This window comes from Typopeltis vanoorti, chromosome 1, assembly GCF_054136105.1.
Source record: "Typopeltis vanoorti isolate ZY-2024b chromosome 1, IOZ_Tvanoo_1.0, whole genome shotgun sequence".
NCBI classification, from domain to species: Eukaryota; Metazoa; Arthropoda; class Arachnida; order Uropygi; family Thelyphonidae; genus Typopeltis; species Typopeltis vanoorti.
Window position 1 is genome coordinate 114,832,925 of NC_143549.1, and position 276,890 is coordinate 115,109,814.

The window sequence follows — 276,890 nt, forward strand, 5'->3', positions numbered from 1 at the left end:
GGGCGGCCAAAGAAGAGATGGAGGGAGCTGGTAGAAGAGGACCTGAAGATGAAGAACTTGGATGTGGTGACAGCCCAAGACAGGAAGGTGTGGAGGAGACTCATAACAAACAGTGACCCCACTTAAGTGGGAGAAGCTGTAGAAGAAGAAGATTACATTACTGGCATGAGTAGCATTTATTCTTATAAATTGCAAATCATCTGACCCAAAGCACTGACAGCGTGTAATAAAGCAATCGCAAGACGATGTGCAACTTGAAAAGAGCGCAGTCTTCTGATTAAAATGATATACTGTTTCAGCCAATTCTATTTCTACACGCCTGTAAAAATGTTTCTTTATACGTTACCTTTATGGATTATATATTTTTTATCTTTTCAAGTATTCATTTCCCTATCGTAGTATAAATAAGGATTAGAAAATTACTACATTAAATTAAATAAAATTGCTAAATTACTTGTCCCTGATTGGCGAGTGAACAATAGAAGTTAATGAATGATTGCATGAGATGCAGAAATGGCGCATTTCTAGTAAAGTGTTGAACCTCACCAACGCAATATCGGCGAACAAACTGAATGACTAATTTTTAGTCTACTTTTAAATTGACGATAAATACTGAAGCATATGTTTATATCACAGAGAAGGCAAAAGTTGGATTACATTTTCTAAATCATCGTTCAAATGTAACTTGGTTTATTAGATTGATAGATTTCTAATTTTCTCTGTGATCTTGCATGCTTGTGGTTTAATATTATCTAAAATATTCACGACAGCTGTACTTGGTCTATGTTGGGAGGATGAGGATGTGTGCGTGTGTTTGTGTTTAACCGCATAGTTAGAACGGAAGTTCTAGTTGTGTTTGACGTCAAAAGTAATCATTAGTATCATAATAACAGGAAGAAAGGCGTCTAGCATTCCAAGTAACCAAAGAAACACTAATATTCATATAATTAGTACTCATTAAGTGATTTGATACAGTCTGAGAATGCTGAAGTAAAATAGGTTTGGTAGAAAACTTTCTGGCAGTTGTCGTATAATTTGATAGAAAAAGAGCAATTATGAACTTTCATTGGTTCATTGTAATGTGCACTGAAGCTGCTTTTCTTATATCAGGTAAGAAGGAATTTTAATTTCTAATATGACAAAAATATTTATTCCTTTAATCTTGAATTATGTTTCCAGGATAATCCAAATACAAAATATAGTTCTTTAACCAATATTATATTAGTGAGTGTATAGGTAAAGTGAAAGTTTTTTAAATCTACCATTGCTTATGTCATTCTTACATTGAAAGTTGATGGGGGTTATCACAGCAGGAAAAAGGCCCTTGGGATCCACTCACCCGCTCTGAACGAGATTGAGGAGTTCTATCTTGGAATGGTTGACCATTTCACACGACACAAGCTGCGGAATGCGCACACAACCTGGAAAATGCTGCAGGTATTGTAAAATTCGAAGCAGCATCATAATTCTTACAAATGTTTTATTGCATCGAATTTACAGGAGTCACATCCGAAATTCAAAGAATTGTAAACTTGAATATAATAGATGTAAATTATAATACCAGCCCATATAACATTAGCCCAGAAAAATTTACATGATACTGTAGATAGAAAATGTATGAATGTGTAATACAAAAGAAAATCCCTTAGAGATCAGAAGTATGTTAGAATTATCTTCATAAGTAATACAGAATGCCCATCTGTATTACTTATAAAGTAATACAGATGGGCATTCTGTATTACTATTCCATAGAGGCCCAAAAGAATTGAACATGCTAAAATTAAACAAGTATCTAAAAATAGAGTTTTACGGGCACCTTAGAATTCGGAAATATATTTCATGTATCACTTGGTATAGGGTAGAATAGTAACCAAAGCAGTCCGACACCGCCGTCAAGGTCGACAGCAGAAGGGAGCAGTATAGATCAGAAGCTGTTACGCTATTCTGAAAAAGGGATTAAACTACACTTCAGGGAGATAGAAGTAGGAGCGTTCTAGGAAAGGAGTTAGCACCTGATAGTTACGGGGATCTCAGACCTTAATTCAATGTTTGCGCGGGAATAATTGGAGTCTAAAAAACTTCGAGTAGGCTCCCAGAAGAGGGAAATAAAAAGATCAGCAATGGATTGAGAGAGATCGACTAAGGTGAATCGACTAGCGTGCATCGGCATCGTGCATCAGCAGTCTTGACGCCAGGAAAAGAGGGGGGAAGACGATCCATGGAATCCCGGATGAATTCATAGAGGGTAACCGAAGGCGAAAACCTTATAGAGCAAGTAGCAGCTCAGGACCAGGATGACAAGGCTTTTGACTGTCAGATCGTACATCCTAGTGCCTACAACGCCAAAAGATCGAGCTCCAGCCCCGCGAGAAATTCCAGAGGAGAACACGGTTTCCATGAAGCATCTATAGTGATAGAACAAGCCCTAGTATAGAGGGGGACCCAGAATAAACTCGAAGAGAAGATACGCCTAAGTGGAATTGTGCCTATGAAAGAATTAATGTGAGTTGAAATTTTTTTGTTGAAATTTTCCTTATATACGATGTGAAGGACTGTTTTGGATAGACAGAATTCTTAGAACTGAAAGATGCAATAGGTTAAAAACTTATTAGCATAGAGTGAATCTATTTTATTAGAATAATCGAAAACATATTAATGAAAGTTGAAGCTTACGTTGTAATGTATTGAATGATTTTGAGGGATTGATAAGAAAATTATAGAATTTAGATTTGTAATGGTGTGAGAAGTTGATTGCTAAGTGAGTTTTACAATTTTCTTGTGAAAGTAAAAATTGGAAATTTCATTAATCAAAGCATGATAATTCTTAGGTTGTAAATGGGGTGATAGTTATTTGATATATGTAGAATTAATTGTTTGATGATTTACGTCTTTGATGTTTATAACATGCCTAAGATATGCCCTATTCTGATGTTTGAATGTTGATGCATTGCTTTGAGAGGAGATGAAAGTAACATCATTTTAATATATACATTGTATTACTGTCTTAGTGTGAATAAATATGTTTGTTTTAATTATGCGAAATGTCGTCTGATCTTTTTAACAACATCACTGTTCTCAAATAAAAATCCGATCCTGTAAGCGAGGAAGAAATTAAACCTTGGTACGAAATTTAAGTTAAGAATTAGACACGACAGTAATTAGCTGTATAGAGGAATTTTACTGGAAGTATAAATAATTTCTTATGCTAAATTAGAGATTTTTAGTGGCGCAGTCCGGAATAATCAAATAAATGTCTAGCAATCTCAAGTATAAGAATAACATACAGAAAGTAGATAAAGGGAGTTAAGATTACCTGACTATATAGATAGGTAACGGATAAGGATAAAGTGTAATAAAGATAACGATAAGAGAATATAATATATTACATGAACCAAGAATTAAGATATTTTACAAAGGCGAAATAACATAAGAAACAATAACATAAGAAAAAAATAAAAACATAAACCATTTTACAGAATACCTGTCTGCAGAGAACTGCATGCTTTAGGTTACCGCGCATAACTGATGCGAACAACACAAACATCACCCCTCTCAACGCGAAATGACGTTTGAAGTGGAGTCTTTCACACCGTTCCTTGAATGTAGATGATTGGAAAATCGTCCAGTGAAGCAGCGAATAACGCTTCCACATGATTCCCTCTGATGGTCGTGTTTGGATCTGGAGATTTCCGGGAGAATGGTATATAAGCACTAAATGGTATATGTGTTTCAGTTGAATATCGTTTGGTCCATTCAATAATTAATACATGTAACCCCTCCATTGATTATGAAAATCCTTTGATAAAATTAACAAACAAAAGAAGTATTTAAAATATTAACCGATCTAAATATACGGAACCAGCTTTTACAGTCTATTCAGGAAATATATACATGAAAAATGCTATTTTATAATAGCAGTCAAATTAGAACCAACACGCATGCACGCGCGCGCACACACACACACAAAAAGTCGGAAAGAAGTCAGTGGACACCCCATGGACAAGGTGAATCTTGACATGTAACGAATCACATATTCGAAACCTGTATAATTTGGTGGAATATGATTCTCTGAAGTCAGTGCACCTGTGTCCTGGTGAAATGGCTGAGAGAAGGAAAATGACTGAGTTTGAAAGAGGCGTTGTGATAGGATAGCATGCTGCAGACTTATTTATTTGGAAAATTGTTGACAAATTGGGCCATTGCAGATAAAGAATCAGTGATGCCATACTGAGTTGCCGACGCAGAGACTCAACTGCAAGTGCTACCCGAAGTGTATGACTAACCACACTCAATGAACTTGGTTGTAGGGTGGTGCGACGAAGGCTAATGTGTAAAAACGCGGCCATTCATCAGCTGACACGCTGCATGCGGATATCGGGAGTTCCGAGCATCGACTGGAAAACCAATCTGTACAAAAACATTTAGAACCGAGCCTAACAATATGGGTTTCAATGGTAGGACCACAATATGAAAGCTCTACATTAGCCGAATCAATATGCACAGTCGTCTTCAGTTGTGCAAAGAACGTGTACAGTGGGAAACGGTAGCTCGAACAGCTACCGCTTCCCACTGTACACCTTACACCCCCTCCCCATCCTACCGAGCAGATGAACGGGTGTGGGTGTTTCTGATTCCCGGTGAACGTCTCTTACTTGAGTGCGTATCGCAGTCTGTTAACTTCTGAAATGGTGGTGTGATGGTATGACACTATTTTTCTTGGTTGAACCTCGGACCTTTACTTGTAATGCCATGTACATTGATTTCCGAGCGGTATCTGAACATTTGAGAGTATGGAATGCTTCCTACTTTGTGGCGATTCTGTGGAATTCACCGTTGTCTCTTTTATGCACTAAAATGCACCTTGTGTTATGTCATAATGTTGCTACTGTAACTGCGTGGTTTGTGGACATGATGCCCACCACACTTGACTGACCTCCACAAAGTGCTGATCTCAACCCTATTAGACATCTGTGGAATGAAGTGGAGCATCTGGTACGGACAAGGGACGTTCACCCCACAACAATTCGGGACCCCATTACATGCCCCACAGAAAAAATGGTCCAAAATTCACATTCATCACTATCGTACACTTGTGGAAAGTATACCCGGTAGGATATCTACGCTCATCGTTAGGATGGGTGTCTATATATATATATAGAACCATTTGATTAATTTGATGCACACACACACACACACACACACACACACACACACACACACACACACACACACACACACACACACACACACACACACACACACACACACACACACACACACACACACACACACACACACACACACACACACACACACACCTATTATCTGAATTATTCAGAAGAGGTGTTTCATTTATTGAATACACGTGTATTTTGAAAATTACTCCATTTTTTCCTGCATATATATCTAATGATTACTCTGTTGATATCTAACAAGAATTATTATGTATATTACTAAAGATCTGAAATTTCAGAAATGGCAAAAATCAGCAATTGTAATAATCGAGACTTATTTTTAGTAGGTAAATTAACACCGTAAACGATATTATATTTCAAACAATAAGAGGAAATAAATCCATTTTATTTAGCTTTCGTTGTAATTTTTATTCATTTTAACCTCGTCCGTAAATCCTGCTCTAGAGACCAAACATGGAAGCCACTCAAGTCACTTCAGGCCTCCAATAAGCAGTGCTGTGATCTCACATCCGACGAAGAAATTCATCTCTCACCTAAAAACAATTACAAACATCCATGCCCATTGCGAGTTTCGAATCTACGGTACGCTATGTAGTCGGCAGTTAACGCCATGATATTTCTGATTACGGTTTATTTTTGAAAGGTGCACAAAGGAAATAATTAATTACGTACATATTTCACTTCGAGAGCATGAATCTATGTATTTTTTTTTTTCAGTAGAGAAGACTAAATATAAAACTTAGTCTTCTTTACTGACTATAAGACTAGTTTCATTACTAGGCTTTACCTTACTAGTCTTAATTGCCATTCAGATTGTTATGTTGAATCTCGCTAAACTCTTGTATTCCAGTTTTATTATCATTTTCTTTAATATAATTACTTAAAATTGCACCTATGATCTTAAACTAGCTCTGCAAACGATAGCAACGTACTACAAGTCTTTCCTATTCAGGAAAAGTGGAGTCATTTATACGTGTATTCAATAACTGAAACACTTCACCTTCTGAATTAGTACAGATAAAAATATATCCCACATTGATGGATGGCTAAATGCGCAGAACAGAAAAAAATAGCGAACGGTTAGAAGAAAAAATATTCTTGAATATTGTGCCCTATCTCCCTAACTATTCTTAAATATTTTATTCTCCCTAATAACTTCTAACTATAAATAATAAGAATAGTTCACCAGGAATAATAGGAATATGTAAATAGTTAATTATAAGTGTTAGATTGAAATACCTATTATCCCTAAATATTCTTAAATATGGTGCCCTTTCTCACTAACCACCTTACCTCAGTTTTGTAAAAATCAAAAATCCATCTAAAGAGCCCGTGGTATCTAAGATACTACAGGCTCGTTGTATCTTAATTATAGGAATATTAATAACTTTATGCGGAATAATAAATTTCAGAACTAAATATAATCATCATCGAAATAATAAATAATACATAAATTATTTCTTTTTGTTTTCATATATAGAAATGATTTGACAATTGGATTTCAAATTTTCTCGGGAAGAATTTTGCTGCGATATATCTTCGTGCGATTAATTTTCACACGATAAATTTTACAGCGATGAATTTTCCTCCCTATGAATTTTCTCCGCGATGAATTGTCCGGACACAAATGACATACATAACTATTGCTATATTAAATATTAATCTGATGGAAACATGATAAAGAAGAAAATTTATAACTTTTTCATTCTCCATTTTTATTTGTTGAGCTTTAGATACATAAGCAGATATGACAACCACAGATCTTCGTATTTACCCTTTTCTTTCTTTCTTTCTTTCTTTCTTTCTTTCTTTCGATTCTCATTTTATCGTTTTTGTGGAACAAGGAATTAACATGAAAAATTCCAAATGTTGAGATTCAAAAGAAGAAATTTGACTTTGTTCCTTTTTGAATGGGAATTTTTGAAAAAATCTGACGCAAGTAAATAAATAATAATAAAAAACGAAATAAACGAAATAAATTTTCACTGAAATTTAATAGTCATGAAAGCGCTGTTGCACCTATATCCTGAACTAGCACAGCACAGTATACAGATAATGGATACACACATACACACCATTGAATTAGGAACTTTTATGCAGATGAATTAGAAACTTTTAAGCCGGCCTGGTTAGTGTCCCAGCTCTCCAACTAACAGGTCATGGGTTCGAATCTCTTATGTGCATGGATGTTTGTGATTGTCTTTAGGTGGAAGATGAAATTCATTGCCTTGTGTGAGACAAATTCCCCGATTATTGGAGGCCTTAAATGGCTAAGAAGTTCCATGTCTGGTCTCTAAAGAAGTGTCCTGCTATGTAAAAATAAATAAAATAAATAAAAAATTCCAAATAATATATACAATTGACAAAAATGAAAAAAAAAAAAAAACTTGGTTACCGACAGTACAAATCTATTACAGATTTAGTAATAACCTTTCGTGGGTGTTCACCACCTAAAAATGAACGTAAACCTCCCTTACGCAGGTTATATTCAAAATACTTATTCACTTGTAGTAGTCAAAAATTTAAGAATAATACTGGTAAGTAATTGTCAATATTGGTTAGTACAGTTGATGAAAATAAAGGATCATTTGGAGAGCAATAAAGGGCTTATTGCAGGAAAATCCAGGATCCTAAATCTAAAATAACAACTTTAAAACTAAAAAATAGGACAGCACTATTAAAGAAAAAATTCTATATAGAAGAATGTTTATTCATGTTGTAATTTATAATTTTTTTTTAAATCAAAAATAACAAATGTAATAATAGAAATAGGACATCACTGTTACTGGAAGGAAAACTATCTATAAGCAAGAATGTTTATTCATATAATCATAAATTAAATCTAGCTTGATGTAATTTTTTTTCCACTAGAGGTCATGCCAGTAAGTAGCATGTGATCAAATCATTGTTTCTCTAGCTTACGGTTTGAAATGTAACGCAGCTTGTCTTGTATATTTATGTATGCTCTAGATGATGATCTTAATACGAAGATCGAAAAAACGTCGGGATAATAAAAAAAGAGGTATTTTAACACGGCTGTGGAATCCATAATATCAAAAATGAATGCTGATCACCGTGTAACACTAAAAGAAAAGAAAGGACTTTTTCAGTGATCCTGTTGGACTTTGCAAAGGCATTTGACAAGATTCCGCATGGAACTGTGTTGCATAAATTGGAGCAAATGGGTAGGGATCCGAGGCTAGTGATTTGGATTAGAGGGTGGCTAGTGGATAGATATCATAGAGCGGTTTATGTTGGAGCGGAGTCCAGTAGAAGGCAAGTGACTAGTGGTGTGCCTCAGGTCTCAGTGCTTGGTCCTCTATTATTTAATTTGTACATCAATGATATTGCGAATATTTTGAAAGGAGATATCCACTTGTTTTCTGATAATGCAAAACTGGGAAGAGCGATAGTTAATTCAAATGATGTGGATATCTTACAGGATAACTTAAACAGGCTGATGGTTTGGGCTAAATTAAATGGCTGCCAGTTTAATGTGGCCAACTGTAAGGTGATGCACTTCGGAAGGATGAGATTACATGCTGTTTACTATATTGATGGAACTGAACTGAACTGCAGAAGGTTGATGACGATAGGAACTTGGGAATTACTGTGGACAGAGAACTTATGTTTCGAGGGCATATTGCAAAGGTTGCCAAAACTTCATATCAGATTACATGGTTATTGAGGAACACACTGACAAGCAGGGATAAGGAAGTGATTGTCCCACTTTATAAAGCATTAATAAGACCTCATTTGGACTACTGTGCACAGATCTGTTTACCAGGATTTCTTGGTGATATGGAAATGGTGGAGAGGCTTCAGAGGAGGCGTTACAAAAATTGTTGCATGAATGCAAAAATGTCTCCTACGAGGATAGATTGAAGGTCTGTGGGCTTCAAAAACTAGTTGATAGACGTAGAAGAGGAGATATGATAGAGGCATATAAATTATTAAAAGGGTTTATAGGATTAATACTGATAACCTTTTTAAGACCAGCGCAGGAAGGGAGAGAACGAGGGGTCATCCCTGGAGATTGTGTAAGAGTGTGGTTAACAAGGGTGCTAGGGCTAGCTCTTTTGATTGGAGGGTTGTAAATGGGTGGAATACGTTGCCAGAGGTGTTTTTGAATGCTTCATCTTACAGGATATATATATATATATATATATATATATCCTGAAAGATGTCTATATATATATATATAGTCTATATATATAATGTCAGGTTTATATATATATAAACCGAGAATTATAACAAAATGAGATTTATTTGAAAACGCAACATGTTTCGTCGCGATTGACTTCATCAGGCGTTAAGAACATAGAAAGATATTAAAAGACACTGAAAATAACATTGAGACACTCTAAAGCTATACAACTATAAAGTTATAATATTTGACTGTGAATTACAGTTATTATGAACCTTAGGTATAGTCCTTGTTAAAGTTCTATTGTTGTATACTTGTGCGTGTGTGGAACCACGTGATCTCCAGTATCTGATAATACAGCTGAAAGAGTCAGGCAAATTATAGCTGAGATTATTGTTCATATGAAGCGGATCCAAGGTGATTTCTTTTGACTCCAAAATGCGGCGTTCCACCTCATCATGGCAAATGTGTAGGTTTGAAGTTGATGTCCAATTAATCTCATGTTGGTGGCTTTCGTTGTTCGTGTTTATTGAAAACAGGACATGGCCCGACAGAGCAGTTGCTCTGGTTCTCTTATAAGTAATGTCTCTCTGGTGCTCCTCGAGTCGTAGTAGGATAGATTTTTCCGTTTGTCCATAGTAAGGCTTTCCTCACTCACATGTGACCTTGTATACACCTGGGAATTGTAGTAGGTTGTGAGATTGTTTATAGTTGTTGAAATGTGATCTTATTTTTGGCAGAGGCGAGAAGCACGTTTGTATGTTAAACTTCTTTAGGATTCTGCTCAGCTTTTTGGATAGTGTGCTGATATATGGCAAGACGAAATGACCTTTGGAGTCGTCCTGTGTCTCTACGTTGCTATGTTGATGGTGGGATAATTGGTTGTTAATACTTTTTAAAGCGTAACCATTGTTTTTAAAGGTCCATTTAAGATGTTGTAGTTCTTTTTTAGTTCTTCTTCATCTGACAATACAGATCTTGCACGATTCGCTAGAGTTGATATAATACCCAACTTTTGCGCTGGATGGTGATGTGAGGACGCATGCAAATATCTGTCCGTGTGTGTTGGCTTTCTAAATATAGAGACTTTTATTGATTCAGGCGTCTTGGTGAGTTTAACATCTAGGAAAGAGATGGAACTATTTTCTTCAATCTCCATGGTCAATTTTATATCCTGATGGAGGTTATTTAAGTGGTTGAGAAACCTGTGAAGATTCTCAATACCATGCTCCCATATGAGGAATATATCGTCCACATATCTAAGCCAAATTCTTGATTTTAAACTAAAAGAGGAGATTGCCTTTTGTTCAAAATCCTCGAAAAAATGTTGGCTAATACAGAAGAGAGGGGGCTTTCCATAGCTAATCCTTTGACATGTTTATATAGTTTACCTTCGAATTCAAAATAGCCAGAGTTTACACAGTGAGATAGCAGAGAGAACATTTTATTTGAAATCTTGTTCTTTAAAATATGGAGAACGTCCTGTGTCGGAATGTTGGTAAAGAGTGCTACCACGTGAAAGTTCACCATGATGTCAGAAGATTTTAGTTTTAAGTCCTTTATTTTAGAGACAAAATCTGTTGAGTTTTTAATATAAGAAGAAGATTTTCCCGCAAATGCTTTTAACGATGACGTCAGATATTTGGATAACCTGTATGTGGGTGAGTCAGTGCTATCTACTGTAGGTCTCATAGGATAGTTTTCTTTGTGTACCTTAGGGAGACCATATAACCTTGGAATGAGTGGGTGTAAAGAACGGATGGAAAGCCGTGTATTTCGTGGGATTTCTTTGGTCTTTTGTAGGAGATTATTGGTTCTATTCTGTATTTCTCTTGTTGGATCCCTTTCAATTTCCGAATAACTATAAAAAAAAATATATATATACAGTATATATATATAACTATAAAAAAAAATATATATATATATATTTTACATTTAAAAGAATTTTTTTGATTACATTGCACACATTTGTTACAATTATTATATATATTACATTCACTTGATTATATATGATACATTAAGTACATTTGTTTACATATAATACATACATTACATACATTGGTTTTCATGTGATACGTACATTACATGCATTTGGTTACATATGATACATCTTGTATGATAACTAATTTCTTTGCTTTCATCCTCGAAGCTTATATGTAAGCTTATCTGAGGATGACACCAGTTGGTTATTATGTACTGTTTTTTTTTTTTTGCTGTGTTGGGAAGCTACGAAATCTGTGATTGAGAAATTCGCGTGCGCGCACCCCCCCCCCCCCCATATACACAATAACTTGGAATGTATTGATGCGTCGCTGAACTGGAAGCCTGAACGAATATATTGTGTTTTATTAAGTTTGTATGGTATTTTGGATGCGTGTTTCTTGTTCATAGTATGACCTTAGAGCTCTTTTCAGGCTATTGTAGTTTATAAAGTTTCTGTATTCAAAAGGTAATTTGTTTATCATGTCTGGGATGTAGAAGTTACGCGTGGCCTTTCCGTAGTGATTATTGTATTTATTTGTGATATAATTAGTAGTCTGAGGTCTTGTTATACGGTATGTATTTCTAACTGTCCTGTAGTTGGCAGCGAAATAATGTTTTAGCAAAGCTGCATAGTGACATAAATGTTTTGCTGTCAGTATTTTGTGTTCTGACATTGCAATGTATATAAGGTCGTTATTTTCTCTTTGTTCCCAAAAGATCAGTTTTGTCATTTTGTACTGTAGCGACATTAATCTATTTAATTTGTAGGGTGCACAGAAAGCATACGTTGTTATAGCGTATCTTAGTATATTTTGGCATAGTACTTTGTATATTAGTGTTTTTAGGTGTATGGGAACTATGTCTTTTAACCTGTAGAATTTGCCACTTATTGTTCGGAGTTTGTTGTGTAGATGGTTTATGTGGCTATTCCAGTTCATATCTGCATCGAAGTAAATTCCAAGGTATCGTATTGTTTCAACCTGAGTGATTGTAGTGGCTTTCCTGTTCTTTGTGTTTTTTATGTTGGAAAGTGGATGTGGGATGGTTATATATTTGTTATCAACTGGTCGAGTCAGTGGATTTCTGAATATCATTAATTTTGTCTTTTCTGAGTTTAGGTGTATGGAGTTTTTCGTGAGCCAGTCTATGATCAGATTTATGTCATGTTGCATATTTGTTTGGGCTATGCTTGTTATTATGGATGGATATTTGAGTGGTAGCTGATTAATATCGTGTGTAAATGTTGAATAGAATTGGGGAGAGTACAGCTCCCTGTGGTACTCCACAGGGTACTGGTATCTTTTGAATTTGAAAAAAAAAAGCTTTTTGTGGGTGCCCTTCTGTTCGAAGCCACGATTTTGAAAATAGAAGAGCTGACTGGTTTTTCAAAAGGTGAGATATCCCTGGTGCTTAACGAAAGTAAAAAAAAATCCATCGATATTGCTTGTATAAGACGTGTAACTGAGGTCCGGTCCTAATTCAGTCTGTCAGGAATGAGATATACCCATCATCTCAGAAGCCTTCTACGGCAAACAGACATTCTTGTGTGGAAGAACTGGTAGAAGAATTTAATGAGGCTATCCTGACCGATATCACATCGAAATGTGAACAGCAAATTTAAGAGGTTCGGACTAACAGAAGAAGAGGGTGAACATGGTACGAAGTAAATGCTTCTAATTCAGTGGCCAGTATGTATAGTATATTACAAACTTTATGCCTTCTATTAATATCCATGCTTAGAGTATTATCAATGACATACATAGCTGTTATTATATTGTAACTAATGGGAACAAGTTAAAGTGTGTTTTCTGTTTTCTTTTCTTTTATACAAAGCAAAAGTATACAGTGAAAATTTTAAATTTTAAATTTTTATTTGTTCAGTTTCAAGTACCTCAAGCAGATATAGTCACCCTGAAAACGGATAAGTACAATTTATTCCGTTCTTTTGTGAAAGAAGTAATTGACTTGCAAAATTCAAAACGTTGATATTCAAAAGAAATTAAATTTTGTTTCATTCAGAATGGGATATATATTCTAACGAGAATTACTATGTATATTACTAAAGATCTGAGATTTCAGAAATGGAAAAAATCAGCAATTGTAATAATCGAGACTTATTTTTAGTAGGTAAATCAACACCGTAAACGATATTATATTTCAAACAATAAGAGGAAATCCATTTTATTTAGCTTTCGTTGTAATTTTTATTCATTTTAACCTCGTCCGTAAATCCTGTTCTAGAGACCAAACATGGAAGCCACTCAAGTCACTTCAGGCCTCCAATAAGCAGTGCTGTGATCTCACATCCGACGAAGAAATTCATCTCTCACCTAAAAACAATTACAAACATCCATGCCCATTGCGAGTTTCGAATCTACGGTACGCTATATATATATATATATATTAACGTTAAAAACGTTAAAAACGTTAATCCCAATGGCAAAAATAAAGGATTTTTCGGAGTTCGATAAATACTGTATTGTGGGTGCACGTCTGGCTGGAGGGTCAGCTTTGTAAACAAAGGAGTTGACGTGTTTCTCAACCGGTGAAATATGCCGGGTGTTTAATCAGTGAAAGATTAATCCTCATGGCTCGGTTAAGAGGTTTACTGTGGTCCTAAAACAGACAGTGAGGAACGAGATCGTTCTGAGAAGGGATGTACAGACAAACAAAACTTCCCGTGTACGTTAGCTGAGTCAAGCATTTATTGAAGACTATTTCTCTCAACCAATATGCACTGAACTACACCCATCAAATTCAAGGGAATCGGTTTGAGACTGTATTAAAAGAGGTACAACAGGTAATTAAATAAAACTAATAATTCAATGGATGCTATGTATAGTATATTCAAACATTATGGTTGCTCTTATTACCTATATCTATGCGATTATCAATAAAATACACGTATATAACAAATTTTACATTGTAATTGATGCAGATGATGAAGTATCTTTTTTTTTTGATTTTCTTTTGCAAAGAGAAAAAAAAAAGTGAAATTTCATTCTGAATTTTTATTTATTTTGTTTCAGGTATTCTATCAGATATTGCCGCCAGAGAACCTGGTGAGTACTCTTTTATTTTTTCATTCTTTGTACACAGTATACAGGCAAAGAATGGGCATACCGCCACTGAATTAAAATATTTTATGCAAATATCTGCGAACGTCAATTTCGCTTCGTACATCAAAATACCTGGTCACGTGCTTCTCCACGTGTATTAGATATTATTTAAGAATACTGCCGGCCAGCAGTAGTCAACAATGTTGAATACAAACAGTAAAAACAAACTGCCTTTTGGATTTCGATAAAGGACTGATTGCGGGTGCCCACCTTGCTGCACTCACTTTCTTGAAAACAACAGCGGCAACCGTTTCTCAAGAGAGGAGATATTCCTGGTGTTTACTCAATGGAAAAATAACCTACATTTCTTTTCTAAGAGGTACAACTGAGGTCCTAAAACACTCTGTCAGGAATGAGAAGGTTCGCTTTGACAAAGAACTCTCTGTCTCTCTCTATATGAGTTATAGAGAGTTCTTTGATGGAGAAATTTAACGTAGGCTGTTTCCAACCTATATTTCACCGAACTATGAACAGGAAATTGAAGATGATCTGTCTAACATGGCATTAAAAGAAGTCCAACAGGGTATTTAATAAACGTTTCGAATTTACTGGCCAGTATGTGATAACCCAAAATGTTGTAGATGAAATTGGAAAATGGGAGGTGATTTTGAGTGAACTGAATTCTACCCACCTGTTGTCCGCAATATTATTTATCAGTCAGATCTCTAAGCGGCATGATTAAATCATACAAATACAGATTGATCTGACCATATGTAACGATACATAATGAAAACCGACTAGACTTATTCTCCTAATGCCTTCCGCTTATAAGAGGAACTTGGTGTTACCCGTTTCAGGCTCCAGTAGAAATCAGTTCACATACCACAACTGAATTTAGGCTAACATATCAAGACTCCACTTCCCTTATACTTGCCTTCCAGCCTCATAATCAGTTAATGAACGCTCTCGCTGTGTTAATCGCTTACGGAGCTGAAATTTTCTGGGAACAAGTCTAGACGTGAGTCTAGAAAGTGTACTGTAAGAGTCATCTTGAATCTAATGTCATGCTTTGAGCATAGAAGAAACGATTTCTTTGTAATCGGAAGATTTGTGATTTCCCAAAACGTTTTCTTTTCTGCAACTAACTCAAAACGAGTCCATGCATTGGCTTCTTCCTGGTTTAGAACTTGTTCAAAATTCGGTTCTTTCATAAAAATTCTAAGTTCTGGTCAAATGAAAATGCCTCCCTTTTCGTCTGCATCACTTATATTTGGGAAATTTTCTTCCAAAGACTGAAACCCTGGTTCATTCTAATTCATTGCGTTCACAAAGTTGTTCATAAGTCCATTGATTTTTTTTTTCTATCTATACCAGTGGTGCATGTTTAATATTCTTTTCTCCAAATGCAAAATGTCTACATAAAGGCCACTGTTTAACAACATAATGATTATTACTGGTCCTGCTGTCTCATTCACAGAGAAAACAACAGAACTTCGTGTATCTTATTTGTAAGCCAAGCAAAATGCAAAGAATTTAAGATCAGCACAGCATATCAACAAAAACTAACATTTCTGCTTGATCCTTTATAAGTTTAAAGTTTAAACTTTGAATGATGTCTTACAAGATCATTAAATTCTTCTTTGGTGTTTAAGTGTGGATCATTGTTGACTCCGAAATTGTTCTTTATCAAATATTTCCTCTGTTTCTTGACCACTTCTCTCAATGTATACAGGTGTTGGGTTGTGGTAAATCCACAGAATGAGGTACTGGTCTGAAAGTAGATGCAAAATTTGGATACACATGTTTCTTCTTATTTTTTTAACGAACTTCCTGAAATTTCTGTAAGGCAGAAATAACAGTCATTAAAATGATTGGTTGGCTCCTACCATCTCATTGGAACAGCAAATGGCATGCACGTTTCGGTTACATTTAGCAAATCCCGCAGATTAACCACAAAACGTGCACAACGCACCTGCAGCTTTCATCTTGGTCCCTTATCTTACAACTGAAATAACGTTCCTAGGCTTCCATAATTATCTTTGTAAATGGTCTCTGCTTTTTCTTCGGGATGTACTCCCCACACACACATAGCAAAACAACAAATTAGGAGAACTGACACATGTACGAGGTTTTTTTTTTGTCACACAGAGAATACAAGCTATACCCGAGAATCACACATCGAATGGACTGTATAGGCTAATGTGGAAGAATGTAATTTTTTTATTATCAGACGCAATTGTTACATACATACTGAGTCATCTCTTGTTAGCAAAGCACTGCTAATGCAGTAACTTCAGAATGTCAATGCATCAGAACAAGTCAACAATAGCCCAGCATCACGATCATCATCTTCTTCTTCCTAGCGTTTGTCCCGCTTTAAGGCAGTGTCCGCTCGTGTGCACTGCTTCCTCCATCTTGCGCAGTCTCTAGGAATTATATTGGTGACATTTGCTGTGCGCATCCAAGCGTGTCTTTCGTAGGCCTCCTGGTCGTTGACCTTCGACATTAATCCTCATGGCTCGTTTTGTCAAAGAGTTTTCATTGTTGAGTAGCATGCAGCCATACCATCATAGGCGTGCTATGATTAAGTATACCAGTTTTTGATATAACGGTCGAACCTGATGACGTCAGCTGTCAATCTCAGTATTCTCATTTTTATTGTCTGGAAGATTTGCTCGTGTTTCTTTGTTGTTAACCAGCATTCCGCTGGCCATCAAGAAAGATCTTAAAATCAAATATTCTATAGTTCTTTGATTTTAAGTATAGTGAGATCTCCTTATCACAAATACTCTGGTAACTTTCAACCAATTCATCCAGGCAGCGTTGGCTCTTACTTCAGCATCTGTTGTTGTATTGTCATTTGAGTTAATGCTGGCTACTAGTATTTGAACCGGGTGCATTTTTTCAGCTCCACGCCATCTGATGTAAGCGTATCGTCGGTTTGGTCACCTCCTTTCATGCATTCTGTCTTCCTGAGTTTAAGTTTTATTCGAAACTCATATCAGCGGATTTTTCCATGACGTTGTGCTACGTATTACGTCATTGGCATATAAGAGTGTCCAGGGATGTGACTTCTGAATAAATTTGGTTACAGTGTCCATACAGAGGATGAAGAGCAGGGGTGAGAGGGCACATCCCGTGGTGAGTCTTTTTTCTACCTGAATCCTACATTTATTTGTAAGATGTCAGATTTTCCTGCTGCTCAGCGTACTGTGATGGTGATATTTTGTTATAGCATTTTTCTGCATTGCGCATAGGCTTCGGATACATAATGTGTCCTCAATGCAATCCAGATGACATCATGTGGTATACTGTCGAACGCCATTTCCAGATCTAAGAACGGCATGTGTATGTTTTCTCTTCTTTTCTAGATGTTTCTTCATTAAGAGCCAAATGGCATAGATCGCATCTGTTGCTCCACAATTTTTAATAAATCCACACTGAGTTGGTGAGGGGGGTTCAACGATGACTCTAAGGTGTGCGTTGAGTATCGCTTCGAAAGGCTTCATTCTATGGCAAAGTAACCGAATTGGTCTGAAGTTTGAGCAGTCACCAATACCACCCCCCTTGCCTTTCCAGATGAGAATCGGTATGCTGGTTAACCAGGTTGATGGTATTTCATTTTCTTTTCATTTATGATCTTGTTAAACAGCAATATCAGCCATTGCGCTCCTTGTGGTCTGAAGAGCTTCTACAATTCAGCTGGTACATTACCTGGGCCATTGGCGTTGTTGTTTTTTTATTTGATGGACTGCAGCATGCACTTCATTAGTGCTGATAAGGGGCACAGGTCGAAGGACTTCTGTGGCTGTTTGCAATGATGGTTGTGGGAACTCTTCATTACTGATCTTATGAAAGTAGTTTCGCCAACGATGTAATATATCTTTTAGTGTTTGCAACATCTTTCCGTTTTCATCTTTAATGTTCATAATTTGTCCTAGGTTTCGTATAGAACGTTGGCCCGCCCGAGGAAGGCGTTGTATTTGTTTCTCGCCTTCCGATGTGTCCAGCTGATCATATATCTGTTGCCTCAGCCAAAGCTTCTTAGCCTTGGCTCAGGCAACCTTTGCTTTTGTTACAGATTTCAGCATCGTTCATAAGCATCAGTTTCTTGTCTCTAGCCAGATCTTATAGGTATTCTTTTTCAATTTCACAATTTGTTGCACTTCACGATTTCACCACCAGGTGTGTTGGTTAATTAAATGTTGACAATGTTTTGTGAATCCTACTACGGCTGCAGCGCTAGTTTTAATACTCTCTGCTCATATGTTCCCGATGTCATTTTTTGTTTGATTGAATCTGTAGTGAGTGCTTCTTCTAGTGAAGTCCTCGGCTGGGTTTCATGTTCCATTAATTTCCACCATTTTATACGATTTGCTTTTATGGTTAGTCTTATACAATGCTGGTGTAGGCGGATCCAATAATAGATTTGTGTAGTTCGACCTCATTTGTAATTAGGTGCGCGGTTCTCTTTTTAAAACTGAGACTGCGAGGTCATGGGCTTCGGCACATTCTAGAATGTTAGGACGTTCCTCATTCCGTACGCCATAAACTTATCCACCATGCACATGTTAGAATAAATCTCTTGCAACCAACTTGTCCGTTTAGATCTCCTGAAATTAATATCTGTTCATTGTCGTTAATAGTTTGAAGACGTCTTTCAAGGTCATTCCAGAATTCATCTTTCTTCGGTTGTGGGTATCTAGTCGGTGGTTGCGTAGACAGATATACTCGTATATTGTGATCCTATATTGATCATAACAGAAATCATTCGGTCAGAAATCATCGTATTTCTGTGATGGAATTAAGAACGGCTTCTTGCTTACAGTTACTGCAACACCATTTTGCTCAGACCTTTGTCTAAAGTAGATTAGTTTATATCCTTTACCAATGTCTCTAAATTTTGCACCGTCCTATCTCGTCTCTTGTATGCAGGCGATGTCAATATTTCTATTTTTAAAACAGTCAGTGAGCTCGGGGCATAGCCAGTTAATGTGCCGATGTTGATGGTTACTAGTCGAATAGTCTGGTTTTGGGTTTGGACTTGCTGCTTTAACTTGCCTTTCCCACTGGCAGGTAGCCCTAGTATTCTGTTCGCATCATTCGAGCGATGATGGAACGCATGGCGGAGGGGAAATGCCCTAGAAGGTTTTGTAAAATGAAATGTTATTAGTGATGCGACATGACTTTTTCTCGAGTCGGCTTGTCACAAAATGTATGACCCTGCAGGAACGGTGGGATTTTTAAGGAGCCAGGTCGTCAATCAGAATCCAACCCTACTCCTTTCTCAACCGGGCTTGGGACCAGAAATGGCGTAGTAGTTAGGCAACAATAGCTCATACAGGGCCTAATGTTTTTTTCTTCAGAATGATATGATAGTAAAATTTTAAAAACATATTTCATATCAGCACGATAAACTGATTTAGAAATAAATACCTTTTCTTGTAAAGAAAACAATATGTGTTTCGTAGAGTGAACTTCTCTAATATTTCTAGTAATTCAACTTTGTTTACAGCAAGTGTCTGTTATATACACAATTCAGTGGTGAACTATTAGGGGCTCGCGCGAGCCCTTTGTTAAAATTTTCTCAAATTTGCGAGCCCCTTGTTCTTCTTGTTTAATAATCTTGTAGAACTAGAAAATACCGCCGTGGAATGTATACATGCTACTATAATTGCTACTTTAAATTCATATGGATTTTCTGATAACTATATAAAAAATCATTTGATTGCATTTTGTTCTGATGGAGCTAGTTAATGTTAGGAAACAAATCAGGTGTTGCAATCAAACTTCTACAAAAATTTCCTAACTTTGTGATTTGGCAGTGCGCCCATCGTTTGCATTTAGCATTAGACGATTCGATAAAAAAAAAACCAAAGAGAATTAAATACGATTGCAAACGACCTTGGTATCGAAATTTTAAAGATCGGCTGTGTATTTGGACACGATGGGAAGCTTGCAGTTTACGAACGGCTCTTGCTTTGTGGAGTAATTACCCAGCTTTATGCAAGCATTTAGCATCGAACGATAAATGAGGGCTTTTTAAGCCGACTTCTCAATTTGGAATTTTTAAAAGATCTAGCATTAACGATTGATATCCTACAGGAATTATCATACCTGTCAGAAGCTCTACAAAGTCGCAATATAAGTATTTTAACGGCTAAGTTAGGCATTTTTTTTTGCTCTACGACCCCTTTGTTAAAATTTCCATAGCTCCCCACTGTGCTGTAAACAAAGTTGAATTACTAGAAATATTAGAGAAGTTTAGATTTAAAGATTCTTTAATAACTAATTAATTACTGACCACTTTAATAACTAAATTGAAAGGAAAGGGATTTCGTAATTAATTTCATTCATGATATTGTGTTTTAAAGATAGTAAATATTTATATATATTTTAGCAGTTAAAATAATTATGCTTAATGATACCAGAAAACCTGATATTTATTAAAATCTATGACTAACATTTTGGAGAGGAGATTAAAAGTGAAATTTTTCTTCGCTAAACTTATCGATTTCTTCTATAACTGAATTTTCAGTTCCACAGTGCAGCTCAGCTGACTGGATTTTCTTTGACGGTTACTGCTACAGCTTCAGGCAAAGGATGTTAACTTGGCACGATGCACTACAAGAGTGTAAAAAAGCTGACGCATTCCTTGTATCCATTCACTCTCCGCGAGCTGAGAATTTTCTATTACAGTTGGTGAGTGATATTTTCAAGTGTTTCTGTGCTGTTAATATTCAGAATATTATTTTCTAAGTCAGATAACACAACTTAGAATTAATTGTTAATCTATGTGAAACAATAATAAAAATGAGACCATTGATAGTTTTTCTTAAATAATTCAGCTGTTTCTCTTCTGCATGACAGACTCATGTAACTGTCTGATTGTCGATTATTTGTAGCCTTTCCGAGCAAGTCAAGAAAGGATATTTTTTTTTGTTGACAACTCTTGGAGGATTAATGAGAAGCTTGAACATAAGTCAAATCTATTAAGAATTAACACTTTAGTATTTTGATTTTGACATTTTAGAAGTGAGAGCTATTCATCAAAGTAAAATACTTCACAAGATATGTAAAACAATATTCAAATCGCTTTTCTTGCTGAATCGATTTTAATGTCTTCTGGAAATTTTCTTAGTAAACTTCTACTCTTTAGTAGAAATTTGTCAATAAAACTAAACAAAAATAAAACTTAATAATAAACATCAATAATAAAATTAATTTTCCTTATAAAAACACTAAAATAAAAATACATATCCCACAATTTGCAGCTTTTTTTAAATCCATTTGTTGCATTCTTCACAATTCACGATAAAAGGAATGTTTTTTTCCCCTTCAAAGGAAGTCCTAAACGTCAACTTGTCATTCACATTCATTTATAAATTTGATATTAAACCTTTCAATGATAAGAAAATATTTATTCTCAGGAATAAAGTAGTGTTTATCACATGGAACTTAGAAAAGTATTTCAAGCAAATGACTTCGATTTCGGACGTCGTGTTTCCATGAAGTTATGAAGAGAACAATAATGTAATATGAGAAATGAAATTTTAGCCATACGTATCGATGTCGGTCTGAGCTATATAGGCTGGATTTCACCTCAGACAAAAATAATAAGTGTTAGGGAGATTTGAATTCCTTTTGTTACTTTAAAATGAGGCGTTCACTTTAAAATGTCGATTTTAAAGTGCACAACTCCCATGTTTTGTCGTTTGTTTTTACTCTAAGGCGGTAGATGTTAAAAATGTAGTCCACTCACTGACAGTAGCATTACCTACTGAGACAACTATAAACAGATATTCCACTCATGTAATGTATACCGTGTATTATTGCGAATTTGTAGCGATCGATCGCTTGAAGTAGCGGTTTAAAACTTCCCAGAGCACCTTTCTTCAGTTTTAAGTGTTCTATTCAATCACTCTCTCTCTCTCTCTCTCTCTCTCTCTCTCGCTCTTATGTGTTTTTTTTTAATGGACATGAAACTGCTTAATAATGGAAATAATCACCTTTTTGTGCTAATATCTCACAGTGTATATACCTCCTCAGGAATAGCTAGCCAGCACACAGCCGAGCGACTCTTTTCTTCAAATAAACCTAATGAATAGTTAATCCTCTCTATTTAGTCACCCAGTTTGCTTATTTTGTGGGAAGAAAAGTCCGAACCCCTTTGTGTAAGAACAGGGACTTTAATAACTGAAATACTTACAAAGACATGTCATAAAAAACCAGCATAAAGGTTCATCTTGTACATTAATAAGATTCAAACTCAGGTCTCTCCAACCAAGCTGTTTAATTCCATGGCAAAAATATTGTCTGTGGCATGCAGAATTTTGAGGCATGATGTAACTTTATGTAATAAAAATATCTGCAAATTCAAAAACCATTAAAAATTAAATCAGGTGTTCATTGTAAACAGACTACTCATTAAAGATATTTGGATTTTCTTATGGAATATGAATTATCGATTATAAAATAATAATAATTTAATCATTTTAGACGTCTTCCTTTACAATCGAAACAAACGATTGAAATATTTTTTTATCATACAATAAATATTTTAATAATTTCTTATATTAATTTTTTCTAATATCATTTCATATCAATTATTTTCATAAACGTTTGTATCACAGTATCGATTCTCACTTACATATTTCCTTTCCTTATGAGCAATGAAAGTCCCACCACATTCAAATCGTATCCCAAAAACAAGCATATAATGTGATAAGAATGTTCTCTTGTCCGAAACTGTACAAGGGCTTATTAATCAAGTGAACATCATTGCCCTGCTCAGTTAAGAAGTGGAGTTATATTGCTCTGGAGCGGAATGTCATTACACTCCAGAGCTCTTATCAACGTTTCACTTGTTATCAACGTTTTGGAAAAGTTGATAAAAGCTCATAAACAGAAACAGACTGACAGAGAATCTGTACTTGCAATAAACAGTTTTACTAAGGGATGTTCATTTTTTGAATAATTTGCTCAGTTTTATAATAATGTTAAAATTTAGTTGGAAGATGGGGAAGAGGGATATACTATGATTATGCCGTACGTTGATAAGGCTTTTGATATGGTGAGGTATGGATGACTATTGGAAAAGTCGGAGGATACGAATTTGGATTATAATTTCTTAGCTGGGATAACAGGATGGTTGACAGACAGATATCAGATTGTGGTGTATGGGTGAAGTAGATTTCTAAGATTTAAGGTGACCAGTTGTGTACACCTTACATGAAAATGTTCGTTGCAACATTGCAGTCATCTGCTGAGTTGCATTCAGAATCTTTCTTCCTGTCTAAAAGTTCAAGTTTCCTAGACTAAGTAGTTTCTTCTAGCATAATCAAGCCAAAATTATACTCCTTCTTATATCTTATTGCACCAAACCGAATAACTTTACATTTTAATATCATTGAACTGGCAGACGGTTTTGAATGTACCTAACACCAAACTATTCAACCCATTATGAAAATATTTGCCTGTAAGTCGACTTGCTGGTTATTCTGCCTATCGTTACATTATGTTTTTGATAACTGCTAAATTTTAAACGTTCCTGCAAAACATTCAGAGTTTCTCAATGGTTTCTGGATGATATTATTTTTTTTGTGAAAAGTAAATTTTGTCTTGATTTTGTGTTTTATTATATTGTATGGAGGGCAAGGGTGGCAAGTGTGATCATTTGCTGGTTACCACCTTAAAATACTTCCTGAAAATTAAGATTATTTGTGAAATTCTTGTTTACTTTGATTTGATTCAAGTAGAAATCCGATATTTGCTTTACGAAACTGAATAGTTGTATGCGAAATTAATAAAAAAAGAGTATTATAAGCTGTATTTGAATTGAAGAGTACGTAAAAACCTGTTTAAATATACTTTGACAAACTATTCTACATCACGACTGGATTAAAATAATATTAGATGAGTTCCGATGTTTTTTGTATTATCACCATTATACCATTGAAAGAAACAAAGTACAACTTCTCTTAAAGAAGAAATGTACTCCGTTTGATATACGTTTTTATCTTTTATTTTTATTTTAGGTTTTCATTTCAAAAATAGGAAATTTATTCTTATAACAGCAGAAGCACACAAAGTGAGCTGTTTATCAAGTAAGGATGCAAAATATTACTACTGAAACACGTAGTGTCGTTTGGCACATTCTACTCATTGAATAATAAATTAAACTCCATTTAAATTTCTTATTTAGCATCAGAATATTAGCTATGTGTTGTCAAACAAATGTCCGTTTGTCACAGTGTAAAGTTTTTCAAGGAACAGAAGTCGTCTTTTATCCCAAGAATTAATGATCGTTTTCTTTCATTAATGCTTCATTTCGTTCTGTCCTATCAGTTGATAACCCTGTTGTTGATTTCAGGTTTATGAAGAACTATGAAATTCAATGATCTGTAGATACTGGGTTAGTGATCTGAAGAGAAAATATTGATCATTAATGAAAATTATGCTCCTTTAAAATTTTCTAGAATAAAATCTCTAATATTATGAATTTTTGTCACTGGAAAAGAATATTATAAGCTGTATTTGAATAGTAAAAAACTAGGAATAACACTAGGAATAACCGATGTAAGCAGTTGAGGTTATATATAATATTTATATCATCGGTTTTGTTTTTCTTTCAGGTTTCTAATCACCGGACTACAGACAAGGTATGGATTGGACTTAATGCCTTAGAATTTAATGGTGCATATGAATGGTGTGATGGATCTGTATTGCAATATACGCAGTTACGTTCCTCACTCACTACCGATCAAGAAATCTGCGTCAGTGTGGTTATTAATTCAGGTAAGCAAAAATTGCAAGTGATGAAATATACACAGTATGTTTATTAAACTTTGACAAATATTGTAGAAAAACGAAGACAAATACAGGAAGAATAATATTTATTAATTTTCAACATAATCGCCAGTTAATTCAATACAGTGACTACACTGTTCATATAGAATTTTTCAACACCACTGGCAGGCCTCTAAAGATATAGCATTTCGCAAGTCGGTCGCATTATTTTTGATGACTTCCATTAAGTCAAACTGCATTCCTTTTAGTTTGGTTTTCAGTTTCTAGAATAACATCACCATCACCACTACCACTAAAACAAAAACGTTTCCAGTGAAAAATTTACCAAATACGACAAGTGTTTGAGCTGTGTGGTGGATTCAGAAGGTAGAAACTGTTTCATATTTATTACACAATCAGCTGCCATGTTGTCTTGCAGCAACAACCAACAATGTTTTTGATGCTACTCCACTATCACTCTTCTCTTGGATTGATTCAGATGATTTATGATACCAATGCAGTGCTGACTATTAAACCTTTGATACTCTGGTAGAAATTCCTTCCTAGTCATACTTTATATTCTATTGAATCTCTCCTGCCATGTGTATCATTGGGAACACGCAATCCCGCATGCGATAGTCGATCATCTCTGAACACACACACACACACACACACACACCGTTCAAAAGACCACTAAATGTTTCAAAAGTGGATTTTCCCAGTTTTATAATAAACTCTTATTACCGCTTGTTATTCCATTTTCGAATTTTGACACAAAGCACTAACACAGTCACATTCGAATGACGTCTATGAGCGAACTACTCACGTTATCACAATGCACAATATGGTCATTGGAAAGAACACTCTACAGTATAGTATGATGGCATTTGCAGTACATCCTTAAAATATTTTATGATTTAATGGGATAGGCACTCAGAGTACTAACGTTCGTGTATAGAGGCTTAAGTGCTGTGAAGACATAATGTTGGAGGTTTAATAGATTTTTACAACACTCAGAAAGGATTAAAAAGAATTTAATACTTCCTATATTTCGTATTAGTCTCTAGGACATCTACTGGGATTAAAAATATAATTAATGTAACATAACACAAATATCATACAATGCTAAGCCCAACCACGTGGGTGACACTAAAGTCCTATCTAGGTGGAGCGCCCTCTAAGGGTGGTTGTAGGTGGCCTGGAATATAAAGTAGGATCTCTGGTGATGAGTGTTTCCCAAATTTTCGGAAGCTTAATGCAACCGTATTTATTAAGATTTGGTTGATTTCTAAGAGCTGCTGCTGCTTCTAAGAATAGTCTCTCTTTCTTGAATTTGCTGTGATGGAGCATGGTGGTTTTCTTCCATGATACTCTGTGGGTGGTGTCCAAGACATGGTCAGCCAAGCCTGGATGACCATAGTTGTGTTTACAGATGTAAGACTTGTGTTCCTCTAGGCGGATGGATGCTGATCTGCCTGTCTGTCCAAAGTACGCCAGCTTACAGGAACAGGGTACTTTGTAAACTCCAGGCAGAGAGAGAGAGAGAGAGAGAGAGAGAGAGAGAGAGAGAGAGAGAGAGAGAGAGAGAGAGAGAGGAGGGAGCTGATCTTTTGTAGAACGGATAAGGGTAGCAAGTTTGCAAGTATTAGTTATTTTTGTAATCCCCGTAGATGTCCTAGTGACTAGGACGAAATATAGGAAGTATTAAATTCTTTTTAATCCTTTCTGAGTGTTGTAAAAAATCCATTAAACCTCCAACATTAGAGTACTAACGTTTTTGTATGCACTGATATCAGACTAGTGTGCACTAGTATGTAGATGTTTCGACTAAAAACGAATGCGACAAATGATAATTAACACTCTATTAGTTATCCTTTGTCGCATTCGTTTTTCAAATAAAAAATCTACATACTCATCAGGAGCAGACTTCATCAGGAAGTTAAATGAAAGGTAAATAAACTACAACAATTAAAATGCAGGAAAGTCAGATTTCTGAATCAACTTAAATTTCTGAAGATTTCTGCACAATAATTAATATAATTCTGAAGTTTCTACTCTTCAGAGAACTTTTCCAATTCACAAGTGCTTGACAGATTTATCGAAAAGCATCTTTTTGGCCTCATATGCAAGAGAATACAATCTACAAGGTATGAACTTACCCAAATAGATTCGTTGTGTCTTCTCTTACACTATACTGTATCTAGTTGTATAGATGCTGTCCTATGGTCTTGTTTAGATCACGATCAGCTCTACTTATTATAATATCTTTCTGACCTCCAGAAACAGACAAATCAAAATATTTAACTCTAAGTACGAGAAAATGTTTCTCCCGAGAGTTATCCTACCCGATGAAAAAGTACTACTTAACATTTCTAATCATAACTTGACATCAGCGGAAACTAGCATTTTAAAAGGAACATCAAGTCCTACGAAAAAAGATCTCGTTCAAATTTAAAGACGACCGATGATATTATAGTGCTTAGGGTTGATAAACACAATATAACTGTTATGAATACAACTGATTATATGCCCAAATTTTCATTTTTGCTCTATGATACCTCTGATAGAGGTATCAGAGAGCAAAAATGAAAATATTTTTCTTAAAGAGGAAAAATATTTTTCTTAAAGAGGAAGACCACAAGTATGAACCAAAGTGTGCGCCGCGGCGCCCTTGAGAGCCACGGTTTCCTCACAGGGATGCCGCGATTACAAAATTATCATACTTTTATTTCCATTTTGAATTCAATGTGACAGGACGTGACATCTAGTGGACCTGGTGCAAACCAGTAACTCACTTAGTAATAACTGTTTGCAGAGGACTCTACAAATGGTTACTAGATGGCACTCTACAATAATTATGTTTCTCGATTGTTTTAGTAGTTTCTCGAACTTTCTCGGTTCTTTGTGTTCGTATATATATAGCTGTCAGTTTCGTGCGATCTTAGTGTTGAATTAGTTTTCGGAGATTGTATCAACTGAATATTGTTGTGATTTAGTCAATTCAGTGTTTTTGAAGTTTTGAAAAGTTTTTGAAGTATTTCTTCTCATATGTATTTTTAAAAATGGATCGGTTTTTACTAAACAGTAATAAGCGTTGTGAGAGAGAAAATAAAGAGGGCACCCTGTCAAATAGTGGCAAGAGTGGGAAGAAGCGTAAATATCGAAAATATGATCACAGTTATTTGGACTTTGATTTTACGTCCACAGAAGTCAATGGTGAAGGGAGGCCGCAGTGTATACCGTGTATGACACGTTTGGCACCAGAGTGCATGCTGCCAAGTCAGTTGAAACGCCATTTAGAAACCAATCATCCCAGCATGGTTAGTACATCTGGTGAATACTTTGCCAGAAAGTTAAAAGAGTTAAATGAACAAAAAGGTAGTTTTTATAACCAGGCGTCAATACTAAGCAATGCTTTGCTAGCATCTTACAAGGTGACACATAGAATCGCAGAACTCATTCTACCGGCTGCTGTAGATATAGTGAAGATTATGATCGGAGAGTCTGCTGGGAAGTTGCTTTCAAAATTGCCTTTGTCTAATAACACCATCAGTGGCAGAATACAGTAGATAGCCGAGGACCTCAATGATCAATTAATTGAAAAAATAAAAGGAAGGGAATTTTTGTTGCAGCTGGATGAGGCTACAGATAATAATAATAATAATAATAATAATAATAATAATAATAATGATGCCGACTTGATTTGCTATGTACGGTTTATAGATGGTAATAACATTGTAGAATACCTTCTCTTTTGTAAAAGTATCACTGCTGGTGCTAAGGCTCAAGACTTGTTCGAGATCCTTGATACTTTTACATCCGAAAATAATTTGAAGTGGACTAAGTGCGTTGGTGTCTGTACTGATGGTGCTCGTTCTATGTCCGGATGTTATGGAAGATTGAAGGCACTTATTTGAACCAAAGTCCCTGATGCACTGTGGACCCATTGCGTTATTCACGGGAAGCGCTCGCGTCAGAATATTTGAGCCCTACATTGAACCAGGTCTTAGAATATGTAGCGAAAGTAGTAAACTTTATAAAACCTCGGCCATTGAAGGCAAGGATTTTCAAAAAAACTATGTGAGGATATGGGATCCGAGCACACCACTTCCCGATGGCTCTCTCGTGGTAATGTTTTATCTCGTACGTTTTGAACAGCGACAGGAAATTTATATTTTTCTTAAAGAGGAAGACCACAAGTATGTACCGAACATTTTGTGAATGAAGATTGGTTGGTAAAACTAGCATACTTATGTGATATTTTTGCAAAGAAGAATGCTCTGAATCTCTCCCTTCAGGGATGCAACATGCACCTTTTAAAGTCTATTGAGAAAATTTCAGCTTTTATGAAAAAACTAAAACTATGGAAAAGAAAATTAATGAAGACTGAGGCAAAGAATGCTTCCCCTTGTTGCGACAGTTGTTGACCTCCAATGGAGTTAACTTCTATCGAGATATGAAATCCATTTTTGAAGAACACTTATCACAGCTTATCACCTGGTTTGAGAAATATTTTCACCTCCCGACACCTCCTGACACCTCCCGACTATTTACACATTGTCACAACTGAAATTATGTACGTAGGAATGAGGAATTTTACAAACAACTATCTGGGTTTGCAGTTGGAAGCTCAATATTATTTTCTCCATGCAGAATTATTAATGGAAACTTTGAAAAGATTTCTTGTTATCTACAAATCGAAAACCGTCATTTTGGTGGAGATATGTAGATGACATTTTTGTATTCTGGAAACACAGTGTAGCTGAGTTTCCAGAATACTGAATTAAATTCGCTTTAAAACTCGAAAATAAAGGAAAATTACCTTTCCGAGATGTGTTAATATCGAAAAAAAATATTTCGAAAAAAAAATATTAGCGATTACCGTAAGTCCACTCGTACAGGTCGTTAACTAAATTTCTCTTCATTGTACCATATATCGCAAAAAGTATGTATTATACATGTGCTGCAAAAAGGGCGATCTGTATTACGGGAGATGAAGAAAAATTAAAAGAATAATCACATTATCTTTCCAACTATTGTTGAGAAATGGATATTCTAAATGGTATAAATAATACTCTTCTCTACTTCTGCTTCGCAACAGATCCCTGGCATTTTCTAAAGAGCCTGTATGGGTTTCCATCCCATATAATGACAAATTTTATTTAAAAATCAGAATCCTGAAATCTCATGATATAAGAGTGGCTTTCAAGCTCACTGTGACTATACGAGTTCTTTGTTCAACTAAGGACCACATCTCTTTCAAAAAATGCTTATGTAGAAAGTTTTATGTAGAAAATTTCTGAGGTAATTTTATTCATAGATGAAATGTGTTAATCAAGGGAACTTTGGTCACTTATATTATATAACATGGAAAGAAAGTCCGGTTTTGTCTTCATGGAGAGAAAACAAAACTGGACTTGTTGATTTAATCTGATGCCTGCAGGATAAAGTACGAAATGAAAAAAAAAAAATAAAAATAAAAAATAGCTCCCAGGAATATGGCCCCCTTATTAAAAAAAAATGAAAACCGGGTATCAAAATGGACACATAGCTTGAGTATTAATTAATATTCAATTTTATATTAATATTTAATATTAATATAAAATTTTGCAATTTCAAACGGACTTAAAACCTCCAAAATCTCAGAATTTTTATCGATCCTCTGAAATAAATGATAACCTTAACTAATGGGATTCGAGAAAAAAAAATAAATAGATGAAAATTTTTCTTAAAATATATTTTCTTCACACAATAACCAAATAATTCTCTTTCAAATTTCAAATATATATTCAAAATTTCAAATATATATATATATGACCCTCCAGCCAGACGTGCACCCACAATACAGTATTTATCGAACTCCGAAAAATCCTTTATTTTTGCCATTGGGATTAAAGTTTTTAACGTTTTTAACGTTAATATATATATATATATATATATATATATATATTTATGACGATCTGTAATATTAACTCGGAATTGGGATATGTTCATATTTATATATACTGACTTAGATCCGAGAACCAGAAAAAAAATTAAATTTATTCAAAACGCAACATGTTTCATCGGATTGTCCGACTTCTTCAGGCATCGGAACATAGAAAGCAAATAAAAAACACTATATAAGAAACATTGTATCACTATATATATTATTCTAGTAGCATTAGGGTCGTGAGTTACAAGAGTTGGGCGAGGAATGCCTTATAGGAAAGATTAAAGAGCACGGGCGCCTACCTCAAAGAAGAGGAAAGAGAGAGAGAGAGAGAGAGAGAGAGAGAGAGAGAGAGAGAGAGAGAGAGAGAGAGAGAGAGAGAGAGAGAGAGAGAGAGAGAGAGAGAGAGAGAGAGAGAGAGAGAATAGACCCAGCTAGGGGACCATGGGAAAGTTACTTCCCTTGCTATCAAGAACCTCCCGGACTGTCTTTCTGCTGTGATCAAATACTGACGCTCACGAGATGGTATAAGCAAGCACTCACCCAACAATGTGGCTAATGAAGGAACAGCTTTGAAGACGTTAACTATGTATAGTGACTTTCCTGTGCTATTCACAGTTTTTATCTTCAATGTTTAATGTTTTTGTTTTCTTTTCTTTTATAAAAACACCTGAAGAAGGCTGTAAAAAGCCGCAACTAGTCGTGTGATACCATTAAACCTTTTTTTCTCGGTTTATGTCATTCGATTCTTTAAAAAAAAAAAAATATATATATGTATATATATATACTCTCGGAAGACCCTGTAACCTCTAGAGAGCGCGTCCCCTGGGTGGCGGATAGAGGAACCCAACCGATATTGCGGGGTGGTCCGAATATGTTTAATGAGGACTCGAGGACCAATAGGGCCACAGGGGGCTATCATCTTGATAGCAACGGAAATGGCTTTCCTATGGTCCCCCTAGCTGGGTCTATTCTCTCTCTCCCTTCCCTCTTCTTTGAGGTAGGCCCCCCCTTGCTCTTTAATCTTTCCTATATGGTATTCCTCGCCCAACTGATGTAACTCACGATCCTAATGCTATTAGAATAATCGAGAGCTATGGGTCATTCTATTTCTATCTCTGCTCTATGTCTTCTCTTTAAAATTCTCTCCACCACTTTAAGGCAATCTTGAAGGCCTCAAGATGGCAGCCCCATCACTAAGCTAGACTGCAGATAGCCAGTAACCCTCCCAGTCAAAATTTTAACCCACTAAAAAGACTCATAAAGATAGTAAACGGACAGACGTTTTTGATAACGAACCGGCTTGGAATAAGGATTCGAGAAGAAAATTATCGAAAACAAAAAAAAAAGCAGAAATACACCTATTGGAATATAGCCACCTGAAATGTGAGAAGTATCCACAATAAAATCATAGAACTGGACCAAGCACTAGAAGAAAGAAATGCTAAAATAGCAGTAATTGGAGAATCTAAAAAAAGCAGAGAGGAACAGACAAAACTGAAAATTACATCTACATATACAGTGGGTAGAAGCAGAAGAGAGAGCTAAATCTGGTGTAATGATCTTTCTACATAAATCTATTAGAAACAGTATAATCTATTACACTTTTGGAGAGATAGAATAATAGAAATGAGAATTAAAATAGACAGAGGCTATATGATAGTAATTGGAACTTATGCACCTGAATAAGGAAAAGAGGAGGACTCAGAAAACTTCTACACCCAACTGCAGAACATATTAAATAAGACCAATCCTAAAGATCACATTTTGGTAATAGGAGATCTCAACGAAAGAATTGGCGGCAATAAACCATACAAACCAAACATAGGACCTATCGGAGGACTTAACTGTAATAGAAATGGAAATAGATTAAGAGATTTTACTATAAACAATAACATTAAAATAATGAACACCTTCTTCAAACATAAAGACATCCACAGATACACCCGGGAAGCAAGAGACACAAGAAGCATTATTGATTACATAATCAGCAATATCAAAATGTCAGAAATGATAATAGATACAAGAGTATACAGAAGATCTGAAATAGAATCAGATCATTACCTTTTAATTGGAAAAATAAAATGGGAACCAAGATGGAAAACAACAAAAAAGCATAAGGAAAATAGAAATTTTGAATCCTTCCAAGTTAGACTTTTGGACGACAGTAGTATTAAAGACTTATACCAAAAAAGAATAAAGATCTGGATGACAAGCATAAAACAAAATCAGAACATAGAAGAAAAATGATCAAACCTAAAACCATACTGACAAAGGCTGCAAAATAAAGTTTAGGAACAAAGAAAAAAGTGGAAAAGAAAAAGAGGCCTTAGGGACTGGGATAATGAAATTAAATGCATTATTGAAGAAAATTAAAAAGCGCATATAAAAACTGGCTCAACCTAAAAACAATAGAATCAAAAATCGAATACAGCAGAAAAAAAGCAATAGCAAAAGCAAAAAGCAGCATGCAGGAGAATGAACAGAAACAGATGGAACAATTGTGTAACAAAATTAGAGAGAGACTGTACGCTCAAAAGACCTAATGCATATAAAATCGTCAAAGATCTAAGCAATGAAGCTAGAGAAAAAGCAGATATTAATACACTTAAAATAGAAACATGCCAAATTTACTACCAAGATCTATCGTATGATGATAGATCTTGGTAAGAACATTCAAAACAGAACGCTACCATTTGTAAACATCTCGGTTAACTTGGAAAACATCACTCTAGAAGAATTAACAGAAGCATTAACCCAAAGATAAACAGGAAAGGCTCCAGGAGAAGGCAATATAAGGAACTTATTAAATATGCAAGACTTGAATTCCCACTCTGGTTACTTAACTTTTATATGATCTGGAAAGAAGGAAAATGCCCACAAGATTGGACCAAAGCAATTGTTATTCCCATCTACAAAAGGACATAAATCTGATTGTAACAATTATTGTGGAATCAGCTTACTTAGTACCTCTTATAAAGTATATGCAAAAATCTCAGCATATAAACTTAAACGTATAGTAGACCCAAAATTAATAGAACAAAATGGATTCAGAAAAGGCAGGTCTTGCATAGACTCTGCATTTACGTTAAAATTATTAATTGAAAAACACAGAGAATTTAACATAGAAACACACATAGCTTTTATAGATTACACCAAAGCATTTGATAAAATTATCGGAGAAAAATTATGGGAAATCCCAGAAGAATATAAGAAGGACCCTTATATAATATATATCAAGATAATAAAATATCTGTGAAGTACAATAATTCATCATCAAGCTGGAAACCAATAAATCGAGGAGTACGTTAGGGTTGCCCTCTCTCACTGGTTTTATTTAATATATACATAGATAAAATTATAAAAGAATGGAAGATAACTAATGGAGGAAGATTCAAGATAAAGCGTAACACCAGATTAACTATTCTTCTTTTTGCTGATGACCAGATAATCCTTGGAAACAATGAAGATGAACTACAAATATCATTATACAGTCTACATAATCTGATAAAAACATATGGTATGGAAATACCAATAGACAAAAACAAAAGTCATGGCCTTCAAAGGTGCTAATCCAATAAGAAGCAAAATAGTAATGAACAACAAAATAATAGAGTAAGTAAATACACTCAAATATTTAGGTTGCACAATGTCACATGAAAATGAAGCTGAAATAGAACCAAAGATATCAAACTTTTTGAAAGTAACAGGCATTATAAATAAAATTGTTAAACCTAATTATCTACAAAAACACACACGAATAAGAATTTACAATACAGTAGCTAAACCCAACTTTACTTTATGGTATTGAGATATGGAAAATAAAAAAAAAGCAGATGAAAGAAGAATTTAATCATCCGAAATGAAATTTCTGCGCAGAACTGAAGGAGTCACAATAATGGACAAAATGAAAAGCAGCGAAATCAGAAAAAAACTTGGAATTACAACCTCCCTAAATGAAACAGTTATTTGCTACAGAGAAAAATGGAAAGAACACATACTGAGAATGAATAAAAGCAGAATACCTAAACAAATTCTAAATTACCACCCAAAAGGTACTCGATGCAGAGGAAGATCCTTTAAAAGATGGAATTGAGTAATATATATATATATATATATATATATATATATATATATATATATATATATATATATATATATATGTATACAGCACAAATTTAATTTTAAGTTTAATAATTTCACGGTATGAATCCTACGGGAGAGATCATTAATTTTTATTTATTTATTTTTATAAATAAATAAAATTTAAAACAACAATCTTGAAAACGATCTGAAATAGGTTTTTGAGATTGTTTTCAAGATGATCCTCTATGTTAATTTTGTAATTGAATGAAACTCATTAAAGGGTTTTAATTATTGAAGGCACTTCAGAGTTTGATAATCAGGAAAGCCTACACTCGAGACCAAATTCCTAAATATTAATACCAGTATTAAGGTGACGATCTCAAAGACGCAGTGAAAATTATAACCTGATGTCACTCGAGCCCATATCTTTTTGGTTGGAGAAAACAGTTTTAGAGGAAGCAGGTGAAATGTCGAAAATAACTTGTAGATATCATTTTAACCATTCTGCCTATAGCTTTATGCATTGCGCCCTTTTACTTTCTCTCTATTTAGTTTGTCCCTCTCATAAGATTAAAATTCAACCTTTCTTATGATTCGCAAAATATATTTACAAGTGGAGGTATCTGCGAAGGATGCGACTCATGTTCAATCCCATCTTCATTTACAACTGTTATGATTTCACTTGTAGCATTATTACTCTCAACTTCGGAATACAACTGCATTCCGAAGTTGATCAGCATTGTCTAAAGATGTAACTTCTAAAATTTTCATGCAGTAGAAGAAAATAAGTAAGATTATTAAGACAATGCTTTTGGGCCTTTTATTATTATTAATTTTTCTTTTCAAATTGATTTGTTTTTTCATTGATTGGATTTTATGTTTCGATTTCATTTTGTATCTCTGTGAAATAGGGCTGTCGACAGATAATATTCAGTTTAGAAACAGAGATAACCGCTCATCGAAGTTTGACCCTTGACTCTAACGAATCCTCTGAGTAGTATGTTACTTAGACTCGACACATAACCTGGCTTAGAAGCCATAACTCCGGCTTTCGATGTATGACCTCCTTCTTCTCCATCCCCCATTTTAACTATTTTCAACCTAAGTGAGCAGAAAGAGTGGAGTACAGAAGTTTTAAATGAGGATATTGCCTAATTTCTAATTATTAACGCAATCCAACCAAAAAAGTAGCATTAGATCTAGGATGTCAGAAAGTTTTGAATAATCACTTTGTCACAATAAATATTCCATTCGAGAGCATTATTTAAAAGGAATGAAAAACAAAAACAAACGAAAGTAATGAAAGCTAGTCTTTGTAATTTAAAATTATCATTATTATTCCCTTTTTTTCTATTATGATCCTTGAAAGAATCTTTCTCTGCGAACAATAGAACAAGGAGATATCTTTCATTACTTTCATTTTCAGGAATTTGGAGACAAGAGGATTGCAATCAGAAAATGGAGTTTATATGTAAGAAGAATTCATCGCCCTTTCCTGTGACAAACAAGGTCTTCACAACTCCGATGCCAGGATATTGTCCGTCTTCGTGGACATCCTTTGGTAAATTGAGTCTTAATTAATAAATCTCATATTTATATCATATTTAACGTATGTTTTACTTTCATGTTTAACTTATGACTTTTATTATTATAGTATGACTTCTTTATAAAACATTTAACATAGCATGGTCAAAATCAAAGTTTTTTTTCATTGAAAAAAATATTCTCTATTTCAATCCTCAGTCGCAGAGATGTTGCAAATAAATTATTAGAAATGATTTGCAATTAATATACTGTGTGCATCATGAATTACTCCTTATGAAAATGTTTATATACGGCATTAGAGTTACTAATGATTGGCTCAAATGCAGTTTAAATAACAGACCAGAGAACAATATACCAGCTATAGCACGTGCGAGAGCACACCAAAAATAATAAAACACGAATTCCCACAAGACTAAGAACTAGGACCTATTTGGATTTCAATTAGAATAAATATTCGGATAGAGAGCATTCTGTCCATTATCACCTTGAGAACTCAACAGTAAGTGAAATCTTTAGGTAGCGTTAGTAATCCCATTTTCCGAAAAACAAAACAAAACACGTGACATTCATTTGATTTTTGATTTTTAAGATTTAAGTTATTCTTCATCTTGATTCCGACTCCTTTAGTACGCGAACTCTATAAATGTCAGTTACGGTAGAAAACACTGGTGCTTACAGGATTCTTTATGCGATATTATCATGACTTTGATATCAAGTAAAATAACAAATCTCAATCCCTCACAGGAGAGATTTCAGTACTTCTGATGTATTTGTACTGAGTGTGGGGATAGAAGTTGAGAGAGATGAAATCTACTTGTATTCTTCTTTTAACATATGCTGTAAGTTATTCCATTAAAGAGGAATTCTTCACAAGGAATTTGAGAAAGGCTGTTACAGATCACTGGGGAGGATGGCAGAAAAGAGTAGTGGAGAAGAATGTGTTGAACTCTTATTGCATTAGTACGATGGAATAATGTATACAAGATCAATAAAACTGCATCCATGGGTGCATATTAAATATCGTAAATATCCATAAATAAATATAGTAAATATCCATAGAAAATATCATAGTAATACATCCTTAAAAAAATCATAAGGCATCAGCAGGTTTCTAACAGTTTTTCAAACTGCAGGTTGCGATCAATTATTGGGGCGTAAAATTAGTTTAACAGGCCAGCCTGCATTTTGTAATGAAAAAGAGAACATCAGAGTGGATCTCAAATACTTTGTAGCTTCGAACCACTGATTTTATTTTGTATTCAAATCTAACTTCAAAAGTTTCAGAATTCAAATCATACTAGAAATAAATATGAAATCACAAATTGATGCTGCACTTACGAAAATGATGTTGAACTTACCTACGCTACCTATAGCCCTATAGCTGTGTATATGTGAGGGGAGGTTGATTGGTTGAGACATGTAGCTTCGCTACAAATTTTCGCTGCACCTGTCTGTATCTGTTTTCTATTTCGCGTCAATCCTGAAATGTTAATTACCATTCAAAAATCATACTAGTAATACTTGGTTTTAGCATTTTAGAATAAAAGAAAGATATTCTGTGTGTGTGTGTGTGTGTGTGTGTGTGTGTGTGTGTGTGTGTGTGTGTGTGTGTGTGTGTGTGTGTGTGTGTGTGTGTGTGTGTGTGTGTGTGTGTGTGTGTGTGTGCGCGTGTGTGTGTGTGTAATTGATTGCGATGTAGAATTAATTTCTTATTGTTGGATAGCAATCAAAAAAGTGTGAAACACATTGTTCTATAATGTTGTTCTATATTGTTCTACATTGTTCTATGTATATCTATCTTCTTGCATTGAGATGTAAGGAAGATGTGAATTTAATTATTTCGGTTTCTCCCAAATCCTACAAAGCAGTTGTAAGGAAATAATTCAGTATATTGAGATATGTTTCTGATAAAATCTACAGTGTAAATCTACAGTAAAAACAAGGGATGATTTTACATCAAATCTGGTCTTCCTTAATTCCTCTTGACACATTTGTATCTGATGATAATATGAGCATATTTCTTCCCCACTGATGAGTAAAATTCTCTCCCATTGCTGGTGGGTTGGGTCAACGTCTCCCATGGTGACCCCTCTCTCTTAGGACAGTGTACATATATATATAGTTTTATAAAGGAATGTATGAAGGTGAAAGACAATCACAAACATTCATACTCACGGCGGGATTCGAACGCACAGCCTTTTGGTCGGACAAGCTAATTACTTGGCCAAACCGGTTGGCACACGCGTATCTACCAGTAACCTATTGGAACCCACGAACCAGCAGCCAGCATAATAGTGAATGCAGACTTTCTTTTGTTTATACGTTTTGAAATATTTTTCACTGAACATGAAACCTGTTTTACTTGCATTCCAAGTTTTCGTTTCTTCATATTATTCATATATTTCGTTTCTTCATGGTTTTATACAGGAAAAATAGTTCTCAAATGTCCTATCTTCACAATAGCCAATGTAACACAAAAAATTAATTATGAAAAAGAGAAAAACTTCTATCTTCATAGTTTGGCCGTGAAACAACTGACTTGCGCTGTAATAGCCATTCATTCAATGAAATTTACCTTTGAAAGGTTAACATACATAAACTCTTTCTTCTTCTTCCGAATCAAAGAGCCGAATATTTTCGGTATTTTGTCTTTCCTATATATATATCAATCGAAATGTTCGATGCGTCGTAAATTAATATCTTCTGCTGTTCCATTCCTCAACCTCTTTTATTTAGTGGTATTGTTTTATCCAAAAGGCATGAGTGATTTTCTGCTATCAAACCCTTGGTGCCATTCATATATGGACAACTAACCAAACTATTTATAATCAATATACCACTATCCTACTCTGGTCTTTCTCCAGTAAGATAGAATAATAGTTTTTATATTAGTAAGTCCCTGGTCCTGATTGGCTCATTTGCAAGTGTGCTCAAAATGTTTCAGACTTAATATTCATCTTGTGTTATACAGATTCTCGTATTAATCACCACGTTATAAAAGTAAGATTTAATTAAGTGCAAAACTTAAAGAAGGGAAATCAAATTAAATATTTAATTGTCGTCCAGTTTTGAGAAAAGACCAGGAATTTTTCAGGAATTAATGCCGAAGATCATGAACGTCAAATTTTTTCGCAACCTAGAAACTACTCATTAATTAGTGGCTATCAGTATAGATGGCACTGTTACATAACTTTCTATTCGTGAAGTTCACAGAATTAATTTCGACACAAGCCAAGGAATGAGTTTTTGCAACTGAACGGTTGCATGAATCGTTGCTAATGCTATTTCCAGAAAACTTTGATCAGGTCTGATAAAAAAGCGCAATCGCAAAACTACCATCATTTTATCTCTTTTTCAGGATTTGAGTTTATGTTGCCAGTTCATTCTCCACTTCTAGTTCATAATTTGTTTCTTTTTACTTTCCATAACACTGCTATTCCTATAAAATAATCGTTTGTTTCTCACTAGCTTCAAATCCTATCGATAATTTTAGTTCATTATAACTTTTCGAGTTGAAGTAAATTCTCGCTTGCACACACACACCATATCCATGGTCACTTTGTCTTCATCCCAGTCCCCACTAATTGCAGAGTACACCTGCATGGTGTTCTTTGCCTAAAGACATTACTTCATTGTTATTCAACTGTCTTCTATAAAACTCTTACATTCGTGCACGTTAGAATGCTCTGCTGATATTTACGAATAATACACTAAAACCTCTCTAAAATGCATAATGCTATCCTAAGATGGGCAGTCCTGCTAATAGAATACCTTCCTAATTTCTTTCTTTTCATTTCATACTTTTAAAACAGAGAATCAGTTTTTGCGTTATGATTTTCCTGTAGGAAAATCATAATTTCTGTAGGTATTTTCACCAGAGTTGTTTTCCTGTTATGGCTTTTATCGTTCCTCGAATGTCCTGTAATCATATAATAGCATGAGCAGCTTTTGGTCAACACTCATGTAGTGTTTGGCAAATCTCTCCTCAACTACGCCTAACTCTGCTCTTCAGAACAGTCTTCTTCACTTTCATATCGAGAGATTCTTCTGTGTACTAACTGCTTGTATGCACATTCCAATGTTGTGCTAATTTGTATCTGTTGTATGAGACTGATGTTGTTGTTATGGTTATAGCCTTTCGGATGTTTTAGGGAAAGCTATATACGCCACCATCTAAGGAAATGACTATGAGCAAGGTGGTTTCCCGTTGCCATCCTTGCCGTACTATATCATATGTCTGTACGATGTGTGTTCACGCGGTCGGTTTGCCTGCTCGAGGGATGAAAAACCCCAGATAAACTGGTGGAAAAACCTTGCTGTCTACCCCTAAGACCGGCTAAACTGCCTATGGCTGAGGAAGACCCTTAAGCTCCTGACGTCATCGAAGAGAATCTAACCTAGGAGACTCCTTTTCCCAGGCATATACGGTAGTTGCGAAGCCCAAAGCCACTAGGCTAACCGCGCGGACATGGGACTGATATAAATGTTAATTTTTAAATTCTCTGCTAATTTGGCTCTTGCTTCAACTGGCGCTTTGTTCATCAAGAAAATGAAAATATCCCAAGTACAACATTAAAATAATCAGTTATAAATTCAGGGATTCTCATTTACGAATGGTATATTAGGGGAGTGTTCTCTATATATTATTGAATTATTATTTTTATCTTTTTTTTATTTGTTTTAGCGTCTGAAATTTTGAAGACTTTTAAAATTCAATGCATTATAGGTTTATTTTACTTCCTTGCAAATATTGCAGGAAACAAATGCTTTAAGTTATTTGGCAAGAACACAACAAAACGTGGGCTCTCTCCTACGAGGAGATGCGCATTGTTAGGAGGCACATTAGCATCTATTCATAGTATGGAAGAACAAGGTAAGTAATTATAAATATGGATCATTTTAACACATCTTAAAATTTGTTTATGTTACATATTTATCCTAGAGAGAGAGAGAGAGAGAGGGGGGGGGATATCAAAGGACGTTCTTTATTTTGTAGCACATTCTTTAAGAATTGCTTCAAGAAATAAGTAAAATGGAAATTATGTTGAAAGAAAATGCGCAACGTTAGATGGTGCATTGGAGCCTGTTAACTGAAGTTTATCTATCGTTTTTCTCCTTGTGTTCTAGCAGAAGAAGCAAAATTATTGTCTGATCCATGATTAATTCTACGATTTGTATAATCTTGTATGTGCTCGGCAACCAGTAGCACAAAAATATAACAATTCAGGAATGTAAAGAAAATTATGTTTTTTTTATTTTAATTAATTTATTTTTTGTTACCGCCCAAAGTTCATTAATTTTGGGCACGCAGACAAATTGTTTCTCTGTTTTGCTTTATTGTGGATGGGGTTCTCTAAGCAAGTACCTATTTCTTTCTAATACGTGAAACTAATTATCTGGTAGATCTCTTGACAATCTAAAGTATTACTTCAGCGACGAAGGTGTCGCCGAGGCATTGTATTATTACTTGAGTAATCATTGAGCGATAGTGAAATGGTGGTTGTTTAATTGTGCATGAGTTCCATTTTCTTTTCCATATCAAAACAATCATGACCGACATTAAAAACTATATTTTGTTTTCTTTTTTCTCTCATTACCTACTGTGAACTGTACGAATGGACCACCCATGATGAAGTTCTTTTTGTTCTTAAATAAGACACTGGTATAAAATTCATCTTCTCAGATTCATCAAAATACTTTCTTTGAACGTTTTGTTTATTGTGCATACCTTATGTTAAAGTTATTCTAACCGGAAATTAGGGACTCACCTCCCAAATTCTGTATGTCTTAAACGAAAAAAAAATGACAGAAGATGACGCAGTGTAATGCCGGCTGGGAGTTTGTTCGGTTATACGACGTGTAATGAGGACAGGCAGACATCCTCAGGAAACTAAGATGATCAGTGAAATGCAATCAACTAGAACAAACGTAGTCTCAAAAGAGCTGAAGGCAATATCAACCTGAGAAGTATCCACTGAAAAGATCTGAAACTAGTCCAAGGCTTAGAAAAGTATCATATTTGCATAGATGGTGTTATGGAGACAAAAAAATAATAAAACAGGTTCAGATACTGCTAAATATTAACTAATTCTTAATGTTATACTCAGGAAAAGCTTTATGGAAAAAATGGAACAGCTGTAGGCAAATACTAGCCTGGAATGTAAAGCATTTAAATGGCAAACAACTTTCAGCAGAATAGTATGGATACATTTCAGAATGGGAAATCAAGTTTATTTTTGTCTATGACCCGAAAAATAACGCTAATAATAACGTTAAGTGTCTGTTGGTTTCTTTTCAGGACTCTAAATATTCTTTATTTACCGGTGTTCTGATATAAAGATATGTGCAGACATTCACGTAGAGAAAAGACAGGAAATAAGAAAGACCTTTTTACGATGCTTTTGTTGGCAGCGATATCTTCATACCGGTTAAAGATGCGAAAGTGTAAACGGATTCAGGGAGTGTTTGGCAGACCCAGTCATCTGTTCATTGGACAAAAACAGATGCCGTATGGTTATTCAGATTCTCAGTGATGTGCATCACTAGTACTCAAAGTGTGGTACTGTTACCGTATGCTTTTCTGCAGGCTTCCACTCTTTGAATACTAGTCACTCCAGACACGACGTCCATCCATTCATCAGTCTCATTGACGACTTATCTCTTCCTCTTTTTCCAGGAACTTTGCCGTTTATTACTGGTCTAAGAAGTCCTCCTTCCATCCTTTCAACTTGTGTATAATGTTTCACCTTTCTTCTGTCAATGTCCTTAAGGATCCTTAAAGTTCTAGTGATCCTATGGAGAACCCATTCATTTGTCAGCCTTTCAGTATATGCTATCCTCAACAGCCTTCCCTCATACAACATCTCAAAAGCAGTTATTCTTTTCCTATCAGACTCCTTTAAGTTCCAGGTCTCACAACCATAAGTCGCTATTGGAAAAATAGCTAGATCCAGAATCCTCAACTTTGTCCCTGTAAAGATAGATCCATGTTCTAGATTTTAGACAATTCTCTGACTGTTGTTTTAGCCATTCCTAATCTTCTTCTGACGTCTTCTGAAAAACCCCTCGGTATTGATTTTGCTGACTTCAATACCTCTCTTTCTCTCTCTCTCTCTCTCTCTCTCTCTCTCTCTCTCTTCTCTCTCTCTCTCTCTCTCTCTCTCTCTCTCTCTCTCTCTCTCTCTCTCTCTCTCTCTCTCTCTCTCTCTCTCCATTAAGGTAGATTTGTTTCTCAGAAACTTTCCTGTCTGTATTTCTTTTGAGATCCATAAACTTTGTCTTGCTAGGATTGAGCTGAAGTCCTCTATTCTTAGTGATCTCGTTAACTTTGTTAATAAATATATACAAATTCTTTCTTGTCATTACAAAGTAGAACTGTATAATCAACATACCTCGCATTACTGATTAATCTATCACGTATCCTAACTGATGTCTTGAGCTTATTGTATTGTACAGACATAATGTCCTCAGCCTGGTTATTAAACAAGTGAGGAGAAAGTAGACATCCTTGCCTAACTCCCTTTCCAACCTGAAGCGAATCAGTTAGTCCAAAACCTACTCTTACCATGGCTTCTTTCTCCTATAGAAGTTACTTATTAGTCTGGTAGTGTGTTGAGTAAAACCCATTCTTTTCATTATTTCCCCAGTTTTCATGCCGAATACAGTCAAAAGCTTTAGAGTAACCTATGAAACAAATTTACATGGGAAGACTAAATTCCTTATACTTTTCTATGATCTGTCTAAGGTCAAGGATCTGATCTATGGTACCCTAGACTTTCCCAAAACCTGCTTTTTCCTCAGCTACCTCTGCCTCACCTTTGGCCTCAATACTATTTAGAATGATCTTTAATAAAATCTTGCTTGCATTAGAGATTAAACTAATAGATCTATAGTTATTGCAATCTGTCTAATCTCCCTTCTTATGTTGTGGTATGAAACTGACTTCGTCCAGTTTTTACGCAATAATCCTGTCTGCCATATCCTTGAAATCGATCTCTGATGACCCCACACTTAGTGCAAGTCAAGGCAACTCGTAGTAATAGTGGATAAACTCTGATCACTATTCTTAATATTTACCCTTAATGCAAATACAAAGCACATCTCCTGGAGGAGATGTATGATGCTATGCATTAAAGGCAAGGGCCACTACCCAGACCGGTTTCGACCTTAAGAATAAGTGAAACGGGCTCTAAAAATAAGACGATCTCGAAAGATCGCCCAACTCCGCGTTATTCCACTCAATGACAGGCTCACCCCGTCACCGAGAAGAACTTCTCAGCATTGGCTCTACCCAGTGGCAGGCTCACCCCACCACCAAGCAGAGCCGTAATCTCAGCGGTGGCCACACTCAAAGATAGGCAAAAACCTGTTCCCAAGCAGAGCCTCTCAGAACCGAAGTCTTACCCTCACCGGTTTCGACCTTTATTGAGGTCTCATCAGTGGGAGCCAGGCTAGAAATACCAAGATTTTAGTAATAGAGAGCTTAAAGGATTTTACCAGAACAAGTTAATATAATGTGTTTTAACATTATTAAATAAAAATCTCAGGATGAGCGATAGATGTAGAAAGTATTTTACCTTGGGTAATAAAAGTTAAAGATACCATGCTATTTTAAACCTGGTTTTACTCCATTTCCCAAGTAAGCAAACAAACAAGTTAGTCAAGTTTGCGCTTGCAAGTATTGCAAGTCTAGATGACCCAACACATAGTACAAGTCAAGGCAACTCGTGGTAAATGTGGATAAGCTCTGATCTCTGTTCTTAATATTTACCCTTAATTTACACTTTATTTAATAAGGTTAAAACACCTTATGGTAACTTGTTCTGGTAAAACACTTATAAGCTCAGTATTACTAAAATCGTGGTATTTCTAGCCTGGCTCCCACTGATGAGACCTCAATAAAGGTCAAAAACGGTATGGGTAGTGTCCCCTTGTCTTTAATACATACCATCATACATCTCCTCAAGGCGATGGGCTTTGCATTAACGGTAAATATTAAGAATAGTGATCAGAGCTTATTCTACCTTTACCATGAGTTGCCCTGACTTGCACTACTTTGGGGTCAGGACACACCTCCATACCTGAATCAGTCATTGTTTTCGTCATGTCTCGCAGCATCCTCTAAAATTTTTCTTATTTTCAAGCTTTTTTTGTTTCAATTTTTCTTTGAAAATATTTCTATATTTGAATCTACACTTCGCCTCTGAAAGCTATATATATGTTAAAGAGCTATTTTAAAACTATTTTTACTGCATTTCCCAAGTAAGCAAACAAACAAGTAAGTCAAGTTTGCACCTGCAAGTATTTCAAGTCTAGATGACCCCACACGTAGTGCAGGACCAAGGCAACTCGTGGTAAAGGTGGATAAGTTTTGATCACTATTTTTAATAGTTACTCTTAATGCAAAGCACATCTCCTGGAGGAGATGTATGATGCTATGTATTAAAGACAAGGGGCCACTACCCAGACAGTTTTCGACTTTATGAATACGTAAAGCCATCTCTAAAAAATTCGGACGATCCCTAGGTCACTCAATAGTGGGCGAAAGATCCGTCCATCTCAGCGTTGGCTCCACTCAGTGATGGCCTTCCACCCACCACCACCACCGAGTAGAACTGCTCATATTCCGGAGAAGAGCATTCACTGACAAAGCCTCTCACCGGACCGTATCAGAAAACACTTTCCCCGGAGACTCAAATTGCTCCCTTAAGGCAAAAACCAAAAAGAGAGCGAAGTCATAGTAGCAATAGCCGAGCCTCAGACCGGTAGTGGCTACAGCACTACCCAGACCGGTTTCGACCTTTATTGAGGTCTCATCATTGGGATCCAGGCTAGAAATACCAAGATTTTAGTAATACAGAGCTTATAAGTATTTTATCCGAACAAGTTAATATAAGGTGTTTTAACCTTATTAAATAAAAATCTCAGGATGAAAGATAGATGTAGAAAGTATTTTACCTTGGGTATAATAAATGTTAAAGATACCAAGCTATTTTAAACCTGGTTTTACTCCATTTCCCAAGTAAGCAAACAGACAAACAAGTCAAGTTTGCGCCTGCACGTATTGAACAACTGAGAAATGTAGCAGATTACTGTAAACGAAATCAGATAACAAGAAAAGAATGATATAAAACTGAAAATAGAGATATTCTCCTGTCTATAGTAATTTGAAAAATTGAAAAAAAAAAACTTACTTTGAAAAGCCACTGTTATGTTGATGCAAAGTATATGAAAATTATTACGAATAGTTCTCTGTAGTCAATTTCTGTAATAAAATGTTCTCATTATTTTATTATCGTTGTTGCTTTTCTGCGGATCAATATCACAGTTAGATGCTAATTAGAGAAATAGATGCTACAACATTGTTAACTGAAGTTTCAAAGTATTTCATGTTTAGATATACATGCTATTGAATGACTAAGGAGTTCAGAAATTATTGAAAAAAAATATGACAATTTACTTGCAATTAATGTGTATAATAATATACCGAATACTTGAAGATTCCAGAAGGAAGGCTCTCAAACACATTTCTTCCTAATGTGCACAATTGTGAAACTATATTCGCCATTTTTTTTATAAAATAAGTGAAACATTTTCTAAAAGTCGCGGAAATGGTAACAAGAGTAATAACGAAGGAATGTGACTGGATGTTTGGTCGGTTGAATGGTTGATTTGCGTGTTGAATACGGCACATCAATGGAGGCTTTATGTCTGTATTTATATCTGCATATTGAGAAAATTCCTGATGTAACAAGAAGCAAAATATCAATTCAAAAATTGCCACATCTGTTCATTCTTCACTGAGTTAAAATGGTACCCCTTACATAATATATCGTTGTCTGTAACAGTGCGAGTTTCAGGGGCGATATATTATATAAATAGATAAATAGACATATATATATATATATATATATATATATATATATATATATATATATATATATATATATATATATATATATATATATATAGTATATATATATATATATATATATATATATATATATATATATATATATATATATATATATATATATATATATATATATTATTAAACTTGAAAAAATATACAGTGGAAGATCAACATGCGTATTAGGGATTTAGGCCTAACATGGCCTGTTCCGGCCTTAGAAATCACCGTTGAATCGTTTTGGTTTTCATTTTCCTAATGGTTACAGGGTCCCACCCCGAGAGAGGGGGATAAATTCCTAGAGAGAGCGTCTACTGGGTGGCGAATAGGGGAGCCCACCATTTGTGTGTGTGTGTGTATGGTGGGGTGGTCCGAATATACTGAATAAGGACTCGTGGACCAACAGGGCCATAAGGGGCAATCATCTTGATTGTAAGGTAAGCGGCATCCCATGGATCCCTAGCTGGATCTATCCTCCTCTTCTTCTACTTTGAGGAAGATACACTAACTTTAATCTTTCCTATAAGGCCTTATCAGCCAACTCTTCTTATTTTATGACGCTTATGCAATTAGAGTACTCTTATGCTATTAGGGCAATGGGGTCTTTTCATTTCTGGCCTTACAACTATGCTCTCTCTATAACCCTTGCTGTAATTCTTCTAATTCTTTCCCCCTTCAATATACCCTATTCCTCCTATAGGTTTAAATTCGGAAGAAGGCCAGTTAAGAAGCATTGAGGTAACAGCCTTACCACTGAACTATTCCATCGTCAGGATAGTTCCCTGACATGGAGAACATAATTCTGCTTGTAAGCTGACATTGGAAGATAGATAACAAAAAAGGACTATTTACACATTATAAGATTGTATATTACAGAGACAAAAGGATTTTCTTTTTAGATATACAATAGAAACGAGGGGATAAAAGTACATTAGTGGTAGACAGGATGTGTCTTTTCAGTAAGAGTCAATATTACAGTTCACTATCACTGTTAGTTATTTTTCAGCTAAAGTGTATTGTCGTCGCCAAACCAGAAAAGGGTACCAATTGAATTCCACTCCTCTATGAATTTTGTGACAGTTCCAGTTTCTTTGAAATAACCAAATTTCCAGTGAAAGTCTGCTTTGTAGTTTCCGACGTAGGTTACACATGAGGGTTTGTTCTGATTCAGTGATGGACGCGTGCTGGTTATTTCTTGTGTGTTTAAGGTAGAAACTGTAAATGACGGACTTGGCGCAGATGAAGAGGAAATTGAATATTCTATGTTTGTTCTCTTCTGTATGGACTAAATTCCAGTAGTCTTCTTGGTTGTGTGTGTGCTTAGTTACTGGTGCTAGAGGCTGTATTCACGGCGTAGGTGATCATCGCTCTGTTTGCAGGACAGAGATATGTGTCTGTCCTGCAAACAGAGATTCCTGCGGAATAGACACTGATCCGATTGTCTTAGCTGAAATTTGTGAGCTTAGTAGGAGTTGGCAAGATGTTATGCCATAGCCTCCACTGTATTTCGGAATCTGGTTTGGAACCCCTCGATTTATTTGGAAGATCTCACTGAAAACTGGGTGGCATGTGCAGCTTAGTAAATGAGAGGGTTACGGATCAATATAAGAAGGACGAAGTTGGAGCTACTGATATGAGGAAGTGGTATATTTTCTTGTTGTTGGAAGGAAGAATTGGAAGTGAGGCTTCAGATGATGCAAGATGAAAGGTAGGCTCCCCGCAGTTCCTAGAAGTAATACGAATTCCCTGAGGAGTAGCGATATCTGGGAAGGCTTTTATAATAGCAACTTGCATCTGTTGATATTGCTTTTTCAATTTTGCAGTTTTTCAATGGAAAGCATTTTAGTGTTTTCCACTTTAGCGTCTCGGTCAGGAGGTCCCTTTATATTCTTATCCCTGCCCAGTTCCATGTAGGGAAAAGGAAGGCCTGGCCAGTTGTGAGACTTATTATGCTTCTGTTCGAAAACAGTGGTTCTGTTAGTACAGAAGTCTCTGTTGATCCTGTAAGTGTGTGATGAATTTCTGTATTTTTCACCCTGTAGAGCATCTTTGTAAAAATGAGGTAGTTTAGGATGTGGTGGTACAGAACTAGCCATTCGGAAGATTGTGGAAAACGTAACTCTTCTGGTGGATGATTTCATGATGTAATCGAAAGTGGTTATATAAGCATGATTGGACTGAAGTGTCTTTAGGAGAAGGATTATTCTGAAGGTTGTGATCTTGTTTTCAAGGGAAATCAGGCCTTGACCTCCCTTATTGAGTGGCTTGCAGAGTTCAGAGTATATTTCCCAGTTAGTATTGTTCCTTAGCAAACGTTTCATGGCCATTTTAATATGATGGAGAAAGTCTTCAGGGGGAGTTAATACTTTGAGGGTATGCCATAGCACACTCGCAGTCATCTGGTTGATTATTAGGATTCTTTCTCTAAGTGAAGACATTGAACAAATGCTGTTCCATTTTCCTAGCACTTGTTTAAATCCCTAAATCCGTTGTGTAGCTTGTGTCCAGTTCAGTGCATTATATATTTTGGTGTTGCCAAGGTGTACACCTGAATATATTTGTCCTTCATTTGACCAGGTACATTCAATCGGAGAATCAGTTCTGGCCTTCCATCTGCCTGACCACAAACCATTGGTGTTTGCGGAGTTTAATTTGGCCCCTGAGGCTTGTGCATATAGTTTATGTGCCTCATTAGTTACTGTCATTTCTTTGTCATTACGGATTATTACTGTGACGTCATCAGCATATGCTGATGACGTTATTTTTTGATGTGGCTCTATTATGCTGGTTCGTTTGGAGATGATGGTGTCGTGCACTCTTTTTAAGATGGGTTCTATGGCCACTGTGTATAATTGTCCAGACGAAGGACATCCTAGCTTGATCCCTAGATATGGGTATAGATAGATACATTGGTTTTTTTATTTGAAATTAACAGTCTAATATACAGCATTATCAGGCATAGGGGATACATGCTCATTCATTTTAGAGATAAATTAGATAAGAATAGCAGTTGCTATAACATGTCATTACACTTTTTCATACAAATAACAGTTATTACTATAATATGATTGTACAACTTTCACAAAGATAACCCTTGCTATAAGATAATACTATACATTTACATGAAAGTAACTGATGATCATTATTCACAGTCTTCACTGAATGCTGGAGGTTGAATTTCTTCCGTCTTCGAAGGGCATCTTTTTAGAGATTTACTAGACTCACTGGTACATGCGCTCTTTTCGTTCTTAAAATTGTGGAGGAAGCGAAATCTCTAGTGGCAGAACTGAAAATATATTCGCTGAGCTTTTGTGAGCCTTTTTCTGTTGTAGGGTATTATTAAGGAACAAGCGAGCGCGTAAGGTTGTTATCGTGTGGTCAATGAAGATTGAGTTTTGTGCTTATTATAAGGAGAAGTACTTAACTTGGAATAGGAAGTCAGCTGTTTGGTTCCATATGAATTGATAGATGGTCAACTGTATTTGTTTGATAACTTGCACTGGTGGCATGAGAATCTTGAGTGTATGCCAAAGGACACTAGTAGTTATTTGGTCAACAATCATTGCTCTCCCTCCACTGGAGGCAGAGATTAGTATTACTGCCCACTTTCCTAGTACTTGCTTGAAACGTTTAATCAGCGTTTCCCAGTTCTTGTCCGCGTAAGAGGGCATGTCTCCTAGATAGGTTCCAAGGTATTTGTTTCCGCTCTACGGACCAGTGTCTATACATTGGATAATCGATTCGGTTTTTCCTTTTGCCACACAACAGTCCCGTGGTTTGTTTGTGTATTTACCTCGGCTCCTGAGCAGCCTTGTTATTGCTGACATGCTGTTTGTGTGTTATAGAAATCACCTTCTTTCCTTCCAACTATAAATGTAATATCATCAGCATGTGCTGTTAGGGTTATGGCTTTGGTAAGAAAGTTTAGGACGGAATGCTCTAGGCAGAATGCTTACTCTACGCAAAATTGCTTGATGGCAATCGTGTAAAGTGGACCAGATATTGGACAGTTTTGCTTAATAATACGTCTACATCTCGACGGTACCGATGTGGTACCATAGAGATGTAGACGTATTATTTTCATTTATTTTCATGCAAAAGTATATATTAGCATATTACGTCTTAATGGATTGAAGGATGAATGAACTAAAGATGAAAGCTTTCAAACAGTTGAATAGGTAGGAATGTTCAATGCGGTCTAAAGCTTTTTCTTGGTCAAGTGTTACAAGACCCATTGTTACGCTGTTTTTGTTAGCTATGATTATCAGGTCACTTATGAGATGTAGGATTTCTTGAATAGATCGTCTATGGATAGAATTGCTCTGGTGCATATCTATTATTTCATTCAGCGCAGGTTTAAGTTTGTTAGCAATGGATTTTGATATTATTTTACATTCGATGTTTATGATGTAGATGTGTCGCCAGTTCCATCTAATTTTGTAGAGTCTCCTTTCTTTGGGTTAAATTTACTAAAAGATGTTGTCATATTGGGTGGGAAGCCATTGTGTTGGCTTCGACATAAATTCTGTGGAGTATAGTTCCATGGAGTTCCCAGGACTAGTGGTATTCAGTGGTGAGCCCGTCAATGACAGGAGATGTATCTCTAAAGCAGATAATTTCTTTGTGGGCCTTCGGTGTGGGGAAGAGCTGAGTTTTTCAGTTTCTACTTTATCATCTGAGGACTCAAGAAGCTCTATCTACTCATCCATCTCTACAAGCTGTTGGGAAGGATACAGAATGTTGGCTGGCAAAGATGCTCTGTTGAAGCTGTAATGATTCATCTTTGGCTCACTTTTTCCTTCTTTTGTTTCTTGATCCTAATTAATTTAATTTTTTGTGACTTAACTATTTGTATGTTTCCTATTTCCCTTCTCTTTAGAATGACTTTTATTTGATGTAAGCATAGGTTCTTTTGAAAGCATAGTTTCGTTAGCAGTAGATTTTCTACCATCAGTGTCTCGCTGAGAGCTTTGTACTTGAGATTTTTGTTGTTTATTGGGATAAATAAAATATCTGTTTTATTTATTTTTTTATTTTTATTATTTGGTTGGATGTTTCATATTTCCAGTTTTCTCATCCTTTAGGGTTGGTAGTATTGTTAGCTGGTTTGTCATATCTGATATAAATGACCTCAGCTATAAATGAGCATAATTTTCTTACGTAGCCTATCTTGGCAGTAGAAGCACTGAGCAGAAACACTAAAGTAAAAGGAGTACGTACTCAGTTTATTTTTGTATTTATTATTTTTTGCTTCGGAGCTGATTGTGTTGTCGCCAACATTAAAGGCTGTCTTCTAAAACTTTTGATGTGGAGAATTCAGGCCTTGTGGTAGAGACACGCAGCATTCGGATTTTACCTGCTTCTCGCCTTATTTGACAGTAATCGGCGAAGCACTTGGTGGCTTATTTCTGGTGAAACATTGGACACTATTATTTTCGTGGGAGCTAGCGTGATTAGTGAGACATTCACGTAGCATCCTCTGATGTATATTCCTTTTTCAATTAATATCTTAAGCCACAGATGCATTATTAAAATACATTTGCACAGTTCCAACGACCCTTGAAATGTGGGATATATATTTTTCTCGGACATGCTGTGCCACTACGTCTAGGTATTTGTCCAGTAGGGTATTCTCGATTACGAAAATTACTATTCTGTTGTCTTGGAAAGCGCAATTGGTTATTTTTGCTTTTGGAAGCGCAGCAGTCGTCCCAGTAGTAGAAATTCGCACGGAGGTATCTAACTACAATATTGGCATAAGAGAGAGAGAGAGAGAGAGAGAGTAGTGTCCTTTGTCCGTTGCTCTCAGCAGAGATGAGATTGATGTTTTTCTTTGTCTATAGCTGTAAGAGTCAGGCTGGCGTCTTTTCCGTGGTTTTTCGCATTCCGGAGACATGTGACCAACTGCTGCTGAATTAGGGTAGCGGACGGCTGCGAGTGGTCAATATCGATGGTGAGTGAACTTTTCCTAGCTATTACCTCGGGCGAATTCGGGGAAAGCGTACGCTATGACCATTTCCCGGAACGTGAAGGCATACCGTTGTAGCGATAGCAGAAAAGAAAGAAAAATTTTGAAACATTTAAAAATAGCTTTTTTTCTAATTGCGCGAATTTTTTTTTTAAAAAAAAAAAAACTATTTTAAATCGCGATAGATCGAGTGTTTACGCTTATGACGGTATATAACTTGAAGTTAATTGAAATACAAAAACCACAGTGACCAACTTAAGCAGGAGAGACTTTGAACACGTCCGCTCCCACCAGGCTGAACAATAACAATAAATTATATATATAATTTAGAATTTATTTAGAATTTATAATTTCGAAATTATTTTATTTTTCAACATAATCTCCCTCGAGACTAATACATTTATTCCAGCGATGCTCCGGCGACATCATACCGTCTCTGTAGTGGTTCTCAGTAAGATCTACAAAATACCTTTCTACAGCTGCAATCGCGTCTTGATTCAAAGAGGAACACTGAGCAGCAAGGAAGAGTTTCAGTTTTGGGAAGAGATAGAAGTCAGAGGGAGCCAAATCTGTGGAATAGGGCAGATGTTCCAACAATTCATAGTGCAGATTCCTTAATTTTCCCACTGCCAAAATACTTGTGTGCGCAGCTGCATTGAGCTGATGAAAGATGATTTTTTTCCTTCTGAAAAACCGTTTTTTTTTCTTCTCACGAATTGTTTCGTCTGGTATGGTTAAAATATCGGAAACATATTCCACGGTTATTGTTTTACCCTTTGGGAGATAATTAATAAACAAAATGCCTTTTGCATCCCAAAACACCGATGTCATACCCTTTCTTGCTGAAGGAACCGACTTTGTCTTCTTTGGCGCTGAACTTCTTTGGCTTCTGTCCACTGTCTAGACTGCTGTTTGGATGCGTTCAATGGTCAATCGAAATCTCATCCATAGTAATAAATCGACGCACAACATCAGTTTTATTCTTGTTAAAACACTCCAAGCACTGTTCAGAGATTTTCGTGAAGGTGCGTTTTTGATCTGCTTTGAGCAAGCGTGGCACCCATCCTGCGAAAAGATTTCGCATATGCAATTCTTAATGCAAAATACAGGGTGTTTCAAAATAAATGCCCCGATTTGAAAATTGTATATCTCTGCAACCACGAACCACAAATGAATGCGACTTGTACCATGTGAACGGCCTTGACCCAGAGTTTATTATGAAGACCGCTAAATGCCGCCACTATTTCATCTTGTCCGTGCAGCAGATGAAGGGCACATTGAGCATTTGTAATTGTAGGGAGTGAAACTTTCGACATTATTTCATACTTGGTAATTTATTTTTTAACTGTACTGCATTTTTATTATTAAACATAATTATTTGAAATCAGGTCATTCTCTTTGAAACACCCTGTATATATCCCTACACCTTCTTTTTGAAATGCCTATAGTTTCACACATTTTGACTCACCGATCATCCAATACCATGTCGTGCAGTTGATCAGTGATTTCTGGTGTTTTTACACGTTTTGCAGTCCTTCATGTGGATCATCCTCAAAGCTGGTACGGCCACGTTTAAACTCAGCAGCCCATTTCTTAATTGTCGAAAACGAAGCAGAGGAGTGTCTAAACGTTTATGAACTTTGAATGAATTTCCTTTGCAGTTAAACCTTCTTTTATGAATATTGTAATGATATTAATCTATTAGGTTGTAGTGTCAACAAAACCCGTACGTGTCGTGGTATATTTTGTCACAGTGCTTTGTATATTATTATTATTATTATTATTATACCTTTTATTATATTTCATTCTTATATTAGGTATTATTATACCTAATATACCTTCAAAATAGAGAGCATATCACACGTATCGGGTCAAACCGAAGCAGAGAGCTACCACTAACCTGTGGAGTACCACAGGTTAGTGGTACTCTCCCCAACTGTATTCAACATTTACACGCACGATATTAATCAGCTACCACTCACAGGTAAGATATTCCAATACTCAGACGATACAGCAATGATATCCATCCATAATAACGCAATCATAGCCCAAACAAATATGCAACATGATATAAATCTGATCATAGACTGGCTCACGAAAACCTCCATACACCTAAACTCAGAGAAAAGACAAAATTAATGATATTCAGAAATCCACTGACTCGACCAGTTGATAAGAAATATATAACCATCCAACATCCACTTTCCAACATAAAAAACACATAGACCAGCAAAACCACTACAATCACTCAGGTTGAAACAATACGATACCTTGGAATTTACTTCGATGCAGATATGAACTGGAATAGCCACATAAACCATCTACACAACCATCTCCGAACAATAACTGGCAAACTCTACAGGTTAAAAGAAATAGTTCCCATACGCCTAAAAACACTAATATACAAAGCACTATGCCAAAATATACTAAGATACGCTATAACAACATATGCTTTCTGTGCACCCTACAAATTAAATAGATTAATGTCGCTACATACAAAATGACAAAACTGACCTTTTTGGGAACAAAGAGAAAATCACGATCTTATATACATTGCAATGTCAGAACACAAAATACTGACAACAAAACATTTATGTCACTATGCAGCTTTGCTAAAACATTATTTCGATGCTAACTATAAGACAGTTAGAAATACATACCGTATAACACGACCTCAGACTACTAATTATATCACATATAAATACAACAATCACTACGGAAAGGCAACGCGAAACTTCTACATCCCAGACATGATAAACAAATTACCTTTTGAATACAGAAACCTTACAAACTACAATAGCCTGAAAAGAGCTCTCAGGACATACTACGAACAAGAAACACGCACCAAAAATACCATACAAACTTAATGAAACACAATATATTCGCTGAGGCTTCCAGTTCAGCGACGCATCAATGCATTCCAAGTTATCGCGCGCGCGCGCATGTGTGTGTGTGTGTGTGTGTGTGTGTGTGTGTGTGTGTGTGTGTGTGTGTGTGTGTGTGTGTGTGTGTGTGTGTGTGTGTGTGTGTGTGTGTGTGTGAGTGCGCGCGCGCGCGCGTATTTCTCAATCATAGATTTCGTAGCTTCCCAAAACAGCAAAAAAAAAACCAATACATAATAACCAACTGGTGTCATCCTCAGATAAGTTTACATATAAGCTTCGAGGATGAAAGCAAAGAAATCAGTTGTCATTCAAGATGCATCATATGTAACCAAATGAGGATGGACGTATCACATGAAAACCAATGTATGCAATATATTTATTATATGTAATCAAATGTATGTAATGTATATAATAACTTTAAGAAATGTATGCAATGTAATAAAAAAAATTCTTAAAAAAAATTATTATTATTATTATTTATTGTGCGTGTGGGAACCAACGCTTGGCTTTTCTAATAAGGTTTCATGTATGTGTGTATCGATAAAGACTACCATAACAATTTGTTTTTGTCTAAGATGCCATTAATTATGTGAAATTTTGCGGATATCGTTCTCTTATTTTTCTGAATAAGGGAACTTATCGGGTCATCCACAAAACATTACTGTATTTTGAGGATGATTCGAACGTTTTCTGCACATGTATATATTTGCTAAGCATGATCTGCTACACAATTTGATTGATAATTGCTAGTATTGCTATGGTTCTGTAATTATTAATTAAATTTCTTTTTCGATTGTTGTATATTGGTTTGATTAGTATATTCTTTAGCATACTGGTATTTGTACGTTTTAAAGATTTTATTTATACAGTTTAATAAAATCTTGCCCAAGCTAGCCGCGTGTCACTTGATATCTTCAGGGCTAATGCCGTCGATTCCTCGGCCTTTCCTTGGTTTGTTTTATTTTGATGTATTATAGAGAGAAATTCTGCTTCTTTTATGGTTGTGGTCAGAGTAGAGGATCGCGTATTGTGATTGGAGGGACATTTCTCCGTAGTTCTTGTCGAAAAGATTTAATGTCGTTGTAATAAAAACGAGCCTCCGTAGCTCAGTCAGTATAGACGAAGCCATTTGGTCCGAAAGACCTGAGTTCGATTCCCGTCAGTGAAGTGAGGGACCTTTATCTGGTATTTTTGTGTGAGAGGACAGATCAGCGTTGGCATTCCATTTTTGCAACACTTACAACAACATTGAATGGGATAAGAGTTCCTTGCCATAAATAGAAGAAGACCACAGCTCCTGCAACATAAAAGAAGCTACAGTGGTATTCCACTCGCAAGGTACCCTAAACAGAAACCAAGGATGTTTCTGTGCGACATTTGGAAGTTACTGATCAGTTCTCTAGAAACATCAGAGTTTAATTACTCTGCTATCGGACGCAGCTGCTGAGCAGTGACCGACCATGTGATACCATCCATGCGTTTGTATTGTACTTGCTTTTCTATTGTAACGGTTCCTATTATTCGGTATTTTCTTTAGTAATGCATTGATTGTTGTTTATTTATATTTGTATGTTCGTCAAAAACGAGATGAAGCCACCAGTTTACTTGGCGAAACTGGAAACTAGAAGTATCAAATGTTTACGACCAATAAACCAGTATTAGTTATTTTTATTACATTATTTTTGTGGTCGAAAATAACATACGTATAACTTAATGTCTTTCGTGAAGCTGTGATTAAAGTGGTGGTGGTATTGGGAGTGCAATCTACAATTTGGTTGTTTCATGTCTTTTTTACGGAGGTTAATTTGACTATATGGTAGTTTCTTTTTACATTTCTTATCTGAGTTGTAACGGAATTCCTTGTTGTATTATAATTCGTTTCTGAATGCTGCGTTATTTAGGTTTAATTGTTTTCCTTTTCCTAGATATACACAGAATGTCATTTCTATGTATATCTTGGAACATTTATGCCAAGAAAGTTGAGAGACTTTACTTCACCGAAATCTGAACAGAACTGAAATGAATTGTAGTTATGATTCGAATGGGAAATATTTCTCCTTCATGCGTTCCACCATGTTCGATAGTAATTCCTTTTTCAAGCGTTCAGGAATTAATAATTAATTTATCTCTTGTAGAAGTAATGCAGTTTGGATCTTAGTATATTTTAGACTGTGCTAAGATATATAATAACACGCGACTCTCACGTTTCCACCATTAAGTCTCCCGGGTATCTCCTCTTATTTTAATTTACATTTACGTACGATATCCCGTTCGATGTAATTATTGATTTAGAGATAAACGTGATAAGCGTAGTAGACTATTTTTAAGAAAACAAGAAGCATTCAAATTGAAAAAAAAAAAAAAGAAGTAGAAACTAGGTAAAAATATTCTCTTTCGACATTCACGTTTAGCATATTATTGGATAATATGGAGCGACAGTAATCCATTGTGGATGTAAAGTAAATATCAGTCGTTGAAAGAAAACACAGACAGAAATGATCAAAAAAAAAAAAAGATGAAGCCGAAATATGATTACTCTTTCTACTGGATGCTATAAAGGGAAGTGCATAACGTGTGCTATGCAAGAATGGAAAAATAAATAAATAAAATAAATACATAACGAAATAAATAATAAAAATAACAATAGTAATAATAGATTTAAAGACGTACGTTGCGTTTTTTTCTGAGGCTTTTCTAATTAATGACCAATTTTGGTTGTTTCATGTCATTTTTACGGAGGTTAATTTGACTCGATGGTAGTTTCTTTTTACATTTCCATAATTTCCATAATCTTAAACATTATATGAGACTAATAGGGAACTTTTTTTTCCGCTTTAGGCTGAGGAGCTTGTTAGGGCAGAGTAACTTGGCTTCTAGAACCTAATTCTTACTTATGTTAGGCCTGTTGATCCGATTTGCATTGACTGCTATGTTTGTAAATAGCGTGTGTTCTTCTGGACGGTTTTCTCCTTTGACGGATGAAAAACCGAAGTTTCCTGGAGAAAAAGCTTCCGTATGACTGCAGCTAATTCCTCTTTACTTAAAACCCCTGATAAAGTTCCTCGAGTGCTAGACGGGTTTGGAACCGAGGTCTTTCCAAACAAAGGACATTGTTGATATCGATTGAGCTAAGAGGGCTTTCTTAATGTGTAAGGCATTTTAATGCGATAGAGAAAAATAAAGTGTGAAATCAGCACTATTAATTATTACTTACAAATATTTGCGACATTCTTCGGAAAGTGTAGGAATGTTATTTTACTTCATTTAATTAAAAGAATTAAACCTCTTTCTATATAAGAAACTTATTTTATTCTGGTTTCCATATTTTACATTTGTTCTTTTAACCAAACATTCTCTAGATGTTCTCACTACTCTGATTATCAATGACATGGAAGTGGCGTTGATTGGCCTCCGGTATGACCAAAAGACTTCATCATTCCTCTGGATGGACGGATCCTCTGTTGACTACGTAAACTGGGCACCTAGGCAGCCTTCTAGTATTAACAGCTACATCAAGGTACGAAAGGAAATAGACAATTACTATATTCATGAGACAAAATGCATAATCCATACCATTTAGTATAGACAGTAGATATTTTAACAACCCATAGCGAATGATAATTTTAATTTAAGATATCAAATATTTAAACAAAAACAGGAGAAATGAAGACCATTAAAAACAACATACACACATGCACTCAAGAGATTTTCCTTAATTGATTTACAAACTGGAATATCAGAGTGGATTATAAAAGCAAAAGAGGCCACGTTCATTTGTCAAAGCGCCGGTGCTTCTAAGGCATCAGCAGCTTCTTATATATGTACAATCGGTGAGGATGACATTTGCGTTCATTGCTTGAAAAAGACAAAGTGAAACTGAAAGTTTAAAATATGCTATACACTCCGAAGCAAACACATGAACGAAAGACTATATATATATATATATATTTTTTTTTTTTTTTTAATAAAAAAAATATATATCAAGAAATGCTTGATCAGTAAGAGAAAGAAATCTTCGTACCTCATTTGGCTTCGACATTGCCGTATAGTGTTGAAAAGACTGGGTTCAAATCCCGTTTAGTACGCGAAGAACATTTATTCAGAGCTTTTCCAGTTAAAGGTGAGTTAAAGGTTTCAATACGGTGGCGGAAGGATGTTTAATCATAGGAACTAGTGTCCATCAGCCAGCCAAAGTGGCCAAGAGAACACAGGCAATTTGCAGAAAAAAGTATATTACAACTCATAGTATTATAATTAGTTTCATAAGATGGTGCAGTGCCTGCATTGCGGGCTTCACGGTAGTTGTACCATCATACGGTAACTAACTTAGACGAACCATGCAGATTGATTAAAGGAAGTTAAACATTATTTAATGAAAACAGAGTGCTCAAAGCTGAGTTCATAGAATAACAGCCGTTCTCTGCTTTTGCTTAGAAACCATTTTGCGTTCACCGTAATTGTTGCCGATGGCGGTCATGAGATTGGTTTATGGGATGACTACTGCCAAACAGTTTGTATTTCAGCGGTGTTGCAAGGAAATTCAACTTGGTGGAGAATCTGTCGTGATCTTGAGTGTTTTTTTTGCCGAATAATAATTCTGTATCCATATTAGCCACACCCATCAGACCATTTGCAGGCAATGAAAGTAACTGTGATCAACGATGGAGATGCGGAGAATGAGAGCGGTATTATATATTGCAACCAGAAATTTAAGATTTAGAGTTCTTTCCCTGATAATATTCTGATGTGAATCACACACACACACACACACACACACACACACACACACACACACACACACACACACACACACACACACACACACACACACACACACACACACACACACACACACACACACACACACACACACACACACACACACACACACACACACACAAAGTGAAAAATTAAAATGCTAATAAAAGAGTGAACTGATTACAAAAGTGAATGATGTACTGAAATGTCTGAAAAATCCTAATACATGAAAAGTCGTGCAATTAATTAATAAATTCATTGTAAACCTGTCACTTTCATTTCCAGAAAATGAAAGGTAACAATTTAAGCAAAGGAGATAAGCGTATTTAATTTTTCCTATATCACTCTTCGAATTATATATATATATATATTTAATTTTTCCTATACTCTTCGAATTATATATATATATATATATATATATATATATATATATATATATTTAATTTTTCCTATATCACTCTTCGAATTATATATATATATATATATATATATATATTTGTATGTATTCTTAATCTTCTACTCGGTTGAAATTATACATTTGAAGAATAAATTTTGAACGACTTTAAACCGAGATAAAATATTAAATTTTAATGATAATGATGCAACTAGTTTCAGCCTTTTACAGCCTTCTTCAGGTATCAACTAAATAGAACACAGTAATAAAAAATTAAAGTTACAAAAAAAAACTGAGAATTACAGGCAAAAAATGCAATACATAATTGACACAAAAATGTTGTATTTTTCAAGTCGTTCTATCTAACGTTTTATTGTTTGTTGCATGCGCCTTTGCAGGTTCTCGTGAGCGCCTGTATTGAACAACTGTAGTATGGCTATGAGGAATGTTATAAATCAAATTGCTGTTCAAATGTTCAGGATTAAGGAGGATTTCTCTGGACTCCACGATTTTCTTTTCAAACTCATCACTACAGCGAAAAATGTTTTCGGATTTATCCCAGCAAACTGAGTGACTCTGTAGATTTTCATGAGGATTATTAGAGAAAAGAACATGACTGGATAGCGCAGATGCATGTGATCTTTTATAGGAGATGTCTCTCTTATGCTCCTCAATAGGCAGTTCAACAGATTTGTTAGTCTGTCCAAAATAAGCAATATTAAGGTCGCACCATAACTTGTAAACACCTTGATATTTCAGGTTATGAAGAATAGGCTTCGGATGGCTTATAAGAGAACGGAGTTTAGGGAGTGCAGTGAAAAACGTCCTGATGTTGTATTTTTTAAGGAGTTTAACCAATTTATTGGAGACTAAACTAATGTAGGGTATTGAGATGCTACCTTTAAAATGAGTAGTTTCCGTAGTACGCTGCCTAGGAGGATCCAGAAGAAATTTATTAATTGTTTTTTCAGACTATCCATTTTGTTTAAAGATAAGTTCAATATATATATATATATATATATTTAATTTTTCCTATCTTCGAATTACAGTATATATATATATATATATATATATATATTGCAATTATATATATATGGTAGTGTATGTATATATATATATATATATATATATATTGCAATTTATGTAGGATAATTGTGTTTTACTCGAGCTCGCCACTACTCGCCTGGGGAAGTGGAACGATGTACAGTGTCCAGAAAGAATTGCATTCATCTGTCAGAGGTATAAAGGTGAGGAGCACGTTTACACCAAAGGGTTAATTTAGTTTTACATTTATGTTAATTTTTGTTAATTCACTTAATTATGTTAATTATGTTAATTCACTTTATGTTAATTTAGTATTACAGTTATGTGTTATGGTGTTTTTATATCAGTATAATTTTATATTTAATTAATTAATTTATTTATTTCCAGATTGTAATCCATTTTTGTGAAAAATATTAAGAAATTAAATACGTTTCCATTTCGGTTCCTTTCCAAAAAATGCTCTCTTCATGTATACAAATCAAGATGTGTTATTTATATATAATCTAGTTTATTAGCGATTCAAGGATTTGGCTATGGAATTGGAACATCTTTATGTGCATTATAACACTACCATTGATTAAGAAATTTGTTTCTATATTCTGTTAAGTGAGAATTTAATAATAATAATAATAATAATAATAATAATAATAATAATAATAATAATACAAATATTAAATAACACACACACACACACACACACACACACACACACACACACACACACACACACACACACACACACACACACACACACACACACACACACACACACACACACACACACAAACTTGGAATGTATTGATGCGTCGCTGAACTGGAAGCCTCTGAACAAATATATTGTGTTTCATTAAGTTTGTATGGTATTTTGGGTGCGTGTTTCTTGTTCGTAGTATGTCCTTAGAGCTCTTTTCAGGCAATTGTAGTTTGTAAGGTTTCTATATTCAAAAGGTAATTTGTTTATCATGTCTGGGATGTAGAAGTTTCTCGTGGCCTTTCCGTAGTGATTATTGTATTCATATGTGATATAATTAGTAGTCTGAGGTCTTGTTATACGGTATGTATTTCTAACTGTCCTATAGTTGGCATCGAAATAATATTTTAGCAAAGCTGCATAGTGACATAAATGTTTTGATGTCAGTATTTTGTGTTCTGACATTGCAATGTATATAAGATCGTGATTTTCTCTTTGTTCCCAAAAGATCAGTTTTGTCATTTTGTACTGTAATGATATTAATCTATTTAATTTTAGGGTGCACAGAAAGCATACGTTTTTATAGCGTATCTTAGTATATTTTGGCATAGTGCTTTATATATTAGTGTTTTTAGGCGTATGGGAACTATATCGTTTAACCTGTAGAGTTTGCCAGTTATTGTGTGGAGTTTGTTGTGTGGATGGTTTATGTGGCTATTCCAGTTCATATCTGCATCGAAGTAAATTCCAAGGTATCGTATTGTTTCAACCTGAGTGATTGTAGTGGTTGTGCTGTTCTGTGTGTTTTTTATGTTGGAAAGTGGATGTTGGATGGTAATATACTTATTATCAACTGGTCAAGTCAGTGGATTTCTGAATATCATTAATTTTGTCTTTTCTCTGAGTTTAGGTGTATGGAGGTTTTCGTGAGCCAGTCTATGATCAGATTTATGTCATGTTGCATATTTGGTTGGGCTATGCTAGCGTTATTATGGATGGATATTATAGTTGTATCGTCTGTGTATTGGAAAATCTTATCTTTGAGAGGCAGCTGATTAATATCGTGCGTGTAAATGTTGAATAGAGTTGGGGAGAGTACAGCACCTTGTGGTACTCCACAGGTGACTGGTAGCTCTCTGCTTCAGTTTGACCCGATACGTGTGATATGCTTTCTATTTTGAAGATAGTTTGTAAACCACCTGTGAAGAGGCCCGTCTATTCCAAAATGCTTCAGCTTTTCTAACAAGGCTTGATGTGTAAGTGTATCGAATACTTTAGTTAGATCAATAAAGACTACGATGGTAATTTTGTTTTTGTCTAAGGCGGTATTAATTACGTCTGTAAAGTCTTCCAAGAGAGATGTCGTTCCCTTATTTTTCTGAAAACCATATTGTGTTTTAGGAATAATATGAAAGGTCTCAGTGTATGCTGTGAGTTTCTTCAGTATGATCCGCTCCATAATTTGATTGATAATTGGTAATGGCTATTGGTCTGTAATTGCTGATTAAATTTCTTTTTCTATGTTTCTATATGGGTGTGATTATGGCGGTCTTTAGCATACTTGGTATTCTGTCCAGTTTTGAATATTTCATTTATTAGTTTTAGTAGGATAGGACTTAAACTAGTTGCATATTGCTTTGTATCTTTAGGTCTGATATCATCTATTCCTGGGCATTTGTTTGGTTTGATTTGAAGTATTGCAGAGAGAAGTTCTGCTTCTTTTATGGTTGGGAGCCATAGTGTCTGTTTTGATTGTGGTCCAAGTGGAGGCTCTCGTTTTTTGATTGAGGGAATATTTCTGTGCAGTTCTTGGATGGAGGCTGCAAAGTAATGGTTAAAGTCATTTGCTAGTTGTTGGATAGGTTTTGCGTCTTTCATGAAGCTGTGTTTTATGGTTTCCGAGGCGGTGATTTTGGGAACAAAATCTAGCATTTCTTCGATCAGATGACAGGTTTGTTTCATGTTGTTTTGTGCAGAGGTTAGTTTGTCCCTGTAGTAGCTTCTTTTTGCATTTCTGATTTGTGTTGTAAGGTGATTCCTTGTTATCTTATATTCAGTTTTTAAAGTTGTGTTATTTGGATATCGCTTTAATTCTTTCCACAAAGCGTCCTTTCTGTGTATTTCTAGGATTAAGTTTTGTGTTATCTAAGGATAATGTGTGGCTTTTGAACGAATTCTGACTTTTTTTGTAGCTTTCTTATATATTTCCTCCAGTGTGAGTTTAATGTTGTTGTATAAGATATCTGCTCTGATGCGAGGTGTTCCCCGTCTGTTTTTCTTATTTCGTGGTTGACTATTTCTTCGTCTATTACTGTTTTCTGTCGCTTTTCTTCTGAGGGACATTGCATGGATATTGTCTTGGTCTGCAGGTTTAGAGCTGTGAAGTAATGGTCTGCTACTTTGCACTTTATGACTGACGCAGTGTAACTATTTGGTGGTGCTCGGGCGTTTATATGATCTAGACAGGAGGCAGTGATAGTATTTCCGAATATTTCGTCTCTAGTACATGAGAAGATTATAGTACATGAGAATTATTCTTGGTATTAGATTATACATGGATATCGTGTCTAGTTATTGTACAGTGTTGTTCTGGTTTTCGTTTGTAATATTTATGTTTATGTCGCCAATTATCATTAGGTGTTCGGTTGAGCATATTTCTTGGCTTGAAAGCCAACAATTGAGTTCGGGCAAGAATTTTATCATGTTTAGGTTTGGTGGCCTGTAAATAGCATTAATATTATGGGATGCTGTGTATTTGTGGTATTAGTGATTTCGAGGCAAAGGGTTTCACCAAGCTCAAACTGATAGGCCGTTTCTTTTGCTATTAATTTTTGTTTGATAAATATTAATATTCCACCCCCTCTTTTTTGTTTGGCAGCATGATCTATTTTGTTGGAAGCCTAGAATTTGGAAAGCAGTTGCTTCGTCATTAGTTATGGATATTTCTGTAAGAATCAATATTTCAATAATATCAGTGTAATTCCTCAGATAAGCATGTAACAATAATCAATGTTTTCGGATGCTTCTGATGTTAATATGCAAGATTGAGAGACCTCTTGCTTGTACTGTGTGTTGTTTCCATTGATCAAGCGCTTCGAAAGTACAATTACTGATGTATTCTGATGTAATTACATCTATCTGATAGTTCACATTCATTTTTGTTGTGTTGAGATCTTCTTATTGAACTAAGTTGGAGTCTGGTTTCACTCTAGCAACCTGTCTATATCTTCCGCGCTTTTTATTTGTATAGACTTGGAAGTATATGACTTTCTCAAGAATATTTTGCCGTCTTTGATCCATAAAAATTGATACATTTTTTCTGTTTGGTTCAAAAGATTCTGATTGAAAGGTGTTAAATACTCAGATAGAAAGATTGGCGTATTGTCTTGCGATGCATTTAAATCCTTGACTGCTGGTTTTTTCAGTCTGCTGGTTTTTAAGAGATTGTCTCTTGTAGCCTTGCTTTTCAGACGAACTATGACCGGTGCGGGTCGTGGCAAGCCTTGTTTTCTGTTCTTCCTGGGAAACCGATTTATGGTCTGAATATTAATATGATGTAGGGGGATGTCAATTGCATGACCTAACTTTAAAACTACGTCTCTGAGATTTTCTGTGGATTTGGTTTCTAGAAGACCGTTTATGACAAGGTCTTCTTTATGTTGTTGCGTATTGTAGTTAAAACTTCGTATTGTAGTTTCAGGGAATTAAATTTTTTGCTGAGTTCCGATGTGTCTTTTATCAATTTGTGCTGCCTGTCAATTAATGCGTTAATGCTGATTTTAATGATATTTTAATGCTGATTTTTGTTTTAATAATTTTTTTATAGTTTATTATATCTCAAATAATTACATGAATATACTAATATTTAGGCAACAATACATCTTTTTCTTGCAAAATGGTTCAGTACGAATTATAATTACTCTTAATATCATTATCATTTGCAGAATTTCTCATTGACACAAGAGTAAAAAGTGTGTATTATTACCATTAATAATAATCATAGTAATCGTGTTCATTATTAATGACTCACAAGTTAAACAATATTACTTATGTTGCAGTTTACATATTAATAATTTTTAAATTTAAATTGTAAATTAAATATATAATTTTAAACTTAAATATATAACTGAAGTATTACTATCGCATTTTCTGTTTACTACTAGAATTCATTACAGAATGTTAAGTGAATAATGTTAGATAAATACTAATACAGTGATGTAACTCAACTGCACCCTCGAAGCTTTGTAATTAGCTTACCTGAGGGTGATACTGATTATATATACATATATGTGTTATTGATTTGGTTGCTCTGTTGGAATTAGGCAGATCTTTGGGGGGTCAAATGAATGATATGAAAGGTCGGATCAAAGTGAAATTTCCGATATATCCTGTGTTATAGCATCTGTCTTGATGGTTCACGTTCTTTTTTTTATTGTGGGCTTCTTCTTTTTGAACTATTTAGGAGGCTTTTGTCTTCACTGCTGCAGCCTTTCTATGTCTTCTGTGCTTTTAATTTGTATCGGCTTTGAAGTTTGTGACTTCCTTATGAATATCTTGGCATCTCTGGTCCACAAAAATTGGTAATTTTTTTCCATTTTTGCTTTTCTTGTTTGGTACAACAGATTCTGGTTGAATGGTGTTAAATATTCGGATAGGAAGATTGGTATATTGTCTTGCTGTGCGTTCAAGTCCTTGGCAACTGGTTTTTTCTGCCTGCTGGCTTTTATGAGATTGTCTCTTGTGGACTTGCTCTTAAGACGAATTATGACTGGTGCAGGTCGTGGGAAGCCTTGGTTTTTGCTCTTCCTTGGAATCCGATTTACCGTCTGAATGTCGTTAAGCTGTAGGGGGATATCAATTACATGGCCTCATTTTAAAACCACGTCTCTGAGGTTTTCTGTAGGTGCAGTTTCAGGAAGACCTTTTATGACAAGATCTTTTTAATGTTGTTGCTGATTTAAACGTTCGTGTTGTAGTTTTAGAGAATGAAGTTCTTGACGGAGTTCGGATGTCTCTTTCATCAAATTGTGTTGCCTGTCTTTTAGTGCATTAATGCTCATTTTAATGTCGTTTGCAACACTTCTATAACTGCTAAATTATTATGTTTTACCAAATCTTCATATTCGCTAGATTTTTTTGTTATATGTTCGTTCTGTTTCTTAAAGAGTTCTTGCACAAGATCTACTAAGCTGGCTTTTATAGTCACTAGACCGTTTTCTATTAGTATACTTAAAGAGTTTAAATTATAGGACTCACCTGCGTTTTTTTGTCTGTTCAATTCGTAATCTGATTTTGCCTCCGGTATATTCGGCTGCATCGTAGGTGGCTGCCTTACGTGCGTTTCTTTGTTCCTCATGCAGATCGGGTTCATATTTATGTTGCCCGGTTGTTTCTCAAAAGATGGCACATGTTAAGTGTAGAATCCTACTGCATTTCGTACAAGTTATATTATTTCTGTTGGACTATAACTCCTCCAGGCATTTGATACACTTCATGACTCACCTTTCTTTCCTTAGGCAGTGAGGCGTGATTATAAAGATAACGGCGTCCTTTGTTCTTCGCTGGTTGTTGACCACGGTCCTCTCTGTTCCCTTTTCAACACTTCAAAATTTGGTTTCTTCTTAGCCGATCTCGTTGAATTTTATATCACTGTCTTCGGCGTGATAAGTAGGGTTACTTGGGAGCACTTTCAACTTAAAACAGGAGTTGGAACCACTTTAAAACTATAAAAAACTGGAGCAGCGATATCACCGTGCGACCGATCGTATGCCTACACAGCGTCCTCTTTATGATGATAATAATAATAATAATAATAATAATAATAATAATAATAATAATTTTTTGTTTCAAATAAATTGCATAGATGCTGTAATAATTATATATATATATATAATATTTATAACACATTACAATTGTGAATAACAGATACTTGCAAGTTAAAGATTAATTAAAAGAATTAAACCTCTTTCTATATAAGAAACTTATCTTATTCTGGTTTCCATATTTTACATTTGTTCTTTTAACCAAACATTGTCTAGATGTTCTCACTAGTCTGATTATCAATAACTTGGTAATGATTGATTGAATTGGTTGATTGGCCTCCGGGACAACGAAGTAACTTCATCATTCCTCTGGATGGAATGATGAAGATTGGTGCCGTTGATTAGAATTGCGTTTTAGTGGAAGTATGTTGTTATTTCGTTTAGGTCTTTTTGTGTTTTGCAGAGAGTTGTGTTAAAGTCTATGTGGATTGCTAGTAGTGCAGTGTCATCTACGTATTGAAATATTTGACTTCTTATAGCATGCTATGAACATCGTTAATGTATATGCTGAACAGATTGGTTGATAATACGGCACCTTGAAGTACACCATGTTTTACTTGTATACTCCGACTGTGACATGTGCCAATTTTTGTTACTTGTGTTCTGTTTGAGAGGTAGGTCTTGAACCATGTATGCAGTGTTCCTATTATACCTAGTGAGTATAGTTTGGTGAGTAGTATGTCTTGTTCAAGTGTGTCAAATGCTTTGGTTAAGTTCAGTAGTTTAAGGACGGCGTACTTGTTTTTGTCAAGAGCTTATTTATTGTGTCGGCGATGTCTTCTAATAAAGTAATGGTGCTTTTTGTTTTCTGAAAGCCGTAGTGGTATTGAGAGATGATGTTGTACTTCTGTAAATAGTTCTGTAGTCTGGTGTCTGTTATTTTTTCTAGAATTTTTGAGATGACTGGTAGTGTAGCTATTGGTCTGTAGTTCTGAGTATCATTTCGTTTGCCGTGTTTGTATATTGGCGTAATTACTGCAATTTTTAGTTGTAGTGGAATAATGCCTGTGTCGAATATTATGTTCAGGAGTTTCAAAATATTGGATTTATTTGTACAAAGTGTGTTATAAAGTCTGTGAGTCCTATTTTGTCTATTCCTGGAGTTTTCTTTGGTTTTAGTTGTAGGATTGCTTCTTTCAGTTCCTGTTTTGTTATGGGTGGAAAACACATCGTTTATTGTTGACTTTGTGTCAGTAATTTTTTGTTGATCGTTGGTAGTTTATCTTTATTTTGAGTTGTGTGATGTTGTTTGTGAAAGCATGGTTGAATGAGTCTGCTAGTTCCTCTTGGTTTGTGTCCTGACCGAAGCTTTTTGCAATAAAATCTTGTGCTGAAGTTTTCTTTTTTCGGGTTATTAATTCGCTGAGTGTAGTCCATGTTTTCTTAATGTTGTCGTTATATTCCATGAATTTTTGGAAGTAGTAGCATCTTTTTGCCCTACGAATTTTTGTTGTTAGTTTGTTTCTTGTGTTTTTGTATAAAGTTTGTAAATGTGTATTACTGGGTGACTTTTAAGCTTTTTCCATAGATTTTCTTTTACAGTAATAGTATTTAGTATGTCGTCATTTATCCGTGGATTGTTGTTTGTTTGTCACCTCGTTTGTGTAGGTTTTGTTGTTTTTTTGTATATTTCTGTGAACTTTATTTGAAAATTCTCGTATAATGTTACAGGATCGTTTATTTTAAGTAGGGAATTCCAGTCTGTATTTTTTACTTGGTTATTGACAATGCTCTTTAGTATGATCGTGTGTTGTCGACTTTTGTGGTGGTGGGAGGGTGGTAGGAAACGTAATAAAACGAAGTTGAGACAAAGTAGTGATCGGCAAATTTTACGTTAATGACTGATGATGTATATGTATGGATGGGAGTCCGTATGTTGATATGATCAACGCATGATTGTGTTAGTGAGTTATTGAGTATTTCTTCTCTTGTTGGCGAGTTAATAGTAGGTTTATATTGTATTGACTTAGTATATCAAGATATGTGTTAGAGGTTGAAGAAGCGTGGTCAAGAGTATGTATGTTAATGTCTCCTATTAGGATGAGCATGTGTGTTTTAAGCGGTTCGATGCCGCTTAGCCATGTTTCTAACTCGTGAAGAAAACTGAGTGGATTATTATCTGAGGGTCTGTATATTGTGTTTATTGTGTATTTGATACTGTTGTAGCCATTTGTGATTTCCAAAATTAGTGTTTCCGCATGTTCGAAGTGAGTTTGTTTTTCTGTCACATTGTATTTTTTTTGATAAATGCCAAAATGCCACATCCTCTTTTGTTTGGTCTACATAAGTTGTAGGTTTGATAATTATTTATGTTGTATGCGTAAATTTCTGTGACGTTTATTGTAACTTCGGTCAGTATTAGCGCATCTATGTTTATAATGGTATAATTGAACTGTGTTATCAATGTAAGCCAGTGTTTTTTTATACTTCTTATGTTTGTGTGTATGATAGTGAAGTTGGTGTTGATGGAAATGTTGTCTGACCATTTCTTCAAAAAGTCAAAGACCTTGAGTTTTATGTTGTCTGACTGGATATGCTCGCCAATGTTTGAGATCTCCATTATACAGTATTTAAATGAGTTCTCATCTTATTCTTAAGGATGTAAAAAGTTAGTGTTTTATATTGGTAGGCTGTGTAAGTCGGATTCACTTGTAATTATGTATACTCGAGTGTTTTCATTCTTTCTCAAAAATATCTGGGAATTCTTTGTCCACAGGAACTTGTAGTTTTTCTCTGTTATTGTCTTCCTTGCTTGGTATAGAAGATTTTTGAAGTATGGAGTCCAGTGTTCTGTCATATAGATTGGTATTGGGAGTTTCTTATTAGTTAGGATCGTTGTTGTCGGCCTTGTTTTCTTGCTTGCTATAAGAATGGAGTCTCTCAGATTTCTGTTGGTAAAACGAGCGATGATTGGTGGCGGTCTTTCTTTATTTTTTGTTGGCTTCGGTTGATATGGATGATATCTGTGGTTGCGATTTAAATTCCAATTTTTCTGCCGATCAGTTGCATTATGTTGCTTAGGTCTGCTGTATTTTCTAACGTTATTCCCTCAATTTGAAGTTCTTTTTTTCTTTCTTTTTCTAGCATATGTTCCATTTGACATATGAGTGTGTTTACTTCTTTTCGCAATTCTTGATTTTCACGTTGGTTTATTATTCTTATTCTTATTAATAATAATAATAATAATAACAATAATAATAATAATAATAATAATAATAATAACATATACCAGCTATCCTACTTATTCTTAAATTCATTCACACTGCTTGCACTCCAATATCCATTCCAATCACGCACCACCCTCTGAGAGAAAAATCTAGACATCACCCACCCCCTCTTCTTAGCGGCCTTCATTCTCATCTTCCAAGGATGCCTTATTGTCTTTTCAACACCCTCCATAAATTGAAAAATTTTATCAATTGAAATCCTGTATGATCCTTTCAGAAGTTTGTAAGTCTCAATCATATCACTCCTTTTCGCTTGTTTGTTTGTTAGTGCCTACAAATTCTAGATCTGACTTCATAATCTGCATTCTACAATCATGATATAATTATTAACACTCTCCTTTGCATTCTCGCTCTCCAATATATCACAATCACAATGGAAACCAGGAGACCAAATTGCGCACAATAGTTAGTCCAAGTGAGGTCTTATCAAGGCCTTGTAAAGAGGCCAAATGACATCCTTATCTTTAAATGCGATCGTTCGTTTCCGCATTGCAATTATCTTTTGAGTCGTATTTGAAACTTTGCCCCATCGCCCTGAACTTCAACTTCCTATCTATTAACACTCCAAGATCCATAGTCTCATTAGTTTCTACTAGTCTAATCCCACCAATATATTACGACATTGGATATCTAATACGCCGAGGGGAATGACTTTACATTTACTAATATTGAACTGACATCCATTTTCCCATGCCAACAATTCCAGTATATTGAAATCATTCTGCAAGAACTTCAGATCCGCAGCATTTCTGATTGTCCTACCTATCTTTGCATCATCAGCAAATAGCTATTTGCCGACATTGCTGGCAGAGTGGTTAGTGTATCCGCTCTCCAGCCAAAAGGCTGAGGGTTTTAATCCCGCCGTGGGCACAGATGTTTTTGATAGTCTGTGAAAATACTAGTGGTGGTGGTGGTGGCGGTGTGTTGTAGATGGTGTTTGTGTAGTTGCGTTTGTTTGTGGCTTTGAGTAGTTGAGACAGAGAGCTGTACAGTACGTGGACTCCCTCGATGAGTCCTTGAACTCCCTGTAGGTGTTAGGTAATAATAATAATAATAATAATAATAATAATAATAATAATAATAATAATAATAATAATAATGTCGCTTGTCAAATCCTTCCCAATATCATTAATATTAATGCACAGATTGAATATCAGTAGACCAAGCACTGCTACAAATCTTGTTACCTTAAATCTTGCAGAGTCACATAACCCTGTGTACCACTTTTGATATCCGTCAATCAGCCATCCTCTTATCCTTGCTAATATTATATAACCCAAACCCATTTTCTTCAATTTATGCAACAGTCTACCATGTTGTATTCTATCAGAAGCCTTACCAAAATCGAAAAGTAACATATTGTATCCATTCCAGTTGTCTAGTTCAATGGTAACATTATAATGGACTGTGAGCAAGTTGCTAAAAGATAACCTTCCCTTCTTAAACCCATTTTGTTCATAGCAAATTGGAGATTCACTGTCAACCCATTTCAGAATGGGAGCCCTAACCAATTTTTCCAAAATCTTCACCACCACCACCACTCCTTAGAAACTAATTGGTTGATATTTGGATACATTAATCTTTGCACCACCTCTGTGCAATGGAATTACATTCAATTACAAAGGCATCTACATTCCTTCCGTTCTTTATGAGTCTTCCCTGTTCTGAGACATATATTAAACAACCTGGTTAAAAAAGAATGGCCAGTTCAGCTCAATACTCTTTTAGCACATGTGCTGATATCCGATCATTCCCTATTGCTGAATTTTTATTCAATTTGTGCAACAGCTATAATATCTCGTTCACATTCAACTGTGTTTCTTCATCTAGTGAAGAAGTAACAGTGAGCTTAGTGTTGTACACCAGTTTGTTAGCGTTTAACAAAATGGGTACTCATTAACTGAACAATCTCTTCTGCATCTGTAACCCTCATGCCATCTGCATTTAGAAGACTTATTCTTTCATATTCATTTTTTTCTTTTACTGCGAGCATTTCGATATAATTATTCTCAGTTGTTTTAGCACACAGAGCCTGTTTTTTTTTCATCCTGAGACTTTGCTTTCCGTACAACAGTTGTGACTATTCTAGCATGCTGCTTATAACGTTCATAACGGGTGTCATCCTTATGCACATCGAATTCCTTCCGCATCGCCCTTTTCTTGCGAATCTCTTGCTAAATAAAATTACACATCCCTTTGATTCCTAAATTATTTATTCTTCGAACTCTCGGGACACATTCTAATATCGCCATATATAAGTATTGTGTAAATGATTATAATTACTGTGTATGATTATGCCCTAACATTATGATCACTCCTTTCCTGTTCATCTTTTCTATTTGGTGATGAATTTCTTCATCACTATCAACCGATCCACCAGGTCAGTAACAACACCCCACTATATAATTGATTTTGTTAGATTACACCTCACACCAGATGGCTTCCACCTCCCTGTCCCATCAAATATTGTTAGTAGTACTAAAATCATTGGTCTCATCTCTAACTGGATTCAAGTCATCCGATATCATTAGCAGCAGCCCCCCCCCCTTCCTCTGCTGTCCTCTCTATCTTTCCTAAAAATACTGTACCCTTGACATTCGCTACCAGTTAGTAGGTCTGATGCTAATAGCTAGCTTTCACCAATATCTCCAATCTGAGGTCGCAACATATTGACTAAGGCAACAAACTCTATCACTTTGTTCCTGATACTCCTAGCATTCTTGTACAGACATAATAATGTACATGTTTATTCCTTTGCATGGTCTTGTCTTCAGTCTGCCTGAAATAGTTGGACAACCTGCAGATCTTTATTCTTCTTTAATGTCTTACGCATATAGGCATCTTTGCACACATATTATGGGTCAGAACCGGACGAACGCAAAGCCGAAATCGTTCCCTTCTCGTCATCATTTCCATGACAAAGCGCATTCCCACAATTATATAACATGGTTGCTCTTACTCTCACATTCACATAATATCTCCCTTAATAAGTTAGTTTGTCTGACTTTCTGTTTTAGGTCTCATACCAGTTATTAGTTTTTCTAGACTCCTGATACCAAACTCATTCAGGTAGGCTGTACCTCTTATACACAATCCAGTCTTTCCTCAAACTCACGCCACACATCCAAAAAAGCGCATCCATTCCTACGCATCGAATTGTTTGCCACCATAGCCTTTCTTTTTAATTCATTTTATCATAGCGAGGTAAAATACTGACAATATTCACTTTCTCACTCTTCATTCTTGCCTCTTCTAACAACCCTTTCATGTCCTCTATCACACTGAACTACAACCTGCTACAATTTCGTTTACTTTTCTTTTCTGTTTTTGAATTGCTTCCTTTATATTCTTAATTTTCGCTCCAGGAAAACTCGATGTCATAACTTGCTCTTCCATAGTATGTTTTATTATAGAATCACCATACCAAATAACTTCTTTCTTTTTACTAACAACGTCACTTACCTGTTTCCTTGCTTTGGTGTTTCTTATTTTCCTGTTTAATTTTCTTTTTATCCCTCTGTTCATTTAAACTCCTCTCGACCTTTTGAAATTTCCGCGTCGTCTCTGATAATCTGCTTTAATTTTGCTATTTTGGAGGTTAACTCATTTTCATGAACCTTCTCCTCTATTCCAATGACCTCGTTAGCGGGCTGTCCTTCTTATTCTTGACTGCGCTCCTCTTCCTAGCATTATGTTTCTAGTGCGTTTTTGGCGCCATTTTAAACATATTTATTATTGAAATATCTTAATAAAAATATGTTATTAAATACTAAAAACAGTAAAGTCTATCTACACTAGTAGAATACAAAACACTAATTTTCCAAGAGAAAACTCCATCATAATTTAAGGTTAAGTGAACGTATCTAATGTTAGTTTAATTTTTTGCATTCAAAGAATTAAAATATTACAGAAATATTTACTAGCACGTATTCAGTGGTTCATGTCTTTACTCGTAAGTGACCTGAGGAATTATCTTTCGGTACACCTCTATTTAGTGTTCTATGCATGCGCTCGTACTTCAGAACAGAATGCCATTATATGCATAATCTGATTTCTAAATTCGACTAGTCTTACAAATTCTATTGGTCTCTTAATAATATTTATTATTGCATCAGATACTCAGTTGTTTCTCGAAATCTGTTGGAGGCTATCCACTGTTTTATGAAAGTAAAAGGTTCTTCTGCAGTATCATGTCAATGCATGTTATATTTACTAAATTATCAAATCTGAGGTTACGAAAAGGAATAATTTTGAAGTTCACAAATAAAGACAAGTGCAAGAATAGAGAATGAGAACTTGCTACCATCGCGCATATGAGCTTCTAAATATGATTATACAGAGGATGGATGGAAGCGTTTCCTGGATGAAGTGTGATAACCTTAGAATGCGAGTATTTAGAAACTAGGTCTGTGCGATCATGGAATCTTCAGCAACCACACAATGAATGAAAGGCTGATGTTGTAGTACACTAAAGGTAAAATTAGGTCATAAAGCACTGCAAATTCTGAAAGACCAGACCAGATGCTGATTATAATTGTCCTTCAAAACTATTAACACTTACTTGTAATTTAGTGTTCTTATGTATAAAAATGATTAGCTTATGTATACAAATTTGAGCAAGCAATTACATCTGAAATCAGATGATTATCATTATTAGATTTTTAATTTTTTAAAAGTTCTTATCCATCGTATTTTATTATATAATCCAGATACCGTGCTCTTGAAACGATCGAACTTCTCAAGCCACCTCGGACCGCCAATAAACCGGGCAGTGATATTTCACCAAATGATGAAATTGAACTCCCACCTAAAGACAACCGCTAATATTACTGACCACGAAGGATTTGAAACCATCATCAAGATCAGCCATCCATTCACTCTGCCAATAAGGCATAATGTGATGTTTAATTGCTGTAATTATGCTCTTCTTCTTCTTTTTACCGTTGGTGATGATAAAGTACCTGTTTAACATGTGCTCCAGTATTCTGTGAAGCACAAAGTGAAGAACTGAATTCAACTGAAATGTGATTGCAATTATTAATCATTCTATTTTATTTCTCTTTACAGATCCCACACTTTCGACTCCACCTTATGACACCAGTCGATGTAGCAAACTCAAAGATTGGCGCCGTTTGGAATCTACATGCTACCAAAATGTTTTTCTTTCTGAGCAGAAGAAAACTTGGAATGAAGCAGAAAAATTTTGTAATCAGTTTGGTGGTCATCTTGTAACTATCCGAGAACTCCACCAGCATCTGTTAGTCAAAGTCAATGCAATTTATGACAACTTTACTTCTCCTGTGTGGATTGGGCTCAAGAAAGATGTAAGTTGATTGAGCATGAAGAAACGAACATATATATTGAGCATATGTTCGGTTTCGTAACATACGTAAAATATTTAGAATAATTTTGTCACACATCAAACTTCAATTAATGCGAAGTATTTTGTTCTGGGATACAAATTCAAATGAGATCCAGGAACACAAATTGGAGTTTGCGAACATTGAGATTTTCCGCAGGTACGATTGCTAATTCTTGTCTGTGCTTGAAAAATTAATATTTTTTATATTGTGACATCACAGTTACAATAGTACGATTTTACACCCGCTCAGGATCCGAAATTTCAGCTGTTTTATGATATTATTCCTTCTCTTCCCGTATTTTCCCTGCTTTTAAAAATTATTATTAATTGCAATAAGGATGAGGATTTAAAATTCAAAATAAAATTTAAAAATTTATTTTCTCAGTTAACTTGAATGCTAATTTGCGTAGAATTATTAGTCAGTTAATAACGAAAATGTGTGGTTACTTCTCCATATGTTAGTTCTAACTTGGAGTTTTAATTAAATTTTGTCGATGGCATACGTTTTATCTTTGAGAGGGCTACGCATTTATCTCATGAACATTTTCATCCTATGAAATTATTGAATTTAATTTTTTGAATACGGTAATGTTGTACTTCATGCTTTTATTAGATGTAGAATAATATATCCGCCATTTCTCTGATTTAAGATTATGCAAATAATAGTTGTATTATTAATCTAAGTATCCTATTTATTTTTGTTTAGTGATCATATAATATCCGATGGTTTAACATTCAGCCTAGGCTGACCCAAAGCATATTTCACTAAGCGAAAATTGATGAAATTAAAATGGTATTTAATTTTTGTTTACTTAAATACTTCTTTCTACATTAAATGCTTTAATTAAAATGTTGTACTTCAATGCAATATATGCACTTGGAGCATGTTCGTTCGAAAATGCAATAATTTTCATATAGACAAGTATCCTTTTTTAGTTAGTTTCAATTTTCAAGAGATGATCTACATCAATTATATTATCACTTCCCTATTTCAACAACAACGCTTGACAACGCATAGTTCATGAGTATAAGTCTGGCGAATTAAGATTATGAAATTCATGTACAGTTTCATGTTGGTAAGGCACGAAACATTTATAGTTTATGCTTCGATTTGTAGAGTATCCGTATCTCAGTCAGTATAGACGAAACCTTTTTGGTCAGAAAGACCTAGGTTCGATACCTGTCAGTGACGTGAGAAACCTTTATCTGGTCTCTTTAAACTAAATGTGAGTTAGCTGGCCTCATACGAATGTAGGGAATTTTTTCATCCGGGATCTCGGGTTTTTTTCCGCCAGAACAGGCAAACCATCCAGTGAACACACGCATCTACAGATATAGGACGCATAGGGCTAATCACGTTTTCGTCGATACGATACTGAATAAATGTAGAAAAATCCTGGACACCGCAAGGTAAAAGAGGATGGAAAGTAATTACAAGAAGAAGATTCGATTTGTTTCTCTTGTAGATTACGGAAGCTTTTTTATTTCCTATAGATCAGTGGTTCCTAACGTTTTTCCACTTGGGTACCCCTTTTAAACCCATTTCTACAAATTGTAGAAATGGGTTTAAAAGGGGTACCTTGTTTTTAAAATAACTTTTGTTCAGTGCCTATGTTAATGTAAAATAGTGGAAATGAGGTAATGAGTTGGGAAAGGAAAATTACTACACTAAAAGTGCAAACCACAGATTTAATTTTACAATATTACAATATTCGTAACACAGAAATAAGTATAGCATCATGTTAAATATTGATAATGATGATCAAGCATTTAACAAACTTTTGATTTATTATTATTAATAACATTTATTTGCGTAATCTGAAAAGTCTGTAATAATTGGTATACAGATCACTAGCCGATTGAGACATTGTTGGTGATAGCGTTGTGCTTGCTTTGATGCGCTTAGTTTCTTGAAATCAGGCTCAAGAGATGCAAGACACAGTCTTAAATCCAGACTTGCATTAATCTTGTTGCGGTACTTATATTTTATGAATGTGTAAGAAGAAAAAGCTCTCTCCAGTAGTTCAGTATTAGTAAATGGCAAGAGGTATTTGAGTGCGTTCTCACTGAGCTGTTCGTACTCCTCACTGACATCTACTCAGAAGATAATAAGCTGCTTTCTTTTAAAATCAGAAATTAAAGAAGAATCGGTTGAAAGTTCCATTAACTGCTCCTTTTCATTGATTGATATTTTAGCTTCTTTGAAGAATTCTTCATTGAAGGGATCTACAATCCAATTGTTTTCTTTTTCACGTTGAGAGATGTAATTACAAAAAGACACTTTTCGATGAGTCAGCTGGCCTCATACGGAGGTAGGGAGTTTTTTCATGCGAGATATTCTCTTTCATGTTTTGGGATAGGTGCAAGTCATTCTCAGATAAGAAGTTGTGTAGAGTTTCAAAAACCTCAGGCTGAACTCTTTCAATACGCTTTCCAAAAGTCCACTTTTTTAATCATTGACTCAATTTTGTCGGTTACTTTGAATATAATGAAGAGAGCTGTTTCGATGCCCCAAGTTGAGTTTGTTTATTTCTAGAAAATATCTGGTAAATATGCAAGACTTTGAAGCCAATCACTGTCATGAAACTTTGGAGCGAGACGGAAACGATGGTCTTCAAAAAGAAGCCGGACTTCATGTCTAAGTTCAAAGAGCCGTGTAAATACTTTACCACGAGGCAGCCTCCTTACCTCCTTATGCAAAATAAATGTGCTTTGAAGGCTGTTAATTTCTTCACACAGCTCTTTAAATAATCTAGAGTTGCGTGGTTGTGACTTAATAAAATTCACAACTTTTACAGCCTCATCAAGAACGTCTTAAAGTTCATTAGGAAGAGGCTTGGATGCATGAGTTTATCTATGAATGCAGCAGTGAATCCATGGAACTTGGGGAGCTACTTCTTTAACTCGGCCGCATAGGCCTATAACAAACTTGACATACAGTTGGTCTCTCAGTGCACCCACCACAACAATTGGCCCAACTAATGTCCTTTTCAATGAAATAACCATCGATCACATTAAAAATGTCTTCGTCTGTGATACGCTCTGTAAACGGGTAACAAAGCAACAGGTTTTCATGAACATTTCACTTTTCATTTTCTTTTCTGACATGTACCTCGCCATGACGAGCTAAATAGATAAATCAGCAACATTCATCGACCTGGATGGAAAAGAATTTATTAGATTTTTAATTCTATCTACTACTGCAGCTTCAACATCATCAGCCATATCCTGAATTCTTCGAGACACTGTATTGTTCGATAAAGAGATAGTATCGATTTTGCAGACATGTTCTTCCCCAGACATACAAAAAAACAGCATCATTAATACAAGTAAAAATTAAATCTTCGGCTATGGTGTGTTTGTTACTACATTTAGCTATGCGATAAGCAATATGGTAGGAAGCCTCAACTGTATTCTCATTGTCTTTCTTTCCTGACGTCATGTATGAAGTTACATTTGAACGCTTTTCTAAGCGCTGAAAAATGTATTTCTTTGTTACATAGGATGTTTAATTTCTAAATGTCGCATGAGTAGAGAGGGTTTCATGCAACCGTTGGAAGATACTTCCCCACACACAACACACGAAGGGTTAGGACAGTCATTATCCCCTACAAATGAAAACCCATATTTAATATACTCTTCACAGTATTTCCTTTTCTTCTGTGTAGTACCTGAGGCACGCGCCTTTTTACTATCTCCCGGTATTGGTGTACTAGCTGCAGACACGTGTTGAGAATTACTTAGCGACCGGTATAATTCACATCAAGTTTTGGTTTTTTAACCGTTCCTGTTTTCACCCATTGATGCATAACTGACACACTTAAAAATCACTTACAATAATAACTGAAACTAGATTAAACATTAAATAAATGAAAAAAAAAACTACTTGAAAAGAATCACAATTTAAGACAAAGCACTTACTTATACTCAGTCAATAACTGAGCTGATCAAACAATCTGGATAGGGATGTATTTATATTTTTGGAGAAGTTCTAGAAACGTCGCAAATGGAAGTCAGTGGAAGGTTCATATCGCAAAGGTCATTTCTTAGTAACCCGCGATTGTTCTGGAAAGGAGGATGGTGACAAAAGTGATACATAAACTGTGCGTAATGGTAAAAGAGTGGTTTGGGGGAGGGTTTATGGACATGACCTCACTAATCATCATCATTTGCTAATGTTAGCTAGTTTTGAAGTGTCTCCATTAGCGGTGATTCAAACTTAACATTTATTGTTCTATAACTAACGTTTGCATTTTGTTTTCTCTACTTGTTTTTCCGCCATTTGTAATTATTTTTTGTGTACCCCTGAACGGCCCAGCACGTACCCCCGGGGTTCGCGTACCACCGGTTGGGAACCGATGCTATAGATTGTAAACCTTGGAGTTTAGGAACGTTTAAAGAAGAATATTATGTATATTAGTAACATTCACAAATCTTGGATGGTAAAAAATAAAAAAATGAACATTAGCGGAAAGTAATAGTGTTTATTGATCAGGTATATTAGATTATTTAAAAAATGAGCGGGACGATTTTACAGGTATTAGGATTACAGCGTCTTGCAATCGTTATTTCCATTATATTAGAATTTCACGTGTTTGCGAAAAACTGTACTTTAAACGACGTCTCAAGACCTGTGCATCAATGAAGAAAGTTTTCTGGACCTGAATACAATACAATACAGAAAAAAAAAGTATTACTGGAATAAAAAAATGATAAAATAAATTTCAGATAAATAGTATTTCTAAATATTCTCTACAAGATTTGACATTTTCATATTTTTTGATGAACGTCCACAGAAGGAAGTAATAGATTATTGCAAATATTTGTTTTAGCTGTTTTTATTAGTCTAATTTTTTCATTTTTCATTAGTCTAATTTACAGACGCATTTGAAAAGACCAATTTCTCCATTTATATGCGGAAAACATGGACATAAATAATTCTAAAATACGGTACTGTGCGCTGAAGAATATTAAGAGATAAAGAATATTAAAAATTAAAGTAATTGGGATATAAGTCAGCTTTTTTTTATCGAAATTTAGAAAAAACATACGAAGAATTTAAAATAAAAATGGAAGGGACATAAGAAATAGTGGAAAAACAAAATTGGATTAAATTTTAAATCATAGACCTAATAGGGATAAATTGAGATAAAATTTATCTTAAAGAAGAATCTGCTACAAAAGTGATTAAAAATAAAATAGGAAATTCTTGACTGGCATGAAGTAATAGTATGACGTTAACTAGAAATTTGATAATTACATCTCTTAGGAGGCGTTGAGTTTCCTCCCTGATTATGGACTTACTACGAATTAATACAGCCGGCTCGACATCCTGTGGTGCACCCTTGTGTGTTTACGGGGCCAGTTGCCTGTTCCTGGACCGAAAAATCCCATGTTTCTGGATGAAAACATGCCGTATGATTTTTACTAAACAACATTTTATTATCATTCAGAAAACGGTGTTTTAGTTTCTAAATAATAATATATTGTCTTCCTGAAAAAAAATGTGAAAAAAATTAAGAGCACTGGAAATTGAACGGTTTCACTGACCTAATCAATTCTTCTTTGGTTAGCAAGAATGTCATAATGGCTCTCTTTATTGAATTATCAGAAGCAATCGAAACATTTACACTTAATCGCAAAGTATCTTATGGATGATCGCATATTGAAATGGATAAACTGTCATGACTTGAACGTACTTGAAAATTATATCTTCCTCATACGTTTAGCATCAAGCACCAGCCGATAACTTATGAATTCCACAGGGATGAGTTTTCTATCCAATCCTGTTTAACTCATACAAGGATCCTATTAACTGTAGTATTCAACCACAACGATTCAAAAACAGCTTATAGAAAAGTGCAAAACTGCATTAATCCAGGCTCTACACGGCTGTCTGAAAATATCTTATAATTATAAGCCTAATTACTTCATAAGAAATAAAGAAGCTACAGTGAAATAAACGGAGTCGCTGCACCCAATCATGAGAATGACATTTTTAATTAAATAATATAAAGCAAGATGCATCTGATTTCAATTTCCTTACAAAATTTTATCGGGGATTGGATTATGTATATATATAGTGTGTGCACTACTTATATATATATATAGTGTGCACTATTTATATATATATATATAAGTCTTCGGCAACTCATGATAAAGGTGGAATAAGATCTGATCACTATGCTTAATATTTACCCTTAATGCAAAACACATCTCCTTGAGGAGATGTATGATGCTGTGCATTAAAGGCAGGGGGGGCCACTATCCAGACCAGTTTCGACCTTTATTGAGGTCTCATCGGTGGGCGCCAGGCTTTGAAATACCAAGGTTTAAGTAATACAGAGCTTATAAGTATTTTACCAAAACAAGTTACCATAAGGTGCCTTTAATGCATAGCATCATACATCTCCTCAAGGAGATGTGCTTTGCATTTAGGGTAAATATTAAGAATAGTGATCAGAGCTTATTCCACCTTTATCATGAGTTGACGAAGACTTGCACTACTTGCGGGTCACCGAGACTTGCATTACTTGCAGGCACAAACTTGACTTACTTGTCTGTTTGCTTACTTGGGAAATAGATTAAAACCAGGATTAAAATAGCTTGGTATCTTTAACGTATATTATACCCAAGGTAAAAAAATTAAAAAAAATAAAAAACTTTCTACACACACGTACGCACGCACGCACACACACACACACACACACACACATATATATATATATATATATATATATATATATATATATATATATATATATATATATATATATATGTATTTATATATAACACGTAATATATATGTAACACGGTAAAATATGTATTTATTCTGCATGAAAAACCTGCTGGCTTAAAATTTATTTCTGTGGTAAGAAATATTTATTTATTTATTTATTTGTTTGTTTATTGCTCTTTTGAAGAAAGATCAACGCTTTTCTTGGGCATCAGGTTGGAAAGTTTTCTATACCGACTGGGGTATGGACGAGCCCAAAGAAAGTGCACTTGGACTGAACTGCGTCGTTATGAGAGTCGATGGCTTTTGGGAAACAAGTAACTGCCAAGAGAGGAGATCGTTTATCTGCGAAGTATCAAATGGTATGTTTATTCAACACAATCTGATATCTGCCTTCATTTGTACATAATCTAGACGTATACTTTCCGGAGAAATGTTCTATCCAATCCTTTTCATCCATCTCTTATTAGGTTGAGTTTCCTCCCTGATGATAGACTTACTAAGAATTAATACAGCGGCTCGTCACCCTCTGGTGCACCCATGTATGTTTATGGGGCCGATTGCTTGTTCCGCGACCGGAAAAGCCAAAGTTTCTGGATGAAAACATGCCACCAACACTGTATGAGATCCGGTAACTCACCTTTCGTCGAAAGAGACCAAATATATTTCCTCAAGTCACTGACGGAGGTCGAACCCAGGTGTTTGTGCCCAAACGGAATCGTATATAACGACTGGGCTACGGAAGCTCATGAAGAAATATAATTTTGGCATGTATTTCTTTTTACTGTAATCGTAATCTCTGTGAAGAAATGCACTTTAAAATTGCGCAAACATGAGTAACAAAGCGTTCGTTTTTTCCCCACAGAATGAATGCATATTTAATGTTCTGTGAAAAAGATACTGATATTCATGAAACAACTGATTCATTTTATTATTGTTATTATTATTATTATTATTATTATTATTATTATTATTATTATTATTATTATTATTAAATCGAGTCACTTCAACGGAGCAATATCGCAATATGTAGGAAATAGTAAAAAACGTATTACATAACGTATATAAGAAAATGGATATTTTTTGTGTGTGTTTTATACTTTTATATATTGCTTGTATTTTTTATATATATTCCAAGACGAATCAAACAGAAATAAAATCGCCCTCATTTCTTGGATGCCAGATTATTACTTTCTACGGCAGTAGGCAGTTAGGCATGAAGGCGGAGGGTGTTAAGGATCCACGGGAAAGCAGATCATGCTACCATTGGAAACTAGACCTTGGAACTGAAAACTGTAGGAATCTGAGCAGTGAAGCACGGCTAATAACGAAAAGCTAAAGCGACTAAAATAGGACATCATCGGACTCTGTGGAATTAGACGCAAGAGTGAAGAAATTCTTCAATTAAAAACGGAGACATACTATATTATAGAGGCCAAGATAAGGAGAGAATCAGTGGCGTTGGATTCATGATTAACAAAAAAATTGAAGAACAACATAATAGAATTTGACAGAATGCTGATCGAATAGCAAGTATTCTGATCTCAAAAAGACACACTCTTCAGATCATTCAAGTCTATTCACCAACAATAAGTCATACTGATGAAGAAATGGAAGCCTTCTATTAAGAGGTATCCAAACTTTATAATAAAGGAACACATTTCGGAATTGTAATGGGAAACTTTAATAATAGAATTGGTATACAACAATCAGATGAAAGCTCAATAGGAAATTTCGAATATGGCATGAGAGATGATACAGGAGCAAGGTTAATGGAATTTGCAGAAAAAGAAAACCTCTACACCACGAATTCATTTTTCAAGAAAACAAAACAAGCATAAGAAAGTGGACATGGAAAAATCCAAATTGAAAAAATAGTGAAATGAACTTTAATCTCAGCAATTAGAAAAATATCTTTCAAGACTGCTCTGTCATAAACACCTTCAACATTGGAAGTGATGTACACATACATAGATGTACATAGATAGATATAGACATGTACATTAGATGTACATACATCTATATCTATATAATGTATATACATCTATTTGTAGATGTATGCACAATACATAGGTGTACACAAATTCAACATTACAAAAGTTATATTCCAACATGAACTAAACAATATATTTAAACATCTTATTATAGAAGACAATGCTGATCTATCAGAAAGTAATGACATTATTACCCAAAATCTTTTACAATGCTCACTTAAAATAGATGGTACCACAGAACAGAAACAAGACAAAATTTCTGAAGAAACAAAACAGCTGATAAAGAAACGAAGAGAAATGAAACAATCAAATAACCTACAGAATAAAATTGAATACACTGAATTGTGCAAAAGGATCAGAAAACGTATCACAGAAGAATTAAGAAAACTCAATTGTATATTAATAAAACACACAATCAAATCAATTGCCAAACAGCAATTGATGACAGCAATAACAGTTAGTTGCAGTCAAACAACAAGATGGGACCATAATCGGAGATAGATATGCTATAGAAAAAATAATTCAAGAATTTACTCAGTATTATATCAGGATGATAACAATTAAATTAAGAAGAAGATAACTACGAAAAAGCTGAAGTACCACAGATTCTACCAGAAGTTATGTGGAGCATCCAAAGCTTGCAAAATGGAGAAGCTGCAGGTGAGGGTAGAGTTATAGCTTCTAAAAGCAAGTGGAGAAATGATCTACAAACTCTTAGCAAAACTATTTACTGCATGCCTGAAGAAAAATAATGTACCAAGAACATGGAATGAGGCTACCCAGATTTTGCTACATAAAAAGGTAAGGTAGAACACTTGGCGAACTACCGACCCATCAGTCTACTATCAGTAGTTAATAAAGTGTTCACAAAAGGCTTAGCTCATAGGATATGTACGACTATGGACCTAGCATAACCAAAAGAACAGGCAGGCTTTCGAAGTGGCTTTTGTACAATGGACTATATTCAAGTTGTACAACAGATTATTGAACGGTGTAATGAATATCAGTTACCTTTATGCTGTGGTTTTATTGATTATGATAAAGCCTTTGATTCAGTAAAACTTGTGCAATACTTAAAGCATTACGAAACCGACAGGTAGAGGAGTCATGGACTATCAAATCAGCATACAACAATGCCACAGCAGCAATTAATTTCAATGGAAATATCTCTGCTGTGGAAATACAGAAAGGTATAAGCTGCGGTGACACAATATCTCCGAAACTATTCACACCGTGCTTAGAAGAAATATTCAAACTTCTTGGTTGGGAAAGGAAATGTTTGAAGATAAATAGAAGACATTGAAGCCATTTTCGCTTTGCCGATGACATAGTTATCTGTACTTCAACTGCGCATGAATAACAGACTCGTATCCAAGAACTCCAAATTGCTAGCAAAACAGCTGAACTAAAGATAAACCTAAAGAAGACCTAAGTTATGTTCAATTGCTATGTCCAACCAGAAATAACAAAAATCAGTAATGATGAAATTAAACAAGTAGATCATTACATATACTTAGGGCAACAAATATCAATGAAACAAAATATCATGGGCGAAATTAAAAGACGCACGATGCTTGCGTGGAAGGCATTTGGAAAATTAAATTCAATACTCAAACGCTAACTACCATTATTCTTAAAAAGAAAAGTTTTAACCAGTGAATTCTTCCTATACTGACATATGTCTATGGAACATCTACACTAAATGCAAAGGAAATTCAAAAATTAAGAACTACTATTAAGAATTAGTTATGGAAAGAAGTATGCTTGGTATCATGACTGGATCGCAAAAGGAATACGTGAATAAGAAATCAAACCAAAGTCTCTTACATCATAAAAAGTGTGAAACATCTGAAGTGGTAAAGGCCTGGGCATATTGCTCGAAAACAAGGTCAAAGATCAACAAAAGAAATACTGTATTGGATTCCATGAGAGGAAAAACGACCATGACGCCGACCTAAATCATGGTGAATTGATGATATCATCAGATTTGCAGGAGCGACATGGGAAAGGAGAGCCATGGACAGACAGTTTTGAAGTAATCTTAGAAAGACCTTCATCCAGCAGTGGATCGACAATGGCTGTGGGTGATGATGGTGATGATGATATACGAGTATATATATACAAGAAGATTTCATATTAGGTTATAATAGACTCAAAATTCCAGATACATTATTCTTGATTGCTTTTAAACTATGAACTCCATATTTGTTTTGGTATTACGTAATTCATACATTCAAATGAACTACATCTTTTTTTACAATTTACTTTTCAGTGCAGATGACAGACTTATAAACGAAATTATAAAAGTAAAGTAATCAATGCGACACATTAGTTTTTCTTGAGTATAAAATTCAATAATGTCACATTTGATATTCTGCCTACGATTACTTATATAGCATACATCAGAATGACAGGATCTTATACTAGAATTTACTTGATTCTGACTGTGCTTGTAGAAATTCGAAACTCATGAAAACCCTATGTGACGCCATGACATCATCAAGCTGTCGGTGATGACGACGTACCTCTTTCAGAATTCAGATCAATTTTTAGAAAATTATTAAAAAAGGAATCACCTATATGCAGTGCACCTTATACCTGTCCGGCGTTTCTCGCTGTCTGCTCATCTCTTTGGTATTCTGTTGTACACAACCATACCAAATTTCAGCTTGCTTCATTGCGAACTGCACCAGATACAGCACATTTTCTGTTTTATTAATTTGTTTGAGCAGTGTATAAGACCATACAAGCTGCTTTCTAGAAACATTTTTATAATCGGCTCATAGATAAGCAATGTGCTGATCAATTTCTTTTCTCTTCCGCAATGTGTTCGGAAGAGAGAGAGAGAGAGAGAGAGAATTAAACATTTCTCTCACTCCTTAATATCCAGTCAGTCACATTTTATGAAAACGCCATTGAAGGATCTCCAATTTTCAAATCCGAAAAAAAGAAGAAAAAAAGTCAGAGGAAAAAGCACAATTAACAGCCATAACAAAGATGCTTCACAGTCTTAATTTCGTATACTCCGAACACCAGCAGCTTGAAAAATTTTTTTTAAAAAAAATTGTTATCTTTTCTGGATAATTGAATATAAATCTAATCTTTCTACGATGGAGCTTACAATACGGATAGATCTCAGGATACACTTAATGTAAAATCGGAAGATTTTAAAATGAAATGTTGTGCCACACATTGTGATTTTTTCTTAAAGATGAGATAATGGGTATTACCAAAGTTTAGAGAAAAAAAGAAAGATGAACCCTGTTTATTTGGAGAGATGGATCTTACTGTAAAACGTTTAGAACGAAGCTCAGGACAGAACAGTCGAATATTTATTTCGATATTCAAATGGTTGATTACATTGACTTATAAATATAATGAAATGATTGACTGTATTCAATGATAAATATAATCAAATCATTGATTGCATAATAAAACTGAATTTACGTGCAAACAGTCTTATCAAACTAAAAGTGGAATATAACTCTGCAAGAGTTTTTTTTTAAACCATTGGTATAACAATTGGTAACCACGGGCAAAAGAATTTGCAGCTAGTATCGGAGAACAGATTTAGAATAATATTTAAAAATAGTTTTTATCACCATTTTTTTTGTAGATAATGGTATCCACATAAACAATGTGCGCCTCTTGTGCCGCTATCTTAAACATGGTTAAGGTAGTGGCACAAGAAACAACATTGCTCCTCAATATGAGTAGAGTCCCTCACTTCTTAATTTTGATATCTTGTTTGGCTTTCGTTATAAACTACCAAATATTTGTCCAAGCTAGTTTTCTAACTGAAGGATTTCGTATCCACGATAGTGGATACGAAAATGAATCAGAGGGGCCATGTGATTAATAATATGCAGTACGTTCTCTCCCTTTTATTATATAACACTGGTTTTTATTTTTGAAGTGTGAAGAGTATGTAAATCGCTCTATAACATTATCACATAGCTCTCAGTATTTTTGCCGCTGCTGTTTAAACAAAATGGGATTTAATTTGTACTTGCTGTAGTAAGAAGCTTTCACTAAAAATTCAATTTCAGAGTTGAATAGCTGAAGATTTTTTCTTCAGCAATTCAGCTCTGAAATCAATTCATAAATTTTACGAGTTAACAGTTTTTATTACTTTTGTATTTTTAGAGGAACCCATAGTGACTTTGTCGCCAGAACAAGAAGATATTGAATGTCCATCTGACTATAATGACTGGATGGATTTCGGGGGCAAAAATTGCTATTACTTCGAAAGTAGGATGGCTAAGTGGGATATCGCCAGAATAAAATGCTCTCAAAGAGGTAAGTTTGTGGAGATACTTATACTGTATTTCTAATTTATTAAGGACAGATTTATGCTAATACAATGCACGCATGAGAACAAATCCTTACTATTTTCCTCAATGATAATGCTTTCTCTTTTCATGTAAGGCGTTCCGATTATTTCATGTAAGGCATTCCAACAATTATTTAACCTAATTAATCTAGCATAATTACCTATTTACAAGCATCACCTTTGAAATTTGAAAAGGGAATATAAAACCCGAAGGCCTTTGGATAGGCGATCGTTCTATCTATATATGAACAGAATGGTAGATATAAATATAATTGATATATGACACACCTGTTAATTTTATCTGCAATATAATAATATCACATACAGCCTCTTGACTCTTTATCGTAATATCATATACTTATCGATTGCATTGATTCGCTTGTCGATTTGCAAGAAGAATGTTGACACAGTTTTAAATTGGCTATTTTCCTTCATTAGAAAGATCGTAAAATTTTTTGTGTCTTAGAATGGTTTTGAACTTAGAACTATCGGACCAAAGGGCAACTGAACATTTTGCAAATTTAAAATATTATATGATAAAGCAAGAAAGACATGAACTAAAAATTAAGCGCTTACAAACATTAACCTTTATTTGTTACAGCCGTCGCTACTTGTATATTTAGAAAGATTAAATAGCATAAGAAATATCGAGAAGTAAATGATGAATTAGAAGAATTTGAAGTATATTGTAAGCTTAATATAGTCGGAAACAAACTGAGGATGATGACAAAAACAAGTTCTCACGGAACTGGCTTTCTACTTGTAGCTACTTTATTGTGATTGCAATACTTATAATTTTCATAAGCTTTATAAAAGAGTCAAAATAACAACTGTAATTGTTACTAAGAACATATTAAGACAAATATTGCCAGTTATCTTATAATAATAACAATAATAACGAATAGTCAGTCCTTAAATTGTTTAGTTGATAGTTGAAGAAAGAGCATAAATGCGTAAACTTGATGTTTAAAAGTAATAGAAATAGAGAATTTTATAAATTGATGCCTATATCATAAAGAAATATTTGAAACTTAAAAACTCTCTAGGTAACCAAAGCGTTTAACGTTTATGGTTGGAGTTGCTTTAGTGTTGCACTACTTAAAGTCATGAATTCTGCTCTGGACCCGTTATGTTTGCTTTTTATCGTGCACTAATATAAGCGAAACCTACAAGACAATTATTAGCTATGAGATAATGATAAATTTGTAACTTTCTCTATTTTTATGCTTAATGTGATTTCATTAACGTTTTGATATTACCGTTAACTAACTTTACCATCAAACTTACTTGTAGTATCAAAATGCATATGAATCCTATCATTAACTAGTAGATAAAATATATTTCTCTCTCTCTAAATGGTTTTAAAGGAGGAACACTTGCCAGCATCCACTCTAAAAAGGAAATTGAAGTTCTGGGAAGGTATGTTACTAAAGCGAGAAGTGGTACATGGATTGGATTAAGAAGAAACTATGGTAAGTATATTCTAGTTAATGAGTTTCTTAAAAGGTTCTAGTAATCCTTTCTTCGGATAAATAAAACATTGCATCATAGATATGTAAGATTGTGAACTTTTCTATTCATGCTTCCACCCAATAAGGGTGATAAACCTACTACACCGCCGACTGTATTTTCACACGTTGCTTAAGCTAGTTTATTTTATTTCATTTTATTTTTATTATTTTTATAACATAATATTATATATATATAATAAATATATAAGAGCTGTTTCTCTTTCTAGTAATCAGGATGGTGGTCACGCACCTGGCATGACAGTTCAAATCGAACCTAAAGACATTTACAAAACATTAATGCCCATGTCAGTATTTCTGACAAACTTGACATTTTTTTGAAATATAGTTAGAAATAATGCGCTGGGCTTGTAGAAGATTCAGTGCAGACGATTCAGTAAAATTATTTAGTGAATTATGCTTTGGCGGTGAGTGTTTCCATGTTTCCAGTGTTGCCTTCGGTAAACCATTCTCATTACATTTGTCAAGTTTTATCATTTGTGGTCAGTAATTATCATACTGTATATTCCAAAGCTTATAGCACTAACAAAAGCGATCTACTAAACTCCTAGTTTTGTTTCTGTTACCCTCTATTGTGAGAGTAATCGCAGTGGAAGCAAAAGCGGCGTTGATATTTAACTGTTTATGCTTTAGAAATATACGTTTGCCTAAGTAAAACATCATGGAAATTGTTAGAAGCTTTTCGCTTAGAACATTGAAACATTAATCATAATAGGATGCATGCGATTAAATTTGAATATCAAATTTAAATTTGGAGTAAATTTTATGAGATCCTGTTATAGTGATAATATCGCAGCAAATTCGTCTAACACATGCATCCATAATTACTTTTGACAATTATTTACTAGTTAAAGACTAGTTATTGTCAGGTTATGTTTTGACGATGTAGCTTATGCGTGCATACCTTAGTTAAACCTGCTAATATTCTTGTCCTCTAAATAGCTTGTTGTTGTCATCAGTGAGACGTATTGAACTATAGGCAATGGAAGAATTCCAGTATGATGGTATTAACGCGTTATTGAGGTCGCAAAAACATGAAAGATATTCGGGAATTAGACATTGTTTTACTATTGAACATTGAACTATAAGCAATACAAAGTGGCATATGCTGGCAATAGAGAGCAGTCAGGTGCCAAGAGACAGACAATGAAGAAGCAACGTAGGAGTATTACTAAGAATATTTGTAATCGACTTAGAGAACGCGAGATTATAGAAGACCAGGTTCCATCTAAAATTAACCCATCTAACTAATCACTGCTAAAAAGTTACAAATCCTGATTTATCACTCCGCATTTCGGAATGGGAAAAGCTTTATCACTCTACCCACTACCTTAAAACTGCATTCCTGATCTCTGTTTAACATATTTGAATAGAATATTTTTCCAGGGAAAATGGTTAGTGCAACATTAGCGCAAGAGTTCAAAGATGGGTATGTTAGTGTGAATTAGAAAGATCATTCATGAAACTTGTCACTCTTGATTTAGAAATAAAGTGTAAATAAATAACTTTCGAGTAAATTCATCAATGTTATAGCCAGTACATTTTTTGGGACGGTATGAAAAACAACAGTGTACCGGCAACTCTGTTAGGCATTGACGTGTAACATACGGATGCTGTCTGTCTGTCTGTCTGTGTTCACTGGGCATCTACAGATGCCGTATGGTCACTCCGATGCTCGATGATGTTCCACACTAGGCCTCGCCATGTAGTCCTATTGTTTGGCCTTCTGGCAGCCTCAACTCTCTGAAGATCAGTCACTCCTCACACGCCATCCATCCATCTCATTGATGGTTTACCCCTGCCTCTTTTTCCAGGAACTTTACCTTCTATTACTGTTCTGAGAAGTCCTCTTTCCATCCTTTCTATGTGTCCAAAATATTTTAACTTTCTTCTGTCAATATCCTTAAGGAGCCTTAAAGTTCTACTAATCTTTTCTAACACTCATTCATTTGTATGCCTTTCAGTGTATGATATCCTCAACAGCCGTCTGTAACACCACATCTCAAAAGTATATATTTTAAATGTACAGATGCTGTACATTTACAATTTGTAATTTTCAGTAATTTCTACAAGTTTACCTAATATTCCAATGAATTTACTTAATTTTCATTTTTACGAATTTACATTTTTCAATACGCCTATTGATAACATATTTTCCATAACTATGTTCGGAAGTTTAAATTACATTCATGTTTATATATAATAACATGTTCAAGCCAGGCTGCAAAACACGCCTCAAGCAGTACTGCATTTTAGGAAAACAATACAACTTTCCTTTGCAAATATGCGGTATGCTGTTCTGTCCAATTGATAAAATGAGTGAAGAGTTAATTACAAGAGCTGTGTCAGAGACTGTTTTCGTCTTTGAAACAGCATCCAAGAGAAAGGAATGACTGACACAAGCGATGGTCAAGTTGTTGGACTGTTGATAAAAAATTACTTTTGTTAGAAGTAAAACTGGTTTAGTTATCAAAATGAAAGACATGGATGCAGGACGTTGCTAGGATAAAAATGTGTATTGCAACAATTCAAAAAGTTTTTTCAATGGTTTCAATACAATTTTCCTCCTTCTAAGTCCGCTCCTAGGCATTACTTTAGTTGCTTAGATTGTTATAACGGTCCTGACGAATTGGAAGAGCTCTTGTTCTTTTCTAGGGAATTCAATTGTTCATTTCTAGGGAATGAACAAATTGAAGCATTAAAAGATATAAAAAGAAAACTTAAAAAGTACTTACCTATATTGTAACTTCATAATGTGATACTATTCTCCTTCTTAAATAAAGTAGCTGTTGGTGTCTACTTTATATATATATATGATTACAGAACCACTGTACATGGAGTCCACAGTAAGGTGCATCCTATTATAGGTGCCAGTGTTATAATAATAATAATAATAATAATAATAATAATAATAATAATAATAATAATATACATGCTTCGGTCAGTAATGAGCTAACATGGTATTTTGTGTTCAACAACTCTGTGAAATGTAAATGTAGAATCTGAAAAGAAATTTTTTTTCATCACATTTTTGCACGTTTTCGCATTCTCGTTTAGGTTCTGTAGCTGATGTTTCAATATTCTTTGGTTTAAAGGCAATTATCCGAGCAATTTTGCATTTTGCATTTCGACGTTTTTGCTGCAGGATGCTAAAATGTTGTTTTATTTATTTTATCTTTTACTAGTTTCGTTCACAATTTAGAACGTTAGTTTTTCTTTTATCCAGAACAACGAAGAAAAATTGTTACACGTTGATAAAATTTCTCTTCTGTCTAGTAGCAATCAAGTTGTCACCAAAAGCCATGACACCAGCTAATCATTTCACGATGAAACATCACCGGATGGAATCCGGTACGAGCGGTCGCTGCCGAATATGGAAAAGTGGCATGACATAGTTATTTCCGTCACCCGAAGTGTGTAATACATACTGCGAATTTACTTCGTATAGAAACTTAAGGGCGTCACAGCGCCTAAAGATGCTTCACATCAATTAAAATAAATTGAAGCAGTCATGAAATTTCAGAATCGTGCCAGTTAATATTAACTGCAAGATGTTTCAACGTACCTAAGAAATGAAGTCGCAATAAAATTACGAAACTAACTACAACGAGCCTTCAGTATACGGTGCCACGTAACTTAAGTTGTAAAAAACCTTAAAATTCCTAGCATCCGAGTTTTGGATTTCAGTTCAAGTACTCACATCAAAGGTCATCGCTTCCATTCTTAAGATAGACGCACTGTTAAAGTAGGAAATATCTCTTGAAAATGCAAGTTGCCATTCATACCAGATTAAGTATCATGATGTAAAAGTGGCAATTGCATTCAGATCCACAACATTGTCTACCTCCAAAAATCTCTCTGACCTTTTCCTTTGAAGATAACATTCCATGCCTCTAGATCTGCTAATCTTCAACGATTTAGTTTTTGCTCAGCCTTAGCTATTTATCATTTATGATGCTCTCTTTTAAATGGTGAAGTCAGCTGTCAGAGGGCCGCAGGCACTTGGAGCTGTCCTGACAACATAAATTCAGTGAAAAGGAACAAATACAAATTTATCAGAGAATAATTTAAATAAACTTCTTTGTGGGAATAATTTTTTGCCAACCAATTCTTCTCTATTCTAGTTTTAAGGCTAACATTCAAATAATAAGCATATATAAAAGAAATCTTTAAAAGGTAAACATATATTTCCAATCTGCAACTTCAATGAAGATCTCAATATCATTAATGATATCTGCATACTTAGGACAACGTATAGACTAAAAGTAACTATAATATAAACAACAGTGCCTTAAGAGAGACTGAAGAGATGGTGGAAATGCACTCTAAAAAATAAAGTTCACTTGGTGGTCTCCGATAATACACGTTTATTAGAAGAGTCGATTTCGTGATTCAACACCGTCCATGCCACAGTATTCCAATCCTCTCCTGTTTATTTAATCAAGAAGAAGTTTTAACCTTCAAGTTGTACACAAACATTGCTCGTGGTGATTTTCAACTTCAAGCAGCAGAACTTCCATGAAAAGAATTCTGTATGACCCACTGAGAACTTTTCAAGTCACAATAATATCACCCTGCTTTCTCCTGTTTGCTAGTGTCTGCTGTTTGCTAGAAATTCTCCATCTGTCTTCCTAATCAGTATTCTACAATACTGGTATTAATTTTTCACTTATACTGTATCAGAATCACCACAACCACCACGAAAACCCAGACGGCTAGTCTGCGCACAGTAGTTCAAGTGAGGCCTTATCAAGGCCTTGTAAAGATGCAAAATGACTTCCTTATGTTTACATGTCAAGATTCGTTTCAGTATTGCCATTATTCTCTGAGTTGTATTTATAATTTTTGCTATATGATCCTTGAACTTTAACTTCGTTTCTCCTAAATCTCCAAGATCCCTAGTCTGATTAGGGCCTTCAACCATAATGCCACCAGTATAATATGACAGCAAATATTTAATCTCACCAAAGTTCACACCTTAGATTTATTAACGTTGAAATGACATGTATTTTCAAATTATTCTGCAAGTACCGCATATCAGCAGCGCTCCTAACCTCCTTTCCTATCTTTGCTTCATCAGCAAATAGCAGTACGGCTCATGCTAAAACCTTCTCAATATCATTCTTGAAGAAGGATGCAATTTATACGATGTGCATTTCTTTTCATTATACGATGCACATTATACGTATGTACACCCATTGACTAAAGATTCATTAATTCACTAATGCATGGACTTTACAAATGCAGAACACGTTTCATATTTCTGCATCTAGAAACCAAACTTTTATAATGGACTGCATTAAGTTTTCCTTTCTATCAAAATTTAATTTTCCAAGTCTCCTTTTCATTATGGTTCACAAATTTTTTATTGGGTTAATATTAGGAGAGGTATCTGTAACCGAGGCAATTGGATGTTGTGATTTTTGAGGAACGTTTTTATTTTTTTGAAGTGTGGCGTGCAACGAGATCTCGGTGTAAGATGAGTTCTTTGCTTTTCTAGATCTCTAGGATCATTTTTCTCTTCAGTATTTTTATGTATTGGTCACTTTTCATCATACCTTCAACAGGTAGAAGTGTCCTAGGCCATCGCATGTAAAACACCTTTTTAGTTGGGTGCTGGTAATTTTTTGAAGGTGGGTGGGAGAAGTCTTCTCAGCCGCTGATTTGCAATTATAAGGTATTCGGTCTCGTTGGCAAAGAAATGGCTCTCATCTGAGAATATGTTCTTTTTCGACTGCTCAACATTCCAAACTTTGCACCCTTTTTCCAACTGGAGCCTGCTTTACCTATAGCATTGCCTTCGTCAACAGCTGTTTCTTATTTAGTCTGTGGACTGACCATCCTGCGTCCGACAATCTTCGACGGACTGTAATATCAGAAACATTACCACTAGCTACCAAGTCCACAGGAGACAATCTTGGATTCTTGTTGCATTTTCTATCTTGTAAAGGATCTTGAGTAAGTGAAGTTTTCTTTTTCGCACATGTTTTTCTTTTCTTTCAGGAAAAAAGGAACCTATCTCCCTAAACCTGTTCAAAATCGCATTGGCCGAAGCCAAACCAACACCGCACTCATTGGCAATTTGTCTTTGAATTATGGATATGTGCTGAGAAACAGTACATACAGAGTCTCAAAACATGCGCAATTCAGCAAATGATAATCCATTCAATTGCTTCAGACGATAGGGATGAATACAAGTTACCTTTGACTTCTACAATTACACGAGGTGCACAAAGTGGTTACTATTAGCGTCCAGACACTTATTATCACAGCGAACTACTGCTTGGGCAACGCTGGCCAAAGTGTCCAGTGGGATTGTTGCGCATACCGTTTCAATTTCTTTCCGAATGGTCGCCAATGTAGCTGGTTTTGTACAATACACTACATCTTTTAGAATCCCCCAATTGGTAGAAGTTCAAGGGTGTTAAATAAGGAGACTCTGGGGTGGGGGAAGAACTCAAATTAGTCTTGCGTTCCTCCAACGACAATCGTGCCTCGGCCCTTTTATTCGACTGTCCTATCGCTCACGTGTTGATGGTAGCATAATGTATTAAAATTTGTTAAAATATCTATACATTTTTGAAGGACTCATATATTTGAACTTTCTTGGAGATGTATACATTTTACAGCTTCGCAAAAGCAATCAAATACTACGAATATCCACTTGTTTGCAATGTTGGAAACGCCCAACACTATTAATAAACATCAGAGAGACAAATAGGACACTTAAAACATGCAGCACTCAAACAAAATAGTGAACTAAACCAAAACCTAAAATACTTTTAATATTTTTTGTTTTTTGAAAGGCACTAAATTGATAGATTTAATCAGGTACATACGTTTTAAAGAAAAAAAAAAGATAAAAAAGAAGTAGAAGAATCTCAAAAATAAAGGTAGCATTTTAGATGTAGAAATATTGTCTATTAGGAGATAATTTGTAAAAGAAAGGTATTTATTATATACATTATTCCATTGTGTACCAATGGAATTGAAACATGGGTAGCAAATAAAATCAGGAACACAGGTTGCGTGTTGCTCAGTGTCTTGCAGAGAAGGATGCTCCATATTCATGGAATAGAATAACAAACGTTAGAGTTGAGAGATGACTGGAGTAGAAGATAGTGTGAATTGTTGTAAAGCATGTAAATAGAGATGAGCTTGCCATTCTAGTAGATTGTTCGCCAAAGGTTGGATAAAATTAAGTACTGAGTGTATATCAAGAGAAGAAAACAGAAATAAACGTCGGCAAAGAACATTATGGAGGGATGATCTACAAACTTCCTTCTATCTTTAGCAATGTTCACCATTAGATGGTGGACATTGGTTAATGACAGACGGAATTAAATTTAAGGGAGAGGCCTATATTCTTCAGTAGGTGGAAAGAGGATAAAAAAGAAGAAGAAGAAGTTAAATAAACCTCATTGTCAAAATTATTTTTCGCAAAATACGTCTTCACTATTCGAGTTTTAAACCTTACATTGTAATGTTACACATCTATAAAAAACAAATACAAAATATGGATTACTTTAAAATGTAATTTCGGAATTATTTATTTAATTAGATTTTATTTATTTCTATATATATTGTATTGCTTATAAAGTTAAATCAATCTGACTTTTCCGTGAAGAGCAAGGGAATTTCTTTTTTTGTTTATTGTTGAAAAGCTATTCGTTTTTCTTCCTTGGGTAATACTGAAGATTCCAAAGATTGCATTTTAGTATCTATAAAACTGGATTAATTTATACCGTAGGGTTAAGGTACAGGGGAATAAGATTTAATAATATTTTTCTTTCCTTCCATTATTCTTTTCTGCTTACTTAGGTGAGTCATTCAGATTTTACGTTTTTTTTTTAACTAACTGATTCGGAAGAGACTATGTGCTGTCCGTTATATGATACTCGCCTATTTTGAAGCTTTTCACTTTACGTGCGATGTAAAGAGATTTATCAATAATAGTAATGTTCAACATGCTACTTCAGGGATAAACGTGCTCCTTTGGGAAATTAAAATAGACTGCAGAAGAACACAAATCCTTTCATGGTGTAATCAGTTTAAAGCGAAATTTACATATTCGTCTGGAACCACTGTTCCAGTCGAAGAGCTATTTGTGAAGACAAGTATTCCATGAACCGAAGAAATTGAAATTAAAATTTTATATCTGTTTTCTTAACAGCATTAAATTTTTTTATAAAGGTAAGAAAGCAATTATTAGAAGAGAGTTACAGTTATTGCAATAGGATTTTGAAATATATATTGAGAAAAACAATCATAAATCATCCAATTGAGGCCATTTCTTAGTAAAGAACAACAATAAAATGATTATTATAAATGGAGAACTAATGCACGAATGTCGGTCAACTTATAGCATCTGTTACAGTTGATTGACATACAGCTATGTGTTGCATTCCTTGGGAAACATGTGGTCGAAGACTGTTCCAGATACCGGCGGTGGAAATGATAAACGAAGGAGATCAATTTGTTTTGTGGGTTTGGATTTTGTTTGAACTGTGAGAGGATGTTGGTTAGCTGCTGCACGCGTTTTGACGGATTTGCAAGAGGGTGGAAATTCTGATGAACAACATCCACAACAGTATTTGTAACTCACCCTAACACTTGAATGCAAATGTTGCTGTGGTTTAGCAGTTCTGCAGCAGTTTGAATTTCGGTATTGAGACCACATGTTTCTTAACTTATACCAGATATTTTTAATAAAATAACATTATAAACTAACAAATGTCCTAATTTGTCGCAATTATATAATAATGGGCACCATAACGTATATAAAATAGACTGAAAAATTAATTACTCATAACAGATGTTATCAGAACTTTACAGTTAGTGCATGGAAGCGAATGATCATAAAGGCATTGTACTAATTGCTCTACATGTGTCGGAAAATTATAGTTGCTACTGTACGCTATGTATCAAGAAATTGCCATATCCCTGGTTGTTAGATTTTTGATTAACCCAGATCAAACTTCGTGTATCATTAATTTTTTGTTTTGTTTTGTGAAGATTTGAAGCATTTCTGAGGCTTCTTAGAAGTTTCTTGTAACACAATTATGATTATTATGTGACAGTTCTGTTTCTTGCCCAACTACTTGATAGTCTGTGTTTCTTGCATGAAAGTATAATCCTGATTTGTGTTGGCTTCTTTTTTCCACATTTGAAAATGTTGAAAAACGTTAAGTCATGCGAAACATTATGTCATGCGAATGCGACTTAAGACGACAAAAGCAGTCTGTTTTATAAATTTCTTGTTTGTTCAAGAAAGATGTGGTGGTTTTGGAAGTGTAAAAACCTCAAGATCTTATACATCGGCAAAAAAGCCACTTTAACTTTATAATCAGAATGCAAGATTGCAATCTTTTAACATTCTAAATGTAGGGTAACGTCATTGTATTAAAAAATCTGGTTCAAGTAAAGGAGCTGTCGGTGGTGTATTAAGTATTTCATTAATCGTCTTGGGTTCGTAAAAATTGAGAATGAGAGTATGCCTCATGTAGCTCAATTCGTCATTCCTTTTGTATCACGTGCAGGAAATGCTTTATCTCTTATCTATCTGTTTCATCATTCCTATCTCTTTAGCAATGCATAATGGAATGAGGTGGCATATAAATCCAGTTCAGGTAGATTTTTTATAGTGAAAAGATCTATCTTTTATTTTTTTTTTTACTTCGAGAATAATATCAAAGAACGGTCTTTTTTTTTGTGATCTTTTGAAGGAACAAAATAATTTGCTATGGATTTCTCCAGTCCTAACCAAGTTCTTTATGGAAAAATTTGAAATGAAGAGAGCAATAATTATTAGCAAAAACCAAAATTTTTTTGCGTTATATTGATGACATTTTCGTTGTTTAGTTGGGAAAAACATAGACTTAAATCAATCTAAAGATTATGTGAATATTTTACACACAAACAAAATTATAACATTTGAACTAGAAGATCACAGAAAATTACCATTTCTTGATATTCTTCTCAAAGTAAAAAAAAAAGAAAAATATTGATGTTTTCAGTATTTTCTTTTCAGAAAAATGTACCTAAATTGGAAGATTTTACACACAGTTACATATTATAATCCATTACAAGGATAGATATGATTAACACTTTCATTGCCAATCACGCGATATCGCGTGATGCGAGTTCTCACCGGGCGGCCGATCACGCGTTATCGCCTGGACGTCGCTAACTAAATAAAAAAATAAAAAAAAATTTGGCCACCACACGAAATTCCAATTTTCAGCTTGGCAATGAAAGTGTTAAAACATTACGATATTTCTAGTACGAGAAACAGAAGGAATGAAGAATTGCGTTAAATGGCAGTCAATTTGTACCAACACAAGATGATTAAAAAATTCTTCATAGACCTCAAAAATGCAGTCACATTACTGAAATTAAATTCAAATGTGTTTGAATTTCAAATTCAAATTGAAATCCGTAGAAATGCAAATATTTCAACAATGCAATCATGATACCCAATATTAAGAATGTTGCAGACAAAGTTGCAAAGTTAATTCCTGAGTACAAAATCAACGAGCTTTTTTCCAATGTAATAAGATATCGAAGTTCTTATGTTCTTTAAAACCTCCCATAAAAGTCAGCAGTTTAGAAAATTCACTGTTCACCTACCTCCAACCAAAAGGAAGCGGGTTCAAATCCCGCCGTAGGCATGCATGTTTTTAATTATCCTTAGATGGAAGAACAGTTTCATCGCTCACTGTGAGATTACTCCTGCTTATTAAAGGAAATCAGTATTTGTACTGCCTTACGGACAATAAAAATGTTTATATGTCCTTATTGGAGAAATGCCGATAGCATGTGCTATGTGTAATTAATTTTTTCTAGTTTGTTTTTTGTACGTTTTCTTAACCATGACGATATAACTCCTCCAACTTACAAAATTTGTTTGATTGTATTGTTTATTTTATAAAACTGTTACATGTCGTCTCAATACCGAAAATTGACTAAAGCACTTAACCTTTCGGGAGACCCTGTAACCCCTAGAGAGCACGTACCCTGGGTGGCGGATAGGGGGTGCCCACCGTGTGTGTGTGTGTGTGTGTGTGTGAATACGCATGCGTGCGTGCGTGTTTATATATATGGTGGGGTGGTCCGAATATACCGAATAAGGACTCGTGGACCAACAGAGCCATAAGGGGCAATCATCTTGATTGTAAGGGAAGCGGCACTCCCATGGAACCCTAGCTGGATCTATCCTTTCCTTCTTCTACTTTGAGGAAGATCCACTTACTTTCATCTTTCCTATAAGGCCTTATCACCCAACTCTTCTTATTTTATGACCCTTATGCTATTAGAGTACTCGAGGGCCTTTGGGTCTTTTTATTTCTGGCCTTACAACTATGCCCTCTCTATAAATCTTACTATAATTCTTCTATAATCTACTTTTTCCCCTTCGATATACCCTATTCCTCCTATTGGTTTAAATTCGGAAGAAGCCTAGTTCAGAAGCCTTAAGGTAGCAGCCCTACCACTGACTATTCCATCGTCAGGCTAGTCCCCTGACATATTGACCCGGCCTTTTGCCTAAAATTAATAATAGAGAAAAGAAGAGAATATACTTTAGAAATACATATTGCATTTATTGACTTTGAAAAAGCATTTGACAAAGTTAAAAGAAACATATTATTTAACATATTAAAAGAAAGACAAATACCAAATAATATCCTAAAAACTATCACAAGTATATATGAAAATAATCAAATACAAATAAGATTAAATCACGAGCTATCATATACGAGAGAGATAAACCACGGTGTCCGACAGGGATGTCCCCTCTCAACAATTCTTTTTAATATCTACTTAAATGAAATAATAATAAAATGGAATACAAATTTACATCAAGGAATTAAACTTTTTCCTACAGTTAACTTAAACACTCCCCTCTTTGCCGACGACCAAATAATAATTACAAATTCTGAAGTTAACTTATAGAAAGTTATTTTAGATCTAAATGAGCTATCCAAAGATTATGGTATGATAATATCAAACGGAAAAATCAAAACCTATGGCCTAAAGGACAAAATCTAACAAGAACTAAAATACTAATAGATAACAAGATCTTAGAACAGGTGAATTCGTTTAACTACATAGGATGTATGATCACTTATGAAAATGAAAAAGATATAAACGTAGAAATTGCAAAATATTTAAAAATAACAGGTGTAATTAACTCTATATTTAAACCAAACCTAGTTCAAAAACAAACCATGCTAAAAGTATACAATACATTAGCCTTACCGGTCTTAATGTATGGAAGCGAAATCTGGACAATAAAACAAAAAGACAAACAAAGATTAACAACAGCAGAAATGAAGTTTATGAGAAAAACTGCAAAGTATACCCTATTTGATCACAAAAGAAACGAAGATATTATGAAAGAATTAAACCAAGAACCAGTAATAGAAAAAATTAAAAAATATAAACATAAATGGATGGAACACGTTCAAAGAATGAAAACAGAAAGATTACCAAAACAAGCCTTAAAGTACAACCCATTAGGAAAAAGAAACCCAGGACGTCGTCTTAAACGATTAAGCGATGACTTCTAAGGCCGGAACAGGCCATGCTAGGCCTAAATCCTTGATACGCATGATGATGATGATGATGATGACTTACCATTGTTAATTCCCCATATGTACTATGCAGATCTCATTATCCCTGATAGGTTGTGCATGCCTAGGGACAATTTCTAGAGAAAACCACAGCCACTAGCAAAAATTCCAAACTTCCCATTGACGACCGTTACTTGAAGACAAAGGAGATCGACTATTTCAGAGAAATACTTTAATAACTTTCTTCGCGATTAAAACTAGTTATTTGAATATTTAACGGTATTTCTTCTGTTGAATTTTCTACCGAAAACCTACCGGGAAACACGGACATTTTTCTAGATGATAATACATTAACGATGGGATTTTTGTCTAATTTATCTGTAAAACCGTTGCACCTTTTCCAGTAATGGTGGATGTACCTTGACCAGGATTATAACTCCGTTTAGTGTTGACTGTTGGGTTCTTTGTCGAACGTTTTGTTTCTTGACTGCTTAATAGTATAAATGGTTCGTTATCTTGATAATGCTCAGCTGTAACGTCTACAGTGCATACAATGCCGTGAGAGAGAAGAAAAATCCCAGCACCAAAATACAGTATCTTCATACATTGTAATAAATAAAATTCTCCTGATGCCTTCTACTCCAGACTCGTTTTTTCGAAGAGTGGATAAATTGCTTGTCACTCCTGGCACATTTTTCAAGAATCTATTATGTTATCCAGACCAGCATTTTATCTTGCAAGTGGTCATCGAACATTGTACGCAGTATTTTTCAGTTTTCAACAGCAATGCTTCCACGAAAATCGGGACTGTTAAATTTAGAATATAATGTTACGGCAGCATTTCCTATAGCTGTGTATAATCTGAATTCATTATTGAGAATATTCACTTATGCACGATGGAATGAGGCCATATCCGTTTCATTACTTTCCTATCCACTTACATCAGTCTATGTGGTTTGTCAGGACCGTTTCATGAATTATTTTTATAATAAACTTCCTTTCATGTCACCTCGCGGCACGTTTATGAACTCTAAGAAACTTCCTTTTCCACTATTAAACAATTCTACTATTATTTTTTGCATCCACATCTTCACACCTTAATGTGTATGTCAATGTTAATGGGACTGATCCAGAGTATCATAAAATTTAGAATATTTATATTTGCAGTATAATGTACATTAAGAACATATTTCATAACAAACGGTTTTATCTGGTTTACAGGAAGATTTGCTTGGCAAGACAATAGTTCTGTTGACTTTACCAATTGGGAAGAAGTTAATTTTTACAACTATGGTGATTGCGTTGAGATAATTATACCGACTTTTAAATGGTGGACTGCTCCATGCGATGTTAAATTAAGCTACATGTGCGCGACCAAGAAAGGTAAATACAGTATTGATTTGTTCCAAATCCATATTAAAATGTGATTTTTTATAAAGAATTATGCATGTAGTCAATCAACAGATGGTTATTAAATTACAGAATATATGGAAGGTAAGTGAGGCATAGCTCTGTATACCTACAAACAATATATATATATATATATATATATATAATCTACCACTACATTATACGTTTGCAACGATTAATGGGTGCGAGTGAAATAAAGAAAGAAATATTCACATTAACTCTCTGGATAAAAATGTAAACAAGACTCCTCCTCTCTTCTATTCCCCTTGCTCGTACATGGCACTAATGTGCTTAGGTCTTGTGGCCTTTCGTGTGTTAATCAGATATTAAAAATTACTCAGTGTCGTTTGGCATTGTAAGAAAAAAAAATATTCCTGTAAGATATTGAACTTCAGGAGAGAACTGGTACTGTGAACGAAAGGATAAAATATAATTTCGTTTATTTAATTAAGCAGCGTTTTTTTTTTTTCTTTCAAAGTCGTTAAAGTAAAGGAAATGGTCAATCAAGTGGTGTGAATACCTATTCGCATAGCACATTTCAGGAAGTTTTATGAGCTTCACGTTTCACATTTCCTTATTCAAAAAGCTTAATAATATCAAATGTCAAATATCACTTTATTATCTGTCAAATACGCTTACAATACAATTTAGGAAATCATACTACAATTTTTCACAATTTCACAATATTACAATTTCTCTGTGATTCAGTACAGATTCAGATTCACCAATAAAAAATGATGATGCTGATGATTTTTTTTTTAAAAATCTCGGATGAGATGTAATTTCTCAGCTTATTTGTAAGCTTACCTGAGGATGAAACCAGTTAGTTATTATTTATTGGTTTGTTTGCTGTGTTCGTAAGTTACAAAATCAAACCTATGTTTAGTAGGTTTCATTTCCACTGCAGCCGTTGATTGAGAAATATCCGCACCCCACGCATACACACACACACACACACATATGATAACTTGGAATGTCTTGATGCGTCGCTGAACTGGAAGCCTGAACGAATATATTGTGTTTCATTAAGTTTGTCTGGCATTTTGGTGCGAGTTTCTTGTTCATAGAATTCCCTTAGAGCTCTTTTCAGGCTACTGTAGTTTGAAAGGTTTCTGTATTCAAAAGGTAATTTGTTTATCATGTCTTGGATGTAAAAGTTTCGCGTGGCCTTTCCGTAGTGATTATTGTATTTATATGTGATATAATTAGTAGTCTGAGGTCTTGTTATACGGTATGTATTTCTAGCTGTCCTGAGCTGGCATCGAAATAATGTTTTAGCAAGGCTGCATTGTGCCATAAATGTTATCCTATTAGTATTTTGTGTTCTGACATTGCAATGTTTATAAAGTCGTGATTTTCTCTTTGTTCCCAAAAGATCAGTTTTGTCATTTTGTACTGTATCGACATTAATCTATTTAATTTGTGGGGTGCACAGAAAGCATACGTTGTTATAGCGTATCTTAGTGTATTTTGGCATAGTGCTTTGTATATTAGTGTTTTTAGGCGTTTGGGAACTATGTCTTTTAACTTGTAGAGTTTGCCAGTTATTGTGTGGAGTTTGTTGTGTGGATGGTTTATGTGGCTATTCCAGTTCATGTCTGCATCGAAGTAAATTCCAAGATATCGTATTATTTCAACCTGAGTGATTGTAGTGGTTTTGCTGTTCTGTGTGTTTTTTATGTTGGAAAGTGGATGTTGGATGGTTATATATTTGTTATCAACTGGTCGAGTCAGTGGATTTCTGATTATCATTAAGTTTGTCGTTTCTGAGTTTAGGTGTATGGAGTTTTTGGTGAGCCAGTCTATGATCGGATTTATGTCATGTTGACATTTTTTTGGGCTATGCTTGCGTTATTATGGATGGATATTATTGCTGTATCGTCTGCGTATTGGAATATCTTACCTTTGAGTGGTAATTGATTAATATCGTGCGTGTAAATGTTGAATAGAGTTGGAAAGAGTACAGCTCCCTGTGGCACTCTTCCCAGATTGCCACAGGGAGCTGTCTGCTACCACCAACCTGTGGCATCGGGACTCGGTTTGACCCGATGCGTGTGATATGCTTTCTATTTTGGAGATAGTTTGTAAACCCTGTGAAGAGGCCCGTCTATTCCAACATGCCTCAGCTTTTCTAACAAGGTTTGATGTGTAAGTCTATCGAATGCTTTAGTAAGATCTATAAAGACTACCATGGCAATTTTGTTTTTGTCTAAGGAGGTATTAATTACGTCTGTAAAGTCTTCCAAAAGAGATGTTGTTCCATTATTTTTCTGAAAACCATATTGTGTTTTGGGGATAATATGAAAGATCTCAGTGTATGCTGTCAGTTTCTTCAGTATGATCCGTTCCATAATTTGATTGATAATTGGTAATGTTGCTATGGGTCTATAATTGCATATTAAATTTCTTTTTCCTTGTTTGTATATGGGTGTGATTATGGCGGTCTTTAGCATACTTGGTATCTGTCCTGTTTTAAATATTTTATTTATTAGTTTTAGTAGGATTGGACTTAAACTAGTTGCATGTTGCTTTATATCTTTAGGTCTAATGCCATCTATTCGTGGGCCTCTTTTCGGTTTGATTTGATGTATTTCTGAGAGAATTTCTGCTTCTTTTATGGTTGCGAACAATAATAATAATAATAATAATAATAATAATAATAATAATAATAATAATAATAATAATAATAAATTGAATCTGGAATTGTTTTACAAATTTTTCACAGTGTACCCTCATTAAATCAATTTAAATTTTACAAAAAATTGAAAGTTTTGTTTTGTAAATTATTTAATAAAACAAATTTAGTAAAAAAATATAAATAAAAAAATTCTATTTTTTTAGTTCCAACAAACAGAACCTATGAGATTACAACAGAACGTCATTTAGGTGCTGGTAATTGCATACCTGGCTTAATCGAAAAAAATAGTATATGCAGTTATAGATTTAACATTCATAAATTTCAATTAAAATTTTTCTGATACTAGAATAAATGTGCCATGTTACCAATACCGATGTTCGCTAGAACAAATCATGTGCTAAACAGAATTTGGTAAGACACAAAATTTGTGCTCGCAAACAGATTTATTATCTCTTATAAAATGACTAGTGTATATGTGATAACAAGTCATTTGTCGAATAAGGCCGAAAATGCACACAAAATCGTGTATGATGTATGGCTTAAGGATTTTCATTACCAATACGATTATTGGAATATTGGAACTAGCAAAATTATTGGGCTTCAGGACATGAATTCTTATAAAATAGAACACTGTCAATTGTGTGCTTGTAATTTGCAATTGAATTTCCTCTCAAAATATAAATGTTCATCACGCATTTTATAAAAGGTAATTCTAAATTAAAATTTGATTGTAATATCTTGGAACAAAGTTAAAATTGTAACAAGATTATTAAGGAATCTTCCATTCTGTTTTGTTAGCTCAAAATTTGGGTGAATATTTTGATAGCATTCTTGATACGTATCTGAAAACTCTTTGCTTAGTTACAGAAAATAGCTACTATTTTTGCATATTTTCAAGATGCATTTAACTAAACTTTACGACCAGAGACTGACGATTATTTGCTATCAGGTAGAGCATCTTCTTTCTTTGAAAACTTGGAAATCTTTAGGTAGAAGAGAATGAAGGCGATTCCTACAGGGGATGGAATAAAAAGGAAAGTAAGAAGTGGTTTCCTTAGGTTTATAGCTCAACATAGATTACATATTCACCAACAGTTATTATAATCATGTAAATGAAGACTGTAGAATGGTGGTGGTTAGTTTCAGAGAACATAGTCCATAAAAATACCAAAACCAAAGAACAAAAGTATAAATAAGAATATCTCTCAAAAGGACATTCAACTGAATCTCTGATAAACAAGAATTTCATACACCAGATTGTCCTGTTTTTGATAGCAAAAAAAAATACTTAATGAGAAATTAGCAGTGAAGACTTAAAACAGCTTCAAGCATGGTTAATAGTATATTAATATGCCATGGTGTATTGAGCAGAAATGAAGACCAAAGATTTGAAAATCAAAGAGCTTTTGCATATGATGGAATTATGCTCGGAGAAGCTAAATATTTAATAGTAGCCCAAGAAGAGATATGTAATCTTGTCTGGTGATATAGCTATCTTCAGAGATAAGGGGGTTTTCTGTAGGTGCTGTTTCAGGAAGACCGTTTAGGATAAGTTCTTCTTTATGTTGTTGCTGATTTAAACGTTCTTATTGTAGTTTTAGAAAAACAAGTTCTTGATGGAGTTCGGATGTTTCTTTCATCAAATTGTGTTGCTTGTCATTTAGTGCGTTAATGCTGATTTTGATGTCTTTTACCGTTCGCAATACTTCTCTCACTGCTAAGTTATTATGTTTGACAAAATCTTCATATTCGCTAAATTATTTTGTTATTTGTTCGTTCTGTTTGTCGAAGAGTTCTTGCACACGATCTACTAAGCTGGCTTTTATAGTCTCTAGACAGTTTTCTATTAGTATATTTAAAGAGTTGAAATTATAGTGCTCACCTGCATTTTGTTGTCTATTCATTTCGTCGTCTGATTTTGCCTCCGGTATAATCGGCTGTGTCGTAAGTGGCTGCCTTTGATGCGTTTCTTTGTTCATCTTCAGATAACACACTTCCATTCCTCGAGTGTTGCATTGGTTTTACGTTGCCAGGTTGTTTCTGAAAAGCCGGCACATTTTAAGTGTAGAATAGTACTGCATTTCGTACAGGCTATTTGATTTCGGTCGGACGATAAATCCTCCTTGCGTTTTAGACACTTCATGATTCACCTTTCTTCCCTTGAGCAGTTATGGCGTGATTGAAAATGGCGACGTCCTTTGTTCTTCGCTCGTTGTTGACCACGGTCCTCTCTGTTCACTTTTCAACACTTCAAAATTTGGTTTCTTCTTAGCCGATTTCGGGGAATTGTATATCACTATATCACGGCGTGACTGGTAGAGTTACTTGGGAACACTTTCGAATTAATAACAGGAGTTGGAACCACTTTAAAACTATAAAAAACGGGAGCAGCGATATCACCGTGCGTCCGTTCGTATGCCCACACAGCGCCCTCTAATAATAATAATAACAATTATTATAATAATAATAAAAAGTGCTATAAAATCCTACAAATGTTTTCATTCCCGATATAAGCAGGTGGATGTCCTTTAACTCTACTTTTTTTGAAGAACAGGTTTTCATTGTTCAAGCATTTAAATGTAGCAAGCGAAATCCATCTAAAAGTTTACGCTTTTTTAGAAGTGGCAATATTGAAAACAGCTGCCTCTTTTTTGTTGACCCTAAATTATAACACGTGTATTACTGTCTATAATAATATGAATGGATAGGTCGATTTTATTAGAATATGTAGTTAAAACATGCAGTTTTCAGCAGAACAACCCTACTTGCCTATGCGAGAGATTACTAAATGGGGCACACTGCAAGAAAACAGAAAATATAACTCTGGTTGCGAGAATAATCGAACTCAGAGCAGTCTTTTGTCAGACAATCAGCTAGGTGGATAATAACACCATTTCCACAGTGATACCAAGGAACCTTTAAATAAACGTACAAAATAAATCATAATTAAAATAATAAAAACGAAATTGAAATTGTTGTCAAAACGCTTTAAATTAAGGGGGATAAATGATATTTTTGTAGATTATCTTTAGCCCTACTATTTGTTAAAAATAAGTGTTTCAAAAAAAAGTGCTGCAAACGATATTAACTTTATTTTCAAGAATTTAACGTTACCTGCAAAATAAAAATTGGAAACTGAAATTTCAGTTTTAAGCGTTTCTTCACATAAGAACAATGAGTGATATTATTGTACACAGGAAGATTAGAAAAATGTCTTTCAATTTTAAGTATGTGGGAAAAAAACAGAAAGAAGCAATATACTGTTGCAGAGAAACAAAAAAAAAACTATTCGAAAATCCTGAAACTGCCTGTTGTAATTCGCACTCTCCAGAAATGGTTGATATCTAAGTGTTTCTATATGAGCTCATGTTACCTAGATGAATACACTGTCAACTGAAATATATTATCATCGCAGTTATCATTCAGTTCCTAAATTACGTTAAAATCAATCATCGGATTTAATTCGTATGGACTCCAAAAAAGTCAGCTTGGAAGAACAGTGTGTTTATTTTGTTTCTAAATTAATTGCACACCTTTTCACAGCGTGCCCGGATTTTGAAATTAACCAACAGGTAAAAATCAAACAAACAATACCCGCCTCATTTGTTTTCTTTCTTGTGTATGTTTCGAGAAATAGAATATATAAACAACGTTTTTCCAAAGGGAATATTTCTTCTTGACAGCATTCATTCTCAACTTCCATGGATGCCCTCGCGTCCTTTCCCAGCCCTACATAAAAAGAAAAATTCCATCTACTGAAATTCTGTATAACTCTTTCAGAAGTTTGAAAGTTTCAATCATTCACTTCTTTTTCTACTGTTTGCTGCTATTGAGTTATTGTAAGAAAAAGTTATGGTGTTGTAGTGTCTGCAGCCTACAAATTCTCCTCACTCTATAAATACAAAATGATTTCCTGATCTTTATATCAAGTTTCGTTTCAGCATTTCAATTATTCTCTGAGTGGTATTTATAATTTTTGCTACATGACCCTTGAACTTCAACTTCCTGTCTACTAAAACTCCAAGATCACTAACTTCATCAGCTTCTTCAAGCATGATCCCACCAATATAATAAGACATTGGATATCTAATCACACCAATGTTCATAATCGTACATTTATTAACATTGAAATGATATCCACATGCAATGATATCCGAATGATTTCCACATGACCCAAATCCCAGCCTATTTCAATCATTCTGCAGCAAATTCTTCACATCAGCAGCAGCATTCCTGAATGCCCTATCCATCTTTGCATCATCAGCAAATAGCTGTATGTTGCCTGTCTAATCCTTCATAATATCATTGATGTACAGATTGAATAACTATATAACTATGACTGATCCTTGAGGCAGACCACAGGTTACCTTTTCTCTTACAAATTGACATCCATCATATTCGACGTTTTTATATCTGTCTCTCAGACATCATGTTATCCATGCCAAAAGTTTATAATCCGATGCAATATTCTCTAATTTATGCAACAGTAACGGACGGTATCGTATAGTATCCATTCCCCTTGTCCTTCTTAGACAAGTAACACGCCTTGCACGTGTTACTAACTTCTTAGTAACACGCCTTACTAATGGTAACCTTTATTTCTCTGTATACTGTATAGAAAACCTACTCATACAGGCAGACACACTCACAAACTCCCCCTACCACCACCACCACCACCCCTCCCAACTATATGGCCTTATTAAAACTCTAACCAATAGAGCCCACAATCCTTGTTCCAGTTAAACCGCCCTTTCAACCGACTTTGAGCAACTCAAACACTTACACAGCATCTTCCTTTCCAATGACTACAGTGATTATAGAATTAAAAAAAAATGCCTTCCCCATTCCCGACCATCTCTACAGAAATGCCATCACCATACCTTAGTTCCATGGCACATCAGAAAAAATAGCCATGTCGTTAAAAAAGAACAACCACCATACTGCCTTTAAGCCTTACCGTAAATTTACTACCCTTATCGGTTCCACCAAAGAGAGCTCCCTCCTCTCTCAGTGCTTGGAGTATATAGGGTACGTTATTTCTGTAAGGTGGCTTACTTCGGACAGACAGGCAGATCAGCAACCATTCGGTTAGAAGAACACATGTCATACATCTGCAATCACGATTATGGTCAATCTGGCCTTGAAGATCATGTTTTGGATACAACCCACAGGATCTCCTTGGAGAAAAACACCATGCACCACCATAGTAAATTCAAAGTAGAAAGACTGTTTTTTTGAATCTTCATCTGCACTCAGGAATCAACCTAATTTAAACAAATACGGTTGCAAAAACTTCCGAAAATTTGGGAAACATTAATTATCAGAGATATCTATTTACATCCTATGCCACCTGCATGGGATGTATAGGATATCTAGGTTTTACGCCCATAGAGGGCGTACCACCTAGATAGGACTTTAGTTTCATTCACTTGTTTTTACTTATCACTGTATTGTATTTGTGTGTGTTGTTACAATTTTTTTTTGTAATTCCTGAAGATGTCTTTGTGACTGAGACAAAATATTGGAAGCATTAAAATTAGTTTTAATCCTTTCTTGGTACTGATAATATTCCATTAAACCTCCAACATGAATTCTTCACAGCACTTAAGCCTCAAAACACGGATTGTCAAGGCGTTGTCTAAAAAGGAGAGTGTTTTAAATACATCTGTGCAAAATTTCCGGGATTATCTACAGCAAAATTGAAATAAGGTATTTTTATCGCTCTGGACATAAGAATCTTATGAAGGATAAACTGTTTGAACAAAAAATGGCAACTGTTGAAAAAAGAAGCATGGAAAGCTTTGAAAGAGGTGGTGACCAAATTTTTAGGAAATCACAAGGCCTTAACTATAAAATGGTTGTTGAAGACATGCTACAGAAATTCAAGGATTTGGGATGCTCCTTGAGCTTAAAAGTGAGCTGTGAATCTGGGAACTCAGCGAAGATCAAGGAGAGCGATTCCACCAAGACATCAAGGAGATGGAAAGAAATCAGGACAGGTGGATTGTCAACATGATGGTGGACTATTGCTGGATGTTGCGCAGAGACGACCCTGGAAAAGAATTTCACAGAAAAAGAAGCTTTGAAGGAAAAAGAGACCACAACAAAATATAAATTACGTACTAAAGATTAATGTTTAATTACTTTAATTAAATTTTTTTCCAATACTTTCATTTCAAATAAAATTTTATATACTTTTATTTTACTTAATATAATGCGTTTTAAAGCTATTTTAGTGTAATATTAAGATCCATTTTGTGATAAATCCTTACGTGATAAAGAAAAATGGAAGATACGTTTTAAATCAGCGGACAAACCTAAATCAGAATCAGTTAGTAGTTTCTAGACAACTTTTAATGACTCTAATTTTGCAAGCCTGTGTTGTCTGTGTTCGTATAGTTGGTTTGTCAGATTTTTGAGGATAAGGAAGAAGAAGGAAACGCGCAAAGAGGTGTAAACATGCAGATTGGGTGTAATAATATGACAACAACATTATGATATATTCTGTTAATCAACGTTACCAGTGAGGTTGACAAGTAAATTGAAAACAGCAGCTTTGTTCACGGTTAAAATTTAGGCAACGATCAAGAAATATGGACTAATTCTAAATGTTGCAGAAATGAGTTTCTGCATAGAATGTGTCGTTTCCAACAAAGATATATATTCAAGAAAAAACAGCATAAGAGCAACAGTCATATGCTAATAAGTCGTCATGAAGGTCCGATGAGACCGTTGCGTTGTTGTAAAGATACGGTGAGAAAGGTAAAAAGTGCACAAGTAAATCGCTGTGTTGAGAACAGAAGGAATTTCTCAAAATGGAAGACCTAAGGACAGAATTGAAAAGGTGAATTGTAGTTGGAACACCAATCATACTCGTACTTGAGACTAATGTTTGTTATTGAGAAGCGCAAGGAGAATGCATTTATTCACGATGCCAGATATTCTATTTTGGAAGCAAACATTTTGGCGAAATCTTTGTCATTTGAAATACTACTTTTTTATCTCTTACAAAATGTCTCATTAATGTGAGAGAAAGCGTCGTATTTAAGACCCCTCTAAAAAGAATAAATAAAGAATGATGCATTTTAAGAATGTCTGAGAATTCTTGGTTGTAAACTATATTAGATTTAACAGTCCTTGAAGGTAGGAAGCCCATGCACTGTGATATATTTTGTCTTTTCAAATGAATAGAGGGTGGTCCATAATTCCGGAAGGAGAAAGCTTTTTGATTACTATTTTTTAAATTTTATTTTTACAGCTATTCTAAGGAATAATTGGGAAACTAATCATGGAAATGTTCACAAACCAGCAAAGAAGAAGAGCCCCTAGAGCCAGAAAATAACTACTAAAGCACATTTTCGGCGAGAGAATAATTTCGGGATCTGCAGTTAATTGGTCATTACCTTATTCAAGTCTGATAGCTCCCGAAGTGTTTCTATGGAGTTCCCTGAAGGAAACGTCTCTATGAACAAGGCCTAGTCAGTTCAACAGCTGATGGAAATCTTTGTGTAGAAATTAGGGCGATGTATCTCCAGAGACATTAACAGCTGACATGGACCCCGCCGTAAAAATGGTCCCGTTTCTTGTGAAGCCGAAAATGGAAGGCATTTACAAAATGTAAAATGTGTTTTTTCATAACTAATAAAGATTACTCAGGTTCTGTGTTTCATTATAACAAATAATAATAATAATAATTAATTAATAAAAAGTTAGTAAATGTTGAAACCCCCTTCCTGAATACTGAGGCAGCCTGTACATAGATTATTGCAAGTTAACATGATGATTATAGCTGTACATCCTGACTCATATTATCTGAATGTATTTCATTAATCTTATTTATGTAAGTAACAAGTTTCATGATTTACCGTCATCAAATCTAATTTTTACTGAAAGTGAAAGTTACTTCTGTCTAATAGTTCCAGCTCTGGGCGAAAGCAAAAGCTCTGCGATGACAGCTGACTGCCATTTATGTGATGGTAAGTATATAATTTCTATTCTTTGGAAAATTACAAAATGGTAATCATATAATTATAGTTCATCATGTTCTATCAAAAGTTTATCTTGACACCTAGAGTGATTGTGCTATATTAATATGAAAGGTATACATCACAAACCAGGAAATACTATAAAGTGCTAGAAGCAACAATCTCTAAAAGACGATTAGATTGGTGTAAACACGAGCTGAACATGAGAGAACAGTATGTGGGTCGTGCAGTTATGAACAAGAAGTTATCGAGTAATCGCAGAAAATGAAGTTCTAAATTAATATGGTAAGGATGGAGTGGATGAAGATTATAATAGCAGGAAGAAGAAGAAAATATTGAACTTACGATGTATGGCTAGAAGAAAAAGAAGGTATCTGCCAGTCACGTGAGATTTTCGCAAGAGCGGAAAGGCTTATGGGAATTTAGCCATAGCTTTTTTTTTTCTTTATGGAAAGACAAAGAACGACGGTAGTGAACTCTACCGAACAACTTCAATGAAATTCTTAGAGAAAAATAGTGGAATGAATTTTAAGATTTAGGAAAAAAGAAAGTAATCTAAGATTACTTTGCTGTCTCCGCGTTCTTATTAATAGTCTAAACAACATTTATTGAGATTTTGGAACACTACCAAACCATTACTAATAATTAAATGAGTGTGATATGGTCTGTGGAGCAGAAAAAGGAAACCAAATAATTGTAGTTTAAGGAACTTGTGATATCATCTGTTTGTACTAGGAAAAACAAAGCTAAAGATGTAATTTAGTCAAAGAAGAGATACCTAATCTGGAGATCTGGGTATTATCAAAATTAAAGAGGGCGAAACGCGATTCTACAAAATACGTACAATTGTTTAGCTGATATTGTATTTGGCAGAGTTCCCTTCTCTTGTGCGTCATAGGCAAATGAATAAGTGCTAGCTTTGGTTGTTGGGAATTATGGCTAAAGTACCGAAGGCTTGTATCGTACGACTAATTGTGAGTCTCTTCTGGCTGGTGTCTGTTTTGAAGTTTGAAAAACTTTAATTTCTGAAAGGAAGAGAAAAAGAAACTTGAGTCAGTATGAGACCGGATTACTGACCTAAGTGTTTGAAGATTCGTCGCGTTCTATAAGTAACTCGAACTATGATCTCTCCATCCTAAGTGAATCCTTGTAATCCACTCGGTTAAGACGGTGCTAAAGGCATCGGATATAGTATATTACTGAAGGATGGAATCTTTGAGTATTTCATGGATATTGAAGAAACGAAGAAGAGAAATGAAGAGGACAGAAATCAACAAAGCTATACATTGGATTTTTCGTCAGTCAGAGAAGGTGAATCAGAAAACAGAAGTCGGATACCTAGTCTACCTCTGTATTTCTGTTAACATTTGAATATAGGCAGTCATTTAATATGGAATCAAGTGATTGACCGGACAGGAAATTGGCTGCCAAATTTCAAAGTTTGAAATGAACACCAAAACTGATTTTACCCCTCTAAATACACAGCAGGTCTCTAATAATTATTACCCACTTTTGGAATCATGCATATGGTGATGGTCATGACTTCATGACAGTTGTATCGATGTTGAAGAAGTTGACTTTGATAACCTAGTCCATTAGTTAAGACAGTACTGGAGTAAGAGCAAATGTACAGTTGTTTAGTATCATACACTTCCAGTTGTTCTGATTGGTTAAGTATTTGGCTTGATCATACACTTACGGTTGATTTGTTTCATTCCTTAACAAGTCCAAGGACCTAGCTGAGTAATACAGTGTGGTAATAATATTTAGTTTTCATTATATGAGCATAATCCTTGAGCACGATTACTGAAACTCCATCAAGACCATAAACGCCTTCTGCTTAAGAGTTTGGAAGATTCTTCCCGTGACTTTTAGTAAAAGGCTATAGAAGGCATGTGGTCTCTTTTTCTTCATATATATTCAGACATCAATTGCTCTGGTTATCTATGCTAGAATTAGAAGAGCATAATACCATGAGATCAACTTTATTTTTTAGGATAATGAATGTTCCCTGTGTGTGTGTGTGTGTGTGTGTGTGTGTGTGTGTGTGTGTGTGTGTGTGTGTGTGTGTGTGTGTAAAGAGAGAGAGACAGAGACAGAGAGAGAGCGAGAGAGAGAGGAGAGAGAGATTAAAGAGAGAGAGATGATGGAGAGAAACTGCTCCTAACAACCTTGCCGACCCTTTTAGGGAATGCTTTCGCTTAATATAAAACCATGACTTGCAAATTGGAAGAAAAATGAAGAAATTGAGCAACAGGAATGAAGATACTACATCTATAACTATATCTATCACTATATCCTATATCTATGACAACTGGCGTTGTTATAGTTCCCAGAGGATATGATGTTGAGAATGGCTGCCCCCAGGGCTTTACACTATATGTGGAATTTTTACTTCCTTGTACACTCTTAAGAAAACCCCCTGCTTTCGTTGCATTTCAAAGTAGAACTTCATAAAAGTTTCAACGACATCCAGAGCTGTTGTCAATTGATAAAGTGGTCTCAGGTTTGCCGATGAATAGTTTGGTTTTATATCATTGCTTACAATAAACAGTTCAGCAACTTTTCTAGCTTGGTTAATGGGATTCGAAGAAAACGGAGCCACTTCGTGATGGATGTTCAGTGCACTCACCAGATGATGTAATTTCGCTGAACTCTCAAATCCATAATTTTCAGAATTAGGGAAACGGTAGAGACAAGTTAAAGGCATCAGGAGATTATATTGTTGGTTTAATCCTTTATCCGATGCATTAATCGAGCCTAAGGCTATTGATGAAATGAAGTTGGTACTTAGTACTATATACAAGTAGCTCAGTCGTGAAGATACTTCACTGGCCAAGATTATTTGCTTACCTTTGGACAGAGGATTAAACCAAGATTAAACTACTTCTGTATTGGAAATATATGAATCCTGCATTAATTCAATCAACCAGGCTATCTGTATGGGCATCCCAAGAAAAAAAGTCTCTCAACAAACTAAATAGTGCAGTTAGAGGTGTACTTAAAGACCACAGAAACAAATTATGCGAAGACAAGTTAGCTTCCATATCACCTGCTGATAAAACCATCTGGAAAATATTGAGAAATACTATATTAAAAACAAAAATAAATCTCTTCCCCCCTCTCAAATATGATCTAGGCATTGTTCAATGAGATGCTGAAAAAGCTGAAACTCCATACCATAACATAACATTTAGAAAAGCAGTACAACCCTCCATATAAACCTTGAACTTCAATCATATTTATAAAATTCACCGCTACGTCAAATACGCGCTACAACTGTCTGATACCTGCACAAGCCAACTCACTCCCACTTATTCAGCTGACATTTATGACATTATACAAAATTTAAAGAATAAGAAATCTCCTGGGCCTGACGGCATTACTAATTAAGTTATTAAACTGCTGCTCCGAAAGGCCATCGTTCATCTTACTAAAAAAATAAATGCTATGTTCAGATTCAAATACTTTCCCTCCGCATGGAAATTAGCAGACGTGGTTTCTATTCAAAAGCCTGGCAAGGATCCACAGCTGACTCAAATTTATCGTCCAATCAATCTGATTTCTAACTTGGGGAAAATTGCAGAAAAAGCTATCCTCTCCTGAATTCAAGCCTCTGTAAATAAGTTAAATATTATCCCAAAAGAACAGTATGGCTTCCGTCAGTCTCACAGCACTACTCAACAAATCCATAGACTAATTGAGTTTACTACCACCAGCTACAATTTGCATCAATACATCGGAGCAATTTTTTTGCCGTTGCAAAGGCATTTGAGACATTGTGGCGCATTGAACTACTATACAAACTGATTTTAGCTGGCATTCCATTGGATTTGGTCCACCTTATAAAATCATTTCTTTTTGGTAGGCAAATGCAAGTCAAATTAAATGGCTCATTATCAACCCAGGGACGGATCTTGGCAGGAGAGCCTCAACGGTTCCTTCTGGCACCGATACTACTCTCGATGTTCATAGCGGACATCCCACTCAATCCAATGTCATCCATCATAGCCCTCTACGCTGACGACATAGCAATACTAGCCAGATCCCTTCAACCGCATCTTGTCACCAAGAAACTAACTTCAAGAAAACCTGTTAAGATTAGAGCGCTGGTTCTCCAATTGGAGATTGAAAGTAGACTCTCAAAAGAGTACTGTCATGTTTTTCACTAAAAATGCAATATCCACGAAAGAAGACATCTCCCTATTTAATATTAAAATTCCCTGGAAATCAGAAGCGAAATATCTCGGTATACTTCTGGACAGAAAATCAACCTTCAGCCCACATATAAAAGCTTCATGTACAAAAGTATCCAAAGTAATCATACAGCTCTATCCCCTAATCAACAGCAACAGCAAATTAGATACCAAAATCAAATTGGTTCTTTACCAGTTGATGATCCGTTCCCATAATTATTTATGAGTCTCCTGCCTGGAGCCACACTTCAAACACAAATATCCTTAAACTGCAGAGAGTACAAAACAAATGCTTACGCATAATCCTGAATGCGCCATTGCATATCTGAGACGTTGTACTTCATCTGGACACACATATCCCCTATATCTACCCTTTCCTTTCATAATTAGCAGTAAAGTTCTTTTCAAAATCGTCAACACACCCACACCAATTAGATCAACAAGCAGCAAACTACGATGATACAGATTCTTCAAATACAAGAGACCAAAATCCATCTCAGTATCAAACAACGATCTATAACTTGCATCCACTCGGGCCGAGCATTTAGCTCATAAATTATTCCCCCCCCCCCTACACAGTATCCTTATCAGATAGAAGGGATTATAAAAGCATTATGCCTCACCGTTATATACAATAATGCTATGTGTTATGCAGGCTATTTGTTTTGTGCCTGACTGCCACTGATAATATTTAATGTTAATCTTTGGGTTCACTTTCTTTCCGGGAAGTAGAGCGGCTCTGCTCCATGGCACGTTTATAAACGACACAAAAGCACATTTACTACGTTACTGATGGAATAAATGATAAAGGGTAGTTTGAGTTAACATGAATTTGTGGTTGTTGAATCTGTGATTATTCGTTCAAATACAGTCGATCTTGGTTTTGCTTGCTGTGAGCTATTGTAGAAGTCATTTAGTTGGAGAAAAAAAAATCAGCTAACGCCTTTTCATTCCCGTATACGGGGAGTAGGCGAGGCCATTTAGCCCTATCTAACTTTATTTGGAGACTGAGTGGGCAGTTCAATCTCCACTGGTACCAATCAGAGATAGATGGCCCAAGGCTATCACTAATTAAGCGGTACACAGTGAAGAGAGAGACGGCTCAAATGTGCCGCCATCTCGTGGTTTCTAACCATAACACAATATATTTAATGTCTGAAATAATGTGGGTTATACGGTCCATTTTCTTGAGTTTACGGGACGAAAAACCCGAGTTTCCGGGAGGAAAAACCCACTTGCCCGCTAGAGATCGACTAACTCGGGAACCGGTCGAAAAAAGGCTTAGAAAAATTTCCTCTAGTCGCCGACTAGACTCGAAACCAAGTCTTCCTTCCGTCGGCCAAGCACCGTGGTATGCAAACGCCACATCCACTGAGCTACACAGGCTTATTTTCTTTTTATTTAAATCAGCTAACGCCCTTTTTATTCCCGTATACGGGGAGTAGGCGAGGCCATTTAGCCCTATCTAACTTTGGAGACTGAGTGGGCAGTTCAATCTCCACTGGTACCAATCAGAGATAGATGGCCCAAGGCTATCACTAATTAAGCGGTACACAGTGAAGAGAGACGGCTCAAATGTGCCGCCATCTCGGTTAGTTGGAGATTATGCCAATAATGTCGGTGAAGCAGATATGTAAGAGACTTTTTCCGATATGCTGAGTTTTGTTTAAAATTTAAATTTTGGATCGATGTTTGGGAGTGATTTGTTTTTAAAGAGCAGTGAATCTTTATTTATTTTGAGTTTAGTATCCTGTTGGTTCTCGAAAGTTATGGGAAGAATGCAAAAACTGAAGAACCGAAAATGTCTATCATTAGGAACTCTGTCTTCCTTCACTGCGTACACCAAAGTCTGAAACAGCTGCAAGAAAATCATTAACGAGTCGAATATTGATTTTCAGGGAGCCAAAAGCAAAGAACTTACACCATGTCGAGATTCATTCGAGCCTTTGGTTCTCTTACTGAAGCAATTTGGCCTAATTTTTCTAAATACTGCCCCATCGCTACGGAACCCCGATGACTTTAAATAGTCGTAATTTATAGAAAAAAGCTAAGCTCTTGGCTATTATTTCGACAAATACGTTGATGAGTTTCTTGCAACTACCAATCAACTTCCACAGGACAAATTTCTCCTCCTCCTGCTGCACTCTGGAAGAACCTCTTTTCCCATGTTTGTCTTAAAAAATACAATATAATACAACACAAAACAAATCTAAAGTGAACAAGTTCGTCCTTAAATCAGACTTCGTCCTATATATAGTATCACCGTAATTTAGGATGACTAATCATTAGCTTTGGGTATAATTATTTTAAAAAAAATGAAACCGTTTCCGAAGGGAAGATAAAAAAATTAAGTGAACCTTAAATGACAGCAGCAAATGCTTTTTCCGTGTCAATGTGGTCAGAACAGTTCCCTCTGAATATGACTACGCAGGTGACATATCTTTAATAGAGAGCTGATGACACCAGGAGATACTGTATCTTGAGTATCATCGGCCTATTAGTGACCGATTTACACTAGCTATTATACCGGTAGTGTAAACAAACAAATGCCACAGCCAGGACCAACAAGCATGAAAACGCTCACGTTCTGTGAACTCCTTTAATCAGCAGCTGGTTACAGTGTACAATTTTTTTTATCTGTTACTTTGTTCACTTTTCTAAATCTTAATAAACCTTCTTCATTTCGACAGTCATATTTACTTATTTATTTATTTACGAGAAGTCATGTTTACTTGTTGCTTAGTTTACTTATTTGCCAAAAGGTGTACCACCTTTTGATTAATTTACTCTGGATTTAGAGAAAGATGTTGGAAATTTAGTTATATATTATTAATTAATTAATTTATTAAGTATAAATATGTCCTCTCCATTGCTTCTGCCTAAATATCACCACTTCTGGTGATACTAAGGCAGTGTGGCTCTCACTAACGAGACCCCAATAAAAGTCGAAATCGGTCTGGATAATGGCCCTTCCCTTAATGCATAGCATTATACATGTCCGCAAGGAGATGTTCTTTGCATTATGGGAGATACTGAGACAAGGAGTGATGAGAACTTGGTCCACCTTTACTACGAGTTGCCTCAGTCCCGAAGGCTGAGGCAACTCGTACGTATTTTCATCGGCTACGCATTTTCTTTTTAAAAAATCATATATGTGTTGTTACCGAAAGAGCTGTATTATCTAAGACATCTCATAACACTTTAATCTGATTTAAAACAAGCATTTCAGTACGGATTTCTTATTTTACAGGTGGGATTGCTGGGATAATGGTGGCCTCATTGATAATAGTGAGTCTCCTTTCAGCACTGGCGATATTTCTTTATTTCAGGAGGAGCAACAGGAAAATTAAGTTTTTTACCCTTTTCAAAAAACTCAGGGAAGAAACAGAAGAAGAAACGATCCAAAATAGTGTCTTATTTCGAAATGACATACAGTCCGAAGTTGAAGAGGTTATTTAGGATAACGAAGTACTTCTTATGCACACACCTTTATGTCAGAAGATATAAGTTATAAAAAAAGTGATGATCTAATCATTTTTGAAAATTTTGAACTCTGTTTGAAACGACAAAGTGCTATGCTATAATCATATATTTAAAATGATTAACAAACTGCTTTTGTCTATTTAGAAGAATCAGGTAAACATGAGATAAATATGAAAATTGATTATTCATAACTATTACCAGACAATTTATTTAGTTTAATTTCAAATCAGGTTCCTTTTGAAAGAAATTAATTTTACTATTTAATTTTAAGAATAAAGATTTGTGATAGATTTTTTCAGAAAAACGAAACAGAGTACTGAAGAGGAAATGATCTTTCAATAACTCATTTCAGTTAAGAAAACAATCGTTTTTTCATTAAAATACATAATTATAGAAAAGTATGACATATGTAACTTTTCTGTGATTTTATATACATATATTATTTATAATTTTATATATACAAATAGGGGATCTGTAAAGTTTTGTTGAACACCTATTAAGAAACAGTATTGCAGCAACTGATATAAACACAAGAAACAACATATATTAAAACCCTTTAACCTAGAAACAAATATATTTTAAAAATAAAATGTTTGTAATAGGTGTTTATCAGAATTTTTTCAGACCCACTCGTACATGGTTCACCATATATATATATATGTGTGTGTGTGTGTTTTGAACCATGCGTGATCTATATTATGGTTCCTATAAAATTGTCTGGCAACGAATACCATTGTTCCAATAGAGCTGATTTCAACTCAACAGGTGTTCGAGGCTGTGACTATCGGCGTTAAATGCAATGCGAATGGCTTCCCATAATATGTTCGATCGTACTTAAGTATTGAGATTTTCATGCCCACGGCAGTCTTTAGATATATCTGCACTTCCAACATACTCTATTCCTTCTCAAGTCGAACTCTATGGGCTGTAACTTTGTTAGCATGAAAAAACAGTCGCACTTCTACAAAATCTTGCGTAATTTTCGCGGATATGTTGTGAGTACTCTCTCTCTCTCTCTCTCTCTCTGAATGAAAAAAAAACCTTGTAGAGTCCTTCATAAGTTAAAAATGGACTCAGCACAAAACAGAACTGTACTCCATTTTTCAAGTGCCAGTCGCATGTTCATGGCAGCAGTTCGACGAGATCTGTGATGGTTTCTTTTTAATTCGATACAAATCATGAATTCCTTGTGCAGAGCCTGCATGTGCGACCCTTATTATACATCTCCAGCACCTTCAGCATTAGAATTCATTATTGATCAGATGCCGTTTTGATATGACAAATTGTTTGAATAACTAGAAGTCAGTCAGTCACGATGGCTTAATGTGTCACGAAGTGTCGTTTCGGCACTCTGGGCATAGTATCAGGGATAGTATCCATTACAAGACGAGTTCAAGAGCCTTTTAGAGCTGTTACTGCTTTGTGTTAGGCTTATTAGAAGCCACCACAGATTCGTCGAACTGGTCGCCTTCAAACGCCTTCTAGAAGTTGTTTGAATTGTAGTGAAAGAGGAACGCAGTATCATCAAAAGAAACAGACACGGGATGTGTGTGTATGGGATGGGAAGAATTTTGTCATTCAGGTTGGAAAATGATCAACCTCAGTGCTATTCCTGTTTTTGATAGGGATACCGTAAATGTTCAGAGGTACCAGGAACAGATCTTCGAACTCTGTGTGTGATTTTGTGGAATACTGTTGGCCCAGATTTTCTTTTCATGGATGACAATGATATTCAGTGCCCAAAGAGCTTAAGGAGGGAGGAATATTTTGAAACCGAAGATATGCATCGACTGCTTAGCACAAATACCAAACTTAAATCTAATCGAACATGTGTGAGACGCTTTTGGGCGTTGCAGTGCATTTATTAGTTATTTTATGGGCCATGCACTAGTTATTTTAAAAGTTATTTTCAAATAACTGGTGCGCGCCCACTAGTTATTTTAAATAATCTATTTGCATAACTTACCGGGGATTGTTAAGATTAATCTACCTAAGAAACTAACGGTAAACTATGAGGCATTTGGACCGGCGATGGGATGAAGATTAGATTACATAAGCAAAATGGATATTAGATCCGGCATTAGTTCAAAGCCGGATGTAGAAACTATGAAAGTTTCGTAAGGTTTCTTAAGGTTTCAGGTCTATCTTTCAATCTCTCTCTCTCTCTCTCTCTCTCTTAAGGATTCTCACTGGTCTCTGAAGAGAATGAACCGATTCGAAACAGCTATGAGGCCAGTGAAACCTTATCAAAATGGACTAATAAAAGGCTAATATTTTAATAAATATTTTAATAAATATTTACTAATAAAAGGCTATGTCTTTTAAGTAGTCTGCACTTAGGTAACTCGTGAGTGCTGGGGAGTGCATTTCGGTAAGCTCTCTGGTCAACTTATGAAACTTTCATAGTTTTTACATTCGGCTTTGAAATAATGATGGACCTAAAATATCCACTTTGCTTATGTAATTTTGCATCGCCGAACTGAAGCCATTTGCTCTTTAATTATTAAAGATTAGATATTGCTAAGATTAATCTACCCAAGAAATTACTGTATATACAATATATAGAACGTATTGTATATACAATATATACAGTACTTTGATTCTTCAGTTCCCATCAGCCTTCCAAAAAATAGTGATTCATGCAATCCAACGAGAAGAACATATGGGATTGACGAACATGAGAACATTGCCTCAAAGCATTAGTTGCGTCCGCTGTGATTTGAAGCAGTAAAAAGCTCAGAGCTCATTAATTTAGAATTTAGAGATTACATCAATTTCATAACTCCATCATGAACGGTTATTGTTAATTTTACTGTACCACTATTATATATTGGAGCCGGACAAAATTATTCGTAATAATCTCCTGTACTTTCTAGTGATGTCCATAATATGAAATATTGTTCTTTGAGTAGTGTATCAGTAGGATGAGAGAGACTTTGGCATCTTTCTCAAATTAAATGATTTAATTTGAAAAAGATGCTAAAGTTTCATCGCTGGCTGAAGTAAAAATGTTATAAATTATGAAGTCAAATTAATTATTAGGTAAAATTCTGTTTTTCAGTTAAGTATATTAATTGTCATTCTCCGCAAAAAAAAAAAATAAACGCCTCAGTATTATTGAGTATCCTCAGTTCGTTAACAATGGAACACAATATAAAAGAATTATTTTGAAAAGCGCAACTACAAATACAGAATAAAACAGACAGCAGATAGTTGGCAAATGCGTGTTTACATATATAATATAATCATCAAAAAATATAATTTACAGAAGATTTAGTAATCCACTCTTACCGAGGATGCAACTGATATTAAAACGAAAATTATACACCTATTACAATTATTTCCATGAAAGTTTGTATTTACTATTTTTTAATAAACAGGACCGTTTACGTACCAATTTTGAAAGAGTTATCAGGTTTTTTATAGAGAGTCTGTATCTAAACAAATATACACGTAGGGTAAGCTTATAATCCATAAAGTTAAACGCATTAATAGGATCATAGTTTTGAGAAACCTTAGACAATGCAAGTGATTCCTTCCTTTTGCAGAATAACACATTTTCGTTCATCTAAGTAAAGTATATCTTGTTTATTTTAGGACCTACAAATCTCTGCTACTCTTATATCTTTTGATCGTACAGGGAGAACATGTTTGGTCTTGTTAAATTATCGAAATTAATTTAGATCATGCCTCCATCTCAACAATGCTATCTGACGAAATTGTAAATATTGTTTTATGCATTTCTTTGGATTCCTACATGAGAGTTTTCAACCAAACTCAAGCTCTCTGTAATTTCATCTAGTAATGTTAAAACAATGGAGATAATTCGGTAGTACATTTATCAGGATGTCCTCGTACTCAGCATGAGATCTCTTTATAATACAAAGATCAATAAGCAGTTTCTCTGAGTAGGTAACCCATTATGTATGTCTTTCATCTTATTTACCAAGGGTTACTTTCAGTTCCTTTTGAGACTGCCAACGAAGACCGGTTTCAGGCTTCCATGATTCTCCTCAAAGCAAAGCTAGCACCTTCAAAACTAACGCATTGAGAATTTAAAGAACTTAGTCCTCTAAAGGAGAACAATAATGAAACTCTTATTAATATCCGAGCTGACAAGGGAAAAGCGGCAGTCGTACAAGTTAGGAGAGAAATTTTACAACGATTTCCTTAATGCTCCCTGAATTCTCTGTTTAACTTCTCTTGTCACCAGTTCCAACTACAAGAGAAATTAATAAATTTAATAAATTGATTGATAATATCTCCATCTGGGACGAAGAATTAAAAAAACAAAACAAAAAAAAAAACATTTCATATGCTCATGTGCATTGATTATATGGTCCTCTCCAGATCCATTGCATTTCTAAGATCATAAACTTAATGACATTAACATTTCTCCTAAAACTTTTGTATGTTACAGCTATGCTGATAATAATTACTAAAATTAAAGCAAAAATATTTCATAATTCTACATATGATTTTAAAAAACACTCGATATCATATCCAATTGAATTATATAATATGGCTGATAATATTTTGCGAAACTAGAAATAAATAAATATGATTCATGCCAGAATTTATATTACTTCAGAAGAAATGAAAGACAATCAATTATATTTTTTAGACATTCTGATTCTTGGACAGCCGTATGATATATGATAGGGTACAATTTACAGTTTTTTAAGATACACTAATAGACCATTAAAACAATGCAACTTCTCATTGTCATCCCAGTCAAAAAGTTGGAATCATTAAGACCTTAATGAATTAAGACCTTCAAGAATTGAATTCCACCCAAAAAGTCATGAACCACTAAACCACACACACACACACACACACACACACACACACACACACACACACACACACACACACACACACACACACACACACACACACACACACACACACACACACACACGCACGCACACGCACGCACACAATCTACCAATAATTGTCAGGATATTTTAGCAATTTACAATTGATACCAGCTAACTAACCCTAATATCGGGTATTTAAACCTTTGGCTTTGATCACCTACTGCACCCTTTTAGTGGAAGCGTTCCACAAACGTGCGGCAGTCATCAGGTGGAAATTTCCTCCATTCCTCCGTCAAAGCAGCACTAAGTTCTGCCACAGATTGAGGACGTGCTGCTCTGGACCTCAGTCACCTTTCCAATCCATCCCACAGGTGTTCGATGAGGTTGACGTCAGGACTCTGCGCCAGCTAGGGCAGTCGTATAACACCCATATCTGCATACTATTCCATAACATTTGTATATTTGTGGCATGAGGCATTGTCGTCTTTATAGTAACATGTTTCATTTCCATAAAAATCCCACAGTATAGGCAGCAACTGATTATTCAGAACATCAAGGTACTGAGCTGCCTTCATGGAACCACGGATAACGACCAGTGATTCCACTAAAAACTAGCGAGTGCAACCCACACTATTACTTCTACACCTCCAGACTTTATTGGTCGTAAACACACTATGGTAATAAGCGTTCAGCAGGCTGCCTCCACTCCTACATCCTACCATCAGCCTGGAAACAGGTGAACCTTGATTCATCGCTCCAGAATACCGTTTTCCACTTGTCAGTTGTCGGGTTCACACGCTCTTCGCACCAGGTCAGATGAGACGTTTTCTTCGTTGTTGTGATGTACGACTTGTGTCGCTGCTCTTCCGTAGAGACACAGTAAATGGAGTTATTTTCGTACATTATTAGTGCTCACTATGGCGTTAATGGCGCTCTGGAACTCGGATGGTCTGTGCCGATTGCAGCCGGTTTTTGCGTGTCAGCCCTTTTAACATCCTCCTCTCCCTGTCAGTAATTTTCGGAGGTCACCCTGGATGTATTCTTGCACTAGTGAGGCCAGAACGTCTCCGTTTGTTTATTATATCGCCACCCTTTGATTTTGGATGCTCCAGTTGAGCGGCAATAGCACATATGGACATGCTACCAATGTATCAGCCCACGATGACACCTCTCTCAAAGTCACTGAGTTTACATCGTGTTGCATAGCACCTGTATTTAACTGCTACGGTGAATTACTGCTTCCTACTATCTGTACACTGGTATTTATATTGTTAACCTGGAATGTTCCGTAACTTCAAATAAGAGTAGTGATTGTACAATTATTATTACATAGCCTATGTTGTATACTTTATTTGGAATAATAATTTTTTTTCTCGGTTGCTAAAATTATGCTATTGTATAGGTATCGACAAAATGCGAATTATATCTTGATTATTTTATAACAAGGTATAAATTTTCAACAAGGCAACCTTTATATAGCGAAAGAATGTTTATAGTCAAACGAAAATCTCATCTTTCAAATTACGCGTTGAATTTTTGTCTTACGGCATGCATAAAAAGTACTCTACACGACAGATAACTCGGTTACCATCAGTCATCCAAATGAGTGGATTCGAATCCTGCGTACGACATTTCGGATATTTATTATAAGAGTGAATTTGTTCGCTTCATGCAAGATTAAAGAGTTTCTTTTATGCATGCAAGCATAATTTCATGAATGCAAATTTGCTCTCTCCCCAACTCAATTGAACATCTATATGCACGATTTTAGATTGAGTTGGGGAGAGAGCAACTCCCTGTGGCACTCCTCAGGTTACTGTTAACACTAGTACGTATTTTCCCAATACGTATCATTTGCTTTCTGTATTGGAGGTAGTTTCTAAACCAAGTGTGCGACTACTCACTTATTCCAACATTTCTTAGCTTTTCTAATAAAGTTTCATGTATGAGTGTGTCCAATGCTTTAGTCGAATCGTTAAAGAATACCATAACAAATTTGTTTTTATTTAAAGCGGCCTTTAATTACACCTGTGAAACCTTCCAAGAGAGATGTTGTTCCCATATTCTTCTGAAAACAATACTCTGCTTTGATAATAAACGTTCTCTGTATATGTTGCGAGATTGCCAAGCAAGTTTCCATAATTTGATTAATTTGATTAATAATAAATTAATAATGCTCTTATGGGTGTGTAATTATTGATTATATTTCTTTTTACATATTTGGAAGACTGTGTAACTCAGTGGAAGTGGCGCATGGGCCTTCTACGACTGGTCGCTCGAAGTTCGACTTAGGTTCAAGTCTAGTCGCTGACTTGACTAATTTTGCTGACCTGGTTATCAGAGTAGTTAGCGTATCCGCTCTCCACCCGAAAGGCTGTGGGTTAGAATCCCACCGTGGGCATGAATGTTTGTGATAGTCTTTGGAAATAAGAGCGGTGGTGATAGTGGGCGATAGATGGCGTTGGTGTAGTTGTGGTTGGTGAAGAGTTGTAGAGTGAATACCCTCCCTCGATGAGTCTTTGGACTCCCTGGAGTCGCTACTTAATAATAATAATCATAATAATAATAATAATAATAATAATAATTATTATTATTATTATTATTATTATTATTATTACGGGCGACTCTAAGGAATCCTTAGACTCATCGAGGGAGGCTCTAAACATCCTGTCCATCACAACTATTCGACATTCACTTAAATTCATTCACTGTCATAGCAGCATCCACAACACACTCTGGAAGCATATTCCATTCATTCACCACTCTAAAAGTTAAAAACCCCTAACACCCTTAGTAACCACACTCTTTCCCAGCTTCCATGGATGTCCCCTAGTCCTCCCACCACCAGTTCTGTTCTAAAAATATCCTCTGAATTAATCCTATAGAAACCCTTCAACAATTTGAATGTCTCAATCATATCTCCCCTCCTCCGCCTATCAACCAATTTCTGCAGCCCACAAATCTTCAACATGTTTTCATAAGGTTCATTCCATAGACCTTCTATCATCTTGGTCACTCTCCTCTGGATCCTCTCAACCTCCTCCTCCCCATCAAGGAGAAACCTAGGTGACCAGATCTGGTCACAGTAGTCGAGATGGCATCTTATCAAGGCTCGATACAGAGGAACAATGACTTGCTTATCTCTGCTCGTCAATGTATTCTTCAGCATCCAAGTGATTTGATGAGCTGATTTAGCCACTTTTGAATGTGCTCCCTAAACTTCAACTCCCTATCCACCAACACTCCCAACTCCCTGGCCTCATCAATCTCCTGGAGTACAGTTCCATCAATGCGATATACTGCTGCTAATCTTTTCACCACAAAATGCGCAACCTTACATTTTGCCACATTAAATTGACATCCATTCCCGTTAGCCCAGACCACCAATCTATCCAAATCATCCTGTAAAAGTTTGACATCTTCTGCGTTCACTATTACCCTACCCAACTTTGAATCATCAGCGAACAACTTCCCAGTTCCTTCCCTATATCGCTAATGAATAAATTAAACAGCAGTGGTACAAGAACAGAACCCTGCGGCACACCGCTATTCACAGGCCGTCTTTTGGACTCTACTCATGAGTAAACTACTCTCTGGCATCTCTTCATTAACCATACTCCTATCCATCTTACCAACCCTATATCCATTCCCATATGTTGCAGTTTACGGATTAGAATTCCATGTGGTATCCTGTCAAGGGCTTTAGCCAGGTCCAGCAGTATCACTGTAAACTTTAACGTAAACTTTGTAAGCCGTCACTGTGTTATAAAACCTGCGCAAGTTACTGAGACATGATCTAACCTTCACAAAACTATGTTGTCCCCCATACATTATCTCATTTTTCATCAATCCATTCCTGTATTTTTCCCTTAACTACTTTCTCCAAGACCTTGACAACGACTCCTGATATGCTTATCAGTCGGTAATTTGCAACAATCGGTAATTTGCAACTTGAATCCTCCTTTATGCAGTGGAACTATTTCCCCTCTTTCCACCCCTTCTGGACTAAACCAGACCAGAGACTCAGATTAAAAAATATGGTCAAGGACACTGACAATTTTTTAGTCGCTTCACGTAATACCCTTGCTGGTATACCATCCAATCCAACAGATGTATTCACATTAAGGTTGTGTAATAGACTATTCACCTCCACTTCATTCACCACAATTCCCATATAAACTAATAGTTCCTTCTTTCCTTCAATGTCACCACCTGGATGATATACTCTTGCAAAATGCTCACTCAGTAATTTCACTATATCGACTGATTCAATGACCTCCCTACCATCGGTATTTCTTAAAATCATTCTGCCGTGTACAGTGTTTCTTTCTTGCAGCATACAGAAAGAACTGCTTGGGATTCTGTTTAGCTTGCATAGCTAATTTCCTTTCATAATCCGCTTTTGCTTTTCTTACCACCCTCGTTACCCTTAGGGCCTGCGCTTTATACCGGTCATGTGCTTGCATGTCACCTTTCTCCTTAAACTCCTTCCACAGTTGTTTCTTTTTTTGCAACTCAAGTTTAATGGTGTTATTCATCCATTTAACCCCTACTTGATTTACTATTCGGACTCTAGGTATGCAGTCAGCCATAACCTCCTGCAAATGCTCCTTGACCTCTTCCCATGCCCTATCAACATCCAGCCCTTGCAGTTTTACATGCCATAACACTGAACCAAGCAATTTCCTAAGCTTGTCATACTTGCCAGCATGGTAATTCCACATGTACCCTGTCTTAATCGAAAATTTCACACATTTAGCCACCTCCCAGGTCAAGGCCCTATGATCACTCTCACCAATAGGTGGCAACATGGTCATATTCATTAGTCAAATTCTCAGATGCTATTACTAGGTCAAGCACTCTAGAAACCCTAGGATTTTCCATTACATGCTGTCTCAGATAGTTATCCCTTAGTAACTGAATAAAATCCAGTTCCTTCCTCACATGTGTTCTCTTTTCCTTCCAATCAATGTTACCTTAGTTGAAATCCCCCCAAATAATTACCCTCCTTCCACTTATTTCATCAATTTGTCTATGCATACTATCTCCACCATCTATTACATCATCTGGTCTATAGAAGCATACAACTGTACATTTTGTTCCGTTAGTCTCAATCTCACACCAAGTAGCCTCAAATGAACTCTTTTCACTATCCTGCAATACAACTTCTATTCTCCTTGGCTGCAGTTCATCAGTTATCATCGATAACACTCCTCCCCCCATTTTATTCTCTCTGTTCTTCCTGAACACACTATATCCTACACATTCTATCCCACTAACTGTATCATCTTCTGTCAGCCATGTTTCACTAATGCCAATAACCTGTGGCCAGGAAGAGCCAACCAAGGCCAAAGATTCTTCCTTTTTGTTCCTAATACTCCTGGCATTAGTATACATGAAATGCAGTGGTCCATTTGTCCCACCCCCTATCTTGATGCGTTATACTAACTATCCAATTCTGATCTCTGTCCTTCGTACTGGCTCGGGCTCATTATATACATTCTTACACTCAACTGCTTCACTGATGTCTGTATATCCACTTCCTACCCTCCTTAATAGTTCTAGTTTCCCTGATTTTGAACATCCACTCTCACTTCACTCAGCAACACTTTTTACAGTCTTCGCACACCAAATCCATTCAAATGTAAGCCATCCATCTTGTACAAATCCTTTCGCCCATCAAACTCATAATAATAATACTATTATTATTATTCGTATATAGGAGAGTTTATAGTAGTTTTTAACTTTCTGGGTGATTGTCCGGTTTTAAATATTTTATTTATTAATTTTAGTAAGATCACGCCGAGGCGAGCTGCGGGTTTCACGATATCGTTGGGTTTAATACCTTCGATTCCTGGGCCTTTGTTAGGTTTGGTTTGATGTATTACAGAGAGAAGTTCTGCTTCACTTACGCTTGGGAACCAAAACGTCTGTTTTTTCTTCTTGTCCTAGTAGAGAATGTCGTTTTATCAGTGATGGGATATTTCTCTGTAGTTTATTGACGAAATGTCCAAAGTATTGGTTAAAGTAATTTGCTAGTTGCTGGAAAGATTTAGCTTCTTTCATCAAGCTTCTCATAAAAGAAGCTAAATCTTTCCAATAACTGTGTTTTATGGGCGTTTGATTTTATGGGCATTTCAGAGGCGTTGGTATACAGGTGTTTCCATAGAGTATCCCTTCTGTGTATATCTAGGATTATTTTTGAGTTATCCAAGTATTCTAGCTTGGTTTTGAACGGATTCTGATTTTCTTTCCAGCTTTCGTATATATTTCCTTCAGTGTGAGTTTCATGTTGTTGTTTTTGTATAAGGTATCTATTGAATCTGGTGAAGCTTGTGTTTCTAGTCGATTTTACTTATTTCTTTCTTGAAATTGCTGCTGTGAAAATATTTGTTAGTGTGTCTGAATGTTTGTATGATCTTAGCAAGAAACAGTGGTACTATTTCTGACTATTTCTTCTCTATTGAATGACATTATAGTAGGTATTTGGTTATACATGGACAGCATATCTAGGTACTGTAGAGTGCTGTTAGAATTCGCATTTTCAATATTCATGCTTATATCACCGATTTTCATTAGGAATTGTGTTAAGCATACTTTTTTGGCATGAACGTCAACAATTTAGTTCGTGTAAGAGTTTTATTAAGTTTAAGTTGTTTGGTGACCTGTAAATATCACTTCATAGTAAGGGGTGAAATTGATTGGCGGTATTAATTAAATGGATACAAAGTGTTTATAAGTTTGAGTATACTCAAACACTTATAAATACTTTCCTACTTTACTTTGACATTAATTTATGTTTGGTAAATATTAATACTAAGCCTGAAATTTAGATGAGAGTTACTTCACCATTAGCAATAGTCACTTCCGTCAGCATCAATATATCAATAACTCCTGTGTGATTCTTCAGATAAGCTTCTAACATTAACCAATGTTTTCGAATGCTTCTTATGTTAATATGCAGGATGAAGAATCATCTCCTTTCAACTGTGTGTTATTTTCATGCTTCAAGTCATTCAAAAGTACACCTGATATAATCTGGTATTATTATTACATGTGTGATGATTTGCATTCATTTTTTGTTCTGTTGAATTCTTATTTTTTGATGTAATTAGGAATATTTTGTTTTCAGATGCGACCTATCTCTGTCTTCTGAGCTTTTGCTTTATATTACTATTATTATGGGCAACTCCAGGGAGTCATTAGACTCATCGAGGGAGGCCCCAAATCATATTAATCACAGCTATTTGACATTCATACAGTATCTATCATACCTCTACTTAAACTCATTCACTGTCACAGCATCCACCATAGACTCAGGGAGCGCATTCCACTCATTCACTACTCTAAAAGTAAAGAACCCAGCTCTAACACCTTTACTAACCACACTTTTGCCCCAGTTTCCATGGATGTCCCCTAGTCCTCCCACAACCAGCCCTGTTCTCAAAAATATCTTCTGAATTAATTTTATAGAAACCCTTCAGTAATTTGAATGTCTTAGTCATATCTCCCCTCCTCCGCCTATCAACCAATTTTTGCAACATACAAATCCTCAACCTGTTCTCATAAGGTTCATTCCACAGACCTGCTATCATCTTGGTCACACTCCACAAACCTGCTATCATCTTGGTCACTCGCCTCTGGATCCTCTCCACCTCCTTCCCCATCAAGAAGAAACTTAGGTGACCAAATCTGGGCACAGTAGTCAAGATGGGGTCTTATCAAGGCTCGATACAGAGGAACAATAACCCGCTTGTCTCTGCTTGTCAACGTATTCCTCAGCAACCAAGTGATTTGATGAGCTGATTTGGCCACTTTTGCAATGTGTCCCCTAAATTTCAATTCCTTATCCACCAACACTCCTAAATCTCGTGCCTCATCAATTTCCTGGAGCACAGTTCCACCAATGCAGTAAACTGCCGCCAATCTTTTCACCCCAAAATGCATAACCTTACATTTTGCCACATTAAATTGACATCCATTCTCCTTAGCCCAGACCTCCAATCTATCCAAATTATCCTGCAAAATTTTGACGTCATCTGCATTCACTATTGCCCTACCCAACTTCGCATCATCAGCAAACAAATGAACTGTTCCTCTCAGATCCTTTCCTATATCATTAATCAACAAATTAAACAGCAGTGGTCCAAGAACAGATCCTTGTGGCACACCACTAGTCACAGGCCGTATTGTAGACTCTACTCCTGAGTAAACCACTCTCTGATATCTCTCCGTCAATCACCCTCCTATCCATCTCATCAACCCTATGTCCATCCCCATATGCTGCAATTTACTGATTAGAATTCCATGTGGTATCCTGTCAAAGGCCTTAGCAAGGTCCAGTAGAATCACTGTAAACCCATTACCCTTATCCAGTTCAGCCGTCACTGTGTTATAATACGTGAGCAAGTTACTAAGGCATGACCTGCCCTTCACAAAACCATGCTGTCTCCGATACAGTATCCCATTTTCGTCTATCCAGTCTTGTATATTCCTCTTGACTATTTTCTCTAAGACCTTGATAATGATTCTTGTTATGCTGATTGGTCGGTAATTTTCAACAGCAGCCTTGGAACCACCTTTGTGCAGCGGAACTATTTTCCCCTCTTTCCACCCCCTTGGGACTGACCCAGACCCGAGGCTCAAATTAAACAAAATGGTCAAGGGTACTGACAATTCTTTAGCCACTTCACGTACGACACGAGCTGGTATACCATCCAATCCCACAGATGTATTGATATAGAATTGGAAGAACGTGACTTTCTCAAGAATATGTTACTATCTTTCCTGTTATGCTTTTCTTGCTTTTAAAATCACAGATAGGATGGCCAGCGTATTATCTCTCGATGTCGTCAGGTCCTCAGTATTTTTTTTTCATTCTATTGGCTTTTATGATAATATCTCTAGTCGAATTCCTTGTAAAATTAACTACAAAAGAGTGAGTTGTGGCAAGCTTTATCTTTTGTTTTACTGGGAATATAATTTACATTTTGTTTGTTGTTAGGCTGTAGAGGGATGTCAATAGCACGCCATGACTTTAAAACTATGTCTCCAGGCTGGCAATTTATGAAAAGACCTTTATATTGTTATGGATTTATAAGTTCATGTTATTGTTTTAGGAAATTAAATTCTTGCCGGAGTTCGTATCTTTCGTTAACTTTTGTGTTCTGACAGTTAGTACATTAACACTAATTTCGATATCTGTTAGAGTTTGCAAGACTTTCTCCAATGTGAAATTATTATATTTGACGAAATCCTCATGCTCGCGATTTTTTTTGTTAATTGTTCGTTTTGCTTATCAAAGGATTCTTGGATAAAAATATTATGATGGTTTTTATAGTTTCTAAAATGTTCTAATAATATCTGTGCACCAGAGGTAAAGGGTACTTATGTCACAATTATTGAATTTTGCAGGAGAGTTAAATGAAAGTTTTTTCCATGTTCGTTTTACTTGCACGTTTTTCAATGACAAGTTTCTTAAAAGTTCTTTTACGTAACATTTCACGCCTTTTTAAAATCCAGTTCTCAAATATTGATTATTTATATTTGTTTATGAAATAGACTTAGTGCGTTTTACCTCTATTATAAAAATTAGCAAATAAAAATATCGCAATGCGCTATGTCATTATTCGGCAAAGTAAATTCTTGATAAAATAACTAAAAAAAACAGTAGTTGTTATTTGAAACACAGTTTATAATTTTTTAATGATATGAAGGTAAGAATAAAGTAAGCAATAGAATACAGTAATGTTGTGGGAGCGAAATTAGGAACACCTCGTGTTCCTAAGAGTGAGAAAATTTACGCAGGAAGTGGTCTGATATCTTCGGCTACTTGCAACGAAGAGTTGGCTATGAAATAGACCTCGGTGAGTGTTATATTCTGAAATGCCAAGATGGGGAACTAATACTCGATGACACAGGAGCTGGTTGAAGTAAACTTTTCTATTAATTGTGAAGAAGCTGAAAGATTTTAACCAAAAATGTGCGACATTGATAATCATTTACTATTTTTGGAAACTGAAATACCACCAATTCACATAATGGGGAGAATTATCTCTCATCATCTAAATTCATCAATGGTAAAATTCAACTTTCAAGATTTTATTCAATTCGATAAAGATTCTTTATTTTGGGTTAATTATAAGCATTATACAAAAACTGCTTGTATATATCTGGTGACAAAAGATTACATGGAAAGTTTAGCGAGGCATGGTGTCATTTCCAGACTGACACAATATTAAATGTATGGATCTTTGCCCACTATGGTATCCATCGTAAGACTCTTTTGCGTGACCAACTATTTTGATGTAATGTAACCAAGAAACAGTGAGTAATGGACATCTTTATTGAATTCTTTGGAAAATGTTAACAGTGTAAACTAAATATCATGAAATATTTTTAGGTAATTACAAGTTTCGAATTTTTCTCTGTGAATATACTTGTAAATAGTGTTTCAGCAAACTAATATATGCATTTTTAAACTTAAATGAAAACAAAGATGTGTGATGTTGTTGTTGTGTTTTCCACAGTGAAATTTTTACTCAGTTATTTTGTTTAGAATTTGATGTATAAATCGATAACTTTATACCTTAATGCAATTCTGTTTAATTATTGTAAAGAAACCACTACTGTGAAATTAATGCCAGGAAGAATGAGGGAAAAAAGTGGAGAAAATTGATATTCTGTAATTAATTATTTGTAATTGATTATTTTAGAAAATTGTCTAATGCTACCATTTCTTCTTTATTTGACATTGTTTGATTTATCTATAAACATTTCGTTCACATACTCGAAAACTTGAAACGTTAGAATTTGGTGATTTTATAGAGAGACAGAGGATAATTTAACCGAAAACCTGACTTAAACTCTTAAAAAAGTTTGGTATAGAAAAAAGGCTTGTACTCAGCAGATAACACAAATACAAATTTTGACTTTCCCCACACAAAGTAAGATAAAAACACATGAACAGGATACCCACCAGCATGTGAAACATGTCTGTGAGTCATCTGCGTGAAAGTTTCATTTTTGAAGGAATGATCAGGGAAGGCTAGAGTACAGTAAACAGTACTATAAGGAAAATCAATCGAGTCGAGTGACTTTGGGCATCAGGCAATCGTTTATCCACTGCAGCTATTATTTTGTGTTGTGGTGTTTTGTGTTGGGTAAAGTAAAAATAATGGGTGAGCCACAAAAGTCTTTGAAAGTTTCTTTGTGTAAAGTTCTAATTGTTTGGAATTTTGTAACAGAAAGGTAACATAGAATATAAGATCAGAGCTAATAATTACTAAAATAATAAAAAATAACAATTTATTTGTGGTGCTAAATGAAGTAATGTAAGAAGAATGAAGGAAACAAAAATATGAAAAATCTAAAGTGGGTGAAAAATACGAAGTTTCAGTTATCATTGCTATTACTGATGTTCAATTTCTTTTGAATAAGACTAACTTTATTTACTAAAGAAATTTGTATTTCTTATGGAATTATTGTAAGATATGCATTGACAAAATCAAGTTGGAAAGAATTACCTGAAAGAGTTAAAAAACAGAATTATTGGTGAATAAAATATAATCATCAGCTGAAGTGGGAAATTGGTTCACTATCTCTGGACAAACTAAGAGATTGGATAATAGAATTAATATGCAAATTTCAAATATATGCTTGCCAAAGGAAGAGAAAAATCAAAAGCATTAATGTATTTTTTAGGCAGACCTGTTGTTGATTTACATGATATGGGTTGCACTAAACGTGAAAAAATTCTGTATACTTTTATGTTTTTGGAAACATAATGAAAGATTTTATGCTTTTAACAATGCTGAAAAATATATGTGTTGGTTTTAAAAAAAATAAAAATGTAACCCTTAATTTTACTACAGTAACAAATTGCCACGATGACAAATGAATGAACTTTCAGATGTGTGTCACATTGTCGATAACCACATGATGTCAATTTCACAAGCACTGGAAATCATCCCTTTGAACAACAGCACAAATTTAACAATAAGAAGATTGAGGAATAGAAAATAGCGTATTTTTCACTTTATTTATTTTCTGTATGTTAGATTCCGTAAAGACAATTTTTAAGTAATATTTCACTCAAATAAATGTGTAAATTTAAATGAACAACTTGATGTCATTGATGTGTTATGCAAATTTAAGTAAGACCATATATATATGTTTTTTTTTAATTCAAAGTGAATTCACACATAATTTATTTATTTTGTCCAGTTATTCTGGTTATAATATGTAGTTAAACTGAATTTTAAAAGTAAAATAGAGAAAAACAACCAATCAATTGAAAAAAAAAAGAACCATATCAAAAACTCCAATCGAGAGATGCGAATTTTAGAGTCGCTGGCGGGTGTTAGTTATGAAAATACACATTGAGCTTTATGCTCACCACCATAGGAAAAAACATAGCTTGAGCCGCAGTGCGAATGACAGAAAAGAACAAACGCACAGAAAGCGCAAGGAACAAGAGTAAGATTCAATAAAGTTTTTAATGTTTGGAAGTTTGTAACATAGAAATTAAAAAAAGTATACTACAGAGTGAATATTCATTGAAATAATAAGAAATAACTATTTATTTGTGGTGGCAAAAGAATTTTCTAATAAGAAAATGCTAACGAAGAGTTCCAAATCCAAATACAGAATGTCACACATAGGCACGACAAAACTGCATTTCCAATTCAACTGTATGATGTCACTTTGGATAGACACCATGGGAAAAATATAACATTACCCCCACTTCAAATGAAATTACGGAAGAGTACCAAACTGACAGAAATCTAAAGGAAGAAGGGACAGATAGATTTTCAGGTTATTTACAGTAATTCCATTCTTTCAACCCTTGTGTTTTGTGTGTGTTGTGCTGTGGATATATGATTATAATTCAACAATTTTGGAATATCCATTGGCATTCAGAAGAGCCATTTTGGAGAGAATGTAAGTTAATTTAAATTATCATTAGAAATTTTCTAGACTACATACAAAAGTTCTTGTAATCCATTAAAATTTCCGTTTTTCTTTTTTTAAATGCTGTTTGGTTTTTCATTCAAAGGAAACTCATTTTTATCTCTAAAGACTGCCACCATTCTGGACTCTGAACTAAAACTTTCAATAGCCCAAAACTCTTGTAACATTAATATAACATTAATTAGAAAAAGTAACGAAGTTTAAGATCTTAAAATTTTCGACAAATCAAATATTCGGATGAGTTATGTATATGAGAAAAAAAGTGTGTGTTTGAGGGGACAGCAATGATAGTACATATTAATTATTCAGAAAATATCTAAATGCTGCCAGCATCTCTTGACTCTAAACTAAAAATTCTCATACTCATCTATTGACAAGAAAAACGTGTGGGTGTGTGTGTGTGTGTGTGTTTGAGGGGGTACAGCTATGATAACTATAATTAATTATTCAGAAAATGTCTAAATGCTGTCACCGTCTCTTGACTCTAAACAAAATTTCCATAGTCATCTATTGACAATAAAAATGTGTGTGTGTGTTTCAGGGTGGGGGGGAGACAGCAATGATAACCTATAATTAATATATAAATGCTGCCACCGTCTCTTGACTCTAAACTAAAAATTTCCATACTCATCTATTGACAAGGAAAACGTATGTGTGTGTCTGTTTGAGGGGGCAGCAACGATAGCCTAAATTAATTATTCAGAAAATGTCTAAATGATGCCCCACTCTTGACTCTAATCTAAAATTCCCATAATCAATAAGAGGAATGAAATACCACAAACCTGACGTCAATGACGGATGTGTGTCACCCTGGGAAATTCCAAGATTCAATACTTTATCTCATCTCTAACCATCACCCATAATACCATACGTGAACAAAAACACACTAGTGATGTCACTTAGACATATTTTCCTCAGAAAATTCCAAACTCATAACGTCACAATTCCATATGCGAACAAAACACACAACACGATGTCACTAACAGATGGGGCTCCCAGTGAAATTCCAAACATTCCATACTCTATCTTATCTGTAACCATCACCCATAATTCCATATGCAATCCATTGAGTTATCTACATCTCCCAAAAACACACATCCATGACACTAACGTCGCTTCCCCAATTTACCCTACCCCTATTTTGTTCAAACTGCCCTACCAACCAACCATGACACACAAGTCCTTATCTCCAATCATCACTCACAATTCCATACGCAAACGAAAACACACGACCTGACCTCAATGACACATCTTCCCCCTCCCCAGGGAAATTTCAAACATTCCAATCTCATGACGCCACGCACAGCATCACATACAATGACGTCAATCATCTTATCACACAATGACGTTATGATTCCTTATCTTATCTTGATCTTTATCTGGTCACCAATGACACCGCTACTACTGACGTTTTTCCCATCATAATTATTCTCTGATCAGTGCTGATTAGTATTTGCAATTTGTGTTATGTAATCTTTGCATTTGAAGTACCAATCCACCATAACTACGAAATCCCTAGCCGTTTCAGTAGTATAATCGCACCAATTTAATATATCATTGAAAATCTCATCAAGCCAAAGGGTTGAGATTTTACTTGACACTTGCTAACAATTCAAATGACAGCAATGACTTCACAGTGCCTGTGTATTTAAATCATTTTGTAAGCGCTTTTTATCAGTAACATCCCTGATTATTCTGTCTAACATTGAGTTATCAACAAACGATTGAACAGATCCTTTCAAACTCCTTTCAGGTCCTTGTCAATATCGTTAATATACATTTTGCACAGCAGTGGTTGAAGAATTGATTCCTGTGTAATTCACACAGATTCTTCCCCATCTCATCCATGCTAGCCATCCGATTATCAAGTCAACTGTTTTATTACCAATCAAATATTCTCCCGTTTATGCAATAACATTTTATGTAGTATCTTATCACATTTTTGCCTTAGCAAATTCCAGTAGTATCAAAGTGTATTTTCTTCTATCATCCAACTCAGTAGCAACATTATTATAAATGTGAACAGATTCTAAAACATGAGTTGTATTTAATAAACCCATGCTGTTCTTTGCATAGTATAACCTGTCTGTCAACAAACGTCTCTGAATGTGACTCCTTCACAAATTCTTGACGGCCTCTTAACAACTCTGATATATTCACTACCACTTCCAAGACCACTGAGTGGTCTGATAGGTGTACACATCTGTTTTGCCACACTCTTATACAATGAAAGTAGCATATATTATTCCCATTCCTCTGTGATCTTTACTGTGCGAAACACTTCCCGACGCGAGCTTGTTAATACTGAATGTATGTAAACATGTCAAGGATTGGCCACTTCAGCTAAACATTCCTTCAGCATACACGATAATATTTTCATCTGTCCCTATTACCAGATTCTAATCTACAGTACGCAACTGGTCTAATCGTCACTCCTACATGCCTTCCTCTTCATCCGAGGTAATGGTAAAACTTTACGCCATATTATACACTCCAAGTCGATAGATTTTAGCGAAGTGAGCACTCATTACTTGAACGATTTCATCTGCTTCTAGCACAAGGGCAGTTTGTATTCTTGTGCATTCATTCAGCTATCTGCATTCATTAAGTTATTCTTGCACATAATATTTGAGGTATAATAATAAGATTCATCTGGGTTATCATTAGTCTGCACAGCCAATTTGTTTTCATTCTCCGATATAGCATCCTAACTAGAGTGGCCTATTCTTTATGTACTGTATTTCATTCTTCTTATTCGCAGAATATTCCTTCCATGTAAACTTCTTCTGGATCTCTTACTTAATATGTATGAAGCTGCATTTCACTCTGCCCTATTTGTTCTTCGAAAGAACACATTCAGGTATAGTAGTCTCATTTAAATAAATATTTTTTCATACCTCCTCATGGATTGCTGTTATCCTCCCTGTTCAGAACTCCCTGTTCAAGTTCATGACCATGCAATGGAACAGAACCGAATTGGAACTTCCGTATACTACGCTAATTCTCAGGACAGTACAATCTGATCACTGTCATTAACAGGTGGAGAAACCTCTACATTATAAACTGAGACTTTTCCTGATAGTAGTAACATTCTTTGACTCGAGTTCCTTCTTTCACATAATGCTGGAGAACGTTGTCTAGCCACAGTTCAATAAATTATTTTTCATTATGGTCATTGGACTTCTCTATCTGCCTTTCTTGAGGTAAATTAAGTCGCACATGCTGATTAATCCCTATATAGCAGGCCTGCACAACTTTAATGTCTTTTGAGGGCCAAACCCAACTTGGACCACCTGACCAAGGGTCAGATCACTTCGGACTTTGAATCGTAGACTAGTCCACTGCAGCTAAACTTATGTAAATTTGTTAGTAGGCCTACAGTAAATACATAATTAATATACATATTTAAATTATTAGAGAGTTACAATTAAAATTATAATCAAAATTATTTACAAACAGATATAGCTGCAAAATGTCTCAATAAAAACCACTTAAACATAAACACAAAGTTTATTAATAATTTCCCTGAGAATATTACACTTATTCTCAGTGAAATATCAGTGACTGAATGTCACATTGTGATATTCAGAATGTCGCAATGTGACACATTGCATTTCTTTGTTGCCACTATTTTATCAAAGTTTGGTGTCATGTTTGAAGATGCCATTCTTAATATGACCTCTAAATTGATATCACTTAAAGATGAACGCTGTTTGGATTTGTTCAAGTTCATGACCGAAAATGTTTGTTCACCAGTATATGTGCTCCCAAACATACAAAATACTTAGTAGGCAGTATCCATCAAACTTTTAAATTTATCCTGATCCAGAATAGAATAAAACTCTTGTAAAGTACTCTCCCTATGCTTGACCCGATAGTTTTCAGAACACTGTATATCAATAACTTCCATCTGGACTCCGACAGGTAGATTTCCTGCTTCGACAGAAAATGGATCCTCAATCACATTTATGCGGACTTCGTCTTCATTACTCAATGGCATTCTTTTCTGAAACTGCTCACTTAGAAGTGATATGTGCTTCTTATGTTTTCCACCCATCATTGAATGATATTCTGATGGAATATTCTTTCGACAAGTTAAGAAATGTGACATATCCCCCATAGCAACGTGATTTTCAAACAAACTTCATTTCATTTTGAATGCCTTTATAAGAGACATTAACTGAAAAAGAAACTTATTTTTTCCTTGAAGCTGTAAGTTAAGGTTATTCAAGTGACTCAAAATGTCACACAAGAAAAATAAATCTTGATTCCATTCTTCATCTCTTATTTCTAGGAATGTTTGCATATCTTCTTGAGATTCCAAAAATTCAACCAACTCATTTTTTAGAGCGACAAAGCGTGACAAAACTTTACCGCGGCTCAACCAACGCACATCAATGTGATATGGTAGATCCCCGTACTCGGCATCATTTTCTTCTAGACACGCCTGAAACATTCTGTGTTTCAAACCCCGAGCTCGAATATAGTTGACCAGAGAAATACTGCTTTATTCACATGATCAAACTGCAAACCTTTGAACCTAACACCTGCTGATGAATTAGGCAGTGAAATTTTGTCAATGGTTTACCTGCATAGTGTTCAATAAATGTTACAGCACAACATGTTTTCCACACATAGATGGGGCACCATCAGCGCAAACTGCTGCTAAATTCTTGAAATTTAAGGATAGTTTTTCTGTTATACACATCTTTACATTTTCTGCCATCTCCTTTCCTGTTATTCTTCCTTTCATTGAACACAAGCCAGCAAGCTCCTCTGTCACCTCAAAATTCTTACATACGTCTCTTACATATATTAAAAGCAGTACAGTATCTTTCACGCCAGTACTTTCATCCATAGCAGGCGGATAATAGACAAATTCATTAGCCGATGTTTGCAGGTTATTTTAAGATCCTCGGCAATATCAGTCACCCTGCGCTGAACAGTCATACGGGACAAACTGATATTTTCAAAATTATTTTTCTTATCAGGACACAATTCGGAAACGGCAATCATCATGCACTCTTTTATCAACTCTCCCTCAGTAAATGATTTGCCAGCACAAACTATTTCTTGTGATATTTTTAAGCTTACCTTTGTAGCAACTTCATTTGCAGATGTCACTTTTTTTACAAGGCTTATTGCTCAGCACTAAGGACTTTCAATAGCTTTTCTGCTTTTTATTTGCTTTTCACTTGCATCCAACTTGCCAAGTTTAGGATGTATCGATTCAAAATGCCGTTTCAGATTGTACTATTTAGGCACAGCGATAGCTTCCCGACAAACAATGCACACTATTTTTTCCTTAAACAATTAAAAATATGTGTTTGTCCACTAAACGTTAAATGCTCGATGTTTCGAATATATTTTACGCTTTTTACTTTAGCTCATTGTGTCGAGATTGACAATATTAATTACAAAAAAGTAATGACGAAAAACTCACAATAATGCAGCTTATGATAACAGTTATGTAATGTATTGCTCCAGCTACAACCAACTACTACACTGCCAAAGCCAGTCAAGGCACGGCCAACTTTGTGTAATACGATTCGTTCTCGTTCGTAGACATCAAGTCGTTATCACTAAGATGTAACTTTGAATTAGCGCTAACAAAACCTCGAAGCGATTGTAATAATTTGTTATTAAATACGACAGTGAGAATAACTCCAAATGCAATTTATTGTCGAATTGAAAGAAGCATGATTGTGACATTAATCGCATGAGCGTAAACATGCATAGTCTTAACGCCTCTTTCAATTAAAAATGTAATTCAAATCGTCTTAATTACATATTCCCCAGTATGATTAATTAATTTCAATCAGGCAGACGGGCCAAAATAAATACATTGCGGCCCTCATGTTGTGCAAGCCCGCTTATACCATATCAGGGTAATTTTTCAATGAATTTCACCGAATCGTGCAGATGAACCGCATGAAGATGAATCATCATCAAATCATATATTTCATCCTGTTAGCCTCTACTTCACGAAATATAGTTTCACATCCACATTATAATCTCATTGCCTATGTAGTTTCTGTATTTATTTTTCTGAAACTGTGATATGAATATTACTAACCATGGAAATCTGAATATGGACAAAAATATTTATTTATCTGAGGAGAAAATGGCGATTAAATGTAAGAATAAAATTTATTAGGTATGGTTAGATTTTTATAATGGTGATTCTTGTCTCATATTTATCTATTTTTAAAGATAATAATCTTTATTATAATAATACATTTCAAGATAATAATATATAATCAATTACAAAATCACAAAATGGACCGTGATAGTCCAGAAATGTAGAATGATAGCGTAAGGTGTGTTTTTTCCACTCTATCTTCTGACAGAAAGAAGGTGAAATGCAGACTGCTTTATCACACTAAAATTCTGACCTCATCAACTTCAGACTGAACGTCTTTTATAAATAATGTTTTATTCTAGACAGTTTCTTCTTCTGCTGGAGATCCTGTTAAGTTGTATGAAAGAGGTAAATTTTCATGCACCTCTTGCCTCTGTTGAAGTAAGAATATATCACCAAACCTGTAAGCAGGCTCACTATTGCCAGTAAAGACACTGTTATTCCAACAATACCACCTGCAAAATAGGAAACATTTACCAAAAAATATTGTTTTAAGTCTGATAATATTGCATTTGGAGATTAGAGAAGTATATTTAACAATTATACTAATAAGTCAAATATGAATTACTAAAATAGTAAAAGGGTTTTAAACTTGGTATAAGAACCATATTTAACGAAATATTTTAAATATCCGTCATTATTTTATACCAAGATCATATAACAGTCATTCATAATATATGATGACTGTTGAAAAACAGTCTACTTTGTAAAGTTATGACGAATTTAGGTTGGTTATTCAAAGTTCAGTGTATTGAACCCAATGGAAACTAATTTTGCACTAGTTATTTTGCACCGGCTTTGTTCAGATGATAGATCTTCAACAATCAATGGGATATGAGTTTGAATTCCACTTTTGTCATGTATTATTGAGAATGTCTGATAGCTAAATTTTGTTAACAGAGAACTGAAACGGCTTAATAATGTTTCCATATTTGTACAGCAGAGTTTTTCGATTTAACTCTTACAGTTCATTTTAGTGGCAAACCCGAAGTATCTGATACCGGACCACGCCTTACTTCATGTAATATACATATGCTATATTATCTCTAGACTGATTGCCACCCCCTCTTCTTTCTTTCCTTCTTTTCTTTACTTTCTTTCTGTTCTTCTTCTTCTTCTTCTTCCCTCCATGTTATTAGCGTATTCAAGGACTTGAGGGTGAATCCTTTCTGTATTTAAATTTCTTTCAATTCTATGCAGTGGGAGTCTGTCTTCTCTCCTAAGTTTTGCCTCACTTAGCAGGTTGAAGTCCCAACCCACTTGGACAACGTGAGATCATTTGAACTAAAACCTCCCAGATATGTAGAAAGGGCCTCTGAAACAATTCAAAAAATGCTAATATAGTTGTGCCTTATGATACTTTTTATGATGCCTCATTTTTGCGCAGAATAATCAGAACTGCTTCCAGAGTTTAGTCAGACAGTGCTGTTCGAGAAACATATTAGTCTTTAATTCAAGTCAATGATATAGGGAACAAGAAGTACAGATATTATGGAATTAATCTTAGAGGTGAACTTTACTTAAGTACATGGAATGTACAGATTCAACGGATGGGTACTTTTGATATTGTCTATAAAGAAATGGAGAGATATAATATTGGAATTTTGGGAATTACAGATACTAGATAGAAATGTAGAAAGTCACTTCAAAAGACAGGATGGTAATTTAGTTGTCTATTCAGGAGCTGAGTTAATGTATCGTGGGGTAGCTGAAGTACTGAAAACAGTTCAGGCAACAGCCCTTCTTGGTTATAATCCATATAATGGCAGGATAATTTATATTAGACTTAAGGCACATTCTATAATGTGTCAATAGTGGTAGTTTATGCACCGCAGACAGATAACCTTGATGAATAGTGCAAGGAAATCTATGGAAACCTACAGCGTGTTTGGACTGCCTACAAAGAAGAAATATAATTTTTATCCAGGGTACTTTAAAGCAAAAGGGAAAGAGTATGAGACTTAGACCTTAGGGTAGCACGTTTTGTTTCTGGGTGAACGTAACACATGCAGTGAAAGTGTTAGCATTTGTCCATGCTAATAGAATATTTATTACAAAAACATTTCCAGAATTCTACACAACTATACTTAAACGACGAGCATTCTTCGGTCGAGGCAACAGACTCATTACATCCTGGCTCTGCAATGGTGGAAGTAGCTTCTCTAATGTGCATACTTGTCCTTCAATAGACTGTGGTACAGACGATTAACTACTAAGAGCCAAAATAAGACTAAGACTCCGAAACTTTCCAGTCCAAATAGTCTGGATGTCAAAGTAATTTTAGTATATGAGACCTAACCTGAGTGTAGCATGTTTTTGTCTGAGTGAACCTAACACTCGCAGGGAAAGATTATTAAAATTTGCCCATGCGATTTGGATGATCGTTTAGAGCCTGGTATGGAGAACGTACTTGAATGACTCTGAGACGGAGTTAAGTTTATACAGACAAGAAGTAACTAGGCCTAATTAGAAGATTAAGATACCAATATCACATTCGATATAAGCTCTAATAGACAGATGGTGGTTGAAAAAGTCCGCGCGGTTAGCCTAGTGACTTTGCGCTTCGCAACCATATGCCTGGGGAAGGAGTGTTCTCCTTCCCCAGGCATATGGTTCGATTCCCGTCTACGACGTGAGGAGCTTAAGGGTCTTCCTCAGCCATAGCCAAGTTAGCCGGCCTTGGGCGTTTTTTCCGCCAGTTTATCTGGGGTTTTTCATCCCGCAAGCAGGCAAACCGGCCCCGTGAACCCACAGATTACAGTCATAAATACTTACGGCAAGGAAGGCAAAGGGAGACCACCTTGCTCATAATCATCTCTCCCTAGAATGGTAGCATATAGCTACCCTCCCGCGGCCGTATGGCAGATGGGAACCAGAAGGTTGAAAAAACAAACAGAGACAATGATTGAAGAATATAAGAGATTTAATAGAGAGATCAGAGCAGCCGTCAGCAGGACAAGGAAACTTTTATGCTAATAAATGTAAAGTAGAGATCTAAGTAAGGAGGCAGAGTTATTAAAGAATGTGACCTAAAGTACAAGTTTATGCCCAAATTGAATACCATGAAAGAGAGTACTATCAGAAGAACTGGAAATCAAAAACATACGGAAAGAACTCACCTTGTGAGGAACTGTACAGCAGAGGATAACGAGCAATAGGAAGAGTCGGCTAATAAGAAAAATTTCGATTTGAAATGTCCTCCAGTTCTGATGAGGTTGGATGAGCAGTTAAACAGATTAACCACAGAAAGGCCACGGGTACAGGTAGAATCCCAACAGAGTTAATAAAGGCAACTAGGACTGGACGAATGAGTGTTTTTTTTTTTTTCATTCATCACTGCCTCAGATCAGCATTCAATCTATTTCATAGATTGATTACAAGGATATGGGAGACCGGATCATTACCTAGAGACTGAAAGTTGTCGTAATCTGTTTTCATACCGCTACACAAAAAACTTAGATATGGAGGATTACTCGAACTGTATATGAACTATTAGTTTAATTTCTTGTGAAATAATTATTTTCTTAGAGATCACTCTAAATAGTAGGCCAAAGTTGAGGCAGAGATGCTTGAGGAACAAGAAGGTTGTAGGAGAAGTAATGGTACCAGAGATCATATTCTTTGCCTTAAACAGATCATAGAAAAGTATAAAGAATTTAGACTCCTATGGTAATGTGTTTCGTCGACTACTCTATGAATTTCGACTGTGTTTGTAATGGGAAACTGTGGGTAATATTGAAAAAGATGGGTTTACCACAACTGATAGCTAACGTCTACAACGAGCAAGTACCCATGGCAAGAACATAGATTAACTGATTGGCTTTAGGTAGGAAGGGAGTTAGGCAAGGGTGTCTAATTTCTCCTCATTTGTTTAGTGTCGGTACTGAACACATCACACGATGAGGTCAAGACAGGAATTCAGAGAGGTGGTAGTTGATCAATAATCTGAGGTATACTGATGATAAAATACTCCTCTGTAATGAGAAGAAAGGACTAGAACAAATTCTTGACAAAAGTTAAGGAGATCAGTAAAACTGAGGGCTTCACCTGAATCCTAGCATGACAAAGATTATGATTCTCAAATGAAATACAGACGAGGAAGCGCATGAGAAACAAGTGCACCTTAATAGAGAAAGAACTGAGGATGTCAGCAAATTAGAGTACCTGGAATCCAATGTTAATATGAAGAATTTCAACTCAGAAGAAATCAGAAGAAAATTACATATGGCTAAAACAACTGTCAGACACTTGTGCAATATCTGGAAGGATGGATCTATCTCCATGGGAACAAATTTGAGAATTTTGGATGCAGTTGTTTTTCCAACAGATACTTCTGGATGTGAGAGCATCGAACAGGAGGATAGTTGCTTTTGAAATGTGCTGCTACAGAAGGTTGTTCAGAATATCATATACTGAAAGGTGGACAAAGGGATGGGTGCTAGAAAATATCAATAGAACTTTAAGGTTACTCAAGGATATTAACTGAAGATAGCGCAAATACATTGGTCACATTGAAAGGATGGAATGAGTCCTTCTCCGAACAGTAACAGAAGTTAATTTAATGTTCCTGGAAAAGAGGCACAAAAAAGAAACATGACTGAACCTCGACACCCCCACCTTCACGTTCTATGATAGAAGAACACGTGTAGAGTCTCTGTGCCATTACATTTAGCTGAAGAAATGGTACTGACGTTGAAAGAAAAGATGTTTATTGTTGAGCATTATTTTTGTTCATACTGAATTGGTAAAGCAAATGCCTCAAGCTTACGCCATGTGACCCTGACCTTGAATAGCGAACGCTGCACCGAGCATGTGTTGGTTACATTCACCCAGGATTTCCATAGGATGATTCGTGCAAAAAACATTTAATTTCATGCACAGGTATTTTAACAGGCCGGAAGAACCTGTCAAACATCCCGTGGATCTAGAGCCTATTTATCAGAACACTTCACTGAGAAGCTCATTTCGAGGTTCACAGAATTCACCGCGCCCTTCATGTTTTCCTGATTTCACATGATCGACGGCTATTTATCAGAACAAGTCACTAGGTTTTTTCTCTCCATACTTATCTTCAACAAGGGCTAAGGGATATACTGTTGTACTGTACTGTATATTCCATGAAACTCCTCTGTCTCTCTCTCTCTCTCGCTGTCACACCAAACGACTTCTAATCTAAGGATATATTGTTTGGTTACACAGCTCATTCGGTATTGACTATGAACTTTGGTTGGAAGAAACGTAGGTAAAAATTCCATCCAAGAAGTCAAAAACATTTATCGGTATTTTTTAAAAAAGTCATTTTGAAAAAAAAGTAAAATTAGAAGGTATTAACAGACATAATACACTACAGGCATAGCCTTAATTGCTTTCCATATAATAACAAATAGCATCCTATAAAACCAAAAGTTAGTGTTGACTTCCTAGCTCCATTCTCCTTCAACTTTGGCATAGATGAAATAGCAAATGGCTACCAATCATAACCAACTGACATCTATTCTGCTTTCCTTTAGAAAGATGTGAAAAATATTTTCGAATGACTGAATATTTTTAAAAAGTCATTTTGAAAACAAAGTAAAATTAGAAGGTATTAACAGACATAATACACTACAGGTATAGCCTTAAATGCTTTTCATATAATAACAAATAGCATCCTATAAAACCAGAAAGTAGTGTTGGCTTCTAGCTTCATTTTTCTTCAACTTTGGCAACGATAACCAACTGACTTCTATCCTGCTCTCCTTTAGAAAGTTGTGAAAAATATTTTGGATAGACTGAATAAGAAGTCATATATCAGAAGCTGTGCACTATATTTATAGAACTGAACTGCAGGAAACAGGTGAGGCCAAGGGCTTGGCTGTGATTCTGGAGAAAGGGGTTTTCAAGGACAAGTCTAAAAGGAACATATTGCGAAGTAACCACAGTAGCACATCAGATTATGTGATTGTTGAAGAACACTCTAATGAGCATGAATAGAAAGGATATCATTCCTCTAAATGAGGCTTTAATAAGGCTACATCTGGACTACTGTCCACAGATTTGAACTCCAGTGTTACATGGTGATGAAGAAGTTGTGGAGAGGACCAGAGAGGAAGTGAAAAAGATTGTGGCAGGTCTGTAAAATGCTCCCTATGAGAATATGACAGTGTGGAAGCTTCAATAAATTAGTTGATAGACGAAAATGTGAAGATGTAATATTAACGTTGATTGATCGTGCAAGTAGTATTTCCCAACATCCTGATGTTTTGAAAGCAAATGCTGAAGTGTTTCATCTTATCTCAGAGGTTCTTGCATACAATTTCAAGGATGTTTCTATAAAGATCAGTTTGGAATCTTCTTCTCTGATGGATGGACAGTTCTTGGAAGTGTTATCTTCATTTATGAAACACTGTTCTCCGTTTTCCTGATAGAGGAATGTGAACTGTTGTGTAGTAAAGGTGTTGAATGCACTTTACAGATGTATAGTGTATTTTATGTAATGATTTCTCAACACAGCTATTTGCATTCATTATTGTCTTCCATGTAAATATTTGCTTAATAAAAATGTAGTTAACCTGAACCCGTGCTTGTCAATGCTTACTTTATGTTAAGATGTCTACGAAGGGTGATTTAAGTAAAATATATTACGATTTGACGAATCCACAAGGGTTTGGAAGCATATCATTTTTTACAAAGAACTTCTCGACATAATATCAGAGATGTTAAACGATGGTTACAAGAGTAACCTACGTATACATTACATAAACTAGTGAAACGTAGATTTAGACGATTGAAAACAAAAGTAGCTGGAATTGCTCACCAATATCAATGTGAGTTGATGGATTTAAGTGCTCTTGCTAGATGTAATAATGGTTTTAAATATTTATTAACTACGATTGATGTATTTTCTCGTAAAGCTTGGGTTCACCCTCTTAAAACCAAAAGAGATTTAGCAGTATCCAGAGCTATGCAGAAGTTATTACTGGATGCAGAAGATTGACAGAGGAAAAGCATTTTGGAATAAGCATGTGCGTGCTTTATTTAAAAAAAAAACCAGGGATACATTTTTTCTTTTCTAAAGGTGACACCAAAGCATCGATAGTAGAAAGATTTCACCATACTTTGTGAGGTCGCATGCGGCATTATTTCACTTATAAAAATACATACACTTATGTTGATGTGTTACCTGAACTTTTAAGAGGGTATAATTTATCTAAACCTAGATCTGTCGGGATGGCTCCTGAAGAAGTGAATCCCAGGAAAAAGAGTAAAGTATATGAACGGTCATATGGTTAGAATGAAAAACAGAACCCTACCATGTTTAAGCAAGGTGATGTGTATATCTCCTGACAAAAAAATTTTTTGACAAGGAATCCACACCTTCATGGACCGCGCCGAGGAAATCTTTATCATCAAGATCGTTCTTTTTTCCAATCCTGTAACCTATCGACCCAAAGACATAAGTGTAAAAGAAATTTTTGGACGTTTTTATGCCAATGAAATGCAAAATTCAGACCTGAAGTTTCTGTTGTTGACAAAGTGTTGAAACGAAGAGTTAAAAGTGGTATTCCGGAGTTGTTAGTGAAATGGCGATCTTATCCAGACCCGAGTTGGGTTCGTGCAAGCTCTGTGGGGTATTATTATGATTATTTATGTTTTCTCCTGTTAACAAGGGTGTTTTCCCTGAGGTTGATAACTGTATAATTCCAAATTGAGATGGTACAGGTAAGAGGGTGCATTGTACAACTACACTTCGTTTAGTGATATAGTTGTAATCTGGATGGGTATAAATCGATCCTCACCTAAACAGAAGCAAGTATACAAATTTTCACTATACCTTCCGAGGACAGATATGGCTGCTAATTGTCTGATGCGGCAACCTTTCGAAGATGAGTATCTGCTCTCGAGAAACCGTTGGGAATATCGTCTCGTGGCATATCTGACTTTAGATCCAAACTACTTGGAAAAGTAGGGGTGCACGAAACTGTGAACTCCATAAATACCTACAGAGATACGAAACCTAGACCTCCCTGGAGGATTTATACAAGTGATTGTTCTAGAAACACGAGCTCGAAATACAGGATTTGAATGAAGCCTTATTGGATGTTGTTAGCCATGCTGCTTATCCTCATTTTAAACAACACGCAGAGAGGTGCATTCGTTGTGGTGATGGGGATGTGATTGTTCATTTAGCACTTGCGCTATCACGTATAAATCTTATGGAAGTGTTAGAAACTTGGAGCAACCGTGTCGAACCGTTTTTAACAGAGAGCAAAAAGGCTTCATGCTTCACTCTACAGTTCGTCGAAGTGTGGTTAAAAGATTGAAAAGGTTTTGATATCAGAGTATTCTACTGTATGTAATGGAGTTTCTAATCTTGCACAGTACAGCTTCTATGCACATATTCACAGAGAATAAAATAGGAAATTATTCTGTAAGACTACCAAATGCTATTGATCTCGGCCCAGGTGAATGGATGATGGGTTTAGCTGAAATTCAAATCCCTGCTGTTTTCGATAATGTAGATGAGTCTCTCAATAAACTTGAAATTATACATGAAACTAAGGGTGAATATCAGATTATCGGCTGTTCAATTGATATGTATCCTACAGTAGGGAATGCAGACCAGCTGGCAAGACAGCTGAACAATGCTGTTCCTGATGATGATAAACCCTATGTGATGTTTACTGTGGATGATAAAAAAAGAAAGGGAAGGTGAAATGTTGTTATACATGCCTTACATGATTATCAGATCAAACTTTCCTCAGATCTAGCTCAGTTGTTGGGAGGTACTGCAATCCTTTCTGGAGAGGCTTACACCAGTTGAAAAGGACCAGGAACAATCGCGAATGCCAAGTGCTAGAACTGAGCATAAAAGTGCCTATAATATGCCTTTTCACATACGTTAAGTAAAAAAAAATGTAAAAATTGAGACCAAAACGTTTTTATTCCGCCCGGATATTTTCCTATCCTCCTCAATTTGTTGAATACTTTGGAAAAGTTCACAGCAATTACGTTTCAACAAGAAGCAGATGGGAAATTTAAAATAATTATTCCCGATACTACTAGTATTCGATTTCCTAAAGATAATCTGGGACTTGCTAGATTACTGGGGATGGTCGAATCTCAAATCGGTCATCCATTTCTGGAGAAGTCAAAGGAAAGCACATAATTGACATAAGGAAGGGAGTTTACGAAATTTATTGTTATTACAATCTGGTATCTCTGCGTGTCGTAGTTGATGTGTATGTACCTCTGCTCAGAATAATTGCTGCTACTTATGACGGAAGTGATATTATTTCTAAAATATACAACAAGATAGATTTTTTTCCAGTGTCTACAAAAAATTTTCCAATTGTAGAAATTATTTTAAGATCAGACAGTGCTCCTGTTTGTTCTCGGAAATCAGTGATTAAACTCCACTTCAAGAAACGAGGATGAGCTACTTAGAATACTATGGGAATTTACCAGGATTAGAAATAAACTCGAACGTGTTCAAGCTTTCCAGTAAAGGAGGGGGAGGGAGTGTTTAAAAGTGTGTTCAGGTTTGTGAACTCTTTCGTTAAACCAGCAACACGCGCTCTTTCAAAGCAAGCAATGAAAACAGGAAAATAAATAACATAGATGTAGTGTCTGGTCAGAACTTTCGTGAGCCAGCCAAGCGACAAGCACAGGACGCATGTGTATATTGACTTAACCAGTTGAAGGAATGTTTGGAAAAACAACTGCGATCTGATCTGGTATAAAGTGACCTTGCAGAAAGAAGAAACATCTTTGTTGAAGAGAACGTCGAGAGAACATGACCCACGATATACTCGATTAAAAAATGTCATCAGAGGGTGTGGGTTCAGATCTTGATATCTGTTGTGTACTGCCAATTGACTATTCATACGAGAAGAATTTGTATTCAGCATCGAACTCCATTTCGAGTCACGAAACCGGTCCATTAGAATTCTTTGTAATTGGCGGACATCATTACCTGGATTTGTCGAAATGAGTTTTGTGTTTACGTGTTAAGATTGCGAATGCTGAAGGTTCGTCTCCGAAAAGAGTGTAGAAATATTTTATTTTCACAAGTGGATTTATTTTTAGGAGACACACTAGTAAGTTCTAGTAATAACTGTTATGGATATTGTGCCCTTTTTGGAAAGTTTATTGAACTATGGATCTGAAGCAAAGAGAATTCATATGGCTTATGAAATGTTTTATAAAGATGACGACCCTTCTGATGTAACCTTTCTACAGAATAGCGCAACGACTTCGACGTCTGGATTACAACAAAGAGAAACACTTGCGGAAAAAACCTCAACAATAGAAATGATTGGGCGTCTTCATCCCGCTTCGTTTAGCCAAGTACGATATTTAATTAGTTAAGTTGGTCTAAAGTTACAACTTATGAGAGCAAAAACTGAATTTGCCTTTATTTCTACTGAAAGCTAAACCAAACTACAAAACTGTCTTTGAAGTGGCTACTTTATATGTGCAAAAAGCTAAGATACCACCTTCTATTTTACTAGCACATGCTGATGTTTTAAAAAAGCAAAAGCCAAATATTCCTTGGTAAGTAAGATGACTTTTGAAGATCGTGGGTTGGAGATTAAACTGAATGTTTATGCATAGGGTTATTCACTGTACATAGTTGATCTGACCCCAAGTGAACAGTCTGATAGCGAAGTCTCTACCCTTGTCCATGACGATAATCTTTCACTGAGTATAAAATTTGCCACACCCTTAACACAGAACGTCACCGTTATTCTATTCCCAGAGTTCGAAAGTTTATTGGAGATCTCACACCAGAGTGACATTATTTTTGATTACTTAGTTTAAAAAATGAATACATTAGATTAGTAACAATTATTATCTATACATCATTTTAATAAAGGGATACCCGTGTTTCCGAAAGATCATCGTCCTAAAAACATAGAGGGGAATTTCACAGTTATTTGCAATATAGAGATGTCGTATTTACCAGGACGGCACTGGGTAGTCGTAAACATCAAAGAGAAAAAGCAAGGGATTTTTATGTTCTTTTGGAAGTACGCCAGACAAGCTGTTTCTTGAATTCTTCAACAGATTTTATGAAAATGTGTTTTACAATGCCACTCAGATTCAACCAAAGAGTAGTGACGCTTGTGGTTTACACTGAGTATTTTTTATATGTTACTGAGTAGAGGTTTTACTGAGGATGAAATACTGTGTCATATCTATTCTACTTCTCAGCATTATAATGATTTATTAGTGTTATATACGCTAATGTAATCTATGTATTATTGTCAAAATAAAAGCCTATTAACCGATTATGTGTGTACCTAGTGATTAGTTTTCTAATAAACAAATAAAACATAATAAGGCAACAAATATTTATTACAAACATACTAGACATGCAATGTAGATAATACTAATATAATACTAATATATAATACTATATATATATATATATATATATTTAGTAAAGAGCCTATGTAGCTCAGTGGATGTGGCGTTTGCACACCACCGCGCTTGGCCGCACGAAGGAAGTCTTGGTTTCGAATCTAGTCGGCGACTAGAGGAAATTTTTCTAAGCCTTTTTTCGACCGGTTCCCGAGTTAGTCGATCTCTGGCACGGGCAAGCAGGTTTTTCCTCCCGGAAACTCGGGTTTTTCGTCCTGTAAACTCAAGAAAATCGACCGTAGAACCCACATTATTTCAGACATTAAATATATTGTGTTAGGGTTAGGGACCACGAGATGGCGGCACATTTGAGCCGTCTCTCTTCACTGCGTACCGCTTAATTAGTGATAGCCTTGGGCCATCTGTCTCTGATTGGGTACCAGTGGAGATTGAACTGCCCACTCAGTCTCCAAAAGTTAGATAGGGCTAAATGGCCTCGCCTACTCCCGTATATACGGGAATAAAAAGGCGTTAGCTGATTTTTTGATTTTTGATATATTTAGTATGGCATCCATTTCTTATTTTTAATAAAAGGGAAATCTCTAACCACATATTATAGCTGTCCGTTTTCAGGTGGTAAAGGTTTCCTTTCCATTTTGCCTGGTTTATTCAAAACTCTCACGAATATTCACGTCAGGTAGACGCATATTGTTCACTTGAATCGAACGATCAGAAGTCTAGTCGACACCTTTCACTTTTAAATAAGATAATAATAAACATGGGTTATAATTTCCTTGAAATCATTCCTCGACAAAATTGCCCATTTTTCATCGGAGACAATATCTTCCCTTTTATATGTTTTAGAGCAAACTTGGAAAATTTCCGCAATTTTGGAAAATGCTTAGTTTTTGAATTAATTGATATTTTGATAGGAACTGTTCTCTGTCCAATGGTCATTCATCTGACATTAAAGTCTATTGGTGTAAATAGCTTCACGTCTCTCTGCATCATTGTGACACAGGATCTTTAGAGGATGAGGAAAGCATCTTGTTGGTACCTAACCTAACCTAATCTAATAGTCGCTGGCGGAAAATGCAGCCAAACAGCTAAACTCACCTAACCTAACCCAAACTAACCTAACCAAATTAACCTAATAAACTAACCTAACCTAATTAAACTAACCTAACCTAACCTAACTAAACTACCCTAACTAACCTAAGCTAACTAAACTAACCTAAGCTAACTAAACTAACCTAACCGAACCTAACCTAACCAAACTAACCTAACCTAACCTAACCAAACTAACCTAACCCAACCAAACTTCACTTAGATGATCTTCACGGCTGGTACGGCTATGTTTAAACTTGAACCCATTTCTTAATTCCTAACCAAACTAACCTAACCTAACCTAACCTAGCTGGCAGTAAAATGCAGCCGGACACCAGCGTACTGCTCACGTAAAAATACGTCTACTCCGGTCTCCCATAGACTGCCATGTTAATGAACCGCCCGTTGGCAGGGAAAGAGTCTGATTTTAAAAATGCGAACGGAGACAGGCTACCGCTCACGTACGAACGAAAGGACGAACCGCTCCTTTCGTCCGATTTTGGAAATGGATTTTTGGAAAAAATAAATAACGAAAAGAAATTTGTAAGAGTTGCATTGTAATTATCGAAATGTAAGAAATTGTCTGATATGCTACGTTTCGCATTTAAAGAGGAACGACACCAAGTAACTATAGCCTAAACTTGCACTTTGATGCAAATTTGACGGTAATCCCAGTAAAATAGCATTGTTATTTGGTTTTTGAAAACTGATGACAGGGACAGGATTAATAACTGAGTTTTTTTCTTTGAAGAGCAGATTTTACGAAGAGTGTCCAGGAATAACTTGACATTTGACTAAATTTGCTGAAATGGCAACGTACCATTCAGCAAATTTCGACAAACTTCACAAATACCGAAGATTTCTTCTCTACCAGCAGTTGAAATTAATGCATTGTGTTGTTTTTCAGAATTATACGAGGCAAGAGCCATCAAAACCTCCACCTGTTAGGTTTCATTCTGAATAAATGACACCTTTTCAATCATTTCCTGTGGATATATAACTACGGTTTCTCCTTCTTTTGGTTAAATATTTGAGCTAAATCACAAATCTTCTGTGCACATTTGCTTGAGATTGATTAGGAGATAGGTATGTGGTTTTGATGAAATAGCATCTTTGTAAGCCTGAACTAATATAGAAGGATGGTCAGGACAAATTTGTCAGGAGTGGTAATGAGACTTATCTTGAGACTTATCTCTCGGTTTGGATAGAAAATATATGTACGAAGCATTCAAACTTACCGTTGTTGCATGTTTCTCTTTTTGAAACAAATTCTGAGTGATCAGTAAAACAGTAAGATTATGATGATGGCTTCCTTTTGGAAACAAATCTGCTATTGTGGAGGATGCATTTGCTTCAAAAACAGATCAGCAATAATCAAGAGATTTCTTACTTCTGGAGAAAACTCGATGTCCTACAGACCTCTATAAAATTCCATATGAGGAATTTCTCTTCATCATAGGGATTGATGATCAGAGTATAAAAAACCTATTCTCTGTACTTTGGAGTGAAGATTGTGTTCCGAATTTGCAGTAGTGAAGCAACCAGAGTTAATTTCCCACTTTGGGTTGGTCCGCAGACGATTACGTTTGCCTGGTGAATTAACCCTGCCATCTGTACGAGTAAGTAATGTGAACAGTCGATTCAATGTAACGTTTGTCATATGAATAACTGACGTACGAAGAACTTCTAACTATATTTATATAGGATCATCTGGTCTTTAACAGGAATGTTAAAGACCAGATGTTGTTAATTCTTCTAAAACTGTTTTCATGAAGTCAAAAGTAACGATATTGGCTGTTTGTCCTCTCAGGCTAAAGCTTTTTGATTTGATTATGGTATTGCCATTTCGTAAACGTAGTGCATAATTTTTAGGAGCCGCCGCAAAATGCGATATTCCACCAGTTTCCAGTCGATTTTGTCCACTAACTGACCCAAATGGTTGCCTAAAGTAGGAATATATTCCCCTTGTTTTAGAGTCAAAAGATTAGAATCTGTGTCAAAATAAAGGAGACGTTTTTTCAATTTCTGGATTTTTTCAAGTAAACCAAGTCTCCCATATGAAGTAACAAATGAGCCTATCACACAGCTCCCATTAGCATTAGAATTTATGCATTCTGATACAGAACAGTGAGACACCAATAATGTTTCCGGTTACACAAACTGAATGTCTTCGACTGATCAAGATGTATCAGTTACCAATTGAGGAAGAGTTTCATAATTGTCAATGAATTTCACGTTTGTGTGCTCACTTTACTGACAAAACGTTCCCCGCTACTGGTTCAATAGGGCCTTTCCTATAGTTCTTAAACCTGGATTAAATTAGACTTCATCAACAGACAAGCTTATTTTTTCCATACGCTTGTCTGTTGTTTTCACCAATTGTAGAAGAGTTTCATAATTGTCAATGAATTCCACCTTTGTGCACTCACTGACAAACCTTTCTGACAAAACTTTCCCAACAGCTGGTTCAAGAGGGCCTTTCGTATACCTCTTAAACTTGGATTAAATTGGACTTCAATAACACACAAGCTTATGTTTCATGTTTCCTGAATTCTGACAAGTATCTTTGTCTATCTTGAGAGGTCTGCACGTGCGAAGGAAACCCACTATTTGCATGTTTCATGGCGAGACAACAATCAGTGTAACCTCCAAATAATTCCCCTTCGTCAAATGTTTTGGTGTGATGCAAAATTTCATAAATCGTTAACAGTTGATATCCGTATTTCATGGCTGTATAAAGTTCTACAGAAGTCCAAACAGCAATGATTACTCTCAAATTGTATGTTCACATATTGAACTATGCATCTTTTTGGCACAGGGGAAAAACAAGCTTGCCATGCATCCTTAAGGGGAGGATGGGGTGGAATAGATTACCAGGAGGAAATCATATTTGTACATATGATTCCAAAATAACGATCGATTTGAAAAGAAAGTTCTCTGTTATTATTTGAGGATGTTTCTTCGGATATCTCATTATTTATTAACGAAAGTATAGAGAGAGCTGAAATCGATATACATGATTTTTTCGTCATCTAGGGTTTTGAAATATAAACATGTTGCATATTTTCTTCCTCCATGCAAAACATCACGAGAGGAAATAAAGAGAGGAAAACTTTCTTCATCCTCGCAGAATGAAAGGAAAACAGGATCACTTTTCTTAAGTTCTTGGAGCTCACATTCCCAAATTTCATGATACTTATCACCTAGAAGAGCTTGTTTAACCACAAATGAGTGACCAAGTCTTTTCATAAATTTGCATGTTCGTGTAGCCTTTATAGAGAGGATGCATAGCTCAAGGATTACAACACTTAGGATGAAACTGAAAAAAAGCAGGCATGAACTTTGATAATTGTTTTTTGAGCGTGAGAAATGGCATCAATGCGAAAAGGACCTACTTTGTACTGCGATGAATCACATGTCTGTAAAGACACATCATATTTTTTTGGTTATACTGGAAATAAATTCTAGCAAGTCTACTCTACTCTGGTTTTCCTTGAACCGATACCCTCAATGGGTACCACACCTAGCATGGTTTAAAGAAATAAGTTTTGAAGACTGTAAAAGCAAATTGAACGTGAAACTATGTTCGAAGGGGTCCAACTGAACTGTTTGTAGCTATAGTTGAAGGAATTTTTCATAACGTTTTCTTAGTATATTCACGTTGGATTGGAAGTATGATAAGAGTTCGTGTTTGAGATCAAATGTGTTCCATTTTGCATTTGCATACCATTCCTCAAATTGCTTATGTTCTGTATCAGAATGCATTCTGATTCTCTGGTCTATAGAACTTAATTTTGGAAATCGACCCTATATAATCAAGATTTTCATGATGAACAAACCAGTAAGGAAAATATCCTTTTCTCACACTGTTTTCCAAACCAGAGGTTTTTGGAAGGCTTCGCAGACTGGTTCCTAGGAAATTCATACTGTCTATAAATCAGATTTGAGATCCTGGAATTGTCATAATAAGCATTGTACACCCCTCATGATTACATCTGGTAGTAACTGCCGTGCATGCAATTCTTGAAGAATGAGATATGAACCATAGCATCCTGCATTGTGGGCTATAAAACACGTGTTTTCAAATAAACAACGACCTGACACAGGGTCCGATGATAACAACCGAGAAATAAAATCGGTTGCATATTTCTCTCCACAAAGACTTTTTCACAAAATTCACCATCACAATTCTCTTGATATTGCACTATACATAGAATGGGTTTATGCTCATCTGATATTATGCTTTCAAAATCATAATACAGACATCTGTAATGTTTTCATTCTTTCCATCGTTTTTCCTCTGCAATGTCTAAACATTACATTTGCCTGTAGGTAAATGTTCACAGTATACACATTGAACCTTCCATGTATGATTGTTCTTCCTATTGAAAGCTGTCGAACATTCTTCTCATCTCTCTCTCTCTCTCTCTCTCTCTTGAAAACTGCATACTGTAGCTTTGTGATTCTCAAAACATGTTCCTGTATAAAAATTTGAGCGACAGTCGAGGCTCTTCCCCATGTAATGGAAGTGTTACATCCTTTGACCGATATCTCCACCAGATATCTGAGCACAAGTGGGTGGGTACAGGTTTATTGAAGTTGCATAAACATCTCAGACAAAAGTGCTTATGGGAGAAAAATCCAGGGATGGAAACAATAGTGTTGCGGAAACAATAACGTAGTATCGTTGGAAATATAACAGACTGACTTTCTTTTCTCTCACGTGAGGACCTCTGTAGGTAATCTGAAAATTGTTTTCAGCATAATACACAATGATTTGATACTAATTATCTAAAAATCTTTGAAATGATGATAATAATGCATTTATAGAACCATCACCTGGAGTAATATTTGCTTTCTTACATAACTGTCTTGCCTTCTGTTCTTTGTAAGTAACATTGGCAGTCAACAAGCTTCTGATGTAATTTCTCATCAAAAGGGATGACTTCTTTGTAACAGAAACTTCTGTTATCATAACTACAACTTTTCACAATAGAAATAGGAAGACATAGACCTTCTGTGTTCCATATCCTTCTAACAGAGTGTTTTTTCTAAAATATATGTCAATATCTAACTCTGCTTGCATATGTGGTGCTTTCATACGACCTTTGCATCAGGAATAGATAGCGTAATTATTTCTAACTTGAAGTTACTTAAAAATGACTTATTCAATTGAAAAAATTTCTCAAAAACATCCAATAGCCATTTTGTACTGAAATCATCTGAAGACATAAGAGACAGATTGACCGAGTGAGTTAAATCATCACTTAAAATAGCGAAGCATATTTTATTAAATTCTGAAACTTCTTGTCTGACATAATATTCAAGCAAACATGTAAAAATATCTTCCAGTCTTGCAATTATTTCTTTTGGATCAGAAATTTTAAATTTGTGAATTTCCATAGTCATCGAGGTTGTTATTTGCACAGTCACCTGACTCTCCCTATTGGAGAGAAATATATGACATAACTACACCCAACCGCGAGACAAGACAGAGACTGATAAAATGGGGGGGGGTTAATTACCTTTTAATAAGGAAGGAACATCGATTAAAAACTATGCTATCACGTGATATAAACGCTAGCTTCTGGGGACCTCAAAACGATTAACCATGCTACCGGCCAAGACGTCTATAGATGTCAACATTATAATGGATGCGAAGTGCATATCAAAATTGTAATACCATTGATATTACATTGAAATATATGATGGATACGAAGCATATGAGGATGCGTATTTCATCCATAATGGCCAGTAAGGTGGATAAAAGCTTTCAAGTGGGGAAAAACACATGACCTCGACTCGGGTCAAAAACAAACCAAGCCTCGAAACAACAAAGTCGATGACCTCCAAACTATTGGAACGAAGACAACATGAGACCTCTAAACTATTGGAAAGGAAGACAACATGAGACCTCTAAACTATTGGAAAGGAAGACAACATGATGTGACTCTCTTCCCATTGGTTGAGGTACAAACACTCTAGCCAAATACATACTGTTTCGAAACAAAACCAATCCAACAGCTTCAAAAACAGTCAGCACGTGTACATGACGTCACACGTTGACCTAAAAACGAAACCAGGATGACTAGTCAGAATCCAGTTCAGACGGGTTAGAGGGGGAGATGAATTTAATTACATTTTGATAAGGGGGAGAATTAGTCCCCTAATAACCTAAATAAATCTTTGCTGTAGTCATACCTAACTACTGCAGTTAATAGATCTAAGTGCTCCTGTATAATGCTTATAATCCTGTATAATACACCTCCATAATGTTTTAAGCATATAACATCATTATTTTATCCAAGAACTAAATATTTACTGAATAGAAACCTTTCTTTGATGATGATGATGATGATGATGATGATGATGATAATAATAATAATAATAATAATAATAATAATAATAATAATAATAATAATAATAATAATAATAATAATAGTAATAATAATAATAATAATAGCATTTAGACAAGATAATGAAAAGTTAGAGAAACTCGTGTGGTGCCGTGATTAGAACATCCGATTTGTAGATAACTACTTACTTACCAAATCTGATGAAATAACCTAGAAATGTTAAAAGGGTTCATAATATAGGGGTTTCTCAAAACATTTCATTGAAAATGTCGAAAAGTATCTAAATATTATTAGAAGATTCAGTGCCCATTTTCAATGGAAGAATTTATTGATTGTGTGAATTTCTCTTTTTCCACTTTGGTCACTATTTCTATTCTGGTCATACACAATCACATATCACTGCAGACCAATCCCTCCCTTAAGATTTTCCCATCAATGAAGAAACTTCCAAGGTACTTCTTACTTTCATCCATACTCACCCTGCTGTATATAAATCGCCTTCTCCTTCAACAAATCCTAACTATAGTTTTTCTAATGATAGTCCTCTTCAACCCTCTTAGTATAACAAAATCGCGTAGCTCCGTAAGATTCCAGAGTTCAAGGTCTTTCAAAGCTGTAAGACATGGAAGCCCCTTAGCTCTGCTTGTAATAAACATGTCCTTTCTGTGGGAATAATAGGGTGCAAATTCATTATGGAGAAGAACATTTATAAGGAGTTTACTACTCAGGATGACTTAGTCAGTCTCATATACAGATGGAAAAGTTTCCTCCAGGAAAACAAAATTTTTTTTACAAAGAAAAGTAGGCAAATCGGCTAGAAAAATTCAACAATTAATAACATTAAATATTCATCTCGTAATGTTAGATGCTCCTACTATATTTCTAAAGGTCTAAAACCAAGCTTTCTCATTTTCGGTAGCACCCAAGAGAACCAATTCAAACACAGGACAGTTTTTTAAGAAACAGTCTGTATCTTTTTATCTCAAGTAAATCTCATTCAAACCCCCTTATCTGTGAAAATAGCTAGATCATCAGACAAGATTACATATCTCTTCTTGGGCTACTATTAAATATTTAGCTTCTCCGAGCATAATTCCATCATATGCAAAAGCTCCTTGATTTTCAAATCTTTGGTCTTCATTTCTGCTCAGTACACCATGGCATATTAATATACTATTAACCATGCTTGAAGCTGTTTTAAGTCTTCACTGCTAATTTTTCATTAAGTATTTTTTTTTTGCTATCAAAAACAGGACAATCTGGTGTTTGAAATTCTTGTTTATCAGAGATTCAGTTGAATGTCCTTTTGAGAGATATTCTTATTTATACTTTTGTTCTTTGGTTTTGGTATTTTTATGGACTATGTTTTGTGAAACTAACCACCACCATTCTACAGTCTTCATTTACATGATTATAATAACTGTTGGTGAATATGTAATCTATGTTGAGCTATAAACCTAAGGAAACCACTTCTTACTTTCCTTTTTATTCCATCCCCTGTAGGAGTAGCCTTCATTCTCTTCTACCTAAAGATTTCCAAGTTTTCAAAGAAAGAAAATGCTCTACCTGATAGCAAATAATCGTCAGTCTCTGGTCGTAAAGTTTAGTTAAATGCATCTTGAAAATATGCAAAAATAGTAGCTATTTTCTGTAACTAAGCAAAGAGTTTTCAAATACGTATCAAGAATGCTATCAAAATATTCAGCCAAATTTTGAGCTAACAAAACAGAATGGAAGATTCCTTAATAATCTTGTTACAATTTTGACTTTGTTCCAAGATATTACGATCAAATTTTAATTTAGAACTACCATTTATAAAATGCGTGATGAACATTTATATTTTGAGAGGAAATTCAATTGCAAATTACAAGCACACAAATGACAGTCTTCTATTTTATAAGAATTCATGTCCTGAAGCCCAATAATTTCACTAGTTCCAATATTCCAACAATCGTCTTGGTAATGAAAATCCTTAAACCATACATCATACACGATTTTGTGTGCATTTTCGGCCGTATTCGACATATGACTTGTTATCACATATACACTAGTCATTTTATAAGAGATAATAAATCTGTTTGCGAGCACAAATTTTGTGTCTTACCAAATTCTGTTTAGCACATGATTTGTTCTAGCGAACATCGGTATTGGTAACATGGCACATTCATTCTAGTATCAGAAAAATTTTAATTGAAATTTATGAATGTTAAATCTATAATTGCATGTAATATTTTTTTCGATTAAGCCAGGTATGCACTTACCAGCACCTAAATGACGTTCTGTTGTAATCTCATAGGTTCTGTTTGTTGGAACTAAAAAAATATAATTTTTTTAATTATATTTTTTTTACTAAATTTGTTTTATTAAATATTTTACAAAACAAAACTTTCAATTTTTTGTAAAATTTAAATTGATTTAATGAGGGTACATTGTGAAAAATTTGTAAAACAATTCCAGATTCACTTTATTATTATTATTATTATTATTATTATTATTATTATTATTATTATTATTATTATTATGGTTCCCAACCATAAAAGAAGCAGAACTTCTCTCAGCAATACATCAAATCAAACCAAACAAAGGCCCACGAATAAATGGCATTAGACCTAAAGATATAAAGCAACATGTAGCTAGTTTAAGTCCTATCCTACTAAAACTAATAAATAAAATATTTAAAACAGGACAGATACCAAGTATGCTAAAGACCGCCATAATCACACCCATATACAAACAAGGAAAAAGAAATTTAATCTGCAATTATAGACCCATAGCAACATTAACAATTATCAATCAAATTATGGAGCGGATCATACTGAAGAAACTCACAGCATACACTGAGATCTTTCATATTATCCCCAAAACACAATATGGTTTTCAGAAAAATAATGGAACAACATCTCTCTTGGAAGACTTTACAGACGTAATTAATACCTCCTTAGACAAAAACAAAATTGCCATGGTAGTCTTTATAGATCTTACTAAAGCATTCGATAAACTTACACATCAAACCTTGTTAGAAAAGCTGAGGCATGTTGGAATAGACGGGACTCTTTACAGGGTTTACAAACTATCTCCAAAATAGAAAGCATATCACACGCATCGGGTCAAACCGAGTCCCGATGCCACAGGTTACTGGTAGCAGACAGCTCACTGTGGCACTCTGGGAAGAGTGCCACAGGGAGCAGTACTCTTTCCAACTCTATTCAACATTTACACGCACGATATTAATCAATTACCACTCAAAGGTAAGATATTCCAATACGCAGACGATACAGCAATAATATCCATCCATAATAACGCAAGCATAGCCCAAACAAATGTGAACATGACATAAATCTGATCATAGACTGGCTCACGAAAAACTCCATACACCTAAACTCAGAAACGACAAACTTAATGATATTCAGAAATCCACTGACTCGACCAGTTGATAACAAATATATAACCATCCAACATCCACTTTCCAACATAAAAAACACACAGAACAGCAAAACCACTACAATCACTCAGGTTGAAATAATACGATACCTTGGAATTTACTTCGATGCAGACATGAACTGGAATAGCCACATAAACCATCTACACAACAAACTCCGAACAATAAGTGGCAATCTCTACAAGTTAAAAGACATAGTTCCCAAACGCCTAAAAACACTAATATACAAAGCACTATGCCAAAATACACTAAGATACGCTATAACAACGTATGCTTTCTGTGCACCCTACAAATTAAATAGATTAATGTCGCTACAGTACAAAATGACAAAACTGATCTTTTGGGAACAAAGAGAAAATCACGACTTTATAAACATTGCAATGTCAGAACACAAAATACTGATAGGATAACATTTATGGCACTATGCAGCCTTGCTAAAACATTATTTCGATGCCAGCTCAGGACAGCTAGAAATACATACCGTATAACAAGACCTCAGACTACTAATTATATCACATATAAATACAATAATCACTACGGAAAGGCCACGCGAAACGTCTACATCCCAGACATGATAAACAAATTACCTTTTGAATACAGAAACCTTACAAAGTACAATAGCCTGAAAAGAGCTCTAAGGACATACTACGAACAAGAAACACGCACCCAAAATACCATACAAACGTAATGAAACACAATATATTCGTTCAGGCTTCCAGTTCAGCGACGCATCAATACATTCCAAGTTATTGGTGCCATACAACTGGTGTCATCCTCAGATAACCTTGCATATAAGCTTCGAGGATGAAGGCAAAGAAATTAGTTCTCATCCAAGATGTATCATATGTAACCAAACGCATGTAATGTGCGTATCACATGAAAAGCAATGTATGTAATGTATGTATTATATTTAAACCAATGAACGTAATGTAAATATCAAAGTTAAACAAATGTATGTAATGAATATAATAACTGTAACAAATGTATGCAATGTAAAAAAAAAAACATTCTTTTAAATGTAAATCAGGAGTTTACACTGTATGTTTGTGAGAATAAGGAAATATAATATTCAGATTGCATATGTGTAAATACTGTTGTACAATCACACCTTTTCAAACTTGAAAAAAAAAAGTAAACTACAACATGTAATATCATACAACTTATGTAACTCTGAACAATATAATTCTAAATTATTACTATTATTGTTATATAAAAAAACTGTTATCATCATTACTATTTAAATCTCATTATATGTAGCACAAAGTGCTGAACCTTGTAAAATAATATATTGAATAGATGATCATTGCGCATATGTAAATATTTGAAAGAATAATAAAAAAAATATTATGAAGTGAGGGCACTGCGTAAGTATACGAGTGTATGCAAGTTGTTATTAAAACCATGTGGAAAGCAAAGGGTTGTACGGAAGCACCGAATGGTGATGTCCACAATACCGTGAGAACATGAAGAACAAAGAACGGACACCAAGCAAAAGCAAAGACACATACACACACACCAATGTGCTGTGTGTCGTGCTGAGATTCATTCAAACTTATGGATAGAGACTTGCTTATTGCACCTGTGGAACAAATTAACAAAATATTCGAGGTGTACGAACATTACATAGAGTACAGTAACGAGATTCTTCAAGATATGTTAGGAACTGTGCGATAGATAAAGACAAAATTAACGGTAGCGATGGAAGCGCAACAAAACCTCAAGCGCGAAAATTAAGAATTGTGAAATTGTGAAATAGAAGACATCACCTCTATTAATAACACAGGCCCATAAAAAAACAAAGAGAGGCTGCCACTAATCATCGGTAGTTTTACCAGCAGACGTCTGAGAATCTCATTCTTGCAGCAAAAGAAAGCAAGAAAAAAAGGCCGACAACGTCGTTCATGATCGACAAGAAACTCCCAACACCAATCTTCATTTCTGAACACCGGACTCCATACTTCAAAAAATCTTTTAAACCAGGTAAGGAAAAAAAAAACAGATAAAAACAACAAGCTCTTGTTGATTAAGGATTCGCAGATATGTATGAGATATAATGAAAACACTCGAGTTTATATAATTGCAAGAAAATCAAACCTACACAGCCTACCAATATAAAATACTAACGCTCCACAGACTTAAGAACAGGATTTAAAATTACCTCGAAAACTAAATCAGAGTTATCAAATTTAGACGAACATATCCAGTCAGAAAATATAATCTTCAAAGTCCTTGACTCTGAAGAAATGGAAAGACAACATTTCAACCAATACCGACTTCACATTATCATAAACACAAACATAAGAAGTATAAAGAAACACTGGCTTACTTTGATAACACTGCTCAACTAAACTAGACAAACATAAATGTACTAATACTGACTTAAGTTGCCATATATGACACAGAAACTTATGCATACAACATTTAATAATTTCCAACCTACAACACATGTAGATCAAACAAAAGAGGAGGTCGCATCGTGACATTTATCAAAGAAAATACAGTGCGAGCGAAAAACAAACTCGATTTGAACATGCAGAAACACTAATTTTGAAAATCACAAATAGCTACAAACATAGCATAAAATACACAATAAACATAATATGCAGACCCAAGATAATAATCCATTCAACTTTCTGCATGAATTATAATCATGGCTAAGCAGCACTGAACCCCGTACAACACATCGGCTTATCCTAATAGGCGATTTTTTAATACTCTTGACCACGCTTCTTCAACCACTGACACACACAGCTTGATAAACTAAGTCAGGACAACATAAACCCTACCATAAACTCCCCAACAAGAGAAGAAATACTCAATATTTCACTAACACAATCATGCATTGACAATATGAACATACGGCTGTCATCAATACATATACCTCATCAGTAATTAACAACACAACCATTTATCACTACTTTCTCAGCTTCGTTTAATTATGCCACTGTCTCTTCCTCCACGCAACACTGCAAAACTCTACAAACCTCCATCATATTAAAGATCATCGTCAAAAGTCTTATAAAAAATACAGACTGCAGTTGCCTACTCAAAATAAATTAACCTGAAACTTTATGCTAGCACTTCCAACTAATGTTCAGAGGAATATACAAAAATGCACAAAGAAGCTTACACAAACAAGGCGACAAACAGACAATAATCCACGGATAAATGGCGACATTGTAAACACTATTACTGTAAACGAACATCTACGGAAAAATAAAAAAATAACACAGTAATCCCTCATTTACAAACATTATACAAAAACACAAGAAATAAACTAAAAATAAACATTCGTACAGCAAAAAGACACTACTACTAACAAAAATGTACGGAGTATAATGACAATATGAAGCAAACGTGGGCTATAAATAAAGAATTACTAACTAAAAAAGAAAACTTCAGCACAATATTTTATTGCAAAATCCAAGAGTAACTAGGATTATATCAGGATATAATCCAAGAGTAACTAGCTGACTCATTCAACTACGCCTTCAGAAACAATATCATTCAACTCAAAAATATAACCTACCATCGATCAACAAAAAATTACGAACGCAAAGTCAACAGCATACTATGTATGTTCCACCTGTAACAAAGGCAGGAACAGAAGGAATCACTCTTACAGCTAAAACCAAAGGCTTAGAGAAAAGTCCAGAAATAGACAAAATACGACTTATCAACCTTTTACCGCACTTTGAACAAATAAATCTAATAATTTTGAGACTCGTGAACATGTTATTCGACACTGACATTATTCCATAACAAATAAAAACTGCGATAATGATGCTAATTTACAAACAAGGTACAAAGAAATGATACACAGAACTACAGACAATAGCTAACTTATCGAAGTAAGTAACATGATATGTTCATCATTCTTACAGAAGTTTAAGCCCAGTGGCCTATTTCGGTTTTATTCCATGTTTTCCTTTGGTGTCGTCCTATACTTCTGTGTCCCCCAACTGGGGGTGGTATCGGAATACTTTTTTTTCGGTAGTCTTCAACTGTCCATGCTTTCAAAATGTTCATTGATGTTCATAATTTTCATCAAAATAACATTGATAACCGCGCTATTAGTCTGATTTTCCGGGATCGAATATCAAAAACATAATGAATGCAAGTAAGAAAACAGAAAAGTTAAAGGCATTGTAGAGTTTTCACAGGGACAAAATTTAAACAGCGATAAATTCAGTGCTTGCGTGAGAGAGAAAGTGAAAGAGAGAGAGAGATTCATACGTTGTGAAATTCTGATATTCTGGGAAGTGGCTTGAAAAGGTTCCGTTTCTGATCTGTAGGTCTCAGAAAAATTGAAATGCAATGAAAATATGCTCAAAAATCGAACCAAATTAATAAAATCCTTCAACAACTGCTGCGTCAACATCCTGGTTCTCAGCAAAAAAGTAGTGCACTACACCCTAACACGCATACATCAAATCCGGATCGGATCTGTTACCCCAACTGAACCTCAACAACTACATTCCACTTTAATTATCCTAACTACATTCTGAATGGTGCTTTCCGAAATGATGAACGAAACATGCGCACTTCTTAGATCCCACGTTCCATCCCATAGATTACAAACCTTTCGACTTCTCTTTATGATCTGCTGTACTTCAATATTGACTTGTTTCAGGTTTTTTTTTTTTTTTGCTGCTTTTCGCTCTTTTCATTCCGTCTACAATGCTGACCTCTTTGATTGGTTTTTTATGATAGTCAGTTGCTAAAGGATGATTTTCTACCTTTTAATTCCTCAAACATTTAGATCATATTCCATGGAAACGTTCTGCTTACATAATTCAAACAGGCTTCCCTTCTCTTACTTCACAGAATGATTTAACCTCAAAATGTTTGATTTAATTCCACCCATACGTTACATATAATGTCAATATGTCGAAATTAATCATTCTAAAGTTTTAATAATTTCAAATGATCCAGTTAAAATAAAGATTGGAAGATAGCAAGTCAAGATTCTGAAAGGAATGCAAACGTTAAAATTCAATAAAATCTCCCCATCCTTAGTATATATATATATATATATATATATATATATATATATATATATATATATATATATATATATATATATATATATATATATATATATATATATATATATATATATATATATATATAGAGAGAGAGAGAGAGAGAGAGAGAGAGAGAGAGAGAGAGAAGTTATGAATGGAATCTCATAAGAACTTAAGGCTATTTCGATGTGCTAAAACTAGCTTTTGTAAAACAAGAACAGTAAATTTGGCTTTGCGTTTGGTTCGTTTTTCGATTTTCGGCTGTGTATTCTCGAGACCGGGCCATACAGTTCATTTATAATAATAATAATAATTTTTTTTTCCTAATATTTTTTGTAATAATAAAATGTAATAACATTTTTTTTATCGTCATACAGAGTATTTACATATACTGTGTATACAATAAAGTACACGATTACATTTTCTGTTCAGTACAAAATGTAGGGTACTGTGATTTTTTTAAATACAAATGTACATAATTTTTTTTTCAATATCATAGCTTATTATTATTCATCCTATTTACATGTACACATTTTTTTTATTATCAGTATCTTCATTGTTGTTATACACCTTACTGACTGATAATAATAATAAGATAATAAATAATAATAATGATAATAATAATATGATAATAAATAATAATAATTTTTTTTTCTCGTTTATAACTTCACGTATTATTAAAATAATTTTTTTAAAAATAATAATAGTTTATTCTCTCTCAAATAATTACATGAATATACTAATATTTAGGTTGCAACTTTATAATATACTAATATTATAAAGTTGCACTGTATATATACTAATATATACAGTGCAACTTTTTCTTGCAAATGATTCAGTAAGAATTACAATTACTCTTAATATCATTATTATTTGCAGAATTTCTCATTGACACAAGAGTAAAAAGTGTGTATTATTACATTAATAATAATCATAGTAATACTTTACACTTAATAGCTCACAAGTTAAACACTATTACTTATGTTGCAGTTTATATAATAATAATTGTTTTTAAATTTAAGTATGTAAATTAAATATATAATTTTCAACTTAAACATATAACTGAAGTATTACTATCACATTTGCTGTTTACTACTAGAATTCATTACAGAATGTTAAGTGAATAATGTTAGATAAATGCTACTACTGGGATGTAACTCAACTGCACCCTCGAAGAGCTTTGTAATTAGCTTATCTGAGGGTGATACTGGTTATATATATATATATATATATATATATTTGTTATTGATTTGGTTGCTGTGTTGGAAGCAGGCAGATCTTTGGGAGGTAGTCAAATGAATGATCTGAAAGGTCTGATCAAAGTGAAATTGTCGATATATCCTGTGTTATTGCATCTGTCTTGATGGTTCACATTCTTTTTTATTGTGAGCTTCTTTTTGAACTATTTAGGAGGCTTTTTTCTTCACAGTGGCAGCCATTCTATGTCTTCTGTGCTTTTAATTTGTATCGGCTTTGAAGTTTGTGACTTCCTTATGAATATCTTGGCATCTCTGGTCCACGAAAATTGGTAATTTTTTTCCATTTTTGTTTTTCTTGTTTGGTACAACAGATTCTGGTTGAATGGTGTTAAATATTTTTTCTGCCTGCTGGCTTTCATGAGATTGTCTCTTGTGGACTTGCTCTTAAGACGAATTATGACTGGTGCAGGTCGTGGCGAGCCTTAGTTTTTACTCTTGCTAGGAATCCGATTTACGGTCTGAATGTCGTTAAGCTGGGTATCAATTACATGGCCTAATTTTAAAACCACGTCCCTGAGGTTTTCAGTAGGTGCAGTTTCAGGAAGACCGTTTGTGACAAGATCTTTTTTATGTTGTTGCTGATTTAAACGTTCGTATTGTAGTTTTAGAGAGTGAAGTTCTTGTCGGAGTTCGGATGTCTCTTTCATCAAATTGTGTTGCCTGTCATTTAGTGTGTTATTGCTCATTTTAATGTCTTTTACCGTTTGCAACACTTCTATAACTGCTAAATTATTATGTTTTACCAAATCTTCATATTCGCCAGATATTTTTGTTATTTGTTCGTTCTGTTTCTTAAAGAGTTCTTGCACAAGGTCTACTAAGCTGATTTTATGGTCTCTAGACCGTTTCCTATTAGTATATTTAAAGAGTTGAAATTATAGGACTCACCTGCATTTTTTGTCTGTTCGGTTCGTCGTCTGATTTTGCCTCAGGTAAAATCGGCTGCGTCGTAGGTGGCTGCTTTAGGTGTGTTTCTTTGTTCTTTTTACAGAGTACGCACTTCCTTCTTCGCGTGTTACATCGGATTCATATTTATGTTGTCCGGTTGTTTCTGAAAAGCCGGCACATTTTATGTGTAGAATCCTACTGCATATCGTACAAGTTATATTATTTCCGTTGGATGATAAATCCTCCAGGCATTTCATACACTTCACGACTCACCTTTCTTCCCTTAGGCAGTATGGCGTGATTATAAAGATGGCGACGTCCTTTGTTCTTTGCTCGTTGTTGACAACGGTCCTCTCTGTTCCCTTTTCAACACTTCAAAATTTGGTTTCTTCTTAGCCGATCTCGTTAAATTTTATATCACTGTCTTCGGCGTGATAAGTAGGGTTACCTGGGCGCACTTTCAACTTAAAACAGGAGCTGGAACCACTTTAAAACTATAAAAAACTGGAGCAGCGATATCACCGCGCGCCCGTTCGTATGCCTACACAGCGCCCTCTCTCAATAATAATAATAATAATAATAATAATAATAATAATAATAATAATAATAATAATAATTATTATTATTATTATTAATTGATGTTATTCTCAAAATCCTTTTTAACGTGACCACAAGTTTGATATTTCAAAGGATTTTGATAACTGTTTTCATCAGTGGCATAAGCAATGAGCAAAGGGTGAACTTAGAAGGATAATTTTAAAGGATAATTTTAGAAGGATAATGTTTTAAGGAAAACTGAACTTCAAGAGTCCGTTACGTATTTTGGCAAACGCAAATCTGGATGATTTATAAACGAATTTCGTTGTAGTAAAAATGGGTATCTTACGATGAACAATATTTTGGCCTAATTTTTCTGTATTAGAAAACATATTACAATTACTGAAATTATGTTTTTTATTGTGAAATATTTAGATCGTTCTTTATAACTTTAGATAAAGGTTTCGATTAAATATCATCTGAATGATTATATAATATGACATTTTGATGATTATATAATATGACATTTTGATGATTATATAATATATCACTGTACAGTTTCAACATGTACAGTCTCAACAAGATGTCCGTTAGTTTACATTTCTTATTTACTTTGCCTTGTGAGCTTTTTAGAAACGAAATTAAAATAAAACTTTGTTATCCAATAAGAATGATGTAATCAGAGCGTATCTTGGTTACTACAACTTGCGCTATATTCCCAAAATGATTTGCAACATTACTAAGGTTCATGACATATCTATTTTGACTTATAAATTATGATATGTGTAACATAAGCTATTTTGACAGAAAATAAAGTAACTCAATATGCTGAAATATCCAGTAGCTATTATATCCGTTTTGCTTTAGAGAAGTTTTAACTATAAAATCAATCATTAAATATTTGCAGAATAACTTGACAATTGTCACAAAAGTTACACTACTAAATAATTAATAAAGCCAAAGACTTTTTGAAAGATCTATATCTAAACTTTAATAGAGTTCTTAGTGATAATGATGGTCCGAAAATATTTACTCAACACAGTATGGACGCAAATTACGTAAGTTTAGCTTAATAGTCAATTTATCTTTCAGTGCGGTTACTGAATTCTGATCAAAAACGGATGGAAGTTTCTGTCTTCTTCGCTATCCAAGCATGAGGTGCTAATCATAAGGTGAGTCAATATTTTTAGAAATGCATATTTTGAAGCCGTGTTTATTTCACAAAATTAACTGCTCAGTGTTTATGTATCAATACCCATTATGTGAACTCTCCGGATAACTGAATTTTCAGTCTACAAGGATAGAGGCATTGGCATAACCTTTTATGAAAGGCTTTGGAAATAGATGAATTATATTATTCGGTGTGAAACAAGCACTATCCTGTTCATCGCAGGTTTAAAGTTGCCTGAAAAATATACTATTTTTGGTTTCTAAAAATATACTATTTAAAAATATACTATTTTTGGTTTCTGCTCTCAGATAACGACAGTTAACTGAGTGCAGAAACACCTTGTTCAAACCCATCGTAATAAATGCAAAACGTTACACCTTTTCATGGGTAGTTTGCAGGCAGGGTCGAATTCTCCATGCTTGCTGCACAAGCTCATTAATTAATTAATTAAGCTTGAGCGCCAATAATTGAGCTTTGCGTTGTGTATCGAAGGCCGGTGCTTCCTCGTCTAGTCAAAGCTACCTTGACTGGCTCGGTTGTAGAAGCTTGCAGCTCCTAGCAGCAGCAGCAGGAGCACTGTAATGTAAGTTTCAGAGGGTGTTTCAGTTAAAGACGTAAGTATTCATTCTCCGGTTGATGACAATTATCATGCGGTACTCACATGGAAAGTGGATAAGTTTATGAATGTTCCATTTAGAAAAGATTACATGCTGACTAAAAAGCAGATATTATGACCAATAAAGGAGGATACTGAATTCCGCTGAATAATATCGGTTGCTGGATGGGAGGAATATCAACAGTGCATTGAAAGTATTTAAAAATATTTAAATAACGCAATATCAGAATGTGTCCCGAGAGTTCGAAGAATAAATAGAGTGGAAGGGAATTTAATAGAAAATGATTATGTAGAAGGAATACCGTATGAATAACGATGATGTCAATTACAATAATGACAAGCAGCAGGACAAAAGAGTCACAGGTGTTGTCAGGTAAGCTAATTTTGAGTAAGAAAAAACTGGGCAATGCAAGGTAAAAACTATCTGAAAGAATTCTATTGTTATGCTAAAAGTAAAAGAAAGAATGAATGTGAACATTCAATGCTGAATGTTTCCATTCAGCATTGAATTTCCATTCAGTGCCCATTTTGTTATAATCTATCAACCTGGTATACGTAACATTTAGCTCACTGCTACCTCTTCACTGGATAAAGAAATTCAGGTGTATGAGGACGAGGTATTAGAGCTGATGCAGAAACTGGATAAGAATTCAGCAACAGGGACTGATGGGATATCAGCATGTGCTAAAAGAATGTTTAGCTGAACTCTATTCCTTTGAACAGGCAGTTTTCAATATGAGTCTCAGAACAAGGAAGACACCGCGGGAATGGAAAGAATGTATGGTAATTCCATTGCACAAGGCTGATGCAAAGGCCCATGTATCCAACTATCAACCAGTTATTTTAGTATCTCAGGAGTGGTGGTAAAGTTTTGAAAAATATGGTTAAGGCTCGCATTCAGAACTAGGTCGACAGATAATCTCTACTTTGCAATGAGCAACATGGATTTACTAAGGGCAGGTCATGTTCTAGCAACTTGTTCACGTTCTATAATAATGTTACCATTGAACTAGACAAGGGAAATTGATACATAATGGTACTCTTGGATTATCCTAAGGCTTTTTACAGAATACAGCATGATAGACTGTTGCATCAATTGGAGAATATGGGTGTGGGTTTTAGAATATTAGCATGCATAAGAGGATGGCTGACTGATATATATCAAAAAGTGGTATCCGGGGGATGTAAGTCTGCAAGATTTAAGGTAACCAGTGACGTACCACAAGGATCAGTTCCTTGGTTCACTGCTATTTAATCTCTACATTAATGACAATGGGAAGGATTTCACAGGCGAGATACAGTTAATTGCTGAAGATGCAATGATAGATAGGGTAATCAGGAATGCTGCTGATATGCATTACTTGAAGAATGTTTTGAATTGACCGTAACTGAGGGCATGGGAAAATGTATGTAAGTTCAATGTCAGTGAAAGTAAAGTCATGCACTTTGGCGTGAATAGACATCGAATGTTGTATTATATTGGTGGGATAATGCTAGAGGAAACTCATTAGGCCACGGATCTTAAAGTGTTAGTAGATAGGAATTTGAAGTTCACTGGCCATGTAGCAAAGATTGCGAATTCAGCTCAAAATATAATTCCAATTCTGAAACTAACTTTGACATATGAAGATAAGGATGGCATTTTGCTTCTCTACAAGATCTTGATAAGACATCACTTTGATTATTGTGCGCAGGTGTGGTCTCTTAGCTTACGTTTTGATTCTGGTACATTGTAGGGAGATTGCAAAGGAGAGTGTTAAAAAAGATATCAGGATTGTGGAATACTGATTATGAAGACAAATAGAGAATTGTAAACACTAGCAAACAGACGAAAAGGGAAGATATGATTGAGACATACAAACTTCTGAAAGAGTCAATCAGCATTTAGGTTGATGGATTTTTTCATTTTATGGAGAATGGGGAAAGGATAAGAATGTATCCTTGGAAGCTGAGAACTAAGGATGGGGGGGGGGAATGAGAGCTAGATTTTTCTCTTGTAGGGTTGTTCATGATTGGAAAGGATTACCATTGGATGTTGTGCTGTGTATGCAAGCCATATGAATGAATTCAAGAAAAAGTATGACCGCTGGTGAGTGTGTTATGTAACTTCCCTTGATGAATCTTTGATTCCATAGAGGTCTTTCTTAATAATAATAATAATAATAATAATAATAATAATAATAATAATAATAATAATAATAATAATAATAGTAATAATCTATTTTAAAATCTTTTTCGACGCCATACAACAGGTGTTTCAAGGCAGTTGTAATAAATATCTTCGACAAGTTTCCTAAGACATTTTCTCATCTTTTCGACATTCACGGAACGGACACCCTTGAGATGTCACCTAAATTTAGAAAATAACCAGAAATTCGATTTGACTTTAGGGAGAATCGTACCCAACTTCAAATCCGACCTGCTTGATAGCATTAGAATGAGCGCGATAATATCGAAACACGTTTTCATATTGCTTGTTATATCATATTGTGGATTTATGAGTAAAGCATTATAGATTTATGTAAGCAATATGAAGAATATTAGGATAACACTCTTACGCAGGAATAAAAAGCACCAACATAAGATATACTGAGTGCAGTAAAACTCGATACAGTCATGTTTCTCCTACAGTCCTATAAGAACACACAATTGATTTCTCAATATTCACTAACCTAATAGTGCAATGAGATTACAATGAGATATCAGAATAGAAAGCACTCTCGGTATCAAAGCCATATTTCTAACTATCCAGCGTCCGAGTTAAGCAAACAAATTATAACTGTGATGCACGATGTAACTGTGTTCAAGATGTGATGCGTCACCATCATTAATTTCTTCACATTACTTTAGGATTTATTTTCATACTTTCAGTCGAAATACTACAAGTATCTAACAACTTCGATATTTTGTATGGAAATCGTTTTTACATATCTTGTAATACATGTGTAATCCTATAGTTGACTTGATTATATTCATTCAATGCATACAGAATAAAACTCGATACAGTAATTTTTCAGGGTCCATTTTATTGAAACCTGAAAAATATTTCGAACCTAACATAATCCATAAATACTTTATTGATCATATCGGAAAAAACAGCGTTCCTAACCCTGCTAACATTCCTGATCAGACTACAGTGATAGGAGACACTGTAGGAAGAAATCCAAATCCCGAGACAGAAGAAAAGTTGAGACCATAGAACGGAACCATGAATAAGTGCGCGACAAAGATGCTAGAAAAAATGTGAGTTTATTCATTTTATATGTTCTATTCTTTTTATGTAATCTAGGAGAACTGTTTATAGTGGACTACTAATATACGGTGATAAGAATAAGCAGTGCCTATGAGGAAGATATTTATTATCCTGAACGCACTTGGAGTATATTTGTAATAGCTTAGCATAGCAAGTTAATGTCCTTAAGAGTAGACCGTAGATAGAGGGAATTTTATTTAGTAAGCAGGAAAGTGAAAGAATATTTTATGTTGAATATTTGTCAAGAATTGAAAAGGAAGTTTTAAAATATAGCTTAAACGAATAGGTAGAAGGTTTACCCTCCCTACCGTATATTGGTGTAATTTTTTATTAGTATAAATAAATGTGTTTACTATATGTCAACAGAGTGCCGATTGATCTTTAATTTACAATGCACTGTTTCTAAATAAACACGGGCCTGTAAGCGGGAAGCAATTAGGATATTAGAAACAAGTATTAGAAACGATATTAAATGCATGTGGACCACGATTGTGTGACAATTGATTGAAAGGAGTTTATGTTAGAGAGAGAGAGAGAAGTTAGGCGGACGTATTACCAAGTCATATGCCAAGAAACGAATACTGGTGGTGCAGTCTAAACAAATAAATTTCCAGTATCTTGGGCATACGACAGGAAGTGCGGAAGGTAGATTACACTTCGTACGAGTGAGTGAATCACGTTATATAGATGGAGTTTACAACGGCGTAACAAACAAAAGAATAAAAAGGCGCAGCCGACAACACACAGTAATAATATAATAAGGCGAAAATAGAGCAACTTTTACAAAGTAATAATGTCTTAGATGTAATCAGCAATGGTCAGTAGAATTTATTATTTTTTTCCCTTCATTATATGGTGGTAATGAAAAAACTATGTCGCTATTTCGCGTAATGTGCTTGCAAACACAGTACCTGATTTATTGATTTCGAGAAGTTGCCTATAGAAATTTGATATTCTTAAACAGTCACACAATGAAACTCAATTATACTTACTATTATGAGTAAACTGATCCATTTCTGTATTTTTTAAATGGTAGATTGATGCGACTGTGGAGGATATATTTGAAGGAACTAGAAAAAAATGGATTCCATTAAATCATTTTGATGTTTTCAATAACCCAGAAAAGGGTGCATAACAACAACAAAAACAACAACAACAACAACATAAAAAATATGTTTACTAAATTAGATTTTTCAGGAACAAGTACGCTATCAAACAAACATGATACATTAATTCAACCAGTAGAACTTACATATAGAGAAAAGTGCCTATGTAATTTCAAAAGTCGTTTATTCTGTTTTACTCGTAAAAGAGAGCGGGACATATCTGCTATTATTATCGCACTTAAAAAGCTTATCTCTCATATGAACGAAACCATGTCCAGACAATCGAACAAGGGATAATTCATCGCCAGTTATTGTTCGGAGTTTATTGTGTAGATGACTTATGTGGCTATTCAAGTTCATGTCTGCATCGAAGTAAATTCCAAGGTATCGTATTGTATCAATCTGAGTGATTGTAGTGGTTTTCTGTGTGTGTGTGTGTGTGTCTTTTATGTTGGAGAGTGGATGTTGGATAGTTATATATTTGTTATCAACTGGTCGTTTCAGTGGATTTCTGAATAGTTTGATCTTATCTGAGTTTAGGTGTATGGAGTTTTTTGTGAGCCAGTTTGGGCTATGCTTGCGTTATTATGGATGGATATTATAGTTGTATCGTCTGTGTATTGGAAAATCTTATCTTTCAGAGGTAGCTGATTAACATCGTGCATCTAAATGCTGAATAGTGTTGAAGAAAGAGTATAGCTCCCTGTGGCACTCCACAGGTTACTGGTAACTCTCCACTTCGGTTTTACCCGATTCGTGTGATATGCTTTCTATTCTGAAGGTAGTTTGTAAACCACATGTGCAGAGGCCCAACTATTCCAACAAGGCTTAGCTTTTCTTACGAGATTTGATGTGCGAATGTGTCAAATGCGCTAGTTAAATCAATAAAGACAACCATGGCAATTTTGTTTGTATAAAGCGGTATTAATTACGTCTGTAAAGTCTTCCAAGAGAGATGTTGTTCCCTTATTTTTCTGAAAACGATATTGTGTTTTGGGGATAATATGAAAGATCTCAGCGTATGCTGTGAGTTTCTTCAGTATGATCCGCTCCATAATTTGATTGATAATTGGTAATGTTACTATTGGTCTGTAATTGCTGATTAAATTTCTTTTTCTATGTTTCTATATGGGTGTGATTATGGCGGTCTTTAGCATACTTGATATCTGTCCTGTTTTAAATATTTTATTTATATATTTTAGTAGGATAGGACTTAAACTAGTTACATGTTGCTTTATATCATTAGGTCTGATACCATCAATTGCTGGGCCTTTGTTTTGTTTGATTTGATGTATTGCTGAGAGAAATTCTGCTTCTTTTATGGTTGGGAACCATAATGTCTGTTTTGATTGTGGTCCAAGTGGAGGGTCTCGTTTTGTCATTGGGAGGAATATTTCTTTGCAGTTATTGGATGGAGTCTGCAAAGTATTGGTTAAAGTCATTTGCTAGTTGTTGGATAGGTTTTGCGTCTTTCATGAAGCTGTGTTTTATGGTTTCGGAGGCGGTGGTGTTGGGAACAAAATCTAGCATCTCATTGATCAGATGCCAGGTTTGTTTCATGTTGTTTTGTGCAGAGGTTAATTTGTGTCTGTAGTAGTTTCTTTTTGCATTTCTTATTTGTGTTATAAGGCGATTCCTTGTTATCTTATATTCAATTTTTAAAGCTGTGTTATTTGGATATCGCTTTAATTCTTTCCATAAAGCGTCCTTTCTGTGTATTTCTAGGATTAAGTTTTGTCTTATCCAAGGATTTTGTGTTGTTTTTGATTCTGATTTTCTTTGCAGCTTTCTTATACATTTCCCCTAGTATGAGTTTGATGTTGTTGTATAATATATCTTCTGAATCAGATGCGATGTGTTTCCAGTCGGTTTTTCTTATTTCGTGGTTGAATATTTCTTCGTCTATTATTGTTTTATGCTGGTTTTCATCTGGGGGGAATTGCATTGTCTTAGTGTGCAGGTTTAGAGCCGTGAAGTAGTGATCTGCTACTCTGCACTTTATGACTAATGCAGTGTAACTGTTTTGTCGTGCTCGGATGTTTAAATGATCTAGGCAGGAAGCAGTGATAGTATTTCCGAATTTTTCTTCTCTAGTACATGGTTTTTGAGAGGGGGGTTTGTCATAGGTTTGTGTGTGTGTGTGTGTGTGTGTGTGTGTGTGTGTGTGTGTGTGTGTGGGTGGGTGGGTGTGCGTGTGCGTGGGTGTGGGTGGAGGAGAGAGAGAAACAGGAATTGCTCTAATTTTCATGCTCGCTATAATATTTATATAGCGCCTGTTTCAGCTCTCTGTATGTTCCTAGGTTTCTGTTGTCGAAAGGCAGTTTGTTTATTATGTCAGGTACGTAGAAATTTCGGGTGGTTTTCCCGTAGTGATTGTTGTACTTATATGTTATGTAGTTTGTTGCCTGTGGTCTTGTTATTTGATATGTTGTTTGTATGGCTATTCCAACTTTGATCAGCTTCGAAGTGAAGTCCGAGATAGCGTGTTGTTTTCACCCTGTGTTGATGGTTGTGATTTTAGGTTCTGCACTTATATATTATATAGGAGGATGAATGTCGGATAATGAGATATTTAGTTTCTATGGGCAGGGTTTGGGGGTTTTGAATATCATTAGCTTTGTTTTTCCAGGGTTTATATATACCGTTTTCGGTTAACTAATTAGTGATTTGATTGATGTCGTTTGCATATTTGTGTAAGCGATATTTGCGTTGTTGTGAATGGATACTATAGCCGTTGTCGTCTGCGTACTGGAAGATTTTACCTTTTTAGGGAAAGGTGGCTTATGTTGTGTGCGTATATGTTAAATAGGACAGCTCCTTGCAGTATTCCACAGGTCCCATGTACCTCTTTGCTGAACGCTGATCCTATACGTGTGGTGTGCTTTCTGTTTTTCATGTATGCTTTAAACCACTGGATTATTAGGTCTACGAAATCTTCCAGGCCTGTTGCTGTTCCTTTATTTTTTTGAAAGTCATATTGTGTTTTGGGTATCATTTGACATTTTTCAACGCATGTGGAGAGTTTGTGATTTACGATGCGCTCCATGATTTGGTTGATTACAGACAACGTGGCGATGGGTCTATAATTACTTATAATGTTTCTTTTTCCATGTTTGTGTATGGGTGTAATTAATGAATCCCATTTCGAAGATTTAATTTAACAGTTTTTGTATTACTAGAAGTAGTTTGGTTGAGTGTTTCTTGATGTCTTGGTCTGATTCCGTCTATCCCCGGTCCTTTATTAGGGTTAATTTGTTGAATTGCCAGTGATAGTTCTTCTTTTGTTACTGTGGGGAACCACATCGACTGGGTTATCGTGCACCTAGTGGAGAATGTTCGTTTGTGTGAGGAAAGGTTGTTTCTTATTGTTTTTAGACAGAGTTCACGAAATGCTGATTAAAGTTGTTTGCCAACTGTTTGAGGGATTTGGGGTGGCAGGCAAAGCTGTGCTTTATTGTTTTTGAGGCAGTTGTTCTGTGTGTATTGTCCAGCATTTCATTAATCAGGTACCAGGTTTCCTTTATGTCATTCTGAGCTGTTGTTAATTTGTTGCTGTAATAGGTTCTTTTTGCCATTCTAATCTGTGCTGTTAGAGGATTCCGTTTTCTTTTGTATTCCGTTTTTAAAGCGATATTGTTCTGCTACTTCTTAAGTTGTTTCCATAGGGCATCTTTTCTTTGAATGTCTGTTTATATCTTGTCTGTTATCCACGGATTTTGTTTCGTTTGGGGGCGCATTTTTATTTTTGATAATGGTCTGTTATATATTTTGTTAAATGCAAGTTTAAGATTATTATATACAGCTTCAGCAGAGTCTAAAGATTCCATCTGCATCCAGTTCTGTTTTTCTGATTTCATCGTTTACTATTGTTTCGTTTAGAATGCTATAATACCGTTTTGTAGTCTCAGTGGGTTTTATGGGTTCTGGTTCAGTGCTTAACTGTTATGTTGTGAAATAATGGTCTACCAGTTTGCATGTTATGACACCTGTTGTGTGGCTGTTTGGAGGGGCCCTAATATTTATATGATCAATACAGGATGAGATTGTTGTATTTCCAAATAACTGAAACCCCATAAGGAGGAAATAAGTAAAAATTGGAACAGATAACGGAATGTTTAAGAATGTAAAGGGCTCCCCAAAAAAAGGTTGGAGAGAAGTCAAAGGGGAAGCACAAAATTGTTAATCTAAATGTCCATAATAAAACAAGGAGAACATGCACAGACAAACATAGGCAATATAGAATGCTGAGTGTGGATGGAATGACTAGGAGAAGGAAAAGTCCCTAACGACCGTGCATGGCCTAATAAGAGATACACCCTGTGAAGTTCTCTTAGACCCAGGAGCTCACTGTTATCTTTTGGCCACTGTTTCTAAAAATAAAGAGCCTGATTCCCAACCAAATCATTGAACTAACTCATCTCATCAAACTCCCGGGAGTGGCAAAGACAGAGTTGCGCACTGCTATAAAGGTATGCATGATCATCACTCTGCCTGGGTTTAAACTGAACTTGTCTCACGAATTAATTATTCTCCCTGAGACCACGAGCACAATTGATCACTTAATTTTAAGCATTGATTTTCTAGAGAAGTATCATTTGCAATTTTGCCACAGGCACTGTGTCTCTATGTGGCAGAGCTCAGGCCAAATCCCAGACTCAGGGAGCAACAACTTCAGAAAGGAGAGGAGACAAGTGTAGCGCTAGAGATCACAGCATCAAGGCTGAAGGTAGAAGGTCATGATTGGAGGGAGGAATTAATAAGAGACGCCACACGTCAAGCTAAATTTATAGGGGAGAGAAGGGTGATTGAGGAGTTTCTACACACTGTTCCAGAAGTACAATGGGGTGTTTACTGAAGAGATCACTTCGTTGTCCTGTACTGATTTAGTGAAACATGCCGTCCAAATCACTACTAAAACCCCCATTCACATCATCCAATATCGGACACAAATTGAACAAATGGAACAACTGCAAGCCATGCGACAACAGTACGAAACGGCAAGGATAACTGAGAAGTCAAACACTCAATGGAACAGCCCTTATATTCTAGTACAGAAGCCCAATGGTAGATTCGTTCCGGACTTGAGAGAAGTGAGTAAAGTCACCAAGCCAATTGACTTCCCATTATATGGAATAGAAGAGCTGCTGACAGAGCTGGAAAATGCAAAATATATCTCAAAACTAAATTTGAATTTAGGTTATTTTCAGATCCCGTTAAGAAAAGAAGACAGGAAATATTTTGCATTCACAACAAGATGGGAGAGGTATCAACTGTGTAGGCTCCCACAAGGTGCAAGAAACTCTGCCATGTCCAATCAGTCCTAATGAACACTGTTCTTGCTGGCGTGCTGGGAAAAGGAGTCATTTGCTTTCAAGACGCTCTACTGATCTATTATCGAGACTTAAGCACACGCACACAAGGAAATACTATCAACCGTGTTTGCACGATTGCATCAGGACAAACTCTACTTGAAATACTCTAAATGCCAATTTTTGTAAGAGAAAGTAAATACCTGGGCCACAGAGTAAATGAAAATGGAATAATTCTAACTCAAACCAACATATGTGCCATTCTTGACGCAAAGATTCTAAGAACGGTAAGGCAAGTCCAGCGATACATAGGGATGATAAATTTCTATAGAAAGTTTATTCCAAATTGTTCTATGCTAATAGAGCCTATTGTCAAACTAACAAAGAGGGGGCGTGAAATTTAATTAGACAAATGAGTAGCAAGGCGCCTACGATTTTCTAAATTTAGCCCTTACGAGATCCCCTCTCCTTACGTACCCTAAATTTGGCAGACGTTTTTTCTTTCGGCAGATACCTCACATGATACCATTGCCTCGGTGGTACAGCAGAAGCATGGGAACGATTTCAGGCCAACAGCATTCATTAGCAGAAAGCTCTCATCTTCCGTGCTGAACTATTCAGTCATAGAGAAGGAAGCCTTGGCAATCGTGTTTTCATTCAGGAAGCTAAGATGTTTGTTGTTAGGACAACATATAATCCTGAGGTGGAATCACCAGTCAATATCTTTCCTGTCCTCCAGAGATGAAAGATAAGAACCAAAGAATAAGTAGGTGGATCCTGGAACTCCAAGAGTACGACATTGATACACAGTATATCACAGGAAAGAAAAATGTAGTGGCTGACTACTTATCGAGATCTCTGAAAGCGAACAATGAAGGAGATCAGCCTAGTAATAGTGATGATAATACCACCCCCATACATAAGATCGAGAATTTAGAAGAGAACAAGAATACGCCTCCCCACCTTCAATCACGGGAGAAGCCTCTCATTATCGCAGCTCAGCGTAGAGATCCCCATGTGGAGTAAAAGTCATAACAGAATTGAAAAGGGAGAGCCACTGCCTAGTGAATTTTCATTCCTGAAAACACTACACATGGACGATGATGGGCTTCTACTCTCCAAGCAGGAAGTGATGGGAAGATGGAGAGACAAGACATTGATCCCTGCAGTCATAAACCCTTGGGTGTTTCACAGATTTCATGACTCTGATCTGGCAGGGCATCAGGGATTCGAGCAAACGCGGCAACGCATATCAGATAGATATCTGTGGAGGAATATGAGTGGGGGGATGCTCTCATATGTGTTCTCATGCCACATCTGCCAAAAGAAAGCCGGATTTAAGGGGAGGGGCCTGTGTAACATTTTCCCGTTCCAGTCCGACCTTTCCAGGCGGTGGCTGTGGACATAATTGGGCCCTTATACACTGTGCAGAAAGGAAATAGATATGTACTCGTTGGAATAGTTCACCAGATTCCCTAAGGCGGTAGTCATGAAGGATCAGACTGCGCGAACAGCGGCTATTAAATTCTTAAAGTTAATAATATCTAGGTATGGGACACCCTAGACCATCCTGTCCGATCAGGGAGGGGGTAAACTTCACAGCGGAGACCATTCTACAACTGTGCAAAACACTCAAGATAAAGAAGATATTCGCTACTCCATATCATCCCCAGGGAAACAGGATGTGTGAATGACTAAAGAAAACTCTGAAGCACACACTGGCCAAGCTAGCTGAGAATAAGGTGACGAGTTGCGATACATAATTGCCACAAACGTTATGTGCTTTCAGGACTGCCATTCATTCGGCAATAAGAGAGAGCCCCACAGTTATTCTTTACGGATTTGAACCGCCATTCCCTTGTGATCTAAAATACTCCCACATCGACTCCGGTTTTGCGGGCATAGATGAGTATTTGAATGATTTATTCGAGCGCAACAAGTTACTTCATGATGTCATAGCAGAATCCAGCCGACACAGCTCACAAAAAAACAGAGCATATGTCAACAAGCTCAGAAAGTATAAGGAAATGAGACCTGAAAAGCTGGTTCTCCTTGAGCAAAAATCTATCCAGCAGAAAGGACGGAAGTTTGGGAAAAGTGCAATGGGTTCTTACGAAATCCTGGAATGACTTCCTCCCACAAATGTCAGAATTCGGAAAAACCCCGGAAAGGTCATAATAGTACATTCGGATCGGACAAAGCAACATGATAAAAGAAACGACATGCTTGTGTGTTTGGGTGACGCCTTAGACACATTATTGGAAAAAAGGGCCTCCAGCCATTAGGAGAAGAGGAAGACGAGAACACACGATGTTAATCAGAGAAGAAGGGATAACTACATATCCAAGGAGGATGCAACCATGTATCACACATTTGTGAACCAGGAAGTTCATAAGGAGAATGGAAAATATTAGAGCTCATTGGTTGGGGCCCAAATTTGGAGCTCAAAAGGAGCTCATTGCTTGGGAGCAATGAGCTCCCAAGGGACGACATAGAGCAACACAATGGTGCAGCCGACAAAATCATAATATAATAAAGCAAAAATAGAGCAACTTTTACAAAGTAATAGTGTCTTAGATGAAGTCAGCAATGGTCAGTACAATTTACTATTTTTCCCCCTTTATTATATAGTGGTGACGAAGGAACTATGTTGCAATTTCGCATAATGTGCTTGCAAACACAGCACCTGATTTACTGATTTCGAGAAGTTGCCTATAGAAATTTGATATTCTTAAACAGTCACACAATGAAACTCAATTATACTTACTATTATGAGTAAACTGATCCATTTCTGTATTTTTTAAATGGTAGATTGATGCCGCTGTGGAGGATATATTTGAAGGAACTGGAACTAGAAAACAAAATGAATTCCAATAAATCATTTTGATGTTTTCAATAACCCAGAAACGGGCGCATAACAACAACACCAGAAAAAAGGTGCTTATAAAATTAATACACTGAAATTCTTCGCGGATATATATGAAAAAAAAAAAAAGAAAAGAAATGCAGGTTGGCCATACTTTCCCTCTTTGGAGGTATTAGCTAAAACTAATGCACGGAATTAGACCACATTTTATATTGAGACTTTCGAAGGCATGGGGAGATGAATCCCATGAATTTCGCTGATAGGGGAAATTTTGGCGTTGGCGGAGCCGAAAGCAGTCAAATATTTGCAGTAAACGCAGGTAATAAGTTATGCAAATTTCACTGTGCGTACGTGACAATAGCGCCGCCGATTCCATTTAAAATTGAGATTGGGGACGTTTAGGCAGTTATTCGAATGACTGACGAATTGTGCTCATTATGTGTTCTACCTTGCATCAGCATGCTTTATTTGTTAAGTTGTTTTACCTTAAACAGTGCAATGCCGTAGCAGCCCTTCGAGAAATTTAGAAGGCTTCATAATCTGCGTACAGGTCCTATGTCAGCTGTAGCACTGAGAGCTATGATTAAGAAGTTTGAAGAAACTGGATCACTAGTAGTTAGACCTGGCAGAGGACGGAAAACTGTGCAAGAGACAGTAGCAGACGTTGCTACTGCGGTGGTCGATGACACAGGGACCAGTACTGGTCCAAGCGCTCATGCCATAGCTCGCAAACTTGATATGGCTTATGGAACAGTCTGGAAAATCTTAGGGAAAATGCTTCACTTCTATCCGTATGAGTTCAGTCATGTGCAAGCAGTAACTACCGCAGATTATGATAAGCCCCTGACCTTCGCGCTAACGTTTCTTGCCCGAATGGAGGTCGACAATGACTGGCCTTGAGAATATTGTGGGGTGATGAGGCTCATTTTTATCTGAATGGGTCGGTCAACACTCACAACTGCAAAATTTGAGCATCTGAACATCCCCAAGCGATCCAGCAAGTACCTGCATTCTCCAAAAGTAACCGTGTGGTGTGGCTTCACAATCGATTTCATAATAGGACCATACTTTTTTGAACGTATTACACCTACAGGTCCTGTAACCTTCTCCATTACTGGAAATATTTATCGACGAATACTGGAAAATTTTGTCATTCCTGCATTGCAGCAAAGACAATGTTTGGACTCCATACTTTTTATGCAGGATGGAGCACCGCCACAGATTCAACGTTCAGTACAGCGCCTTTTACGCCGGCATTTCAATAATGAGAGGGTTATCATTCTTCTTTCCAATGGCATAGCTCCCCGATCCCTGGACATCACTCCATGTGACTTTTGGCTGTGGAGATATTTGAAATCCTTTGTGTATGTTGGTGGCGTTCTCATCTTGTATGTCTTCAAAAAGAACATAAAACGGGCCATTAAGAACATGCAATCCGACTCCATACGCTCAGCTGTAGAGCATGCCGCACACCTGATGCAATTTGTTGTACATAAGAAAGATCAGCACATTGAAAATCGTGTATGTGGTCCAGGGGACTCGGATTCTGATGAATAAAACATTATTTCCTCTGAGTTCAATTACTGCATTAGTTTCTGCGTCTCTCACAAGTTGTTGTTTTATTTTAATTATTATTATTATTAAATAACCACTCGGTGGATGAGTGGTTAGCGTATCTGCTCTCCAGCCAAAAGGCTGCGAGTTCGAACTCCGCCGTGGGCATGGATGTTTGTGATTGTCTGTGGAAATACTAGTGGTAGTTGTCGGCGGTAGATGGCGTTGGTGTAGTTGCGGTTAGTTAGTGGATTGAGTGGTGGAGAGAGTTGTGAAGCAGGTTCCCTCCCTCGATGAGTCTTTGGACTCCCTGGAGGTGTCTAATAATAATAATTATTATTATTATCATTGTAATGAGCCACATATCCAGCTGGAATGAGTGAAACGGCTGTCGCTTACACCGTCGAAATGTTATTATTCCATTTAATCTGCGTTTAATGTAATTATCTGCTTGTTTTCTGCTCCGCCAGCGCCAAAACGTCCCCTATCGCCGAGTTTGGTACTAAATCTTTTTTCGCGGAAGTCATCTCCACATGCCTTCAAAAGTCTCAATATAAAATTTGGTCTCATTCCGTTTATTGGTTTTAGCTACAGATACCTCCAAAGAGGGAAAGTTATTTTATGGCCACCCTGTATTTCCCATATATGAAAAAAGAAATGTTTTATATAGTATTTAATATTTCGAATACATTTAACTTTCTGAAATTTTATTCCGTACAAAGTTATTAATATTCTTTCTTACTCCAGGTTCTGCAGATGTAATTAAAATAGTTATTAGGGAGAATAAAATATTTAAGAATATTTAAGAAAAAAGGGCACAATATTTAAGAATAGTGAAGGAAAAAGGGCACAATATTTAAGAATAGTGAAGGAAAAAGGGCACAATATTTAAGAATATTTATTCTTCTAGCCATATACTATTTTTCTGTTCTGTGCATTTAGACACCCATCCAGGTGTGATAAAAACATTCAACAACTGAAATATAGAAACATTCAATAACTGAAACACGTGTTTCAGTTATCGAATGCACGTGTATTTTGAAAACGACTTCACTTTTCTGCAGAAGAAAGTTATGGTGTTGTACGTTATCCTTTACCTAGCTAGTTTATCATCGTAGGCGTACTTTTGAGTAATTACCTTAAAGAAAATGATAATAAAATTACGTAAACCTATCATCATTATGTAAATCAGCATAACCTAAATTGCTATATCTGCAATACAAGTCTTTACCTTTTCCTTCAATACTAGTATTTTATAACACTAAGAAATTGTAATATTATTTATATTTACTCTTCTTTACTGAAAAAAAAAATATATATACAAGGTGAATCAAAATTCCATACAAACTTTAAGGGGAGGTAGAGAACATTAAAATCAACCATATTGACATAGGAAAGCATGACCGGAAATGCCACCCGAAAGTGATAGGTGGCGCTGTTCGCCAGCACTCCAGTTGAACAATCGCGACTATAATCGTTTAGGTGGATTAATTCTATATGCTTGGAAAAATATTTTTTCCAAGCGTATACAATTTTTTGATTCCACTCTATAAAATTCATAGACTGGAATCAAAAATGCAAGGGCTGAAACTGTAATGATTTAGGGCACAGCAATGAATATACCTATAGTTTCTATATACCGTGCACACGATAGCCCATTCGGTATCTTTCTATTAGAGCTGAGTAGCTGAGTAATGTCCTAATAACCTTAAAACACGACAATGTCATACTAGTGAGGCATATAAATTTGGATCTTTATAAGAGTAATAGTAAAACTGAAGAATATAAAAATATATTATCCACTCATGGGTTTCTTGCTTGCATCGATTGCAATACGAGAGAAGCGAACAACTAAGCAAGTTGCATTGGTCACATATTCATAAGAAACAGAATGGCCTATGAGGACATTCAATCTATAACTGAAGTAAAATAACAGATCACCATTCGATACTGTTGAAACTATCCTTACCTAATAGCGTTGACATGAGCTGTATAGATAGTCATAAAAAATTCGAAATAAGCACCAATTATAATAAATTTGAGAACTACATAAAACATCATCAACTGCCTCCCACCGACATATTAGACATAAATCATCTATATAAGGAATTTATCAAAATGATTAAATATACAGACAGCAAATCGTAATATCACAAAAGAGTTACTACAAAAAAGGGTGTTCACACACACTAGATAACAGATGAACTAAAAATATAATAAGGACAAAAGAGAAGCGCTATCATAAGTATGGGAAAAATCCTTACAATTTAATGTTTGAACGCGACTACAAAAATTTCGCTTAAATACCTAAAGGAATAAATAAAGCAGGCAAAAGAACATTTTCTCCTATAGAAATTTCTTTCTTGTAATAATGATAAAAGTAAAGAATGGAGGTTGGTTAATATGATAATAGGTAAAACACGCGAATTTCCAGAGGACAATGACATCACCGATGTGCTTAACAAAATGAACAACCACTTTACAAACTCTGGTAGTTGTGATTTCGACCCTGCAGAAAGGACCAAGTACGTGAGTCACTTTCATGAATTAAGAATTCCATGTATCTACACGCAGTAAACGAACATCAGGTAAAGAGTGTAGTAATCGGATTAAAAAAAGGGGAAAAATGGGCAATGACAATATAAATGATAAATGTCAAAAAAACTAAATATTATCATTAAATACAAATTACAGCTCTTTACAAATATCATTAATAAATCCTTTGAACACAGTAAATTTATAGAACACTTAAAGACTGCTGCTTCAGTTGTACCTCTATATAAAGGAGGTAACAGAAATTAATAAAAAATTACAGACCAATATCTATACTATCCACAATTTCAAAGGTTATTGAAATGCTAATAAAAACGCTTAAATAGCTATTTAAATACCATACTTATTTACGCAATTAATCAATATGGGTTTAGATCCAGATACAACACCGAAAAAGCGCTATTGGAGTTTCATAAAACGGTCTGTAGTGGAATAAATAAAGGAATAAATGAGCCCTGATAGATATTGTCACTGGACTCACTGTTTCGAGCTAATTTAATTCTCTAGTAACCAGTATGGCTACGGACCTTGGTTACACATAAATACACAAAGTAACTACGAAAACTAAGATGAAAAGCCAAACGCCTATTTTTTCTGGGCCTTAATTATAATTAAGGGGATAAAAATCCCTTGTGTTTTACAAGCCAGTAAGCGAAACTCTAAGATCGAGCACTACGATCTATGAGTTTCATGCCCAAGAACTATCGGCGAATCCAAGCGTAAGTGACCACTTGGTAGTACAACACCCAGGCAACTTGTACTACCAAGTGGTCACTTACGCTTGGATTCGCCGATAGTTCTTCCGCATGAAACTCATAGATCGTAGTGCTCGATTTTAGAGTTTCGCTTACTGGCTTGTAAAACAACAAGGGATTTTTATCCCCTTAATTATAACTACGAAAACTATTTCGGACAGAAAACTATCCGAAATGTATTTTACTATATTTGTATATATATATAAGGAAACATTTATTAACTGTAACAAAATAATATCCAAAAATAAGTGTAATAATGACCAAAAGAAAATGATAATAATACTTGAACTGTATTGTATAATATTGTACATTGAATTGTGCAACTTGAATTGTAAAACTTGAACTGAATACCAATTGTACATTGAATTGCACATTGAATTGTACAACTTGAATTGTATAATGTAAATATTTTGTGTAGGTGATGGGAATGATAATAAACTGTAAACTGTAAAAAAAAGACATATACAGAGACATATCGCATAACACGACCAAAAACAACTCTTTACACCCCTAGATCTTTCAACAACTCATGCGGTTCTTTTGTGAGATCATGTCTGATACTCACGCTACTCAACAACCTACCAAGTAGGTTGTTGAGTAGCGTGAACACATAGACAACTGCAGAACATTAAAACACGAACTCTGGAAACTATACCAACACAGTTAATATAGAATGAACTCTTATATACACTTCAAAAATCACTTGCATCCAACGCCTACATTCCATCCATAAACTCTACCAAAGAACCTAAATAGTGAAGGCTAATCCCACTCTCTTCAAAAAAGCTAACTCTAGCTTCGAAGTAGGTGGGATTAACCCACCTCAATCAACTAATCTTCATAATCATAGACTGCCAGTTATTGTAATGTATATGTTAGTACTTGAGTAAGTGAGACAATACAAATACCTTGGTAGTATAATAAAAGAAAATGGAAAATGTCACATGGAAATAAAAGAAAGAATTAATAAAGGAAAATATGCATTTTATAGCAAGAAAAATTTGTTTATTAACAAAATGAATAAAATCTAAAGAAAAGGCTTATTAAGTGTTCTATTTGGAGTATGACCTTATATGAATCAGAAACATGGACAATTCGGAAGAAAGAAGCTAAAATGTTGAAGGCGTTTGAAATGTGGTTATGGAGAAGAATGGAGAAAATAAAGTGGACTGAAAAAATCACCAATGAAGAAGTATTACAAAGAGTTGAAGAAGAAAGGAATTTACTAAAGACCATAAGAAGAAGAAGAAAGCATAACTGGATAGGACATATTAAGAGGAGACAGCCTACTGAAAAGAATGATAGAAGGGAAAATTGAAGGAAAGCGACCGAGAGGAAGGATACGATTAATGGACCTGTATAATACCATTGGACTAATGGATAATACTTGGACCTGTCAAGAGACAGAACACTAATGATGATGATGATGTCAGTACGATGTATAATAATAAATCATGATGCTGATGTGAAAAAAAATAATATGTATTTATATTCAAATAAAAAATATTAAAAGGAAATTAAGGTATTCTAAACTATGTATAGAATTTTGTACTGAGCAGAAAATGTAACAAGTTTTAATTGTATATGTGTAAATACTCTTTCTGATAAATAAAAATATTATTACTCAAAAAAAATATAGAAATTATTCTGTTGCTATTTGTGTGTGTGTGTGTGTGTGTGTGTGTGTGTGTGTGTGTGTGTGTGTGTGTGTGTGTGTGTGTGTGTGTGTGTGTGTACTGCAAAAAAAATGTAAAAAATCTGAATAATCATCCTTATCAATATTATAATAATATATGTTGTAAACCATTATTATTATTATTATTACGACAACACTATCAATGCTTTTGGATCTCAGAAAGCACGTGGGAAGCAAAAGGAGCCGAGAAACGGATCGAATGGCGCTGTCTACAATGCTGTGAGAAAATGAAGAACAAAGAACAGACTCCAAAGAAACGCAACGACGAACAACAAGGTAAGCCGCTTCCTGATTCTAAAATTATACATAATGAATATTTCATTATGTGTAATTCTGTCTAATAATGAGTATTCATTCAAACTCATGGTTAGAGACTTGCTATATACACACATGGAACAAATCAACAAAAAATTTTAGGAGCATGAACATTACATACAGTATAATAACGTAATCTCTAAGAAATGTTAGGAACCGTGCGAGAAATAAAGACAAAATTAACGGTAGCGATAGAAACACAAGAAACACTCAAGCGCGAAAATGATGAATTGCGCAAAGAGGTAAACACACTCAAGTGTCAAATGCAGCACATACTACAAAAAGAAAGAAAAAAAGAACTTCAGATTGAAGTAATAACAAAAGAAAAGACAGAAAATTTAAGCAACATATAATGCAACTGATCGGCAGCAAAATTGGCATTCAAGTAGCAAACAGAGACATCCTTTCTATTAACCGAGGCCGACCAAAAACCAAAGAGAGACCCGCCATCAATCATCGCTCATTTTACCAGCAAAAGTCTGAGAGACTCCATTCTTGCAGCAAGCAAGAAAACAGCCGACAACATCGATCCTAACTGACAAGAAACTCCCAACACCAATCTATGTAACTGAACACTGGATCCCATACTTTAAAAATCTTTTATACCAAGCATAGATGACAAAAACAGAGAAAAACTACGTTCCTATGGACTAAGGATTGACAGATATTTATGAGAAAGAAGGAAAACACTCGAGTTTATATAATTGAAAGAGAATCCGACCTACACAGCCTACCAACATAACACACTAACTCTTCACATCCTTAAGAACAAGATTAGAAATCACTTAAAAACTATATAATAGAGATCTCAAATATAAGCGAACATATCCAGTCAGGCAATATAAACTTCAAGGTCTTTGACTCTTGGAAGAAATGGTCAAACCACATTTCTACCAATACCGACTTCACCATCATTCAAACAAGCATAAGAAGTAGAAGTATAAAAAACACTGGCTTACATTGATAACACTGCTCAATTACACCATGACAAACATAGATGCGCTAATACTGACTGCACTTGCAATAAACGACACAGAAATACAACATTAATAATTACCAAACCTACAACGTATATAGACCAAACAAAAGAGGAGGTGGCATCGTGGCAATTATCAAAGAAAAATAACTGAAAAACAAACTCATTACGAACATGCGGAAACACTAATTTTGGAAATCACAAATAGCCACAAACATAGTATCAAATACACAATAAACATAATATACAGATCTCCCAGATAATAATCTACTCAGTTTCTTCATGAGTTAGAAGCATGGCTAAGTGGCATCGAATCCAGTACAACACATAGGCTCATCCTAATAGGAGACATTAATATAAATACTCTTGACCACGCTTCTTCAACCACTAACACATATCTTGATATACTTAGTCAGGACAACATAAACCATACCATTAACTCCCCAACGAGAGATGAAATACTCAACATTTCACTAACACAATCATGCATCGATCATATCAATATACGGGCTCCCATCCATACGTATACATAATCAGTAATTAACATCAAAATTGCCGATCATTACTTTGTCTCAACCTCGTTTTATTACGTTACCCCTTCCCCCTTCCACCACCACAAAAGTCGACAAAACTCGATCGTATTAAAGAGCATTGTCGACAACCATGTAAAAAATACAGACTGGAATTACCTATTTAAAATAAATGATCCTGTAACACTATATGAGAATTTCCAACTAAAGTTTACAGAAATATATAAAAAAGCAACAAAGCCTACACAAACGAGGCGACAAACAGAAAACAGTCCATGGATAAATGGCAACATACTAAACAATTTTTCTGTAAAAGTAAATCAATGGAAAATACTAAAAAAGTCACCCAGTAACACACATTTACAAACCTTATACAAAACACAAGAAATCAACTAACAACAAAACTTCGTAGCGCAAAAAGACTACTGCTTCAAATAATTCATGGTATATAATGACAACATGAAGCAAACATGGGCTACACTCAATGAATTAGTAACTCGAGAAAAGAAAACTTCAGTACAAGATTTTATTGCAAAAAGTTTCGGTCAAGACACAAACCAAACCAAGAGGAACTAGCAGACTCATTCAACCATGCCTTCACAAACAATATCACACAACTCAAAAAAGACAGTCTGCCAACAAAAAAAAAAAACTACCGACACAAACTCAAACAAACTGTGTATTTTCCACCCGTAATAAAACAGAAACTGTAAGAAGCACTCTTACAAGTAAAACCAAAGACCACTCCAGGAATAGAAAACTTAAGACTCACAGACCTTTTAACACAGTTTGAAAAAAAAAATTCAATACTTTTGAGACGTCTGAACATCATATTCGACACTGCCATTATTGCACAACAACAACTAAAAACTGCAATAATTACGCCAGTTTACAAACATCGTAAAAGAAACGATACTCAGAACAACAGACTAATAGCTATCCTACCAGTCATTTCAAAAATTCTAGAAAAAATAACACACACCAGACCACAGAACTATTTACAGAAGTACAACATCATCTCACAAAACCAATACGGTTTTCAGAAAACAAAAAGCACTATCACATTATTAGAAGACATCGCCGACGCAATAAACAAAATAAGCATTGATACACTTGAATATGACATACTATTGACCAAACTATACTCAATAGGTATAAGAGGAACGCTGCATACATGGTTCAGGAACAACCTCTAAAACAGAACACCAGTAACAAAACTAGGCACATCTCACAGCCGGGGTATAAAAATAAAACGCAGTGTCCCTCAAGGATCCATATTATCCCACACTCTATTCAACATATACATTAACGATGTTCATAACATGGCTATAAGAAGCCAAATATTTCAGTACACAGATGACAGCACACTACTAGCAATCCACACAGACATCAACACGACCCTCTGCAAAGCACAAGCCCTAAAGGAATTCACAACATACTTCTACCCATACGCATTTCTAATCAACGGCACCAAAACGCAGATTTTGATAATACACAACCCACGAATCATGCCCCCGCACCATTATCGATACACTGTCACACATACCGCTGCATTAACAACAAACAAACCTGCTAATATCCCGAAATCAAACCTGTAAAACATGCAAAATACCTTATCTATTCATAGATTGCCAACTTAAATGGACAAAACATATAGAATACCTACATACCAAACTCCGGATTATCGCAGCAAAACTGTTCCAAGTTAAAGACATTATTCCATCTATCATAATAAAACTCCTATCACGGTATCTGCAACTCCCTACTCAGATACGGAATAACAGTCTATGCAAACACATCACACAGCCACCTAACATAATTAGAAATATTACATAGGAAAATTGTGTCAATAATGATTTGGACATCTTATAAGCAAAATAATATCCAACCATCGCATGGAGATGCACAGAATCCTGAGCATTAAAAATCTGAAACACTATATAACATTAACAAGGAATTATTTCAACATCACCTATCGAAACAACAGAGACACATATCGTATAACACGACCTACAACAACTCTTTACATCCTTACACCCTTCAACAACTCATACGTTCTTTTGTGAGATCACATCAGATACCCACGCAACTCAACAACCTACCAAGAAACTTAAAACACATAGATGAGTAGAGATAATCTAGATTCTGTCTTTGAGACGTTACAAGACATCCAAGATTTGTTCCTTCACGAAATGTTTCCTTCAAACACAAGCGCAGTCTTTTGCATTTTATCCTAATGAGTGCTACCACGTGACTCCTTTTCGTTCGATTCGAAAATCTGAATGTGTGCCCGCTTTCCAATTGAAATCGGGTGTTATACAAATTGTCACGAGCTGATTCGCCTGAATTTCCGGTTATACTCTTCAGAAGTGGTGTTAGTACTTAGGATTTGGACACCGGTGGCGTACGTATCATGAATTCTTCATAATTTCCAGATTTTAATTTCAGCAAGTAACATTTCCTGAATAGAATGTCCACATACTTCTAACACTACTTTTTCACTCAGCTAAATCGTATTTTTTTATAATCGCTTCTTTAGAAAGTTGTCTCGCAGCACCTCAATACATTCTGCTTGAATTTTATGATGAGTATTTTCTATAATAGTTAGGAAAAATTAAGTCACTCATAATGTTTACTCACAGCAATTGAATCACGAGCCTCCGTAGGTCAGTCGGTGTAGACGAAGCCCTTTGGTCGGAAAGACCTGGGTTCGATTCCTGTCAGTGCTTGAGGAACCTTTATCTGGTCTCTTTGGACGAAAGGTGAGTTAGCAGGTCTCATACGGACGGAGGGGATATTTTCAACCCCCCCCGAAACTGGGGTTTTCGTCCTCCAAAATAGGCAAACCGGTCCCCCTGAACAGACATGGATTATGGTCATAAATGCGTACGAGCCATGTGCCGGTCCCGGGCCCGGATAAAATTGGGGGGTGGGGGTAGGGGTGGGGTGGAAGGCAATGGTGAATCGCCCTCCTCTTCTCTCCTGGTGTCAGGCGTAGTAACGATTCCAGTTACTACGCCTAACACTGAGTATCAACATTTCCGAATGAGAACTATTTTAGGCCCACAGCGATTCTCTGAAGTAACAACTCTGCTCATGCCATTTGTATATATAGACATAACAAGTTGCATCCTGGCGTTTTCCGTATACTTACATCTGTAGTCTTCTTGGACTAGATTTTCTCTGTCCCATATCCACATAAATTCAAAAGTTAGAATGCACGTAAGTCAACTTCTTTCTCAAATTCATAACCATGCTGAGTGATATTTTCACGGCTACATATCTTAGCTATTTATTAACTTAATAATTATTTACTTATTATTCTGTGTTATAATTTATACCGTTAAAAAATAAATAACATGGCGTGTAATTGCTACTCATAACATTCGACCCATAACAGTCAGTTGAGTCGAATGTCCCAAAAGTTACAATAAGTAGAATTGCTAAAATTTGCAGAAGACAGCAGCAGATTAGCTGGCTGAGACCGTTCCCACTTCATTAAAAACAGAAAACAATCCAGAAAGGCATTAATAACAATCATGTAAAAAACGGAAAGGAAGATAAAAAAATATAGCCAGGTTATTATCAGCAGTATATTTACAAGAGTAATAAATAACAAAATAATGCATCAAAAGTTAGAGTATACAAATCCGAGCAGGCAGAATTTAGATAATTACAGTACAATTAATAATATCTATTACTGAAAGGGCCAACAGGCTTCACTTCGGCGAAGTAAAATTATTCAAAATTAAGTAGATATGGAATACCACATTACTTCTTAGCCATTGCACTACCAGGTGTTGGTTTATGCTTGGACTCGCCGAACTTTATATAGTTTTCTATATTCGGCATGAAACACTTTGATCAGATTTCCTATCTTTGAGTTCCTTATTCGGCTAAGAAATAATGTGTTATTCAATATCCACTTAATTTTGAATAATATCTATATTCTTAGATTATAGAATAGACAAATGAATACATACAGTGTAGTACAGTCATGATTCCTCTGTTGCTAACTGCACATGAAAAGTGAAAATTCTCCAAAACCATTTACTTGTGACTTACAGGAAGCTTTCTCACGAACTGATTTGGGAAAAAGGATGAGTTAAAATTAGTGAAAAAAGTTAGACTCCTCTGTGTTTTGCTGATGGTGTAGCTATCTTGCAGAAGAAATAAGATTAAGGAAATTAGTGGCATACCGAGTCAAACTGAGTTGAAGCTAAAATAAAACAAAACAAAACTAATGGTGAATGACAATTTAATACAAAAAATAATTATATTGAAAGATGGACAGGTACAGGAGTGCATTCATATGTTTTTCTGGGACAAATCTTAAAAATTAAAATCAGACAAATAAAAAAAATGAAAGGACAGAAACAATTAGGTTGAATGACCTTTGGGAGGTTGAAAGATATCTTCAATGGTGAGTTTCTCATTGATTTGAAGAGAAAATAATTTGAAACGCGTCTCACGTACAATTACATATGTCAGTGAAACATGGACTTTAAATAAAATATATAAAAAAATTGAAAGGAATATATTCGGTGTGACGCACGGAGAGAGAGGATTCTTATTAAATGAGAATTTTTAAATACATGCATTCAATATGGAGATGGGTCAGGCACATTGCAAGGTATAACACAAGGTAGCCTAAATTATTGACAGAAGAGAAACCAATAGCGAAAGATCAAAGAATATAAGGCAAGATGAAATTCTTAGGATTACTGGAAAGCAACGGAATGATGAGGAAAGCTGAAAAGAGAACAGAATGGACAAACTTTGGAGGAGACCATTCAGAGGTGTACTTATCCGAGTTCAAGAAGAAGATTATGCTGGCTTACCTTTATACCTCTGACAGATGAAAGCCTTCTTATGATCACAGGGAGCATCGTTCCATTTTCCCAAGTGGTAGATCTTCATTGTCATCGCCACACATTCTTCCTAAATAAATTTAAATAACTTTATATATTTTGATTAATGAGAAAAAGAAGATTTTCTAAATAACTATTCAGTAACATATAGGCCGTATCACTATTTAACTTCACATCAGATTTAAATTTCATAGCCAGCAGCCAGATGGAAATATCCAGTTGATTCATGTGATTAAAAAATTTGTTAGCAACTCTAAATAACCTGTACAGTTATTATTCTTGGTGACATTGATTGATTTGATGTTTATTCGATGGCTTGCAAAGTTAAAAGCGAAACTATAGTTGTATGGGCTATATTACCTTCACAAATCATCACTCGTACACAACGTGAAATAAATGGATAGACTTAAATGAAAATTGACTCAAGCCATGGAATGAATTCTGAATAGGATTATGGAACGTGAAAAGTTTATAAAGTACTGAGGATTTCAAGAACTTTCCAATGAATTAACTAGATATAAAAAAACAGCTTACGCATTTCAATTCCTATAGGGAGTAGGCGAAGCCGTTTCAGCACTATCTAACTTTTGGAGACCGAGCGGGCAGTTCAGTTTCTAGCGGTAGCTAATGAGTGAGGAAGCTGACCCGAGACTATGAGTAATTATAATAAATGGCATCCTGTGAAGAGAAACAAACAAGTACCGCCATCTGTTAGCCCTGTCCCAAACACAGGATATTATTTGTCTGAAATGTTGTGGATTCTGCTGTCAAATTTTTTAAAAACTACAGGAAGAAACTCACGATTTTCCGGGAGAAAAAATCTATTTGTCGTCGCCCAACTCGACTAACTCTTTAAATCGGTCAAAAAAGGGTCAAAAATTAGTTTCTCGAGTTGTTGACTAGATTTGAACTGAGAACTGGTTCCTTCGGGAGGATTAGTGGTCCAGATACAAACAAAAACTTCCACAGAAGCTACACAGGCCATGGCATGAAATAAATATAGTAAAACTATAAGAAACGAGATGATAGAGAAAAGTAAATTGAAGAGATACAACATGAATATTACTTTATGGTGGAAAGAAATTAAATCCAGGGCCCATGAAAGGTGGTGCAGTGGATACATGTTACCTGGGCCGGCAGCCAAAAGAGGGGAGTCGAAAATTTCCCGGGATCTTAGAAAATATTTGCATATACTGTATTGTCTGAAGACTAGCATTCACATTATGTATATGCCTACATTGGTTTACCTCATAATATCGTAATTCGTAGAAATTACGATCTATAATATTATGTAGTGTTGGGAAATGTAGATTTATAATGAACAATATTATTTACTTTCATCATAGTATCACTACATCAGTGTGATGTAACCCTTAAATGGATAATAGGGTCATATTTACTCCAGCACCTTTCCGTTTTTCTAAATCACCATGGCAACCGCTTCAGTATTATTTTATGACAGAGTCTAACTCAGAGTTCGCACATTTGGCACAATTTTGAGTACTAAAGTACAGAAATAGTCAATATTACATGAGAATGGTATACCATATCTTGGGTTCAAATTCAACTGGAAAATATAATTCTAATGTTTTTGTTCAAAGTTTCATTTGTAATGACAAATGAAACATATATATGCATACAGAACATACATAGAACTGCCATCTTACCTGGAATTGTTTTTTGGAATGCATTTTTTAGTTAAGTCTTGTACATTTAAAAATGTTTTGTGGCAACCCTTGTCTAATTGTTATTCGTCAGTGAGCATTGGGCACTTGTCATGTATATGAGGGTTTTACTTAAATGGTTTTCGTTTTTTAGATACAGACCTAATTGCAATAAAATATTACCCGGTATATAATTACAAGTTACATGAGACTTTTTTATAATGGTATTAAGCAAAATTAAAATAGCTTAGATTTAGAGGTTCATATTTTATCTATCTGTGTATATCACAACTTTATTTGTTTTGTTTTTTTTGTTTATTTTAGGTATTATTTGCTATTACTTTGTCTAATAAATTCAAATGAAATTGCCTGTAAAAATATTTTGAAGGACAGTGATTGGTTATTTTGCCTTGACCACAATTTGCGGGGCCATTTTTATTGGATAAGTGATAACTAATATGTCAACTATGCAAAGATTATCTTTATAACGTTACTTGTACTACTAGTAATAGTCTACTACCACTACTTCTATTACTATACTAAATTATTTGTATATAACCTTTTTGTATTATTGTCTTTTTTCCCCTTTTTTCAGATATAAAAGTATAAATTATAAACCATCTCTCCAAAATGTATTCTCACAAATTAGCAACCCAGAAAAGGAAAGACAAGAAAGAACGAAAGGAAAATGACAAAGAATGGTAAACAAACTCTGTTTCAATTTCGATTTAAACGCTTCAAACACTCACTATAAAACTGTGGCAAGAAGAAACTATTGGAAACCTCATCCCCAAAGAAGAAGCAGTTGATTTCTGTAATCATGCATAGCATTTTGATGAAGGGGCAAATGTAGAAAATGAAAATGGAAATCAGAAAGGAACAGACATACAGAACACATATGAAAATGAATTTGGAAGATGATAGGAGTAATCGTAATGTAGGTCTTGATATTAAATGTATCACAACTGAATTTCCATCTCTAAAGGAAATAAAAACAAAAAATTACGAATGGTTATATCCCTCTGCCTAAAGCATTCCATAAAGACACCTGCAATGCAAGTTTTCCCAGAACGCATACTGAAATTTCGAAGCACTAATGGAGAATTACATGTAAGAGACGGGCTTGTCTCGAGTCAACAGAAACAACCGTTATATTGCTTTCTATGTCGATTATTTTGGCACATAATAGACAAGACTAACACTTTTCGTGTAAATCTGCACCGGTATCGGCTGGGATTCTAATGGAAGTGGTCGAAACTTTCCTACAGGATCCCAAAACATGACAAAGCCAATAGTCACAGAAAATGTTACCTAGCTTGGCGAGAACTAGAAAAACGCCTGCTGTGTGGGACAGAAGTTGATGTCATCTTAAAAGTATCAAATCGAAGCTGTGAAATGGTACAATCTTTTAAAGCACATCATCAATGTTGTACTTTATTGGGAGAACATTGTCTTTCATGTAATTCAAACAATGGAAACTGGAAACTTTAGGACTCATTGAACTGCACTCCAAATGGGAGCCCATCCTTCAAGATCATGTGATAAGTATTGAGGAATCACAGAAAAGGAGTGAAGGGGTCGAGTTCATTATCTATTCCCTGACTCACAAAATGAATTTATTGCAGCGTGTTCGAATTTTGCAAAACAACACGTTTTGTTTGAGAGGCAATCTGCAATAATAGATTCCACGCCAGATTCTTCCCATATTGAACAAAAAACTTTTTTTTTTTTGAGAGAGAGACCTACTTTTAAAAGAAACGCAGTATGCAATTCAAGAAAGATTTCTCAAGTTCGCAGATTGTAACAACAAAAGAGAAGAAATCGCTCAGTTGATAACTGATACGTACAGTAAAAGATTATGTTCTTTTTTCTCAGTGATCGTTAAGCTCAAGCTGTAATGCGGCAAATGTGGCCGGAAATTAAAACGGCGCAAAAGCAAAAAAAAAAAAAAAAAAAAAATCAACTGCATTTCTTTCACCTTGCGGTTGTCAAGCACACTTAACTCATGTGGAAAAGATACTGCTGAATGCATACTTGAAGCAATAACTATTTTGGGAACAATTCAAACTATGTACCGCATGTTCGGTTCAAGTCCTAAGCGGTGGGAATTACTACAAAACTGTTGGATGTTCTCTTCATGGTATGTATGAAACACGATTGTCAGATCGTGTTGAATGTATAATAAAGCCTTTCGAAGCTCACTTGCCTGGCATTAAATTAGCTGGAAGATCTCCCAGAGCTAAATGTGCCGCCAAATGAAGTCATGAAGTCCATGCAGTTTTATCCTATATGACATCTTTTGCTTGTGTGTTAATGTCAGCCTTGTGGTACAAAATGTTAGCTGGCATAGATATTTGCAACAGGATCACATTCAAGCTAGAGATGCAACACTGGATGTTGAAGTAGCAAATATAAAATATTTCCTCACGCAGCTGACAAAACTTCAAAACAACTGGTAATGCATGCGGAATGCAGCCAAATTGGTTGCCCCAAAGCCAATTATAGAAATAAAACTCTCCAGTAGATGTGATGGAGTTATGTGCGATAGAGCAAGGCTGCATGAACAGCATACCTAATGCTAACTTGGAAGAAATGAATGACACAGATGATACTTCAGAGGAGGTCTACTTCAGAAAGTGTGTTTTACGTTTTGGTAGACAATGAAAATGTTATATCAGGATTGACTGTCCGATCGATTCAATGTTGTAAAGTAGTTGTCAGAAAATTTGATTCTTTGTGGAAATATCGCACCATGATCTGAAAGTGATACGGAAAAAAACGCTAGATCTTAACCTGAGTAATATGCTGCTAACCTTAATAGTAAAGGTCTACAATGCCTCAGGAACTTCTTGTGGATTTGGCAAGGCTACGTATTAATCAAACATTCGGAACAATTAATTTTCATGCTGTGATTCGAAAATCTTAAATTTCGAATCACAGCAAAAGCCAGTAAAGCGCTTTTTTTGAGAATAAATAGTACGTTTATCTACATTTGTTTAGTAATACTTATATCTTCTGATGATCGGATCCCCATTGCAATATAAATGGATGTTTGAATGTGCATTCTTTCTCTTTATCTGTATTGTAGCATAAACAAAGAAGTTCAAATATAATGTGCTTTCCTATCTCTGATCCTTTTTTATTTCACTTATATTTATCTTGGAGGGAATATAAGAGCATATAGCCTTAAATGCAGAAATTTAATGGAGCGTTCCACTCCACCCTTTCTCGTCTTCCATATCCATTTTGAACTTACAGGTTACAGCTCCTTGCATGAAACCATAATGGATAAAACAGAATGACAGATGAAGAAAGGAAAGAGCCGGCCCCTGCGATCGAATAACTCGAGACTAATTCGAAGAAAGACTTAGAAAATGTTCCTCTAGTTGACGACGAATCGAACTTAGAATCTTTCTTCAAGGAACACAGCACTATCGATGCAAACGTCATTTCACCAAGTTACTGGTTAACACTACCCAAACTTCAACCATTGAGAAATAAATTTGCACTACAACGTTTTCAAATAGCCATGAAAGTAAAAGATATTTGAGGTTGATTCAGGGGATAGTACGATGTACGCGTACCAGCAACTAAATTAGAAATCGCTATGGAGAAGTACATGACATCACTTTCGTAATGTACATGCAAAATATTTGGTCCCGTGCATTACTACGTGTTCTAGGCTCCCACTAAAAATTCTGCTGGTCAATAATTGTCAAAAGTGTCGATTACAATGGAAAAAATCAAAAGATCTTTCGGAGTTCGATGAAGAGCTTATTGTATGTGCCCGCCTTGGCTGGAGCCAAGATTTTAAGAACAGCAGAGCTCACTGGTGTTTAATCAGCAGAAAAATGACCCCCATTCCTTGTTCTAAAAGGAGTAACTGTGGTCCTAAGCCTTCTCAAACGACGGCGTTCTCGTCAGAGACGAGATTGCAACTCCCTGACTGCAGGAATTGACCGAAGCATTTAATGAAGGATGTTCCCGACCCATATCTCAGCGAACTATACGCGGGGAATTGAAGATAATTGGTGTTGGCAGTCGCATACTTATACGGAAACCAATGATTTTTGCGAAGTTTCTAATTTAGTGGCCGGTCTGCTCTTCCACTTCTGCATATCCACTAGTATCGAAAATGGAATAGGAGGTAACATCAAGATGGTTATTTCGGGAGTTAACATTCTTACCTAATGCATTTAATAAATACAACACACCATGGATATTTTCAGCTTGTGCAGATTCATCATCATCATCATCAACAACCATGGGTTCCAATGTCCGTAGGTGTCTGCTGCCATCTTGATATGATTCTTCCATTGCATTGTATTTTGTGCAAGATGACTCCGTTTGTGTATAGAGTTTCCGCACCATTTGACGATGCCATAGCCCCATTCTCTGTTTGGTCTTCCTCTTTTGTCCTTTCCTTCAATCATTCCAAACAGCAACGTTTTTAATTTACTCTCATCATTCATTCTACATATATGGCCAAATATACGTAATTTCCTTTTGATTATTTTCTGGATCAGGTTTTCTTTAGGTTGTATTCGTCTGTAGATTTCCTCATTGTTCACTTTCTGTAATCCAGCTAATTCTCAAGATCTTTCTATAGCACTTCCTCTCAAATTCCAATATCTTCCTTTAAGATTCTCTCAAGAGTACCCAGGCCTCGCATCCGTACAGTATGCTGCTGAAGATACAGGTTTCTACGATGCGCAGTTTAGTTTGCATCTTTATAGCTCGGCTCTTCCATATTTTGTCCATGGCTTTTAAAATAGTTGTTGCACTGGCTATTCTAATTTTTATCTCTTTTTTGGGGTCCAAGTAATGCGTCATGTGGCATTCAAGATAAGTGAAGTGTTTCGCATTTTACAGTTGAAATCTGTCTATCGTAACACTATTCAGTAACTCCTGCTGTACGAATATCATTGTTTTAGTTTTTTCGAAGTTGACATTTACTCCATATCTTTTTCCTTCAGTATATAGTGTTTGCAATGTCTGTTCCAGCCTTGCTGCGTTTTTTCAATCAGGATGATGTCATCTGCAAAGCAGAGGTAGTTTATTCTTATGCCATTTATTGAAATTCCCCCACCTTCTTTAATCTTATCTAGTGTTCTTCCCAGATGTGTTATGAAGATGATTGGTGATATTGGGTACCCCCTTGTCTTGTGCCTTGACTAGTGGCAAACCAATCTCCAGTCTCACCTGCTATTCTAATTTTTGCTTGTGCTCGGCTGTTTATATCTTTCAGCAGGCGGATCAATTTATTGTCCGCACCATAGGATTCCAAGACAGCCCACGTTATATTTTGGTCAATATTATCAAATGCTTTTTGCAAGTCCACGAAACAGCAATATATCTTTTTGTTCTTTCTTCGAGCTTTCTCTGCTATTAGTCTTAGTGCAAGTATTTGTTGCACTGTAATTCGATCTTGTCGAAATCCGGCTTGCTCATACGGAAGATGTGCCTCCATATCCCCCTTCAGGCATTCTGTTTGAACACTTTGCCAAGATGACTCATTATTGCAATAGTTCTGTAATTGGTGCATTCTAAAGCACTGCCGTTCTTATGAAGAACAACCAAGACCAATTTTTTCCACTTTTCGGGGGCATTCCCTGATCTCCATATTTCGTTACATAGCTTATGTGCGGATACCCAGTCCGATAACTCTCCTCTAAAAAAAAAACATAATAAAAGAAAAGAGTACAGTTCCATTTCTACACGTTGACACACTAGCCATTCCTGTAAGTCTAAATAAATTCATTGCCTTCTCTAACTAATTTTCTGATAATCAGATAACACACACACACACACACACACACACACACACACACACACACACACACACACACACACACACACACACACACACACACACACACACACACACACACACACACACACACACACACACACACACACACACACACACACACACAGTTATATCAGTTCACTCTAACCCCTGAGCTTGAATATTTCTTCAAAATATCTCCTCATTAGCTTATACTTGCCGTCTAAATTCAAATTCAACTCTTCCTTGGGAATGTTTTCAACAATTTTCAAACAATAGTCTGTACAAAACATTTCCACGCAGCTCTTTTACGAATGCTGTGTATAGTTTTCCTGTCGGTGCCAGTCTCAGAAAAACGCGCTTATAAATTTCTGTGTGCAATTTGCTATGATACACTACAAGAGTTTTCTTTTCTATGTCACTTATGAGCATTTCTTGTGCATGCATTGCCATTCGTCTCTAAGTTATCAACAGATCTTAAGAATGTTCTCGGACAACTGAAAATTAGCTTCCTTTGAAATGCACACATTTTATAATTTCCAATACTGCTTACGCTTTGCTCTGCGTTGTTTGAACATCTACATTAACCTATGCTTTGTTTTAGCACTTTGCATTATGAGTTTGGCTTTTTTCTTGTCGCCATCTCATAGGCAGAGGGGACGATAATTATAGCCACTTCAGTTCCATTATAACTAAGTGTTTAGGTATTATATAATTTCTGTGTACACAGTTTTTATATTTCACTATCGGAAACGTATTTGTCTTGATGTTACTGAACAATTTCAATTATTAATCTTTAATTATTTAAAAAATGATAAACCTGTAAGTTATGTTTCTTAAATAACTGAATTTACCGGTAACCTCATATAGTTACTATTACCTTTGGTATAATGTACAAACTCGATGGTTCATTGGGAGCCCAGTACACATAGTCAACAGGAGAATTATCAGCCCAGAAGTAAACCGCGTGGTCGATCTGGTTATGGAGGCCTATCCATGTGTTCGTGTCGAATTCAACCATCATATCGCGGAGGAAATCTAGAAAATTAAAGTTGTAGTAATAAAAGGATCAAAGACTAATAAATAAACAATAAATATCAATAAATATACAAATAATGCAGGGAGATTTTTACAAACGTATTTGTATACGAAATTAGGATACTTCCGGATGTCGAACAGAAATTAGCAAATATATGCTTGTTTCATGCAATCAACGGAACTAATGAGAAATCTCTTTTTTTCTTTGAAAACAAAATTGCACGCATAGATTGCACAGCCTGTTTGACGCATGAAGAATAGAATCCCCCTTATGGATATACGTCCGTGTATGTTACACAGAGGACTGTCTAACCCTGTGGAAATTACGTTTGCTTTCATAATTCTAGGCCGCTATACGTTAGATCTGGATACAACTCTAAGAACGTTTTCTAACCTTTCTTCCACAGCCTCCCCAGTTAGTTGATTACTAGCACGAGCATGTAGTTTTTAATAAGAATATCCCCAACTCAAGACAATCGGATCATGGAACTCAAGCTATTTCAGATGAGAATATTCAGTATTTCAGTTAGCAAACTATTAGATTTCATTGGCATCAGTTGTCTGTCATGTTCTCCTCCCTGATTATATATATAAACCCAGACAGCGTTGGGCCAGCTATCTGTGATCGCTTAGGATGGAGATGAATTATCCTTCAAATCTTCAAGATGATGGGAATAAACTCTCTTGTTGACTTTCAATTAAAAACAAAAGGCTAAGGTGGATTTATATAAACATACTATGCTCAGAAATGAATCGTATGGTAGTAGTGTGCACAAACTTAACAGTGCTCAACATTATACTAACGAACTCCTTCCAGTGACGGTCTGTCAGATAGGTCACTTCAGCATTATACTATGGCTTGTTAGGAAATGGCTAATGCTTTTTCATTAGGTTCTTTCAGGGTTTATTAGTACTATACACTGCGACGAAGACAGACATTGAACTGAAAAATATCGCCCCTATTATAGTGAAAGCAACGTTAAATCAACCATTACGCATTTTAAACAATTAAGTATGTTACCAGGCAACGAAAACCATCTGTTACTTGAATTACTTTAGAGTAACATGCCAATGCGCACATTAACATAGTCATGTCATGTTTTCTTCGAAAGAAGAAACTAAGACATTAGTGTGTTTTCAAAAAAGACACAGTTTGCCATGCCTTCTTTATAAGACGCTCGCTTAGATTAGTTTTAACTCACTTTCGTAGCATACACACGCCACATCCATATCCTCATACATAAAACAACTAGGTATACTCTTTTATTACTCAACCGTCCAACCTATGAATAATATTTTCATAAGTGCTGCAGCACCGTTAAAAATTCTTAATGCTATAAAACTAAAAAGACGTGAGTACTTGATAACAACCAAAAACGATGATAGGTCTACAGTTATCTTTTTTCTCTCTCGCTCTCTCTCTCTATCGCTCGCTCGCTCAAACCCATACCAAACACTAATTCTCAAAAAATATACTGCCTTCCATAGATGCTGTTGCACTGAACTAGTATCCCCTTTTTTCTTCTATTTCCAATATGAACCTATAACACGAGCTTCTCGTAGTCAATATCTATTCATATCCCCAGTACAAATCAAGTGAGTTAATTGTCCTCCTCTTTTTTCGTCCATTTATCTCCGTATTCTGGAACGATCTATGTTGCGTGTTGCCAAAAGGAACATGTCCTCTTGCTTTCCTAAAGTTATCCATCCACGAGTTATTCAAGGTTTGGCACATTAGACAGATAGAGAAGTAAGAAGATAGTTTAAAGAGATTTACATTAGATTTGAAGACCTGTTCAATGCAAAGGTCTTCAAGACATACATAAGTGAAAAGTATTCCAAAATAAGCAGTAGAAGGAGTGAACAAAGAAAACGAACTGATTCTTCTACGAGTTTTGAAAACTAAACTCACGAAAGAGAAAACCTATTTTTTTTTAATGCTGAGTAAGTGATATTTATAATATGTTTACGCCAAGAGAATGATTTGAGTTTAAATTAATCCCAACTAGAGAACTTTTATCTCATCAAGAGATTAAGAGATTTGAATGCAGTAAAAAGAAACATGGAAGAAATAGATTTTTTGCGGAGGAAAATATATAATTTAGTTTTACTAGCATTTAAGTTAAGAAAGTTATCAGCACATCATTGAAGACTGGTTTGAAGATCATAATTGTCTGTTGCCGTCTATATTCTGAAAGTTCTGGATATCTGTGGAAAGCTAGCCCTGTCATAAGAAAAAGACGGTTTCAGGGTACTGTCCGATTAGCAGAAAATCTGTGGATGGGATCTTCGGAACTGTAGAATCCCGTAGCTATATTTACAGAAGAGAATCGGTGAAAGAACAAATCTTGCATAATAGCATCATTAGATGCAAAAAGTTTGAGAATAAAGATCCATCTATTTTCACTAGTAACGTGCGTCTAAACAGAAGGTAGTCACCCTAAATGAAGACGTTATGAGACAATTTCTATTCCAAAATGCTTTCGAGAGATCAAGAAAGCAATTGGTTAATATGATCCAAACTTTCCCGTGTCACTTCTACAAAGGAGGATCACATAAGCAAGAATATCCCCTGCCGATCGACAACATCAAAATTCATAAGTGACCACATAATGATGAGAGGCTTCAATAAGCTTAAAAGCTGAATGTTAATTATTTTTACCGAAGTGATTAATATTCGAGATTATTAATAATAATAATAATAATAATAATATTTTTTTAGTTTATACTTTAATACTTTATTTTGTCTCCGATAAATTGCATACATATCATATAGAATTTAAGCAATGGTACTCCATTTTCTTTCATGTGATTCAAGAACAATTTCTATTTAATTGCATTATAATTTGCATAATGTGCAAATGCTATAACAAGATAATTCATGTATTATTAGTAACAATTATAATACCACAATAATTAACATGTATTATTGTTAAAGTTAATATTTCATGTAAACTGCGACATAGCATATTGAAATTTAAAGGGGGTTTTTTTCGAAGTTTGACAAAATATGATCATATACATACATATAATCATTCACAGGAAAAATATATAAATATGCTTAATATCAATAATTTTTTTAACTGTAATAACATTTTGTTTATCATCATACAGGGTATTTACATATATACAATAAAGCATATTATTACAATTTCTGTTCAGTACAAAATGTAGAGTACAGTGATTTTCTTTAATATAAATGTAAATTTTTTCAGTATTAATATCATAGCTTATTTTTATACAGTCTATATACATATACACAATTAATAATAATCATCATCATAATGATCATTGTTTCTATCGTTTCTTTGGGAGGCATTTCTGATTTCTTCCACGAAGCTTTGCAGAGCTTATCTGAAGAAGATAATAGATGGCGGTGGTTTCGTGGTTATGTTTCTACACCGGTCGCAAGCCAGATGTTGATTTTACTGTTTCTTGGTACATGCTTGGAAGACTTCAACTGCTTTTACACAGTTTAACTTTTTTTTTTTTTTTTGCAAGTAGGGTTGGATTTGGACATGGTATATTTGTGTCGTTGTAGTGAGAGGAGTTTCTCATAGGTTCGTTTGTGTGTGTGTGTGTGTGTGTGTGTGTGTGTGTGTGTGTGTGAGAGAGAGAGAGAGAGAGAGAGAGAGACAGAAAGATGATTTTTTTCTCTAATTTTGATTCTCACTATAATATTTATATAGCTCCTGTTTCAGCTCTCTGTATGTTCCCAGGTTTCTGTCATCGAACGGCAGTTTGTTTATCATGTCAGGTACATAGAAGTTTCGGGTGGCTTTGCCGTCGTGATTGTTGTATTTATATGTTATGTAGTTTGTTGACTGTGGTCTTGTTATCTGATATGTTGTTCTGGTTACTCTATAGGTTGGGCTTTAGTAACACATAAGTGTTTCATCTTAAATATTTTGTGTTCTGTCCGTGCTGCTAGCATAAGTGTCGGTTGTTTCCAGAATATCAGTTTTATCATTTTATCTTGCAACCATTGTAAACTGTTAAGTTTGTAGTCTGCGCAGAATGTATATCATGTGATTTCACATAATGCTTTATAGATTATATTTTTATGTGTGCCGGGGCTATGTCTTTAAATCGGTGTAGTTTGCTTGCTATTATCCTAAGCTTGGTGTGTAGGTAGTTTATATGGCTATTCCAACTTTGATCACCATCGCAGTGAATGCCGAGTTGTTTTCACCTGTGTTGATGGTTGTGGTTTTAGGTTCAGCGCTTTGTGTATAGGAGGATGAATGTTGGATAGTGAGATATTTAATTTCTATGGGTAGCGTTTGGGGGTTTTTGAATATCATTAGCTTTGTTTTTCCAGGGTTTAAATATATGCTGTTTTCGGTTAACCAGTTAGTGATTTGATTGATGACGTGCATAAATGTGTAAGCGATATTTGCATTGTTGTGAATGGATACTATGGCCGTTTCGTCTGCGTACTGGAAGATTTTACTTTTTAAGGAAAGATGTCTTATGTCGTGTGTGTATATGTTAAATATAACGGGAAATAGGACAGCCCCTTGCGGTAATCCACAGGTTACATGTACCTCTTTGCTGTACGCTGATCCTATACCTGTGGTGTGTTTCTGTTTTTCATGTATGCTTTATTTAAACCACTAGAGTAGACGACCCCCAATTCCAATATGCGTTAGTTTCGTTAACAAGGTTTTGTGTGTTAGTGTGTCAATTGCTTTTGTTAGGTCAATGAAAACGACTAATGTTATTCTGTTTTTATCCAATGCAGCGTTTATTAGATCTGTGAAATCTTCCAGAAGTGTTGTTGTTCCTTTATTTTTTTGAAAGCCATATTATGTTTTGGGTATGATTTGAAAATTTGCAACGTATGTGGAGAGTTTGCCATGCACGATGCGCTCCATGATTTGGTTGATTACTGACAACGTGGCGATGGGTCTGTAATTACTTATAATATTTCTTTTTCCATGATTGTGCATGGGTGTGATTAATGCTGTATTTAGTGTTTCAGATATGTGTCCCGTTAAATAAAATTTAAAACTGTTAAATTTTATTTAACAGTTTTTGTATAACTGGACATAGGTCGGTTGAGTGTTTCTAGATCTCTTTTGGTCTGATTCCGTCTATCCCCGGTCCTTTGTTAGGGTTAATTTGTTGAATTGCAAGTGATAGTTCTTCTTTTGTTACTGTGGGGGTAACAAAAGAAGAACTAGGTCCACGAGCAACCATCGACTGGGTTGCTCGTGGACCTAGTGAAGAATGTTCATTTTTGTGAGGAAATATTGTTTCTTGTAGTTTTTGGACAGAGTTCACGAAGTGCTTATTAAAGTTGTCTGCCAACTGTTAGAGGTATTTGGGGTCGCAAGAAAAGCTGTGTTTTATTGTTTCTGAGGCAGTGGTTTTGTGTAATTGTCCAGCATTTTATTAATCAGGTGCCAGGTTTCCTTTTTGTCGTTCTGAGCTGTTGTTAATTTGTTGCTGTAGTAGTTTTTCTTTTTGACGTTCTAATCTGTGTTGCTAAGCGATTCCGTTTTCTTTTGTATTCAGCTTGTAAAACGATATTGTTTGGCGACTTCTTAAGTTTTTTCTATAGGGCATCTTTTCTTTGTATGTCTGTTAATATGTTGTCTGTTATCCATGGAGTCTGTTTAGTTTGGGAGCGTATTTTTATTTTCGTTAATGCTTTGTTATATATTTTATTAAATGAAAGTTTAAGATTATTATATACAGCTTCAGCAGAGTCTAAAGTCTAATGTCTAAAGATCTTACCTGCATCCAGTCTGTGTTTCTGATTTCGTCGTTTACTATTGTTTCGTTTGGAATGCTATAATACTGTTTTGTAGCCTCAGTGAATTTTATGGATTCTGGTTCAGTTGGTAACTGTAATGCTGTGAAATAATGGTCTGCCAGTTTGCATGTTATGACGGCTGCTGTGTGGCTGTTTGGAGGGGCTCGTATATTGATATGGTCCATACATGATGAGGTTGTTGTATTTCCAACTATCTCTTGTATATACGACTGTATGGATGGGGTTATGTTATATGCTGATAAGAGATCCAGGTATTGTTCTGTGTTGTTATTTATGTTCCTTATGTTTATATTTATGTCTCCTATTATTATCAAGTATTCTGAGGCGCCTTCTTCCTTGGTTGAAAGCCATCTGTTTAATTCATCTAGAAATTTTGTGGTGCTTAAGTTGGGTGGTCTGTATATTGCGTTTAATATCAAGGAGTTTTTTTGTTTGATGTTTTTAATTTTGATGCATATGTTTTCTGCGTATTTAATTTATAGTTTATTTCTGTTACTTCCAGTTTATGTTTGGTAAATATTATTATACCACCGCCTCGTTTAGTTTGTCTGCAGTGTTTGTGTTGTTGGAAGTGTGGAATTTGGTAAATGGTTGCCTCTTCGTCTGTAGTAGATACTTCAGTCAGTATTAAAATGTCTATGCTGCCTATATCTTCCTGCATATAAGCTTTCAGGGTCAGCCAGTATTTTTAATGCTTCTGATGTTGATGTGGAGAAATGATAGTCCTTTTTTGGGGATAATCACTTGTTTCTATTCTGTTATCGAGTTCAGAATGTGCCAATTATCATGTTCCGGGGTGATTACATCTGCTTGATGGTCTTCATTTATGTAGGTAGGTGTGCTGTTCCCTTCATTACGAGTCGTCAATATTCCGTTTATTGTGGCAGCCTGTTGAGGTCTTCTATGGATTTTATTTGGATTGGTTTTGCGTCTTGTGTCTTTTTAAGGAATATTTTGCTGTCCAGATAAACTGGTAATATTTTCTGTTTTTACTTTCCTTTATTGGTGGAATAGTTTCTGATAATATGGCGTTAGGTATTCGGACAAGTAAATTTGGGTATTGTCGTGGGCTCCTTTCAGATCCTTGACTACTGGTTTTTTAATCCTACTAGCTTTTATAAGTGTAATATTTGTTGGGCTGTTGGTGAGTCACACCACTACGGGAGGAGGACGTGGATTATTTTCTCTTTTCCTTTTTTGTGGTAACCGATGAAATGACTGGATAACTTTTGATTCTATGGGAGAGCCAATTTTTTGTCTTAGTTGTATTACAGTGTCTTTTAGATGTTCCGTAGCAATTTCCGGAAGACCATCTATACTACTACTACTAATATACGTAATCAAAACTATGTAATGTGTGTATCATATGTAATAAATTATTATTATTATTATTATTATTATTATTATTATTAAAAAAATATATATATAATGTATCGAGACAATAAAATGTTAAAAAATATTATTATTATTATTATTAATTTATTATTAAACATGAATCCATAGACTTATCACGACTGGGTCCATCAAACTTAACACTAACCATCAATACCAATACAATACCTGTTGTATTTTTCTTTCAACTTAATCACCGACAAAGCACTCACAACTGACTCTGGCAATTCATTTCGCTGATTCACCACTTACAATCAGAATATATTTGTCTCGTGTTATCACTTTGTAAAAGATTCTTGTGATATCTTTCTGAAGAAATATCAAGGGAAGGGGAATGACTGATATGTATTTGGAATTGTATTATGATTACCAATATCGTCTGGGCAAAAATATGAGAAGAAGAATCACGTCAGGAGATTGCCTTTTACTGTGAGTAGTGATGCAATAGAATCACGCAAGAGCAAAACAAAGTGGCTCTGAAGAAGAGATCTGAGAAGAGATCAGAAAGTCTAGCACCAATTTGAAATGCTAAGATTCTGCTTTTTTATTGTTTCGAAATTAATTTTGGTGTGTTGATAATTTGCTTGTAGTTTCGGACTTTGTTATAAGAAAAAAAGGAAATGGAGACTTTGAAGAAAGCCATTTGCGATACGAACAAGTTGGAGACGAGATTCAAGACCGGGTATTTCAGCAAAAAAAAAAAAAAAAGAGCATAAACGGAGAATAAATGCTTCCATTCCTGAAAAATAACTGCTTCGGTGATACGTTCATAGCACATATTTGAATCACAAGACGCATAAAAAACGTAATTCAACATGGGAAATGAAGTGCAGAGACTTAAAAAAAGTCAAAAAGAAAGTCAAAATGAGTACTTCCTTCACTTCTTAACTCTTTCGCACACACAGCACTGTTGTTGCTTGTTTGGACTACTTATAGAAATTGCGACAAAAAGAACTAAAGCCACAATATCATGTCAGTTAAATTCGTGGTTTTCGACAGGTTTGTGTATTTTGAGGTTGATAAACACAAATTTCCTATTAGAATCACACTAATATGAGACCGCAAGTTTTTTGCTTGTGAGATTAATTAAAAACATGAATGAAAATTAAATCAGAAACATGAATTGATTGAGTCCTACTCAAAAGTTTCAAATATTGATTGCATTTAAATTTTGTTATTAAAATTTCGTCCGTAACAAATAAGTCTATAAATGTGACCGGTACATTGAGCCAGCTAATTGTGTGTACTCTTTTCTAATCACCGTATGCCTCTTCTGAAGTATGAAATCCTGAGATTCCATCGCATTCAGTTGAAAACTGAGTATAAAAGTTCTTCACGTCGTAGACGGGATTCAAAACAAGATCTTTTGAAACGCAAAAAGCTTCGTAGATACCGACTGAGCTGTGGAGTATTTTAAACTTGCCAGTGCTTATTCACTGAATATCTGTAGCATAAATAAGTGGTGATATACACACTCTGTCCAAAAAGAAACCGAACTTTCCGAAAATAGAAGAAACTAGTGGCGTCACCTGTTGTACCTTTTTGTTGTCGAAAGGGGCAACCTTCATTAGTGTTGTGTCAACTGTTTATGACATTTGTTTCATTAGAAGTCGAGTTATAGTGCCAAGAGTGACAGTGTGTTTTGACGAACGGTCGGAAAATGAGTTTTAAACAGAGAGCTGCGATTAACTTTTGTGTTAAATTTGGTAAAATGTTTACCGAAACGAATGAAATGCTTCAAAAAGCATACGGTGATGAATGTTTATCCCGTATTCAAGTTTACGAGTAGTTTGAGCGATTTCAAAGTGGTCGTGAGACGCTTGAGGATGACAAAAAGCCGGGCCGTTCAAAAACCCGGACTGAACGAAGTTAACATCCAAAAAGAGCGTGATTTCCTCAAAGAAAACCAGAAATCGCCCGTGAGATTGATTGAAGATGAATTGAGGATTCCAACTGGGGTGTACACATAAAAATATTTTGTTAATTAGGGAAAAAAATTACCAGAAGCATGCGTGTTGAAAAACATTTCTAAAATACCCACTTACTTTGTTCTTCACTATTATGAATTGATGCCAAAACACCACCTAACACTGAACACTTCTCTGCAGCATTTTTCCAATCTTCACGTCTCTGCTGATCTTTTCCGATCGCCATAAAACACTTATTTCCTGTAGATTCACAAAAACGAAAAAACCTTTCACCTCGTTTCATAAAGGTAGAGAAAAACATATTCAGTTACTTCAAATAAAGTAAAAATTCGATTAAACAGATTTCTCATAGTGAACCCATTCGATATTATATTTTTACATTTGAAAAGCGAAAATAAGGTGAAAAACCAACTAAAAATATAGCATTACCTGCTTGCCACTTTACATGTAACCTGGAATGCTACAAGTTAAAATGATGAACGGTTGCGTTGAAGGATATTTTATAGAATCAAAATGCGATATTTAGAAAAGAAAATTTCTGTGTAATCAAAAGAAATAATTTAATTTATTTGGTGGAAAAGTTTGTATTCTTATATAACAATACAAAAGTTCCTACAAAATAAATCAAAATATTTATGTTCAAATAGATACTGGAATTTATTAGGTATAATTAAGGCATGTTTCATAATTTATCTTTCACATCACTGCGTAAGAATTAAGAATGAGCTAAGAACTGCTAAAGAAATTAACTCTCGAAATAATGTTTAATAGTTGCCTAAGAAATAGCTAGACTGCTCATTGGAAAAGTGTTCAAGTACCTGAGAAACTCGCATAATGCATTGGACCAAAAGCAAACAATTGTCATATGATAATTTGTTTCCTTTTCACGTAGAGTTTACTCTGATAATATACATGATTCAACAAAATTAACAGAACCAAAGGTTTTTCATGAATTTATTTTTAACAGTCTCACCTAAAGCGAATAGTTGATATAATAAGACATTCTGATATGCAAATTATGAGTACCAAACAGGAAGTATAATATAATCAAATACTGGTCTGGTCAGCACACGACGAATATTATTCATGCGAATAAAAACAAGGATTGCAATAACATCATTTCATCTCCGTATTTTCTCCTTGCTCAGTGAGATATCTCCACTACTTTCAGGATGTCAAGTCATCATTCTATGTTTCTTTGAGATCGCAAGCAGTTAGATAATTTGACGTCGCGCCATCTTCGCCTGCGAAGGCCCGTGTCATAATGTTTCACGAAGTGTTGTCTCACCACTATGAATGCAGTTTCAGGATAGAAACCATTAGAAGAAGAGCAATATTTAAGATGTAATTTTGAGACGAAATCCTATCGTGTACTTTCACTATCTCTTGAAGTTGCTGCGACCACAGGTGAAAACGTTCCCACTGTATTGTGTCAAGAAGGCTCAATTCAAGTGGATTAAGGAAGGAAGCCAGTGTTTGTGTCGCCTTTTGTATCCCATGCCATCCCTCCAACATCAGAGAAGGGAACATTACCGTGGATGTAATATTCTCATGTAGGGCAGAATAATGATCGTTGACTGAACTTCTCATGTTTTTAATATGGATACCGATGAGAAATCCACCTAATCTATGTACGACTCAGTAAGGGTACGTTAGCGTAGATTTTCTTTTCCTGCATGATTATGCCACTGCCCATAGAGCTCGAGAGGAGGAGTATTTTGAAACAGCAAATATCCAACAAATGCCTTGGCTAAAATATTTACCATACTTAAATCCGATCGAACGCGTGGGAAGGGACTCACACGTTTGATGGGTGTCACATTGCATTCCGACAACCACCACCTCAGTCAGTAATGGAATTTGTTGTAATAAAATCTTATAGACACCTTTTATATCTAGCATGATTCACCATGGTCAGGTCCATTTAACATTAAGAAAGGGATCATACCCTGTACTGATATGTATGCGACAATATTTTTGAGTATAATATCTATGCTTCTGTCGTGTTCTTTTGCGATAATTCTTATATATACTATGTAATATTCTTTATACCTGTCCTATGTTTCTCTCTTCTCCTTATTTCACAGATATTGTATTAGACTCTACTATACAAAATTTGGCCTACATCATCGCAAACTGCACGAGTTTTTGGTTAAAACAGTCAGTAAAATGAAAGCACTGTTTTCTTCTCGTCGAAGAAATTATAGCTACTTTATTATATAACTATTTTTGTGAATACAAGAGTGAGAAGACCAGGAAAACTAGTCCGTTTGGGACGAAATAGGAAAATGGGTTGCTGCTCAAAATTTCCCTTCAGAAAGCAAACAAAGCCTTCTCCTTGCTCTGAAGGAGAAGTGGTCATAAAGTTTGCATAAAGAATTCCTGAATCACTTAGTGCTAAGCATGGTACAACGTGGTGAGATCTTCATTGCAGTTCGTATTGGACATATTCCATACTAAAATGTTTCTCCGCATAGCTTTCTGTCGGCACTGTACATTAATTCTTTATATACGTCCTTAGGAAATTTGTAACTTTTACCAAAAACATATTGCAATTTAATTTGTAAGAAATTTATGACACAGTTTGGTTTGTGTGTAATATAATTTATTAATATCCTTATAATAAATTTATGTCCACATTTGAATCTATTCATGAAAATGTTTCATATACAGGTGAAAATGGAGTTTGTCCTTAACTATTTAACACAAGTGTATATGATAGTACATATATTAACTAAAATTATACTTACCAAACGGTCTCCAAGCATGCGGGCAGTATCCAGGCAATGGAGTTGTTGAAGGCTTATTTATCACAGCTGTTGATGAGTTTTGTTTCTTGCATATAAACGATGTTTTCAAATTGCAGTTGTCATCATTCCACGTACCTGAAAATCGAAATGAAATCAGAGAAGAATTCTATTGACATCGGTCTTCGATAAGACTCTACTGGTGCAATAATTAGCAACAAGCACGAAAGCGAAGAAAAATAAATAAAATTTATTATACAGTGGTATCTCCGAACCTCTTTAGTCCGAACCCTCCAGTAATCCGAACTGCGGTTTGAAAGAAAAAAAGTTTTATTTATTACGTATTATTATTTTATGCACTATTATTTTTATTTAATATTTATTATTTTTACTATTATTATTTATTTCATTATTATTACAGTACAGTATTTCTTTCATACTGTCAATTGTACGATTATATTGTAAGCCTATTTTGATTTATTGTGTGTGTGTGTGTGTGTGTGTGTGTGTGTGTGTGTGTGTGTGTGTGTGTGTGTGTGTGTGTGTGTGTGTGTGTGTGTGTGTTCACTTTTGCTTTTTTATACTGTACAGTACGTACTATATTGTCGGCATCAATTTGGACACCGAATTTGATATCAAATTTGAATTCAAATAAAAGTAAACAAAAGAATGAATATTTGAACACCGAATTTGAAATCAAACAAAAGAATGAATTTGAACACCTCATTTGAAATCAAATTCGAAATCAAATCACATACTGAAATTATAAATATGATGCTACAGAATGAATTAGAAGACGGTGATGGCGATAAAGAACTCGAAGAAAAAAAAAGGGAAACATGAGGAGGCAGTTCACAGTTTTAATATGTGTATAGAATGCGCTAAATAGAATGATACGCCATTCCACAAAATGTTATTCCTAATGCAGCTCCGAGAAGAAGCATTCGAAAAACGTTTAGCTTACAAGAAGCAAAAGAAAATCAGTGACTTTTTTTTATAAAGAAATAAAAAAAACTTTTTTGTGTGTTATTTTGTGAAACTTGTTTGTGTGTTGTGTACAAGAAAGTGATATTTTTACACTGAAGTATGCAATTTTATTAAATCCGAATCCTAAACAATATAGGTACATTCAAAACTAAATTTTATTTCAATAAAATAAATTTGAGAACTGTATTCTTTTTTAAGTTTTACATTACTGTACTGTAATGTAAAACTTAAAACTTAAAAACTCCCTATCAGTTACTTCATTTATTTACAGAATTAAATTGATGTACCATTAGAATCTGATTATTTTTGTCTTAAACACTAGTTATTGCCTCTTGAGGGAAAATTCGCTAATCCGAACGAGCACGGTTTTTATTAGTTCGGATTGGCGAGATACCACTGCACTTTTTAAGTAATACGAAATAAGAAAAGAAAAGTAACCTTCAAAATGTATCAGTACTCTTTTTCTTAGCAGTTACTTTCGATTTATCGTAAGTTTAAAATAACCAAGAGTAAAATAATTCAAATTTCTTTTTCCAGATCTCTCCAGTACTAGATTTATTGCGATGTTCTCTTGTGAGAGTTCGACTGGAACTGGAAGATGATGCTGCAGATGAAACAGAAAGTAGATGAATGCCCCTAAAACAGTAGAATAACACTGGTATACCATTCTGCAAACCATTTTATTCCTAAAGACAGAAACCCCTTCATAAAAATTCTAAAATAACTTGTACAAAACAGTAACCGACTACAACTTTTCTTTGAGACATCATATCTAATTCTGACAAAGGTAAACTAATGGGACTCTCATTAGTTCACCATTTGGTTCTTCTCTTTGACTCTCATCAAAGAGAAGAACCAAATGGTGAATCACCGCGTTTAAATAACGCAATTTCCATTAATGTAGCTTTAATTTTGATGGAACACATCATATGTGTATAAAAACCGAGCTTTATTGTGTGTGTGTGTGTGTGTGTGTGTGTGTGTGTGTGTGTGTGTGTGTGTGTGTGTGTGTGTGTGTGTGTGTGTGTGTGTGTGTGTGTGTGTGTGTGTGCGTGTGATTGCTGTTTCTTTCGTTTTAGAAATACGCTCACTGTCACTAGAGATACGGTTACATTTGATTTGTCGTGACACTAGATGCGTAATGTGTCAATTATACGTTTCATGTTTAATGTCATTGGATATGTTCAGTAACTCTATTTCAGAATGGAATGACTCAGTAAAGAAATGATGGCTTTATCCGCTGTTTATGAGTCAGCATTTGTCAATGCGCTAAACTAATAAATTCAATTATGAAAAGGTTCATTTAATTTGACAACCAATTGGTCCTAGAATTTTTAGTTCTTTTCTTGATGGGCATTTCTTGATTTAACCCTATACTATATTTATACTGTGATTACATGACTGCTCGTTCAGAGAAATCTCAGTCGTTCTTTTCAGCTTATACTAAATCTCGAAATATTTGTAAATAAATTATAACTATCAATTCCGAAACTGATTCTGAAAAGGCTAAAACTAAAAAATAAAAGTTTCTATTGGAATAATTATATTAATACATTCTGATTGCGTCTGAAATTATTAGCAGTAAATTTGTTCAACCTTCCCTTTGAGTTGGTTTATATCCGAGTAGTTGTATTGTACCATTAGTAAGACAAAATGTCCATGTTGAAGCTTCTTATCTTATTTTTCATCCAAATTAGCACTTATACTCTCCATAAATGTCATCTACCTTTCCAAACTCATATCATTCAAATTTCTTACTTGAAACATTAGAATTTTTATTTCATTTCCTCACAAAAGAGGCAGCAAAGACTATAGCAAAATAATGCTATATATATATATATATATATATATGTGGGAATATGCTGAAATTAACTGGTAGATATTCCTCTTAAAAAGCCGAAGATCATAGTTCTTGAAAATACTTTATGGAGAGCACTTTTCCACAGAACTGCGGTACATAGAATGAAAGACTACTGACAGTAATAAGTGTGCTGAGTCGTTAATTCGATAATAAAACGTTGTTGGGCAGTTGATGATCAATTTGCCGTACGTATGGATTAGTTTTGTTGAACAGTACCGGTGAAACATCTGTAGAAGAGACACAATGCGGAAACTGACCATCTCTGAGATAGTGGTTGGAAAGAATATTGGTTGCCAATAAACGAACAGCTTTCTTCTCTTCAGAAAGAAATCAAAAATCCTTAGCAAAGTTTTAGGTCCATTATCACATTTAGATGTGAGGGCCGTATTTCAGCTTGTTCGATTTGGGATTTCTCCACAGTAAGTAACTGAACAGATGAAAATTAACGTCTTGAGCGGAAAATGATATCAAAAACTTTGGAAGCAGAGGAAGGTATAGAAGTAATCTGATTACCTGATCAGCAATCTCATCAGATAAATTAAGAGTTAAGTCAGGGAAGAGAGATTCGGTCTTCATTGTTGAATATTGTCAAAGGTATGTGGGGGGGGGAACACTAAATTCTTTTTTTTTTAGGAAAAAAAGGCAAAACTGTGTGTTTGGAAGCATTGAGTCTGACTAAGCTGTTATATTTAAGTATGGTGCGTCTAGCGTGAAAATTGTAGATGATCTTCAAGCTTGAGATGTTTGAGCACTGCAAAGTTTATCGTATGCGTAAGAGGAGTGGACAGTGCTTTCATCAGAAAACTATTAATACGGTTTCGGCTTAGTGAGAGAAAATAGTATCTGTGTATGAAGAAAACAAGAATTGAAATAACAGAATATTTGGCTTGGATAAAGGATGAGAGATTCTGAAGAGAGGTGAAAGTTTTTTCACTTGGTTACGCTATAAATTAAAGATGACAAGAAATTACATTGTCGGTTGCATCGTTTATCTAAGTGTAAGCAAACCATTATGGATAATGTATAGCGTTATACATGTCCGTAAAGATATATGCGTTGCATTATGGAATACTAAGGCAAGTGATAGGAAGTCAGCCTTTATATGCAAGTAACCAAGTCGTGAAGTGACTTCACGCGCAAACTCTGTTTGCTTACACCTGGATAAAGGATGAAACCGAGAATATAATTTTCTGCATCTTTAATTTCTGAAGAGAGTTAGTTACAAAGGTCTTGATTCCAACACACAGATAATTTCTGTAACATACGAAAAGAAGTATCTGTATCTGGAAAATGAAACTAGACTTTAGGATTGATTGAAAGCATGCGAATAACGGCTTCTGTGAAGGGGAAAACATTTATCTTCTTTCCCCCTGAATTCTAAAGCAGTTTGTATGCGTTTTCATAATAGAGTTCATTTGTCACTTGAATGTATATTCACCATAGTATGACACATTATTGAAATAAGGAATCAATTTCTTTAAACTTTTCTCTATTAAGTGTTAAGACAACCGATGTTGTCTTAATACTGTAATTCCTTTAAGTAAAAAAAAATAAACATAAGCTAGCGTCTTATGCATCTGAATTTTGTGTTTCTTCTGTACTGTTTGTTATTTTGAAGAATGAAAAGGAACTGAGGTATCAAGTCATAGCAGAATATGACTTGCTGTTATAGCAGCAAGTAATATCAAGTCATAGCAGAATATGACTCTGAAACCCTTGCTGTTATGAGGAAGCACATCGAAAGCTTATGCGGTAAACTTAAAATATTACGAAGTGAAATAAACCTTAGGTTTCATATTAAGGGAAAATTATAGGCGCAATAGATTCAACATACATCATTCAGAACTTAGCATTAAAATATATTTATCTGTACATTTTATTCGGTAAGAAATCAGCCACGAAGAGGAACTTGTTGCAGATGTGTTAACAATTTTTTTTTTGTTTATATAAACTAAAAACATTTATCCTTCGAAAAGGATAAATGATTTCACAAAATTAAGAGTTAATGATCTCTGAAATAAATTTATAATCTGTATGAATTATGTATGACTTCCAACGAAAAACAATGTCTTCGAGAAACAATGTCTCGGTTTGGTTCTCAATCATCGCCTCAAGATATCGTAAGATCTATTCGATGATGCAGACTTTAGTTGAATTACTCCTATTATCAGATATAATTACTCCTACACTACGTACTGTTTAGTGTGAAAACAAGTGTTAGTTTATTATTATAGATCTAGCGTTTATACATAACATATATTTCTTAAAAGATGCCTGCAATTCTATAAATTCTTAATGACTTAAAATGAAGTAAAACTCTCAAAAAAGGTAGACGTCATCTATATGAAGATGTGCACAATCATATAGCATAACCACCATTGATTGTAGGAAACGTCAATGTCTCAGCGCATATTCTGCTATGGCTTGATAACTAAGTCCCTTTTCATTCTTCAAAATAACAAACCGTACAGAAGAAACACAAAATTCAGATGCATAACACACTAGCTATCCTTATTTATTTCAGTCATAAATTCAGAACAATCTCTGCTGAGATCTATTGCTTTTGCTTTATGGATGATTGCTACTGGTTCGTAACACAAATTACCCATATATACGAAGGGTATATGAAACATCGTTGGCTTATAAGTGACAGCATATCTCACTCTAATGTGGGATGTTGTGTTATCCCTTTTATAAATTACACGATAGCCTATCTTAAAAAGGGTTCTGTTCCCTCAGAAAGCCAATTGTAACTTCATAGGCTGTGACCATGCGGATTTCTCTGAGAGCGTATGTCGCATTTCAAATGATAAACTTAAGCTGTCATTAATAGTAGCTTCTGTTACTGTATCCTATGAATGAATAAGGAAACTAAACAAACATTTTCCTTCGAAAGTTTGATTAGTATCTCAAGCCTCTTCTATATCCTACTGGATATAGAAGAGGCTTGAGAAGTCAAAAAACAGTTTAGGATATGCTTTCATCAGCCAAACATCATTACCAACTAACTAACAGCGTGTTTGGCTTTTATCGACAGATGCCGCTTGCATACGTCTTGACATCGACACTACTTGACATCGGAAGTTGTCCTCAGTTATTCTAGACCAGAAAGAAATTCTAGATTTCGACGAAAGATCAACGACATAGCGAGGCACTGGCGTCGACCGAGGATGCTGCGTTCCTCATGATCGTACAATTAATCAGTGGGGTTAAAATCAGTCGGGAGAGCACACGAAATGCTTGGATATTCTCTTCAAACTATGCTTGCACAATAGGTATTTTGTGATGTAGGGGGTGTTCTCTTGCTGGAAGAGTCCAGATCCATCGAGTTTCATTGCCAACGTGTAGGGAAATACCTGGTAAGAATTAGCGGTCAGATCCAATTGGAATAAGAGGAACCCAAGAGGACCCATGATGTCCATGAGAATAATCGTTATACCAAAATACTCCCACTACCGACCATTTTCCAGCTGCATCCACTCGCAGCGACAGGGGTGGTAAAATCTTTACGCATGAGGGTACGCATTTTTAGTAACACTCTGGAATGTGTATTCGAAAGATTACGCAGTGATGAATTCGATCAGCAATGTAATAGCTAAAACCAGAATGCATAATGTCATTATTTCTTGAGATAATTATCACACAGGCTGGTTTGATAATGCGTAAGTTTCGTGAGGAGTACTAAGTGAAAACAATCCCTATTGAAAATTTAAAGCAGTAATCATTTCAAAAAAGCATACGAAACAATTCATCTAAATGTAAACATCAGAAAGTAGCAAGGGATGCGTCAATCCGTTCCATATGACTGAGCACAATTGCTTGCCATTTAGGTGAACAGAGAACCCTTGGAAAATATTATTTATTTCCAGTATCTTGGCGGTCATTTTTTAAAGAAAATTCTGAGTGATGAATAAATTGCGTCATTTGAAATGGGTCTGCATAACCTTTGGACATGTGAGAAACCTCGAGTATGGCTTAAGTATGCACGATCATACTCAGACGTCCAAAACCTGCCCCAGCAGTAACATTCATTCAGTAACATATAATAAATTGGGACGACAAGAGCATTATAAGGCGAGAAACATGGACCAAGACAAAAACACCTAAATAATCTGGAAAATATTACTAATGTTTCTATCGAAATATCTATGATTTTTGATTGGAAAGACAGGCGCACTTATATATCTAGTTTGATTGCCGATAGCTGCATTAGTATTGGGGTAGTGGTTATGCACTTCAAACTTTGCTAAATGGATTACCTCTCGTGTATGTTAAGATACTCACCTCTCGAATCAGATCTTCTTCTGGGAACTAAAGGAGAGCCTAAATAACAAACACTGGAAATGAATTGCATTAGGTATAGCGTCAAGGCGAATATGAAAAATTGTAACATTGACAAAAAAACTGCGAAGTACTGACTCTAAATCCGTCGGAAACAAAAGAAGGTGGCTACAGAATCTCTTTATTTTGTAACCGGGAGGGATGCCACAAATACAGAGAAGAAAAAATAAAGAAGCGTATCATATCGCAGGACGTAAATGTTTCTCATCTATAGTAGCTCCTTCTGGAAAAACAATATCACCTTCGTGGAAGGTCGTATTAGTCATTCTTTAGCCTAATCATCTCTTTTGACTCATCACAAAACAAACTTTGGAAATCAAACTCGTTCGTGTCTATAAGGTGGAAAATAAATGGGAGCCCTAGTTCTGATGTACGGAAGGAGCAAACTATAAAGATAATGCTGTTTTGCTAAAGACGTACTGCCGTTCTATATGTTAGTAAGAGATTAAAACATTGTGCGTTATAACCTCTACTTAATAATCCAATTAGTGCTTTAGTTTATTTTCTAGAAGAAAAAAAAATCCGCTACACTAAAAGTGAGAATTAGTTTTAGATATTACCGTGAGAGACTGATACAAAAAGATCAAATGACAAAATAATACATTTTTCATATAAATGCAATGTCCCACGAACACAACACAGCAGCATTTGCTTACCTGATTTAATAAACATAGTGACGCAGCGTTCTTGTTTCATAAAGTTATTCGGTTCTTTCACACTCCACTTCTCAAAGTCCACTACTGATCCATCACTCCATTCGAAAGCTCCATCGAATCCTAATGCATTAAGACCAATCCATATCCTGTTCTGGTTCAACTTTTCACCGGAGAGCTAGGAAAAAAATATTCGTTAGTGTTTAACTGATAACAATAAATTAGGTTTTATATAAATATTAAGCTTTTTTATTTTTGTAATGTAAAAATGATTTTAAGAAAATAAAATTTTGTAAAATTAGAACAGACGAGACATTCATCGAACCAAGAAAAATAAATAAATCCTGTAACACCTTTTGCCCTGAAATAAAATAGGCAGGAGCTACTTCATCCCTACTAATGTTATGAGGACAGCAAAAAAATACCTCTATTGCCAGAGATCGACTAACTTGGGTACTAACAGAAAACATAGAAGCACATTTGCTGTTTATTTAAGAATATGTAACGTAAAATAGTTTTGGTATGCTATTATTCAGATTTCTGTTGGAATTCAAGAAAAATATGATTATATTTCTTCTACTAACCAAGCACAACAAATCATAAAGGTCGACTGTTAAATTACGCTGAAGTATGGTGCACTATAATACTGATATTTATCCCTCTTATTATTTATTTTTATTTTTTGGAAAGAGACAAATTCAAAATTCATTCACATATTTTTTTCGCCCGAGGCATACGAAAGATTTTAGAGTGATCAATGAGCCGTTGTAGAAATAATTACGAAAATGTGACGTCGCCATCTTAGGTTGGAATAAATCGCTTTAAATTGGTTAAATTGCACAGGACGTTTATATAGAAATATATGAGGAATTTGATTATCATGATGATTAATTATCTGGATACTAATATTAGCAAAGCAATTTCACCGAACATTGGTGTAATTTCACATTTACGTCATTATTAATAACGTACATTTGCATTATGAATAATTTCTTATCGAAAATTTTCTTCGACATTACAGTAGTTTTTTTTTTGTTTTTGTTTTTCAGGACTTCAGTTATTGACAGATCTTATATATCAGTATTTTAAAAACTTCGCGCTGTATCAATCGTCCTAGATCAGAGTTTCCTTAACTTTTTCTCCGACAGAACACTTCACAAATTCTGAAATTTTTAGAGGTCAAAGGTCAGAGCTTAGAGGTCAGGAACAACTCTAACCAAGGTTTTCCGTTTTAGGAACACCTTGATTAGAGTCGAATATCATCGGTGTCGTATTCAATGTAAAGCTAAGCGCACACTGTCCCCGAAGCAGGCTGTATCATGTCGCAAAAATGCGAAAGCGCACACTGCAGGTGTGCCGGGCCGCATCGCATCGCATTGACCTTGCTTGCGACAGCTCGCTTCCTAGAATAGATACCACCGTACTTTACTCGTGCTCGGAAGTGTCGACAACCACGGGCGGCTGAGTCAAGGCCAGCACGCGCTGGCCGTAATAGCACAGTCCACAAGCAAAGTGAGGAGCGCCTGATTTTCAAACATGTTTGAACTTGGCGCAGCATTTAAAACCATTTCAGGCTCATATCAATTCTGATAATTTTTCGCGGAACACTTATTCACTTTCCGCGGAACACCATTGTTCCGTGGACTTAGTTTGAGAAACCCTGTCCTAGATCATGGTCCATTCAGGTTCTTTTTTTACGGCTATCTATGCACAAAATACTTATTTTGTTTATCTTTCCCCTCTAATTTAACATAATGGTTGTATATAGGTCGCATTGTTACACAGAGTCCAACTTTATACAAGAACTCGAGTGTAGTCTAGATGAGATCAGAAGTGACAATGTTCTCATAATTGAGGATATAAATATTGACTTCCTGAGGAATAGCGGATCCTCTCAAGATTATCTACATCTATTTACCATGCATGGACTCGAACAATATATTAATGTCCCCACGAGAGAATTCAATGGTGGTAGAACGTGCCTAGATCATCATGTATTCGGGAGAATTTTAATTTGAAACAAAATCCAAGCAGCAGTTCTGTGCCAACCTCTCGCGGATCACTTTCCAATCGGTATTAAAGTGCATTTGACACAGCACAGAGATAGTACAACGAAAACATTCCCTACACAACAATTGACTCTAGAGTATTGGAACGTAACTTGAGCGTATAATGTTGCCGTCATTATATCTCCTGGGAAGATATAATGACGGAAACAAATATTGATACCTCGTATCATAAATTTATTGCAATATTGAACAATAAAATACAAGACTCGATTAAAGTTAAAATAATAGACAAAATGAAAGAAACAAAGCCTTGGATTACACAGGAAATCAGTCACTACATAAAAATTAGAGATAAAGTGTATAAAAAGTTTAAAAAATACCCGCACAATAAATATTATGGACACAGTTTCAAGTACTATAGAAATCTAATACATCATAAATTAAAATAAAGTAAAAACGAATACTACAGAAATGAATTCCTAAAATGCCAAGGAAACCCCAGAAAAGAATTGAAGTTTGAGAATAAATTAATCTGCAAAGATACTCACAAACAAAACCTCCCCATACTTAAAGATATCGATAGGATTAGAGAAAATAAAGACAGAGGATTATCTAAAGAATTCAATAATCATTTTGCCACGGTCAGTGAAAGCATTCTAAAAAAATGCTAAACCCATCCCTGAGAATTGCACTCTCGAGAGACTTGATAACTCCATATATCTTTTCTCCACTTGTGAAAACGAAATCAAAAGTGTTATAGCTAGCCTAAAAACAGCCAAAACTTCAGGATACGATGATATTAACACAAGCATTGTGAAAGAATGTCAGATGTACATTATGGAACCCCTACTGTAATGTACATTTTTAACTAATCAGTGATGACAGGCACTTTTCCATCCGATTTTAAGAAAGCCGTAGTTGTACCTATTTACAAAAAGGGAAACAAAAATAACTTGAAAAATTACAGACCGATCTCTCTTCTACCGGTCTTTTCGAAAATATTAGAGAAATTGGTAAAAATCAGATTCGTGAAGTTTTTGGACAAAAACAACTTCTTTTCAAAGAATCAATTTGGGTTTAGGCAAACGTTCAGCGCAGAACATGCTTTACTGAACTTCACAAACAGTTTATATCTCCATTGATGAACATAAACTAACATTATTTATAGATATACACAAAGCTTTTGACTCTGAATCACATGAAAATTTGATAAAAAAATTAGAAGTCATAGGAATACGAGGTATTGCCCTAAACTGGTTCAAAACTAAAATTGTCTATAGGGTACTATTGTTCATAAAAAACAACAACGAATATGTAAATATCAAACAAGATGCTTTCCTTAGTAGACATAAGGGCCTAAAATATTTAGTTCCAAAAGCAAATAAAGAAGCAATAGACAAACATTATAGTTATTTAGAGCCAAAAGTAATCAACACACCACCTTTAACAATAAGAAATGAATCTGACCCAAACAAATACAAAACTCTAATCAAAGAGTATTTATTTTCCCACTGAAATGAGGAAGCTCTGTTCAAAATAAGTGTATAAATTATTGCGTTTTAGCATATTTGTATTCAAAGATCCAGTCTTATGTGTAAAACGCAAAAATTTAAATGTTATGTTTTATTTTGTTCCTAATTAATGGTTATGCAACTTTCTCTGTACATATTAGCATCTCTCCTGCGATTTTATTATGTAATTATATTATAATAATATGTAATATGCATTTATATGAATGTACATACGTGTGTATAATGAAAATGCATTACATAAATTTTTGTAGCTTTATGCATATCGTAATCTGGATGAGTTGTTGCTCTTTGATTACACATATGATTGTTCAACATTTTGTACTATTATAGGAAGCTTACAAATAAATTTTACTAGTGTCAAATACAAATTTGTTTAGTACTAACATCGGTCCCTGGCAGTGCTTTATGCCATGGCACAACTTTTAGGTTCCTTCTAAGTTTGTAGTTCCAAATATATATCCCTTCTTGGTAAAATATTCCGCATGTTTCATAATCTCTCAAATCAAAATCTCATGGTCACTTTCGACAATCGGAGGCCATGTGGTCACATTGGTTATGGGTAGCCGTCTGATCATATGACCAGGTCAATATGATCAGAAGGGCTCCCCCCGACACACACACACTTAGTCCCCGCAATGACATACTGCTTCAAGTAATTATAACTCAGTCTGTGTAAACATTCCATTTCCTTCCTGTATTGTGAAGTTTCTTCCTTCCAATCTATATCTCCATAGTTGAAGACCCCCATAATAATCACTCCACCTGTATTCAGTATACTAATTTGTTAATACATATCTTCCAGATCATCAGTGGAAATCCCTAGCCTATAGCAACACACAATAGAAATGGTTGATGCAAATGAGCAGAAAGATTGTTCCGTTTTCCACTCGTGTAAAATATACATTTTTGAAGTAACAGTTCTCTAAAAATATGCTAATGAAGTTTAAAGGCGATTGCTATTGTAATTAGCCTACTTATCATTTGACACCTGTTGCCCTCGTAATGTACTAGTTAAAAGACACGGTTTGTGAAATGTCTGTGCATCGCCTTTAGTCGGTAGTTTAGTATTACATTTATTACTATTAAATTTAAAAGTAAGAAAAAACGTTCCTTACCAGTCGTAACATAAACAAAGCTTCCTTTGTAGAGTGGATGGATGTAATCGAGGCACCTTTGCTTTCACAGCATTCTAAAGCATGGTGCCAGTTGAACTTTGCTACCTTGAGATGGTAGCAGTTGCCATCGAAAAAATACCATTCAGCTCCAGTTGAGCTACACTCGCGAACTGAAAATGGTGAAATGAAAAAAATGAAATAATAATTAATAAAATTTATTCGTGAAGACATAGGAAATTACGTAAGTTATTTACTTAAGTATATTGAAATTAATCATTATAAGCTTAAATGTACTTCATATTCTCTTTTAATAATGTTATTTATCATTACATTTATTCTTAAAACTACTTAAATTACCTAAAATTCTGTATCTCAAATGTGAACAATAGAGCAAACTCTCAGAAATATTTTAAATGCAAAGTCTTAATGATGATAATATTTTTGACAATAACAAGTTTATTATTATCTTACAGAGTATTTGTATAATTAAAACATTATTATTACATTTACAATCACAGTGTAAAGTGCTGAGCATATTCTGTTTTGATAAAACACGTAATAATAAAACATTTTCCCATTGTTGTATTGTACTTTTCTCTTTTTTTTTTTTGTTTTTTGTTCTGGAAACGTCTCTGCTGAATCCCTAGAGTATATGTTAAGTTTATCTGAGGATGAAATTAGAATAGCATGTATTCAAGGAGTTCAGTAGAGGCGTTTAATTATGTATGCACACTAATGAGGTGTTGGTCTAAATATATATATATATATATATATATAAGCCGAATTACGTATATCAGTCTACAAGGTTTTGCATATGGTGGTGGAGAAAAAAACTGTTTCGGTCCAGACGTAGGATGAATTAATATCATGGCTACATATGTCGATGCCTGAACAAATTCCTGGAATGTAAATCATAGGCTTTGTAATTTCCGTTACTGCAAGAATCAGAATTGATTGTGATGGAATTCTTTACAAAATGAAAGGGAAACAGAATCATCATTTATTTAAGGGTTCTGATTTTAGCTGGAATTACGGACGAAGCAGCTAAGAGTTCGTGTCCAGTATTTTAGATCGGATCGGTTAATTGCAAGTGTGTTTGTCAGATCTGATAGCCTCTTTTGTAGAATATAAACCCTGCGTTTTCAGGAGCGATAGAAGACTGCCATCACTATATGAGACAACTCACCTCACCAAAAGAGAAATCCTTATATCAGTTCCTGACTCTCTATACAGGATTCGAATCTATGTATGCACAACACATGAGGTGTTGGTATAAACACTTCATGTGTTTTTCTAGACAAATGTTACCGTATCAGTACCATAAAGCTATTGGAGCTTATTCAGGGAATGAACAAAATGAATACTTGTAATGATACTAAAGTGGAAAGTGAGTAAATAGTTAATCGATGCTTTTCTTTAAACTAATTCTTAGGGTTAGAGCTTAATATAACAAAATATATCATTTGCAAGCTTATATATATCTCCGTTCTGCACACGTATACTCACATATACTTCTTTAAAAAAATACAAAGAAATTAAATGGATTAATGAGATTTGGTCGGTAGGATAACTTACGTGGTTCAACAGTGATTTCCTTCAAAGGATCAGCTAAACCTAAGAAAAATGAAAAAATAAATAATGATATTCAAAAGGAAATAGTTTTGAGAAATTGCAAAATATTCATAATTCATAGCATTTTAAAATCAAAAAATCTTCATTGAAACCTGCTAACATTAATTATTATTTAATTCATTTAATTTTGATGACAATTTTGTATAAGGGATGCTAATTATGTTGCCTCAAGTCTAACTAGTCCCTCTTCAGAATTTATTCATATAGGTGTGGGAAGATTTCGTTTCAGATTCTTTTTTTTATTGTTTCAAAAAATAGGATCGGTTAGATTTTTTTTTTAAACAAAGTACTGTTTTAATGACAGCATATGTTGGAACAATAAAAGCTCATCACAAATGCCTTTCATGATCTTTCTTGAATATTATTTATACAAATACACGTAGGTATTTCACGTCTTTAAATAAGAACTTCCAACCACTTCTTACATAAAACTTGGACATCTGGATGGTATTACGTGCAAAGTGAGGCAGAATGTGTCTTTTTTGAGAAATGTCGCATAACTGAGTGTTGAAAATCTGAATTTATTATAGTCTTTTTCGCTTTAGCAGGTTTTCATAGAAAGACGCATTTAAGGAATGAACATAAATATTAATGAGATCGCGTATGTATGCATATTACAAGACATGACTCTAGGAATATAGAGTATTGTTATCTACAAAGCTATGGACATGTTGGAAATCAGTTTGCCGATGAAAAATAATGACAAATGCAGAATTCGTGAGATACACTGATAAGATTTAACTATAAATTATGGCTCACTCAAAAAGCATAAAGAGATTACATAATAAACTAAGTTTGGCGTGTTTTAATTTTGAAAAAAACATGGTCGAATGCCATGAAGATAACAAAAGCAATTCCATGGGTCAAATCTCTTCAAAACATTTATCAATACGTGTGTGACAAAACGCCATGTCTTTTGTGAAACAGGTGTGACATTCTAATAACTGATAGTTAAGTTTAATTACAGAACTAAATTCAAACTAAAATTAAGTAATTGCATTTTATTACAGAAATTTAGTGTTATTAGAGTTCGCGACTATTGCGGAAAGCAGCAATGTGGAGAAATCACATTTATTCTCGGGCGCAAACGCGCGGGAAAATAAATTTCCTCGGTGTTTTCTGATGTTATTAGAAAAACCACAAGATGCAAGGTTTGAATACTTCATGTGAATGAATGGAATAATTTACCAGAGTCTGTTGTGGGTGCCATGACTGTGAATGAGTTCAAGGCAAAGTATGATATATACTATGTGGATGTTGAGTAGTTGTTTAGGGCCTCCCTCGATGAGTCTAAGGACTCCTTGGAATTGCTCGTAATAATAATCATAATAATATATTTTACAGAAAAATGCCTAATAATGTGGAAACACACGAGATTTCATTAATATTTAAAATTTATGCTGACGTGTTTAAATACTGATCCACATACAAATCTCCTAAAGGGAAAATATTCAAAATTCCTCTCTTCCAACATTCAATTATGCATTATTTCTAAGAAACAAATATTACCTGCTAAACTTTGAATTGAATGCGATATCCCGTTTCTATGCCATAAATGGTTGAAGTTATTATTCAAAGATGAAATTTCTCTTTTTAGAATAACAGTAAATTTGATCTCATGGTATAAACTTGTCACAACCACGGGATTATAATCACGTGGTTGTGACAAAATCATTCATTATCGATAATTATCGATAATGAATGATACTCAGCTAATCAGCTACTAATCTACGGAAATGAAGTAAATCACAACTGAATCAGCTTTGTAAACTTATTCGCTTCTTGTGTTACTCTCCAACACAGCGAAATTAGTAAACATGAACAGAACTAAAGAGGACTGTCGATCATAGTACTAGTTATCAACACCATTAGAGTTATGCAATATGATATTGTATATTAAGCGATAAAGAAATACAGTTTTTACAGTTTACTAAACAGTAGAGTTTTTTAATATGAATCACTTACATGTAAACAATATTCAAACTCCAAAAACGAACTACATGCAAAAAAAAAAAAAAAAAAAACTTGAAGTCATCCACTTCAGAGATTATATCCCATGTGAGCAGTTAGTTTTCTGTGTTCCGTTTAATAACAAATTGGTTCTTTTACTGAGTAATGGTTAATATCATTGGTGTATTTAATTAAATGGAAAGAAAGGAATGGCAGTTCGGAACTATACTTTCATCAAAGTGAATTCGTAAATCGGCATTTAATATAATCGGAATTGACAAAGAAGTCCTGTAAGAAATCAAGGATAGAGAATGGAGGAGGGAAAATTTCCAGATCACAACAAACAATTCCTAGTTACTTAAATAATTAAAAATCAATCCAAAGTACCTGATATTCTGAATTGTTATCGATAGAGTTTTGTAGATCGAAGTGTAAAAACCATGCATGTCCATCTCTGTCGCATTGTACCTTCAACAACCTACAATGCAGAGATATGATATCGCGTTCACTTACTCTTCACTTTACAGAATGGTTCATCGTCCAAGAAAATAGGCCAGTATTTTCATTTGAAAATATTGACCTATTTTCTTGGATGATTAACGTTACTGACTTCAGGTTCCTGAATTTTTTTCGAGATTACAAACCAACCTAGATTTTTTTTTTTTTTAATTTGGCATAATTTTCTATGTAATACAATTTTCGTTGATACATTACTGTATCAAGAAACTGTGTAATGTGGAGATTGAGAGCTTAAAAGTTATCAATCTGCACATTACACAGTTTCTTGATACAGTAATGTCACAAACTTCATTTTTACAGAACTGAGTGCAGATACATCTTAGAACAGCCGATTACAGTGAAAAGTGGGAATCCACAGTCTACTTACTGCAAAACAGTCCTCAAGTGTAAACTACCAATCAACGGTCAATGAGAAAAAGGAAATGTTTACCTGATCGAACGATCGTTATTCGATTAAAACAGAAGTAATATATTAGAATAGCCGAGATAATATTTGTAACTGCGTTGCCAGCTGAAGAATTTAGAACACTAAGTAACATTTTAGTAAACTTTCTATATAAACCTAATCGTAGTCCTCTCATTTATTCATGCATTTGACTAATCCAAAATGCGAATGAAAGTGGAATTCGAAAATAAACTGAAACCAAAGGCGATATAAGTTTAGCTTTAGGTTGCAGTTTGTATCTATATTTTTTATTTCTAGTCCAAGCCAAGCAGCTCGAAAATAAATAAATAAATAAATATATATATATATATATACACACATACGATAGTAATCGTTCCATGTTACTTATTTGGAGTATTATATTTCTCATGAACTATGAAACATACAATGCTTCAAATAAGTAAATAATTGTAAAACAAAATTATAAAATAAATGCTGCAAAAAGCCACTCCAAAGTGGAATTTAAGGAAGATTTATGGTGGGAAAAATATTTGGCTATATTTGAATTATATTTTTGGCTACGCATATTTTAGGATGCATTTTCTTTAAACACATCGGTTACCTCGTAGATATAAAAATCTAACCAAATAAATAATTATAATAATTGAAAACCGAATAATAATAAAAAAATACTTTCTGAAAAGTAGAAAATTCACATTTCATACTGGACAATTATTAAGTTAGACCCATTTAGTTTCCTCATCTAAAGAATTAGATAAACTGCATAATCCTAAATACTTTGATAATGATATTATGATGGCATGATGATATTTAGATAATCATAATGATAATGACATGATGCTATATAGTGATAAATGGTACGATTTATGAAAAATAAAGAAAAGGAACATTAATGCCAGAATCAGAGAAATTTTTCTACTGAATATTTCGGATATGATTTATTGCATATAATATTAGGGAAGGGCAAAAATATGAATATATTTTTGTGAAGTAGAACCAAGGTTTATGGTAAACAGGATTTTTCAGGGTGGTCAGAATTTCACTCTAAGACCAATATTTGAGAATTCATAGGACTATAAGAAGATTTGTATTTAAATTTTGTAGAACTGTACATCATGGAAATGGCAATAAACTTATATCGAGAAACTTAGATATCATACAGAGCAATATGAACAATACTGACGAAATGAGAAATCAAAATTATGGGAGGTATTGAAGAATGGTTTCATTTAAAATAAGTTAGTAAATAAGGTGTACGCTAAAGGCACTGTTAGTCATCTCTATTGATCGCATTATAAAAGAAAGAATAGTAAACTTGCTTTTAAAATTGGACATGGTCACAGCAATACTTTCCTATATCCAGATGATGGCATACTTAAATAAATCAAGTTAAGTCTTCAGAACTCTTTTAATAAATTGAATAGTTGCTCTTAAATAATTGTATTATGATTATCCGCAACAAAAATATAGAAAAAAAAGATCCGACGAAAATATTTACTGCATTCTAAACAGTATATGAGAACATTTATCATAGAATATGAACAATCTATAAAATAAGGCAAAGAATTTCAGCTATGTAAGTAGACTTTCATTAAAGATACCACATTAGATGTAGAAACATATAACAAACTCAGCAATGTTAGAGTAGGAATGAAACAATAAAAGAGGGCTAGAAATGAAACAGCGATTAAAAGCTAGAGACCACTGCTAAAGAGAGTTCTAAGAAACACTCGAACGAAGAATAATATCTGGGGCATAATTATATTAAAAGCAAACATATTAGAAAGGAAGTGGCTATTAATTAATATTCATTAATGTGATCAGATGTTACCTAGATTAAGATTTACATGGACCGTTGCACTTCGAAATCCCTTAGATAACCAAAATATAGAAAATAAAAATATTGGAGTCGTAATAAATAGCAGTTCAAAATTTATAGGAAAATGAATACATTTTCCTATAAATTGTTTTACTACAATAATCCCTCTATGCGCAAACTCAAATTTCTTCTCATTTAAACATGATGATCGATATTAGATGAATTTGAATATCAAAATGGAAATTATAATTTATAAATCAGTTAAATATAACTTGTGTACTAGGGTCAATAGATTTCTTAGCGAGAGAGAAAGAGAGAAAGCACTTTCATGCCCCCTCTCTCTCTCTCTCTTTCACTCTCTCTATTATGTGTGCTTGTATACATGCTGTTTTTTTTTTCTTGAGGAAGAGGAGCTGTGTACAACCTCATAGTGTCATCTGAAGAATAGTATTCGCTGTAACGTTGACGTCAAAGAGTAATCTTTTATGTCGTAATAACAGGAAACAATAATAAGAGATTACAATGCTCGAAGTAAGCAACGAAGTTCATATATTCCTGGAGCAGGCATTATTAAAGTGACTTAATATATAAGGTTGCTATCTGAAATAGAATCGATACAAAGATTTTTCAGCACTAGTTGTGTTACGTATAGTAAGAAAGAAAGAACCATTATGAACCGCTATTGCTTAATTTTTTTGTGCCTTCCTCACATTTTTTCTATTTCAGGTAAGAATTGACAAGCTTTAATTTATAATATAATGACAAACATAATTATTTCTTAATCGTTTAGAATTATTATTCCATGATATCCCTATCACGAAATGTAATTCTATCACCAGAGTTACGTTAAGTGATTAGAGTGTGAAATTGAGTTATACGATTGTAAGATTATTAAGATTCTTAACGTTCTAACTTGAACAATTTACAAAAACATTCTCTTTCCTTTCTATTTTTCTTGAGTGTGTAGGTGATTTTTCTTGATACGAATTTTCTTTCGTATCAAGAAAAATTTCGTATTTTTCTTGATACGAAAAACTGACTTTCGTTTTCGTATCAAGTATAAATACTTTATGACGCTTGTGTGACATGTTATCATGATGACAAAGTATATTATATGTGAACAGTAACAAATTAAAGTATCGCCATTCGATCTAGAAATGTTACTTCTTCTAGTCAAGTATCCACCTGATGATTCTCTGAAGATAAAACTTCTTCACTTTTAACAGAATTTTAACTATTATTGCCTAGGCTAAAATAGTTTGCCTTTAACTGAAAATCACACAAGATAGTTTTCCATTTTGCATGGTGATTAGAACTGAACTCTTTCTCACTTGGCCGTTACAAACTGGTCACTAGTTTGGTTTCGCAGGTAAATAAGGAAGAAAGGATATAATTTAAAACAAAATAAGCCCTTAAGGCGATATGTAAAGCATGGCATCAGACTTTCGGTACGCAAATCTTGGAAATTTCTTTGCAACTATACAAGAATATTTAGTTTTAGAGAAAGTGGGGGGAAGGCAGCTACAACTTTAAGTGAAAATACAACAGTGTTTACAAAATAAAACTATGCGCTGTAAGATTTATTATTGCTTGTTTTCCAAAGATGTCCCTTTTTTCTAATTTGTTTATTAAACAATCATGATTGTGTTATAAATGATATTGAGGGAACATATTTGCATTTGCTTTAATCTTAATAATTGCTTCTTAGTAGAGATAAGTAGAATAAAATATGTAGCTAGGTCTTACTATAACCGAAATCCTTTTGTTTGTTTAAAACAATTCTTCAGAACATCGGTCAGATACCAAATATTTGGAAAGCATTAGTTCCATTTAAAAAGTCTATTTTATTTTACTGAATTACTTAAAATATGCTGATGTTAAGTTTCTTCCTTGAAATATAAGATCCTATAGTAGCTATTATCTAGCAGAAATACGCTCCTCACCTTCCACCCATGCCTTAGTTAAATCAATTATATCAATGTAGTGTTTTAGGAATAATTTGGCTAGTATCATTAGTTTTTTGTTCATACTGCTTAATGGGACAATTCCTATTTTCGAATGTGCTGAGGTTACGTTTGTTCCAGTAGTTGACTTTTCAGTATTTGCTGTGGCTCTTTTTCAGCATAAAAGCATGATTCCTGTTTAACCAGGCAACTTCTCAGCTGGCATGGCATTTCATAATTTCATGATACTGTACCGTCTGCTTTTGTTTTGATGCCAGAATACAGTTTGGTTGGCTCCCAGCCCTTCATTCTTTCAGGACCTTTTATAATGAAATCCCTTAGAAATCCTTGTCGGTTATTGATTTCCTTATTAGCTACAAGCATGTATATAACTGGGAGTTATCTAGTTATCTAGATCTAGAACTAGACAACTAGATCTAGATCTAGATAACTGGATTCTCATCCCAGTAATTTAGATCTAACCTTTAGTGACTCACATGAGGACATGTGATTTCAAATACATTCTGTGCAGAATAGGTGATTGGATTAATTTATTAGAGGTCTGTCGTTTGTTATTATATTTCTACATATATTGGGTTATCTCATAGATCACGTATTAGATCGGTATTTTTATGCGACTTTTGGATCAGCTTACAGCATTTTAAATACATTTCTTTAAGTATCTGACTAGCTTCGTTATATCCAAATGATTACTTTTTACTCTGTTTTTCCAAAACCTGACAATTACGATTAAAATTGCTATATTTATTATAGGCATATCCAGTATATTCCACTTATAAATAAAAACAGGTAAATTTGGACTTACTCAAATTATCTCAAAAAGGCTATGAAAAACAATGAGCGTTATAAAAGTTTATTTATTGCGCATATGTTGCTAGCACGCCACTTAACTGTGATTGTCCCCAATACAAAGATCGTATGGATGTGTTGTGTATCTGGATACATACACATTACTATTTTGTGTGTGTGCTGTTAGAGTACAATCATGACTGGAAAAGAGTACGGAAATAGAAAAAGTGTATCGAGGCATAATCCCATCAAAATTGGTCTTGAGATGAAAACAAGTCTGTTAAAAATATCCGCTATCACCGATTTTTCTCCAAATTAGTCTATTATTTGTCAGCAATCCACCATTGTTGAATCTAACAAAGAAAATAATGATAACAATAATAATAAAATGCATTCCGTACCTAATATGTCCTGCTGCATATTTTAAAGTTTTCTAAATAGATTTTGGTATCCATGTAGGCGCTAAAAACGTCATTACTATAAGATCTCCTTGGAGTGTGCGCATACACCGCCTATTGAATTGAACAGGACACTTTCCGAAGATAAAGCTTTTCTTGACTAAATTTCTGGATAACGCCGATAAGATGTTCGTAACATCAACAGAAGGTAAGAAAAGCAGTTGGAGAATGGATTCTAGTGATTGATGGTCTTAAAGTCCAAAGAGAAATAGACGACCCTTTCAACCGGTTGTTGCGACCTTTATAAAGAAAGAAATAAGCCCCTGTTCATTAATTTATTCATAATCTCATGCGAAAGGTTAAAGGGAAAATTAAACATTATTATTTCTATTTTATCATACTGTTTGTACTTTATTATACGTATTGCTTTACATTAACAATTGCATATCGATATCTAATTTATTTTTCCATTCTCTGAAAGAAACTAATTGAAAAAATCAGTAAATGTACAGATTAATACATTTCTCCACACACACACACACACACACACACACACACACACACACACACACACACACACACACACACACACACACACACACACACACACACACACACACACACACACACACACACACACACACACAATGTAAACCCAGAAAGAAGTAGGATGTGATTAACGTGTGGACGGACTGACGTAAATTTCCAGGCAGGTGAAATTTATTACTCTTACTGAAATAGAAAACTATCTGTATCACTGAAGTGATAAAATGAATAAATAAATAAAAACTGGTATATCACATGTAATAATTAAAATTAATTTTATTATGAAAATTATATGAAGAGCAAATCCGTTATTTGCCCTGATTGAATCTCAATGATTTTTTTCTCATTGTCAACTCGTATTTTTATCGCTTCGGAAAGTCATTCCAATCAAATCACTGAAGAACAAATTCAAGGTTTTCATAAAGATTTCTTTTGTTGATAATATATTTTACAGTGATACTGATAAAAATACAGCAATCTCTCGATTAATGCGACCCCGATTAGTGCGTCATTTTTTTTCGATACCCAAATTTGATTAGTGCGCCTATATACATCTTAAAAATAAACGTAACAGATTTTAAAAATTTCGATCTATACATTTTTTATGGCTAAATTTAAAAAAATATCACTAATCAGGGAAGAAATAATTTAGCTACCGATTTGAAACATTACAAAGTTATATTTAATGGCATACTACACTATTTCCATGGACACTATATTCCAAATTTACAGCCAAAATTTATGTCGTCTGCTTTATATAGCATTTCGCCGATCATAGCTCGTGCAATTGGTTTCCTTACTTTTTTATTTCAAATTATTTTTGTAACCTTTAATCATGACTAAAAGAATTAGTGAGCAAAAAATAGAAGTGTGAAAATTATTCGAAAAGTAATCTGATGGGAAGAGAAACTTGAAATAATAATGAAAAATGAACAAGGCGAGTCCAGAGCAGAGATAGGACAAGAACACACAAATGAGTGAATCAGCTGCTGAATACAAAGAGAAGGTAAGTCTGCTTCAAGTTCATCATACATGCGCTCGAAATCAAAGTATTATAATGATTGAATTAGAGAGACTTCTTTTTACATGGATCGAAGATTATAACCAAAAACGGATCCCGCTAAACACTGGCCTTATTAAATCAAAAGCATTGTCTCTTTGTAACCTGGAAAGAAAAGGCTATCAATGATGGAAAAGAAGAAGAAGAATTCCTTGTTAGTGCTGGGTGATTTGAGCGTTTCAAAAAGAGAAATAGTCTACATAATGTTCTAATCACAGGAGAAGCTAGAAGTGCAGATAAGAAGATATCCAGAGATTTTGATGAAAATTGTGTAAGAAGGAGACTATTGTGATCATCAAATATTTAATGTAGATGAAACCGGCCTTTTTTTTTTGGAAGCGAATGCCTTCCAAGACTTTTTTTTGCCAAATCAGAGAAATCCCAACTTGGTTATAAAGTCGAATGAAATTACTGCTTTTTTATATACACCAGGGTATTTGAGTTGATGATGACAAGGTATTGGGTGGCTTATTAAGAAACGGATCTTTGGAAGTAGAGTGAACAAGGTTCTGATATTGTATTTTCTTAGAACGTTTGCTAATTTATGTGAAACTGTACTAATGTAAGGAATAGAAATATTGCCATTGAATCTATTTGTTTCTTCTGAGTGATGTCTAGGAGGATTAAGAAGGAATCTTTCAATGATTCTCTTGGAATATCCATTAACTTCGAAAGAAGTTTTGAGATGGTTTATTTCAGTAAATCCAGAAGAGAACGGGCTCTATGTCCCAAGGTGGAAATTATTCCAAGCTTATGAGGAGGGAAGTGATGGGACTGACTATGCAGATATCTGTGGTATGTGTGGGCTTTCTATATATCGATATTTTGAGTTTTCCAGAAGAGCGAGTCAGTTTGACATCAAGAAGAGGCAAGGAGTTATCCATTTCAAGCTCGGCAGTAAACTTAATACTTTGAGGTCGGCTATTGAGATGTTCGAGGAAAACCATAAGGGAATCATGTCCATGGCTCCAAATAACGAAGATATCATCTACATAGCGTTTCCAAACTTTAGGTGTTAAAACAAAGGAAGAGAAAGCCTTGGTTTCAAAATCCTCTAAGTAAATATTTGCGAGTACAAGGGATAAAGGATAACCGTAACCAGTCCATGATTTTGGTATATAGTATCTTGAAATTTGAAGTAACCGGACCTGATGCAATGTGTAAGCAAGGCTAATATTTTTTGGATAACTTGTCCTTGAGTAATGTTGGGACTTCATCTGTTGGGACATTAGTGAACAGAGAAGTTATGTCCAAGCTAGCCATCATTTGAGCTACACCCTCCCAGATTGTCCTTCAGCTGTAATCATGTACTGGCATTCCCATGATGCTGCTAGCACGCACTTTTCCAACAAACAACAAACGAAAGAACTGCTTTAAATTCAACCACAACGATTTAATGTTTATGTATAGAGACTCTCTATGGTGTTCATAGCTTATTTATGCTTCAGTGGTTTAGTGTTTTTTTCTTTTTTCTTTAAGTTTGGTTATTTTACTCCTGGAGTAAAATAACCAAGCTTCTAAAATTACTTGGTAACCCTAATATAAAATATCCCCAAGTTAAAAATTAATTATATATATTTTAAAAACATAGATTTAATGATTAAAACCGAGATTTTTATTCATTAAATCTATGCCTATACACACACACACACACATATATATATTTACATGTATCCATTGTTTAACGTGGTTTTGCTTAACGCGGGATTTGATTAACGCAGCGAAATTAATTGCGAAAATCGCTTTATATACGCGGCAAGAGTTTTTATTAACGCGCCTTTAAATTCACTACAAAAACATACAAGTCTCCCGGAGTGTTTCCTGGCCGAGAGAAAGAAAGTCTTGGGCATCACAACATCATTCCTCCAATTAAGAATTAAGAATTAAGGGTGGGTGTATTAGGTGTATTACAAGCTCCAATTGTTCTGTATTTACATATTACGTTCATTGTAAATTTTACAGCCCATTAATCATGTCGAAGAAAAAGAGCAATCCCACAACCGGGTCATTAAGTGAAAAAAAGAGGAGGCAAGTATATATATATATATGATGAAAATATATATATTATGATGAAAATGAATCATAATATATATATATATATATATATATATATACAGGGTGTTCGGGATAAATTTGACATATTTATAATTAATTATATTTTTCCGTAAGTTACATGTATTAACACACACTTCTCTTCATTTAAAAGTTTGGACCCTTCTTCATTCATATACAAGATGTCAGAAAGGATGGATAGCTGGAACCCACCTGAATCATGGAAGAGAATAACTTGTATCATGATGATTCGTGCCCGCCATCAAAATAAGGATATTACGACTGCTGCCCAATGCTCCCTGAATACAGTAAAAACAATCAGGCATGAACTAGAGACTTGCAATGGTGACTACGAGGATGTAGCAAGAAGAAAGATCCCTAGCAGACGATCTGATTGCGTTCGTACAGCAGAATTCCTCGCAAATCTGCAGGAACAGGTGTTGAAGAACCCTGGCATTGGAATTCGGGCTTTGTTCGTGGAGTTGCTAACTGTAGTCAAGCCCTGGATAACAAGGGTAGCCAATGGTAGGCCGTATGTATGGCAGCAGGATTCGGCCCCTTGCCACACCTCTGGGAAAAGTCAAAAATGGTTGTCTGAAAATTTCTACGACTTCACCAGTCCAAATGTTTGGCCTCCAAACTCCCCAGACCTTAACCCCATGGATTATTTTGTATGGGGCGCAGTTGAAAAAGACACCAATCGCACTTCCAGTAATACAAAAGCCCAGTTAATGGATAAAATTAAAACAGTTTTTGCGGCCCTTCCCAGGGAGACTGTAGCATCAGTTTGTTCGAGGTTCCGAAGCAGAATTGAAGCTGTGATCGATGCTAATGGTGGTTATTTTGAGTAAATCTTGTTGATAGTATTGTAATTAACTCTGCCTGTAATGTTTTTTTGTCAATTCATTAAATTTAATAGATACAAAGAAGATTTTCTTTTTCCACCTTTCACATATTTATCCGATAAAATGAGGAAATAAATGATAAAGAGGAGGGTTAGTTCTATATATATATATATATATATATATATATATATCTAACTTGGGGAGAAGATCCCCAAGTTAGATAATATATATAATATATTATCAGTTTTGCACATTAATTTTCAGCGAAAGTTCTCATTTTCAACTTTTTTTATAGCTTCTATGAAAAACTCGGACGAATTTACCAAAGGACTAAGTAAGTTGTAATTTTTATTATCATATGCTTTTATGACAAAAAGAACAGTCTTGCACTTATAAAGTTTTGGTCAATGTTAAACCGAGAAATAGCTTTTTTATAATAAATTATTCAAAACACGTCGATATTCATAATACATTATTTACACAATGCAACTATAATAACAGCAGCAGGGCTTTTAATTTATAGCCTGTTTCCTGGAATGATAAAAAATCTACTCTGACTTTTAAGAATTTTTGATTTGCTCGATTTTAGTGTAAAGCGTCGAAGAAGGTTCACCACTTCTTAATTTCATTCCTTAACACAATCCTTTTAAATAATGATGTCTCAGTAAACTCGGTCTGTGATGCACAGCGATGAACCGAATAGATCTCTGAAGGGGTTGCTTGTAGCAAATTTAGATGTGCTCTTTCATGACGCAGCTTCCTTGCATTTACTCAGTCTGTGTATTAAGCATGACGTGCCTTGGAGAAAACCCAGATCGATCATGTTGTTAATATTTATTATGAGAAGCAACCTTCGATATTAATGATATCAAAGAGGAAAGAAACGCAACGTGCTCTTGTCCTGCAGCATGATCTATATAATCGAAAACCATGCTAATCCTTTTTGGATCAAGTTGCCATTCACATATTTATCCGATAAAATGAGGAAATAAATGATAAAGAGGAGGGTTAGTGGGTTTAAAATAAATTTTTGCAGTTTGGAAATTTATTTTTTCAAAACTGTAAAACCTAAAATAATTTTTGTTTGAAATAAAATATAAACTGAGTAAAACAGTACATATGTAGCCCCTTGTGAAAAATAACCCTGGCTTATATAGTATTAGAACGTTAAAAAAAAAGACCACTGCAGTTTCCATTCTAGTTGCCGACTTCAGAAGCTCCTTAATTAGACTTGAAATAGAGAAACATCTGAACGTTTATAGGTCTTTATTGTTCCAGATTTAGATGATGTTTCGGAATGGAAAGGAGAGTTTTGTCACAGAAACTCAGGTTTTGGCTCCGTAACTCGAAAAAGCGATCTAAAACACTTTACATCATGTATAATATATATCAGTTAGAATTTACGACATTAGATGGTGACAGTAGCTTAACTCTCTCTCTCTCTCTCTCTCTCTCTCCTCTGCTGAAAACCTTGATTCATTGATAATCCTGAACTCAGAGGTTATTAAAGGACATACAGTAGGTTATGGCTTCGCGACTATTTTCAAAACAAAAGTAAGCATGGGCGATAGAAGGGCTCTCTCTTCATTTTACGAATAAACTCCACTGGATTTTTTAATGAAGCAAAACATTACAAAAATATTTAATAATTGTCTCAGCTAGATGATTTGACAAAGTGAATTCATCCTCCCAAATACCTCTATTTCCTAAACAAACCACTGATTTCTACATGGTTCGTCGGCCTATTCTGTGTATACTTCAAACAAATGATTATTTTCGTTTGATACTTTGTGGTAACCTCTTTATGTAGTATGCAATGCTACATTTTAACAATATCATAAATCATAATATCATAATTTATGATATTAGAATATCATAAATTATGATTTTGTTTGCACAGATTTTGAATGAAAGGTTCTCATTTTCAATTTGCTTGTTTGTAGCATCAGCTGTTAATCTGGAAGAGGTTACCATAGCTACAAGTAAGTTAAATATTTTTACTCCTTAATTTTCTTTAGCGATAACAAGTACCTATGGTAATCATTTAAACTAACAAAAGCTCTTTTGTTAAATTTTTTGTTTCATTATCTGTTACCAGATAATGAAACAATAATGCCATGTATGGTGAGAATAAAGAATTATAACTGTTTTTACTATATCCTGCTTGAATGTCAATTTTAATTCCGATTTTTTAATAATATGATCCAAACAGATAGGATAGTAGTTAACATAGTGAGTAACTGATTAAAACACCCCAATCTGCCTTGACGTCTATAGACGTTCAACAAAATCTGGATACGATTCTATAACACCTATTGAATAACATGGATAAGAAGTGCAATTGGTATACTATTTCATCCACCACTGCCGGTAGAGAGGTTAAACATGAAATGATTTTCTGTACTGTCTTCAATTCTAACTGTTGACTTGCAATATGAGTATGTATTTCTTCTTCTTCTAGGATTCCACTTGCATTACATACTTATTAGAAAAAGTAATTACACTAGTGGCCAAAATTATTGAAACCTTTTGGAAAATGTGTATTTCTGAGGTTTGATTCCTCATATTGATTATTTTTGATTTTGTAATGTTATTGCATTACATAATCAAAAATGTAATGCAATAACATTTATGAAGGATTTTTTATTAGAACAGAAGTTATAAAGAAGAAAAGTGAAACACAGAAAAAATGAGATATACAAAAATTCTCACAATGTGAGTTAATTTCTTAGTTCGGTAACCTTTATAAAGCGTTAATTACGGCCTTACAACGCCTTCCCATGGAGTGAACCAAGTTGTTTAGTTCTGCAGCTGTTATAATGTGAAACCAAGATTGAATTATTGCTTCTCTTAATTGGGTTTTATTGGTGGGTTGCTTCTGACTAACAAGTTTCTTTAGTAGGCTCCATAGATTTTCGAATGGGTTAAGGTCTCGACTATTCCCAGGCCATTCCAGCAGTGGAATATGATTATGCTGAAACCACTTTTGCACATAGCAGCAACATGACATGGAGCTGAATCCTATTGAAATATAAATGCTTCATTATCTTGGAAAAGATCACGTGCGGAAGGCTTCAGTTTGGCTCAAGTATTTCATTTATGTATTTTTGGACATTTATATTCCCATTAATCACGCAATTCTGCCCACACCTTTTGATGCCATACAACCCCAGATCATAACACTAAGTGGGTGTTTCACGGTATGTGTAATGCAATCAGGATGCAAATCTTCTCCTTACGTATTTTATGTCATCGTTACCAAACAGGAAGAGTTTGGTCTCATCACCAGTTAACATGGGTTTTAGCCCAGATTAATATTTTCAACCTTTGTTTGAGAGATAAAAATGCCTTTTTTTCGTGGAATTCTAGAATTTAGACCAAATTCGTGCAGTCTGCGCTGAACAGTCCTTGCACTCAACTTCACATTGTTTTGCGCCATTTCATCTTGTATACACCCAGATGATTTTCTTCTGTCACGTAGGCACAGTCTCTCAATTCTTCTGTCATGACTTGCTGTTGTGCACCTTTTCCTGCCTTTACAGTCTGGTTTTATAGTGACTGAGTCTCCTTATACCTCTTCACAAATTTAGAAATGCCACCTTTGGTTAAGTTTCCACCAATTGTTCTTCTAATTTATTCATAACTGTAGCCTTTGTCACTTAATAGTACTATTTTAGATCGCTTTCTGGGTGACCAGTCAACTCTTTGTGCCATGTCTTTAATTTTAGTACGTTTTACAAGCTCACTAAATGAAAGAACACAAAACAAACCAACCAACTTGATAGCAATCACATAACAAACTGACAAATGTCCTCCTCTCAGCTCCAAGACATGACATCAATAGCTGAATCGTACTGTGACCTTATTGGCTCATTGCCAAAACAAGATGATACCTGATTGGTTCTCTAAACACTCATGCTCATTGGCTAGATTCAAATGAAGGAAAGTTACTTCATAGAATACAGATAATTGAATAAACATTATTGCACATTGCATTCTTGATTACATTGTCTTTCCATTGATATATACTTTTATGGTGTTACGCCACAACAAAATGGTGTTATGAGCCATCAAACATCAAAAATACACTTTCTCCAAAAGGTTTCCACAATTTTGGCTACAAGTGTACTTAATGTTTTACATAATATTCCTTTGGCTTAAGTACTGATGACTTTTATTCCGGTTCAATATATCTTAATGAGAATTACTCATTAAGCTCCAATGATTTCTGAGTAACGCCTGAAGATTCTTACCCCAATTCCTTTATAGTAAGAACTAACAATTGCTATAATTTCTTTTTAATTCCTTTCAGTATGCTTCAAAATTCCAATCCAAGTTCCTGTATAGTAAGGTCTAACAGTTCTATTTGACATAAATCCAGGTTATTCTTTTCAATTTTTTCATTGAACAATGTTTTGAAGTATATGGGCATTAGGGTAATTTGCTGTAACTAAAATGTGAAAAAAAAAAAAAACAGATTTGCTTTGTCTGGTAGGAATGTGAATTCGGAAAGAATATGCCATTAGTGAACAAATTGTGCATCACAGACAGCTACAGAGTGATGTATTACTGATAATCCTTATTTTTAAACGAAACTGATAATATCTGTTACTCCGACACTATGAGGAGTTTCTCAGTTCGGTATCGAATAAGGATAATGTTATTTTCTTCCAACTTCTGATACACAGAGACATATTTGAGCCCTAAAATTTAAACTTTTGTGTTTAATTTATTTCTTACGTATCCAATTTCTGTGATTATAAGCTTTTTTTTATTGAAATGTGTTTGTAATTTTATAGAATAAAACACTCACAGAAGTATACAAAACATTATTCTTTTTTCTTATTTTTGTACTCAGAAAAAGCTGTTCTCTGTAGGTTTTAAAAACTGTTCTTCTCTGTTGGTTAATACAACGGTTCTGACTTCTTCAGTGTATGTATTATGTGCACTCTGCCTGGCCAGTACTGTGATTTATTAAAACCAATTCATTTTGTTAAGTACAATCTCATACTAATTGGCTCTCTTCGCTTTCTCGAAGAATGTCTACTAGATCTCGTAGGATACAAATTTAGTCTATTTATCCGTCATGGCCTTGAATTTTCTGTTTACTATTCAGTTCTACGTTTCCCTCATTGTTTCTGTTTGTTCTTCAATTCAGATTTTTCTACAAGATTTCTCATAAATTTTCGTTGCTCTGCCTGATTGGTTTCGCGAATACGGGGATAACACTTCCAGTTTAGACATCTCTTATCGCTAAGGGTGAGCGACGTGGCTGGACTGACCTCATGAATTAAGCCTACCAATTGAAAAAAGTTATCTGCCAAGGTTATAGCGATAAATGACAAACAGCACGGTTTCAACCGAAGAATTCAGAAGAGATAAAAAGAACGGCACACTTCGTCATTTCAGCATTATTTTTAGAGAAAGAAAAGTCGGTCGCTAGATTAAATTACGAAAATTTTATTCAGTTATTAAGGTAACTTTATATCGTTATAAAGGCCATATTAAGGACCATTTCGCATGAAAAAGCAGACAGGAACTGGCATATTAAAGACATAATAGTGCAATATAACTAAAGATTATGGTAAAAAAGTTTGATTTATACGGTTTTTGAAAGTAATTTTTCAATTGTCAATTTTATTTATGTAGCGTCAGCTCATCATGTGGATGAAAATATCACAGAAGCAAGTAAGTCAAAATAAGATTTATTTCTTTTTATGAGTAGCAAATATATGTATGTGTGTGTGTGTGTGTGTGTGTGTGGTGTATTTTATTTTAACTAATTTATAATAAGAGAAACAAGGATATCAGCATTTTTTTTTTTACAAAAATGTAAAGTTTATCTGAATAAAGTAGCTTGGATAGAAACAGAAATTAAATACCTTGTACTCACAGCTGAATTTGTGAACTTTACGTATTCATCGCAATTTCAGCATAAACTAACTTTGGAAATTTTTCCACACGCATACTGGAATTAATAAAACTTGGAGACCATAGAAGTTTGAAGATTGACGGAATTAAATGCTGTTTAACGTCTATATTACAAAGGCTAAAAATAAACACTGTCTGTAGTAGTTTCCTTCAGAAAAGTTACAATGTTTCCAATGGTTCTCTGATTGGACTAGTAAAATTAATTAACTGCATATATACTTTAGAAATGTATTTTATCCGTTATATAAAGTAGTTCAGAAGACTAAAATAAAGAGCTCAAAGCCTTCAGTTCGGAGGCCAGTGAAACCTTAAAAAATAGACCAAATTAGAATATGTGGACGCCTGGGCAGCGTGCATGTTTTCTAAAGTGATCCGATCTAGGACAACTCTTGAATGCCTGCAAGTGTATTCCCGTAAGCTCTCTGGTCAGGTTATTTTTACGAAACTTTCATAGTTTTGACATTCGGCTTTGAAATAATGCTGGATTGGATCTATTATCCACTTGATTTTTATAATAGTTGTTCAGAAGAGCTTGTGTAGCTCAGTGGAAGTGGCGTTTGCATTTTGGTGGGAAGATGTTAGATAGGGCTAAAATATAGAAGGAAGACTTGGGTTCGAATCTAATTGCCGATTAGAGGAATGTTTCTAAGCCTTTTTTCGACCGTTTCCGAGTTAGTCGGTCTCCGACACCGGGAAACGGTTTTTTTGTCTCGTGAACTGAAGAAAAGCGACAGTCGAACCCACACTATTTTCACACAAACATTACAATATTGTGTTAGGGCTAAGGACCACGAGATGGGGGCTCGTATTATCGTCTCGTCACTGCGCGTGCAGATTAAAGACGTGATAGTTGGGTCCAGCTATCTCTGATTGGCTACCAGTATAGATTGAACTCAAGTGAACTTGTCTACTGCCTGCACGGGAATAAAAGGCGTATACTGATTTTTTTAAGGTTGTTCATTATTACAATGCTATATTATTACAGTATAAGTGTACTGAATTTTATTTGAAACCCAATCAGCTTATGCTCGTTGGCTATGCAAGTGGTGAGTTTTGCGGTATTCCTTTTGAAAAAAAGGAATATATACATAACTTAATGCATTTAATAATAATAATAATAATAATAATAATAATAATAATAATAATAATAATAATAATAATAATAATAATAATAATGCTTTTCACTTCGTATTCAGTGAAAAGAGTTCAGAGCGAAAGAGTAACAAGACCTTTTAACAACAGAAACAAATATCTGTCTATCAGAAGTATCCAATTTGGGTCTTATGGAAAGGCTTAGAAATAGAGTATATATCGAAATAAAATATGACATGTCCCTACGACTGCCGTTTTCTGCAGTTTGGGTTTGTGTTATATTTGAGAAACTCATCTCTCTGGATCTTTCATAAATACTATTGGTATTGTTTCTAGCTCGTATGGAAATTGGAACCGATGTTGCTCTCTTCTTGCAAGTTTCTTGAATTTCAATCTCGAGATATCTACACCTCGTTATTTTTTTATGCAGTCCCTTATAAATCCCATGATATTACCACATCAATAACTACAAATGTTCGTGTAACTACTGTGAAGTCTGTCATATTGTAATCCAGATGATTATCTGTCAGAATTTTAAAATCCCAAGATTTTTGTATTTCTATTTTCAGAAACGTTTTCAACTGTCAGTATTCGAAGGATTTTTTAAGTTGGGAAACTATATTTCATGCACAGACACTAGTTCACAGATTTTGCAATGTGAATATGATGTTTTACACTGTCGGCTCGCGATCGTGCTGCAAGATGGAACATAAAATCTATAAACCATATGTTCTACTGCATCGTCTTTATATTTGCGATTCGCCATTTACTACCAGAACGGATCTTTTCAATGTTTGCCTTGATTGCATTCATCTATAGTGCTTATTTCAAATATTGTGAAATATTGATAAGTGAGTTGTTTATTTTTTAACTTCCTGATATCTGTGTAATTTGTTAAAAAACATTTAATTTTCTTGACCAAAAAGCTCTGGAAAGACTTTTAATGGGATTATATTGATGAAGTGTATATAATAAACAACCTAAGTTATACCAAGTAGTTTCACCAACTAAGGCTGTTGGCATCTTGAGGGTACATAACTGATGTACCCTGATCATAACTGATACATCAGTTATGTACCCTGAAGATGCTAACACCCTTAGTTGGTGAAACCAGTTGGTATAACTTAGTTGTTTATTATACGCACTTGATCAATATAATCCCATTAAAAGTCTTTCCACATCTGTGTAATGTATTTCTACGTGTAATGTTTTCTGAGAATCTGCCACATTAACTAACATTTCTTTCTGAGCATATTTAAGCACATTTTTTCTTTGCTTACGTTGTTTTAATCACTCAAAGTTCTCTCTTCTTTTTACTGTTTGCATGACTGATAAATGTCCACTTCAGCCAGTTTTTCTGGGTACAACCAACCAAGGATCGCTTGCAGAAATTTCTTCTGGTCAGCACTTAGAATCAAAATTTTTTCGGTTTGGCATAGTTCATGGGATGCAATCTCCATTTCCACAGGACTCTATAGAGGTCATTATGAAACTTGATGATAAAGATATTCTCGAATTTTGAAGTGATTAATTGGAGAAAATATTACAAACAAAGATGGTCCTCGATGATCGAAAATATTCAGGTGGAAGCCAAGCGCACATATTCAAGCAGAATTGTTGAAATTTGGCGACATAAAACGTCTGTATATGTGTGTGTGTGTGTGTGTGTGTGTGTGTGTGTGTGTGTGTGTGTGTGTGTGTGTGTGTGTGTGTGTGTGTGTGCACTACATTATTCAGAAGAATAGGTTGGACGATTAATTGTAAAATGATTGATATATGGTTACTATGTACTCTCAATATAACTAACTATAAAGATTGGGGAGAAACTAGCGCTGTATCGAGGACCTTGAAGCTCCGACAACCCAGCAAGCCAAGGTAGTTTTGACTAGACGAGCAAGCATCGGCTTTCGAAACACAACGCAAAACTCAATTATTGCCCCGCAGCTTAAGACGTCTTCTGTGTCTACAAAAATAAAAGCCTAAATGGAATGCTTATAAATGCATGCATTTATTAACAAATAAATATTACTTCTTTCTCAAGTAATGAGCTTGCGCAGCAAGCATGGAGAATTCGCCCCTGGATATATATATATATATATATATATATATATATATATATATATTGGCATTTCATTGGCCGTTTCATTGTATATATATATATATATATATATATATATACAATGAAACGGCCACAGTGTAGCGTGATTATTGCGGAAGATAAGCAGCCTAAGTAATGTCAATGCCAATATCCTCTGATATATCTTTCCAGTAGCTTATGCCTAAAAGTTTGATTGGAATCATTTACGAATATAGGAACATCCAGCATCGCTGCATTGGTATTACATTACTCAAAATAATGGAGAATCAGCTCATTATTCCCTATATTCACAACTCTGTAAGAAGAGAAACTCTACCTGCCATTGAAGAGAGTTATGTCTGGAATTTCTGAAGGGATTTTCCTCAAATTTATTATTATGTGGAATTCTTCAAAAATTTGTAAAGTTTCACTTTTTTGTTGCAGTCTGTCATTGGGTAGAGTATAAAGAAAATATTTTCTTTACAACTAGGAAATAGAATAAAGGAAGCACAGGATAACTGGTGACAGGTATACTAGACAACAACTCGGTTAAGTCAAAGGTTAAAAAGACTTTCTTTCAAACAAAATAAAATTCTTTTAATGAAAAAAATATTGCCATCATAAAATCAGGTCATATCCAAGTTCAAGAAGACTTTCTTGCACCCAAATAAAAATATTATATGATGAAAAGAAAGGTTAAATCATTATACTATGTACGCATTAGGTCCAAGTTAAAATGTTCTGAAAAAACCTAAAACGAAATCAAGCTTATTATACGGATTGAATCAAATTAGACCCCAAACTATAGGTACAGTATAATCTAACCATTTCGCTTGAATTCTGGATGTCCTTGGATTTGTGTTCCTTATGCTACAGTCTTATTGGTCAGGTTGTGCCATTTGTTCCTTTGGCCATATTTAACCTGAAGTACAGCCGCATCGGTGTAATGCTGCTCATTCGATATTTCTTCAAGCGAAGAAAACATCAGCAAACTTCCACAAAATTATTGATTTACCAAAGTCAGTTTCATGGCGCTCATCATCCATTGTTATCCTTTATTGGAGCAGCCTTAGTGCTCTGAGAAGCTTTCATCCAGGGCTGAATTTGTTTTTTCAAGCCTTTTCAATATATGATAAATAAATATATTTTGATATAAAAAATCAGGTCAATATATGATAGTACATGCATCGGAAGGAGTATGTGAAGTTCGCTGTCCCCTATATTTTATGTTGCCTTGCTCTCCTATTTGTCCAGAATTGACTATCGTCCATCTGTCTCGTTGCTTAGTTCGCTATCAACTAAATGTTCATGGAACAAATCTAGAAATTATTCTACAGTAATTCCCTCCTGGATGACTTAATGAATAGGAGCTAATAACATTTATGAAGAAGTCAGAATGTACACAGGAATAAGTTTTCATATATTTCAATTTTGATTTCGGTTATTAATTCAATTCATTGATAAAAGTTTGCAGTATGTTTCGGATGGATATTACTAATCCCTTAACAGCCACATGAAAGTTAACAACAACAATAGTAATAATTCTTATGGTTGTTTATGCACATAAACAGTGTGCCCGTTACAAATGAAAATGTAGTAAAAGCTAGGAAAATTGTTGCCGATTGCAGGCGAATAACCTTAGACTATTTGCTGTACAGTTTGGTGTCGGTAAGGAAACGGTCAGAATTATTTTAGAAATAGATTTGCACAAGAGTAAGATATCTGTTCGAGGCTTGTGCCGCACACGCTGACCCACGAACAAAGAGAGCATTGGGAAGCATGTTGTTAAATGTTTATCCATGCAGTTTATCAAGATCGTGATGTGTTGCAAAGAATTGTCACTGGTGATAAGAAAGTTGGTGTATTCATTGTTTTTTTCGATGTTGCTGGATTTATCCACCGCTAATTGGTTCCATAGGGGACCACAGTGAAGGGCTACTATTATTTAGGAGTATTGCAACGAGTGTACGCCCGCATACAACATGTCAGGAAAGAACTGTTAAAAACGCGCTCACTCACTCTGTACAGTGTTTGCGAAACAGCTTCTAACTTCAAAGTCGTTCTCTGTTATCGAACCCCCCCCCCCCTCACACCCCTCAGATATTCTCCAGATTTGGCACCCGCTCACTTTTTTCCTCTTCCTAAATAGGAAGTGTGCCTAGAAAGGAGGAGAGCTTCAGTGATATTGAGGACATTCAACGCGCGGTGACCGAGACACTGAATAAGGTTCCCGTGCCTTCAAACACATGAACGATATTGTAAACGTTCTTAGCGTTGAAGGGAGTTTATTTTGAATCTGTGTAATTGACAATTCCTAATATAGTCCTTTGTTTTGTCTTGATACAATAATTATTGTCTATAGAACGGGCATTTTGGGTATCTTAGTTTACGATGGTGTGTAATGACAAAGGCTAGGTAATCAGAAAACTGCGCTATTTATAGTGACAAGGAAGGTTTTGAAGCTGCTGAAGGCTTCATGTAAGCAGGCTGATTTCTCACACCGGGCAAAGAATTCAGTTTACCATCTGAGGACATTCAGAACATCAAATATTCGTGACTAGAACGGATTTAAAGAACATGTTGTTGATTTGAGAGAGACAAAATCAACCTGCTTGGCCAAACAGTCAGGTAGGGGAAATTCAGAAATTGCTTAAAATTTGTGAAAGTATTTCGATTTTGGTTATGATATTAAATGCACGTTTTGAAACTGAACTCAATGAAAAGAAAAATAAGCGTTCGCTTTCAGTTGTATTTGTTTAATAAGAAGGGAACATTGTTGAGTAGTTTCTTGTTCAACCACTTTTAGTTCAATGAAAAAAGCAAAGGTATAATTGTACTCTTATTAATTGAACAAATTTTAAACGATTTCTTTTCTTTACTCGCTGTAATGTAAACGATTTTATTCGTAAAATGACACCAAATGAAAACTGTAATTTCAATCCTGTCATGATGACATTAGAACTGAATTACTTTTACAAGTTGATTGAAATTATATTTTCTCAATCCTTTTAGTATGAATATATTCCATTCAAAATATAAAGCACAAAATGGTATTCTGTGTTTTATATTTTGAAGGTAGACCCAGAAACGCTCTACCTTCAATTGTTATAATAATGAGTGAACTCACAATTCAGGATTTGATTACGAAATGTCCTTCGTCGATTGCATGCTATTATTTCCTTAATTGTTGTTCTGCTTCTTTCTGATATGAACCGTCTATGAATATTCATCCAACTACGAATCACTCAATAATTTTCTTCTTCGTTAATTAGGATTTATACACTGAATGAAAATGTAAGTTTTATAAAATTTTGAAAAATATGAACGTTTTATTCAAGAAAAATCAATCTACGATTTTTGGAACTGTTTTCGGACACTGCTGACGATGTGCTTCTTTGTATATGAATAGTCATCAATTTTCTGATATTCCATTAGCCTGTCCATAGAATGTTTAAACAATCCTTCATTTATTTAATATTTCATTTTGCAAAATACTTCAGAATTAGTAATAGTAAATTCCTATATTTCTTTCTGTAATTGTTATTTTGATATTTCGGTAAGAATTATTTTACAAAAAAAAAAAAAATCAATTTCAGATTTAAAATTCTAACATGCACAGGTAGTACGACAAAAATTATTATGATTTTTTTTTTAAATTCCTATTAGTTCATTTTTATATCAATATCAGGGACAATAAACTGCGTGTCCGTTAAATAAGATATAGATATTTACAAGCGTACCATAAATATATTTCAGCAAATTAAGATATCAGTTTAATCAATAGAGGGTGCTCTTCCCATCTAACACACTGTAGCATTGCAATAGCGTCATTACTTCTCGAGTAGACATTCTGTGAGAAGCATCGTTAGTGCCTCCTTTAAAAAATTCATAATGGTTGAATAACCTCTTATTCTTTTAGAGAAGAGGGAGTAGATGTGGTGATGAATTGTGGTGCTTCCGATACGACCAGAAATAAAAGAAGCAATGACATCGAGATAGCTAAAGTATGGAGAACACCAAGGGATTAGACTGAAGATTTTTCGTTTCAAAGCAACTGATTCTTTTCTTCCAGATCATACGGAATTTGTTATAAGAGGTCAAACGGTTAAAAGTACGTCGTATTTGGAATCGTGCAAAATCTGAATCAGCGCATTTCAAGAGTGAGAAGTGATCGTTATTAAACGAACAGCTGGATTTGCGCCTACTAGAACGAATTTCTCGCTTTTAAGTCATGCTACTCAAACTCAAAGGATTTATCACCGGCAGAGTTGTTTTTTTTTCTCCCCGTACTTCACTAATTTGAAAACGAAATTTAAAGGCTCTCAAATCGACTCAGTGAATGTTATTGAACCGTCAAGTTGAATGTTGTAAGTTTCACGCCTATCAGTGGGGTTTCAAAAATGTGCACGAATGATGTAAACCTGAATATTGAGTTAAGGGAAGATTATATTGCCAATAAATAAATAATTCCTCTTCATGTAGTTGCTGTTTATTTTTATACACATTTTATATTATTATTTAACTGCATACTGTGTGTATATAAATTTTGAATAGGGTTTCAGGGAACGTTTCTCATTATCAATTTGTATTTGGCAGATTCAAATACTCATGTGGATCAAGTAACTACAGAACCGAGTAAGTAACTATTTATTTTGATGCTTGTTTATCAGAAAAAGATGTGTTTGAATAAATTATTTTTGAAACGAAATGTATTCAGTTTCGATGGAAAACATTTTGCTTTTCGTTCCCAAATGACAAACCTTTTTCTCCTCTTTATGTCTTACTCAAAGTTATAAAATGAACTACACATTAAATAACCTCTGAAGGATATCCAGACTATTTCATTAATGAAAACAATACAACTTTTTTTCACAGCAAACAGAAGTGTTACCATATTGCTAAATTAATACCAAGGGTAGTTTTTTCTGGAGAACTCAACAGTGGCCAACCACATAGCACAATGTAACGGTGAGGGAAGTGCATCCCAAAATATTGTATAACTAAAATACTTCACTGATTGCTATCCGGTTAACCTACTTAATATATCAGCTGTAAATATCAATTTCTATTTGTATATGTTATACATTTTAAAGAGAAGTTATTTGGTCATTTTTGTCGAAGTGGATTGGAAAAAAAAGTCTAGGACGCATGCATTGAAAGTGATCACTGTCGTTCTATTATTAGGCAATATTTCCATAAAGGAAAGCAAATATAAAAACGTACACAAAAATTTTGAATAATTGTAGAGTCATATAGAAATTCTCTATTGTTGGTAATCCAATTTTCTTAGGTGAGTATAATGTTCATTAGAAAATGGCTCTTCCAGGTATAAAATGAATAACTATAAACAGGATAATAAAAACAAACAAACAAAAAAAACTCAGCTACCACCTTTATTTTCCCGTATAGGAAGTAGGCGAGGTCGTTTTAGCCCTATCTAACTTTTGGAGACTGAGTGGGCCGTTCAATGTCCACTGTTTCACTTGTTGGCCGATGCCTTGGCTGCGTAATTAATCAGTACGCAGTCAAGGCGCGGCTAATAAGTGCTGCCATCTCGTGGTTCCTTACCTTAACACAATATTTTTAATGTCTGAAAATATTGTGAGTTTGACGGCCGATTTTCTTGAGTTAACGGGACGAAAAACCCGAGTTTCAGAGAGAAAAAAACCTGATTGCCGTGCCAGATATCGACTAACTCTGGAACTGGTAGGAAAAAGGCTTAGAAAATGTTCCTCCAGTCGGCGACTAGAGCAAAACTTCATAAGTCTTTTTTTCGTGCGATCAAGCCCCATAGAGTGCAAACGTCACTTCTACTAAGCGACGCAGACTGTGCAATGTAGTGTTAACAGTTAATCAGTGTATATCATAGTTAAATTAGAACAAAACGTTCTTGGTGAATTTCAATAATAATATACAGTACTTTTGTTTCTGTTTTAAAGAATACTTCTTGGGAGACTAAATGTTACTGTGAAAGAAGGAACACTAGATTACAAAGAGTGTGAAAAAACGTAGGCAGCATTTACTCTGGGAGTTGACTACAAAGTCTAGTGGGAAAAAAAAAAACTAATATCGAATTCCGCAAGAGTATTAAATTCAGGAGTGCAAAATATTTTCCATCAGTGTACCTAATAGGGGATTTCAACTGCACTCTGGATCCTGCAATGGACAGACAGCAATGCCAAGAACATCGACACTCACTAGCTCAGCTTCTCCAGGATGTAATAAATGACTTCGAGCTGACTGATACCTTCAGACACTTGCACCCACATGAGAAAATGTTCTCCTGGAGAGCCAAAGGTGGTCCTACCAGTGTCCTATACCAGGCACGGCTCGACAGATACTACACATCGATGCACACAATACCCTACATCAGGAGAGTCACATACCATCCATCTCATGCATCAGACCATGATTCCATCCTTCTTAACATTTGCTTTCCTGGACACACCAGATACAAAGGAGGAGCATACTGGATATTTAACAACAGCATACTAAAGGATACAGAATATCTCAGAACCTCTAAAATCTATATCGAAACTCTCATCAGAGATATACCTACTTCACAATCAATTTCCGAGTGGTGGTCACTTTTTAAATCCAAAGTTATGGTATTCACCCAAAAATATAGTCACCGAAGAAATTTAAATAAGCATTCAGCCCTTAAAAATTTGCAACAACAACAGCAACTGCATCATCCAGAATCTGAGGAATACCAGTCCCTAGAAGCCACCATACGCTCACACCTAGAGCACTCTGCAAGAGGAGCACTAATAAGAGCACGACGCAAACATATTAACTTCGCAGATGCCCTACAAAGTATTTCTTTTCACTAGAAAAACGCCAACAAGAGTGCACCACTATATCTGCTATTAAAACAGATAATGGAAACATCATATAAAATCATGGCGAAATCCTCTTATATACCTTGCAGTACTACAAAAATTTGTACCAAGCCAACCCCACATCTATGGAAGCCACGAATATAATTCTTTCCGATGTGAAAAGACTCTCACCAACAACAAGGAGTAACACAGAACTCCCCATCACGTTACACGATCTGAAAACTGCCTGCACCTCCTTACCTAAAGATAAATCTCCTGGCATAGACGGGCTCACCACTGAATTTTATCAGTCCTTCTGGGAACAGCTTGGACCTATCCTCTACAGAGTATTTGTCGAAGCGAATTCCAATGTCTTTCCACTCAATATGACAACATCAGTTATCAAACTCATTCCAAAGAAAGGAGACGCGACGAAACTAGGAAACTGGAGACCCATCTCTATCACAAACACCGACTTCAAAATTATATCCAAAGCCATTGCCAACAAACTTAAACCCGCTCTGAGCGAAATTATAAATATAAATAGGCATCAGAGCTATTCCATCCCTGGAAGATCAATCCACGAAAACTTACACCTCATAAGGGATCTCATAATCATAGCAAACAACAACAATAAAACAATGGGTCTAGTAACACTAGACCAAGAAAAAGCGTTCGACCGCGTTGAACACCTGTACCTCTTCAACTGCCTGAAAGCATTTGGCTTTGGCTCAGTCATCATTCACTCTATTAAAATGTTGTATGCCAAGGCACAGTTTTGCATGAAAATAAACAACAGGCTTACCATAACTGCACCATACAGCAGAGGTATTAAACAAGGCTGTCCACTCTCCGGTCCTCTTTACACAATTGCCATCGAACCCTTTCTGTGTAGACTCAGCATGCTGCTCAAAGCATGCCGCCCTAAACTTCCCTTCCAAACCATAACCCTGACAGCATATGCTGATGATGTTACAATCATAGCTCGCAAAGAAGAGGACTTTCATAACATACAAATGGCATACCAACAATATCAGGCAGCCTCAGGAGCCAAACTAAACACACATAAAACCATAGGACTGTGGTGTGGCAAATGGAAAAACCGAACCGATTCCCCAATGTCTGGTACCTGGTCCACAGAGGGAAACAAATACCTGGGGATTTACCTAGGAAACACACCCTCTTATGTGGATAAGAACTGGGAAACACTAAACAAGCGTTTCAAGCAAGTTCTAGGAAAGTGGGCAGCAATACGAGCCTCTGCCTCCACAAGAGGAAGAACAATAATCGTTAACCAAATAGCCACCAGTGTCCTTTGGCATACACTAAAGATTCTTACGCCACCAGTGCAATTCATCAAACAAATAAAGCCAACCATATATCGATTCATATGGAATAAAACAAACTGGCTTTCCTACTCCCAGCTATGTAGTTCTCTCAAAGATGGAGGACAAAAGTTGGTCTCCATTGACAACAGGATAACAACGTTCCGCGCTCGATTTCTCATAAATGCCCTACAACAGGAAATATCACATAAATGCACCACTGAGTATATTTTCACTTCTGCCACTAGAGGTCTCTCTCTCTCCATCACCTTAAGAATGACAACAGCTCAAGTGCCTGTAAATTTAACAAACTTCTACAAAGAAGCCCTTCGACGATGGAAGAAGCTAAACCTCCAGCACACAGTGAAGACAGCATCCCTACTTGAAATCCTCATGGAACCCATCTTTCAAAACACGATGGTAAGAAGCCCTATCACTCAGAAAGAATTTTTCTTCCCTCCATGGAGCTGGCGAAACGTGAGGATCTTGGGTGACATTCTTTCTCCAAGCCTCACCTGGCGCTTTCCAAATTCGCTCGAAAACCTTGAATATGGGAATGAGTCTGAGCAGATAGACACCGTAAAGGCAGCTTTTCAAGCCGCTATGCCTCATAGCATAACAGAAGTGGGGCTTAGCCCTCCAAACTCAGAAGTTTTGGCGCCTATCTTTCTGATAAAAACCAATAACTCATGGGAGAAACTTACACCCAGCAACACCAACAAGATCTACAGCACACTAACAAAACAGTCGAACCAAAGCACTTTGTTGGAAAATCCTGCATCATCTGATCAAACACTATTTCAATGGGATCTACCATATCGCACAAGAGCCATCAAACCTGACGCAGATATTCAGTGGAGAATGTGGCATAATATATTACCTACTCCTACTATATTACGAAAATTTAACTCAAACGTCTCAGATAACTGCCTCTTCTGCTACCAATTAGGAACGGTCCGGCATATCTACTTGGAATGCCCAGTCAACACTAAATTAATCAGTTTGACTCGGGAAACGGCAGCTCTTACCTGTGTTAATCTTCATACGGCAGCTCTTACCTGTGTTAATCTTCATACAGAAGAGGAATATTTCAATCTCGTCCTTGTGGAGTCAAATAACCATTCATTCTGCAATTACCTTTTCATCACCGCAAAAGCGGTAATATACAACTTCTACCTCAGACATACAAGACCAGACAGCACAGCAACTTCACAGAGAGAGGCAACTGACCAACTCACTGCAGTCTTCCAACAAAAGGTGAGAAGTCGGATCCTACACGAGCATCACCACCATAGACAAAACAACACCTTAGATCTTTTCCACCAAGAATGGAATCCACGGAATCAACTCCTGGCTGAGCAGGGCGACTGCATTATAATCCACTTTCCAGCATAGAAGTCACACCTTCCCCCCCAGAGAAAGGGGGAAGAAAGAAGGATTGTTGTGCTTAACAGTGCGAAAATTAATCAGCTGGCACTCTCATGTTAATAGATAATATTGTGCAATAGTAACTTCTATGTTCTTCCACATTTATGTTCTTATACAGTATCATGTTAAAATAACTCTTAATGGCTTTAATTTATTTTTAAAAAAAATGTAATTAGCCTTATAAGTGACTTCGATGTAACATATCTCAACAAGAGTATGAGCATGTAACCTCTCTGTCTGACTGCAGAGAACCAAAAACCGGTTAATCCTGTATATAAGATTGTTATGTTCACAATAAAAAAAAAAAAATAATAATATATAATATTGTATATATATATATATATATATATATATATATATATATATATATATATATACAGTATATATATATATATATATATTGGGGCAGAGCTGACTACTCCCGGGTGCGTCCCCAGGTGGCGGATCGGGGAACAGCTTTCAGATATGGAGGTTAGCTGCGATATAAGCAGAGCAATCTGGCGAATAAGCAGCCGTGGACCAACAGCGACTGAGCTATCAGGGCGTGGGGGAGCAGAAGCGGTAACTCTGTCTCACTTAAAACCTCACAAAGCCCAATGACAACTCGGTGACATGGCGAGTAGTGCCGCCATTAAATAAGTACCTACTGGGTTTACCGTCCCTGACATTGGGAAGCAGCATTGTCAGTACTGACACAAGGTTGAAGCCAAATGATGACGGAAAAGCTTGTGATCAGAGATTTGCAGATGGCAATATGATTATATTGTGTACGTCTGTAATACTGCGGAGCAGAAAGCAAATGGAGAAACTACTGCTCTACCTTATCTCCAGAACAACCACCATGGCGAGCAAACCCTTACAATTGGCCCCAAGTTCCCGGCGTCCCTTAAATGGGACAGGGGTGCGAAGAATCTCCGGGCTCAAAATGGTGTCCACTTTTAAAATAGCAACTTGGAATGTCAGAACTCTGTATGAAGCTGGCAAATTAAGAAATGCCACAAGAGAAATGAAGAGGCTGGGCATCCGGATTTTGGGAATTTGCGAGACAAGATGGCCAGGATCTGGAAAGTGTCAACAAGATAATATGACAATGTATTACTCTGGGAATGATGAGAATAAACATCGACACGGTGTAGCTGTAATAGCAGATGAAGAAATCAATGAATCAGTAATAAATTGGATTCCATTTTCTGAAAGGATAATGCTGTTACAACCTAAGGGAAACCCCGTTAACATAAATATCATCCAAGCTTATGCACCCACAGCTGACAAAAGTGAAGAAGATGTTGAAGAGTTTTATGAACACCTAAAAGAGATTAAAAACCTAACAAAGAAACATGATATAAACATAGTGATGGGTGACTTCAATGCAAAAGTGGGAAGAGGGGGTGATGGAGAAATTGTTGGCGAACATGGCTTAGGCACCAGAAATGACCGAGGAGATCGCCTAGTCCAATTCTGTCAGGAAGAAGATCTAACAATAGCAAATACCTGGTTTAAACTTCCACCCAGAAGACTGTACACTTGGAAATCACCTCAAGATAACCAACATAATATTGTCAGAAATCAAGTTGATTATATACTGATAAATAAAAGATTCCACAGTAGTATAAAGAGTGCAAAGACGTATCCTGGAGCAGATATCTCATCAGACCACAATCCCATAGTTGCAGAAATACGTCTTAGATTAAAATCAGCTAAAAAATCACAAAAGAAGAAAAAGAAAATTGATGTAGAAAAACTGAAAGACCCGAACATAAATAAAAACGCCAAGTCACAACTTAACCTACGATTACAACAGATTAACATAGAAGAAAATAAAAGTGTGGAATCTCTTTGGAATAGCTTAAAGAATGCCATCGTAACAACAAGTATTGAAGAAGTAGGTTATGTGAATAATATAAAACAACAGGAATGGATGACAGATGAGATTCTTTCTCTTATTGATACAAGAAGAATGTATAAAAACAAAGACCTAGCCAGGTATACAGAAACACATAACATCATCAAGAAAAAAATAAAAGAAGCCAAGGAAAATTGGATGAAAAATTTATGTACTGAAATTGAACTCCTTCAGAAACAACATGATAATTTCAATCTGTATAAGAAAATCAACGAAATTTCCGGAAAACTGAGGAAAAAGCAAATAGACGAAAATGGAAAAATAGTTCTAGAAGAAGAGAATAAAGCACAGATTTGGATAAAATATGTAACAGAACTTTTCAATGATACTAGACAGAAGCCTATAAATATAAAAGATAACATTCAAGGACCAGCAATCATGAAATGCGAAATAGAGAATGCTATACAAACAAGTAAAACAGGAAAAGCCAGTGGACCAGATGGTGTGCAAACAGAATTTTTAAAATTAATCGAACCAGATAACATCAAACTTCTTGAAAAACTATTTAATAAAATATATGAAAGTAATGAATTTCCATCAGATTGGCTCAAATCTACATTTATCACTATCCCAAAAAAACCCAAAGCGAATTCCTGTGGTGACTTCAGACTTATTAGTCTAATGAGCCAAACATTAAAAATATTTTTGAAAGTAATTCAGAATCGCATTTATAGAAAAAGTGAAGAAACTCTAAGTGAAACACAATTCGGCTTTCGGAATGGTTTTGGTACTAGAGAGGCCCTTTTCTGTACCCAAATATTGATACAAAAATGCATAGAAAAACAGAAATCTGTCTTTATGTGTTTCATAGATTTTGAAAAAGCATTCGACAAAGTCAGACACACCAACTTAATAGAAATCCTTCAACAAATAAGGCTAGACGAACAAGACATAAGACTAATAACAAATCTGTATTGGAATCAGTCAGCTACCGTTCAATTAGACAACATTACCACCAGTGATATTAACATCAAAAGAGGAGTGAGACAAGGATGTGTGCTCTCACCACTCCTGTTCAACATATATGCAGAGGTAATCTTTAAAAAAGCATTGGAAGAATGTCCAGAGGGAATCACAATAAATGGAAAAATTGTTAACAACCTACGATATGCAGATGACACCGTGCTAATTGCAGATAACATTATGGATCTCCAAAAACTCGTTGACAGAGTATACATAGAAAGCCAAAGAATGGGAATAAATATAAACATCAACAAGACAAAATACATGATCATCAGCAAACATCCAGTCTCATCAATGAAACTGACACTCAATGGGAAAAATATTGATCAAGTGTCAAGATATAAATATCTTGGTTGCTGGCATAACGAACGGTAGGATCCAGAAATAGATATAAAGACAAGGATTGAAGTTGCACGGCAGTCCTTCATGAAAATGAGAACACTATTCTGCAATAAAGACCTAAACATGGAAGTCAGATGCCGAATGCTGAAATGCTACGTGTGGTCTATTTTGCTATATGGAGTTGAAACATGGACATTGAAGGCGACAACCATCAAGAAAATCGAAGCCTTTGAGATGTGGCTACACAGAAGAATGCTAAAGATATCATGGACAGAAAAAATTACCAATGAAGATGTCTTAAAATCCATTGGCAAAGCTAAACATCTTTTACAAATAATCAAGAAACGAAAAACATCATATCTTGGACACATCATGAGAAACAGCAAATACCAACTTCTACAAACTATTTTGGTAGGAAGAATTGATGGCAAAGGAACTAGAGGAAGAAAAAGAATATCATGGTTTGAAAACATCAAGACGTGGACAGGAAAGAGCAGTGCACAACTGCTCAGATTAACACAAGATCGCAGTTTGTTCGCCAAGATGGTCGCTGACCTTCGATAGAAGATAGCACAATAAGAAGAAGAATTGCACATATGTACACGTGAACTCCAGTAATTAGTGGAATATTTTGTATTGGTTATTGTCTCTTTGTATCAATTAGTTAAATGAATTTAAGATAATAATTCTAAACAATTGTCAATATGTTTATAAAATTTAGGTTCTGTCTAATCAGATTTGTGTAGGTGTTCATGGTGTTTTCCTTTTATATTATGAGCTGTAAGCAGATGACGATTTATAGTATTCACATTTTCTATCTCCATAGAGTTGCAATTTTAGTTACTTTTACAGTTCCAGTTATGTAGGAATATATGGATGGAAAAACTAGTTTTACTATTAGGTGTATTTTTGAGTTTAAAAATTATAAATTTTATTTTTCCAGCATTGAGAGTGAGTTTGTTCATATGAAATTAATTTCTCACAGTAGTTACGTACACTGATGGAGAAGATTTAATTGGGTTAATTGGATTTTTTATTTACCCCATCTTATCAAAATGTCACCAATTTCGTCCCCCCTTCGAGTCAATTGAATAGATTGAATTTTCTAAACAGTAAAACGATTCTTGGAAATCATCAATAATGTTAGATGTATTAACAATAAAAAAAGTATTTTACAGAGATCTTTCAAACACTGAAGGTAAACTTGATTCTTGAACGTTCGGGGGTTGGGTTGGGTTGGGGGGGGAGTTACCCTCTTAGACGATTACCTTTCAAAGTAGCCGAGGGTATATATTCATCCCCTTTGACAAACAACCGGGGAGAGGGACGAACGTCCGTTAACTTGAAAACGTTTTTTGAGGGGTGGGGATCATGGTCCGTTATCAGTTTCCTTATTTCTCTTAAAAGCTTTTTACGCTTAGTTTTGGAATTTTGTTGTTTGTACGTGTTCGGTATATTTCTGAATGTGATTATTTTGTTTAGATGAAAAACAGGCTCTTTAGAATTAATCCTCAGTGGTAAATTTTTATATATAAAGTCAAGAGGGATATGTTTTGTGCTATATATGCTTCAGAAACATGGACAATCAAGAAGACAGAGATATGCATCCCAGAAAAATAAATAGATAAAACTGTAGGAGAATATCTAAAATATACAGACTCATTAATAGAAAAGATCAAAAGAAGACAACTTCAGTGGTATGGATATGTCGCGAGAATGCCATCAGAAAGACTACCCAACTTTGCTCTGTATGCAAAATCAGAAGGAAGAAAGAAAAAAAATGAAGACCAAGAACTAAATAGATAACATCAATAAAGGTCAAATTCGGGTTACAAACATATAGACAGCTCACCAGACATGAAGAAACCGAGACTCCTGGAGGTTGTTGTGGAAACATGGAAGACTCAACCTGTCCCCAAGAAGTGTATAGTAAGTAAGTAAGTGTTTCCTTCCCTCAAGGTTTCTAATGCAAGAAAAATATATGAATTAATAATCTCCTTTTGTTTTTGCTCTTTTATGTTCATATAAAACGTGTGTCTTAATAGTTTTTAATGTA

General features: G+C 35.1%; 1 protein-coding gene and 1 long non-coding RNA gene across 3 annotated transcripts; one reads left to right on the top strand and one right to left on the bottom strand.

Moving 5' to 3' along the window:
• The first annotated feature begins 935 nt into the window (after window positions 1–935).
• Window positions 936–124,848, top strand: LOC150110330 (macrophage mannose receptor 1-like). 2 transcript variants are annotated; one of them, XM_090392939.1, is made up of 15 exons: window positions 938–1,110; window positions 14,355–14,387; window positions 20,923–21,086; window positions 25,019–25,181; window positions 36,617–36,751; window positions 41,492–41,608; window positions 59,857–60,014; window positions 62,797–62,896; window positions 77,501–77,757; window positions 84,719–84,893; window positions 90,672–90,824; window positions 92,226–92,330; window positions 106,181–106,342; window positions 116,924–116,983; window positions 124,439–124,848. In XM_090392939.1, the coding sequence occupies exons 1-15, from the start codon at window positions 1,056–1,058 to the stop codon at window positions 124,645–124,647; spliced, it is 2,046 nt and encodes a 681-aa protein (XP_090249065.1). In that variant the 5' UTR covers window positions 938–1,055; the 3' UTR covers window positions 124,648–124,848. The 2 variants fall into 2 exon arrangements, with proteins under 2 accessions (XP_090249069.1, XP_090249065.1); XM_090392943.1 differs by lacking the exon at window positions 41,492–41,608 and having other exon boundaries at window positions 936–1,110.
• Window positions 124,849–148,594: 23,746 nt separating this feature from the next.
• On the bottom strand, window positions 148,595–192,844 carry LOC150110331 (uncharacterized). Its single transcript, XR_016548347.1, has 4 exons — window positions 192,787–192,844; window positions 184,597–184,674; window positions 169,676–169,726; window positions 148,595–149,060 (listed from the first exon to the last, which is right to left on the bottom strand). It is a non-coding gene; the product is annotated as an uncharacterized LOC150110331 (long non-coding RNA).
• Window positions 192,845–276,890: the final 84,046 nt, after the last annotated feature.

Excerpts from the sequence above, each read along its gene's own strand:
- LOC150110330 (XM_090392939.1), top strand. The coding sequence starts at position 1,056 with ATGAACTTTCATTGGTTCATTGTAATGTGCACTGAAGCTGCTTTTCTT. Across the intron at positions 1,111-14,354 it reads AGCTGCTTTTCTTATATCAG|GTATTCTATCAGATATTGCC; the intron begins GTAAGAAGGAAT and ends ATTTTGTTTCAG. Across the intron at positions 60,015-62,796 it reads GTATTAACAGCTACATCAAG|GATAATTGTGTTTTACTCGA; the intron begins GTACGAAAGGAA and ends CAATTTATGTAG.